The sequence below is a fragment of the Ascaphus truei genome, chromosome 1, assembly GCF_040206685.1.
Source record: "Ascaphus truei isolate aAscTru1 chromosome 1, aAscTru1.hap1, whole genome shotgun sequence".
Taxonomy (NCBI): domain Eukaryota; kingdom Metazoa; phylum Chordata; class Amphibia; order Anura; family Ascaphidae; genus Ascaphus; species Ascaphus truei.
In genome coordinates this window covers 467,593,959-467,882,316 of record NC_134483.1, presented here as the reverse complement: position 1 = coordinate 467,882,316, position 288,358 = coordinate 467,593,959, and the positions used below count along the sequence as shown (strand labels likewise).

The 288,358-nt window shown below is 45.5% G+C and overlaps 1 protein-coding gene, 1 long non-coding RNA gene and 2 other non-coding genes across 11 annotated transcripts; 3 read left to right on the top strand and 1 right to left on the bottom strand.

Annotated features, from left to right (window-relative positions):
- Window positions 1-120,630: 120,630 nt before the first annotated feature.
- LOC142463726 (uncharacterized) lies at window positions 120,631-200,432 on the bottom strand. Of its 2 annotated transcripts, none has more exons than XM_075566629.1 (12): window positions 200,383-200,432; window positions 191,504-191,596; window positions 191,114-191,212; window positions 189,415-189,577; window positions 188,173-188,287; window positions 187,828-187,904; window positions 184,488-184,548; window positions 182,260-182,323; window positions 178,851-178,939; window positions 171,479-171,557; window positions 127,547-127,639; window positions 120,631-122,456 (listed from the first exon to the last, which is right to left on the bottom strand). In XM_075566629.1, the coding sequence occupies exons 2-12, from the start codon at window positions 191,594-191,596 to the stop codon at window positions 122,415-122,417; spliced, it is 975 nt and encodes a 324-aa protein (XP_075422744.1). In that variant the 5' UTR covers window positions 200,383-200,432; the 3' UTR covers window positions 120,631-122,414. The 2 variants fall into 2 exon arrangements, with proteins under 2 accessions (XP_075422744.1, XP_075422743.1); XM_075566628.1 differs by lacking the exon at window positions 200,383-200,432 and adding an exon at window positions 199,902-199,995.
- Window positions 189,621-244,982, top strand: LOC142463752 (uncharacterized). Of its 7 annotated transcripts, none has more exons than XR_012787496.1 (3): window positions 189,621-189,644; window positions 242,167-242,233; window positions 244,464-244,982. It is a non-coding gene; the product is annotated as an uncharacterized LOC142463752 (long non-coding RNA). The 7 variants fall into 7 exon arrangements; XR_012787490.1 differs by lacking the exon at window positions 189,621-189,644 and adding an exon at window positions 241,018-241,160; XR_012787491.1 differs by lacking the exon at window positions 189,621-189,644 and adding an exon at window positions 241,160-241,211.
- On the top strand, window positions 241,793-241,913 carry LOC142473359 (small nucleolar RNA SNORA26). Its single transcript, XR_012790056.1, has one exon. It is a non-coding gene; the product is annotated as a small nucleolar RNA SNORA26 (small nucleolar RNA).
- LOC142473352 (small nucleolar RNA SNORA26) lies at window positions 242,555-242,675 on the top strand. Its single transcript, XR_012790055.1, has one exon. It is a non-coding gene; the product is annotated as a small nucleolar RNA SNORA26 (small nucleolar RNA).
- Window positions 244,983-288,358: the final 43,376 nt, after the last annotated feature.

The window sequence follows — 288,358 nt, the reverse complement described above, 5'->3', positions numbered from 1 at the left end:
GGACAGATCCATCAGACCCATCAGGTCTGGGAGGATCTGTATTCTGAACCCACAGGGTGGAGAGAGAGATGGGAGGGTGGAGAGAGAGATGGGAGTGTGGAGGCTTCAGATTCCCCCACATGTCTTGTGTTGATGGTGCGACACATTTTTTTATTTTTAACCTCATTTCTCAAAATCAGCTTATTCCTTTAAAAACCAACCACAGCAAGGCACTTCTACCCCTAATTCACTAACTCCACGTCACATTTCACATACATCCATTCTTTCCACTTTGCAGTACAGGGGCCTTAAACTTCCCATGTTAAACTATAGGCTACAAACTATAACACATCTCATTTTGTCTTCCCTGTAACTCAAAAACAACTGAAGGGATTGTGCGCAAACTTTCCACGAACATTCACTTTACCAATCCGGATGTTCTGTAGGACCCGATTCTTCTAAGTTCGCACCTAACTATTTTTCATTTTTAATTGTTTTTCATTTTCGTTTCGCAACTCTGGTTTCCTAATATTATCATATTATCCAGGTCTGTTTGTCACCTGTATATGTGTTTAATAAAAATAGATTTTTTTAAATGATATCTGGTGGTGGGTGGGGGGTATCTTGGAGTGCAGCACTAGGAAAACACTTTCTCTTTTCCTGTATAACACTTTACCAATCTGACCTGAAATCCCACATTTCAGACAAATTGGTGAATAGAGAGAACTATGAGTAACTGAAAAAGGGTGTTTATAATGGAAGTTTTGATCCAAACTTAACTATGGATGCACAAAGGTGAATTATCAGCGCTAAAACAATCACAAATAAATGAAGTCAACAATCAGGTGGTTCCTGCAGTCCCCAATGGGGTCCACGGGTGGTCCCTGTGGGTGTCTGGGGTTCCCCAAGTTATCCCCATGGAGGTCTGGGGGCCCTCGGGAGGTTCCCACTTGGTCTGGAGGTCCTTGCTGGTTCCCACGGGGGTCTGGGAGCCCTCAGGTGGTTCCCACAGATGTCTGGGAGCCCTTGGGTGGTCCCCGCGGTTCCCCAGGGGCCCCATAGGGGTCCCCAGTACCTCCCCGCAGGTGTCCATGGGTCCTCGGGGGTACCCGTTGGTGTCCGGGGGTCCTCGGGTGGTCCCTGTGTGTCCCCACTGGCCTGCGGACCATTCCTGTATGTAAAAAATAAACACATGGCCTACATTTCAATCAATACACCCCACTGCCCCCCACCACCACCAAATACATACAGTACAGTAATGGGCAAAATAACTATTATCCAAATATGGATAATAGATTATTTGGCCATTATTAAACACAACATTAGCCAGCATAAATAAAGTAAATTAAAACCGTTCTACTTACCCCAGCCAATGTGAAGAGCATCCTCATCTGCTTACTGCAGGTCAACGTCCTCCATTGTAGGTAGAAGACTTGTGGGAAGCGCAGGTGTCGCCGTATGTGGAGAAAAAAATATATATAGTGTAGTCTATTCAACAAGAAAAAACAATTGGAAAAAATAGCAAATGGCGACTCACATTTTCACAAAAAAATGCCAGCAATATGAAAATGATGTGGAAGACTTGCTAGATGAGAGGTGCCAAACTTCAACAGGATATACCCTCAATGAGAGAGATGACACTCTTAGTGCAACATTGCATGTTTCACCATAAATAACATTTATAAGGCAATATAATTTGCACTCCCATTTTGCACAATGTGCATAGACACATAAAATAAAGATGCGCAGCTTCTGGGTCACATTCAGCTCCACTTTCGAAATCGCGAAATCGCGTCGCGTCACTTCCGGTTTCGGCCGTCGCGTCACTTCCGGTTTTCGAGCGATCGATTTTGGATGTAAAACACGATTCAGAGGGGGTTCTGGAGACACACCAATGCTGCTGCTGTTCACTCAACGCGTTTCGCCTGTCACCAAGCTTCGTCAGGAGTATAATGTATTATATTTGAATATAATATCTGAATCGTGTTTTACATCCAAAATCGATCGCTCGAAAACCGGAAGTGACGCGACGCGATTTCGAGAGTGGAGCTGAAAGTGACCCAGAAGCTGCGCATCTTTATTTTATGTGTCTATGCACATTGTGCAAAATGTGAGTGCAAATTATATTGCCTTATAAATGTTATTTATGGTGAAACATGCAATGTTGCACTAAGAGTGTCATCTCTTTCATTGAAGGTATATCCTGTTGAAGTTTGGCACCTCTCATCTAGCAAGTCTTCCACATCATTTTCATATTGCTGGCATTTTTTTGTGAAAATGTGAGTCCCCATTTGCTATTTTTTCCAATTGTTTTTTCTTGTTGAATAGACTACACTATATATATATTTTTCTCCACATACGGCGACACCTGCGCTTCCCACAAGTCTTCTACCTACAATCAACAAAAGGGAAATTGGACTTTCCCTTCAGGGTTAAGCTGCAAAGTCTACCGGTTTTTATATATATGCACGTTAATTAATCACTAATTATAAGTTATATTATTGTTACACCTCTAATAGTAGCGCCTCACATCCCTTTGTTTGCAACGTCCTCCATTGCCAGAAAAAATACATAGCAAAATACATTCTAATGGCCCCTAACCCCTTAATCACCTTAGCGGTTAATAACCGCTGTAGTAATAAAGGGGTTAACCCACCCTGCCCTGCTACCCACCCGGGAGACCTAACCATCCACCCCGGACCCACTATACCCACCCTGTACCAATTGATTGGCATAGTGGTACATCATACCCATATAATATAGAAACAAAAAACAGCGCACAACGCAAATAGTGAAGTAGGTAATACAAGTGTATAATGAATAAAATTATATATAAACTGCGTACATCAAGTATGATTAAGTAAGCATTGAGTGTGTATTCACACTGGTTACCACTCGATGTTGCTGGTGTGGAATTGGTGTAGTATATCCTCTCAGCGGGCACTCTCAGCAGCAGCTGTATACCAGGACTCTGCTAGGATCTCCCTCTCATGCTGACGTCATCTCCATAGGAATTCGCCCTTCAAGACAGCTAGGCTCCGTTCCTGGTGGTAGCCCCCGGAGGTACCCCTAGGGGTTTGGTAGTGTCCACAAGTGGCTGTTGGGGCTCCCTATTCACCCACGATGAAGGCCTTCTTCATCCTCATCTTCATTCTGCCCATGCCCCTACGGTGCTTAAAGCAGGTGGCCCTTCAAGTCAGTAGGTTCCTGGGTCCTTTGTGTCATGGAATATAGGCCTTTGGGTGTCTTGATTTCAGCAGAGCCTTTCTGCTCAAGACTTCTTTCCTCTTGTCAGCACCCTTGTGTACTCAGTCACACTCAATGCTTACTTAATCATACTTGATGTACGCAGTTTATATATAATTTTATTCATTATACACTTGTATTACCTACTTCACTATTTGCGTTGTGCGCTGTTTTTTGTTTCCATTTCTGTAGTGTGTTAGGGGGTGCTGAGCCACCCCCTATTATTATAGCAGCAGACGCCATCTTCACTGAACACACGGTTGTGTAATTTATTTTATTTTGAAATTTCACTGTGGTTTTTTGTGGCCTTGATTTTGGGCTTCACAAATTAAAAGGGTATAGGTATTGCACTTCAATACTGACGTTTCTAGAGGTTTAGTAGTTGCGCACGGTTTATTTCCATTTATCACCATATAATATAGGCCTGATAATCCACTGTAGCTATCAATGTGCACCATAATAAAATTACATGAATGCCCAAAGACACAATAATAAACTATACAAAAACACCTAAACATCCCAATTCACTAAATAAAAACACTAGCCAACAAATGCAATTAATAAAAGCACTAACCAGCACAACAATAAATTAATTTAACCATTAACAAACAAAGCAATTGATTAATAAAAGCACTAACCAGCACAACAATGAATTAATTCAACCATTAACCAACAAAGCAATTCATTAATAAAACAACTCGGCAACACAACAATCAATTAATTCAACCATTAAGCAACAAAGCAAATCATTAATAAAACAACTCGGCAACACAACCATTAGAAGCAGCACCCAACGCAAGACATCATTAATTAAAAAAGAAAATCAATCGCAAAAAAAATTAGAAATAAGGCAGCAAAATGACAAACAATTACATCCACATAATAAACACACAGAAAAAAATCACACTCAATACAAAGCAAGCAATAAAAAAAGAATTTGTTGGCTAATAATGTATTGATCTGTACCCTGAAGTGGTACATATTAATACATTATCAGTCAATGTGCAATGAAAAAATTACCCAAAAAAATCAAATTGAAAAACCTGTAAAAAAATACATTTACATACATTCAATATTTTACTTACTTTTACAAGCTTAGCCCTCCGACTCCCGGGGAATAAGGCTGCTCACATACCGCAAAGGCCTGAAACTGCATCCGATGCCATCTGCCGTGAAGATCCGGATCAGGTACCCCAATTCTTCTTTTTTTCTTTTCAATCAGCTTCTTCTTTCTTCTTCTGTAATTATTTCTTAATTTTCTTAATCTTCTGTCTTCATCTGTCAATCCAAAAACCCAATGGTAAATTCACAACACGATGTTATCTCGTCGGCTTCTTGGGCTCAAATGAGGCGTCACGGCCATAAATATGGCACGTGATGTCACATTTGGGTGGGAAATTGTTCAACAGCGTGATACGTGCGGAGCAGATTCTTGGCTAGAAACTACAGAAGATCCTGCGGAGGTTCCATACTGATCGGGTTGAGGACTTCCAGCAATAATCTTTGGCCTACCGGTTATCGTTGTTCCCTGTTATTATCAAGTGACATTTGGATTGCGGATCACAGACGCGGAGACTCCGGCTTGGCGGTGATATAATACAATCACAATTGCCTATATTTTAGATACCCTTGTGAGTGATATTCTTCCCCTTCCCTCTATTTCCCATCACTAAAAGTATTTTTTTACGCTATGGGGCGTCCGCTCTCCTCTTTTTCTCTTTAGGTTTCTAATTGGATTTGGTTAATCCTCCTGAGAGCTGCCGGAGACCCCTTACCGGATTTAATTATCCAATACCTGATGGACTTTTCATAAGGACTGGTTTTTATACTTTTTTTCTGTTTCTATGCAATTGTATCACTGTTTGTATGTAATAATTCGTTCAATTATATTAGTATAGTATTTCACTAACTACACTATAGCACTGAATTAATATATCCATTTCTTCACTATATTATATTTAAACATTCACTTTATTAGTGTGGCGCTACTATATATGTTTTTTATTTATATATATATATATATATATATATATATATATATATATATATATATATATAATAAAAAAAATATTAATATATATATATATTAATATTTTTTTTCCACTTGCTGGCCAGTAAAGTTGAGAAATAAGATGCTTCATTGTCAACTCGATTGGGTCATATTTACTAAGCAGTGCTATTTCATTAGATACCTCTTGAAAACACTGCATGACCCAATAACTTCAATGGGTCATAAGGTGTGTTTTGGTGCCAGAAGGTTTCTTACAGAGTAGCACCACTTAGTAAATATGCGCCATTACCTCTCTGGGCCCAAGGAAATAAAACATGGAGGGATTCATTGTGCCTGCAAATTCTACTAAATACAATGTAGCATTAACTTTCACAACTGTATAAGAATGTATTAAAAAATATATTTATTTTTGTTATTATTCAATAATTTCTGTCCAGGCTCTGACTAACAATTCCTCTATGAATATCCACGTGTTTGCCAAATGTGCATTATCCTTAATCTTGTCTCCAGCATAGTTTGAAACAATAGCAGACCACAGCTTGAATTTTTATCTTACACCCAAAGTAAATGTTGGCTGCTCAAGCTTAATACCTTTTAATATTTTCCAACCTCAGCTAGCACCAAATTGCCTTTTTATATGCACATACAGAGTTAGGTCTGACCTGTACTTTCCATGCTTAAAATGCTCCTATTGATTAACTGCCTTGCTGCTGGAGAAACCTGTGGGTTTTTTTTCTTTACATAGGAGATCATATCCAAATCAGTATTGTATTTCTATTCAGTATTGGCAAGTGTTGATGTACTGTATAAGGAAAGCTCTCTCAGCTCATGCCGGGACTTATTCACTAAAAAACGAATAGGTCTCGGTAGTAGAACAAAATATGTCCAAGCGCATCAATATACGTGATAATATTGTTTAAGTGATAATAGATGAATTAAGTGTTTTAATAAAGTTATTTATATATTTATATAGCCACAGATGAAATCCTGTGGTCAACCAATAAAAGTGCAACGTATATCTAAGAGTGTGTGTGCAAAGAAATGTGGACAAAAAACACCCCAAAATACCAAGTGTATACAGTAACAATTTAAAAAAGGGTGAAACTTCTCTTAGGAATGGAGGGTCTGCTGGAAAGACTGGGGTCAGGATAACACCAGCCAGATAAAGAAACAAAAGAGAAAGCGCATAGTGTAGTAAATAAAATAATGACTTTATACAGTATGTAAGGTAATAAATGCAGGTACAGAATAAAAAATAAGATAAGTAAGCGTGTGTGGTATACTAACCAATAGTAGACAGACGCTCCCACAGCTGCTGCACACAGTCATCAAGGGCTTCCTCCTCAGATTTTGGTCTCCTGGGCACAGCTTGTCTCCACACCGGATCGCTCGAAAAACCGTGTGGATATTGCACCGTCAGAGGGAGAAATGGTTGATCTCTCACACTGGTACAGTAGGATCCCTACAACATGGACAGAAGATATATGCAGGTCCCAGAGAGGGAATTCAGACATGCCACAGAGAGCTGCTTAGATAGGGCTCTGGGATGTCAGGGCATCAGCCCCACAAACGGATCTCCAGATACAAAGTTTCCTGCATAGAAAGGAGGGTAATAATAACCTCCCCAGAACAGGACAGAATCTCAGATGGGGCTCGAAATTGCAGGATCACATGGATAGTGCTAAGCAAGCGCAACAAAGGGGCCTGGTCCAATACAATTGGTTCTCTCAGTACAAGTGCACTTTCCTCCCAGGAGTGTAAGGAGAGGGCACCCGGGAGGAACTATGATAAGAGTGATAGCAGTATGGATGAAACAAGGTACAAACATGTAAATCTTATGGTACAGTACACTGGCGACACACTTTATTCGAGCTTGGCTAGTCCCACGAATTCGGGTATACTCGGGTGTATTGAGGTTTGTGACTGTTTTCTGCCCGAGTGCATTGAGTTATTTTCCAGGCAGGGATTGAAGCATTTTATTCCCGCTGGCTGCAATACTGCACAGTATATATATATATATACTGCATTACAATTCATGAATTTATGCCATCTGGTAGACACGTGAAGCATTGCAGCCTATTAAATCCTAATCATTATCATTTAACAGATCAGCCGCCCGTCAGCCAGGCATGAACCCAGGCTGGGAAGGCAAACGCAACGGGGCTTGTCAGAGGTGAGGAGCGGCGCATTCCAGGTATCTGCCAGGTACATACTGGGTATTTGCTCGAATAAAGTGTGTCGCAGCAGTATATGGAAATGAAGTGTTCCCATGTCTGGGAACGTAAATAAATATTGCAGTTGTACTATATAAACTCCTGGCACCCATCTTTTCCATCACCCAGCCGACCACATCCAGCACAATGGGACAAGGTAAATCTATGCTGATATTACACACACCAATACACCAATGTAGCCTTCCTAGGATGCCGGGCAGGGAGGGTTACACTTACTAAGCAGTGCAATTGCCAGAAGACACCATAGCCATGCGTTTTTAACGCCTTCTGGTGTCTTGTATCTCTGGAAGCTGTTTTATGGCGATGCTTCACTTAGTAAACATGGTTCTTTATGGTCAATTTACTTGAATGCGCTGTAATCATTGGTCCACTTGAATGGCAGAAAGGTATATTTCGGCACTGGAAGGTATCTTATGGAATTGCACCGCCCAGTATACAGTATATGAACATGTTGCAGGGTGAATCAGAGGCTGGAAACATGAGCTCAGATGCACATGATTCTTGACTTTTATTCAGCACAACAACTCAAATAGCTTAATTCAGCAAAAGAAAATAAAGAGTCCAACATAACAGGTAGCAATACCTGGCGTTCTTGCATAGCGCCCTTGCAGCAGGGCTAATACAAGGCAGCCCTAGGTCACTGGAAATCCAGACCTGGACTTCAGGTATTTAGCCATACTATAGTCCAGGGTAACAAGCCTCCCCTGTGTGTGGGTAGACGAAAGTACCTAAGGCTGAAGCCTAATTGTCCATCCCTTTCCTGGAAAGGAAATCTGCATTTAACAATTCTCCTTCCCAGGCCGATAGAGAACTTCAATGGACAAAAGCTGGAGAGAAGCATGATTTGTGACCAATTTGAAGGGAACGCCATCTATGTAGTATGGGAGGCTTTTGACTGCTCATTTTATGGTTATGTACTACTTTTCAATGGTGGCATACCTGGTTTCCCTTGGATATAGTTTTCGGCTGAGGTAGAGGATGGGGTATTCGCTGCTGTAAAATTCTTAGTATAGTGTTACGCTTAACTCTATGTCAAATGCATCACCGTGGAGAGTAAACGGTCTGGAAAAACAGGGCTCTATAGTGCTGGCTCCTCACACAGGCAAAGCTTTACCTTAACAAAATCCCTTTGACATTCTTCCATCCAAACCACATTTCTAGGGGGCCCTATTTTTAGTATGCTCTGTTAAGGGGCTTGTGAGGGTACAACAAATGTTGAATGCATGTGAGATAATAGCCATCTAGGCCCAGAAAATACCTGACCTGGGTTTTGGTCTCTGGGATTGAACTATTCTGTAGGGCATCAACTTTGCTGGCTAGGGGGCCTAACCTGCCCACCCCATAACAAGTATGCCAAAATAAATAGTCCAACATAACAGGTAGCAAGCAATACCTGGAATTCTTGCATAGAGCCCTTGGCAGCAGAGCTAACACCTTCAGAAGCCTTCTGGTGACTCAAAGCAGTCTATCTTTAGTCAGAGAGTGAGTGTCTCACAGAAGCTGCCTTTTAAAGCCTGCTAACTAATCAGTGAGGCTAAAGTGCTAAAGTGAACAGTGCTCTCAGAAAGCCCTCGCTGATTAGAAAGCTAGACCTGAACAACAAGTACTGTATGTAGCTACACTGTAGTTCAGGGTAACAGGATGTTCCCTGTCACAGTGCCTACATGTGCAGTTTCTTTAACCCAGTGAGAGTTATATATTAAAGTCTCACAGCTGTAAAAATGGGGAACAACATATGAAAAAGATTGCATTAGATCAGGGGTGGGTAACATCCAGCCCGTGGGCCGCATAAGGCCCGCGAAATGATTTGGTCCGGCCCCCGTACGGCCCTGCCCTTTATATTTAAAATAAATAAATAAAATGGCAGCGATTACGCACACGCAGAGGTCCCGCAGGGCAAGCAGAGTGTCCGGGCTGATGCCTGTGAGCCCGCTCCCCCCCCTCTTCCCAACTTCGGACTGAGGGCGGGGAAGCCCCAACCCAGCTTCCCCCGCGCTGTGTTGACCTGCGCACTACCAGAGGACAGCCAGTGCGGGGTTTACAGTGAGCAGTGCGGCTCTGCACTGGCTGTCAGCTCAACCCGAGGAGCCCAAACCACTGCAGGCTCTGCTGGAGGGGAGGAGAGGGGGGGGGGAGGAGGAGAGGAGAGGAAGGGGGAGGAGAGGAGAGGAAGGGGGAGGAGAGGAAGGGGGAGGAGAGGAGAGGAAGGGGGAGGAGAGGAGAGGAAGGGAGTGACGGCAAACAAGCTGAGGAACTTCCTTCTGGGACAGCATGCTTTAGGTGGGAAGAGCTGTACTGTATCAATAGTCAGTCTGGCCACACCTCCCTGTTTATGGGAGAGAGTCACAGGCTTAGCTAAATGTATGTATATATGTGTGAGTGTGTATGTGTATATATGTGTGTGTGTGTTTATATATATATGTGTGTGTGTGTATATATATATGTGTGTGTGTCTGTGTATATGTGTGTGTGTGTGTGTATATGTGTGTGTGTGTATATATATGTGTGTGTATATATATGTGTGTGTGTGTATGTATGTGTGTGTGTGTGTGTGTGTGTGTGTGTGTGTGTGTGTGTGTGTGTGTGTGTGTGTGTGTCTGAGAGAGAAAGTGTGAGTCTGAGAGTGGGTCTGAGTCTGAGAGTGAGAGTCTGAGAGTGGGTCTGAGTCTGAGAGTGAGAGTCTGAGAGTGGGTCTGAGAGTGAGTGGGTCTGAGTCTGAGAGTGAGTGGGTCTGAGAGTGGGTCTGAGAGTGAGTGGGTCTGAAAGTGGGTCTGAGAGTGAGTGGGTCTGAGAGTGGGTCTGAGAGTGGGTCTGAGAGTCTGAGAGTGGGTCTGAGTCTGAAATTAGGTCTGAGAGTCAGAGAGTGGGTCTGAGAGTGGGTCTGAGTCTGATTTCCCTCCCCCTGCCCTGTGTGTGTGTACGTGTGTGTGTGTGTGTGTGCAGACACCAACCCGCAGTCAGTCATAGTCACCCACAACCCAAGAGTCAGTCACCCAAAGAGAAGCAGTTTCAGTCATCACATTAGTGGTGAGTTAATTAAATGTTTGACCAAATATAGCAGGCTAATTTTTAAGTTGATAATTTTGTATGGCCCTCGAATGATTTTATAAATATGAAAATGGCCCTTGGCAGAAAAAAGGTTCCCCACCCCTGCATTAGATCAACAAATAAAATCCAATGGAAAGCAATGGCACGATTGTTTGTTTATAAATCTGGTGTTATTGTTTACACCTACTTTACGCCTTTCGTTAGTCCAACTTCATCAGGAGTGATGACCACTAATATGAGATACTAACCCATCATTATTGGCCTTTACTACACTGAATCAATGTGAGTGTATCATCATTAGACTTAAAGGAATATGTTTATATTGAGTACTACAACTACTACACTTTGTTTTTCTCATGCTGTCTGCGCCCCTTGGATAGGAGTTATATTTTAAAAGGTATGAGGAGGACTTGAGCTGGGAGGTGCATAGCATAGGGTCACTGAAGGGATAGTATATCCAGTTTATATTATGTATAATATACATACTCTATTTGCTTTTTTATCTCTTACATAAATGAGAATTGATGTTCTTTATCGGAATTGTGATTTACAAACAGAGATGGGGTGTGTTCAGGGCCGCTGACAGTCTGGAAAAGAGTGGAGAAGTGTTCCATGCTTGGCGGTGAAGGGGAGCCCAACCTGCTTATTCCCAAAGTTGGGCCCGTCCAATCAGAATTTGAATACAACTTGTGATTGGCCATCCAGGTCCCGACCTGTGTCAAGCCCATGGTGCACTACACAGGTGGGCCCTCCTTCTTGCTCCACACGATTACCCCTGGTCCCTTCTCCATGCTCCCCAAGCTGCCCCCACACCCATCTTCTAATGCCCACCCCCTACATACCCACCTACGCCCCACTCAACAACCTATCTGCACCCCCCACCCCCTCAACAACCCAGGACCCAAGTCAAGACAGTAGTCCTGCTCCCCTGAAGAGTCGCTGGTCCTGGCTGTGTTGGATGTTTCTAATGGGCATAGCAATGCCTGGGACTCTTGGGTAGTTTGTGATTGATGCATCTATCAATTGTTATTGCAGCCACTAATGTTAAAAAATAGATGCATGATCTCTTTGCTTGGACCCAGAATTAGAATTTGCAGAGACCTTGCTGCATTAAGTAGACATGCAGGATCTTACTCTGCCTGGGGATGCTGTATAAATCTGTAAACTGAGGATCAGCATATGCAACATAGTTCCCCAGACTGATACAGGTCTAACTTATACTAAGCAGAATTAGCAGCACCAATCTCTTCGGTGAGTCTAGCCCCAAGAGGATGCTACTGAAACAGGTTCCTTATCTACTGATTGGATTACATTTCACAGACATCTGCATCAGTTTTTGATTGGTTAAAACTGCTCATGCACTGCATGAGCAGTTCCTAGAGTCAGTGCCCTTCCCCTCCAGGCACTTTAAGAGTTGTGATTTTCTGGCTGTGAGTCCAATTTTCTTTGAAGACTTAGGGCCTTATTCTACCGGTATATTGTCCAGTGGGGATTTTCAGCTGAAAATGGCCCAAGTGGCTGCTTTTAGAGTTACCTCCTTAGTGGAACAACTGTAGATTATTTGTCCATTTATTTTAGCATCGCTGAATACCTTGGCATACAGTATTTTTACAAACCAGTGTAGCCATGCCATCTGTAGCTACTAGCTTGCTTCCCTCCTGGCAGTAAGTCCTGGTTTAAGGAGGCCTTGCCAGTAGTCATCATGGAGATTTCCCCTTCACCTTTGGTGCTGCATTTGAGTGACAGCAGGGGGTGGTTCATCCTGTTGTAGCTTTGACAATGGGGTACCTCCTGGCTGTACTTAAGGGCAGGACCACCCTAAAGTTAGGGTGGTTGTTCCTTCCCTCTAAGGAAAGCAGTTCACACGACTGGGAGCCTGAGATTGGGGCCTACCCATGTGATCTTCTCTGCGGGGAGGACTGAGTATGAACCCATACCTCTGCCTCCGCTAGGGAGGTGGGGAAGAGCCAGGATGGCTGCGGATGCCCTTGGCCTGTGGTGACAGTCCAGGGACCATCTCAAGTGAGAGCTGATCTAAAGAGACTGTATCCGGCAGAAGACTGCTGAGTTCCTGTTGTGTTACTGCAAAGTGTGTAGTAATAAACCGTTCCTGTTTGCAATATACCTCTGGCCTGGTGTGTGATCTAACTGAGGGGAGAGGTACAAGTTCTACCGTGGGAGATCATCTCCATATCCCTGGAGCCTACGGCAGATGGAGGCGCTGCACTGCTAAGTATTATGTGGGGTGTGGACCTTAGAAGCCTGTTCCTGTGTCCCAAAGTCATCGCGGACGACTCAGCCCTCTTGTTACCAGCAGGTATGCACCCCACACACCCTGTAATGGCCCCAATCTGGGGAGGGGGGGGAGGAACACCGTTACACCAGTAAACTAGAGTCTTACTCCTCTAGTGGCTGTCATGATAATGAAACAGAGGGTAACAGCTGTGCATAACTGCAAGCTGAAGCATGTGTTGGCTAGACTTGTTAAAGTCATAAATGATGTCCAGCTAGGCTTCCCTATCTATAATCACACTTTTCTTATTTGACCCAGCTGGGTTTAAAGCCCACTGCACACATTTGTAAATCAATAATGTAGCCAAACAAAATACAGTGATTTTTTTCCCTCCCCTTTCATCTTTGTGGTTTAGTCAGCTGTAAATTGATATTTAGCTACAGCTGACTGAAAAAGAAAACACATTTTTTAAAGTCAATTTACAGTAATAGACTGTAAACAACAGCCACGGGTCAGTTTTGTGACAGCAAGAAAGTAATATTGCTTATTTCTCCTGGGTGGTTATAATGAAACAAGTGAATGGTGAATGTTTATACTTACTCATCAAATCTCTTGAAAGGACTAGCCCCTTATTAGATACAGATGTTGAAACATGGCGCTTTACCCATTCACAGGCACCTTAAGGAAAATTCATGTTTGATATCTTGATAACAGCAGGAATACATTACGTTTGTGTTACTATTATGATTAGGGCAATAAGCCATTAGCACTGCATGAGTTAAAAATAGAAATATTGATTAAATTGCCCAAAAAGAATGGTCATACAGCCAAAACAAAGAAATGTAAACAAAATGGGTTATTTTATGAACTTGTTAAAATAATAATTAAAGTATTTGCTAGAGGAAGAAGCATGCCATAATCTATACATTTTTATATGTATTTTAGAGTTAGTGCTACTCTAAGGTACAGTACACCCTTCCAAAACGTACTTTCTTTCATGTTATTTAGTGCATTTTTAAGGAGTAAACAGAGGTGAGATGATGCAGACCGTATAATTGTTAGAACATATAGCCAGGTCACCTGATGGCTACTATTCTGCCCATAGGCTGGCAGTAAACCCTGGTACAATCAGGTTGCCAGTAGTTGGTATGGGGTTTTTCCTCTCCCCTTTGGTGCTGCACTTGAGTGACAGCAGGGGGTGGTACATCCTGTTGTAGCTGGGACAACGGGGTGCCCGCCTCCTTCCTGACTGTACTTAAGGGCAGGACCGCCCTAATGTTAGTGGTGTCCTTCCCCTCTGAGGAAGGCAGGTCACACAACTGGGAGTCTCAGATTGGGGCCTTCCCATGTGCTCTTCCCTCTGGGGGAGAGTGAGTGTGGACCATACCTCTTCCTCTGCTAGGGAGGTGAGGAAGGGCTAGGATGCCTGCAGTTGCCCTTGGCCGTATCATTCATTGAGAGCTGAGAGTACTGCATCCGGCAGAAGTCTGCCGTGTAACTGTGCTGTATAGAGTGAATAAACTGTTCCTGTTGTTATATACCTCCTGCCTGGTGCGTGACCTTGCTGGGGGGAGAGGTAATAAGTTCTACCATGGAAGATCACCTTCAGCTCCTGGAGCCTACGACAGATGGAGGCGCTGCACTGCTAAAGAGATATGTGGGGTAGGAACCCCCAGAGCCTGTTCCTGTGTCCCCACTACCATCGGCAGACGACTCAGCCCTCCTGTTGCCAGCAGGAATATGCACCATACACCCTGTAATGACCCCTATCTGCGATCGGGTGGGAGAAACACTGTTGCATTTGGAGGCGCTGCTAAGATCTGTAACAGGACAGGCTTTCAGCAAAACAAAGCTGGAAGTAACAAGGTACGCTTCCAGAACAAGTGCTGAAACTGAAGGAGGGAGGCTAGATATAGTGTCCAGGGGACCCCGGCATACCATAACCAAGGTCCACTTTCCCCGCCATGGAACTATGACTTAGACTGCCCTATTGGGTGAATGGTCTGGAGACACAAAGGCTATTGCTGTTCTAAGTCTTCCTGAGGCGGGTAATCGAGGTGCCAAATGGGGTGCTCTGGTTAACTTAGTCCCAGAGGCCTCTCTGAGGGTCGGCAATACTTGCAGCCTTGAGGGGTGGATTAAGAGTACTAAAAGGGAAGAACCCAGAGTAATACTAGCCAGTAGCCCGAATATGGAACAACAGAGTGCTTGTAATGGACTCTAATTCCCCCGGTGTTCCACGTCTCTCTGCTGAAGCTGGCTATCCAGGACCCTTGTTTCCCCGACTCGTACTCGTTTCCGACCCCTCTCCTTGTACAGGGTCAACAGGAGTTCGAGCGGCAATCCATCTTGGACTCCATGATCTCTGGGGGCGCTCTCCAGTATCTGGTACACTGGAGGGGGTTTGGACCAAAGGAGCGTTCATGGATTCCTCGGCACAGTCTACACGCCCCCAGGCTCGTCCAGCTCTTCCACGCTAAATACCCGAACAAGCCTACCATGAGATGCCCGGAGGTCGCTCCTGAAGCAGGGGGGTACTGTCAGGATCAATGATCCGCGTCTCGCTCAGTGCATCCCTCACATAACCGAACCTGCGATCGGGTGTCCCGCTGCTTCAGCCGTCTGTGACGCTCCTCTCACCCCTGCCGGTACCAGCCGCCATCTTAGGGGCGTGTGCACATCCTGCACTGTTGGATATACAGCTCATACTTGGCCTGCACCACGTTGCGCCCACGCGGTGACGTCACCAGCATGCTACTCGCACATGTGGTGCGCGGTCAGCGCGTGCACGCGCCGCAAGACTTCTGCTCATCAAGGCTACTGCCCACACCTGCCGCTGTCATCCCAACAGCCAACCACAGCCCGGTTTACTGATGGGTCCTGTCAGTCTGTCTTTTATTGGTGCTTACTCCCTACATATGCTCAGCCTGCCCTCTGGCAAATTGGCTGAGCATAAACACTCCTATGTGCGTTGTGTTCACTGCTATTCTTGCCTCCTGTGGGAAACCTTATGTTCGCTGCCTTGTCTTGCCTGACCCTGCTTGTTCTCTGGACTCCGCTCTTCTATTCTCCTGAATCCAGCTTGCCACGACGATCCGCACCTCTCCAATTCTGACCTCGGCAAAGTACCTCGACAAGCCGCACCTCTCCAATCCCGACTACAGCAAAGTACCTGCAACGATCCACACACCTCCAATCCAGACCCCGGCAAGTACCTTTGACTATTCTGACCTCTCCAACCCCGACCTGGCTACCTTGACCAATCTACACTCCAGATGCGCCCTCGTGGCTCTAGCTTGGTATTACATCAAATCCCCACCACGGCCCCACGGTCACGCCTTGTTTGTGGTGAGCACTCCGTTACAGGAACAGAAAGACAAAAAGAGCACATTGCGCAGTCTGCCTCACTCTCAAGGAAACTTTCAAATGCATATAGATGTATACTTACATTTAGAGAGTCTTGATTTTATTTGATCCTTATGGGTGTTTCCCCAACCATGAATAGGATCACAGAACAAAGTCTTCTTCAAAATTCATTACTGTAATAACAAAAAATAACTCTAAACAAAAAATTCAAAAATCTATCTGCAGACAAAGATGACCTATTAGAAATAAATCTAGGGTTTTGGGATGCTGAAAAAACGTATATCTGGGGGCGGGAGAAGAGATCAAACTGACAAACAGTGTTGTATCTCTGTCATCATCTCCCCATTGCATGGTGAGGACGCGTCTCTTGCTGGTCTCTGGATGATGATGTCACTGACTCCGTCGGGTGAGTCAGATCCCACTCCTGCCCTCCTGCGCTCTGAAAGTCCAACCCTATGCATTCTGTAACAACGGGTTACTTCCTCTGGGGTAAAGTTCCTAAATTGCTCTCCCACTTCCATTTATAGCAAAGTCTACGGGGATTAACCCATGGTGGTACAGCTCATGTGTTTCAGGTGAAAGTAGTGCGGTTTTTCTATGGAAAATCTCATGATAGTAGGGAATGATACCAGAGAATAGTCCATAACAAAAAAATAATATGACACGTTTTGCCAGATATGCAACTTATAGATAACAATACCCATAGAGCCATAATAATCATATGACTGCTACATAATGACATAATGATAATTCATTGCATTGGTAAATGAGAATTTTCACAGTTAGTGTTAGGACCTGCAAAATTGTCATGCCATGACGTGGCTGCAGGCTTATAACGCTTTGGCCAAAGTGTTTAATTAAATGACCCTTACTTATGAGAAGACAAACATTGAAGTATTTAACTATATATTGTTGTCATGTTTGATGTAGCATTGGGAATTTTTGTATTTTGTTATATACATTTAGTCACATCCAATAGCACTCCTTTTGACACAAATATATATATGATATGATGTGGTGGGTGTTGGGGTTAGAGCTTGCAGGGATTGTGTATACTTCTTTTAAGGATTCTAACTTAAACAGTACTGTCCTTTTCTGCAACATAATAAAGAGGGGGGCCTGGTCTATACTATTACTTTGGAAACATTACTGATCTATTCTCCCCGAGGCTCCTCTCCTAATGTCCTTCTGGAACCTAATTTTCTAGAAACGTCCCTCCTCCTTAAATACCCCTGAGTGACGTCTGGATCTCCATGCAACCCATAGTGGGGCCTAGCATACAATAGCAATGTTAGTAACCCTTAAGGAGGGGAGTTATATAAATATAGGTGGAGGGACAACTACTCACATCTAGTACTAAAAATCAAATATTAAGAATCTAGTATTTAAAAATCCGAGGGTAGTAACCCTTGGTGGTTGGGTTTAATGCACCAATGACATTTAACAGCAAATATATTAAGAAAACTGATTAACTAGGGAATTAACCCTTGCGGATTGGGCATGTTATACTAATTAAATGTAACAGCAAAACTTAGTATAGAAACTGAAGACAGGAAATACGCATAAAAAACACTTGTTATAAAGCAGCAAATGCTACTATAGATGACCTGTAACAGGGGAGTTATCCCTGTTCAGAAAATGTGCCTCTAATCCAGCAGTTTGGTGGTTAACTGCTGGTAGTCAATTAACAAACACCACCTGCCTGATTAGATTGCTTAGAAAAGTCTGCCCTTGAAACAGAAAGAGAGATTGTGCCTGAATCTCACACAACTTGTGAGACTGAGCATGGGGACAGTTGTCTTGAGCCTGCCAGAAGAAACAGCAGTGCTGCTTTCAAGACACAGGGGAAACTTCTAAACCTGAATGCTGACAAACCCTGAGGAAAAGGTAGCAACCAGGAACAGAGAAGATTTTCCCTCCAAGGAACAGATAAGACTTTCATTTATAAGACTTTTTATATCTGCTCATTTCATGATATATGTTTGGGGGCTGGGAGACATGCTTATCTAAAGGGAGTTGTGGACTGCATAGTTTTCCCTAGAAATACTCCCAAGTGGATAGAAGCTTTGTTTACCCCTTGTTTGGATGGTTTCCTGATGTTAAGGAAACAGGCGCAATAAAAGCCTTATTTAATTTCACCATAACAGTCTCCCTTCCATACCTCTGTGAGCGTCCGCCTACATGATCTTAAAATTATTTTTGCAGGAACACACTTGTGAATTAGACACTAAGATTAGGGCAATAAAAGCTTGACTTCAACAATGACAATTACAAATCTAGAAAGCAGCACCATTAAATACTATATTAAAATCTCCAAAATTAGTTGAATAAAATAGAAATTCCTAAAATAAACACTGGTGACACAAAATAAAATAATCAGGGGATGGATTAATCACATAAAAAATAGCTTAGGTCAAAGTCAGTGTTAATATCCCCTGGGTAAATGTTTGTAATTGGTTAATCCAATAACTCTCCCTTTTTCAAATTTGGGTGACTCTATTATCCCCTCTCCAGTTTGCTTTTGGACACTCAATACCCTTGCATATCAGGCCCTCGCGGTCCTGTTCATGCTTAATTTTAAAATGGTTGGACATGCTATGTGTAGTCAACCATTTTTGTAGATTGGAGAAAACAAAACAGAGAGAGAATATAACAGAAATAGCCAATATAGCGTCACCTATGAGAAGAGAGCGATGGGAAGATTCAGAGGAAAGAGAGGAGGATAAAGAAAGAAAAAAACAAATGAAAGAAATGAATGTAGGTGGTCTAAGTTTTCTTCAAAGAAGTATATCATTTACATGGCCTTCCTAGTAAGATAATTTCTGACAGAGGGTACTAATTAATTTCCCGTTTTTTGGTTTGAGATGTGTTGATTACTGAATATTCAAAAGGCACTAATGTCGTCCTATCAACCACAGTCTAATGGACAAACTGAACATCTGAACCAAACCTTGGAACAGTATCTTAGGTGTTTTACTAATAACCACCAGCAGACTGGACAACAGTACCTTTCCAACAATTCCCAACATGCATCTACTAATCGCAGCTATTTATTTGCCACATTCACATACCACCTGAAGATGCTACCCTCTGGACAGGGATGGTCTCCAATACCAGCCCTCTCCTTGGTATCTTCACTTCAAAAAGGTTCATAAAAGTTTAGCAAATCAATTGCGTCAAGCAAAAATCAGATACAATAAATTCGCAGATCGTCATCGGACACCCACTCCTGTGTATCAACTGGGTTAGCGAGTATGGCTATCCACTCAGAACTTACCTCTAAAAAAACACCCCCAAAGACATTTGCTCCTAAGTTTGTAGGGTAATTTTCTATCATTCCAAAAATTAACCCTATCCTCTACAGTTACCCGCTTCCTGGAAAATACATCCGGTATTTCATGTATTGCTATTGAAACCCACTACTTCAAAATACCTTCCCTAATAGAGTCTGGACACTCCCACAACTGTGATAATCCAAGGACATCCGGAGTTTGAGATCCAGGTGATCAGTGACACTTGGAGGGTTCAGGAAAGAAGGATCCAACGCTCCACGTTTTTTTAAATAAAGTTAATTTATTGTGCCACGCGTTGGATCCTTCTTTCCTGAGCATTGCTTTGGAACATACCTGACAGGTACTTCCTTGAACCAGCAGCACCGGTAAACTGTATAATTTAATTTTTTATTGTGGAGTGCAGCATACCCCCTTTAAATTACACTTGGAGGGTTGGCAGATATCTATTTTATCATGTAAATTGGAAGGGCTATGGACCAGAGGAATGGTCATAGGAACCGGCCACGCAAGTTCATGCTCCGCGCTTGGTCAGACAATTCCATATGCATTATCCCTTGAAGCCTACCCATGCCTTGCCCATAGGGGGGTTTGGGGGATTCTGTCAGGACCCATGTAAAGGGACTGTTTCTTCTAAACAGCTCCTCAGCACTCAGCTGTGCTGACTGCACACATGACCCCCGCTATCCTACAAGAATGTACCTTTTGCAAAGACTCATTGCTTCACAACAAACTTGCTACCTTGGAGGCAGGTTGTTTAGCTCCCTTGCTGCTGTTTCCCTTCCTGTATATTCACTCAGCTTGTACTAATTCCTTGTACTGACTGCAGCTTGCCTGACCATTCTATTTTGCCTGCTCCCTACCCTGACTCTGGATTACCTAACTATTCTTCTGCCTGCTGCCAGCCCTGTCCCCTGCTTCATCTGACTAATTTATGCCTGCCACCAGCCCTGTCCCCTACTTCGTCTGATTACTCCCTGCCTGCCGCCAGCCCTGTCCCCTGCTTCGTCTGATTACTCCCTGCCTGCCGCCAGCCCTGTTCCCTGCTTCGTCTGACTAATCTATGCCTGCCGCCAGCCCTGTCCCCTACTTCGTCTGATTACTCCCTGCCTGCCGCCGGCCCTGTCCCCTGCTTCATCTGATTACTCACGCCTGCCGTCAGCCCTGATCCCTGCTTTGTCTGCATACTCCTCTTCCTACCTGGATCCCTGGTTTCCATTCCAGCCCTCACCCCGATCCCAGGTACTTTATCTGACTCTTCCCATGGATATCCCAGTACTCCTTATAATCACTACGTGCCTGCCGCCTGCCTCTGACATCTGTCTGTTTCCTGACTATCATTACCTGTCTGCCACCTGACTGACCATTGCCTGTCCACTAACCATCGCTGCCTACTAGCCTTTCCCAGCTACTGGACTCCAGCCCCACAGTATGTTTTTACCAAAATCTTCACATTTCAGTAATTTTCCTTTAGATATAAAATTTACAAAATCTGGGATATAATCAGGCACCACAGAGAAATTCACAGGGAGAGCCAGAGTCGAAACCAGGGATCAAGATGGGAAGAGTTGTTAGGGTGTGAGCCGGAGTTGGTACCAGGGATCAGGAAGTGAAGATTAGTCTGTGAGTGAGCCGGAGTCGGAACAAGGGATCAGGATCAGCAGAGAACAGAAGCAGGAAGCTGGAATAGCAACAGCAGTGCAACTATGAGTCAGGAAAAACACAGCCTTACACTGACTTAGCAAGTCAGTTGTGAAGCCCTGATCCAAGAGACTTGTGCTCTCTTAGGCTGCGGACATGGTGCCACAGCCCGTGCGGAGGCGCGCTGAGGCTGAGGGAAAGAGGGTGCTTGCCCTGGCCATACCAGATGGGGCGTTCCTGAGGGCGTTCCCAGTGACGTCACGGAGCTGGTTCGTCCTCATTGAGCGAACCACTCACGTGACGTGTCTGTCGCGTTGATAAATCAGTAGAACTGATTTCTCACGCAACGCTCGCTTCCTCCTGCTTTCGCGTGGGCGCACCCGCATGCCGCATGAAAGCGAACATTGCCTTTAGGCAGTCTGTTCGCTCAGCATGCGGACGCATTAGAGCGGTCTGCCATACCATGTCCGAGGCCTTATAAGCACTGGTAATGCTGTCACTGCCCGCATACCTCTTAGTGCTTATGTACCGACGTAAGCCCAACACGCGAGTCCTTACAGGATATTCTTAGCCTTCCACGAATCATAAGAATGTGTGTTGAACGCTGGAGGAAAATTTGGATTATCAAATAGTTTAGACAGATGATATCAGTCAGAATTTTAGCTTTGGGATGTTCCAGATTATGAATGTGAACCCAATTACCTCTGATGGAACTTGTGAGATAGGATTCTTATCCTTATCATAATCTAGCCAGAGATGGGATGGTAACGAGATTGGTTTACTAAAAGTGGATTCTATACCAACCCAGCAGTATAGTTTCAGGTCTGAATGCCAGGAGGTAATCTGTCTCAAATGTGAAACCAGATAGTATTTCTTGATGTCCGGGACAGCTAAACCTCCCAATTTCAATGCCAATAGGACTGATCTTGAAACCCTGGGTTTTTTTATCTTGCCAAATAAATGATGTTATCATATTTTGAATATCCTTTATATGTTTAGGTTGTATTGAAACAGGTAGAGTCTGAAAGTGATAGAGAAGTCTAGGGAAGATATTAATTTAACGCATTGTATTCAATCAATCGCCTTTTCGGCATCAAGGCTTACCAATGTAGTTTTAGTGCCTAGAGTGGTTCACATAATCTATTATGTTTATAATTTTCCATGTATTATCTGATACTTGACATTCACTAATGAATCCCACTTTGTGGACATGTAGTAATTTGGGGTGGATTGGTCTTAATCTAATAGCCAGGATCTAATGCTAAATGCTTGTTTGCATCTTACAAAATGTGAGTGAGATTGCTACGTACCACACTGGGTCCTGCATCTTTTTATTTTGGGTTGGATGCAAGACCCCTACACAGACGGGAAATAAAACACCTGAGTTAGGATTCATTCAAACACCTGCAACGAGGGTCAAGACTTAGCTTTATGTGAGTGTATAGACCCCCATTGGAATATATTTATTTTATCACTAGAATTTTGATCCTCATTTTCACCATGCGTTTAACTTTTTCCTTCGCGCTCCACCATTCCAAAAAACAGTGACCGTTACAAAAGGCACACATTTTAAATGTGACAAATGAAAAGAGGATGTTTTATCTTTGCTGGAAAAAAAAACCCAGTAAGAATTAGCAAATACAAAATGAGAGAGAAGGTGTGGCATAAAGACATAACACAGCCAACACACGTTGGCATACGACAATTATGAAGATATTATAAGTTGGTTCAATATAAGGCATTACCAACTCTAATGAATCCAGGAACCTGTATTATTTAGGACAACGATGGCTACTTAATCTTTGCATTTGCTAAAGCTATCCAGAAAATGAACCTACATACCAACCTGAATGTTTACCGCTACATACTGTTGACATGAATAATGCATGTAGAATCCCATTCACATGCATAATATTTATGAACAAGTACAATATAACACTGTATGCAAAGTCCAATTGCTCTATGCAGAGAAAGAATCCACATGTAAAGATCCAGATACTACTTTCATCGGCCCAACATCTGGTTGAAAAAAGATCCCCATAGGCGCGACCCCTCCGGGTTGTCTTCAGTCAGGAAAACAGGAAATTATATTTATCATATTTTCTATTCATTTTCTAGGGAATTTCCCCAGCTGTTGACATCAACTTTGCTTTCCCCAAGATTGATCACTGGAGGTACATTTTGTTTTCCTTATATGTATCCCGAAGAGCGGGATAAGACTGTTCGCCTTTAGTAAAAAAAAAACTATTTTCTTTTCCCAACACAGATATATTCCCTACGTTTTCATTTTCACTGCAAAAAGGAGAAAGAAAAACAGCTCATGTACAGTACTATGCGGTAAGACTAGGTTTGTACTTCCGAGTCTGGATTTCTGCCACACATGACAAAAGATCATTCAGAACTGCAACATCTGTGGAACAACATTATTGCTGATGCTGAACAATACAACTAAACTCGTATACTACTATACTTGGTTCATTTATATACTATTTATTTTACATTTACAAGATCGAATAAGAATCATTATGCATCATTTCAGTACTTTAAGGGGCATATTACGTAAACCGATAAGTGACTTAGAGAATTTTGATCACTTTTTAAGTGAGTTTGCATGTATGTAGCTATTCAGAAAGCTCCAATAACATGCTAAACTCGCTTGAAAACGGCTTCTTCCCGATCGGTAGCGCTCTCGCAGAGAGAAACCATGCAGTAGCTCAAAAAATGTTCAAACTCTAATTTCTTGCAAAATCGAGCTATTCAGGTAGCTCTGAGAATCACATCACGGCTGCAACTAGCACATTCTGATCTCGCCACCTGAAGAATGGCTAGATGGGATACGCAATGTGCATCTGACTGGGGAAAATGTATTATTACTACATACATTAGTATATGACATGTATACATGTATACTTTTGTCTTATTTGATTTACCTCTCATGATTATACATATCATCTCTCCTGTATACCTCTATCAGTCCCTTATAAATGCTCCCTTTGAAATGAGCCCACTTAAAATGCTATGGAATACAAGGGGTTAACCCCCCCATGAACCTCCTGTGTGACCTAACCTCCCTTCCGGAGGTACTTAACCCAATCTTAAACACCAGCATCTTAAAAAGTGTGGAGCTAAGGAGGTAGGAGGAAGATCAAAGGGCTACCGGTGGTACGGCCGTTGAGTACGCTGGATCTCACCAGGTACACATGATAGCAGTGAGGTGAAGAAGCAAAGTCCAGACCTCTCAGATTTCCACCGGGTAGCCAAGGCAGGCTGTGGGGGATTGAGAGACTGACCATGAGGAAACAAGAGATGGGCCATTTGTGAGGCGGGAGAAGCAGACACCGGCTAGTGGGTGGAAATAAAGCCTGCAATAAGCCATTAGGTACCAAAGTTGGTGGGCAGGATTGGACCTCAGTGGCCAGAAGAGCAGGGAGTATGCGAAGGTGCAGTCAGGATCACAGGCAGTATTCTGGACCCAGGGTCATGTCTAGGGTATGAATGAACCCAGATAGCTTCAACTCAGCCCCCTTTCCAAAGCACGCCAAGTCCTGTTATATTTTCTTCACTTTATTAGGAAAGGAGCAGTATATACAGGCACTTGTGGATGTAATGGTGTTGTGAGAGTGCTTCTCTATAGGTGCTTCGTAATTAAGGGCAGGTGAAAAGAATTGGCCTTGCCATAGGGGTGTAACAGATGGGTGCTGTACTCACGGTCTCCAAAGTGGAAAAGGAAGTGAGGGGGAATGTGGGTAAAAGGAATAGTCTTGGGACAGACTATCTGTGAACAAAGACAAGGGGGAGGGCAGATTAGCCCATTCTGAGAAGAATCTTAGAGGTTGCTGTAGCAACTCACTGGTTGCCTGCTCACAGGCAGAAAGGACAACATATTGATACATCACACAGGCATGGTGTGTGTGTGTGGAACAAATGCATGCAGTGAACTTAAGGAGCTGACAAGCAGAAGCTGCAAAGAAGGGGGGGGTGATCAGAGAGAGCAGAAATGGGCTTACTTGTTCCATGACACTTCCCGTCTGGTATCTGGAGATACCACTATATAACTGAAATATGTGGAACATATGTGCAATGCATGGCAAAGATAACATCGTATTCACAAAACAATGCAAAGGTCCATATCCACACAACGATGTGATACCGGCCGGTATCACTGGCTTCAAAGTCTCTTGGCAAAGGTTCTTTGGCAAAGGATGCCAAGCGGATGCACCGTTCCAAGTTAGCTGGGTGCACCACAATGTGTTTAGCAAAAGTCTCTGGTCCTGTCTCTTCTTTGTGAGAGAACAGTCCTTTTATCCCTGTATTTTTCTCTACAGAGGGCATCACGTTGTTTATGTGCCAGTCGTGATAGTCTGTCACTCCATCACCTGGCGTTTGACGGAAGGTAATGGCTTCTGGTTCCTTGCAAATCAGCACTCCTGGAAGACTGTCTGACAAGTCTGGCCCAGTACGTAGGGCGTCGTTTGGAGAGGCTTCCTGGTGCTGATCATTGGAGCCGAACATTGCCCAGATCTGACCGGGTTTCTGATAGTGGTGGACAGATGATGGAAGGTACCGACATTCTTCACCTTCCTTCAATGAGGGTGCCGGCTTTGCGTGGCTGCTAAGGAATGTCTTCTGGACGAAGGCCACAAAGTTATGTTTGGTCTCCGGTTTCCCTTGTAGGTCACAGTGGAGCGAAGTGAGCCTAGAGATGGCATATACTCTGTTGTTTGCGAGGCGTCTTTTGGTGAATTGAATGGTAGCGGGGTCACCCAACTGCCCGATCTGTGCTTGAAGAGCTCCTTATCCATTAACTTCTGGAATTCTCCATATTCCATCGATGGTGCTTGTTTGTTACCGTCCCTTGTTGTCTGGAACGCTGTGCACCCTAGGTCATTGGAACGTTTCTCTTGCACGAGAACGTCTCCACGTATTTTGGTGAAACGCCTTTGTGTCTCTTTGTTAACTGCCGTCAGGATGTTATTTTCTCCCTGGACATGACGAAGAACAGTCTCTTTTGTCCTTGTATATCCCTTTATGAAATGTCTCTGTTACTGTCTCTTTTGAGACGTGTGAGATTACAGTCTTTTTGCCCCTATGGCTTCACCTGCAGGGCGCAATCTTCTGCGGCCATGCCAGCTGTGGCGGTTGGCTGCTTTGCCACTTGGTATTTTGCGGAGAGGAATGGCTGTACGTCTTAGCTGGGCCATTGCTCGCAGGAGGACCGTCCGATTGTTTATTGTCTTTTGGACGATCCCTTTGTCGGGCACCTTCAGGAGGTTACCTTCTTCCTTCAGTGGAGTCGACTCATCATCCTTAGTTGTCTGAACTACTACGCATCCTAGGCCATTGTCACATCCCCCTGATGTTAAGATGTTTTTGTTGATCTCAGGGGTATGACCTTGTCTCTTCTCCTCACTTGGCCCTCCTGTCACTTGGAGATGGCCAAGACATGGTTCAGAGAGGGATGTGTGTCCGCATTCTGTTATCACCGTTCTGCGGGTGTCAACATAGTCTGGTTCGTGCCCTTTGTCAGTGCACACATTGCCCACTATCACCCATCCTAGGTCAAGTCTTTGGACGTATGGTGCATTGTGGGGTCCGTTACGCTGTTTCCAGACTTTGTGCACCCTCAAGATGTCCCTACCGAGCAGCAGCAAGATCTTGGCGCCTTGTTCTACCGGCGGGATGTAGTTGGCTATTCCTCTGAGGTGCGGGTGATGGTGTGCCACGTCTGGTGTGGGAATCTCGTCCCTGTTTGCAGCCATGTGGTTGCACTCGATGAGTGTGCGGAGAGCTATCTTCATTCTGTTATCCACTGAACGTATAACGTAACCGTGGAAAAACAGAAATAAACTGTGCGCTACTATCTATCTCCTTATAATTGAATACAGTGCAGTGACTAAACCATATATAAATAAAGTAAACCACAATACCACAGTGAATAAGTGATTAAATAATTAAATTATAACATAACCGTGTGGTTGATAAGGGCGTCTGCTGCTATAAACATTAGGGGTGGCTCAGCACCCCACACACTCTAAGAAATGGAAACAAAAAGAAAACAGCGCACAACGCCAAATAGTGAAGTAAGTAATAGAATGTATTACAATGTTAAAGGGGTAATAAATCTGCGTACATCAGATAGAAATAACATGTGCATTTAGTGCATAACACACTGGTTACCACTCTGTAGCTGTAAAACAGGACGGTCTGGCACTCAGCTGTCTCTGCAGGAGCCTCTATGATGGTTCTGGGGCATGGGATCCTTCATGCACTCCTCACACAGCAGGACGCTGCTCACAAGGGGATTCCTTTCAAGCAGCCTGGTAATACTGCAGATTCAGACACTTAGTGGGACCGCTCCTCAACCGGCGATATACTGCCTCCAGGGGAATTCCCCTACAGTCCCCCGTCTCTCCTGTGTAGATTTGCTGCTTTTCCCAGCTGCTATGATCTTAGGGAAGTCCAGAGCTGTTGGAATTGCTCTGCAAACACTTCCGCAGCTGCAGGGGCTTACACAGCGTGCCACGATGCCGCTCCGTCACGTGGTGTAGCGGAGTGACGTCACAGTTCTCGTGGCAATGGAGGAATCAATAGGGAGGAAGAAGGAGAGTCCCTTACAGTCTCTTACCGGCGCAGAAATCGCTCAGTTAGCACGGTGGCAGCCAATATAAGCTGATAGTGATACAAATCCAAAGGATGAATATAGGCAAAATTATGGCATTAGTACATCCAACATGTTTCGTAGATCTAACTACTTCTTCAGGGAAGTTAGATCTACGAAACATGTTGGATGTACTAATGCCATAATTTTGCTTATATTCATCCTTTGGATTTGTATCACTATCAGCTTATATTGGCTGCCACCGTGCTAACTGAGCAATTTCTGCGCCGGTAAGAGACTGTAAGGGACTCTCCTTCTTCCTCCCTATTGATTCCTCCATTGCCACGAGAACTGTGACGTCACTCCGCTACACCACGTGACGGAGCGGCATCGTGGCACGCTGTGTAAGCCCCTGCAGCTGCGGAAGTGTTTGCAGAGCAATTCCAACAGCTCTGGACTTCCCTAAGATCATAGCAGCTGGGAAAAGCAGCAAATCTACACAGGAGAGACGGGGGACTGTAGGGGAATTCCCCTGGAGGCAGTATATCGCCGGTTGAGGAGCGGTCCCACTAAGTGTCTGAATCTGCAGTATTACCAGGCTGCTTGAAAGGAATCCCCTTGTGAGCAGCGTCCTGCTGTGTGAGGAGTGCATGAAGGATCCCATGCCCCAGAACCATCATAGAGGCTCCTGCAGAGACAGCTGAGTGCCAGACCGTCCTGTTTTACAGCTACAGAGTGGTAACCAGTGTGTTATGCACTAAATGCACATGTTATTTCTATCTGATGTACGCAGATTTATTACCCCTTTAACATTGTAATACATTCTATTACTTACTTCACTATTTGGCGTTGTGCGCTGTTTTCTTTTTGTTTCCATTTCGTATAACGTAAACGCTTGCTCTTCTCCCTGTTGTCTCAGTTGACCCTGCACAGGTTCTGAGGGTGTAGGTGAGGCATTATCTTGTGAGTCGAATAAGTTGAAGAATTCCGTCTTCGCCAATGATCTGTTACTTTGATCGTCGAGGATTGCATACATCCAAATAGCCTTCTCAGGTTGTCCCTGGGGGTGCACTGCGACAAGGCATATTTTGGAGCAGGACATTTTGTCACTTCCTTTTCCGCAAACCTCGGTGCACTGAGACGTGACAGATGTTGGCTCTCCTTCCTCCCCGCCATGCTCCGCTACGGAGGATGGGTTGTTGAGTTAGTGGAGTGTCAGCGCCTCTGGATGTAGAGATGTTACGTGCTTGTCACTTTTGCACACTGCACATTTGATGGCCTCTTTACAGTCCTTGGCTAGGTGAGTCGTGGAGTCGCAGCACCTGAAGCAGACTCCGAATTCTTCGAGTAACTTCTTGTGTTCCTCTAGGGACTTCATCCTGAACCCAAAGCATCTGTTAAGTGGGTGTGGCTTCTTGTGTATGGGACATTCCCTGTTTGGGTCCCTTGGTTTCTCGTCTCCGGCGACCGACTGATCGGGAGTAGTTTGGGTCGTGGGAAACACGTCCGTCCTGTGGATCGAGATGGGTGTTTGAGTGTTACCATATCTCGCCACTGGTCTCTCATTCCTCAGGCTGCTTGCACTGTGTGTGGTTTGCGCACCCAAGATGAAACTGGGATCATTCCTTGTCCTTGCCGCTTCGCGGATGAAGCTCAAGAAGAATGAGAAGGGAGGGAAGGCGACTTGCTTCTCCCTTTTGTATTTGGAGCCTTGTGAAATCCATCTTTCTTGGAGGTTGTAGGGTAGCTTCTCCAAGATGGGTCTCACTCCGCGAACTGAGTCTAGGACGTTGAGGCCTGTTAAGGAATGGTCTTTCCTTGTAAACTCCAGCTCTTGCAGCAGGTCCCCGAGCTCTCGTAACTTCGAGTAGTCTTTAGCTGTGATCCTGGGAAAACTGTCGACTCTCTTGAAGAGCGAATCTTCGACTGCTTTGGGGCTACCGTAGCACTCTTCTAGCCTTTCCCATACTAGGTCAAGACCTACTTGGGGTTGGTTCACGTTTGCCATCTGAAGTCTCTTCGCGTGCTCCCTGGATTCGTTTCCCAGCCCTTTGGATAGCAGGTTGAGCTCTTCCCTTGCTGAGAAGCCCAGGCTCTTGATTGCATCCTTGAACGTGAACTTCCACATCCCGTAGTTCTCAGGACGGTCGTCAAAGTTGGTGAGTCCTGTTTGCACCATGTCACGCCGGATTATGTACTTGGCCATGTCTGTCAGGCCTGAGGCATCGGCGTGTTGGTCACGTTCTGAGGTAGTTGCTGGGAGGGTCCTTGCGGTCGCCTCTACCTTGGTGTGGACGCGTGATGACTGCTGGTCGGTGTGAGGGGCTGTTTTTTCACGTGTGGGTGTACCTGGATTGCGAACCTGTTGTGGTGCATCCATGTGCACGCTGGCATGTGGGTCACTGTTTCGGCTGTGGCTATCCCAGGTAGAGTGTACCCTTAAAGGAACGACGTCTTCTCCACGTGCACCTAGCTAGTCTTCGGTGTCTGTGAAGTCACTCCCTTTGTGCGCTGGTGTTTACACTGAAGAGGCTCCTTACGTAGTCTTCAGTGCGTTGGACTGGATCCTCTGAGGCTATCTGTCTGTACTGTTGCTCCCCGCCATCCTGTTGCGCGGCTGCTTCTAAGACTTCGGCTTGGGCTATGGCGCAGCAGCTTCCCTTTCTTGATGTAGGGCCTCTAGGTTAACGTCCACCTCTATCTTTTTCCGTGCTGCGGTGGTGGCAGCGGCTGTCTGCTCCTCCTCTTCTATGTGGGCCCTTTCTAGTTTCATGGCTGCCTCTTTCTGAGTGTATGCGGCCCTGGCACGTGCGGCCTCTGCGGTGGCTCTGCGTTTGTACTTGCGCTAGACACGTGAGATTGCGCTGATCTTGCTGACCTTGACGAGTGTCTGGATGTGCTGGAGCACTGCGATGCGGTCTCCAGGAGGAGCTATTTTCTCTCGCTTTGGGCGTCCGTGATGGCGGTTCGCACGCGGCTGTCATGTGTCAAGTCAATATTATGCTGTAAGTCCCTTCCTTGCAGGCTTTCGCCGGTGTTAGCCCTGGCCAAGTAAGTGACGTATGCATCTCACAGCTCTTGGTAGCATGAGTGATCTATCTTTAATTGAGTTATTGTCTGCTCGAGCTGTTGTACGGAATTGCCAGCGCCGGCGACATTGCGTATTCCAAGTGTGAATGTTTCCCAGGCCTTCTCTAATTTAGTGCGGTGCGCTTCAATGTCAGTCTCATATTTTTCGCGGGCCTTTTGTGTCAGTGTAACTATCCGTTTAGGCCTTGCGTCTGCCTGCGCCTGTTGCAGTTGCGCAGCGGTCTCTGTGTCTGAGTGGTCACTCTCCTGAGTGATGTCTGGTGAGGATCTGAGTTCTGCCATGCTGCAGGTGTGTGTAGGTCTTTAGCCAGTGCGTGTGGCATGTGGTCTGTTTACCTGCATCAGCGATGGATGACTGTCTCGGATAGTGCCGTAGGTGTCCTGCAGCGGTAAGCGTAGGGGTAGCTGTACTCACAGGTGTCCGGTGGCTCTGACCCGTGTCCTGGCGGGTGTCCAGTGGCGTGGCCCTTGGTGGCGCTGGCCGTGTGGACGTGCGCAGGGTTAGGTGAGATGGTAGCTCCTCACTGAGAAACTGTGCAGAGGGTGGACTCAAAAACAGAGAAGGCAATCAAAGTTCTGTGTGCTATGAACTGTCTGTCTGCAATGCTGCTGCCTTGTGTGCAAAGTTGTTTTGCTTTTCTGGGTTTGCTGTTTAAAACTGCTTGTTTTCCAAAAATCTGCTGCTTTGTAAAGCTGTGCAATGTAACACTTTCCTTAGCATGAAGCTGTCGCTTATTTCTGCTGTAGAGGCTGCTCTGAACAGCAGTGTGGGGCATAAGCTTGTGCTGTGCTTGTTTGTAAGGCTGCTGCTTGTCTGTCTGCAGAGACTGCTCTGTGTTAGCATAAAGTTTTTGAGTTGCAGTTCCTGTGTGTGTGTCCCCAAGACACACGGTCTTCTTTTCACTATTCTGGACTCAGGGTCATGTCTAGGGTATGAATGAACCCAGATAGCTTCAACTCAGCCCCCTTTCCAAAGCACGCCAAGTCCTGTTATATTTTCTTCACTTTATTAGGAAAGGAGCAGTATATACAGGCACTTGCGGATGTAATGGTGTTGTGAGAGTGCTTCTCTATAGGTGCTTCGTAATTAAGGGCAGGTGAAAAGAATTGGCCTTGCCATAGGGGTGTAACAGATGGGTGCTGTACTCACGGTCTCCAAAGTGGAAAAGGAAGTGAGGGGGAATGTGGGTAAAAGGAATAGTCTTGGGACAGACTATCTGTGAACAAAGACAGGGGGAGGGTAGATTAGCCCATTCTGAGAAGAATCTCAGAATTCTGTAGCAACTCACTGGTTGCCTGCTCACAGGCAGAAAGGGCAACATATTGATACATCACACAGGCATGGTGTGTGTGTGTGGAACAAACGCATGCAGCTGCACTTAAGGAGCTGACAAGCAGAAGCTGCAAAGAAGGGGGGGTGATCAGAGAGAGCAGAAATGGGCTTACTTGTTCCATGACAGGCAGGGGTCCCGGGCAGCCGGCAATGTATTGTAGTCGAGTCATGGCCAGAGGTCAGAGGCAGGCGGCAATGTATCGTAGTTGGGTAACGGGCAGAGGTTGGAGGCAGGCAGCAAGGTAGCATCATCGGGGTCACAGGCAGGGGCCGGCAGCAGGGAATCCACAGGAACAGGGCACAGGAATAGGGCACGCCGAATTACTGATATGTAAAAAGCCAGCGCATCAGAAAAAACAAGTCCTGTTTTGTAATAAAGAACTGCAGTTGGTATGAACTCCTTCCATATAAGCATGTATCATAGCATAGCCCTAATAGGTTTAGGGGACTAGTACCTAATGCCAGCGGCACCATATATAAATAGTTTAGACCAGAGTCCCATAATGAAGGAGAAATAAAGGGTACGGCGACACATAAGTATACTCACTTATATTCTCCTGGAGTGTCCAACCATAGGTATGTTCTTAGGTGTGCAATCTCCCAGGTAAGTAGCAGGAACAGGTAAAGGATAAGGCAGTGCACTGCCAAAAGGAATAGAAGGAGGCTCACGGTATGCAGCATCATAAAGGTGTTTATTCCATAACAAGTGGATCAAATGTCCCCCCTTAGGTCACAACAGGGGTCCACCAACGCGTTTTGGGCAGTATGCCCTTTCTCAAAGTGAGAAAGGGCATACTGCCCGAAACGCGTTGGTGGACCCCTGTTGTGACCTAAGGGGGGACATTTGATCCACTTGTTATGGAATAAACATCTTTTTGATGCTGCATGCCGTGAGCCTCCTTCTGTTCCATTTGGCAGTGCACTGCCTTATCCTTTACCTGTTCCACGCCGAATTACTGGCAAGGACCTTTTAATAAATTAACAAGGATTCAACAGAATACAAAGACAGAAACAGAGACAAAGGCAGGAAACAGGCTATGTCAGGTGAGTCTCAGAACATACAAAATAAAGGCAAAGATAATGAGAAGACAGTAAACTATAAAGGCAGGCAAAGACAGAAGACAGGAAACTATAGGAGAATCCAAAGAAGGCAGACAGAAGAAATCCCAGAGAAGACAGAAGAAGCAGCACACCTGGTGGACAAACAAGGGAACTGTGAGGGAGGGAAACAACTAGATATGTTTGTGAGGGATGTTCCTGACATTACTCCCCACCCTCTCCAGGGAAGTCGTCCAGATGACCCTCCAGGTTTCGCCGAGTGTCCCTGATTGAAATCCGACTTAATGTGGGCCATCTCCGATGATCCATTGATACACCATAGATACACCATAGATACTTCAGGGTCTGCAAGAGAATCAGTGTGCAGAAAACTTGTCTTTGCAGTGGGCGTCATAGAATCAGCAGAAGATGCATCAGATACTGTCGGGAAGCCAGAAAGAAGTGTGCTTATCTTCACAGTGGGAACATAGGAATCAGCAAGGGGCACATCAGGAGCTGCAGGGAAACCCACGAGTGGTGGTCCTGTCTTCATAGCGAAGCACAAGAATCAGTAACAGATACATCAAGCTCTGTAAAGGAACCAGTGAGGGGATTATCCTCCTACCAGGAGAGGACTTCTTGCTCAACCTCATCTTCCACTGGTTTGACAGATAATTTTCCCAGGCATCGTGCTTTTCATCGTGCATCTCTTCTGGACCATCTGCGTCTGGCTCAGCATCATTGATCTCCATCAGCTCAACCTTTGCGGATCTCTTATCAGCTCTGGTTAAACTGTGTCATGTCCAGTCCCGCTGGGGGACTGTTGAGGTTTTAATTTATAAACATACTGCTTCTCATACGCACCTTCTCAACCTTTTTTCTTTGCTTCTTATCAGCTCTGACTGTACCCCATGGCATCTCTCTTTTTTCGGTAAATTAATTTATTCAGACAAAAATACAGCTGAGTAACCAGTGATGCCTTTCTCATTGTGCGATAGCGGTTACATCTCTGTTTCATTCTGGTTACAGACTGAATCTTGATGGCGGTGGTTTTCATAATGAGGAATCTGTTTCGGATCACGTGGGCACACTAGAATGACAGGATCTAAATGATGTATTATTATCTTGGTTCTTCTTTCCAGCATCTTGTGGAAAGCAGACTGTAGCACTGAGACAGCATTGCAAATACGCCTATATGAACTCACAGCTTGCTTGGTTAGGAAGCAGGATCTGTATCCGGACTGAATCACACAAGCAACTTTCTTTCTGTAGCGTCTTTGTTGCTGAAACGTTCTAACATTTGACTGGAGTACAATCACACATTGCCTCAAATGTTTATACTTCCTCCTTTGTCGCTGCATTCTGCAAATCGACTGAATAATGCAGGCTGCTTTATTGCAGTAACAAAGCTAATGAACTTTAATCCCTCTATAAGCAACCTGTATGACGACAGCTGCGGATCGTTTGCATAGATAACTCTCTCTCTCTATTCTTTCTTTGATGAGGGCTCTGTAGTATCTCTGGAGTGTTTGGATGCTTCTATTATTTCAGAGTCTGCCCTGATTTTGGAAAGTTCTAACTGGAAACATAGGGAGTTGCCTCTTTCCTTTTCTAAGGTGCCCTCCGCTTCTTCCAGTGCCAATTGCATCCTTGACTTTTCTTGTCCTAACAGTTTCTTCTCCTCTTCTAATTCATGGAGTTTCATATTTCCTTTACTGACCTGAGCATTCAAAACTTAATTTATTTCTTGCAGATTCTTGTATTCTTGGTTTACAGTTTCTTCACCACTACTAAATCCTTGAAAGATCTCTCTCCATGAACGCACCTCTATGTCGAAATTGTGAATCCTCTCCCAAGAAGCTTCCAGCTCGGTGCTAAGACTGTGAACTTCCCTCTGATTGGCTTCCTGTGCTGCGCCAACTTGGTCAATGAAACTCTGGTCCTTGGAAGTACAGGAAGGCCATACAGCGGGTTCCCTTCTGAGGACCTGCCATAAAGCAAAAATCGCCGTAAAGTGGAACCGGCGATTTTCGTTAGGTGCGCATGCGCAGACCGGCAATGCGCCGTTCTGCGCATGCGCGACAGAAGGAAACCTCTCCATTCTGTGCATGCGCAACCCCGGGCCAGCCTGTTCTGCGCATGCGTGACCCCGGCCGGCCCATTATGCGCATGCACGAACATGGCGGCAACATAGAGCCCGCTTTCTAGGCACCGCCGAATCGGCGGATCACCGAAAAGCGGAGCGCCAAGAAGCGGGGCCCTGCTGTATCAGTGTATGACCTCTCCAGATTTTTTGACATATCCTCCATGTCACTCTTCAACTGAAGAGTTAACTAGAGGTACTCGCCAAGGATGTCCCATATTCCCTATGTTCATACTAGTCTTGGAACCCCTATCCATTTATCTGTCTAATCTGAAGGAATTTGAAGGTATTAAAATTGGAAACTGTGAAAATGATGAGCATGCATGTATGTTTACATATGTATGAGATTGGATTAATTCCACAAATACATTTGTTATACCAGGACTGAAAAAATACAGGTACTGTATATACTGTATGGAGGGATACAATCCAGCTGCCCTCTTACACGCAAAGGATTAAAAAAAATCCTACTTAATGATGCAGCTCCAAACCAAAAGAGTCTGGGAATTTGTAAGGAATAAATGTAAAACTAGATGGTGAGATTTCAAGCTTATTCCTATACAAGGGAATCCGGAATTCCCAGTGGGATCTGCTCACCATCAGTTCTTCTTTTGGAAAGAATTGGGAATAACTAATATTTCACAGCTGATAGCCAAGAAAGGGAGGTAATTAAAAAAAAAGTGAATTTACATACACTAGACAACAATAGTTATTTTTTGCATTCTTACAGGCCGAGCACTTTTTAAACAAATTATTGACACAATTCAGAAGAGTTTAATCATAATTTCCATAGTAGATTCCTCATAAAATATATAAAAGTAACAAAAGTATACTTTAAATAAGATAGAGTATATGAACTTATAATTGGATGAGGAGATATTGGCAACTACTTTGATAGCATATGAATAGCACTGTGGATAATACTGGACACACGATACATAAAGCTTGGCCCCCTGCAGACGCACTTACCAGAACTCTCTCCTACTGTCTCTGTACGTTCTCCTTACCTACCAATTAGACTGTAAGCTCCTCGGAGCAGGGACTCCTCTTCCTTAATGTTACTTTTATGTCTGAAGCGCTTATTCCCATGATCTGTTATTTAAATTATCTGTTATTTATTTGATTACCCCGTGTATTACTACTGTGAAGCGCTATGTACATTAATGGCGCTATATAAATAAAGACATACATACAATAGCCATACTGGATAGATTGGACACATCATTAGAAGGTCCCACTTCAAAAAGGAAAATAATTTTTAAAAAAACATGGATTTTTTTTTTTTGAAAATAAACAATTTGTACATTTGGTGAGAAGCACTACAGGCTAATGTTTGAAGACATCGGCAACATACAAATAAAAATATATATGATGAATCGAAATAAATAGAAGCCCAGGTTATTGTTGCTTCTGACAGTTTTATTTGTTTATGTACTTTATTATATAAATACAAAATGCAGAGATAACAGTAAAGGAAAAAACAAATGCAACTCAGGAAGACACTCACAAAATAGAACTTCTCGGTAATGTTTATATTTGTGTAAAGGGAATCTATGGTATTAGCCAGAGGCGCGCAAATTCAGGGGCGCGAGATTTTTTTGGAGGGGCGCGGCGGTTACAGAGGTCCCGCGCTCTTCACCAAGGCATTTAAATTAAATCCCAGGGGACCACGTGAGGCCTCTGTAACTCACATACCTTGATTCAGATGGCTAAGGGGGACGCGTCGCCATGGCAACGCAGCATCAAATTACTCGCATCATTTGACACTGCGTCACCATGGCAACGCGGCATCAAATGACGCTGCGGGGTCATGTGACGTCACATCCCCATGGGTGTCTGGGGTCCCGGGTCATCCCCATGGGTGTCTGGGGGCCCTCGGGTGGTTCCCACAGGTGTCTGTGGGCCCTCAGTGGTTTCCACTGGTGTCTGGGAGCCCTCGGGTGGTTCCCACAGGTGTCTGGGGGCCCTCGGGTAGTTCCCACAGATGTCTGGGGGCCCTTGGGTGGTCCCCACGGGTGGTCCCCGTGGGTATCTGGGGGTCTTCAGGTAGTAACCGAGGGTGTTCAGGGGTCCTCGGGTGGTCCCTGTGGGTGTCCGGGGGTCTTCAGGTAGTAACCGTGGGTGTCCAGAGGTCCTCGGGTGGTCCCTGTGGGTGTCCGGGGGTCCTTGGGTGGTGTCCGGGGGTCCCCAATGGCCTACAGGACCAATCCTGTTGCAAAAAAAAATAAATGTAGCATACATTTCAATAAATACCCCCCCCCCACACACACATACAGAACAGTAATGAGCAAAATAACTATTATCCAGATATGGATAATAGCTCATTTACCCATTATTAAATCAAACATTAGGCAGCCAGCATAAATAATGTATGTAATATCGGGGGAGGTAGGTTAACCCCTTAATTACTATAGCAGTTATTAACCACTAAGGTGATTAAGGGGTTAGGGGCCATTCGATTGTTTTATTTCATGTATTCTTTCTGGCAACAGAGGACATGGCCCTGCAGTATGCTGACAAGGACGCCCTTCATGATGACAGAGGTAAGTAGAAAGGTTTATTTGCTTTACTAATACTTGCTGGCTAATGTTTGATTTAATAATGGGCAAATGAGCTATTGTCCATATCTGGATAATAGTTATTTTGCCCATTACTGTACTGTATGTGTTGGGGGGAGGTGTATTTATTGAAATATATGGCACACGGAACCACCCGAGGACCCGCAGACACCCGTAGCGACGACTTGGGGACCCCTAGACACCTGCGGGGACCACCCCAACGGGTCCCCGGACACCCATAGGGACCACCTGTAGGACCCCACTGGCCTCTGGTATCAATCCTGTGTGTAAAAAAATAAATGATGGTTTTATGTGGGGCACAGGGGGTTGGTGGGTTGTGTATTGGTGATTATTACATATTGTAATGTTTATTGGGGACAGAGTGGGTGAGTGAAGGGCCAAGTACCCCATTAACTCACCCCATCTGCCCCCAACAAAGCTGCTATTGTTCCTTAACCCCTTTATTGCCTTAGCAGTTAGCCGCTAAGGTAATGAAGTTGACTGTTAATGCATTTTTACTGCATCGGATTGATACCGGGGGTCTCCGGTGCCGATATTAATGGATATCAGCTCCGGAGACTCCCGGCATCAATCCGATGCAGGAAAAAAGCATTTTTTTTCTAAGTCCCGTCTTGCCGCTTATTGGCAGCTTCTCACCACCCTCTTGCCAACTTTTCCTGGCGAGACGACTTTGAGAGGAAATCTCAATTCTAGAGCCTCAATAACCTAATTGGGGCTACTAGAATACCACGAGTTTGAAAAGCTGGCGATAAGTGGTGATAAGTGACTTATCGGCACGCATTTGACGATTTTTTCCCCTGAAAAAAATGTGCCGATTAGTTCTCTTATCGCTGACTTATGGGTGTTTACTGAATAGCAGTAGACTTTTTTGGCGATAAGGTGGCGATAAGTGACTTATCAGAGCTTTGTGCATAGGCCCCAAAGTCTTTCAGTATATCTGTCATTAAATATGTAACTCTGGTATATATAAACACTTCCGTATACCAATGCAATGAGGGAATAAGGTGCTGAGGAAGAGGGCGGAGGGGGGGAAGAGTTGCGGAAGGGGGATGCTCCTGTCAGGTCACAGTCACAGTGAAGAGCCCATATAGCCAGGCCAATCCTCTCCTTCCACAGATCAAACTTGCAATGTCCCCAACACTTAACTTCTTGGCTCATTAAGCTGAAGCATCAGCACATAGAAAACACTTGTGGCAACCACGGCTTGTACTCACTGCACCCGCCGTCGCTGCAGGACCCGGACTATACTCTTTGATAAAGCACCTAGAGGACTACTATTTTTGTGACTGCAATGTTGCCAAGTGGTTCTGTGATTAAACCTACTTTTATTAGCGATTCCAGTATTGTTCCCCGGTTTTTTCTGGAGCAGTGCTCTCCTTTTTCCTGCGTGTCAGGAGATTTTGAGAAATAGAATATGGGGTTGAGATAATGACTCCTGAAGCAGGGCCTCATTAACTGAGCTTTTGCCATTGGCCAAAATGCCATTGTAAGTTGCATTCGGTCCTGCGTCGGGTATCTCTTCCCTCTATACAGAATACTGAGAACAGAGCTTTAGCAGTTTTTCAAATTTTTGGGGTTTGGGGGGAAACGGCCAAAGCTGACTCTTCAGAGTTTATAGAATAGAGCCCTAAGAATGAAACAACGCTAACACTCACTCACACAGTCTAACACTGAAACGCAATAACACCACTACAATCTCGGTGTCTCTATACATCCCCTCTCACCCTCCTGCTTCTGCACACACCAACATCCAAGACTAAGAAGCAAATGCAGGTCACACAACCCCTTACATACTTCTGTTTCTGTGAAATTGTGCACACTTCTGGTTACACAACATGCCACTGTATGGTTCTGCGAAACTTACATGCTGCCATTTTGCTTGCTTTTTGGCGAAATTTTTTGGAAATGTTGGTAATTTGGAAACATTATGTGCCATTCGAGCCTGGGCAAAATATTTTCAAGAAATCGAATTTGAAAAAAAATTGAATTCAAGATTGCATTTTGTATAGTTTTGCAACTCTAAACATCAGCACAATATGACCTCAGAGCCTGGAATGCTGCTCTCCCAAACCATCTCTCAAAAACATCCAGCAAATAAAACACACACAATTGTCTGGAGGTACAGTGGCCACGGCTTTAATTCAAATACAGCAACAGAATGAAATCACGCTAACACTCACTCACACAGGAGGTGCCCAAAGGAGGGGGATGAGTGGGGGGGGGGGGGGAGAGGTGCCAACCTTGCCAGAGTGCTACAGTAGGGCAATGGTTAGGTCAATGATGCTTAAATTATGGTACGCCAGCCAGGACCGCCCAAAGTCCCAGCCACTCAGCTGACAGCACATCAGCTGTCAGATGGGCCCTAGGTACTCAAAGCATAATGAGCCCTGCCCACTCATCAACCATGCCACCGCAAGGCATTACCGTAACTGAGGCCCATCTGGCAAGGTTACCCTGCATTTACCCCACAACCAGCTGCCACCAACGGCGCTATTTAATGCCCTTAAACAAGCCCTGGATCGCCAGACCCACATGAACCTTCCAAACCCTATAAACTAAACAAGAAAAAGAAATCCAATTTGGGCACTCTTACAGCAAGCTGAATGATTAATGATGAATTTAAAACACTTTATTTACAAACCAAATATAAAATAATGGGTGTTAAAATATAGAATTGATAGTTAATTGATCCTATGGGAGGTGCTCAGTAGGGACTCCGGATTACGCAATATAGGCAGGATAGACTGCATAGCAGTGTATTCCAAGTCTGTCCTAAGTAAAGTGAAGAACCCCACTATGTAGGGGAAAGGGAAGTGGTTAAGCACTAGTGTCCGTGTGCACCCATAGTAGTAGCTCAGATGGTTAGCGGCTAAAGACCTAAGGTACAAACAGCACTCACTATTGCAATAACGGTGACTAATAATAATAGATGACACACTCTCACAATATGAGTATAGTAGTATATATAATTAATAATAGTCCTGTTTAGGTAGAGTGTGTAGGATATTGGGCTCCATAGTAGTCAAACCGGTTAGGTAAGTATGGTTTAATAGAAGGTCAGTAAGCTGTGTGGAAACCACAGCTGTGTAGCCAATTTACTCCATGCACCTATTAGAGAATAAACAAGATACTCTAGGCGATAGTATTCAAAGAGCAGGAGTAGCCACTTAGGGGAACGTGGTTAGAATGGAGCACCAGCATGTGTGTATTAAATCCAAGATAAAGCTAGATGGAATGTACATGTATTAACACGAGTAGAGTTACATACAAAAAGCACTTGGGGGGGACTAGACCAGGGGAAGTGCCCTGACAGGCCAGTAAACAATTAACCCCCTATGGTAATAGGGTAGATAGTATTAGTGATTCCCCCATGAGTATGGTACTACAATGATGGCTGCAGGTGTAGCACTAGGACACTATTATCCAAATTGTTTAGGGATCAGTACCCTCTTACATGCTAGAGCTAAAGCAGCAAAAATACCAGCTTCCGTGACTATTACCAATATTCCTGCCCGTAGTGCCAGGTACAAGTGCTGAGAAGGCTCAAATTGTAACATGGCCAAGGGGCCAAGGTTTATGTATGCGGTGTAAAACTATCACTCATAGAGCTATTCATACGCTTCCTTGAGCAGGTGTGTTTTGAGTAGGTACTTAAAGGATTACACCAATGGAGAGCTTTGTCCCACAAATTAAATTAATCTGATAAGGTTCTAACTGCAGGGTCAATAAAACATTAGATGGATTTAACGTAGACTTATTTTAAGTTACATTCCCGCCTACATGGATAGAAAATGGTGAGATTCCCGACACTAAAAAATAATATTACTCCAGTCCATAAAAAATGTCCATGGGGTTCTACAGTTCTCCTGGTGATGGATGCAAATGGGTCACAAAATCACCACTGCCGACTAGCACCTTGCCGGTAATCCTGTATGCAAATACAAAAAAGAAAACACAAAATTGCGCAGTAACAAGCACTAGATGGCAGCCCAGTTACACCACTGATGAAGTGACGGTCTTTGCGTCACGAAACGCGTCTGGGGAGGAGGAGCTACAGTGCTGTCGGCAAGGAGCCAGGCTTATTCTGCACCAGGGGGGCTACCAATTGGAGAAACAAATGAGGTAGAGACTACACGTGTGGTTCGTGAAGTCAAGGAGAAGAGGCAGATAACAGATTCTCTCCACTAAATTCAACAAGAATTTTTTTGTAAGTAGGATTCCTTTTAGTGTCACTGGGCTGCCATCTAGTGCTTGTTACTGCGCAGGTTTGTGTTTCTTTTTTGTATTTGCATACAGGATTACCAGCAAGGTGCCAGTCGGCAGTAGTGATTTTGTGACCCATTTGCATCCATCACCAGGAGAACTGTAGAGCCCCATGGACATTTTTTATGGACTAGGGTAATATTATGTTTTAGCGCCGGGAATCTCACCATTTTCTATCCATGTATTCGTTATTGCAAATTTGTGAGATAATTTGCTAGGAGTGAATCCCTAGGCAGCTTCACCAATCGCTCACAGAGTTTGGTTTTAGTTATTCAAACGTTATCACTTGTATATATTATATTTATCACTATTGGTTGTAGCGCTGTAGATTTTTTTATTCTATTTTTTTGTAATATAGTTACATTCCCGCCTAGACTGTTACGCATGTGTCACGATCTGCCACCTGGTTCCCCCCTTCGACAGCGAATGGGGCCGCACCGGACTAACTCCCGCGCCCCTCTGCCATGGCCTACTCACCCTCGGCTCCCTCCAGATTACCAAAGAAGATCCACTGGATGGTGCAACCCCACTAATAAGGTGCCACTGAGCTTACCCTCTCTCCTGCAACCATCTGAGGCTATATAACAGGGGGGGAGGGGGAGTGCTAGGGATACCAAGGAGGGGCAGCAGGAGGCCTAAAGGCCAGGGCTCTCCACTTACCCTCGCAGGTCCTGCTCCCAATTGCATGGTAAGTAAGACTAAGTCCCCAGTGTCTGCTGCAGCACACGCTATGGCGTGTACTGCAGGAACAAGAACCGCCCCTCAATGGGGCCGGCCCAGTAGCTGCCTACACGCGCAATTTGCACGATGAGATTTTCTGAAGACAAGAAAATTGTTTTTATAACTAGCGACAGTGTCACGTGGGTCTGTGCCAACCAATGATAGGGCAGAATTTCTCAAGCCAATCATAGTGAAGGAAATAGCAGCCAATTAGAGTGCAGAAGAGGATGTTACATCCTGGCCATGCCCACTCGATGAACGTCCCTTATCAGAGTGGTGAGACCGCAGATCGCGGCTTTCACACGTGAACGCCCCGCCACCCCACTAGGCACGCGTGCAACAGTGAGTACTGGGTCGTAGCCTCAGAGTGCGTCGCACTGATTTCACCGGGACAGACATGCCAAAAGCACAGTGAGGGATGCGTGCCTGCCTTTATACCCTACACCCATCGCCCATCTCTACTAAGTAGTTAGACAGCACTCACATCCACAATAGTCGGCACCTCAAACCCAACTGAAACCCACCTTGGCAAACTTGACACCCTCTACAATTCAATTTGTCGTTTTGTTCTCCAATGCAACTACAACACACATCACTGCGAAATGCTCAAAGAACTAGATTGGTCATCACTCGAGTCTAGGTGCAAAGTTCATCTCTCCTGCCTTGCCTTCAAATACTTTCTGGGCAAGCTACCCAACTACCTGAACAAGCTCCTCACCCCTACCACATGCAGCACTTATCATCTGAGATCTGACTACAAAAGACTGTTCATGGTCCCAAGGCTCAACAAAGTATCCGGCCGCTACTCCTTCTCTTACTGTGCACCCCAAAACTGGAACAACCTACCAGAGACTCTCACATCCACCACCAGTTTAAATTCTTTCAAATCTAAGGCCGTCACACATTTTAATCTGGTCTGTAACTGTTTCATATGCCCACAATATATATTATCTTTAACTGTGCACGCAATGTCTTGTATATAATGTATACCCTGTTCATTTATGTAACTGTATTTGTAACCATGTATTATTTGTCTTAACTCTGTGCCCAGGACATACTTGAAAACGAGAGGTAACGCTCAATATATTTCTTCCTGGTAAAATATTTTATAAATAAATAAATAAATAGGGTAATTCTGAGTTAAAGTACTATGCACAAACATTGATCTTGTTGTAAAACTTAGGTTGTGCCAGCAGAGGGCAGCAAGAGACAGTTATCTGCAGTGGGAAATGTCTCTAAACTAAACCATTGCAGCTGCGCCCGCCCCCCTGCTTTCCTCCGCTGGTGCTCGCACCCCCTCCCTTACCATGATGCAGAGTGGTCATGTGATGTCACGTGACCCGCAGGTCATTTGACGCGTGGGATGTCATGTCACATGACCCCGTCGTCATTTGACGCCGCGTTGCCATGGACACAAGTGACGCCGGCAGAGTCAAGGTAAGTAATAGCGTTGCAGAGGCCTCACGCGATCCCCCGGCATTTCATTTTAATGCTTCAGGGAAGAGCGCGGGGCCCCTGCAACGGCCAGCGCCTCCCCAGAAAAATCTCCCGCCCCCCTGGGGGGCGCGCCCCCCACTTTGCACATCGCTGATCTAAATTATGCTTCTAGGTTTGCGAACGGGTTTTATTTTGCCTGTATATTATTTGCAATGTTTTTGTAAAGCCCATTTTTCCTCATCTGTCCAGGGAGCCAGCTGGTAGACATTAAAAAATGGTGTATTAAAGATATAATGTACCGTACCCCAATGCCACAGCCTGTCATATAGCAGCGTCTCTGCGCTTTTATACGGTTTTACTATATCTTCTAAGTTTTTACTATAATTGCTACAGTATGTGAGTTGTTATTATATTTCTAGCTATGTACAGATTTCTACATACTCACCTCTGCTTCCAGAGCGCTTTCTCCTTTACAGTTTTATTCTTAATTAATTGCTTTATTGCACACATATAGCAGCAACCAATTAACTTTGCAACTTTTCGATTAATATATTAACATTAATATATTAACCCCTTCAGAGATCTGCAATGCCCCTCTGGGGGTTCCCAGCCCATATTTACTACTTGTTCTTCTACTTAGTAATAAAAAATTCCTATGGCCCATATTTGCTAAGCTGTGCTATGCCTTCAGGCGCCAGAAAGTGTCTTATTGTATAGCACTATTACGTAGGTATAGGCCTACAGTACATCCGTTGTGTACATTGGTTCAGGTATACAGGACCGCTGACAGGGGGGTGACCGAGGGGAAAGGTGTCCCAGGCCGGTGGTGGAGGGGTGCCCGGCGGCCAGCAGGGCAAGTTTGGCCCGACATCTAGCCAGGGCCGGCTGCCGCTCCTCTCACAGCCGGGCCCCCGGCTTTCTCTCAGATGCAGGCGTCTACCACTTCAGTGTGTCCCACGGCGACGGGCCTCTCTTACGTCAGCAACCCGGAAGTAGGCTTGCCCCAGCTTCCGACACACAATGGCATGGAGTGAGGCCCGGCATGCGCCTGCTCGCCATGGGACAGGGTGATAGAGGCCTGAAGCTGAGGGAGGGCTGGGGCCTGGCTGCGAGATGATCGGCAGCCGGGCCTAGCCAGGGTAAGATCCAATTTGCAGTGCCGGCCAGACGGGTCCCCCCCCCCGCTGACCATCCACAAGATGTCTGTTTTTTTAAAATATGTATTAAGGGGGGGGGGGGGGCATTGTTTATATATATTCGAGGGGGAGAGTCTTTTTAATATGTATTTGGGGGTGGGGGTATTTTTAAAATGTATTGGGGTAGTGGGGGTCTTTTAAAATGTATTGGGGAGTGGGTTATATATATTTAGGGGAGTGTGGGTTTTTGGTATGTATTTTGTGGGGGGGGGCAGAGTGAGAGTGGGGTAATTGACGGAAGGTGCGGGCGAGTGACAGGAGAGATGGGGGGAGGGAGTGAGGAAAAGAGGGAGTAGGAGGGAGATGCAGGGGAGAGAAATACATGCGAGGGGGGGGGGAGAGTGATAGGGAGTGAGTGAGGAAGAGGGAGTGAGTGAGGAAGAGGGAGTGAGACGAAGGGGAGAGAAATACATAGGAAGAGAGTGAGAAATAGAGGGGGCTCGTGAGGTGTGAAATGGGTGGGGGCTCGCAATACCACCGGGGGGGTAAGAGGGGCCCGGACGTAACTCTCGTCCTGGGCCTCGGTAAATCTGTTGCGGCCCTGCAGTTATACCACCAGTGCAATATTTCCTTTGAAAGAAAATGATGGGCACAACCTGATGTGAAAATCTAACACGGATTCTCTGACACAACACAATCGTATGCTGCATCTCCAAATGTTAAGACTTATGTCTGCACAATTACACGCTATTCCAGCTATTTAATTACTTTGTGATAAAAACTACTGTACCTACAGCATCTACTGTACTCATTTACAATATAGTTAATACCATTTAAAATGTATATCCCAGAGCCAAGCTCCATACAACACAACCACAAATGTCACGCATGTTACAATGCCCTTCAATTAGGAGGTGGTTAGGTACCTAAGTTAAAAATGCTGCATGGATTCCAAAGATGCAGTGATTATGGCTACTGTATGTTCTAATATCAACTCACTAAAATCAACTCCAGTGTGGCCATTTTTACGTCAATATTTCTCCAAAACAAGAAAAAGGACAAGAATAGGAAAAAGAAGTGCAGTGTAATAGATGTACACTATATATAGTAAGTGTATATATTGGCTGAATACGTGTGTAGCCAGATGAGGGTAGTAAGAAGTGTGGGGTGCAGTTATAAGCCACTGGTACTGGGTGCTGGTCGTGCGGTTGCTAGGCAGGCTGGCAGTACTAAAGTGTGGGCTGGACGGCAGCAAAAAAGAGAGCTGAAAATGTAGATCTCATGTAAATATGATTTTATGCAGTAACAGCCACAGCAATAACCTGTCCTGGCAGAGGGGTCCAAGGTTCCCGCCTGACATGGGCACTGAAGTCCAGGGTATTAGGGGCAGACACTTACTCTGAGGCTAGACTGCGCTTGAAAAATGTGGCAGGGGTCTGCTCTCTCTCCGATCCCCCACCTCTAGCACAATGGTTCCCTTTGATGCCCACATCCCCGGGGTGGGCTCACATTGTGCGTATATCCAATCCGCAGGCCTGGCTCACCCAAGTGGGGGAATTGATCCCCAGATGCTCTCGTGGCAAATCCCCCCCTTTGTCGTTTCTGACTCCTCCTAAGGGGACCTCTCTTATAACCGCAGTGTATATTATTCACCCTACCCGGGGGTTGTTTCTTGTCTGGCAGGGTGCACTTGGCTAGTTATCAGAGTTATCCCCTTAATGGCTGCATGTTTAGGAGATTTGGGTTTGTAGCACAGGTAGCAGCAGCTTGATGGCCATGCAGATTGCACTATACATATCCATCTTAATGAAATTTACATTCCTGCTACTTTATGAGGTGCTGCAGATACAGTCACTTATACATTTAGTTTAAAAGACACAAATTCTCCTACCAGTAGTCGGGAAAGAGCAGGCAAAGCATGTCATCCTGTAATTTTTCACAGCTGCATTTTATCTGCCTAGCAAAGGGGAGAGGGCCACCTGGGGGGCTGCATAATTGACCATATAAAGATGAGTAGTACTGGTGCTTTCCTTGTTGCAGAACTGTTGGGTTGTTCATTGCACTGGATGCCGTCCCAGTAAAAAAGGTTTTATGCAGCGAAAAAACATGTACATGTTAAGTGGGAGGATTAACTTAAAAACAAAATGAGGCATTGGGTCAGGTAGAGTTTATTTAATACCACACTGGCACACAATTCTAAACAATATATAAGAGACATTTATAATATCTCAAATGTGCTGCACCTGACATAAAGAAGTCCCATACACTATTAGGTCCTTATTGGGCCGCATTTTAATTTTGTCATGTCTTCAATTATCCTTTCATTAGGATGCCGTATCTAGTTATGCCCCGTATGTATGTATGTATGTATGTATATCTTTATTTGTATGTAATGGATTGTCTGGCCTGACTGACCCACCCAATCTCACATTGGCCCCTGTGGTCTAACCAGTCCCCATTACATCTTCGTGTCTGGTGGTGCACCTGTTGGCAACAGGACTCCTGAGTCTCCCGCATGATGTTGTGTGGGGATTGTCAACCCAGACAGGCAGCTGAGGTAGAGGGCTTGAGTCCTACCTATATCCAGTGCAGCGCCTCCACCTCATCAGGACTCCGGCGTCCGCAAGGGTATGGTTCTGATGAGGAACTCCTCCTTGGTGGTGCCTTCCGCTGGAGAGTAACTTCACACTCACACAGTGGGGTTGTCTTTGAACAGGGCATCTTTATTGTTGCTTGGTGGTATAGGCAGACTGCCCCTCGCAGCAAACAGCTTAGCCGCTCATCTCTCTGCTGCACTCCATTAGGAAGGTTCCTTCTCCTCTAATAGAGTTGCTCTCCACCTCTCCCCTCAAGGAGATTCACCAGCTTGTCTCTCTGCTTTGAGCTGCACAGACTCACAGCTATTGCATCAGACACTGCAACACTGTTGCAGACCTCCACATGACTCTCCTGAACAGAGTCAGAACACCAACTGAACTGAACTCTAACTTTAGGCAGTGTTGTGTCTTATATCACCTGCCAGCATGAGAAAGAGATATGTACACCAATTATACACATGGCTACATGTATAGAGCCGACCATGTACATAGCAATTCACATAGTATTCATTGTATTACCTGTGACAAATAATATGAGACATATGGGAGTGAGTGCTACAGACATTAAAGTAGACATTAGGAAAAGGAGTTCCTGCCCCTAAGAGCTTACAGTCTATCTATTACCAAGCAAAATCTACAACCTAGCGGCCCAGTCATTTAAATGTTTAATTTACAACATGTCATGCCGTCATATTTGGCTGCAGTGCTGCTTGTCTATAAACTGCCTCAAAAAAGTCTAAAAATGGAAGGAACACAATAAAATGCAGCAGCAAAGCGATAATGAATTTGTAGGAAAAGTGGTTGTTTAAAACATACGTAGACGCCCCTCCTGTACTTAAGTGATTTTTTTTTGTATTTACAATATCCTTTTTTATGGGTTTGAGATGATGTTTATGGGAGAACTTTAATCCCCATAAAGTACTGGAAGATACTGTAGCATGCGCCAGCTCAGCTTTGTTATTATTTGGAGACTTGAGTGGAAACATTTCATAACAGAAACAGCTTGGAAATATAGGTTCTTGCCTGAGCGTTGTGTTTAATCGTGATGTACAGTAAATGTAATTTTGAGGTTGCCAGCATTTAATACAATTAGATGTTCTTGTTTCTCCTATTGAATATTCTTACAATTATAGCTTCCACACAGTAACCCCCCTATTATCTCAATATCACACACCTGTTTTGTAAAAAGTCCACCAAAGAGCCTGTTTTCTTCTGCGAGGCGACTGCCACTACACAGGTTTCAAAGGGAATTTATAGAATAAATAAAAGATTGCGAACAACTACTAAAACAATATTGCAGAAATCTGGGTGGTTTGTGTCAACAGAGTTAAAAAAAAATGGCTGTTATTAAAAAAATGTTTGATGTATTTTGCAGTTATTAAACACTTACAGTGAATAATCATATGAGTTTCATACATATATATTTCTTAGATGTTCTAGAACAGTGGTTTCCAACCTTTTCTTGGTTAAGGAACCCTAAGTGAAATTCTGAGGAACCCCAACCCTCTCTAATAGCAACTGTGTGATCAGATGCATTGTAAATTCTTCTGTATTTGATACAATTTTCAAATGACATGAACATTGCAGGGAACTTTTTAGGGGTGCCTGGGGTACCCAAGCGTTCCTAGGAACCCTGGTTGAAAAACACTATTCTAGAAGTTGAAGATAGTTATGTATTAAGTTGCTTCTTTTAGTATCTTCCATCTGCTTCCCCATCCTGCTAATCTGCGTGTACAGTACTTGCTTGAAAGTGCTCTTACAGTACATGTCAGACTTGGATGCATTTTCTCATTCAACTAAGGTTATGCAATTGGAAAACAAGATTAAACAGGCAATTTACAAATTATATGGGGCAAAATTAGGTGAGTCCTTGATGGAGAACAATTTAGGAGTGCATGTAGACAGCAGACTTAGCAATAGTGCCCAATGACAGGCAGTAGCTGCAAAGGCAAATAAGATCTCGTCTTGCATTAAACAGAGTATGGATAGAAGGGAAGAAAGCATAATTTTGCCACGGTATAAAGCATTTGTAAGACTACACCTTGAATATGGAAAACATTTTTTGGCACCACTACATAAAAAGACATTATGGACCAAGAAAAAGTGCAGAGAAGAGCCACCAAATTAATAAACGGGATGGAAAATCTGACTTATGAGGAAAGGCTAGCTAAATTAGATGTATTGTATTGTATTGTATGTCTTTATTTATATAGCGCCATTAATGTACATAGAGCTTCACAGTAGTAATACATGTGGTAATCAAATAAATAACAGATAATATAAATAACAGATCATGGGAATAAGTGCTTTAGACATAAACATAACATTAAGGAAGAGGAGACCCTGCCCGAGGAGCTTACAATCTAATTACTAGATGTGTTTAAATTACCCAGAATCCCTGGCTGCAATGGAAGCACTGTATGCTAAGACAGGGGTGCGCAAACTGGGGGGGGGCGCTAGATTTTCTGAGGGGGTGCACGGCAGTTATAGAGTCCCGCGCTCTCCCCCCAGGCATTTAAATTAAATGCCAGGAAACCGCGCGAGGCCTCTATAACTCACTTCCCTTCCCGCGATGCGTCGTCATGGTAACCGACGTCAAATGGCGCTGCAGGGTCACGTAACGTCACGTTACAATGGCAACGTGACATCACATGACCCCGCACGTCATTTATGCCGGGGCCAAGCAGGGGGCGGGGTGCGAGGCGCCGAGGAGAGCAGGCAGGGGTGCGCACGGGGAAAACACCCCTGTGCTAAGAGATAATGATGAAAAGCAGGGTTGCAGACTTGTCTGAGACATGTGAATGTGCTCACAAGTGATATTTTATTTTCTGTACACTGTAGGGTGGATTGTTTTTGTCACTTTTTTACCCACCATAATTTATATAATGTGTGGTTCAAACATACATCAAAACAGTTCATAAATATATTGAACGTATGTTCATATAAAGCACAATTTTCCAAGTAATTCTTCCTTCTTGTCAGTTATGCCACTAATCAATATGCTATCAAGCAGCATCTCTATGACAGTGAAGACTTTGGATTCAAATGAATGGAACTCAGAGCCTTCCCTGACAGGGAAAGTGTCTTCAAAGCATATGGAATAAGGCTCTAAAGTGCAGGACGCAAAAAAATCATCTATTCAATTGACATTTCTTACGATAGTATAGGCAATATTTTTTACCTATAAGACATGTACAGTACTATATATGTAAAAGAGTAAACTTATCCATCCTCATTGTCTTTATAGTTATTGCAATGTCCCTATCTACCCATCCTCATGTCCTGTAACATTGGTCATGTGCACCCTTTATAAATCCAGTTTACTTAATCTCTCCCTTTCCTTTTTAATTTCACTTGAGCTGTTGGTACTCTGCACTCTGCACTCTGCATACACCCTCAAGCAGTTCCCTTTTCCTGTCCTCACTTAGGCTAATGACCAATTAGCGAAGTTACTAACAGGATTCCGCTTGCTAAATTGAATCAATGTTTACATCAGAAAAAACTTTAACCATCCTCCATTACTTTAGGTGATTTTTATTTTACAGGAAAAAAACCATAATTTTTTGTTGTTGTTTTTCTCACCAAAATGACATTTTCATTGTGATACAAATTGACACAATTGAGCATATTTTGTTTCGATTCTTGGGGTATCTAGAAGGGAATAAATGCATGCCACTATATATTAAATGTATGATCTAAGGCAGGGGTGCGCAAACTGAGGGGTGTGTCCCCACGGGGGGCGCGAGGTATTCCTGGGGGGGGCGCGGGCAGTTGCAGAGGCCCCGCACTCTTCCCCAAGACATTTAATTTAATGCCGGGGGATCATGTGAGGCCTCTGCAACTCTCAACTTACCGGGATTCAGAAGTGTGGTGATGCGTCGTCACATGACCCGTCGCCATGGCAACACGGCATTAAATGACGCCGCAAGGCCACGGTGTTATTTGACGCCGGAAAACAAGGTAGGGGGGCACAAACACTGGGGGGAGCAGGCGGGGGTGGGGGGGTTTGGGCAGCGCCAATAGTTTGCGCAACCCTGATTTCTAAGACGGGGCAGCTGCTAAGAGGCTGGGCAGTTTCCTCTATCCTGATTGGCTACATAACCCAACAGCAGCCAATCAGGAGTAGGTGTTAGGAGCCTGTGTGGTGTGGCCTAACAGAGAACGAAGTAGCATGGACCAGAGAGAGGTGAGGCTATGTGTCTCTGTCCTGGGTGTATTTGTTTTGTCCTGTTGGTGTGTGTGTTATTTGTGACTGTCCTCTTGGTGTCTGTGTGTTTTCTGTGACTGTCCTGGTTGTGTGTGTATTTTCTATCACTGACCTGTTGTGTGTTTGTGTTTTCTGTGACTCCCTGTGACTCCCTGTGACTCCTTGTTCCCTCTGACTCTCTGCCCCCACTGAGTATCTGTCTCTGTCTCCTGTGACTCCTGTGTTTCTGTCCTGCGTTTTCTGTGACCCTGTCCTGTTATAGGGGTGCCTCAGCAACTGAGCACTGTAGTTAGGGCTTCCCCGAGAGAGAAACAGTTGAAAACCACTGACCTAAGGTATAAGAAAAGCACAGCTAGGATTGAGACATGTTGTTTTGGATGAGATGTGGTGTTCTTCTGCCTGAAGGCATTACAAGGCCTGCTTCTTATTGTACTCTCAGATCACAAAATGTTCTGTTCGGGAGCCCTCCAGGTATACATTGATTAAAGTAAACCTTTCTACGTTTGTCTTCCCACTTGGGGTGTGTATGTTTTACGTGGTAGGATTCCACAATATGCCAAAAACATCCAAACAAAAGAAAACACCCTTTTCCACACCTGGAATCTAAAAGCTATTTACTATTCATGCCAAATCCAATTAAAAACAAGTGCAAGTGACAGGGCATGCCTCCTGAGAGCAAAGGGGAAATAATGTCTTAAATCAAGCAAAAATCACGTTTGTTCACATTTAGATGTATTAATGCATTTTGCCATTTTGTTTAGCCAATTTTAACAAAATATTACAGTCCCAAATTAAATAGCAAAGCAAACGATCTTTGACACTATTTTCTTGAGAAATCAAAGCAGTAATTTGTGATCTTTTGGGAATTCGTTGTGTTAGGAACAAAGTTTGCAGGCAGAGACCGAGACAACTTGATCCACGTTCTCTGTCTACTGTACCTTCAGTGAAGCCTAGATATGCATTTCATTCATTTTTTCCTCATTTAGGAGGGTCTATTGCCCATCATCAGCAAGTTTGAATTGCTTGGGCCAAATAGTATAAGCTGCCGACCAGTTATGATGGGAGATTGTTCTATTAATCCACTGCCCCTTCAGTGATGAAGCATTTCATTGAACTTCCCTGGAATGTATTGACTTCCAGATTCACATCATGTCCTCTTGGTCTAGTATCCCTCCTTCTGTTACAAAAGCTTCCCTTCTATATCCATAATGTATTTAAAACTTTGTTCAGGATTTGCAAAAGAGGAATCAAAGCGCGATCCCGGGTCAATTCAAATTAATGGCATTTAACACGGGATTGAGCTTCAATTCCCTTTATCAAAGCTGAATGAACCCTGAACATTATATCATATTCCTTATTTCCTCATTTTTTTTCTGGCCTGTACCTTTTGGTCTTTCATTGTTAATTTCATTATGTAAATTATACAGCATTTTAGTAGTTCTTTGCACAACTTTTTTGGTTTATATTACTTTAGTGATGTGGGCTCCAGAACCGGATATACTACTCCAGGTCTCACCAGGAATCTATACAGTGACAATAACACTTTCTCTTTTCGCTTCCAGCACCTTTTCATATGCAACCCTCCATCCTGGTTTCCCCACGGCTTTGTTACTTTCTTTGCATGTGTAGCCCTCTTTCCTTTGGACATAGAAAGACTACTAATGCTGTATGTACCTGTTAGCTCAGCGAGATCTGAGCCTCCGCTAACTGGGAGCCTGGGGCTACAATATTTACTTGGCAGCCCCTCCACTTGCCCAGGATCCCCTAATTAGTAAGATTCCCCCGGACAAGAATAACAGTGGTATTCATATAGTATAACAGTTTACTATGAATGAATGCAGAACATAACATACACACTTATTATATATATATCTTATCACCATACTAGGATGATATAACCTTGATATAGCCTTGCCGCCTCCACCTGTGGCATAAGGTCTTTCCCACCACCGCGTGTGCCCCACACCATGTCCAATGTACTGGACCAGTCCCTTGGTCACTCACCCCTCAGTGTCCCCACAGAACCCTCCCCCAAGGCGGGATCAGCGCCTGTAGGTACCGGTGTTGGTTCACTTATTTATAATACTTTCCGACCACTCCAGCAGTCGGTAAATGTGCTTCGCAAAGGATCCGCCGATCCAGTGTAGTCTCCCACGAGTGTGTACTTGAGTCTTTACTTGAATTCAGCGGCTTGCTCCCAAACCACCTTTCTCACAGCAGCGCAAGAGGATTCTGTGTCCCTGTCTGCTATTCTCAGTGAAAGGATTCTGTCTCTGTCTATGGCTGTTCCCTGCAGTACCACAAGCTAGTGGTGACTCAGGGACTGCACTGTGGCCTAAGGGGAATCTCTGGCCTATGCAGTGGGTCACTGACCCCCTGCAACACACACCTCCTCTCCCCTTGCTTCCCCCGGGCGCACTGCTAGCGTGGTCTCTCCCCCACGCTTCCCTTTCCTGCCTGCCAGCAAAATCCTCCTCTCCTCTTCGCCCCCTGGCATCACATGTCCCTGCTGAGGCTCATGGGAATTGTAGTCCCAGCTCAGAGCCTCTGTTCTATTGGCCGGCCTTCGCGCGCTCAGTGCGTCCCGTCGCGCATGGTACTGCGCATGTGCTAGACACAACATGGCGGCGCCCTATGCTATTGTCCGCCACGGATCCTCAGGAACGCTCCCTGGTCAGCCCCCACCTTCTTAAAGTGCCAGCAGGTCTTCCGCTCGTCCCTGACAGCGCCCGCGGTCAACCCCCCTTGCTGCGGAGGTACAGAGAGGGGCCAGGGGGACACCACTACATTCTTCCCCCGGTAGAATCCAACGTCCCTGCTTGGGAACGTAAACCAATGTCACACATATTTACACAATAAAATGCATGTATGGAATATAACTTATCACTGTATACTCTACATGAGATTATACATTTCGTTGAACATTCCAATCACAGATCTCACTCTACTGCGAGCCCACTGCTGAGCCTCATAATGGGGTGCCCCGAATTGATCATAAGTCATTCTCATTGGAGGTTGACTAATTCGCTGACTTCGGCGCATCTGTTCTTCAGTTACTCCCTCTGGAGAGTAACTAATCTCGGTTTGCAACTCATGCTCTTCCCTAGAGGGGCTCAATATTTCAACACAGTCTCTTTGAGGCACAAAGCATGGGCTCTGTGGGTCTAAAGGCTGGCTCATTGGAGTCAGCTCATCTGGCGTTGGACCAGGGGGGCCTTTACCCGTAGCTCCTTCGGGAGATGCCCCAGCGGTCGGAAGGCCCCTTTGAGAGGTTCACTCCATAGAGTCCTCAGAGGTGGTATTATCTACAGTCTCTGGACCATCCTCTGTAACATTTGGCTCCCCATCTAGCGAAGCAGTGGGTACTTCCAACTCTTCGGCCCGTACTTGAGGTATGGGAAGGAGATGATTTCTATGCCATACCTTTACCCGGCCCTCTGAGTCTTTGATACGGTATACCGGGAGGCCAGGCATCTGCGACTCCACCTCATATACACCATCTCTCCAACGGTCGGCCAGTTTATGCTTTCCGGGGACGCCCAGGTTTCGAAGCAGAGCAGCATCTCCTGGATGAATTTCCTTATGTCGTACTTTGTGATCATAACGTCTCTTATTATTCGCATTTAGTTGAGCCGAAGCTTTCTCTGCCCATTTATATGCTTGCTGCTAACTATCTTGTAACCTTTGCACATACTGGAAATGCGTCCTGTTGGGTACTCCATCAGTAGATATTCAGTCGTACATCTACTGGTAGCCGTGATTATCGTCCAAACATCAGAAAATAAGGTGTGTATCCAGTAGACTCATGTCGAGTACAATTATAAGCATGCACCAAAGTCTCTACATGTTTACGCCATTCAGTCTTCTGTGAGCCTTTCAGGGTACCAAGCATGTCGGGCAGTGTTCTATTGAACCGTTCCGGCATAGCGTCCCCTTCAGGGTTATAAGGTGTTGAGCGAGACTTGGTAATATTCAGCAACGTAAGCAATTCTCGTATAAGGTTACTTTCAAAGTCTCGGCCTTGATCCGAATGCAATCGATTTGGTAGACCATAATGAAGGAAATACTTCTCCCATAATACTTTAGCTACAGTCACAGCCCGTTGGTCTTTAGTAGGAAAGGCTTGGGCATATCTGTTGTAGTGGTCTGTAATCACCAGTACATTTCCAATACCTCGGGTGTCGGGTTCTATGCAAAGAAAGTCCATACACACCAGATCCATAGGTCCAGAACTTTTCAAATGGGCCATAGGCGCAGCCTGAGTGGGTAGTGTTTTCCGTTGTATACAGCGGGTACATCGCCTACAGTGTATCTCTACAGGCTCTCTCATTTTCGGCCAAAAGAATCGATCACGAAGTAGCCCGAATGTTTTGTCAATGCTGAGATGGCCGTGATCATCATGTAATGCTCTGAGGACTGTGGATTGCAGAATCTTAGGTAAGAATAACTGCCGTCTATCTAGATGATTATGATACAGTACTACCCTATACAATAGACAGTTGTCCATTTCCTTCATGAGCAGGGCTACCATGTCTTTAGGGGCTCGTTTAAGCATTGAAGGGTTATCTTGTTGCACAGATTGACGCACTATCCCTACCACTGGATCATGAATTTGATATTGTACCAAATCTTTCCAAGTCATAATCTTATCCGGAGTGATATTCATTCCTTCCGGAAGGTGATACGCCCTTGGAATGGCCTTTGATTGACACCCTAAGGAATCCACTATCCTTAATTGAGAAAAGGCTACTCGGTCATCTACCACTGCTGCTACAGAGCACAAGGCCCGTATGCCGGGTCCCGGAATTTCCTCCCAGACCTCTGCATCTGGAGTAGGATTTAGCCCTGGTCGACGCGATAGGGCATCCGCACCAATGTTCATAGGCCCCGGCTTGTACTTAAGGTTGAATTGATAATTTGAAAGTGCAGCTAGCCAACGGTGGCCAGTAGCATCCAGCTTAGTAGAGGTATTGATATATGTCATAGGGTTGCTATCTGTCCTGACCTCAAAGTGAACTCCATACAAGTAGTCATGCAGCTTATCCACTATAGCCCATTTGAGGGCTAGAAACTCCAACTTGTGTACAGGGTAGTTTTGTTCACTAGGCGTCAGGCTTCGACTGGCATACGCCACTGGCCCAAGTCCGGTATTGTATTTCTGGGGCAGCACCGCCCCAAACCCGTTGAAACTAGCATCCACATGCAAGACATACGGTCGATCCGGATCTGCGTACACCAACACTGGAGCCTGTGTTAAGTTCATCTTTAGTCCCTGAAACGCCTGCTCGCAGGCAGGAGTCCACTTGTTCCCGAAGGGTGCTTGAGCGGAAGTGGCTTTGTGACCCGTGTCCTCGGGGTAGATTTTGAGAAGGTTGTTAAGGATCTTCGCTTTGCATGAGTAGCCTTCCACAAATCTTCGGTAATACCCGCAAAACCCCAGGAACGAGCGTAATTCCATGACGTTATTGGCCCGCGGACAATTCACCACTGCTTCTATCTTTCCGGGGTCGGTAGCTATCCCCTCGGCCGAGACAATGTGACCCACATAAGTCACTGAAGTGCGGCAGAACCGACATTTATCCATAGACAGCTTGAGCCCTTTGGTACTGAGTCGATCCAGCACTTTCAACAGCCTTTCTTCATGTTCCTCCAACGTCTTTCCGAACACTATAATATCATCCAGATACACTAAGCATTCCCTGGGAATCATATCCCCAATTGTCTTTTCCATTAGACGCTGAAAGGTGGCTGGTGCACCACATATTCCTTGAGGAATACACGTGAACTGATAAAACCCTAACGGGCAAACGAAAGCTGTCTTCTCTTGATCTTCAGAGTTAATGGGCACTTGATAGTACCCTGACCTTAGATCCAACACACTGAACCACTTATTCCCGGACAGAGCATTCAAGAGATCTTCGATCCGCGGAAGGGTATACTGATCTGGTACAGTACGGTTATTCAAGGTTCTATAGTCCACACATAGATGTACCGTCCCATTCTTCTTTCGCACCACCACGATGGGCGAGGCGTAAGGGCTACGCGATCCCTGGACAATGTCGGCCTCCTCCATTTCTTGTAGCAGTTTTCTCACATCTTCCACATCCCTTCGGGCGATGCGACGAGATTGTTCTCTGAAGGGAGTCGTATTGCTAAGCCATATTGTATGCTGAGCACTGCGGCTACACCCCACATCCATATCACTGATAGAGAATACCTCTCGTCTGGTTTCTAACTTAGTCTGCAACCTTTTTTCCATTCCGCTGTCATGGGGGAATCTCCGAAATCAAACGCCAGTTGAGGAACAGCAGTAGGAACGGTAGCTGCCTGTGATCTAATTTCCATCTTTTCTTCCGGAGTGACAGGATATATTCGACCCAACTGCTGCCTGTAGTCTATGGGAATGGTATAGGGAGAAATGTTCTTTACATAGACCCGTACTCTGTTCGGTATTTTAGACGGCCATTCTTGCACTGAGGCCAGCAGCTTGTATCTGCGCTGCTGGTGGTCGTTTCCAGTACTCTCCAGTGAGAATAGTCGATCCGCCTTCTGTAAGTACATACGGATCACGGCCTGTACTATGTCGGTATTGGTTCCAATGATTATAGGGGCACTGGGGTGTTCTTGGGGTTCAGGGCACACTAACGCTTCCACCTCCATGGGATGATGCTTGCCAGTATTCAACTGTGGAATATCCAAACATACCGTACCACTCCATCAATAGGATAATCTTCATGGCTCAATCCTCTTAATCTCATAGTGTCCGCGGATAGTAGGGGTAACCGGTGAAGGTGCTGATCATAGAAGAGTCTATATACAATGGTTACTTGCGAACCAGTATCCAGTAAAGCAGACGCATAGATGCCTTCAATAACGACCTTTACAATGGCCGGCGGTCCAACGCGGCTGCCCATCGGTGGCGGTGCCGGCACTTCATTAGTCTCGGAGGTAGTACCTCCTTCTGACGCAGGGCCGGTTTCAGCGGTCAATGTGGTGCACAGCATGGATTTCGCAGTCCTGGACGCCATCTTCCTTTTTACGGGACAGAAGGAAGAGATGTGGCCCATCTTGCCACAATGAAAACACTGGACATTACTCCTAGCGGACTGGTTCCTAAGAGCAGGGACAGTTCTCTCTAAGGTGGAGTCTTCACCGTCAACTTCACACTCCTCAGGATCCTCCTTTTCTCGACTCACTTCCACAGTGGATTTCACTCTAGCCTCTCCCTTCTTAACTTCCTTGGAGGTAATTCCTGCTTTCTTAGTGTGCTCAGCTCCCGGCCTAACAGCACAGTTTCATGAGCCTGTACTCGGTCCATAAGTTCGTCAAATGACAAGCCCTGGCCCTGCACTAGACAGCCGCTGACCCTTACTGCTACCGGGTGTAATGATAGGAGTCCCCTCAGGAATTGCGTGTTCGGAGTCCATCGGCGTCAGCCTTCTGCACAACTTTCCTCTTTACGAGGGTCCAGAGATCCAGATGCAGGCGCCTAAGAAAGTCAGACACTATTTCTCCCTCTTTCTGGGCAAGTGTGTGGAATTTGGCCATCAAGGAGAACAAATCCACCGGTGTTCAGTAGGCTTTCCTTTGGACATAGAAAGACTACTAATGCTGTATGTACCTGTTGGCTCAGCGAGATCTGAGCCTCTGCTAACTGGGAGCCTGGGGCCACAATATTTACTTGGCAGCGCCTCCCCTTGCCCAGGATCCCCTAATTAGTAAGATTCCCCCGGACAAGAATAACAGTGGTATTCATATAGTATAACAGTTTACTATGAATGAATGCAGAACATAACATACACACTTATTATATATATCTCTTATCACCATACTAGCAGATTAGGCAATACAATAACATAACACTTTGTATTGTATTGTATGGCTTTATTTATATAGCGCCATTAATGTACATAGCGCTTCACAGTAGTAATACATTTGGTAATCAAATAAATAACAGATAATATAAATAACAGATCATGGGAATAAGTGCTTAAGGCCTCGGTCCCGCTGCGCTCGGTGGCGCGGGCGGCCACACGCGAGTTCCCCACCAGCAGGGGAATCCTGCGGAGCCGGTCCCGGTCCCCCCTGGCTGCACAGCTTACTACACGCTGTGGCGCGTCAGCCGCTATGGGATACAAGAGAATGGTGATCCCTAGCGTTGACGCGTCACGTGGTGTGGCTGTGAGCCAATGGGGAGGCGAGGCTTCGGGAGGAGGAGAGGCTGTGTGTGCCTGAGTGCGTGAGTGCCTGCCTCTGTCTGTGTGTGTGTGTGTTCCTGTCTGTGTGTGTCTGAGTGTGCCTGAGTGCGTGAGTGCCTGCCTCTGTCTGTGTGTGTGTGTGTTGCTTTACTTACACGAGCCGTGGAGGGAGGGGGGGAGAGTAGCGGGTCCCTCCGCTCAAGCCACGCCCCCCCTCCCGCTCAAGCCTCCCACTCCCGCCCACCTCCCGCTCCGGCTTCCGCTCCCTACAGACCGCATATCGCGGTCTGTGTATGTCAGTGCCCCGCCTGTCTGCAGTGCTGGCGCGCTGACTCTGGGAGCGGGGCCTTAGCCTTAGACATAAAAGTAACATTAAGGAAGAGGAGTCACTGCCCCGAGGAGCTTACAGTCTGATTGGTAGGTATGGAGAACGTACAGAGACAGTAGGAGGGAGTTCTGGTAAGTGCGTCTGAAGGGGGCCAAACTTTATGTATCATGTGTTCAGAATATCCACAGTGCTATTCATATTCTTCTTTAAGCAAGTGTGTCTTAAGGTGGGTCTTAAAGGTGGATAGAGAGGGTGCTAGTCGGGTACTGAGGGGAAGGGCATTCCAGAGGTGTGGGGCAGTCAGTGAAAAAGGTTTAAGGCGGGAGAGGGCTTTAGATATAAAGGGGTAGAAAGAAGACATCCTTGAGAAGAACGCAGGAGTCTGGATGGTGCATAACGAGAAATTAGGGCTAAGATGTAAGGAGGGGCAGAAGAGTGTAAAGCTTTAAAAGTGAGGGGAAGAATGGAGTGTGAGATGCGGGATTTGATCGGAAGCCAGGAGAGGGATTTCATGAGGGGAGATGCTGAGACAGATCTAGGAAAGAATAGAGTGATTCTGGCAGCAGCATTTAGGATAGATTGTAAGGGAGACAGGTGAGAGGCAGGAAGGCCGGACAGCAGGAGGTTACAGTAATCAAGACGGGAGAGAATGAGGGCCTGAGTCAGAGTTTTAGCAGTCGAGTAACAGAGGAAAGGGCGTATCTTAGTTATATTGCGGAGGAAAAAGCGACAGGTTTTAGAAATGTTTTGAATGTGAGGGGCGAATGTGAGAGAGGAGTCGAGTGTGACCCCTAGGCAGCGTGCTTGGGCTACTGGGTAAATGATCGTAGTTCCAACAGTAATGTGGAAGGAGGTAGTAGGGCTAGGTTTGGGAGGAAGTATGAGGAGCTCTGTTTAAGCCATGTTGAGTTTAAGGCGGCGGAGGGCCATCCAGGATGATATAACCTTGATATAGCCTTGCCGCCTCCACCTGTGGCATAAGGTATTTCCCACCACCGCGTGTGCCCCACACCATGTCCAATGTACTGGACCAGTCCCTTGGTCACTCACCCCTCAGTGTCCCCAAAGAACCCTCCCCCAAGGCGGGATCAGCACCTGTAGGTTCCGGTGTTGGTGCACTTATTTATAATACCTTCCGGCCACTCCAGCAGTCGGTAAATGTGCTTCGCAAAGGATCCACTGATCCAGCGTAGTCTCCCACGAGTGTGTACTTGAGTTTTTACTTGACTTCAGCGGCTTGCTCCCAAACCACCTTTCTCACAGCAGCGCAAGAGGATTCTGTGTCCCTGTCTGCTATTCTCAGTAAAAGGATTCTGTCTCTGTCTATGGCTGTTCCCTGCAGTACCACAAGCTGGTGGTGACTCAGGGACTGCACTGTGGCCTAAGGGGAATCTCTGGCCTATGCAGTGGGTCACTGACCCCCTGCAACACACACCTCCTCTCCCCTTGCTTCCCCCGGGCGCACTGCTAGCGTGGTCTCTCCCCCACGCTTCCCTTTCCTGCCTGCCAGCAAAACCCTCCTCTCCTCTTTGCTCCCTGGCATCACATGTCCCTGCTGAGGCTCATGGGAATTGTAGTCCCAGCTCAGAGCCTCTGTTCTTTTTGGCCGGCCTTCGCGCGCTTATTCACTGCGCATGCGTGAACTTCCTCAGTGCGTCCCGTCGCGCATGGTACTGCGCATGTGCTAGACACAACATGGTGGCACCCTATGCTATCGGGCCGCCGCGGATCCTCAGGAACGCTCCCCGCTCAGCCCCCACCTTCCTAAAGTGCCGTCAGGTCTGCCGCTTGTCCCTGACAGCGCCAGTGATCAACCCCCCTTGCTGCGGAGGTACATAGAGGGGCCAGGGGGACACCAATACACATGTTTTTGATCCAACAGATATAATGGCCCCCACGTCACATTCCTCTGTGTACAGTAGGTTGAAAGTATTGCATTGATGATAATGCATCTAAGATCACATTTACAAATCGTTATACCATACGGTGTTCTATGACCCATTCCCTTTAATGGGTCACAAGATGTCTTACACCTTGGTAAATACAGTATATGGCCCTGGTTATAATATCTGGACTCTTTTATCTTATCTTCTGTTGATTGCTATGTTGAGCACTGAGTCTGGTCATATTTCCTGAAGGTGCCTTTTAGGCCTTTTCTATCACTGATTACAGTGTGATTTTTTCCCCCTGTTGATACACGTGGTGATATTTAGTTCCAGAGTTTCCCCAGGTTGCAGCTATTAGTCATTGTTAAATATACCCTCTGGCTTATTTCTCCCACTGCAATCACTTCTGTACCTGCCTGGTGTTTAAAGTATACTTAAATCGAATTTACATCTATGGACAAATACCTTTGGGAGATTAGTGTTACCTAAGATTTACTTTGCTTTATTTTCGGTAAAAATACTCAGCTGTAGGCATTTTCATGTATATTGCCAAATAGTGTTAATTAAGTAATAATCCCCCCAAAACAGGGCACTAATGACCAGGTAATGCCATGTCCTTGAGGGGTTATTACAATTAGAAGCTACATTTTTATATTTCTTATTATATTAATAATACAAAAGGACTAACAGTAGTCTGGCTTGGTCAGCATATTGCCACTTGTGTAACATTGTTTCCCCCACTTGATGGGAGATTTTGCCATTACAGCATGAGTGGTGCATGCTACCTGTTGGTAAGCAGGAGGGCTGAGTCGTCCACCGATGGTGGTGGTGACACGGGACAGGTTTCTGGAGTACATACCCCACATGGTTCTCTACCAGTGCAGCGCCTCCATCTGCCGCAGGCCCCAGATGTTTGGAGGCGATCTCCTATGGTAGAAATACTCCCTCTCCTTCCCCAGTAAGATTACACACCAGGCAGGAGGTATATGAAACAGTAACGGCTTTATTCTGTTCAGTACAATGCAGTTACAGCACGCCTCTGCCCTATGCAGTCTCTGGTGGTCTCTCCAGCTGTAGGATGGTCCCTGGACATCCACTATGAGTCAAGGGCCCCCGCAGCTGTCCTTGCTCTTCCCTGACCCTCTAGCAGAGTCAGAGGAAAGTTCCACACTCACTCTCCCCAGAGGGGAAGAGAAACAGAGAAGTCCCAATGCTCAGACACTCTGCTGTGTGACCTGCCTCTTTCAAGTGGGGAGAGGCACTCCTGAATTTGGGTGGCAATCCCCCTTAAGTACAGCCAGGAGGAGGACACCAGTTCTGACCCATGATTGGGTATACTCAGGCATGGTTCCACCTCCTCCAACTGTCACTCAAGGGTACTGCAGGGGGTGGGGAAAACCCATGATAAGTACTGGCAGGACTGCTCTTACCAGGGCTTACTGCCAATGAGGGAAGGCTGGTAGCCAAGAACCAGTCCTGTCTACAATTGTGATATTCCAAACTACTGTACATACTAAAACACACAATTGCAAGTGTAAATGTATCTGGCATATGCTTGTTAACTAGCGTAAACTTAATTGTTAAGGTACAGTAAAACATCACATGTGGTAGTTTTGAGTTGCTATCAAAGACCTTAATTATTCTTATAATCGTTGCCCATGCTAATGATACCATCTTGATACTTCATGGTCAAATGAATGTTAAACACATTTGGTGAGTGAGTTTCCGAAATGCAGCTCTCTAGACAGTTAGTAATGACCTCTTGTTTGATCATGGCAATGGACATAGGCTTATCTCTTCAATCAGAAATGATCTCACATAATCAGGGGATGAAGCTTTCGTTGCCAAAAAGAGCCTTCACATTACTGCTTTTTTTGCCTGGGAGATGTACAGTATGAAAGCTGTGATAACGTGTGCTCTGACCACAGAGGTCTTCTCCTGGATGAGATCATACTGCTCGGGCAATACTGTATGTGTTGCAGTCTATATCTCTGTCTTTGCCTCGTTTCTGTCTCTCATCTTTTAAAAATGCTAATTTACATATTTACTTTTCAGTCAGGGGCCCTCAGGAGGTTAAACCCTTTAATATGAGTATGTTATTAAGAAGTGATACTTAATGCCTGTAGTGCCCATTGCTTTGCAGTTTATTGCAGTACCCTCTAGCACTGAAGGGGTTAAAAGGTGCAGCCCCCCACAATGTGACTATTTTAAAATTGATTTTGAGGTGATGCCCTTAAACCAGTTATTCCCATACTAGGGGTCTGACCCATTACGGGACCCAAGGACCCTTAAAAGGAGGGCTTGGGGAGATAGGAAAGACATACATAATGGGAGATACAGAAAGATAGCACACAAAGAGGAGGGAGAAGAGTGACAAAAAGAGAGACAAAGGGGGCTATGCACTAAGCTCCGAGCTTTCGCACCGGCCTGAAAAAAATTAGCACGTCCGATAAAAAATGAAGTGGCAGCGCGATTCACTAAGGCCCTCAGCCCATTTTTTATCGGACGTGCCCAAAACTGGCTTATCGTGCGTGCAATGTATTTCCCCCCTGCTATCGCACTTAAAGTTCCCGTACGCTAGCTGATTGAAAAAAAAGCCGCTTGTAATATTTGCATGGAGATTTGCCATCTTCATGCAAGGCTGTTACAGGCGATCGTACAATAAATATGTAGCGGTCATGTAAAATGGCTACAGTCATCTCTCCTGCTGACAGTAAGGCCTGGTAAGTTGTGGGCATGCCAGCAGTAATTATGGAGGTTTGCCCTCACACCCTGGTGGGGTGCCCTGTGTATGGATGGGAGTAGTCACATGCTCTGACTCCATGGTTAGTGATGTCAGAGGTGTGTCAGCTTCCAGAGTATACATAAGGCACAGCACTGTGTCTAAAAGTTAGATCTGCGTTCAGTTCTGCCAAGAGGTGGAGTTCTGGCAGGAGTTCAAGTTCTAGTACTAGCCTAAGTGACTGAGAGTTATGTTATAGTAACCACAGAGGAGACTGTGTCCAGGGACCTGGCACAGGGCAGTGATCCCTGCGGGGATAGGGAATCCCTATCTAAGGAGAGATACACCTTTTAAAGGGAGGCACTGACTGGACATGAGTGGCTAGATATCTACTGCGAGGGGCAGCTAGCCCACATCACTCAATAAAGATGTTATCAATCACCAACCCTCTCGTGTACGTGTGTGGAGTGAATGTACAGAGAGGAGCACCACGGAGGAGTTCCTCAACAGGACCATCCCCATGCGGACGCAGGGACCCTGATGAGGTGGAGGCGCTGCACTGGAACTAGGTGAGACTCAGCACACTACCTCAGCTGCCTGTCTGGACGGGTCCTCCCCACACACCATCATGCGGGAGACTCAGGAGTCCTGTTGCCAACAGGTGCACCACCAGACACTACCACACTGTAATGGGGGCCGGTTAGACCACAGGGGCCAATGTGAGATTGGGTGGGTCAGGCCGGTTCAGAAATACCGTTACAAATAAATACATTTTATTTATAGTGTACATGAGCAGGGGGTCTCCCGAGCTGAACCGCATTGGTTTCAGGTCCGAGGACCCCCTACTTCAGGAGATATAGGCCCCGTTATGGGGTGCCGGTATCCCCTGCAGAATTTCAATGTCCCGGTCACGTGACGCGGACGCTTGAAAGTGCGGGTCAGCTCCGGAGACCCCCTGCAGATCTACACTATAATTAAAATGTATATTTAAAAAAGAATTAACAAACATCAATACACGTCCCCCCTCCCGCCCTCCTCCCTAACACATACAGTACAATAATGTACAAAATTACTATTATCCAGATATGGAGAATAGATTATTTGCCCATTATTAAACATTCTGATTGGCTGGCATCATTCCCTTTAAGTGACGTCATGTCAAAAAAAATTTTAAGTCAGAACATGGTTTGAACAGCCAATCAGGTGGCTGTTAACCATTTTGAGGCTAAATGTGACGTCACAAGCCATATTTAAGGCCGTGACGCCTCATTTGACCACAAGAAGCCGACGAGACAGCATCGGCTGGGATTTAACATGGGGTATTTTGGATTGACAGATGAAGAAAGAAGATAAAGAAGATCAAGAAATGGTGACAGATGAAGATAGAAGAAGGTGATTAAAGAAAGAATAAAGTAGATTGGGGTACCTGATCCGGATCTTCATGGCGGATGGCATCGGATGCTGTTGGAGGCCTTCAAGGTACGTGAGCTTCCTGTTACCCCAGGAGTCGGAGGGCCACCGCTTCTAATGGTAAGTAATATATTGAATGTTTGTAAATGTCTTTTTTTACAGGTTTTTTCATTGGATGTGATTGTTGATTTTTTGGAGGAGGCACATTGACTGATAATATATTAATCTGTACCACTTTAGGGTACAGATTAATACATTATTATTACAATATTTGGGGGGCATTTCTGGCTTGGTATTGCTGTTGGTTTTTTAATGTCAGTTTCTTATGTGGATGTAATTGTTTGTATTTTTCCTGCTTAATGTAATAAAATGTTTGCGATTGGTGTTTGTTTGTGGTTAATGTTGTATTATGTTGGCTAATGCGTTTTATGGTTCTTTCAGAGATTGTTTGAATGTATTTATTTGTCTTTTAATGTTTACATTCATTAATGTTGTTGTAATTAATTGGTTTGATTGGTTAGTGTTACTATTCATTTTGAGTTGGTTTAGGAATTAATTGGTTTCATTGGTTAATGGTTTAATTAAATAATTGTTGATGTTGTTACTGCTTGTATTCATTGCATTAGCTGGCTGCTGTTTTATTGACTTTATTTAGGTATGCTATTGCAGTGTTTAATAATGGGCAAATAATCTATTCTCCATATCTGGATAATAGTAATTTTGCACATTATTGTACTGTATGTGTTAGCGGGGTGTATTTAGTTAGAAATATTGTTTAGTATTTTTGTTGGCACAACATTGGTACCGCAGGCCCGCGGGTACCCCGGGACTCCTGCGGGGACCCTGGGACGCCACGGGGTCAGCCGGGGACACCCGCGCGACCCCCGGCCTCCCTCGGGGACCCCTGCAGGGTCAGCCGGGGACACCCGCCGGCCTGTTGTATTGGTTTTGCGCCTGCAAAAAGTTAAACAAAGAATTTTTTCTAAGTCCAGCTTTTTTTATCACCTGCCTTTAGCTGGTGAGCTTTATTCAGCGCAACTTTCCCGTATGATCAGTTTGCGTTGCTTAGTGAATCCCGCAGAAGGGCAGGATTCAGTGCAAACAGCTGATCATACGATCAAAGTTGGACTTTGAAATTTTTTCAAGAAAAAGCCTGTTTTAGAGCGCAAAGTGCCTGTTTGCGCGGCTTAGTGCATAGCGCTCAGTGGAACTTCACGTTCTAAAAGCACTTTGCGCTCTTAAAACGACTTATCACTGCTTAGTGCATAGCCCCCTAGGTCAGAGAATGACAGAGAGAACGTGACAAATAAAAGGAAGGTTTATTTCCTACTGTATATCAATATCTCTATGTATACAGTATATCCCACTATGTGGAAAATGTATTATTTAAAATGGGGTTTTGTGTGGGCACCAAAAATAGAACCAGAGATCCCAAAAATCATTTTATTTTGGGGGGCCCAATTTAAATGGTTGGCAACCAGCGCCTTAAACCTTCCCTGCTTGGGGGGCCAGTAACACATTGAAAACCATTGACGTACTAGCTGCATGTAGTAATAAAGCCAAGAGGTTAAAGCAGGTTATTAACTGTATATTTTTACTAGCTTTGGGTGTATTATGTTATCGTGACATAACTGAAGACGGGAATGGAGTCCTTCTCTTCCTTTCCTCTACCGGTTGGAAAATTAGCAGAAAGTCCATGACGTGACCACTATGCCATGGGGACCGTGGAGTGCCAGATCTCATGACGTGGCCACTATGCCATGGGGACCCTGGAGTGCCAGATCTCATGACGTGGCCACTATGCCATGGGGACCCTGGAGTGCCAGATCTCATGACGTGGCCACTATGCCATGGGGACCCTGGAGTGCCAGATCTCATGACGTGGCCACTATGCCATGGGGACCCTGGAGTGCCAGATCTCATGACATGGCCACTATGCCATGGGGACCCTGGAGTGCCAGATCTCATGACGTGGCCACTATGCCATGGGGACCCTGGAGTGCCAGATCTCATGACGTGGCCACTATGCCATGGGGACCCTGGAGTGCCAGATCTCATGACGTGGCCACTATGCCATGGGGACCCTGGAGTGCCAGATCTCATGACGTGGCCACTATGTCATGGGGACCGTGGAGTGCCAGATCTCATGACGTGGCCACTATGCCATGGGGACCGTGGAGTGCCAGATCTCATGACGTGGCCACTATGCCATGGGGACCCTGGAGTGCCAGATCTCATGACGTGGCCACTATGCCATGGGGACCGTGGAGTGCCAGATCTCATGACGTGGCCATGGGGACCCTGGAGTGCCAGATCTCATGACGTGGCCACTATGCCATGGGGAACGTGGAGTGCCAGATCTCATGACGTGGTGGCTTCATCATGGGGAATCGCAAGGATTAATTTCTAAAAAAATCAAGCATTTCTTATGAAAAAAAAGTGCATATTATTTTTATCCGTCATTAAAATGTTAAATCAATCAAGCCAACGTCTATATTTCAGCCAGTAAACCAAGCAGTGTGATTTTTTTAAACTTTGGTTGTAGGTTTTACCTGTTGATACTGTACATTATTTGTAAAGCATTGTTGAACAGCTTAGTGAGAGTAGTCGCGTAGATGTTTTGGCGGTGTGGGTACTAGAGAATTTCTGAAATTGCCCCTCCCACTTCCTTACTGTTGCTCACATTTTTATGATTGTGAGGGAAGGGAGATGGTGTGTGGGACTGAGCTGGTAGCTGTAATAGTGAGTAGTGGGTAGACAATAGGCAACAGGCAGGGATTCCATGCAGGGAGAGAAAGTGTTTTTTTTGTTTCATTTTTATTTTTGTTAAGGAGAGTGGTGGCAAGGGAGGAGGAGTTCTGCTGATGCCCCTTTTGTAAGAAGTGACTCTGTTGCTTCTCCACCCATCTGCCTGCCTATGGAACCTCCTCCACATCCACCACCACCTCAGAGACAACGGGGACAGGGAGTGAGAGAGACCTAGGACGCTTCAGAGTGGGACAGGGTGCTACAGAACAGGGATTGTATCCCTTTGTGTGGCATTGTGCGAGGGTGAAATGTGTATACTATAGTAATGGAAAAAGGACTTATAGCGCACAAGAGAAAGAAACAATACCAGAACATGGTGTACTATGTATAATATAGATAGATATTCCCTGCTGTAAATAGATACACTTACAAGATAACAATTAAAATCAGGCAGAGTAAGTAATCTTAGCTGGATATGTTGTTAGAGAGAATCCACTCTGCCAGACTCCACTAAGCTCCTGTAAGGAATCGTGTTCCCTCACTTGCCGCATCTCAGTTCCCGCTCTCCTTACAGAGCATGCACGCACCCGCGGTTCCCCTACTCGTACCACGGAGCCCGGCCACCCCCGGTCGCGTAGCGCATTCTCTCATGCATGGCGCGTACACGTGACGGCGTGCGCCGACCTCCAGCTGCGAGTCAAGTTTCACGCCCCTTCTGGCGTATTCTCTTCTGTCAAGATTCTCTGATGTCTCTCTGTATGGCGTGTGCCGCCCTCTAGTTGCGAGTCTAATCTTCCTATGCATCTTTGCCCCCTAGTCTGTTGGATCGCTCAGAGTTCGATCCTGAAGAGGGGGGTACTGTGATGATGCACGGAACATGCCCCCTTACCTGTTTAACTTCTGATCGCCGCCCTCTAGCTGCGAGTCAGGATCCTGTTTCTTTAAGTATTCTGAAGCAAGCGTCGCCATCTTGCTTTCTGGCAAAATCTTGCCCTCTTCCTCCTGACAGGAAGTAAGCCTCACTCTGACTCACATTGCTGTCAAGTCAGTTGCTACCTGCCCTGGTTCCTGCAAGTACTACCATTGCATGCTGTTCCTGCCTGATCTCCTTGGGACCTTTACTCATCTCCTTTGGATTTCGGAAGACTGGGACAGTCACTCATTTACTACTGAGGTTAGTTTACCGTGCGGGTAGTGTAGGACCTGCTGATTAGGGTTTACCTTGACGTGGTAGCAGGCTTACAATACTTTGGTCAAAGCATTCAACTAAACAACCCTTACTTTGAACTTAGTATTTGCTGCACTCTTCTGTTGCTGGCACTATGCCTTTAAGGAGACTGGACGTCCTCCAAGAAGCATTTCTATTGTGACCTTGTGCTCTGGACTCTATCTTCCCCTGCTCCTCTCTAGTTCTCGTTATTAGTTCCCGAGTATCTTGAGGCCTGCTGCTACTGTCCACGCAGAGGCTTGTCTTCCAATGTTCCCAGAGGCCTGCTGTTACTCTCCACACAGAGGCCTGAGTTCCTGTGTTCCCGTGTTTCCTGAGACCTGCTGCTACTCTTCACGCAGAGGTCAGTGCTGCTACTCCCCACGCTAGGCCTGTGTTCCTGAGTTCCTAAGGTCTGCTGCTACTCTCCACGTAGAGGCCTGTTCCAGACTCCTGTGCTGAAGTGTTGGTTTTCCCCCGTGTTGGTGGCTGAGAACGCGCGCATTCCCGCTCTGCTGCCAGAGCTTGCGCACACATGCAGCTGGGCTAGTCATGTCTCTGAGCTTTGCTCCGCACCTCCGGACGCGTCGCACATTCTCCTGCTCGCGGCGCGCTCACGTGACTACGTGCACCGATCCCCAGCTGCGCGGCAACTCACTCCCTTTCATCTCTCCTGCGGCTTCCCCACCTCGCTATCGGGTCCCTTCCTTTCTCTCGGCTTGTGTGTAGGAGCACAATCGTAACAGCTCCTCTATGAAGATGCAGGTGCTGGGCTCGGCTAAGGAAAGGTCTTCCTCACCTATAGAAGCTTCCTCTGAATTGATAGGCTCAGCTGGGCTCCCAGAATGGCTTTTAGAAAAAAGGATAAGGAAAAAAGAGAGAGAAGGAGTGTACTCTCGTACAAAAACAGATTTCTTTGAACTTAAAACCATCAAGGATATATCCGCAGGAAGAACTCCGCACGTCGACTGTGTCCTTCAAATATCTATAACCGCTTCAAGAAAAACATCTCGTGACCCTCTTTAACGGTATCTCTGTACACTCAGAGCTTGCCGTGTCACTCGGGAATACTCAGCTTTCAGAGGTGACATCCCGTGTCCCTCTCCGCCGGTACCTCCATGCACACGAACACTTTCTACTCACGTCTCGCGAGATCTCAACAGATAGTCAAAGGGAATCCCCAGTCGCAATTGCTCGTCCTCCACGGCTTCACCTCATACTCCACGTACTCCACCCTACTAGTTTCACCATTTCGACTGCAGGGGAAGGCAGCACGGCGGACAGGGCTAGCAGCTCCAACACATGCCCCTGACGAAGCTGACGTGCAACTAGTAGGGGGGAGTACATGGAGTACGAGGTGAAGCCATGCAGGACGAGTAGTTGTGCTTCATTAAGTACGTGGTGAAGGAGATCCTTTGTCCTTTCCATCCTCACCTTGAAAGTAATTGGCTCAGTCCCAATTCAATTACTCTGGCCTACTGTACTTTGTCCCGCTCTCACTCCTTGACCTTGTCTTGGTTGGGGTCTGTCATTATGCAGAACACAGAATTATTTCACATCATGACACCCTGTAAATGTGTACTAGCTTCTGACACTGGTTGCATCTTAGACATTTTTAAAGTTTGGGGTTGTGTTGTGGTGCACCATCATTTATTTTTAATGATGGTGTTGGATGATACACAACCCCTTACTAGTATTCTTCTCATCTCCAACAAATACACTCTCAGCTATTGGATTCTGTTGCTTCCTGCACAGCATCTTCCTCTGACATGGTTTGAACACTGCTATTTTTGCTGTTCTGTGGTTGCTGCTGTTATGAAGCCTATGTTATGTACTCCTCAGTTATCTTTTTTTTCTCCTTTATTTTTATTTAATTTTTTTACAGAAAAATATTGTTTAAAAGATCAAGAACACATTTTTACAAATAGATAATCATGCTTATAACATTTTGTTACTTTCAAATTTTATGGTAGAGGAATTATGTTTTTCTACTTCAAGGCTGTGTTCATTGCCTTTTTAAAAAAAAAAAATAATATGCAATATTTCAAATTGCATTTAATTGCATGAATCAATTATATACATATTTAAAAATTACTACTAGTTACTGTAATGCACCACAAACAAGACAGGAACCCGGTACTGAAGTGGGAATGGGTAGAAACACCACCCACAGCCACGGGGGCACGTCTGGAGAGTGGATGGTCGAGGTAGCCGTGTCGGGATTGGAGAGGTGAGAGTGGTCTAGATACTTGCCGAGGTCAGGGGTAGGAGCCGGTAGAATAGTAGAAGTCCGAGTGCCATGGTCAGGGGTTAAAGCCAGTAGGATCGTAGGAGTCCGAGTGCCGTTGTCAGGGGTTGGAGCCAGTAGGATCGTAGGAGTCCGAGTGCCGTTGTCAGGGGTTGGAGCCAGTAGGATCGTAGGAGTCCGAGTGCTGTTGTCAGGGGTTGGAGCCAGTAGGATCGTAGGAGTCTGAGTGCCCTGGTCAGGGTTGGAGAGATGCGGAAGGTCAGAGGTAAGCCGGGGACAGTAAGCCAGAGGTGCCGAGTCCAAGGGTGAAGCCGGGTCGGTACACATGAGATAAATCTGTAAAGCAAGGCAATGCAACACGAGACAAGGCTGGGAACCAGGAAGTGGGAGAACAACGCATTCAGGAACTATGTTCATCCAAAGTGCAAGTGGCACAGCTGAGCAAATATGGGGAAGAGCGACCAACGAGGCAGGAGGGAGGAGTGAAGGTGCAGCAACAGCAGAGGCAGGGATAGGCTAGGAGATGCAGGAGACAGGTGGGAGTGATGGAAGTAGTTAGGACTGTGATCATGAAAATGTATATTGGTTTATCTGTTCAATCAGAAATTATCTCACATAATCGGAGGATGAAGTGTTGTCTGCCGAAGAGAGACTTTTTATTATTACTTTTTGTCAATTTTCGTTTTCATGTGGTTTGAGTTCATGCAATTCCATAGAGTGTATTCTAACACGATCAAAGTTTCAATTTCTGACATAAGGTGAAAATGTGAACAGCTGATGTAATTTGCCTTTTATGATGATATCATAGAATAACCCTCTTCCAACATACAGAAATGTAAAAGTGTAACTCAGATCATGGAAGGCCGTATTGTGCATAAAAGGAACTAAAGTGAATGTAAAATAATAGACAATAACTTTTATTTTTTTGGTATATGGTAAAGTAAAAAATGAATACGTTAATATAATATGTGATTTTGATAAATTTTAGAGGGAAATATATCAGCTAAGCGGAAAGGTGGGATAGATTCCCAAAAACGGCGCTTCAGCAGATGAGATGCACCAATAAATGGTATATATTTATGACCAATATACGGAGAGGTATATTGCAATTGTAGGAGTATTGGACCCAGTGCAAACGCAGGAATGTGTCATAAGAAATAATGTCTTTTAGTGAGGGACTATTCAATGCCTTATGGCACCTCACAAGACAAAAAGAAACTCTTACCTGCTGCACTGTTACGGTCTGCAATTCCCCTTAAATACATTGGTGGGGAGATACAATACTCACTTACTAGATCCTTTCTCCATCGGTTCGTGCATCACGCAGAGTAGGTAAACAGGAGCTTGCAATCCAGAGATTTGCAGCGGAGCACAGTTGAAGAATGGGGCCAGCACAAGCAGTGAAAGGTTAAAAATATAGATTTATTGAAACATGGTATAAACAGGGGGGAGACAGAACACATTCTGACGCGTTTCAGGCTATACAGCCCTTTATCAAAGAGTACCTTTGATAAAGGGCTGTATAGCCTGAAACGCGTCAGAGTGTGTTCTGTCTCCCCCCCGTTTATACCATGTTTCAATAAATCTATATTTTTAACCTTTCACTGCTGGTGCTGGCCCCATTCTTCAGCTGTGCTCCGCTGCAAATCTCTGGATTGCAAGCTCCTATATCAGCTAAGCGTTAAAAATATATATATACACACACACACACACACACACACACACACAAAGACCCACTTACATTGAAAAGTGGTAGCCTATTTGAGACCAGAATTGAGTCGAGAAAGCTAACTAGGTACCTTATTTTATGTAAATAATTATATTTAGCTGCTTATTTTTTACCCTCAGAATGTGCACCAGATGCGGCCTGCCGAACATACTCTGCAGGCAACAGTGAAGGAGAGACGCGCAGGGAAAAATCTAGGTGTGGTCATTTCCCTGACCAATCTGAGCCGCAGGAGACCCAGGTGCAGTGTGGGTCGAAGGCACAGGGACCTGGTGGAATGACGTCCTCAAGAAATTACCATAGAAACGAATGTACACCTCCACCCCCCCCCCCCAAGAAGGAAAGACCTATTTGAGAAAGAGTGAAGGAGGTGAGCTAGACAGTGAGTTATCTTAGAAGATTGCAAAAAGTATTAGAGTCAATAAAGTCATTACCAAATCTACCAAAGAGGTTACCACTTCTCTCACTTGCTGGAGAGTGACCCACATGTTCTGTCGTGGTATCTTCTGTAGACGTGGATGCATTATAATCTCATAACATAGAACATATTATTTTATGGTTTATAACTGTCACGAGAGAACAGCAAATATATACAATAACCAGGCCAGATTGAACAAGACTAGGATGTCGTAAACTGAATGAGTTTATTTCCTATGAGCAGAACAGACAATACATCAAGCAAATAACATTACAGAAATATTTACACTTACTGAGGTTGAACAAGGAGATATTCAGCCGAATAGCAGCTCCTTAGTTGTTATAGGTCACAACAAGCACGACAAAACGACAGCAACAAGCAACCACACCCAGGAATAAGGGGTGCAAGCAACTATATAGACGCAGACCCCCATTCCTACCATGGCAGTTCAGTTATTGGTGAACAAAAATCTTGACCCAATCACAGGTTGCCAGGTAATGCAAAAAGCTGGGTTTACCCAGCCCCTCATTAATACAACCCTCCCCCATAGCTACTTGGCCAGCCCATTTATAAAAAACTATGACATGATGCCTTCGTTGCCATCCTGTCTAGCAAAAATGCTTATTGGGCAGATGTCTTTCATGTAGGGTGTAACATTTGACAGGTGAAATGGTTATCACCTAGTTGTGAGACCTGGCTGTATATGCAATGAGGCGAGTCACCTCTGGGGAACTTCTCCACACCAAAACCTTTCAAGTGGCCTCCTTTGATTGTACAATTACATATCAAAGGGGCCATTTGGCGAGCTTCCAAACTTATATCCAAAGTTATAGTAAAAACAGCGATAACATAACTATTTTTCCCATATTTTAAATCAGATTAACAATATCTATGCAACCTGTGTTCGTTGCATAGGAAAGCATATCCAAATTTCAGCCTTGTAGCACAAACACATACAGATATATGGTTCTATGTGGTTTACATTATGACAAATACACAGTTAACCCTCTCTCCATGTTAATACATAACATAGCAATTAATTCTACTGAAGCAGGGGGATGCAGATCAACATATACACAATATGGTTAACCCTTTCCCTCCCGACATGATTTCTACACATACAGGAATATAACACAGACTGCTGTGGAAATAAATCTAAGACCTGGGGCAATTCTGCTGAAGCAGGGGGATGCAGATCAACATATACACAGATCCCATTAACCCCTCATACCCCGATCATGACAATAACATTATGGTAGGTGTGATGATTAAGTGATAAATAGTGCAAAAAAAGCTAATGTCACAGTATCAAAATACAATAATTAAGTGAATACAATAATACAGTGCACATAGTCCTGTGTATTGGAGTCCAAAAGGAGCTGCCTAAGAAGTCCTGCTGGCTGTCTGACAACCAGTTGGAGTAACTGCAAAGAAGCAGACCTTTCTGGCGCTTGGAAAATAGAGCAGAAAATCCCCTTAGAGAATAAAGATCTTTTCCGGTATGGATGTTTCCGGATTCTTTAGGATCAGATGAAGTCTTTAGCACCGCAAGAGATAGGAAACAAAAGAACAACAAAACATGCCACCATAGTGTATTATCCTTTTAGATGGAGACAAGGGTTGCTAATGATCAGGGATGTACAGTAGGCAGAGGATATAACAAAGTATAACATTTCATATTCCATATGGAGACAATATAAAAGATTGTTTAGCACAATCTGAACATAATAAAACATGTGCTCTTGTACATGTAGGCATATATCTTCACTCCTCCGCCAGGTGAAAATCAGAATCTTACTCACGAAAAGTAACTAGGACATAAGCCTTAGTTAGTGGATTTCACTGGTGCTCTGGTTCCGACTCCGTCAATGGTGTTTAGTCCCGGTCCCTCAGGTTAGCCGCACGGGTCCGACTCCTCCGACTCTTCGCCGCTCGACTTCTCCTGCTGACGTCAGCACTGAGTGCCTCCAGGTACGGTGTTCGCACTGTGCCACAAATCCTATGCATTTCAAGACTCAAATTGAGGGTCTCTCCCCGCAGTATTCCAGAACACTTGGGTGAGACACTCCGACTGGAGCTCACCCCACGAGGAGGAGGGGGACCCTTAGGAGAGAGGGGAATTGTTGTCAGAGGCCCCGCTGCGTGGGACCTACTCCAACACACCTCCGCAAACAGCACCTGGGTACTGGAGTACTCAGGCAGCTACCCAACGTGCAACAACATTTACAGGGGGGTAGCGCTACCTCGCATTTGCGTGAGATTGCTGGGAGGACACAAGGGGTTATTGGAGCCACAGCACCCTCAGAACTTTGGGGAACCCACTAAGTGTTGGGGTCACTGCACTATACTGTGTTACGCAGTAGTGTGTGTTATATATGTAGTATTGCTACAGTAAAGACCAGTTATATACATTGTGTGTTATTGCTTACTGTGGTTGTATTGGTTCCTGTGAGGGGTTATTCCACCAACACTGGGATCCCTCATAGGTGGAGGCGCTGTGAACAAGGAGATAGGGCTCACCCCAGGCTCCCATAAGCGGAGGATTAGGCCTCCTGTGAGCAGACAGGTGCAGCAGCACACATAGTTACCCGCTTATTTCCCTTAGGCATAAGGAAAGGGGGCTACACATACATTTTTAAAAATTACCCTTTTAAGATTCAGAGAGGTTTGCATAGAGAGACCGCACAATCCTTTTAAAAGATAAACAGTCGGATAAACAGATAAACTGATCTGAAAAGAACGTGTCCCAAATAAACCCTCGGCATTCTTTTCAGAATGGGGAAAAAATAAACACTTTGCTTTGTCTTAGAGGTGTAAAAATAACCCCTTTCTGTCAAGAGATTTACTGGTACTAAAAGCCCCAGCTGTGCTAGCTGCCAGTAAATGCTGAGGATACAATTTTTTTATTTTTTTCGCTCAATTACAAACTCTACATTTTACCTACAGCATGAGTTATTTGTGCACCTGTGTTCTGAACACGGCTGTATATTTTCCCCTGTAAGAATCAGAGAAAATGTTCAGTATGGCTGGAATTCTTCTTGTGTGGCCCGACGCACTCATTAGACAAGTAGATAAAGATATTGAATGCATTGTGTATTGTGCTGTGCAGAATTCACCATGAAAAAAAAAAACACAAACTAAGTTAACTGGCCTAGTTACATGCTACATTAAAAAAAAAAATCTCCATTCATTGCCAATGTAGATAATCACAGTGACAATCAATGGGGTTATTGCCTACTATTTATTTTAACGTATTGAAATGTCAATTTCATTTTATTGTCTAATTTTTTTTTTCAATACAAATGGGCAAAAGCACTGTTAGCCATATTTAGCTATTAGGGTTGTTGCCCATTTGTGTGTGTGGTGACAGGCATAGAGGGGGTGGGGGGTGTTGGGGGGGTTCGCCAGAGAGGGTGGTTAGGTTTTCCGGTGGATAGTGTGTGTGTGGGGGGGGGTTAATCCCTTAATTACCATAGCGGTTAGTTATTGCTAAGGTAATTAAGGGATTACTGGCCAGTAGCTATCTTTTCATTTTAATGTTGGTACCATGGAAGAGGGAGAGGATGAACACGAGGAAGGCCTTCATCATGGCAGGATGATTTTTTAATGGGCTAATGCGCTATTATCCAGATCTAGATAATCCATATCTGGATAATAGGGCTTTTGCCCATCACCATACTGTATGTGTTGGGGGGGGGGGAGAGTAGTAGGGTGACTATTGGTTGCCAATGTGGCTATCTATGCCACAAAAATGTCAGTTTGGGTAATTTTGGAGCTACCGTTAAGCTTGTTTTAGCAAGAGTGCTAACGCTCATTAAAAAGACATTTTCAGCCGATTTTGCTGAAATCGAAGCTTTGTGAATAGCTTGAAGCTTTGTGAGAAGCTTTGTGAGAAGCTTTGTGAATAGCTACACATGCAAAGTTGCTTAAAAAGTGCACTTAACAAGCATCAAGTCATTTATCAAAGTTTAGTGAATAAGTCCCTTACTCTGATAAAAATGCTCTCTGAATTTGTTTTCGGCACAAGATCCACATCCAGTTTATTTTCCCCAACTCATGGAAGCTCAGTGAGTACTGTACAGTATGTACAATTTTATATATCATTATTACAATTTATTTTTACATAGAAAAGTCCTCCGTTTATACTTTTAATATCATGCTGTTGATTCATTGCCACAATTTTAGACAAAGTGTATAAGAAATAACAAAATTCCTCAATTTAAACTTCACAAAAGTAAAAAAAATGTCTTCAGAAATCCACGTTTCGGAGTGCGCATGCGCGACAGCTAAGTGGGTGGCATCTTAGGGATTAGGCTTCGTCCACACCGGCACCAATTAAGCAATAATAAGTGAATAAAATAAATTGCTCAGTTACACATGGTGAGATTCGGACATAGGAACCTCACAAGATGTCCACAAGAGCAAAATCCAGAAAGGCATCCTCTGTTTTAACGGATTATTTTCATAAGAATGAAATGGTGTGAGCAGGGAGCTCCAGAGGTATGGTACACACTCGCTCTCCCCCGAGGGGAAGAGGACCAGAGAGGGCCCAATAATCAGGCTCTTGGCTGTGTGATGCGCCCTCTCAAGTAGGTAGAGGCACTGCTAAATTTAGGGCGGCACTGCCCTTAAGTACAGCTAGGAGGATGGCACCAGATCCATTCCATGATTGGACATGCTCAGGCCGGATGTCACCGCCTCCCACTGTCACTCAAGTGCAGTTCAACTGAATGGGGAAACCCCGTATTAACTGCTGGCAGCCTGATTCTAGCAGGACTTTCTGCCAGGAGTAGGACAGGTTAGTAGCCAAAGGTGGCATGGCTACATCAGGAAGGAATATATTATACAAGAGTTACCACCGGAAAGGCAGAAAAACCTTCAGAAAAAATACACTTTTTATAAATGGACATACAGTAAATGGTTATTAATTAAAGTGCAGCGTTCGAGCACTACTGTACCTCACAGAAACCCCCATTGACATGAGTAGAAGATTATGTCCGGTAGTGATGGCATTAAGGCACCACAATTAATGACCCCCATGATGTACCATGAGATGCCTTGGGCTCCAGATTGAGACCTTTCCACTTGAGATTGCACTGCTCTTGTGGCATGTTGTCTCAATATATACATTCTTCTATATAGAGAGGTCAGCCTGCAGCTTATATTTTTTACATATATTTCTTCAATCAAATATGGGCAAAATGCAATTTTAATCTCCCAATGTTTACTTTTATGTATTAAGCACTTTTCCTATTTGTATTATTCGTCCCTGTTTGTATTATGTCTTGTGCAACATCTCAGTAAAGCACTGTTAGCACCATATGGATAAAGCTACAAACATAATCTATACAATTCATTTGCTTAAACTGTACATGACATTTGTTTTATCATCTCACACAAGCTCCATATATTATCCAGTGAATCAGTTTATGTGATCCTTACAGTAAGTTTGTCCTCTTTCTGAACTTTACCATCAAGACCCCTGGACTTAAGGATAAAGTATGTGTTTTATGGAATTTAACCTCTGCCACCGGGTTGGTCCTCACTGTGTTGGATAGTAATGAATTTTCAATCCCCAACAGCCAAAAAATACGTCCAGTGTATGTTTCTTGTTACATATATACTCTGGCTGCTTGGCGCTGGTGTCTTAGCATGCTATGACACGGCTGTCTGTTGGACACGGTGGGGGTTCCAAAGGATAATATGTAAGTACAGGCCCTTTTTGATGACGTAATATTGCTACTGCAGCTGTGGTGGGTCCCTTAGGCCAGCGGTGCGCAAACTGGGGGGCGCGACCCCCAGGGGGGGCGCGAGACTGCCGGCGGGGGGGGGGGGCGCGGTGTTTACAGAGGCCCCGCGCGCTTCCTGAAGGCACTTAAATGAAGTGCTGGGGGAGCTGCAGGGCCTCTGTAAACCTTTACTTACCTAGGCTCCGGCGGCTTCCTTCCTGCGTCGCCATGGCAACGCGGCATCAAAATGACGCCGCAAGGTCATGTGACGTCACGTTGCTATGGCAACGTGACGTCATGACGCCGGAGCGCAGGTAAGTGGGGGTTAGGGGAGCGCGGGAGTGAGGGGACCGCCGGCAGGGGGGCACAGGGAAAAAAGTTTGCGCCCCCCTGCCTTTGGCAACATGCGGATCTTGCTATTGGTCCACTCTCAGAGATAGGTGGGTGGTTGCTTTGATTTAATTAAAGCCAATTGTCCTTTTTAGATTGATTGCAGCTGTTTCACTTTAGTATGCTGGTTTCTATTGTTTTGTTTTATTTGTAGCACTGGGTGATGGGGTATATAAAGAGGGTCATGGGCACTTGACCATTGCACAACCCTGATGAAGGTCCCTCTGGGTGACTGAAATGTTGGTTGCAGTGCCCTGTGATCCAATACAGTTTTTTGTCTGAAGACTACATGCAGTGTGCTGTCTCTTATTGCTGGACCCCAATCTGGTAAATATATTTTTGTTCTATTCATATGGGATTAGCCTCTGTTTTTGCCTGGATAGTAGTGTGCCAACTGCCTTCTTTTATTTATATATATATATATATATATATATATATATATATATATAGTATATATATATAGTTATGGTTAAAAATGGTTACTGAGGCAAAAAGTGACACTGTGTGCTCATTTGCATGTCATTTCCCAGAATCCCTTGCTGCAGTGGAAGTGCTGTATGCTGGATGATAATGGGGAAAGGCGGGGTTGCAGACCTGCCTAAGACATGCAGATGAGCATACAGTTATATTTGCATATTTGCTTTCCTGTGCTGGGTTTTTGTCACTTTTTTTACTCACCATAACTTAACTCAGTATTATGGTTTAGCCTATCCCATAGCCTCTCTTGCATTCCCAGTAAAATCAACCCCACACTGATGAGACCCATCAAGGTCGAAACGGCTGTCTGTGGGTGGTTTTCTGGGTATGCACCTTAACCCTGGCTGTGCTCAAAGCTGTGACCATGCAGCAAGCTTAAGCCTATAGGGAACCATGTTAAAAATGGTTATTGAGGCAAAAAGTGACACTGTGTGCTCATTTGCATGTCATTTCCCAGAATCCCTTGCTGCAGTGGAAGTGCTGTATGCTGGGTGATAATGGGGAAAGGCGGGGTTGCAGACCTGCCTAAGACATGCAGATGAGCATACAGTTATATTTGTATATATATATATATATATATAATCGCACTTTATTGTAAATAAAGAGCATTGGAAAAACCTCACGTGACTTTTACTAACTTTACTATCTGCAACTCAATACTGTAGTAAGAATATGAACATAAAGATGAAAAACAGGACTGGCACAAAGTGTTATAGCACCGTGAGTAAGCACATAAAAAAAATAACTGCAAAAAAGGCGAAGAGGGTTCAATAAAAAAGGTGCATCAGAAAAATAGAATTTCAAAAGAGCAGGAGAAAAATAACAGAGAAAATCAAAAAGGTAAGGAGGGTAACATTTCAGGGATAATCCCCTTCTTCGGTCCCATTCCCACCAGTTGAAAGCAACTGTGGTACCTCCTTTTAAAAAAGAATCAAAAGGTGCCACTCCACTCTTACAATACATCAAAACAGTGATTGGTGCAAAACATGTAGATATCCCCTCGGTATAAAGGTCCTCAGCATTGTAGTATAAAGGTCCTCTGCAGCATTGTATAAAGGTCCTCTGCAGCATTGTATAAAGGTCTCTGCAGTGTGGTATAAAGGTCCTCTGCAGTGTGGTATAAAGGTCCTCGGCAATGGGGTGTAAAGGTCCTCTGCAGTGTAGTATAAAGGTCGTCTGCAGCATAATATAAAGGTCGTCTGCAGCTCGGTATAAAGGTCCTCTGCAACGTGGTACAAAGGTCCTCTGCAGCGTGGTATAAAGGTCCTCTGCAGTTCAGTATAAAGGTCCTCTGCAGCGTGGTATAAAGGTCCTCTGCAGCTCAGTATAAAGGTCCTCTGCAACGTGGTAGAAAGGTCTTCTGCAGCTCAGTATAAAGTTCCTCTGCAGCTCAGTATAAAGGTCCTCTGCAGCTCAGTATAAAGGTCCTCTGCAACGTGGTAGAAAGGTCTTCTGCAGCTCAGTATAAAGGTCTTCTGCAGCTCAGTATAAAGTTCCTCTGAAGCTCAGTACAAAGGTCCTCTGCAACGTGGTATAAAGTTCCTCTGCAGTTTTTTGGGGGGGAAACCCAGAAAATAGGAGGAATATCTATGAGCTAAAATCTGTCTTGTATACAATCATTCATCAAAGTCACCCAGTTGCAAAACTGTGGCAAAAATGGTACAACAATACTGCAGATTTATCAACAAAAAAAAACCCCACTGATCTGTACTGATGTAGCTGCCGTTATTCGAACACATCACGGTGCCGATTTTTAGTTCTCTGCTGTTCCCCACGCAGCCTGAACGTGGCCAATCACCCCAGGCACCCGCGCTTTTCGCGGATGTTTTGTTTGAATTTCATGGATTCTGTTTCTTCGTTTGCAATAAAATGGATGAATTGTAATGTGTACAGTACTGTGCTACTGTGCTACTGTGTCAATTTCCTGTTTTTAAAAGCCAGAACACTAAAATTTCGTTCTTCTGCACTCGCCGCGCTCGCATCTTAGTGCGCGGCGGCTGGAATTCATCCCGCGGTTTCAAATCGGGATTCCGATATACATGAAGTGTTCGAATAACGGCCGCTGCATCAGTATGTATGTATGTCTTTATTTATCAAGCACCATTAATGTATATAGCACTTCACAGCAGTAATACACGTGACAGTCATATAAAAAACAAATAATACAAATAACGTACTGTATAATGGGAAGAAGTGATTCAGGCATAAAAGTAACATTTAGGAAAAGGAGCCCCTGCTCCAAAGAGCTTACAATTTAATTGGTTGGTAGGAAGAACGTACAGAGACAGTAGGAGGGCCTTTGGTAAGTGCATCTGCAGGGGGCCAAGGTTTATGTAGGAGGTGTAAATTATCAGTCATGGTGCTACTGTACTCATATGATTCCTTAAGTAGGTGTGTTTTAAGGTAGGTATTACATGTGGATAGAGAGGGTGCTAGTCAGATATTGAGGAGAAGGGCATTTCAGAGGTGTGGGGTGATCAGTGAGAAAGATTCAAGGCGGGATAGGGATTCAGTAGGAATATTTGAATACATTTAGTGCATTGTTCCCCCCTCAGTTTTGCATCTGGGAGAATTTGATAAATGACACTCAAGGTGTTATAAATTACATCACAAATTAAAGATGGCTGCCTCCTTACTCCCAAGGCCTCCATAAGATATCTCAATTGATATTAGAATTCATTTTGATTTAGCCTCCTGTTTAACAGAACATGTTTAACAGAATGTATCATATCTGTAAGCGGTGCTCAAACTTCTATACACGGCCGCTCTTCGAATACAGTATATTCATTTGTTTCTACAGAGATAATGTGTTCACTTACAGAATGTTGCAAAGTTGTAACTTATGACTACACCTCTTTATATACCTAATGTTTTAATAATGGACAGAAATTTGAGCATCATAATTGCTGAATCTTCGACAGAAGTTAGGAAAAAGCGATGTTTGACAGTTTCCATGGTGACTGAGAAAACAGGAGCGAGGGAAATTCACGGTGCTTTGTTGCTACTTGTTGGACAAGTTTATTCATAGCCTCTTTAAAACAGATATTTACAAGGACTATAATTTACCTTTTTAACGCTGCTTTAATTTGTCAATGCCAAAAAAAACCACCTTTGATATTTGAGACATTGACATTAATATGTGTGCTGTGAAAAGGAGCGTTCTGCAATGCAAAATGTAAACTGGATATCAAATAGTTATTTTTTCCGATCATTTGGGCACTTTTTACTTTTGTACAAACTAAATAGGGGAGAAAAGTTGATTTAAGGAAGGGCAAGTTACTAAACAGTGTTAACTACACATATAAAGACCTCCATTTGACACAATTTATGTACCATTGTATTTTGACTTCAACACCATTTCGAACCTTATATATCTTATATAGATATTTAGGGGCTTACTCACTAAACTTCGATAAATTCGGGTTGGCATGTTCTTACCAAATGCTATGAAATTTGTGTAAAAACGGTATTCACATTTTTTAGCATTTGGAAAAAAAAATGTACCTTATTATTTCTATAATAACCAGTGGCTGAGCGAATACATTTTTTCTGTTATTTTGTCACAAATTATACATTTCCACTGAGAATTCGTCGTTTCGAGTTTCAAAGTCTTTTTTTTTTTTTTAAAGCTAGACCCTATGGCTTTGCTAGAGAGGGAGAGCGAGTCCTATTTCTTATTTCCTCATAATACCATTTTTGTCATTATTTTAAAAAAAAATCTGCAATACTCTCAATCAAACGAGATTAATATTACCATAATCGTCAAAGACAGTGTCAGACAGTCTTGTTCTTATATCGGCCAAGAATGCCAGCAGCAGAAATGTTACAGTGCATGAAATGTTAATAGCTGTGATATTCAGTGCTGGTAATACTTTTCTTGTAGCTTAATTGATTTGAGAAAGAAAATATATCCCCAAGATTGTACGTATGCAAAATGATTCATTGAGCTATGAGTGTGCTGTCAGACTGTATCATACTGCATGTGTCAGAGAGCACGTAAAAACAGCATCTGTCATGTATATGCTTCTATTTGCAATCATAATATCATTAAAAATTGGGCTGTATGAACACGTAAGCACTTACATGCTGTTTTACTTATCATAGGGGACTGTGCCCTACATTGTAGCACTCTGTCAGTGATATGGTTTTAACGCCTATTAGGCTTAGTCCATAGAAACTGAAGCCGTGCGGAGGCGCACTGAGGCTCAGGGAAAGCGGTGCTTTCCCTGGCCTTAGAGCGCACGCCGTCCGTGGGCCAGTGACGTCACGGAGCTGGTTCGCCCTCATTGGGCGAACCGCTCACGTGACCGGCCCTGCGCTCCGGCAAGCACAGAAACAAAAGATTTGGTAAGACACACGCTTCCGCAGGTGTGCACGAGCTCCTGCTAAAACCGCTCTCATTGCGGCTGGAGGGGCTCAGTGCCGAGCAGCAGCGCGCCTCAGCACGGGTCAGCGCCTAAGCGCTGACCATGCCCGAGGCCTTTTGTAGTTCCCAGCTCATCTCGACAAAAGTATTTCAGGAGACATAACACTCACTCTCACCTTGGGGGGTGCCAGTTTTACTGTTTTTTTTTAAATTAATTAATACATTCTGTGACATTTTATTTATAGCTTGTTGTCTCTTTTGAGCCTCATATACACAGTAGGTGACCTCCGTCCCCTTGTGACTATTCAGTTATAGCAATTGTGTATATTAATTGTGAAAACGCACAGTGTTGTGTTATTCTTTATTAAACCCTGGAGCGCTGTTTGCATTTTTGCTCTTCTCGTTGTGTGGTGAGACCACCCCAGGGCGTTCTCGCATAGGAGAATCTCGGGAGTATCTCCCCGCATTCAGCTGCCAGGGGGCTTTTTCTACTTGATTTTATCATCAGACAGCACCAGGGTGGCCTCTCTGCTTCCATTTACTTTTGAAAGAATAATTTATTTTATTTATTGTTCTGCAGAAATTTCCATAGTATCAGTTGGAATACATGATACAATTGACTAAGTAATAGACTGAATGGCCTGTCACTCACCTAGAGACAGCCAGTGAGGATGCACATCTCTCCCCCTCTGTATTAGACTGAGCGGCCTTTAACTCGCCCAGGAAACACTGGGGGGAGGCGGGGTGGTTAATAACAGTGGGGTGCAGAGGGAGAGTGACAGGTGTTAATGATCTAATTAATGCAATCTATATATATATTTCTCCAAGGATGTCTGCACATTCCTTTGTGATAGGCTGAATGGCCTGTCACTCACCCAGGGTCAGCCATTGAGACTGCATATCCTGTGTAATGAGACTGCACATTGGCTGTGTAACATCTTAAGTGTCACATATGAAGAACCTGTGGAGTTCAAATGTGAATTGAATTGGAGGTGAAGAATACAACAACTTCATCATCAACCCTGCAAATGTGAGAACTTGGCTTTCTAAAAGCTCTGACAATTTTTTTCACATCTATAAACCAACTTTCTAAGCTGCTGTGAAACCGTCAGTAATACGCTGCGCTCCCAGGCCTGATATATACACCTGCTCTTTCATCTCCTACTCCTCGCCTCCTTCAATACCTGGGAACGTTATGCCTTCAATATTGCTTTTTCTGTTTTCTCCCGCTTTGTAAATATTTCTGTTCTCACCAACTACCCCACTCTCCTTCTATCAATGTCTCTTCCTCTCTCCTTGCCCCCGCCTATGCCTGTGCACAGACATTGCACCACTATTTACACATCTTTTTCCCAACAACTTCTACACCCGTCAATAAAAAGCACCCCACAAATCCTCTTCTCATCGCCTCTCTCTCTACTCCTCCTCCTTGCTGCTGGCATGAACGCAATCCTGGACCCAACCATATACACACCTGCTCTCTCCCAAGCCTCCATGCCACCTCCTTCCATAGAAAGACAATAGAGTACAGGGCATTATAATAATACAATAAGCACAGCACAGTCAGACAATAGGAAAGGAAATCCCTGCCCCGGAGAGCTTACAATCTAAGTGGTATGCTGGGAGACTTAGATGGGTTCAAACCATTAGCAGTGAAAGAGGTGGCAGTGAGACGTACATACAGTACATGCATCTGTGATAGACTGAGTGGCCTCTCACTCACCCAGGAAACACTGGGGGAGGGGATTTTAATGGCAGTGGAGACAGCAAGGAGAGGAGGAGACAGATGAGATGAGTAGGAGGGGAGGGAGTGTGCAGTAGTATGCTCAGAGAGGGGCAGACACAGTAAGGCTGGAGCCAGGGTGCCTCCGCCCGCGCGGATGTGTGCGGAGGCTGTGAAGTGACCCGCGTGAAGCAAGTGTTTTTCCTGGCCATGGTTGATGGGCCGTGGGGGGCATTCCTAGGGGTGTGCCTAGGGGCATCACGGAGCTAGTTCACCGTCATTGGGCGAACCGCTCACATGGCTGGCCTGTCGCACCAAGAAATCAGTTTAAACGGATTTCTTGCGCAAACCGTGCCCCCTCCTGCTTCCATGCGCATGCGCCCGCACGCCACATGGCCACGATCACAGCCTTAAGGCAGTCTGATCGCTCAGCGTGCGGACACCTCCAGTCTGCGGCAACATGGCCCCAGCCCAAGGCAGGGCCTGCAAAGAGAGGGGAAAAGAGCGTGCAAAGAGGAGGAGGTCATGATGGAGGAGAGAGGAGAGACAACAAGGAGGGAAGAGAAGACAGAGAGGCAGCAGAGAGCAGTGTGCACATGGGGGAGGAGAAACAGAAAGGTGAGAAGGAAACAGAGACAGCAAGGAGAGAAGACAGGAGAGTAGGAGAGGAGGGAGTGTAGTATGCCAAGAGAGGAGCAGACACAGTAAAGCAGGGAGTGCAAAGAGGGGAGGAGAGAGTGCAAGAGGAGCGGGGCATGATGGAGGAGTGACAGAAAGGAGGGAGAGGAAACAGAGAAACAGCAAGGAGAGGAAGATACACACAGACAGAGAGACGGCAAGGAGAAGAGGAGACAAAGAGACAGCAAGGAGAGAAGGAGATGGTGACGATGAGATAGTGAGAGAGACAGCAAGGTGAGGAGGAGACCGTAGGATGAGGAGGAGGAAGCAATAAAGAGAAGTGTGCACATCTGCAGGGAGGGAGTGCAAAGGGATGGGAGAAGAGACAGCAAGGTCAGTAGTAGGAGGAAACAGAGAGAGAGCAAGGAGAGGAGGAGACAGATGAGATGACTAGGAGAGGAGGGAGTGTAGTGTGCACAGAGTGAAGCAGACACAGTAAAGAAGAGAGTGCAAAGAGAGTGGAGGAGAGAGTGCAAAGAGGAGCAGGGCATGCTGGAAGAGGGAGGACAGACAGCAAGGAGGGGAGAGGAGACAGAGAGAGACCACAAGGTGAGTAGGAGGAGGAGACAGAGAGGCAGCAATGAGAGGAGACAGACGAGTAGGAGAGGAGGGAGTTTAGTGTGTATAGAGAGGAGCAGATAGTAAGCCAAGGAGTGCAAAGAGGAGCGGGGAATGATGGAGGAGGGAGGGAAGGAAGGATACACAGAAAGGAGGGGAGAGGATATATATATATATATAGAGAGAGAGAGACAGAAAGGAGAGAAGGAGACAAAGAGAGATAGCCAGGAGAGGAGGAGACAGAGGGAGGAGGAGGGAATGAAGAGCATGGTGCAGAAAAGAGCACAAAGAGGGGAGGAGAGGCAGCAAGAACAGTAGGAGGAGGAAACAGAGAGACAGCAAGGAGAGAGATGAGATAAGTAGCAAGGAGGGCATGTAGTGTGCACAGAGAGGAGAGGCACAGTAAGGCAAAGCCAGGAGAGGAGAGAGTGCAAAGAGGAGCAGGGCAAGATGGAGGAGAGAGTGAGGTGGGGCACAGGGCACAAGAGACTACAAGGCATTACAGGGAGAGGTGAAAACAAACAAAGAGTAATGTTTAATAACCTTACAGATCTCCTAGCTCGGCGTATGTTACACCAGGTACAGCTAGTTGTAGTATAATATCTAAGAAACAACGGCACTCATACAGACTTACTGAAAATATGAGATGTTGTTTATTTATAGGATCGACGTTTCAGTCCTTCTCATTTAACTTTTTCAAGATGTAAATGTAAGGAATCGGGGAGCACGTCCTCTGCGACCTTACCTCCTTACCTGTTGTCTCGCAGTCCTCTACTCTGGCACCAGCGCGTGCGCGCACCGCCGCTCTGCTTACAGAGCGCGCGCGCAGCTCTTCTAGAGTGTCACGGAGCTTAGCTCCTCCCTCCTCGGACGCGTCAGTAAGGACCAAAATGTCGATCCTGTAAATAAACTAAATTTAATCTGCTGGACAAGTCCACGTGAGGGCTGTTCCTTCTTCGATATCATATGTTGAATAGTAGTGAGTGTCATTAAAAAGGTAGTGAGTGGTTTTCGGAAACACAAATTCTATTCTATAAGAGGGTTTTTAAATATATATTGCCATGCTCAGAAGCACTCCTCTGTGACACTCATATGCTTATATATATGTTGTGGTTATTTTGGGGGTTCAATAGGAGCTTGTTAGGTGTCCAGTATAATTCTATAAGAGGGCAAAGCTCTTACCCTCACATCATTACACGTTGATCACTAAAGAAAACCACGTGAAACATTTGATTCCCCTTTTATAACGTTTGGTTCACAACAACAACAAAAAAATCGCATTTAGGGGCTGATTCTATATGTGCTGAGAACAGCCACTTTGGCACATATAGAATCAGTCCCTTATGTTTTTAATATATTTTTTACTGATTCAGAATATTTGTTCTCTTATAGCACTTGGTGATTTCCCTTTTATTGTAATAATATAGGGATTTAACTAAACACAGATATATGAATGTCAGCATGTTTACATAACACAATCCGTGCAACTTATTCCTAAAGTCAAAGGGGTCTGGAAGTTCCCCAGTGTATAATTACACATAGCAGAGGCAGACGTTACAAGGGAAATAAACTAGCTGTCTGCACACAACGGGCGGGAAAAGGGCCATGTGTTTAATATTCTAACTTTATATCACTATTTCAGGCATCATTAGTCTTGATGTAAAAAAAAAAAGGTTCAGCTTCACCCTCAGAGTTCGCTTAAATGCAGAGCCTGCTATACCATCAAATAAATCCACACCACATCCATAGGCCTTAAATTCCAGGCCTACTGTTTGAATGACATATTCCCATATATCTGGCATACTGGGTTGAAAGGAAATAGTTGGGTATGTGAATCACTTTCCTTCCTGTATTGTAACAGTGTACTGTTTTTATTTTTAATGCAAGCGAGAAAAGAGAAAGCACTTTCTTGCATTGCTCCTCTTTTTAAGTTTTTTTTTTACAATGCCAATATTTCATTCTACAGTATTACAATACAATCCCACTTGGACCCACAGCAAGGTAATGACAGTGATATGTTGCACAAAGTTTTGGCTTTTCCAAGAAAAGATTGTCTGGTCCCCTCTACTCTTATCTCTCTTCTCTTATCTCCTGCCACTGAGGGGAAATGTGACAAAACTTCGCTGGTGTAGTAAATGTGGAAGAAGAGGGAGTCTTTTATTTAGTTTTTTTATATATTGTCTTAAGTTTATTTCTCTATATGTTGTGTCTTATGAGAGTGAGGGAGTCTTGTCATTTACAGATTTATGTTTATAAAACATTCTGTCAAGAGACCGTTGGTCTCAAAGGCCTTAAGCCAGGCCTGCACAACACGCGGGCCACACTCTATGGGGGCTATGCACTAAGCTCAATGGCTTTGCGTTCTGATTTGGCCAAAAAGCAGGTTCGTTAAAAAGTGAAGCCGGGGACGCGATGCACTAAGGCCTTGAGGCCATTTTTTAACGTACCTGCTCAAAATAGCTCAAAACAGCCACAGCGTACGAGCTGCTTTTTTTCCCCCTGCTAGCGTTCTGAACCTTTCAGTTCGCTAGCTGATAGAAAAAAAAGCCGCATGTAACATTTGCATGGAGATTTGCTATCCCCATGCAAGACTGTTACAGGCGATCGTACACTAAATAAATACATTTTAATTATAGTGTACATGAGCAGGGGGTCTCCCGAGCTGAACCGCATTGGTTTCAGGTCCGAGGACCCCCTACTTCAGGAGTTACAGGCCCCGTTATGGGGTGCCGGTATCCCCTGCAGTTTAAAGTTCCCGCGTCACGTGACCGGGTTATTTACATTCTGCAGGGGATACCGGCACTCCATAAAGGGGCCTATATCTCCTGAAGTAGGGGGTCCTCGGACCTGAAACCAATGCGGTTCAGCTCAGGAGACCCCCTGCACATCTACACTACTATTAAAACATACATAACAATTAACAATAATTTATTACCGTAGCGGCTATCCGATATGGTAATGAAGCAGCATTAATGTATTTTAAATAATAGTGTGCGGGAGCAGGGGGTCCCCTGAGCTGAACTGCATTGATTTCTGTCTCAGAGACCCCCTGCTTCCCGAGTTACAGGCCCCGGTATGGGGCATCGGGTGCCAGTGCCGCCGCCATCTTTATAGCGTCCAAGATGCGACGTGGGCTCTATAAAGATGGCGTCCGCACTGGCACCGATGCCCCAAACCGGGGCCTGTAACTGGGGAAGCAGGGGGTCTCTGAGGCAGAAATCAATGCGGTACAGCTCAGGGGACCCCCTGCTCCCGCACACTGTTAATAAAAATACATTAATGAAGCTTCATTACCTTGGCGGATAGCCGCTAAGGCAATGAAGGGGTTAAGGCACATTAGCATGTTTATTGGGGACAATTGCCCCCAATAAACAACACACATCCCCCCCGCCCCCTAACACATACAGTACTGTAATGGGCAAAATTACTATTATCCACATATGGATAATAATGCATTTGCCATTTTAAATACATATAAATTACAATAAATACAGTCAAAACATTTAACACTTAAATTTTACAGGCACCCACGATTAAGGCCGTCTTCATCCTCATCTTCATTCTGCCCATGCCCCTACGGTGCTGCAAAACATGCACAACAATTACAATAGCCAATGTAATGTCCCCTAACCCCTTAATCACCATAGCGGTTATTAACCGCTACAGTCATTAAGGGGTTAACCCACCCTCCCCCACCACTCGGGAGGCCTACATACCCTCCAACTCTAACCCCCCACCCCGTGAGGCCTAACCACCCTCACCCACTACCCACAAGGGAGGCCTACCCACATACCCTTGGGGCCAATACACCCCCCCCAACACATACAGTACAATAATGTGCAAAATAACTATTATCCAGATATGGATAATATATTATTTGCCCATTATGAAACACATAAAACATCCACAAATCAAAACATGAATTTTTAATCTTAAAACCACCACATTGCATGTTAAAATAAATCCAGCAGCCATTGCAAATATAAAAAAAAAACTGCAGCTACACAAATGTCTATGAAATGTCATACAATTGCATTGAGTGTGTACATGATGCAATTAATCCGTGCATCATATAACACTATGCAAAATATATGTAACAATAAAATACACTATAAACAATGTCCCCTAACCACCAATGCCATCCTGAAAATCAATTAGAAACTAACCAACATCAATACAATTAGCATCAGTCAATTAATCCATTTCCTCAAACAATTAAAATACAATAGAAATCAATTATACAATTCCCTATTCAATTGCTAAAGCCAAACCATTGCCAAAACAATTCTAATTTAAAGTAACCACCATCATTCTAATCTTACTACCATAAAGAAGCCATTTGCTAAATACAAATTACATTATTCACAACAATGACAAAATAAAGATGCTAAATACATTATCCATACATGAAAAGAACCTAAACATGAGCAAAACAATCAATTATTATCCCTGTATGACTATCCATACAGATAGATAAACATAGCATACAGGGGCAATAATACAGCATCAAATACAATGCATTTACATACAAAATTCACGTACAATACACCCATTCATTATCCGTGAATATATTATACAGTATACATAGATACATTAACGGGCATTAAATGGGAGTGAAAAAATAAAAGACATGCATGAAAAATCATAAAAACCTGTAAAAGTTAAAATAATAAACTTTTCTTTTGTTTACTCACCATTAGATGTCCACTCTCCGAAATCAAAGCAACCCGGAAGCACAGGTAAGCCATAAAATAAAAAAACCATAACAAATCCACGTCTGTGTTTTCTTTCTTCTTTGGGGTCCTCTGAGTGAAGAGCCCTCCTGAGTTACCATCCACCTTGTTCCCTGTTTATGCTGTTTTTCTACTTACCTGCTGTAAGTAGGCAATCCTTATGAGCCAAGATTTCACCTTGTTTAAAAGTGTGTACACTTGATGCACCATCATTTTCTATTTTTCTTTTTTGGGGTATTCCTGAATCATCGCTCCCTGCAAACCCTTGTTTATAAGGGAATCTGTACATATTCCCTGTGAAGGTTGAGAATTATTTCTATTACACCTTACAATTTAATATAATTTATTTGTTCACCATTCATTATCACTCTACTTTAGCGCTGTTCTAAATCACTTGGGTTCAAATGACAATGACCAGTCATGAACAAATGGGTATTAAAAATACAGATGGTGCATCATGTCTCAATTGGGAGTACAGTTGCTAGCAGTGCCAGAAGTCACCTTATTTTTCCATGTAGTAACAAAGGAGGGAGAGAGAGTATGTGGTATCATTCCTTTTATGGGACCACCAAGTAGTTGAAATGTTACAAGCTTTCGATGATACCCGGTGAAGACCCTGAGAGGTTCGAAGTCTTGTAACATTTCAACTATTTGTTGGTCAAATAAAAGGTATCAATCCACCTCGTCCCTCTCCCGCCTTTTTTACTACATGGAGGAAAGGACCAACACGGCTACACACCCTTGTTTGCTTGTTTTTTCAACTGTAAATTTGACATCATGAAATGGTATATAGCTGCAACATCAGATAACAATATATTACCAGATACGGCAGTGTTGGTGTTCTAATAAATCTAATATACTGCATCTTCTTTATATTCTTTTTGGATAAACCTATCAGAATGAATTCTGTTGTCAAAGTAACTCCTATAACTGGGAATTGTTTGTTTAAAAAATCATTAGTGGCATGATTTTCTGGTGTTTATTATTTGTCCAAACGCATCTATGAACTCATTCAGTACCAATGCAGAATCAATGCTGGAAACGAAAACATCACTCTGTTACCAGCACATACTGCCTTGGCCTGAATAATTTGGCTAGATCCAAAGCTCTTGTTCTGAGGACATAATGTCCATTCATCCTTTTTCAGTTAAGAGTCATCACATTCTTCTGTACATGTGTTGACGCCCACTAATCAGCTGTTAGCCTCATGAAATTTAATTTTAAAAGCCGTATACAGCCCTGTCAAAGACATCATTGTTTCATGTCTGCATGGCAGAGAATGTTGCTTCAAGTTTTCTATCTCAATTCTTACAAGATGTGTGATGCAGATATTTGTATTATACATATATCTTGTGTATAATTTTTCTAACCACAAAATAATGTGACATGTGTTTAAAGTTGGTTCGTTCTCTATGACATTTCTAGTGATTTGATGCAGGTGCTTTAGTTAAGTTGAATGTCTAACAAGTGGTTTCGTGGCTAACTGTTTTGAGAAACTCCAATATTACCAGGCATTGGTTTTGAGAGAATAATGATCAACATACAACATACTGTAAGACTATGGGGTTCAAAAATGTTCCAGGTAATTTATCAAGGAGATAATGTAGATTAAGCAGCAACAGTGCCCATTATGTATGTATTCCAGGCATAATATACTATGCGCTCTAATTTCTCTGTATATACAGTATGTAGTCTGTTAAATCCCTTTAAGTGTTTTAATGTTTGTAGCTATCTGTTCCTCAAAGACACATACACTTTGAGTAAACCCCTTAAAGTGCAGATGCGCAGCAAGAAGTGTCCAACGTACCAAGATGCGCCTGGATTGAGTAAGGTAAAAGCTTTCCTATAGGGCATGTTACAGTCTGAAGCTAAGGCTTCCATTTAGAAATAAGACAAATACTGTACATAACAAACAGTTATCTTGTCATACTGTACATATGGAGGGTAAAGGTAGGAGACTAAAAATGTCAGTAAAGACCAAAATATATTCTCTGTCCTGGCTCCAGCTTCTGGCAGATCTTTCTCTTTCAAATAATTGTTTTAATTTAGAGGTGGATACCATCCTTTTAATGGCGGTTATGCATTACCTATCCTCATGGGCGCCATGTATCTCGGCTAATAATTTACTCTTCTGTCCTTCTAGGTTTGAACTTGCTTTTAACTTTCTTACATATGACACGAGTTTCTTACTTTGCGTTGTGCTATGACTTGATGTATAAGAATGGGAAAAAAAGGGAAATGATTGCATACCCAGCCCCGAAGGGCCGCCAACAGTTCAGGTTTTAAGGATATCCCTGCTTCAGAGTAGGGGACTGAATCAGTGGCCCAGTCAATGACTGAGCCACGTGTGCTGTAGCAGGGATATCCTTAAAACCTGACCTGTTGGTGGCCTTTGAGGACTGGAGTTGGCCTCCCTGAACTAAAGCGTTAGATACAACCACTCACAAACCATTCACTTATCTGTACACAAGCAGGATTAATTTTGCCCTATGCAATTATAAAACAAGCATCTCTTACAGTAGATGTAGAAGAGAGGAAAATGCTATGAAATGGCTTAGAGATAGCTTATATACTGTTATTAACAATACAGGCATACCCCGCATTAACATACGCAATGGGACCGGAGCATGTATGTAAAGCGAAAATGTACTTAAAGTGAAGCACTACTTTTTCCCACATATCGATGCATGTACAGTACTGCAATCGTCATAAACGTGCATAACTGATGTAAATAACGCCTTTGTAACAGGCTCTATAATCTCCCCGCTTGCGCACAGCTTTGGTACAGGTAGGGAGTCGTTATTGCTGTTCAGGACGTGCTGACAGGCGCATGCGCGAGCTGCCGTTTGCCTATTGGGCGATATGTACTTACTCGCGAGTGTACTTAAAGTGAGTGTCCTTAAAGCGAGGTATGCCTGTATGCAGAACTGCAGTGCTCAAGTTCAGCACATTGCGGATCAGGAAGATAAATTGTTGGGAGGGACTGGGACTGGCCCGGTGGTCTTGGTACAAGTTGGCACCAATGACAAAGTTAGAGAAAGATAGAGTGTCCTAAAAAATGATTTCAGTGCCATGCGCTACCCCAGGGAGACAGTTGGATAATAGGGAGCATGGGTAAAAAGGTTGTGTGGGAAGAAGGGAATGGGGTTATTAGAGCACTTTGGGGGCTATGCACTAAGCTCCGAGCTTTCGCGCTGGCCTGAAAAAAATTAGAACGTCCGATAAAAAATGAAGCAGGCGACGCGATTCACTAAGGCCCGCAGCCCATTTTTTATCGGACGTGCTCAAAACTGGCTTATCGTGCGTGCAATGTATTTCCCCCCTGCTAGTGTTCTTAAAGTTCCCGTACGCTAGCTGATAGAAAAAAAAGTCGCTTGTAACATTTGCATGGAGATTTGCCATCTCCATGCAAGGCTGTTACAGGCGATCGTACAATAAATAAATACATTTTAATTATAGTCTACATGCGCAGGGGGTCTCCCGAGCTGACCCGCGTTGGTTTCAGGTCCGAGGACCCCCTACTTCAGGAGATACAGGCCCCGTTATGGGGTGCCGGTATCCCCTGCAGAATTTCAATGTCCCGGTCACGTGACGCGGACGCTTTAAAGTGCAGGGGATACCGGCATCCCATAACGGGGCCTGTAACTCCTGAAGTAGGGGGTCCTCGGACCTGAAACCAATGGGGTTCAGCTCAGGAGACCCCCTGCACATCTACACTAGTATTAAAAAACTGATAACAATAAATAATAATTCATTACCATAGCGGCTATCCGCTATGGTAATGAAGCTGCATTAATGTACATTTTAATAATAGTGTGTGGGAGCAGGGGGTCCCCTGCTACCACACAATATTAATAAAAATACATTAAAGCAGCTTCATTACCTTAGCGGCTATCCGCTAATGCAATGAAGGGATTAAGGCATAATAGCATGTTTATTGGGGACAATTGCCCCCAATAAACATAGCAATATACCACACACATCCCCCCCGCCCCCTAACACATACACTACATTAATGTGCAAAATTACTATTATCCACATATGGATAATAATTCATTTGCCCATTAAATATACATTAATACAATAAATACATTAAATACATGTTGTACTCACCCTTGTCCTGCACCCACGATGAAGGCCAGCTGCATCATCCTCCCCATCCATACAGTGGGGTGCTGAAAAATATAGAAAATAAGAACAAGTGCCAAACTAATGTCCCCTAACCCCTTAATGACCTTAGCGGTTATTAAACGCTCCATCCCAACTCTGATTGGCTCAAGTAGACCATGTGACAGAGGCTTTGGGGAGAACGGATGTGACTTGGTACTTGAGCCAATAAGAGTTGGGATGTATTTCCCACGCTCTGATTGGCTACCGTACCATGTGAGGCCGGCCATCTTTCAGTTCATGACGTCATCTTAAAGGCAATTGAAGCACAGCCAAATCTGATTGGCTGTGCTTTCATTGCCTTTAAATGACGTCATCATTTTTTTTTTGTCGGCCAAAACACATGGTTTTCACGGCCCAATCAGGGCCGTGAGAACCATATGACGAAAATGTGACATCATAGGCCTTTAAAAGCCATGTCGTCTCATTTTCAGGCTTGACGCTGAGGAGGAAGGACCTCCTATGAAGAACGAAGACCAGGGCGTGGCGGATGAAGATAAGAAGACCCCGGAAGAAGAAAGAAGACCCCAGAAGAAGACAGAAGACCCCAGAAGAAGATGGAGAAGACCCCACGATGGATTACAAATAGAAAAAAGAAGATAAAGACACTTGTGGATTGTAATGGATTTTTTATTTTATGGTTACCTGGTTCCTGTTGTTGGATTAGCTGCTCCAGTGCTTCCGGTTCCCCTTGATTGCTGTGACTGGTTCATCTAATGGTAAGTAAAAAAAGAAAATGTATTTTAATTTTATTTTACAGGTTTTTTGGACTTTTTTCCCTGACGTCCATTTTTTTTAATGTCCATTTATTTGTCCTGAATGTATGTATGTCACTATGGGTATACATACGTACAGGACAAATTAGTGGTTGTATTGTATGTTCATTTTTAATGTGAATAAAGTGTTTTTAATGCTCTTTTATTGCACCTGTATTTATGTCTGTAAACTATAGATGGACATACATACAGGTATAATAAAAACGTGTTGGCTTGCCTTGTTTGGATGTTTTTTTGAATGGTAATTTGCTGCTTTGTGTAAAAATGTGTTGCTAATGTACATTTAATGTTTGCAAATGTTTAGTTAAAGGCTGGTTTGTATAGATTATTTTATTGTCTTATTTTTGGCATATAGATGTTGTTTGATGGTTACTTTGTCATAGATTAATTTACACAATGGTTTGATTGTAGGATTTGAAGTGTGTAATTGAATTGGATTGTAATTGATTGGTGATTGGATTAATTGATGGTAAATTAATTGTGTTGATGCTTTGTTTTTCTTTAATGATTGTATCTGTATCTTGTTTGAATTAGTGTATTTGATTTGGAGCATTATTTGACATAGTATATATGATGCAAAGATTATTTGTATCGTGTACACATTGTCAAATTGAGTGTTTGTATTTTGATGTATTAGATATTGATTGAGCTTGGTGATGTTTGATATTGGGAGACATTTGTATTTGGCCATGTACTGTATTTATTTGTATATTGGTTAATCATGCATATACAGTATATATATATATATATTCTAATATATATATATATTATAATATATATATTATAATATATATATATATTATAATATTTATACATGTAGAGGTATCAGTACCGTGTTAGCCGAGCTTCCATAATCAAAAAATAAATAGATGATACCGTTCTGTGGCTAACGAAATGCTTTTATTTGTGCGAGCTTTCGAGATACACTGATCTCTTCTTCCGGCGATGTTACAATGAATGAAGCAAGCAAAAGCTATACTATAAACAGTGTCTAGGAATGTTATCTGTGCTGGTCCTTCCCCCGGTGTGGATGTGTTTTATGGCTGGAGGTGTCAAAAGGTTCCTGAAAGCAAGTGTTGAAAGAGTGTGTATGTGTATCAGTGTGAATAAAAATGAATGGAGAGCCCACCGTATATACAGTGCTTTACAAAAGGTGTGTGTGGAGTGGGAGTGGATATAAATGGTGTGTGTGGGTGTGGAAATGTGAGAGTTAGTAGCACAACTAAAAGTGTGTTTGGATACTATGTGGTCCCTATTGGTGTATAGGGATGGAAAAACAAGGAGTATAAGTATGTGTGAGAGACAGCTGTGTGTGCATACATGTAGCACAGTATGTACAGACATGGCCTATAGCGCTCATGGGAAGAGAGTTCACTTGTGTCAGTAATGACTCATAAAATTTTGATCTCTGTTTAGGCCACTGCTAAGTGTCCCGAACAGTTGCATAAATTTGTATTCATGCAACCGTCTCTCTTTCGGTGTTTTAAGATTACCTTTGAGTATGGCAACCCTCAGATCGTTCATCTTATGGCCAGAGTCAGAGACATGTTCGCCAACAGGACTGTCTCTTGTTCCGCGTGTGATGCTGTGGTGGTGCAGGTTCATTCTCTTGTTTAGCCCCTGCCCTGTCTCACCTATGTGAGCAGGGGAGCACTCCTTGCACTGACATGTGCTAGAGGGAGGGCAGGGCTGACAAAGGGGTGTGCCAGGGCTTGTGACAGGACATGAAGGGGCAGTGCCTTAGCAAATGGCTGTTAAAATAGAATACAAGAAAATTGGTCTTTCAAAGTTTTTTAAAACAGAAAATGCTAAAAGTATTTTTTCTTACTACAGAACTGATTTATTAAAAAAAACACACATGCAGGATATTGACTGAACTGCAGCTTTAATAGGAATGGCTTGCTCTAAAACTCACTTCTTCAAAAAGGCCTATCCAAGCCCCTGCAGATATCCTCCTCATTATGAACAAGCTGATTATCCCACATCATACTGCACATCCTCTCATCACCAGCCCTTTCTCCCCTCTGATTCTTTGCTGTCCTTCTTCCCATTCCCCTCTTAGATCCAAAGCTCATTGGAGAAGGGACCTTCTGTCCCTGTGTTCTGTGTTATCGGGGGCATATTGATGTTCATCTGTGTGTAATACTTGTTAGGGTCTTTCAACCCCATTGTACAGAGCTGTGGAACATGTTGCCGCATTATAAATAAACTATATTAATAATAAAATAGGCATAAGCATAGCAAACTGAAGCACTGCTGCAAACATGACATCAATTATTTCAGTTTGTGCATATCAATGTGCTTTGCTTTGGAGCATGTAGGAAAGGAGTTGCTTGAAGCTGTATTATAATGAGATATACATTATTGAAATGCTCACCAATAAATTAAATCAGTCAGGTCTGTACTGCTTTTTATCAGAGAAACATTTTTTTTTTAATCCCCTATTTCTGCACACGATGTAATTTTGTGAAATTCTCCAGAGTTAGTTTGTTTGCTCAACAGATCTCTGCTGGGGGGGGGGGGGGGGGAGTCAATATATGTTTTATATATAGTGGTTAATGTGACAGTTGATGGAAATGCTGTCGTGTTCTGCATTCCTGCAATGATATGTAAAATAACACTATCTTGATGTTCTGTGGCAAGCGATTTTCTCTTGCTCAGAACAGTTGTAGGTATAGCTCTGGTTTGCTGCCTAGGTCAGTGGCACTATAGAGGAAGTGAACAATATGGGGCGCACTTGGTGACATGTGGGTGATATGGGAGGGAGAGTAACATGGGTATGTGCCTCCCGGCCCCCGGTCAGCTGTTTAATGTCAGAGAGGTCATTAATTCTGCCTTGCTCCTCTTCTTACCCATAGTTGAGCACAGGAGCAGAATGGAACACCATCCATGAGTGCGCTATCAATAAACTATGCGGGGTATACATACTGCATATTGTGTTTACAGTACCACCTATGGCCTAGGGCAGGTTATATATCTCAAATAACATAGCTTATATCTATAGGATACATAGAGGCAAAACATGTACAGAGTAAGTTACTTAACAGAATTAAGTGGCAAAAAATGTAGTTAAATTAGGTATATATATAAAGTGATTTTTTTTCACTTAATATACTAAATGGACAAATGTGGCATCTTGTAAGACTTTTTTTGCTCCACTTTTGCCCTAATTTTAATACATAACCCTCTTGGACTTTACTTACGTATTTACCTTGTCTTAGAATCTGCTTTTATTTAAAAGTGTTGACCTGAAAATCCACGTCTTCCACGTCTTCTCCACAATTCCAGTCTAGTCATTATTTTTTTTAAAAATGGGAAAATTACTTACATTTCCACTCGGCTGCTTTTAAAGGCTCGTAACATTTAAAAAAAAAACTTTGCCGTGACGTGCTCTTCTTTTCATTAACAGCTGAAAGGAGGATCACTTCAACTTACATTACATGCTGTATGATAAGAACACCGGCCTATTACTTCTGGTGCCTTTTATATTGATTGAAAAGTCAAGAAGACAGAGCGAAAAAAGGAAGTGCATTGAGAGCAGGTTCAATGTCACCCAAGCCTACTGTGACATACTGCACAACCCACTTCTGGCTGACCTAATAGCAAAAAGCATAGCCAGAATTAATCCATTAGTTTCAACTTTATTTTTCCTATATGTTTTTGTTGGGCATCATATTTCTAATTAAAAAAAGTAGCAACTAACTACAACAAAGTTAAAAACAAAATAATCAAGAAGGACAGCAGTGTGTGAGTAGGTTTACTGGCTATGCCCTTCTTTAACCCAGGCTGTGTAATACGTCAGGCTTAAGCGTACAGGGGTCCATGTTAAAAGGGATAAGAAGCAAAGAGTAACACACTGTGAGTGCTCATTTGCATGTCATTACCCAGAATTCCTGGCTGCAGTAGAAACATTGCATGCTAAGAGGTAATGGTGAAAAACATGGTTGTAAACGTGTCTAATATGAGGTTTGGCAAAATCGTTTCCGGGTTTTCAGGTTCCGGTTTGGGAACTTTGCTCTTGCTCGCTCTCAGTGGCCGAATCGTCCATCATCATCTCTGGCAACTTCCTTTAAAAGGCCAGCCCTCTGAGCAGGAAGTTGCCGAGCAAAGTTCCAGTTCATGCTGAGTTCCTTCAACGCGCTTATACCTATTGTCTTCCACGTTACCAGACCCGACTCACATACCTTGACTATCCTTGTCTTCAGCCCGACCCGACCACTGAAAGTATCTCGACTATCCTTGTCTTCAGCCTGCCTCGACCTCTGCATCCACACCGACTGCGCAACTCTGCTGCCAGCCCTGACCTTCGGCTTACGACGCACTACTCTATCAGGACTCTGTCCCTCTGCTTAGGTTGGTTCTTTCACCTTCCTACCTCAGCCCTGCGGGTTCATTTCCTGCTTGAGACGAGCATCATTACATCTAAGACATGCGAATGTGCTCACAAGGATTATTTTCTTTTCTATTATTACAAAACAAATTAAGCAGGAATTATGTATGTATTAAGTATTCAGGACCATATTTACTAAGTGGTGCTATAACCTTACACATCATTTTGTACTAGAAGACACCTTATAGCCTATTGATACAGATGCAGCCAGATCTTTTGTCGAGTTTTCGGCCAGGAAACCACAGATGACAACTGCATGCTCACAGATTCCCTGCGGCCAGACTAATTTCCCATCAAGATTAACACAATTGAGGTCTCTGCTTATGAATGGGACTCTCGCTGTGTTAATCCTACAGAGCTGCATCAGTCATCATACTATGTAATTAAAATAATAATAAATCTAGCACGAATGCCTGTTAGAGATGTGCAGGGAGAGGGACTGCTTCTGTCTGCTCTCACTGCGCAGCTCTTCCTGCTGTGTTTATCTGGATGGGCAATTCCCCCATGCTCTGCACTTGGCTGTGATCATTCCATGTTTGGTTCACCAGCAAATGTGCAGGGCAGGGTGGAGATAAAGCTGGCTACATCTGTATGAATGAGCCACAAGGGCACATATTTACTAAGTGGTGCTATGACATAAGATACCTTCCCGCGCTGGAAGGTCCTCTCAGCCTATTCATTTCCATAGACTTGGCCCCAAGAACTGTCTTTGTGAATATGGGCCACAATTTATTAATACAAAGGATATGGCAAAACACACATTAGATAAAACCAATTAAGACCAACAAACATGAAAAGGAGAAACTACTGTAGCATGTAAAGTACAAGACCACAAAATACAAATAGGCAGCCAAGGTAAACAACGGGACCCACAAAGGCAGAAGTAAATGATACAGACAGTAACTCGTCATAAGCATAGGCTTAACATCATGTTACGTTAGCACTACCTCACATTAGCATGAAATAACATGACTTACCTAAAGAAGGTGTTACTCCCATCCAAATCCTGAAATGAGAGAGACCTAATTAACTTAAGTGTAGCCATGCATAATAATGACTGCATACATCTTCCCTGTTGGCTGTACTGCACAACCCACTTCTGGCTGACCTAATAGCAAAAAGCATAGCCAGAATGAATCCATTAGTTTCAACTTTATTTTTCCTATATGTTTTTGTTGGGCATCATATTTCTAATTAAAAAAAGTAGCAACTAACTACAACAAAGTTAAAAACAAAATAATCAAGAAGGACAGCAGTGTGTGAGTAGGTTTACTGGCTATGCCCTTCTTTAACCCAGGCAGTGTAATACGTCAGGCTTAAGCGTACAGGGGTCCATGTTAAAATGGATAAGAAGCAAAGAGTAACACACTGTGAGTGCTCATTTGCATGTCATTACCCAGAATTCCTGGCTGCAGTAGAAACATTGCATGCTAAGAGGTAATGGTGAAAAACATGGTTGTAAACGTGTCTAATATGAGGTTTGGCAAAATCGTTTCCGGGTTTTCAGGTTCCGGTTTGGGAACTTTGCTCTTGCTCGCTCTCAGTGGCCGAATCGTCCATCATCATCTCTGGCAACTTCCTTTAAAAGGCCAGCCCTCTGAGCAGGAAGTTGCCGAGCAAAGTTCCAGTTCATGCTGAGTTCCTTCAACGCGCTTATACCTATTGTCTTCCACGTTACCAGACCCGACTCACATACCTTGACTATCCTTGTCTTCAGCCCGACCCGACCACTGAAAGTATCTCGACTATCCTTGTCTTCAGCCTGCCTCGACCTCTGCATCCACACCGACTGCGCAACTCTGCTGCCAGCCCTGACCTTCGGCTTACGACGCACTACTCTATCAGGACTCTGTCCCTCTGCTTAGGTTGGTTCTTTCACCTTCCTACCTCAGCCCTGCGGGTTCATTTCCTGCTTGAGACGAGCATCATTACATCTAAGACATGCGAATGTGCTCACAAGGATTATTTTCTTTTCTATTATTACAAAACAAATTAAGCAGGAATTATGTATGTATTAAGTATTCAGGACCATATTTACTAAGTGGTGCTATAACCTTACACATCATTTTGTACTAGAAGACACCTTATAGCCTATTGATACAGATGCAGCCAGATCTTTTGTCGAGTTTTCGGCCAGGAAACCACAGATGACAACTGCCTGCTCACAGATTCCCTGCGGCCAGACTAATTTCCCATCAAGATTAACACAATTGAGGTCTCTGCTTATGAATGGGACTCTCGCTGTGTTAATCCTACAGGGCTGCATCAGTCATCATACTATGTAATTAAAATAATAATAAATCTAGCACGAATGCCTGTTAGAGATGTGCAGGGAGAGGGACTGCTTCTGTCTGCTCTCACTGCGCAGCTCTTCCTGCTGTGTTTATCTGGATGGGCAATTCCCCCATGCTCTGCACTTGGCTGTGATCATTCCATGTTTGGTTCACCAGCAAATGTGCAGGGCAGGGTGGAGATAAAGCTGGCTACATCTGTATGAATGAGCCACAAGGGCACATATTTACTAAGTGGTGCTATGACATAAGATACCTTCCCGCGCTGGAAGGTCCTCTCAGCCTATTCATTTCCATAGACTTGGCCCCAAGAACTGTCTTTGTGAATATGGGCCACAATTTATTAATACAAAGGATATGGCAAAACACACATTAGATAAAACCAATTAAGACCAACAAACATGAAAAGGAGAAACTACTGTAGCATGTAAAGTACAAGACCACAAAATACAAATAGGCAGCCAAGGTAAACAACGGGACCCACAAAGGCAGAAGTAAATGATACAGACAGTAACTCGTCATAAGCATAGGCTTAACATCATGTTACGTTAGCACTACCTCACATTAGCATGAAATAACATGACTTACCTAAAGAAGGTGTTACTCCCATCCAAATCCTGAAATGAGAGAGACCTAATTAACTTAAGTGTAGCCATGCATAATAATGACTGCATACATCTTCCCTGTTGGCTGTAAGTCCTGGTAAGAATGGGCATGCCAACAGTAGTTAGGGAGGTTTTCCCTCACACCCTAGTGTGGTGCCCTGTGTAAGGAAGGGAGTGGCTGTATGCTCTGAGTCCCTGGATAGTGACCTCAGAGATGCGCCTGCCCCCTGGAGTATAAAGGGCACAACACTGACAGTTAGTGTTGTTGGTTGAGAAAGAGTAACCAGAAGGTACAGAGATTGAAGAATCACTTTTGTGACCCTAGTGCAGTAACTAGCGGTAGCAGAGTGATCAATCAAGTTTGTCTACGCCACACTGTGTCCAGGGACCTGGCACAGTGGTGATCTCCCTAGGAGAAAGGGAATCCCACTTCAATACGGGAGGGCGTACCTGGCAAAGGGACAGCACGAAGAGATGTGCGGCTAGAGCCGGCAGCTGCATGGGGCAGTCTGCGACATCCCTGTATTCAATAAAGATGTCCTTGAGAAAAAGAACCCCACTGTGTGAGTGTGAGATTACTCGACAGTGGATGGCACCAAGAAGGAGTTCCTCACCAGGACCATCTCCCTGCGGAAGCACAGATCCTGATGAGGTGGAGGCGCTGCACATGATGTAAGTTGGACTCGCACCCACTACCTCAGATACCTGTCCTGATGACATCCCCTAATAACACCAAGCGGGAGACTCAAGAGTCCTGTTACTTGCAGGTGCACCACTACACACGCCTTGTAATGGGGACCGGTTAGACCACACGGGCCAAGGTGAGATTGGGTGGGTCAGACAAGGGGGGTCCACCCGTTACATAAGTATTTCCCCAAACACACCTGAATACTATACGTGGAATCTCTCGCTCTCCCTGGATGGGAGTAACGCCCTGTGACAGGGTAAATAAAAGCCACCAGTTATATGCCTGGAAAACCTATGTCTAGTCTGCAGTGCAGCAATGACTAGGTTAAACTTCAGCTGGGAACCTCAGGACAATTAGTTGGATCCCAGCTGCCTAATCAAGGTGTGTTAAAACCCAGGTTGTAGACACATGGAGTTTGCTGTTGATGAGAGAGGAGTAAGCTGCTAAAGTGATTCCTGAAAACAAGGTCTGAGTAGTGAAACTGTGAACTGTCTGTCCCCTGCATAGAAAAAGTGTAGCTGCATATATATAAACTGTCTGCTAAAGAGAAACTGTTTTGTTCGCTTTGGTGAAGGAAAAGCCATTTTCGTTTGTTGCTCAAAAAGAGCTATTTTTGTTTTGTGTGCTGTATATTTTTCAAGGCAAAATAAAACAGCCTTGTCAAGAAACCCACGTGTGTAGTTGCATGTACCCTGCAACACGCCCCTTTTAAGTATAACCTAACTAATGTCTCATTAAATCCCTGTGTTAACTCTAAGGCTAGGTCCCCAGTGGCCATGGCAGTGATGACCCTCTATGGGGCTGGCCCCAGTAGCTGCCTGCATGCCCCGGCACAATGCGCGACCACATTTTGCAAAGACAAGGATTTTGTCTTTGCTTGTGGCGAGGGAGCGATGGCCACGTCACGGTGGCGGTTCAGCCAATGAGGGCAAACCAGCTGCGTGATGTCATGGCCATGCCCCCACCACGTCTCCCTGTCACGTACTGCGTGGAGTCCACCAGGTCGCACTGCTGCCGGGAACGAGCGCCACCAGGCACCCCGTCGCGCGCACACTGGGGCATTAGCCTAAAGGACCTCTGTGGATAGGTGCCATTAAGGGGACACAGCTTTTCATATCATTAGTACTAACGGCATTTATAGGAAACGCAATGCTCTTTCTGGCTGAAAACAGCACTTTGGGCAATAAAGATACCCTTTAGCACGTAACGAGACGTTAACTTAGGTTAAAACTTTGTCGTCATTAACGGCCATCGGTGGATCTGAGCCGATGAGTCCTTGCTCCATACAATTTACAATCTAAGGGAGTAAAGCAGTGATATTTTTGTTTTGAAAAAGAAAGTTTTACAGAAGAATTCTTACGCCACAGTGCTTGCAATTATGCGTCCCCAGTACCTCATATATAGGGGTAATTTTTAAATAAAGACAAATAAATATATTTGATTCTTTTCCAAAAATAGAGTGATCTTTTGTTATCCAGTTAAATTATGACAGGACCTGCAAGGTTTAAAAGAACCGTCAAAGCCGGCAATTTAAAAAAAAAAAAAAGTTTTTTATTTTTAAATATAAATTTGAAGCAGGAAGTCTCCAGAGCTCAATCCCATTAGTCTCAGCTCCGGGAACTCCCTACTTCTGGAGATACTTACCGCTGAAGTAAGAGCCAGTAGCTGCTCTGGTTCAGCAAGCAGGGCTTTCTATTTTGATAAAAACAGAAAAGACACAGCGCACAACGCTCATAGTGCATTAAATATATTGACATACAAAATAAGGTAAGGTGAGTAATATGCGTACATCAAAATAATTGAACATAAGCAGTTAGGGATAATGTTACCCAACGCCTCAGGAAACCGGAACACGTGTCCTCACAAGGGTTTTGGCGCTGATACCTCGGATGCAGGATCCTAGTAGTTGAAGGGTAAGTATGAAGTCTCTACAAAGTTCTTTACCCCCAGAGCACGAGTCCAACACCTGCTGCTGTCGCATACAGTTCTTTGCCAATGCACAGCTCCACACCGGCTGGGTTCTCTCACTCCCCTCCGTGCGAAGCACTTCCGGGTCAATGACGTCACCGCGGGGGAGATGGCTGGTAGTAGCGCCGTGTAGACTCGATCAGCTCGCGTGATGGGGTGGTAGTTAGAGGTAGAGGTTTGAAGTACAATTCTTGACCAATCATCCAACGCGTTTCAAAACCCGTGGGTTTCTTCTTCAGGGAATAAATATATTTGATTCTTTTCCAAATTTGATTCTTTTCCAAAAATAGAGTGATCTTTTGTTATCCAGTTAAATTATGACAGGACCTGCAAGGTTTAAAAGAACCGTCAAAGCCGGCAATTTAAAAAAAAAAAAGTTTTTTTATTTTTAAATATAAATTTGAAGCAGGAAGTCTCCAGAGCTCAATCCCATTAGTTTCAGCTCCGGGAACTCCCTACTTCTGGAGATACTTACCGCTGAAGTAAGAGCCAGTAGCTGCTCTGGTTCAGCAAGCAGGGCTTTCTATTTTGAAACTCCCGTGTCACATTGGCCAATAGGAAGCCACACCGATAAAGCAATGGCTTTCTATTGGCCCACAGGACCTGAGATCTCTGAATAGAGAACATATTGTGAACCCTGGTACTGGAGGAGAGCTGCTGCCGGCACCTAATTCACTAGAATCCCTTGCTGCAGTGGAAGTGCTGTATGCTGGGTGATAATGGGGAAAGGCGGGGTTGCAGACCTGCCTAAGACATGCAGATGAGCATAGAGTTGTATTTACATTTGCATATTTGCTTTGCTGTGGAGGGTTTTTGTCACTTTTTTTACTCACCATAACTTAACTCAGTATTATGGTTGGCCCATCCTTTAGCTTCTTTGTATACCCAGTTAATCAACCCCACACTGATGAGACCCATTAAGGTCGAAACAGCTGTCTGTGGGTGGATTTCTGGGTATGCACCTTAACCCTGGCTGTGCTCAAAGCTGTGACCATGCAGCAAGCTTAAGCCTATAGGGAACCATGTTAAAAATGGTTTTTGAAGCAAAAAGTGGCATTGTGTGCTCATTTGCATGTCATTTCCCAGAATCCCTTGCTGCAGTGGAAGTGCTGTGTGCTGGGTGATAATGGGGAAAGGCGGGGTTGCAGACCTGCCTTAGACATGCAGATGAGCATAAAGTTGTATTTACATTTGCATATATATATATATATATATATATATATATATATATATATATATATATATATATATATATATATGTATATATATGTAACGGATTTTCTGGCCTAGCCTGACCCACCCAATCTCACATTGGCCCCTGTGGTCTAACCAGCCCCCATTACAGTGTGGTGTCTGGTGGTGCACCTGTTGGCAACAGGACTCCTGAATCTCCCGCATGAATTTGTGTGGGGATTGCCAACCCAGACAGGCAGCTTGAGGTAGTGTGCATGAGTCCTACCTAGATCCAGTGCAGCGCCTCCACCTCATCAGGATCCCAGCGTCCGCTTGTGGATGATCCTGGTGAGGAACTCCTCTGTGGTGCACTCCTCTGTGTAATCACTCCACACTTAAACACGAGGGTATGATTTAACAAGATCATCTTTATTGCAAGGCGGTGGGCCAGCTGCCCCTCACAGCGGTTGTACTCAGCCGCTCATGTTCACCGCACTTCCCTTTGAAAGGTGTCCTTTCCCAAATTGGTGGATTCCCTATCTCCCCTTAGGGAGATATTCCCTGTGCCAGGTCCCTGGTCACAGTCTTATGAGCTGTCTCCTCCCAAGTCTGTACTCAGACTTGCTCCTTGCTTCATCATCTACTACCAACTCACTGAACTCCTTTTCATAACCTCTGAACCACTAACTTTTGAACAGTGCTGTGCCTTATATATCCTCTGGGGGCAGGCACAACTCTGACATCACTAATTATGGATTCAGAGTATGTGGCCACTCCCATCCATACATAGGGCACCTCACCAGGGTGTGAGTGCAAACCTCCATAATTACTGCTGGCATGCCCATAACTTACCAGGCCTCACTGTCAGCAGGAGAGATGACTGTAATCCATTTTACAGCATGGTTACATATATATATATATATATATATGCCTCTTTAAAGAATTCACTTGGTTCTGCTTTTGTTAGGTGATTAAGGCTAAGCTGTATTCAAGACTATACCCAATATGTAGCCTTATTTGGAAGCATGATTATGAAAAATAAAAAGGTGTCATTAAATTCTTCATGACAGAGTAACATTTTTTCTATTTTTTTCCAGCAATACACATGCATTTTTACGGTTGTTTTCTTTGTTAATTTCACTTTGCTACATACCTGTAGGTTTAATACTTTTCCCAGAAAATCAGTTGATAAACACAGGAAAAACCTACAATCTGTCAGTGTCAATAGACATAGATAAGACGCTGAAATATTTAACCACATGTTTTAAATTAGGCTAATTATGCTGACACATTATGTAGTAATTCTGGTCTCACTAGACCTGTTGCTGACCCCAAAGATTTTGATGATCATTATGTACAGTAATTGCTAAAGTAGTTCTTGTATGTAGAATTAGACCCAAAGGGTTCCTAGGCGCCAAGAGAACACCAAGAACTTTGTATTCACAGCTGCATTGAAGATCAACCACCCCAGTGTACATCTGCATTGCTCCAAAGGCAGACAGCCTAATGGGGCTCCCAAGAACTGCTCCCCTCTGCACGGGACCAGCATGCTAAGGGTTAACATTTGCTTGTACTTTGTGGAACGTCAACCCCACCCACTGGAATGTTAATGAGCCAAGAGGACAAAGAACTTTGTGCTCACAGCTGCATTGAAGATCAACCACCCCAGTGAACATCTGCGTTGCCCCAAAGGTGGACAGCCTGTGCGCAGTCGTAGGGCAGCCAAAGGGTGTGAACCGGTTGCTGGCGTTCGCTGATGTTTGGTGATGTTAAAGCTGCTCTATCTGCTTCAATCTGAAACTCTACTGGACACCTAACAAGCTCCTATTGAACCCCCAAAATAACCACAACATATATAAAAGCATATGAGTGTCACAGAGGAGTGCTACTGAGCATGGCAATATATATTTAAAACCAGAGACAGAACATAAAACACAGACAGATAGTAAATCTGTCAATATTAGTTGCAAAGTTCTAAGTCTGATTGAAGCCTTTATTAACCTGTACATTACCAGGAAAAGCACTCTGTATTAGAGTTGTCACAACCATCCTGCAAGCAAACAAGTTCCCCTGTGTGGAAGATGCTATGAAGTGAGCCCTTAACCATTTAAATGTGGGAGGGGGTGAGCTTCAATTAAGTAGGAGGTTGCCACCCTCCAAACAGCCAAGACTAGCTGAAACTTTGCAACTAATATTGACAGATTTACTATAAATCATTCTTCCTGTTATTAAACAGGTTACTAAGAATTTATATTAGCGTTAGGGACCCCTGAATTGTGGTCTGCCGTGAAGTTGGCTCAGGGGCTTACAACAATTTTGGCCAAAAATGTCAAACTAAAAGACCATTTTACTTAATAGATATTTATACATATATATTTAGGCACTGTACCGTGTATGAGTTTCACTGGATGTGCTAAAAGTGAGCTTTGTCTGTGTTTTATGTTCTGTCTCTGGTTTCAATCTGAAACTCACAAGCTCTTTATCTGTAACACCTGTATGCTCGCAGACATGGCCAGTCCCCAGTACTGAGGTGGGTAAGGGTATAACACGCACCCACAGCAGTGAGGGCGTGCCTGGAGTGTGGTAATGTGTTGCCGGGCCTGGTAAGAAAGGGTTAACGTATACTTTCTGATTCCGGGGTGCCAGAGGTCGGAGAGTAATGTCCGCGTGCCAGAGTTCAAGGGTTGGAGAGAGCAGCGTAGTGATGTCTGTAAGCCAGAGTTCAAGGGTTGGAGAAGGCAGCGTAGTGATGTCCGTAAGCCAGGGTCCAAGGGCAGGAGAAGGCAGAGTAGTCAAATCCAAAGCACAAGTTCAAACCAAGGGAATCCAAACAGGGGCAGGGACAGGAACCAGCGCTGAAACAGACAAGGGAGCTACAGTAGGCATAGACACTGCACACACAGGAGCTACAGGAAAGCTATGCAGAGCAATGACTAAGAGGACAGAGTGGGGTTATAAAGGAAGGGGGACCAATAGGGATGAGAGGTGGAGCAGAGGCTTGAGTGATAGTTTGCAGGGATAGGTCTGAGAGAGTTGGGGAGGAGACAGGGAAATAATCTAGAGAGATGGCTTGTAAGCCACGGGGGGCAGAGCTAGAGTTAAGGGGCGGCAAATAACTGGAGCGGATGCGCGCGCCTTCTGTAAGTGTGTTATGCGCATGCACCACGCGTGTCACAGGGCGCGAGGGACGCACCGCCGGGGAGACGCTCGGCACCGGAGGCCGAAGGGAAGGAGAGGCGGAGGAGCCAGGTAATGCAAGGGCTGGGGTGATAGATGCACGCCGAGGGATACGGGTACCCCGGAGGGTAGTGAGTGACCGGGAACGTGCGCGCACAGTGCGGGAGGAGCGCACAGTGCGGGAGCCGCGCACAGTGCGGGAGCCGCGCACGTGATGCGAATGCGCATCAGGGCATGCAAACCGCGCCGCGGAGGAACGGCCGTGAGAGGAGGATGGGAGAGAGTGAGGACAAAGGAAAGAGGGGTGGTTAGAGGTCGTGGGAACTGGGGTGACGGGGACACGCTGGGAAGCGTGAGTCCCCCGATCCATTACATTGTCCCTTGTACACAATTTTCCAACTCTATCTGTCCATAAAATGTCTGTGAAGTGACTGTATAACCCTGTTCTTTTAATGTAACCATGTATTTTTATAACTCTGTGAACAGGACATACATGAAAACGAGAGGTAACTCTCAATGTGTTACTTCCCGGTAAAACATTTTTATAAATAAAATAACTTTAAAAATAAAAATTCACTGTGTTTCCACACAAAACTTTTCATATTATTGCAATTCCTTGATTCTGACAATTTGAAGCTCTTGCTCTTTTCAAATTAAGATGTATTTCATACCTCACTTTTTTAATATTCATTATTTTATTTGTGAAAAGTAATAGAAAGAAATATAACATATGATTTACATTACAATTACACAGACGATAATATCACATAAACAATAACTATAGCATAATAGCAATTGTGTTATAATAGACTAAAATAAATAATGGAGCAAGGAAAGAATGGGGAGGAGAGAAAGAAGAAAGATGTGGTACCCTGGTCAGAATCACCTACAAAATACATTTGTTTCTTATTCCAAGTAAAATATGTATTAATACATATTTTGTTGGTAATACCTTAAAAACTGAACAAATAGAATTACATTGATAACATTTTGGGAGATTACTGGTACCACAAGATGCCTTCTAGCTACTGCCCTATTCAGTAAACAGCTGGAAAGCATCTTGTGGCTGTGAGTCGACATGGTGCAGCTCCAGAAGATGCCATCCAGTAGGCGCTGTGCAGCGTACATGCACTTTGGAGTCTTATATCAAAATGAGCTGATCTTACTATGAGATGGTATTTACACTGGCGACACACTTTATTCAAGCTCGGCTAGTCCCACGAATTCGGGTATACCCGGGTGTATTGAGGTTTGTGACTGTTTTCTGCCCGAGTGCATTGGGTTATTTTCCAGGCAGGGATTGAAGCATTTTATTCCCGCTGGCTGCAATACTGCACAGTATATATATATATACTGCATTACAATTCATGAATTTATGCCATCTGGTAGACACGCGAAGCATTGCAGCCTATTAAATCCTAATCATTATCATTTAACAGATCAGCCGCCCATCAGCCAGGCATGAACCCAGGCTGGGAAGGCAAATGCAACGGGGCTTGTCAGAGGTGAGGAGCGGCGCATTCCAGGTATCTGCCAGGTACATACTGGGTATTTGCTCGAATAAAGTGTGTCGCAGCAGTATGAAGCAGTGAGCCACACCACATCCTCTCACAAGTCTTCCAGAGAGCCTGGCTTAGGTAGGGACGCAAAAAGAAATACAGGCAGTCCTCGGTTATCTGACACAATGCGTTACTCAAAATGGCGTTGAATAGCGAAACGTTGTAAAGCGAAACACGTTTTCCCACAGGAACACTGTTTAAATGAAAGGTTCCGTTCCTGAAGGCATTTTTAATGCTAAAATACACAAAATACTTTACGCAGACAATAAGATATGCAGCACACACATACATTATATAGTGTATATACTGTATTATATATATATAATATAACATAATATATAATATAAAAATATAATATAAAAATATAATATATTATATAGTATAATATAGTATAATATATATATATATATATATATATATATATATATATATATTATATACATGTAGCCATGCATAACAATGTCTACAGTCATCTCTCCTGCTGGCAGCAAAACCTGGTAAGTTACAGGAATGCCAGCAGTAATTATGGAGGTTTGCCCTCACACCCTGGTGAGGTGCCCTATGTATGGATGGGAGTGGCTACATGCTCTGAGTCCCTAGTTAGTGACATCAGAGATGTGCCTGCTTCCTGAGGTATATAAGGCACTGAACTGCCTAAAGTTAGTGTTGTTGCTGCGGGTTGATGTTACAAGGTGAAGCAGCAAGTTCAAAGGTGCCCACTAGTGCAGTAACTAGTGGCACCAATATATATCCAGCCAGAGAAGACCAACTGTGTCCAGGGACCTGGCACAGGGGTGATCTCCCTTCGGGGAGAGGGAATCCCACTCCATTGGGAGGGAGTACCTTTTATAGGGGATCACGGAGCAATGTGCGGGTGAGGCAATGATTGTGAGGGGCAGCTGGCCCTTATCACCACGCACAATAAAAATGGCTTGTTCAACGAGAACCCAATGGTGTGAGTCTGCTATTACTTTCCAGGGGCCCTCACCACCAAGAAGGAGTTCCTCATCAGGACCATCTACCTGCGTACGCATAGATCCTGATGAGGTGGAGGCGCTGCACGTGATGTAAGTAGGACTCGCTCACACTACCTCAGCTGCCTGTCTGGATTGACATCCCCGAATACCATCATGCGGGAGACTCAGGAGTCCTGTTGCCTACAGGTGCACCACCAGACACGAACATGTAATGGGGGCTGAATAGACCACAGGGGCCAATGTGAGATTGGGTGGGTCAGACCAGACACGAACAAGCGTTAAATACACATAAACAACTTTGCAAAGCGTCGTAAGAGCGTTGGATAAGCCGTTTTGGTGTTGTAAAAATGAACATAGGTATGCATTGCATAGCGTTGGATAAACCATTCGTTGTAAAACGAAGCGTTGTAAAACGAGGACTGCCTGTATAGTACATATATGTGTGTATACGTATAGACCTGTGGTTCCCAACCTTCTTTTGGTTAAGGAACCCTAAGTGAAATTCTGAGGAAACCCAAACCATCTCTAACAGTGAGTCTGAGATCAGATGCATTGTAAGTTCTTCTGTAATTGATACAATTTTCAAATGGCCAGAAAATTACAGGGAACCCTTTAGGGATGCCCGGGGAACCCAAGGGTTCATAGGAACCCTGGTTGAGAAACACTGGTATAGACATACACAATCTTAGCAAGTTCAAACCCCACACCCACAATATTATCTATTAATATTTTTATTTTGTATCTGTTGGAGTGCCCACTGGGAAAGTGGCCAAGTATACTACAATGAACAAAGGAGCCCCAATGCTCATCCAATAGGACAAATTATTTTGTACATTACTGTGTTTTTTCTTCTCATAACTTTGGGTCATGTAGTTCAATCTTTTGGCCAAAACATGTTAAGCCTGCAACCACATCACTGTAGGCCCTATCCGCAGGTCCTACATTACCAATGTTATACTGTGTCTTTTGTAGGGTCTATTAAGATGTGGTTGTACTGTAAGATTAAAATGCTTTTGCCAAAAGATTGAACTAAATGACCCAACGTTATGAGAAGGGAAAACATATAATACTGTACTTAATAATTTGTCATATTGTATGTGCCTTGGGGCTTCTTTTTTATTGTTTATGTGTGTGTGTGTGTGTGTGTATGTATATATATATATATATATATATATATCAGTGTGTAAGGTCACAGAAATGGTAGCAATACCCTGAAGAGAATCCCTTTGGGGACCAAAATGTATATATACATATCGCACCCCCCGATATTGATCCCCCTGTATATATATGCATGTGTGTGTATATATGTATGTATGTATATGTTTGTTTTCATATATAAGACAAAAGAGAAATGTATATGTGTGTGTGTAAATATATTAATTTCATCATCTTCATCTATAGCTCTTGTCAGTCCACTGCTGGATGAAGGCCTCCAAATGATCCTCCAGGTACTGCAAGCCTCTCTTCTCCACGTTGCTCCAACACATTTTCTGATTCCATCTTCCCATCTTACCTTTGGTCGCCATCTTGGTCTTTTGATATCCATTGAAATCAAGTCGAGCACCATCCCATGTACAACGATGATCATTTCTTCTGGCGATATGTTGGGCCCACAGCCATTTTAATTTCTTAACCCATATGATGATGTCTTAGACTTTTGATTGTTTTCAAACCCATTCATTATTTTTCAGTGTCTCTTCGGGTAATACCCAGCATACATCTATCCATACTTCTTTGAGTTTTCTGAATTATCTACGCCTTTAGGGTTCAAGTTTCAAATCCATAAGTGAGCACATGCAGGGTAAACTAATCAAACACTTTCCTTTTGAGGCACCATGGAAGGTTCCCTTGTATGATTGTCTTGTTTCTTCCAAAAGAGAAATCATTCTCCTATTGATTTCATTAGAAATGTTCACATCTATTGATACTTGCTGGCCAAGGTAGACGTTGTCTTCAACTTCTTCTAGATCTATTCCATTTATTTCGATCTTTGTAGAGTTGATACATTTGTTGAACATCACTTTGGTCTTGCTGAGATTTATATGGAGGCCCAACTTCTAACTTGCTTGGTTGAGTTCTCGGATTGGTTGCTGGAGATGATCTGGGCTTGTGGCAAAAATAACAATGCCATCTGCAAATCATAGACGACTCAAGTATTCATCGTTGATTTTTTTTTCTTACCAATTTAATGTCCTGAACAATTTTTCAAGTGTTGCTGTGAAAAGCTTTAGTGAAATGGGGTATCCCACAGTGTTGCTAGCCATTAGGGCCCTACAGGGTTAATTTCTCAGTACAGGGGGATAATGTCTCCTCAGTAGGATCTGGGCAATATTAGCTAGGGGGCATGACTTCAGGCAGTGCTATATGTAAAAGTATCTTTGTTAGGTTAATTAGGAACAACTAAGGAGGTCTATCTGGCGAGCAGCAGTTTCTGGGCTAGGTGCCAGGAGGCAGCCAGGCCACAGGATGTATGCTGTGGCTTTAGCAAGATGACAAAGGAGTACTGGACAGCTAATGAACTAAAGCCCTGGGCCAGTTGGCACTCCAGCCCTACAGACTGTAGCACTCAGGTTCTCAGGTTCTATGCACGACAACCCTGGAAAGCCGTCCTAAACACTACAAGTACTGTGTCCCTAGACTGCTAGATGCCGGGTGATATACACTGTTACCAAGTTATACAATAAATCATTACATAGTTAAGTTGAAGCTGGAACACAGTATCCTAAAATAGGGATTTTGGAGGAGCGATAAGGAGGGAGGGATAGGAATGGAGAGTGTGTGAGAGAGGGAATGAAAGAGAGAGGAGATCATGTGTAAAGGGTGTGTTTACCGGATGGCACCTGTTTTCCACCAACAGCGAATGCCTATAAGCTGTAGCCTCCACTTGCTACCTTCAGCTTCAAGGGTGCTTCAGGAACACTTCAAAGCTTTTCTCATGCTCAAGTTAAGTAGTGTTTTTTCCCTATGGTCTTACCTCTCCCTCACGCTTTGAAGCCTAGGCGTTGAAAATTGCTTTTTTTGCCCCAAAATAGGTACATTAAACTCCTTTTTAATTGCGCTTGTGTGCACCTATATACTGTACTAATCTGTGCCAACCGCGTTAAAAAAAATGTTTTTATTTGTTTTGCTGCACGGAAATGGCGCACAGCTGTTAACGGCATGTACTAAAAATATATAATGTTTCTGTGCGACAAAAAAGAAGAAAGTGCATCAACATCGTCCACAAAGTTCAACTTGGCGTAAACCATAAAATGACTCTTAACAGTGTTAGTGCATTTATCATACGAGCTTTATCCCATTGACCTGCATGGGGAAAACAGCCGAGATATATATTTAAACCAAAAGTCTATTGCAGCTGATAGCTCTGGATTGCTAGATCATAAAAATGGAAGAACAATATTACCATAAAAAGCAATATTAACTCTGTTAAATGGCTACGTTAACAAAAAAAGGTTACAAAAATAGCCAGGTTCCCCAGACTCGCCCTATTGCTATGGTGCGGGGAGAATAGGGAAGGTTTCAGCAATGCAGGGAGCGCTCCGGTGTACCGGAGGCTCCGCAGTATCAGAGCTCGATCAGGGCGCCGCCATGTTGTATGCTCGCGCAGCGCGCGGCGGGCTGTGGAGGTGGCTAGGGAGCAAAGGTCACGCATGCGCGGCCACAGGTTGCAAAGCACGCGAAAGAGGGACGGCTCCTATAGGGTGGAGTGTACGGGACTACGAGTCCAAACAGGCACCGCGAAACCAGGTGACGCCAGGGAGCCTACAGGGCGGCCAGGATATCAGGAGGAAGGTTAGAGGTTGCGCAGGTGGAGCACGTTTGTCAGAACCGAGCGGGAGGAGGAAGGAGAAGGAGCTCAATGTGTAGGGAGGCCAACCGCCCTACTCTAGGCCTTATACCCTGGCCCAGTTAGGCCCTGAGTCCCCGTAGAGTGGAGCGGATGTAGGGACGGCCCCAGTAAGGTTACAGTTCCCCTTTACTGTACGTCGGAGAGTCATAAGTACAGAGAGAGTTGCATTATCTGGCCAGAGGTTTTTGCTCAGACCTCCGCGGCCCCAGCAGCAGCCGACCGGGTGGGATCGCCCCGGAAGGTAGTTCCAGTATTCAACCGTCGTCTGATCCTTTGTGAAGCTCCTTGGCAGGCCCGGGCACTGGAGTGCTCGGCAGGTAACATCATCAAGTGCACCAACTATACCATATATTCTATACCAAGACATAGTGGCTGCGCAGTCACACACACATATTTCTCACTTGAGGGTGGGGGAATACTGAGTGTGGGTACTGGACACGGGGTGGGAAGACCCGGTGAAGGGGGAAGCGTCCTGCGAGACGCATTAGTTAGTGTCTCCTCTAAGGAGGGACACCTGTTGGTTATATGCATACTATTGGTTGCGTTAGTAAAGTCATTGGTTATTTTACATGCTGTGTGTGGAGTGATATCTATATATATATATTTGTCCTGCGAGGAACCACTCCCCCTCTGGTGGGAGCCATCGCAGGTGGAGGCGCTGCACCAAGTAAGAGGTTCTCAATATTCCTGCGAGCGCCCCAGGCTCTCCGTGGCGGAGGCTCAGGCCCTGCGAGCCAACAGGTTACACAGCATTGGTAGCGTACTGTATTTACTAGGAAACAGGGCTACACAAGCATTGGGGAATACACCTTTAAAGTGACTGTTTAGCTGTCACAAATGTTATTCTTACATTCTAGTTTAAAGCAGCAGTCCAAGCTGCTGTTTTTTCTTTATTTTTTCCCTTTAATATGTGCTGCAATCCAATTTACACAATGATCAGAAATTAGCTAAATTGCTGATTGATCCATTCTCCTGTGATCGATCGGCGACGATTCTGCTCGGGGTTCACTAAATGGCCGTCAGTGCAGCAGAATATTAAAAGACGCAAAGTTCTGTGGGGAAGATCATGTGACCAGGCAGTCACTAGATACAATTGGTGCACTGCTAGAGAGAGGGCAGGACTCAAAAAGGAGTGTGCCAGAGTCTGTTTCAGAAGAGGAAGGGGATGCAACTTTGTAAATGGTTGCTATAGAAACAAAAAAATGCTTGTTACATTATAATATATTAAAATGTCATTCACAATTGTTTTTTTTTTAAAATGCTACAAGTATTTTGTCATAGTATAGCACAGATTTATTTAAAATAAAAAAAAAACACACACACACATGTAGGATATTGGTTGTACTTCAGCATTAAAGGCAGATATCCAACCATCTGGAGCTTAGTTTTTAAATATTATTTGTTGGTCTGAGCCCGAGGGTGTCAAAATGAAATGCCACCTACTGTACACTTGGGCGAGCCCAGCACACAGATTGGAATGAGATGTATCAAACACTGCGTATCTGTGTATCACTTTTTATCTTCTATGCGTGTAAGAAAAAATAACAACAAACTGCAGGTCTGAGGTGGTGTAAATCTAACAATTTGTGTCAAATGTAAGAAATACTTCTCTTACTGTATATTTGACACAATCACAAGCAGAAAATGGAGCAATGTGTCAAAACAAATGTCCATACCCACTTTCTTTACATTGATACATCTCCCCCTATATGTATTGAACAAAGCGCTTCATGCGAGTTTAACTTCTGTGTCTAATATTTGTAATCTCTTTGATAGTTAAAGATATTTATAAAAGCTTTTCATATTTAGGCTCAAATGTCCAACTCCAAAAAGTATGTCACAAACGTCATGTAATATTCATTACAATACATACTACTTGTGTTAGCGGCTGCAGGAACTTGGAGGTTTCAGTGATTTGGACTGAGTAAAAATGGCAATGATTAAAAATTCACAATGGAGGTTACAGTACATGCAACTGTGATAGTGCTGATTTGGGTGTTAGTGCCTGGAAACTCCCATTGACTGCAATAGAAATTCCTGTATGATAGTGATTAAATCAGCACTCACAGTGTAATGAATAAACCCCAATGTATGACAGTGTACAGGCCGTACAAAAATTATTTTTCTGGAATTGAAAACTGCTGGAGGGTTTACCAGTTTGTGTTGTGACTAAGATTAGAAAAAATATAAAGGCAATTTCTAAAAAAAAAAAACTAAGCATTCATTTTTTTTCCGGATGGCTAAGGACTCGGGCTTCACATATCTAACATTTAAATAAGGAAATTACAATGTTAGGACATTTTTCAACTAAAATGTGATTCACATACAGGACCGATCCTATACCTAAATAAAACACTTCTAATAACACCTTTTTTCATACAGTAAACTGAGGATAGACAAACAAATTAAAATATCGCATACATGTTTTATAGACTTTTTTACATGTTAACTTCTCGCCTGATTAATGTAACCCCTCCTTGCCCGGCCAAAGGAGTGTTACATCGAGGTGGTGCGAATAGGTGCACGTGTCTACGTTCTCTCAGCTCGTTGGCATCTGTGCCAACATGGTGTTGGCATCTTTGCCATCAGTGGTGTTGTAAGCCGTCGGTGGAATAAAGGGGCGCCAGGAACTTTATTTAGGCAAACAGGTGTTTTCTTTATTTTGATATAGTCACTCATTCTTCTTTCCTGGGTGCTCAGGCAGCCTTCCAAGGAGGCACGTGGCTTGTCACCTTACACACACTTGTAATGGATAATTGGCAATCCCTTGCAAGTGATGTGAGGCTTTCCAGCCGCCCACCAGGACTCTGTGCATGGGGTTTATCTCTCATCAAGGATCCCATCTTCCTATCATACTGTGCATGACCCTGCGAGTCCCTACTCTGGCTGGCTGGTGTGCTGTTTGAAGCAGGGTGTGCCCAGGCCTCAGCCTAATCACTTTTCAACCTACTGTCTAAAGGGGGACCTTAACTCCTTAACTACACATAGTAATCCCAGAAGGGGGGTGGTTACATTAAAATGAAAGAACATTAAAGAAAAATCAGGCGTCTCGCAAAGATTTAGAAGTTTAAAGGGTTTGATTTCTTCAAGTAATCTTGAACCTGAAAGAAAACAAAAAGAATATTGGTTAACAAGATGCACTGAAGCCTCTACAGAAATATCTCTACTGTATGCCACATAAAGAAACATGTGTGTAACTTTTCCCCCATTGTAGGGAGAAACCTTGTAGAAGGTTTTAAAAATCATAAAAAGTTTGATCACATTTTTAAAGCAAAAATTATAATGAAATTGTTACATTTAAACAATCACTGGAAAAATCTATTTTAAGAAAAAAACTAGGCCTTTTTTGGTGACCAACAACTCGCTAATGTGGTACATAAATGTGTATTTCTATTTACTGTGTTCATTAGCAAATTTCACTTTTTAGAACTTTTTAAAAAGACATGAGTGAATGGGGTTTTGCTTTCAACATTGGTAATTTTGCACAAGTTTACAATTACAAAACAGATGCAATTTTTGTGGCGAAATAGAACTCTAGTAAAAAAAAAAAATTGACCCCTCTCCCCATTGGAAGAGACAGCTCTGGGCATTGTGGGGCCTTAGGCAAAAAAATACCCCCCAAATTTCAAATGTTAAAGGCTTTATTTTAAAGCACATATTTTTGTACAATAAAAATAATGTATTTATGAAAAAAGCATTATTTTTTTATTATCCCTCTCTCTCTTCTGCACATTTGTTTTCTCTCTTCCTCATCTGCTAATTTGTCTCTCCCCCTACCAATTGTGTATCTGACTCCTTCCACCTCTCTTGCTCTATCATATTTTCTGCTTTATTATCCAGCTTCTCTCTCTCTTATTTTCCTTCTTCTCTCGCTGTTTTAACGTGACGTTATCCCCATTTAACATATCGATAGTTGCAACGTATATCCACAAAGTAATTAGCGTTATGATTCCCTCGCATTAACCAGAGCAATATCGGATTGCTAAATGGACGTCAGGCTGCAAATCATATGCTAATTAGCCATTAACCTAACATCGCATATCCACAAACCTCTGTTACTGTTAGCGCATGGAAAGAATGTAATGTTGCCAGGTGTCCGGTATTTAACCAGACTGCCCGGTATTTGTTTACTCTGTCCGGTAAAAAATGAGAGTTAATACCAGGCATCTGGACGCACTGCGCATGCACTATTAAAGTAAAACAAACGAGCAATGCTTCTGAAGGCGCAGCATGTGATCGTGCAAGTAATAAGGTAGGGGACACAGCGGGGCTTGGGGGCAATATTTATTAGAACATCGTTGTGAAATATGGATACATGTATGTTTTTTGACAAGTTTATTACCGGCAACAAGTGCAGTTTACGCACCTGCTTGGGTGATTACACAGCAGGTGATAGGCGTTTCTGTATGTGTACTAGCCATGAGGATTGACTGCTCTGTGGTACCGTAGAAAGTTTAATTAGCAGGGACTTGGCGCCAATTTAGACTGATTAGTACACTACGGTATATGTATACCCTGTGTGATGTAGGAGCTTGGGAAAGGACCGGGAGGTCTGAAACGTCGCTCTGTCCTGTCTTGTAAGTACCCCTGATGCCTGTGATATAAATTAAAGTGTTCTACTTTAGATACTAACCAGTGAGTGTTGTGAATCTTTTGGATATTTGTTTTATCTATATCTATTTTTGTTGCTGGATGGCGATCCTGGCTGCACTGCAAGCACCCTGACTACTAAGATAAGATAAGTGATTTGACCTATTTTTACCAATTTGAGTGTCCTGAACATTCTTGTTTACATACTGTATATATGTAACGGTGTTTCCCCCACCCGATCGCAGGTAGGGGCCATTACAGGGTGTGTGGTGCATACACCTGCTGGCAACAGGAGGGCTGAGTCGTCTGCCGATGGTAGTGGGGATACAGAAACAGGCTTCTGGGGTTTATACCCCAACCCCACATATCTCTTTAGCAGTGCAGCGCCTCCATATGCCGTGGTCTCCAGGAACTGAAGGTGATCTTCCACGGTAGAACTTATTACCTCTCCCCCCAGTAAGGTCACGCACCAGGCAGGAGGTATATTGCAGAACAGGAACGGGTTTATTACTGCACTCTGCAGTAACAGTTACACAGCAGTATTCTGCCAGATACAGTCTGTCAGTATTCACTGGATGATGGTCCCTGGACCGTCACTACAGGCCAAGGGCACCAACAGCCTTCCTAGCTCTTCCCCACCTCCCTAGCAGAGGCAGAGTTATGGTCCACACTCACTCTCCCCGGAGGGAAAAGCACATGGGAGGCCCAAATCTCAGGCTCAACCACTAACTTTTGTACAGCCAGGAGACGGGCACCCCGTTGTCCCAGCTACAACAGGATGTACCACCCCCTGCTGTCACTCAAGTGCAGTACCAAAGGTGAGGGGGAAAACCCCATACCAACTACTGGCAACCTGATAGGACCAGGGTTTACTGCCAGCCCATTGGGTAGAATAGTAGCCAGGGTGGCCTTGCTGTGTGTATATATATATAGCCCTGGTAGGTTTGGGCTATTATTCTGTCCTCCATCTGTGCAATAATCCCTGGTAAGTGCAGGTTTGCCAGGAGTTAAAATGGGTTTGCCCCAACCACTGTGATTCAGTTGGTCAGAGAAGGTAGTGCTCATGCCTTGTGTCAGTCAAGGACACAGGGGTGGGACTACTGGATCTGTACTAAAGGAATTACCATTTTCCTGTTTAAGGGTTCCTCTCCAGTTTAAATTAAGCTGCCAGGGCTCTGGTAAGCTGAAGGCTCTCCCTTAGAGGAGTGGGGAGATATATTCTTTTGCTCCACAAAGGAGTAAGGGAAGAGAAAGGGACACCTCCTATATCGGACGGGGAGTGTGTCTAGGGACATCCTGGTGGTGAACACCTTTGAGAGTGCTTTGTGCTGTAACATAGACTGCTGTTAACCAGGACAATAAAGAACCCCTTTGTTTTATCTCCTGCCTGAGAGTGGAGTATATTGGGAGGAGAGGGAGATAACTCTTTTGCAGATACTCCACCCTACACAACTGGGGGCTGCACAAGATGGAGGCGCTGCACCATTAAGAAGAATTTGGGCACAGCCCCAGCAGCCTGTCCTGTTATTCCCCATGACGGAAGACTCAGGGCCTCCTGTTACCAGCTGGTATGCACCAACAATACACCTGTGACCAGAGAGCAAGTTCCCCTTGGAGACCCTAGGTGAGATTGGGTGGGGAAAACCCGTTACACACACACACACATATATATATATATAGGTTTTCCCCACCCAATCTCACATAGGGTCTATATATCTATCTATCTATCTATCTATCTATCTATATATATATATATATATATATATATATATATATAATGAGCATACAGCTATATTTGCATATATATATAGATATATATATATCTATATATCTATATATATATGCAAATATAACTGTATGCTCATCTGCATGTCTTAGGCAGGTCTGCAAGACATGCAGATGAGCATATAGTTATATTTGCATATTTGCTTTCCTGTGGAGGGTTTTTGTCACTTTTTTTACTCACCATAACTTAACTCAGTATTATGGTTTATTTATATATATATATATATATATATATATATATATATATATATATATATACACACACACACACACACACACACACACACACACACACACACACACACACACACACACACACATATACATATGTAGCCAGGTCTTTCCCCATGTCCCCTTACGTCCCGGTTAGTAGCGCTTCTGGTGGGAGTGTGAGGCTGCAGCGGGAGCCACTTTGGGGTACTGCGGAGGCGCGTGGATGTCAGGAGGCTGCGAGCAGCACTCTGAGGGGCGACTGGGTTGCAGGGGCTCCGGGTTAGTGCCATCTTGGACGTGATTGCGCATGCGTGAGATCCGGCGCATGCGCAGAGAAGCATAGTTGCGGCAGCCAGAAGGTACAGGCTCCGTAGAGGGACTGCAAGTCCCAGCAGCCTCTGCGGCTGAACACCACATGAATGAGGACAGCCAATAGGACACTAGTATTCCATGCAGCAGGGAATTGATACATTTCGCACACAGAGCACACCAGTCTCTTCATTAGCCACAGAACGGTATCGTCTATTCGTTTTTGATTATTAAGATCAACTAACACGGTACAGATACCTCTCTGTGTGTGTGTGTGTGTGTGTGTGTGTGTGTGTGTGTGTGTGTGTGTGTGTGTGTGTGTGTGTGTATATATTATTATTATTATTATTTTTTTTTAACCTCCCCATTAGTAATGGAGTTTATAAAGAAGAAACATCTCTTTATTTTCAGAGGCTTGTAATGACCACAGTAATAGAATGAGGCACGGATGTCAAGCAACAGGTTTCTACAATAAGGGACTGGTGTGTGTGTTATTGCGGGAGGTGGGTTATTATGTGTATTGGGAGAGGGGGTGTTATTGACTGGGGGGGAGGTGGGAGTGTGTGAGGGAGGTGGGAGTGTGTGTGAGAGAGGTGGGAGTGTGTGTGTGAGAGAGGTGGGGGTGGGAGAGAGGTGGGGGTGGGAGAGAGAGGTTGGGGAGAGAGGTGGGGGTGAGAGAGAGAGGTGGGGGTGAGAGAGAGAGAGAGAGAGAGAGAGGTGGGGAAGAGAGGTGGGGTGTGGGGGACGGGAGAGGTGGGGGGGTGTCTCGCAAGGCAGCCTACACTGTGGGGGAGGGAGCGTCCCAGTGGACACTTTAATCTGGGCCCCAGGAAAGCTACAAAAAAAAAAAAAAGCGCTGCGAACAAATAATAATGCACAAAAAATTCTGTATCTGCCTTAATTACAGCATAATCTACTGCACTTTACTGGTCTATAATGTGTGTTCAGAGACAACATTAGGTGCGCATGTGCACACTACTACTGAACACTGATCCCAGAACCTAAAAATGCAACGGTGAGGTGCCATATCGCATAGCACCGTTTAGTAAATATGGTGATTTGCCCAAATTCTGCAAGTGGATTTGTTGTATACCAAGCCACTCAGAGGATAAACCCACAAACCTATTTTACTCAGAAAACTGCATTTTGTTACTGACACCAATTGAATTCAGTATGTCCTCGCTAGATACAATCACTACTTAAGCTAGTTATACTTGGGAATTTTTCATGTAGGCTGGTAACTCATTAGAACGAGTTACCTAGTTACCTAGTTATCTAGATGTATCTTTCTTACCTCCGCAGAATCAAATCGTAAATCAAACTCGGAAGTCAGGTTAACTCTTTTGACAACATCATTTGCTAGGTGTTCAGTCATTTCCAATGTAATCTAAAAATTGGACAATACATATACTTTAATTTCATTGATGTTACTCTGCTGTTAACAGCTTAGCCAATTAAAGAGTTAGATTTAATTTCTTATCACAGCCATTTTCTTCCATTTCCAACTGGCATAACAGAATCTCTATATATCATATACTCATAAATCACACTGATTTCTTATTACATAATGGGGCCTATGCAGAGAGCAGCGAATTTTACAATTGGCGAGTTTATTAAAAAGTAGCTTTTTTGGAGAGTTTTATTCTCCATATGCAGAAATGTGCGAATTCTGCTATGTTTAACATGAATGCGTGTGGCGAGTTTAAATTGGCGAGATGCGCGCTTCAGAAACGTGTAAAAACAAATTCGCGCCTTTTTTTTTCCCTTTGCTATGGCCGCGAGCGGCAGCTTCTTGCCAATTTTTTCTGGCGAGGCAAAAAGGAGACAATCGCGCCATTTTATTGGCGCGAACAGCCGCTAGATGCCGTTCGCGCCTCTCTGCATTAGGATATTTTTAAAACTGGCGAGATGGAGGTTCTCGCCAGCCGCGAGGCGAGTTTTAGAAATAGAAAAGAAAAATTGGCGCATTTTTCGTAACTCGCCATTTTCTGCTGTTTTCTGCGCGATTTTCTCCAAAAAATGGCGAGTTTTGAAATAGCGCTGCTCTCTGCATAGGCCCCAATATGTTAATCTAGCAAAAACAATTACTGGAAGCAGGGTATAGAACATACAGAATCTAGGTTCAATCGGCACTACTACATTTATAGACAAAAAGAGTGGTGCACGCAGGTGTAAGGGGGAGTGTGCGTCACACACTCCTCTTGCATGCTGGATGGTGGGGTGATGTGATGCAGAGCAGCAGATGAGGTGATCTCTTTCTTACATCACCCTCCTATAAACGAAAGCCTCGGCTATAGTAGGCGCGTCCCACGCGCGCCTGTCAGCCGAGCGATCTGTGGACTGAGATCCACAGCGACGGGGAGGCGTGGCCGTGATGTCACGAGGCTGTTTCACCTTCGTTGGCTGAACCGCTCACGTGACCCGGCCACCGCGTGACAAAAAACAAATTCTGTTGTCTCCTGAAAACGCTGCCGCGCTTCGTCGCGCGCTCTATGGCCTGCCTCATAGAGGTGTGGCCTGTTGTTCACGTGTGGTCACTCGCAGTATAGACGCTGCCTTAGTATTCACAGGTTACAGTGTACTGTAGCTACGGGGCTCCTTTTTGTCTCCTGAAGGGAAGTACCACTCTTATGTGGGAACGGGCCAAGAAGAGCTAAGTGCCCGAGATGTAGCCGGCCCCTTTGATTTTTGGATTGTGTTTTCCTTTTTTGTGTTCTTGTCTTTTTGTCAGTGTGTAGCACTTTTTATTGGGCACTTTATTGTAATATTTTTAGTATGTAAATCAGTGTGTTGTTTGTCTTCCTTGTCCCTCTTCCCCAGTCCTCCTGGGTACACCTCTGTCGGGGGGAGTATGTGTTTGGGTGGTTGCATCCTGACAGTGCCCTGTGTAATATGCTCTGTTTATGAGATTTCTTTTGCTCTCTTTGCATTAAATTGCTTTGCGTTTGGGGCGTGGCCAAGACACCACAGGAGAGAGACGTGCTGCAGCAGAGCTCCGTCCCAAAGGACTAAATAAGGGGGAAAAAGTGAAAAAAATAAATTGAGAAATAACTCCACGGAGGCCAGGTTTGCTAGGGGAAGAAGCCCTCTTTGATCGGTGGGACCCGGTTTCTCACGAATTGGAGCTGAGGTCTTGTAAACAGATATTGAAGAAGACGGGCCCAGATGGAGACCTGCTGCTGAGGAGAGGTGGTGGGGAGAGGCTCAGCGGAGAGAGTGAGTGGATCCTGTCCCTCCCCTGTACTTTACTGTACTTTGCTGCCCGTACAAACTGCTGCCTAACAAAGTAATAAATAAATAAATAAAAACGGGGAGCATCTGGGATTCCTCGGCAGCTGGAGGCTTATCTCCCTCATATCCCTCTGCGCCTGACACTAACAAGATGGCGACCGGAACCGCGCGGGACTTTTGAATTTCAGCGGTTGAAGAGAAGGGCTTGGTGGAGGCAGAGTGAGTGGATCCTATCCCCACCCCTGTACTTTCCTGCCCGTATATATCGCTGCAGAGCCGCTAGACCCAGTAACCCAGTAACAATTAAATAAATAAACTCCCTCATCTCCCTCTGTGCCCGACATTAACTAAGATGGCCGCTGGAGCCGCGCGGGACTGCTGAAACTGCTGAAACTGCAGCTGAAATTCGGCGGTTAAGAAGAAAGGGCTGACGACTGGGAGAGGCAAAAGAAAGAAGCAAAAAAGTGCCCAGAGAGCAAGAGAGACTCACCTGCACCTCGAGAGTGAATGACAAGTGCTCAGGAGAACCGCAACCTCAGTGTCCCTACAGTAAAAATTTCCAAAATGGCCGCTGGACAAAATTAAAGGAACCCTGCACTCAGTCAAACTAATAAACAAAGACTTTTTAAAAAAAAAAAAGGGAAAAAGAAAAATAAGTACACAAGCACACAAACACATAAAATAAAATTATCTGACCCATCTAAGAACAATACCAATACTGGCCAGGTGGATCCCCCCCCCCCCCTGTCAAATGTCCACAACAAACAGACATGAAACCCCAAAGCAAAGAATTAAAAAATACAATATAGGAGGACTTCCGGTAACGATGCCGCACATGGATACATAGATGGAGAGCTCCTGACCCCCTGAAGTCTAATATAACATAATAGAGGTTACTGGACCCCAAAACGCTCCTGAAATATAAGTATAAGTAATATAAGTAAATAATAGGAGAAGCACACAAGATATGGCTAATCGCTCGAAGAAACAGGCGCAGCAAAGCGTCTCTAGCTACTTCCCGACAAGTCAGAGACCCGCAGGGAACTGTGGCCTACTCCAAGATGGAGACGCATCAAACTCGCGGGAAGGGCCTAGCGGTGCGACTGACAATGAAGGTGTGAGTAGGGAAATAAATAAGGCATATCTTGAAGACTTGTTTACCAGGATGAGACAAGGCTTCCAGGACGATCTCTCTAAAGCAGTGCATACCCTGCAAACTGATATGAATCGCCTCTCACAACGCACAGACACTATTAAAAATAAAGTGGACAATCTGGAACATGCCCAATCATCTGTAGAAGATGAAATTAACAGAATGCAGTTCAAAATACGGGCACTCAATGAACAAGCGGAAGAACAGGAGAACCGCGACCGCAGACAAAACGTTCGGATCAGATATATCCCAGAGACGGTTGACACGGACCTGCTTCGCCCATATCTGCTAGATCTGTTTAAGGATTTGGTCCCAGGCCTCACTCTCGACAAGATGGAGATGGACCGTGCCCACAGAGCTTTGGGGCCAAGGTCTGCAGATCCCAGAAGAACAAGAGATGTCATAGTTAAACTGCACCACTACCTGACAAAGGAGGCGATCCTGAAGGCCAGCAGGGAGAGGGGCACAGTGCAGTTTCAGAACACTAAACTTGAAATATACAGTGACCTCTCAAAAAAAACCATTGACAGACGGAGAGAGCTAAAGCCTTTGACTCAAAAACTAAAAGACAACAACGTAAAATATCGCTGGGGTTTTCCCTTTAAAATTGTGGTAAATAAGGGAGGCAAATTCCATACGCTCTCCTATCCTGAGGACTGCACGCGGTTCCTACGAGGCCTGGGTCTGACGCAAGCTGGAGAAGAGGATGACGCTGGAGATGCGGAGGATACAGAGCGCCAACACCAGCAGTCGAGACCACAGCGAGCATCACAAAGGATCGCCACACAGAGGGCCCCAGCAGAGGAGGAGTAGGGAATCCCCCCCACTCATCTCATCCGCAGTACACATAAGAGGAGCACTTGCCTGGCCTGCTGACATGCGGAGCTCCAGGAAGATGCAGTTAACTTGTTATACATTTTCTTGTTAATGTATTTGCCTTTTAACTAGGTCCATTTTCTTGTTAATGTATTTGCCTTTTAACTAAGTCCAGATGACCACATGACTAATCACAGGGGGTCCGGGGTGTATCCGGATGTGTCCATGGACGGAGCGTCCCGAGAGGTTCTCAAGGGGCACTATGCCCTACACCCCCCCATCCTTAGAGTGATGGGGGTACCCATGACGGGGCGTACATATCGCCCACTCATTCTCTTTTTCTTTTTCTTCCTTTCTATCACCCCCCCATTATTCCCTACCTACCTCCCCCAGCCCACACTAAACAGAGACAAAACCGAGCTGAGCCGAAAGGAAAGACAAGACATTGAGATTACACAAAGCAACTACGCTGATCACAAGAGGAGCTCCGAAGGCAAGTCCCCCCTCCATCGTGGGAAAATGGAGGGAAAGGTAAGACGCAATACACATGCCAAAACCATAAATGGCTCTTAAAACGACACTTAAATTAATATCCTTAAATGTTAGAGGGTTAAATTCAAACATCAAAAGAAAACTTGCCCTCCAAGAGTTCAAAAAAACAAAAGGCGACATACTGTTTTTACAGGAAACGCATTTCAATACTACGACCCCCCCAAACACTTTCCAGAGGGTTTACCCACAGGCGTACTATGCGTCATGCCCCACAAAAAAAAGAGGGGTAGCAGTCTTATTTAAGCATACGGTCAAATTCTTGTTAAAACAAGAGAATGCTGACCCAGAAGGGAGATACATTATTCTCCAAGGTACACTGTCGGGAGTGGATGTTACTCTTGTTAACATTTATGCCCCAAACGAAGGCCAACCCAAATTCTTAAGAGATCTATGTGACCTTATCAACCCCCAAACTCGAACTACATTGTTATTAGCAGGAGATTTAAATATGATAGCAATGCCGGAACTAGATAGAACAAATCCCTCAGGGACTCCACATCCCCGTGTCACGGAAAAGAATGCCAGAGAATTTAGACAGATAATGAAGGAGTTCTCCCTGACAGACATTTGGAGGGCCCAGCACCAGGGGCAGAGGGACTACTCCTATTTCTCCCCCCCACACCAAACCTACTCAAGGATTGATTATTTTCTGGGTACTAAAGACATCTTCCAGGCAACCTCCCAGTCAGACATAGGATCAATGTCTTGGTCGGATCACGCCCCGGTCTCGCTGACACTCTCCCTCCCCTTCTATAGAACTAACCAATATAATTGGAAACTGAATGATTCTCTGTTAAACCAAGTAGATGTAGAAATAGAGATTAAACAAAAACTCAGAGAATATTTTATGCTGAATAAGGGCTCTGTAGAGTCACCAGCAATGTTATGGGAAGCCCATAAGGCGACAATCAGAGGGAATATCATCTCCATAGCATCACATAAGAAAAAAATAAAGCAAAAACTCTATAATGAGCTAGTGGAGAAAGTCCAACTTTTGGAGCAGAAACATAAAACTAATCCCTTGAAAAATCTATTCAAATTGCTAGATAAAACTAGATCTGAACTTAAGCAGACCCAAATGGATGAAGTGGAGAGGGCGTTACGGTGGACCAAACAAAAATATTATGATAAAGGTAATAAAGCCGACCGATTACTCGCTTCCAAATTGCGCGGTATGAGAGCTAAATCCCAAATAACAGCTATTTTGACAAAATCAGGTACGAAGACACATTGTGAGACGCAAATAGCGAACGAATTTTCGGACTATTATAACAAACTATATAACCTAAATTTTCCCAAAAATAAATCATCAGATGCAGAGGCTATCTATACATACTTGGAGGCGTGTAAACTTCCGACACTTTCGGAAAGTAACCTCTCAGACCTAAATAAAGAAATCTCTCTAGAAGAATTGATAGATGCAATTGCCCAATTAAAACCCAACAAAACGCCAGGCCCAGATGGATTCTCCAATCAATACTACAAAAAATTTAAGGCGGTCCTGGCCCCGTATCTACTCGATATGTTTAATGCGTTTCTGGAAGGAACAGTCATCCCACCATCTATGTCTAAAGCTAATTTAGCAATCATACCAAAGGAGGGGAGAGATCCACTACAGTGTGGTAACTATCGTCCCATAGCCCTCCTTAATTCGGATCTAAAACTGTTCAGCAAAATTCTGGCAAATAGATTGACCCCCATACTCCCAAGCCTGATACATATAGATCAAGTCGGGTTTATTTCCGGCAGACAGGCCTCAGACAATACTAGAAAAATTATAGATATAATCGACTATGTACATCTCTCATCCACAAAGGCCATCCTGTTGAGCTTGGATGCGGAAAAAGCATTCGACAGGATTAGGTGGGACTTCCTAGACCAAACCCTACTTAAATATGGATTTCCGGGCCCATATCTAGAAGGTGTAAGAGCCCTATACAGATCTCCCACGGCTATAGTGAAACTCCCAGGAGGAGACTCAAACCCTATAAACATAAAGAATGGTACTCGACAGGGATGTCCCTTGTCTCCGCTTCTGTTTGCTCTCTCTATTGAACCCTTGGCAGCAACAATTAGAGACGAAAAAAACATAAATGGAATTGTAATAGGAGAGACAAACTACAAAATATCCCTATTTGCCGACGACATTATCCTAACTCTCGCCAACCCTTTGATTTCACTCCCGAATTTACATTCACAACTAGATAAATTTAGCAAAATATCGGGATATAAAATCAACATGGATAAGTCGGAAGCATTGAACCTAACCCTTTCGGATTCTGAAATCAAATTATTACACGCAAATTTTAAATATAAGTGGAACTCCACAAAGATCAAATACTTAGGAATCCAAATAACAAGGGAGTATAATACACTATACAAACATAACTATCCACCATTATTTGAGAGGCTAAAAAATGACCTCCAGAGCTGGAACGAATACCAGATATCTTGGTTAGGAAGAATAGCCACGATCAAAATGAATATCCTACCAAGACTCCTGTATTATTTCCAGACTCTTCCTATAGATATTCCAATGCCGGAGCTTAAAAACATACAAAACAGAATTTTCCAATTTATCTGGCAAAATAAAAGACCCAGGGTAGCTAGATCTATTATGCTAGCACCAAAAGATTGCGGAGGCTTGGCAGTCCCGGATATCATTAAATACTATTTGGCGGCCCAACTCAAACAAGCAATAATTTGGAACAATGATCCAGCCACCAGTTGCTGGGTGGGACTTGAGTCTACTTATACAAGACATCTCTCTCTCCCGGCTGCTATGTGGACCGAGAGGGGAGGAGAGACCTTCTTGGAAACATTAAAACTGGGAGCAATGAAATGTACATGGCGGATATGGTCTAGAAATAAAAATAAATATGGTCTGACAGCCAGTCCAACACTACTAACCCCTATATTCTATAACCCTGAATTCTCCCCAGGCTGGCTTCCACAGAGACTCAATAAATTTAAGACGTTAAAGTTGATGGTAGCTGACGACTTTGTAGATAACGGTATAATTCTACCACTCCAAGCGCTGGAGAAGAAACACAAAATCATAAATATACCAGTGTTTGGTTACCTCCAAATTAAGCATTACCTGCAATCAGTCTCCAAAGATTCGGCATTCAAAGATTTAACAAATTTTGAAAGACTGTGTAGGAAAGGATATTACTGTAAAGGACTGATTTCGGAGATATATATGGGTCTGGCGCGATTAGCGGGTTGTTCCCAACATAGCTATATGATCAAATGGGCAGAAGATTTGAATACAGAGATCGATAGAGAAGACTGGGAGGACATTTGGGAGGTAGCTGCAAAAACGTCAATCTGTACAACTATCAAAGAGAATATTTATAAAATTCTATTTCATTGGTACCTAACCCCGAGTAGGCTGGCTAAGATCTTCCCCGGGTTCCCGGATTTGTGCTGGAGGGGATGCGGGCAAAAAGGAGATATGGTTCATATTTGGTGGAGTTGCCCAAAAATTCAGGTATTCTGGGTTATGATACAAAGATTGATCAGAGAGTACTTGGGGGTGGAGGTTGAGGTGGAACCGCTGACCATGGTGCTGGCCAAACCAATAGATTAATTAGGAACGGCAGAAAGTAAGATGATCACTCATGTACTGACAGCTGCCCGCTGTGTTATTGCGGCTGCCTGGAAAAAGGTGAATGCGCCTTCTAGGCAGACTGTCTTACGGAGACTAAGGGAAATAAAGATGATGGAGCTCCTCACAGCACAGTTGAACCAGAAAACTGACAAATTTCACAAAATTTGGGAAATATGGCCAGGAAACTAGGGAAATATATATAAATATATATCATTTATATAAATAAATACAGAAATACCAGACAAATGGGCTCGTCCTACCCCCCCCCCCTTCCACCCCTCCCACCCTTCTTTTTCTTCTTTTCTACGTTCTTCTCTATCCTTTGTTAAGCTCATGAGAGACGCGTGTTATATCAATTATTTTATTTCAGATGACGAACTGTTAATGCTCTTTGTTGTATGGACAATATATTTGTTATGTCTCTCTAAAACAATAAAAATAAATTGTAACAAAAAAAATTGCTTTGCGTTTGACCTCTATTGGTGTCACGACTGTTTATTAGTGCTGCATATTTTTTTTCTTATTTTTGTATCAGGATATAGAATGGTAATGGAGTTGGTAGATATTATTATGCTTTAATTGGCCAAGACTACCATAGGGTTAAATATAAACATTGAGAAGAGAACATCAGAACTGCAAAACACTTGGGAATATTCGCAAATAGCAGTGGTACAGAAGATACTTTGCAAAAAGAATACTGCCAAAGTTCTTAATAAAAATCAACATGATACAATGACACGATGAAAAAAAGCTGTTATGCAAAAAATAATCATGGAAATACTATAATTTAAGCTAAACACACAAGAGTCAAGATGAATGCAACTTGGAATGCCCCAACTCTATGGGAACAAGAGCAACAAACAGGAATAGTAGTGGGTTCTGCAAGCAGAATAAACCTAGTCAGGGTAACTGCCTATAGAACAGAAGGGTAGCTGAGCACACCAAAAGAAATGCAATAATTTATAAAAAGTTCATATAATTGACTGATTACAGTCACAAACCATCCGACGTTTCGGTGTACAAACACCTTCTTCAGGGATGCAGATAAAGTGACACACAAACCCTTATAAAGCTACCAAGTGACCCCACACAACGCCCACCCACCTCCCTCCAGCTAGTCCAATCCGATAAGCTCCATCAGACACCGCCCGTCAAACAGGTGCAAGTAGACTTCCTGGTAATGTCATGACATCATAACAGCGCCGTCAACCCCAGTGTACTCCTGGGTAGCTTTATAAGGGTTTGTGTGTCACTTTATCTGCATCCCTGAAGAAGGTGTTTGTACACTGAAACGTCGGATGGTTTGTGACTGTAATCAGTCAATTATATGAACTTTTTATAAATTATTGCATTTCTTTTGGTGTGCTCAGCTTCCCTTCTGTTCTAAATACTATAATTTGTCACTAAAATCTTGACATTAAGGGACTTCCTTCCATGTCAGCCCCATCATAACATCGTTACATTAGCTGTATTAATGGGGATTTTCATTGCGCAGAGACACAATCACTGCACATGCGCATTGTCAAAACTTTAACGTGCGTTTCAATTAACACACGCGTTACAGACTCATTACCCAGAGGGCCGAGAGAGCCTGGAAGTTCTGCCACAAATAAAGGGAGGAGATGATTTTGTGTACATAGTTTTTGTTATTTTCCCTGTGAACAAGGTTTGTTGTTCTCCATGTTCATTTGTTCTTTATTTTTAACACACAGTGAATTAGCTGTGTCTGATTAAAAGTTTTGTTCCCAAATTCTGTCTCTTAATAACTATTGTTATTATATTGATAAACATTATTGTACACCCATACTTATATACAGTGAAGATTATATACCAATGGGGAGAACATTGAGGAACATTAACCCCTCAATTAACCAGTGCTGCAGGGCTTGAAACCACTTCAATGATAAGTATGCTGCTGTGTCCGGAGGAGCAGAGTAGGGAGGCGCTGTGTAATATCATAAACCCCTAATTGGGATGTGGTCTGGCGGTGACTGTCTAGGGATGTCTAGGGAAAGTCCTGAGACCCACCCTAACCCCTTTTTTTTGTCTCACAACTATGTGAGCCACAACACCTGGGGAAACTCCACAACAAGTTGATGAATGAAAATCAATTTACTCACTGAAATCTTCAGAGTCCGTCCGGTCTTCTGCGTGCTCCAAGCTGTTTTAGACAAACTGCAGACAAAGGAATCTCACCGAGGATGAAGGACAGCGGGCATGGCCGCGCAGCAAATGGACAGAGGCTGGACTGTGCTATAGAAAAACTTTATTACGGCATGGATATTTAAAAAAAGAGAGAGAGTGGAAGGCACCCCCCGCAACTCTGATGCGTTTCAGTTGCAAGGGGCCTTTCTCAGAGATGCGGGGGGTGCCTTCCACTCTCTCTTTTTAAAATATCCATGCTGTAATAAAGTTTTTCTATAGCACAGTCCAGCCTCTGTCCATTTGCTGCGCGGCCATGCCCGCTGTCCTTACTCCTCGGTGAGGTTACTTTGCCTGCAAGATTATATACCATATTATGTCAGACCAACATATCCTTCATTCACTATAATCACTAAAAACCATAGTGTAGATCAGCGGTGCGCAAACTGTGGGGCGCGCCCCCTTGGGGGGGCGCAAGATTATGTAGGGGGGGCGCGGGCTGCTTGCAGGGAAACCCGGGGCGGGCACAGCTGTGCACGGGCGGCCAGAACTCTGTGCTGCTGCTTCTATGTGTCTGTGTCTTGCAGAGGGGGCGGGGCTTCTCTCTGCACACAGACAGCCCCTCCTTCTCTTCCTGTCTGCTTCCCGCACCAGTTTTCAGCAGCATGGGGGGTTGGGGGATCGGAGCATGTCACCCCCCCAGGTGAAATTGTGTGTGTGTGTGTGGATTGAGTGTGTATGTGTGTGGATTGAGTGTGTGTGTGTGGATTGTGTGTGTGGATTGAGTGTGTGTGTGTGGATTGAGTGTGTGTGGGAATTGAGTGTGTGTGTGGTGGTTTCGATACAGGATGCTGCAGGCCTTTTTTCCTAATCAGTCTACAATGCTCCTGCATCCTGATCTTAAGGGCCCTCGTAGTCCTACTGATTAGGAAAAAAGACCTGCAGCATCCTGTATTGAAACACTTTACAGAATGTGAAGAGGGGGGTATTAATAATTTCTCCTTCATTGGTTTGGAGAGGCTTATTAGAAAAGAAAGAGGAGGTAATATGGTTAAAACTTTGGATTGTAGAGAATCTTACTGGATATTCACTTTAAAGACAAGATTTCCAGACGGGATTAACATAGAGTGGAATATTAATCATTTTTTGACATGAATCCTATGGTTTAGAAGTTCTGCAAGCTCATTTGAGAGTTTTTATTTTTATATATTTTTCCTTTACATCAGTTAGGATGAATATAAATGTGTATAAACAAGTAGTCAATTATGAGGTTAGGATTGAATATTATGATTTTATTTTTATTTTTATTTTTACTATTACATGCATTACTCTGAATTTGTAATAACTAATTCAGATATGAGATTAATAACAACTCTCAAATTGACCTCGTATTGGACCATTCGGGTATTCCAGTGCCTTATGGGTTTATTTACTAAAATACATATGTCAAATTTATAAGAATATATGACTACAAGATTCACTTTGCAATATCTTATTTGGTTACGTCTGATTATAGGAACTTGATATGCCTTTCCCTCACTGTATTTTCTATGAAGTATATAAAATGTAATATCTGTATAGTAAATCTAATTCTATTGTATAAATCCACACATTGTTCTTTAAAGATGATTATCTATTGTTATTATAACGTATGTCACATCAAGAGGGTTGCTTATATGTTTTTACATTGGTATATATATATATATATATATATATATATATATATATATATATATATACTTTTTAATTGTTTATTCACTGATTTCACTATATGTTATGTATTATTGTATTTTTGTACTGTTTATACTGACTGCTGAATATTGGTGCCTCCTCTGTCCCAGCCTGTATGAATTGGAAGTCTATGGGTCCTGTTTATTTGACACTGCATGCGTTTTTTCCAATGATCACCCTGTGCGTCATGTGGATGCACGTGCATGTTGTCATTACGGGTACTCGTGGCATTATTTACTTTTTACACACATGCGCACATTGAAGGGACGGAGGGGAGCTGAACATCCGCTCCAGCCTTGTCCATCTGCGCATGCGCGGACCGATGGAACGGGGGTGCCCTTTCCCACATGCAGTTAGGCTCGTCACAGAACACAGGTGGGTACCACTACCTGGGACTGATGATTGGCTGTGCCATGGGGTGGGGGTTCCTACAGGACCTGGTGGTATAGCGCATGCACTAGATGGGCGATTTGTATTGGTTAAATCTGGATTAGTGACGTCATGGGTTTGGCGCCAAAACGGCAGTCAGCTGTATTTAAACACTGTGTATATCGTGTAAGGCACTTCTTGATAAAGTGCATAACCTGCACGAAACGCATAGAAGGGTTGCTACCCTCTATTTTATGGCTTGTCATTAAAGAGTTTATTTTGCCAGACCTGCTCTCTCTCAACTTTTTGCAGTGCGCTGCACACATACTGCATTTGGATACTCCTGACCGGGATACAGCAGCACGTTTTGGACAGAGCAACTGGGAGTTCGTGAGTACGTTAACCTGGTGCCTACCCAATGAGGCAGGGGAGGTGTCTCCGTGCACTTACCCCCACCTTCAGGGTATTATAGGGCCCTTTATAGGTTTAGTGCTTGATTATTTTATTATTTATTACCCAGTATTTGCTCTTTTCCTCTTATACAAGAACACAGACCACAGTACTTTTGAGCACCATTTCTCCATTCTATCACTGATTGAGCCACCTGTACTGAAGCAGGGATATCCTTAAAACCTGACCTGTTGGTGGCTCTTGAGGACTGGAGTTGACCCCTGCTGTTCTAGTACAGTAGGTTTGTCAGAAGTATTTGCAGTATTTGTTTGGATGGCTAGAAAGCGATGCAGGAGCCAGAAGGGATATATATAGATATATACAGCTTGTATGTACAGTACATAGCGCTTCACAGCAGTAATAGATGTTACTAAACAATATGAGACATAATGGGAATAAGCGCTTCCCACAGTATTATATTTGTATATACTGTATTTATTTAATTGTGCCAACTGGAGTGCTACTGGGAAATGGCCTAAATTATACAACAATAAACAAAGAAGCCCCAATACAGATCCAATATGACAAATTATTTAGTACATTACTATATGTATATTCTTCCCATAAGTATGTGTCCTTTAGTTCAACCTTATGGCCAGAGCACGTTGCGGTAGATCCTTTCAGCAGGTACCTACACTACCAATACTGTGTCCTTTGTATTTCCTCCACTGCGTTGAGAAAAGTGGAAACAAAACAATAATAGTCAATAGCATGGGATGCGTTCCATGTATGCAGTGCCGAAGGGGTTCAAATGTAGGAGTACTACCGTACATGTGCTGTGTGTCCGCTGCAGTAAATAACCCATACTTATGAGAAGAAAAAAACAAATAGAAATGAATCAAATCATGTGTCATATTGGATGTGCATTGGTGTTGACCATTATATCAAGGCAAAGAAAAGGAGGACTTAACACACTGCATATTTACTCCATTTATTTTTTGTTATGGACTGGTGTACATCTAAACAAGCTACTGGAGCTAATTACGTTTCTTACATTTGACAGAGATTGTTATCAAGGTTTATACTTCCACAGACCTATGTATGTTTTTTTTAAACTAAGAAAGAATGAAGAAAAAAAAACAGTCGCAGTATATGATGCTTCCCATTATAGTTTGTAAACTGCATTAATCTCCCCTACTTCTCTTATTAATGGGCAACAATGAAGTGGTGCAAAGTACTATCATACTGTACATTGATACAGTGGCATGAAAATGCCTCTCTGAGCATCACCTTCACAGCAAAAAGAAAAGTTGGCATTACAAGGAGCTACATTCTACATTCCTTTATTGGCTTGGGCCATATCATTACCTTAAAAAATGACAACTATTTTGTTTAACAATAACCTTCCTAGATGTGGCACTGATTCTCCATCAGTTTGGGGGATTTCTGCTTTAAAGTCACACTTTTTGGTAAACTCTGCACATTTTCTAGGATCTACTGTAAACATCTTCCCTGACAACAGCATTTGAAGATATATTCACCCCCAGGTACTAATCGAACATTGTTATTATATTCTGTGATATTTGTCTTGCCCTATTAAGAGTTAGACTTCTATGGCAAATGGTAAGAACAAATAAAAGAATTTACAGTAATAAAAACATTACAATATATATGTATAGAAGGTATATACTGTAACTGAGATTCACCATACTGCTAGTCTACTGTATATTTCTAGGCTTAAAGAAGCATTCCAAGCGGCCTATTTTTTCCCTTTTAATTTTTATTTTACATACTGTAGGTTTGAAGCAGGGGGTCTCCGGAGCTGAACCACATTATTTTCAGCTTTGGGAACCCTGTGCTTCCAGAGATACTTACCTCCATACAGGGGGGCCAGTATCGCCTGCAAGTTTCAAGCTCCCACATCACGTAGGCCAATAGGAAGCCGACTGGATGACATCACAGCTTCCTATTGGCCCGCAGGACCCTCCGGAGATTTGAAAAGCCACTATTACATAAACCAGCGGTGCGCAAAGTGGGGGGCGCGAGATTCGCTGCGGGTGGCGTGGGGTTTACAGAAAAAGATTGCGCCCCCCTGACACAAACCATGCTTGCCGAGCTGGGGCGGCTACCGGCACCTAGTACAGAGGTAAGTATCTCCGGAAGCAGGGGGTACCCGGAGCTAACAATAATGGGGTTCAGCTCCAGAGACCCCTTGCTTCAATCCAATGTTAAAAAAAAAAAGGCTGCTTGAATTGCCACTTTAAGTATTATTATGTGAGTGTTTTCTATTGAATTAATTCAATTGTTGGTAGAACAACACATATAATAATACCCAAGACAAATGTACATAGAACTTCCATTTCTACCATAAAGATCACTCTGACATTCTACTTCCTTCCAAAGAGAACCATATGCAAGCACATGTACGTGCTAAGCACTGAAACAAATTTGTTTTTATGATTATTTAATGCATCTCTTTGGCAAAACTAATGTTCAAATTCCACGAACTTTCACATTCTCCAAAATACTGTACAATTATTCATTCTGAGAAAAGGAGCACTTCTCATGGCTTACGCCAGCTTTCTAACAGCTCTATCTTTTTTTTTACAATACATACAAAATATGCCTCATGGTAATGAAAACAGACTAAAAAGGTTTATTAGAGGACTCTAAAACATTCTGTTTGAAAGCCAATTAGAACCACAAAAGAACAAAAAGTACAAGTTGTACCTAAGTGACAGTTTGGAAATGGAAGTAAAAAATGTCAAGTAAAATGTGAGTAGCCTAATCCGAAAATAACTTAGTGTGAATTGACCTCTTTTTCAATTGAGATACACGGTATGTGACATTTTTAAATGCTTCTTACTGTGGTGTGCAAATCTGGCTGGTTTTAAGGATTAAAATGACATTGTTAACACATTCAGTGCTTAAAGGGCCTGCCATGCATTCCAGCAAAACACAAAACATACAGTATACTGCAGGAATTTGCAGTGTTTATAAAGCAGGGGTATACTGTCAGTAGTCTCTCCCTAAGCAAACTACATTTGTCCATTACTGTATTATTACATGACAAGAATAATAAGGCAATAGATTACCATGGTTTTAAAAGTAGGAACCAGACATACAAAGATCGTTGGGGAAGTAAGGCTTTGGGTAAATGTGGCAGCAGCACAGAGCAGCCTAAATACAGTCCGAAAATATTATTTTACATTTGGTACGCCAATATTTCAGTGCTAAAATGTAATACAGCAAGGCCCGCTTCTCGGCGCCCCGCTTTTCGGCGATCCGCTGATACGGCGGCACCGAGAAGGGAGCCGCCATGTCTGCTCAGAGGTCGCGCATGCGCAGAACGGGCTGTTTCCGCCGCTGCGCGTAGGTTGCGCGCCGAACGGAGGTCGCGCATGCGCACAAGGGGGAAATTGACGGGTTGCGCATGCGCACAGCTGAAAATCACCAGTTCCGCTTTCCAGCGATTTTCACTATACGGCGGGCCCTTAGTACGGAACCTGCCGTATGCCCAGGGCCATGCTGTACAAACTTAAAAAAAATGTGGCGTATGTATGAAGACTTCTTACATACTGTATGAAGCTTAATTTGACATTTGAAATTAATTTTGGTGAATCCTTCATGTTGAATACCTGATTGGCACAATTTAAATTGCAACAGAATAGTATATTTTTTATTTACATCGATTATTAGTGAATATTAATTATTAGTGTAATATTATTTATATTAACCATACTGTGAAAATATATATTTTTTAACCAACTGCATATAATTAAACATCCGTGATGCATCAAATAATTTTTTGGGTAGATACATAGCAACTTCAGTCTGCGCTAACATGATTAAGAGTCTTTTTAAGGGTTTATATCAAGTGGAATGAGCAGCACTATAATTTGAATGAAAACACAGCAGGAGAAATGTGAACTTAGTACATGAACGCTACAAGCGCAAATGAAATGGAGTTTAACACGCACCGATATTGTGCCTAAGAACCCAGTTGCCTCGCATAATACTTAAGCCCTATGGTATGTAAAGACTGAAAACAATGAACATTGACATTTTAAGAGTACATTTTGCAATTTCAAAGCAAAAAGGCCCCAGCTGGGTATTTAACGTGGATATGTATTGGATAGGCCTGCAATACTATTACAAAAAGTGCTCGAAGCAGGAAAAAAAAACTGTTGTATTGTGACTTGCGACTTGTGTTCAAAAACATTGTTCTCTATTAAACAAAAATGTAAATGTAGCATTTTAGCCATCTAACTTATGCATTCGGCTACCGATTAAAGCCCCACATATGTGGTCTAAATTCTTCCTTATTTCTTGTTTTATCAACACATCATTCTAACCAATTAACTTTGTATACCTAGTGCATTTTTACACTTTGGGGGTGGGGGGAGCATGAATCCCACCCCCCTAATCTAAAAAAATGCTACTATTTATCAGAGTGGATGATTTGCTATTCAACTACATGAGTATTGTGACCAACACACAAATTGTAATTGGCATTATTCCATTTAGTGGCTCAGGGGATAAAGAGTGAGATTGCTTGTCTTGGGAAGGACCAGTTCTACACAGCTGATGAAGATGCTGCCACCTCCTGCTCCATTCCTCAGTCAGCTGGATCATGTTCAGCATCCACAGGAACGCAGAACATGATCACCCCTTGAGAATGAGCACATAGTGTATGACGTAACTACTACATTGTGGAGCTCTTGGAGTTCTAGACCCCATGATGTAGCCCTCAAAGGGGCTTAAGGTCATTTGCATCAATCCTTAATCAGGTATTGAACTCAATTGTACATTTTATCAACTGTGATATTTCCCAACTTAGAATGAATAGGAGGTAGTTCAATGATCCTACTTTGGAGGTAATGGTCAATACTTTTTGAGCTGTATCCTCTTCGTGATCATTTTCATAACCGTAAAAATTTGTTAACACTAAGGGGTTTATATCCAAGAAGCAGCTGATCGGGCCGTATTCAGGGGGAAATTCTCCATTTAAATCAGTGAGGATTTGTGGCCGAAAATTACCCGATCAGCTGCATCGGCAGATATGAAATAAGCCCTTAAGAATTTATCTGAGGCACAAATAAATTAAACAAATCTATAGTCAATCTGTAAATAAATCTATAAAGTCGCTATCCTCGAAATTGACATTATTGATACATCCACTCAAACAATGAATTTATTTATTAAGAAAATTGTTTTTTTCCCCCAATGTTGTGCTGATATTTTACTATTTCTTAATACTACCGTACCTGATACACAGTACCATTAAAATGATACAGTATATAAACCTTTTAATTGTTGTATGTTTATTACATTTAGATTTGTTTTTGTAGTCAACACGATCTACAAAATGCTGCATATATTGCGATTCTAACAACCCTCATTATGGTCTCTGCAGAACTTATTTCCTTCTTTTTTTAATTAAGAAAATATCTGCTTTATCGTGTTTTGTGAACATTTAACCAAACAAGTTTACATCTAACAGACATCTGTTTTTCCTAAAGATGAGCATGCGCACATAAAGATGTACATGTTTGTGACTTGCGGGTGTGTGTGTTTTGAATGCCAACAAAAGCATCATTATTATTATTATTATTATTAATAAAGAAAAAAATTATTTATTCCAGAAAATCAAAATGAAACATAAAAAGAAAAGTGTTGCCCTGTAAAAAATGTTCCTTTGAATTATGATAAAAGAACAGTGATTGACATAACTGATTAAAGTGGATTAGATGTGAGGAGAGATGGAAATGGTTCAGTTGAAGCTGTCTGCTAAATTAATGTTTGGGGAGGGGACTCTAAAATGCAACAATCAATCAGGGAGATTTAGAGAGATGATAATGATTAGCTGCACAACCCCTACTTCAAAAGAAAAAAAATACAATACCAGAAAGTACAAAGTGTAACGAAAATGGCACAATAAAAAGTAAAGGTAGGTAAAGTTAAAAGAAGAAAATATTGTAAATGAATTGGGGGATGGTTATTTAATTAGAGTTTCAATAGTTTTATCATGAGGTTACATTGCAGGGATTAAAGGAAGCTGCAAGGGATTTACGCTGAACAAAATACCTTTGGACCGTACGGTTATGGGGCACACAGCCACTCTCAAGATTAAGAAACTACTAGTATTTTCTTTTTCTCACAAAGATAGAGCATTCTGTAAATAATCAATGAGAAGACTACCCCTAATCTGGCTATGTACTTCTCTAACCCAGGCTGCACTGGAAAGCTGTGTAGTAATCGGCATATGCTTATAGGGGTCCATGTTAAAATGGACATGCAGTAAAAGGTGACGCTGTGAGCTCATTTGCAAGTAATTTCCCAGAATCCCTTGCTGCAGTGGAAGCGCTGTATGCTAAGAGATAATGGTGAAAGGCAGGGTTGCAGACCTGTCTGAGACATGTGAATGGCCTCCACAAGTGATATTTTTATTTGCTGTACAATGTAAGGTGGTTTTTGTAACTTTTTTATATGTGTGGTTAACCCCTAATCTCACAAATAGGGCAAACATCAAAGTGTGGATACAACAGGACTTTCAAGCATTTAGGACCAGCAAAATCCTATCATATAGTCGATGAAGATCTTGCAAGGTTTTTGGATTCTATTTTTCTTCTGCAAAAGAAAGCATTTGGAAGTCTTTTCTAAAGGAAACATTTGTTTCTTTTTCCAGTACAAGTCATAATAGGAAATGACAAAAATAGTCATTCATGAGGGTTGCCTCTTGGGCCATCCAAAATAGAGCAATAGGGTGTATCCGGTGTCTGCCTAAGAGCCAATTCATCCAGTTGAACATCATGAGAAATCACAGCACTTCTCATGCTTCCTGAGTATTTTATGTTCGGTTGTTAACTAGAACAGCCTCCTCATTAGTATTACTACTCAAATGAGAAAAAAGAGCCACCCAGAGTCCTTGGAGAATCATTAAGTACTTTAGGCAGAATGCTTCTTGAGTTCTGCCTAAAGAGAAGATCAAAAATCCAAGTTGACTTGTGCCTTAGTTATTGCTCACTGCACTTCCACTGGATAATCAATAGAGTTACCACTTAAAGCAACAATCCCCACAAAAACGTACATTTCAATGCGTCAGTAAAATGAAGACATAATGTCACGGCTTCCTAATGACCCACAAGAGTGAGGCTGACCGGTTAACCAGATTGATTTACCAAAAGAGAAGAAAACCTGATAAATGCAAAGGTATATTTCTGGAGAACCAGGGTGTCCTCAGAGATAAAGATGGATAAGTCCTGGGACATGGTGCAGGGAGCTGCGCTGGGCAGCGCTGACGCTCATGCTCTACTGCTCACGCAGGACATTTTTCTTGTCCCTGCATGAGCGTCAGCGAGTGCGCTTGTGTGTAGGGTGGGAGGCGGTCCGGGAGGCGGGGCTAGGGCGCCACGTCACAGCGCCGCGGTCACGTGACTGCCATTGGCTTCTGGCAGTCACGTGACCGACCCTGCACTTGCATGAGCGGCAAAATTTAAACTTGCCTGTCTCCTGCATTTCCACATGCATCCGCACGCCTGCGGAAGGGTGGGGAAGCGCCGTCTAAAGCTCAGCACGCATCAGCACGGTCTTTTTGACCATGTCCGAGGCCTAATTATCTAGGATAATGCGAATCCATTCAAATCAAAATGCCAGATTAGGTTGGAGGTGAGGGGGTGACAGACGGTTTAAAAACTGCAATGCTAGCAGAGAAGGGAATATTTATAGAATGACAAGATAACAACACTTTTTCCTCTCACCCGTAATCATAGTTTTAGCCTAGTAATTGAGTGTGCAGTAGGGAGCACAATATAACATCAATGGCGCACGAACCCAGTGAAAATTATGCCAAAAGTAACAACCGTTACAATGTCTATGTGATATGCATGGGCCCAAACAAGCCAGCTGAGACATACAACCTAAACTTTGGCTGACTGAGTTCCCACAAATAATATTCTGCACATGGCCTAACATCACCATCACCATTACCTAGTGTCCACCACCACCATCAACATCATCAGTGGTAATTGGCAACTTGCCTGTGGCATAATTTCCTATTTTAATCCTTTTTACCTTTTTGTGGGAGCCCAAACAAGTGAACACTCATACAGCATGAGTATATTATGTATACTTCCTCCCAGAGGAAGGTCAAATGTAGCTGACCGAAATGTCGGATGTAGTGCCTTGGTTTTGTTACCTCAATATATTGACATTTTAACTTGGCGGTGTGCTGTCTCTTCTTTCCGGATCAAGATCTGGTAATATCTGGTGTATATATATCTATATATATATATAGATATATATATTTTATATATACTGTATATCTATACATATATAGATATATATATATATATATATGAGAGAATCACAAAAGATGGCTGTACTTGCTGAAAAATAGGGCCTTAAGGGCCAGTCCGTGCACGGTATATAGATACAACTAATTATTCATCCTAATCATGAAATGATTACCAGCATTAGAGAACTAATGTAGAATAAAATATAATTACTTTATTGATATATGAATCACACCCAGACCTGGCATTTTGGTCCCCAGAGGGACTTTAATTAGGGGTATCACAACAATACTGTGACACCAGTCTAAGTTCTTTCAAAACTAAAACTGTCTGACATTTTAATCTGGTCTGTAACTGTTACATACGCCTATAATATATATTATCTCTTACTGTGCATGCAATGTCTTGTATATAATGTATACCCTGTTTACTTAATGTAACTATGTATTTGTCATCATAACTCTGTGCCCAGGACATACTTGAAAACGAGAGGTTACTCTCAATGTATTACATCCTGGTAAAACATTTTATAAATAAATAAACCATTCAATACACTAAACATTGGCGGCAAAAAAGGCAAGCGAAGGATTGAAGGTACGCCGTTGCTAAGCAACCAGGAACACCTTACAACAACAACAACTGTGCAATGAAATAATCATAGTTTGACGGTTCTGTTCCTGGTTTAGGTAAGGAGAAATAGCATATACTGATATGGTCTATATATTAAAATAGTGTCAGTATATTACTCATATCCAATAGCATAAATATTATAGCAGAACGGTGCTATAGTGCTTGTAGGGCATGCAGAATAGAAAAGCAGTCACTAAGCAAAGACACAATGTGTACACAATCAATTATGAAGTATCTCAGCGGTAGCGCTGCAACATCTCAATCAAGGGCAATAAAGATAGTCAATAGGAATAGATACAATGTATGATCACAGCCAATACTTAGTCAGCAATTCATTTAAAGCGTATGACAAAGGTTATGTTGCTAAATCAGTTAGATGAATCGGAGCACTACAGATTTTCATAATGATTGGTTTAGAGACAGTCACATGTTGTGCCAAAAGAAACACAACGTTTCTGCCTGTAACTGGCCTTTAGCAAGTGAAGTGGCAGAACACGTAATGACAGTACTGTCCTTTATATAGTCCCACATAAATGAAAGAGTCCCAGCTGTGGTCAGTGCATCATAGGTCCGTGTCCTTGATGCTTCTCCTGGTCCAATAGAGTTGCTCGCGGCGTCAGGTGTACTTGGGGGCGTGTCCTCCATCCAGGATGACGCCTCCTCCGTGCTTCCCTGGTTCAATGCAATTCGTTTCAGCATAGAGTTGGGCTGTCCCCTTAACTTAGGCTGCGCTTATAGTGCCTTGCGACCGCGACGTGACGTAGCTCCGAATCAAATACATCGACTCCGTTGCAAGCGCTTAAAGTAAGCGCGACGGAGCGACCCAAAATTTTGAAGCCGGGTCTATTTGATTTTTTAGAGACAGTCGCCACATGTGACTGTCTCTAAACCAATCAGAGACCACGGCCCGCTCCCTTTCGTGACGTCGCTGACGACAGTCGCTGAAAATGAAATGATAACTTTCACTGGTGGCGACGGCATCGGTCGCTTTGCCAGCACTATAAGCGCGGCCTAAAGCCCCAGTGTCAATATATACATACTGTATATACAATTGTCACCACCAAAATACAGATATTAGACAGAACTTTCAAGGTAATGGAGCAATGTCTCATCCGTCCAAAAATACTGCCAGTGTATGCCATAGAGGTGTAATAGCTATGGTTAAGAAGAGGAACATCCCACCCCAAATACTCCACAACAAATGATTGTATTACATTTGTTGACAGGATGCCATGAAGGGGTTAACTAGGATTTCATGCACTGCATGACTGCTACGTTATAACATAATAAACCCTATTTGCACTTTATTACAGTTATATGCTTATCATTTTCAGTTCATGTGAGTGTCCATTGGAAATGTATTTTTCAAAATATATAGAGCAGCACTGTAGATTTCCCTAGTAAAATACTTTGTGTGGATTTATTTAGAAGAAAAATCACTTATTTGTATCCAGTCCTCGCTGCAACCACTGAAAAAATCAAGTAGCCCATAGAAAGGTAAGATTGTAATCATTTTTACGATTTAAGCAGTAAAATATTTTGCACATTCTACGTTTCCGTGAAATTTGACCCCTCCATGAATGTTTGGCTTTGTTAGCGGGGCAACGAAAATGTTATTCTTTAAAGTCATAAATATTAATTACATATAATAAACCTACTGTCATATTGAAAAATAGCTTAACTAAATTATTTATTGCACATGCAGAAAAAGAGCCTTTCATTTGGTGACGGGGCAACAGGGCTGCAATTGTGTGATGGCTTAGCAACCCTAATGTTGCTTTTTTGCTGACTTAACAACTGAGGATATGTTCTGAATGTTACATAGATTTGTGTACAAAAATCAGAAGTGTGTTTGGTTACATTCTTAGACATAACATGCTATTCTTAGAGAGATCAAGTGCTATACCTTCAAGGGGTTGAACTTACAGGTTTAAAAGTTCAGATCATGATAAATTGCTTTTATAATTGTAGCAACTTTGACATTTTCAACTGGACTGCAAATTCAGTTTTAAGGGTAATTTGTTACCTCGCTGGTTCCTTTTTTCAGACCTTATATTTGTATCCATATAGAAACGTGTGCTTTACGGAGGTACTATACGGGGAATAATAATAATAATAATAATCATTTTTTTTTTAAATAGAAAAGTACATAATACATAAAAGTAAACAGTGTGGCATAGGAGTTCTTGAGTTTAAATTTTTGCTGCAAACTTTCCACATGTCTACTACTGTGTGTTCAATAAATAAAAAATGTAATCTACTTTGTCTCATACAGTATGTCGATCAGGGATTTGGAGGTTGGTTGAAGCATGGTAGATGACCAATATACATACAATACATTACTATCGCAGTGTATTACATAGGCCATATCTCCATCAGTAACAGAAAAAGAAATCACTTTAGAATAGTTAATGTCATATTAAAGAGGTTAAAACATTGCATTGTATTCACCCAATTTGATATTCCCGGACACTAAGATCAGTTGCTTTGTTAAACCAGCTACTCGGTCTCAGAAGGTAGAACTTGCTGGCAAGATGGATAATTGGCAAAAGCGCTCCAATGCCAGGATAATGAGGTATGATGATGCCAAAACCACCTTCCAAAGGTATCAGTCATAATGAATATAGATCGTGAGATATATGATAACCAGAATGGGTACTATCCTGAAGACCGGTGGTAGGTAGTACAAGCCACCCACAATCAGTCTCATTGGCAGGTCCCCCTCAATAGATGCAAGTACTCACGTAACCTTGGTGTGGCTGGCAGGCTGTGCAGCTTCCAATGATGACTACAAAGGTAAAAAAACAGTGGGAGGAGCGCACAAACACATCCAACGCGTTTCGACCGTCACAGCGTTCTTTATCAAGAACGCTGTGACGTTCGAAACGCGTTGGATGGGTCTCATGACACATTAAAGTGCCTTTTTATTCATTTTTTGTATTCTGGGTCCTTCCTGCTCCATTTGGTTTGTGCGCTCCTCCCACTGTTTTTTTCCTTAGAACTTGCTGGCAGCCTATATTTCATATACTCCGGAGAGGCAGCTTCCGCAGTTTTTTGTCAAACAAATAGAGAAAAAATGCCAAAGTCCTCTTCTCTTAACCCTATACAGGACGAACAAACACCTGATGTACTCCCGAAAACAAATGTAAATACATTTTTGGACGAATGCGAAATCTCCATTGAAAGGGGCTGGCTTCGTTAAACTCTCTTGATCCTGTATTCTATATACAGTACTCTGAAATGGTTTTGTTTCTGAGAAATGAACAGGATTTTTTATCAACTCGTCAAGAGTGCTGAAATGCCCAATTTAGCCTTCTTTCTGTCATTCGCCATGTAGAAAACCAAATTTTAAAACCATGACTATTAAAAAAAAAAAACAAATACAAAAACTATTGTTTTAGCCCCTTAGTAACCAAAGGTCATGAACCCATTGTGTGCCATAGAGATGTAACCGCTATTTTTTTTCTAAGGGGTTAGCTCCCTTCCCCCTCCCCACACACATATTACTGTATAGTAATATTACTTATTAGTACATGCTTGGCCAATAGCCCAGTTAACATTTTATTATTAATGGGGTTAATGTTCAGCAGTTCAAGCTGTCGTTTTTTTTAAATATATATTTTTTCCCATTCAATATGTGCATCAATACAATCTGTACACTGACAAGTGATTAGCTAGGCTGCAGATCAATCCGTTCTCCTGCAATCGATCGCTTGCTCCAGGTTATTTAATTCAGTTCTTGCACAGCATTGTGGGCAATGTAGCTCTGGACTATGATTGACTGGGCAGTTACTAGATATAATTGGTGCACTGCTAAGAGAGAGGACGGGTCTCAAGAGCCAGAGCCTATCAGAAGGGGAAGGGGGCTGTCACTTTGGAAATGCTTCCTACATTAGAAACATTAAAAATGTCTTTAAAACATTTTTTTTTAATGCTACAAGTATTTTCTCATAGTACAGAACTGATTTATTAAAAAAACAAAACAAAAACACACATGTAGGATATGGCTTGAACTGCTGCTTTAAGTGAGTTGAAGTGGGTATAGGCGAGTGAGTATTGAAGGTAGATTCCCTTGGGAGGGAGGTTAGGCACCCAAAGGGGTGGGGGTAAAGTTATATCTTTATGGCATTGGTAGACCATTAGCAGTATAAACCTGTTAAGTAAATATAACAGGGTATGTTCCATATGTACCTGTTTCTCTCCACATAGTGTATCTGCTATGTAAGTCCTGTTAAGTTCCAGGCATTAGCAGGTTAATCTATGGGCCAGTGACCCTCCCTTCTGCTTCCCTTGAAAGTGAAGGAAGGTAGGTGGTGACTCATGGCCTGTGTACAGCCCCCTTGTAGGTGGGTACAGTTCATGAGCCCACCCCTTCCAGAGTTTTCTTGGGGAGTAGCCAAAAAGTAGGGGTCTTCCTCTTAGCTACTCAGGGAGTGAGTGTGTTCTTCCTCGCAGCTCCCCAGAGAGTGAGGAGGGAGAGAAGGTCCTCGTCCTCTGCTCCTTAGTGAGAGAGGACGCAGCTGTCAGCCTTCCCCATGGCGGGGCAAGCATGCTCACTTTAGGCCAGCTGGCCTTGAGACCACCTGGATCAGAGCCCTACTGACAGGTATGCACCGTCTAGAAAGCCTGGGGCGAGTGGAGAATAGGATGTGCTGCAAAGAAGAGCTGATGCAACATGCCCTGCAATTAAATCCGTTTGAAGATACCTCTGCCTCTGGTGTCAGTTCCTGGGCAGGAGGGGTATGAAAGTGCAGTGATGGGGGCTGACACCCACACCCCGTGGGTTCCATCACCGCTGCAGGCGCTGACACCAACCCAGAAGAACCCAGAGACCTGTTCGAGCCAGTCCTGTTCCCTTCTCCTTACCATCTGGCAGACCACTCAGAACTCCTGCAAGCCTACAGGTAGAGCACCATACACACCTGATAATACGCCTACTCCCCAACACTGGTCAATAAGTGAGATTGGGGGGACGGGGGGGGGGGGCGTGTTACATACATTACCAAGCACTCAGTCAGAGATCTCTTAGCAGTTCCTAATCTATATTCGTAGAGGAAAAAAATAAAGCGTCAGAATACAGATAACAGGCATACAAGCTCTGAGAACATATGCATTTGTTGCTGAATGGTAAATCATTCTGATTCATCTACTCAGCTTCAGATAGCCAGCTACCAAGTAACCTATGCATGGCTTTGCTAGTATAAAGCAATAACAAAAAGCAATAAAGAAAAGCAGAGGTCACAAAATGTGTCCGTCACCCACATAAGGGCTGCTGTGCTCCAGAGGGTGGGAGCTGTGGTTGACTATCCTCCCCCCCCCCTCTTCCCCTCCCCCCCCCTCTTCCCCTCACCACGAGGGTTTTTAGATTGGCGCGCACACCAACGGGGGGAGGGACTCGTGCGGGGTATTTAAACCCTGAGCACGCTCAAGCCCAGTGTCAGGGTCGCCTAGACCTCCTGCCTAGCCATAGCTTCTTTGTCCACTGGGTGTGCTGCTGCCTTCTGTTTCCTCTGGGTTCCTCTGTCTGCCTGTCTGTCTTCTTGTTGCTCCTGTCTCTGTCCTTTATAGCTCTGCTTCCTGTCTGTTGCTTTTGCCTTTGCTTCAAGTCAGACTCCTTATGCACATGCTTCTGATTCCTGATCTGTTTCTGTACCTGTACCTGTATTATAGAAGTCTGTTCACAGTAAAAGCCCTTGCTGGTAATCTGGCTTGTCCCTGTTTGTTCCTGTTCTCAGTCCCTGCCCCCAGACCTGTCCTTGCCCCCCTGTCCTGTTCCAGTCTCCTCGTTGCTGACCTCTGCTTGTTACCTGACTTCGCTACCTGCCGCCTGCCTCGGACCTCTGCTTGTTTCCTGACTTCGCTACCTGCCGCCTGCCTCGGACCTCTGCTTCTATCTGACTTCGCTACCTGCCGCCTGCCTCAGACCCCTGCTTGTGACCCCTACTACGCTCGTGCTGTTCCGGCCACCGAGATCCTACCTGCCACAGGAGTCTCCCGTGACAGAAAGCAAAGGCCACTTCTGGATCTCGCTGGAACAGATTCTTCTTCTGCCTGCACCCTTTCCTGCCTGCTGCAGCAGACCACATCCGCATGGTTGAAGATAAGTACTTTCGTTTCTTTTTTGGAAAATCCCAGTTAGGAAAGTTTTTTTTTTGCTGCTAAGTGTTCTGCAAGAATTATTGCGTTCATAACGAAAAAACATTTTTGCTGAGACTAGAACTGTTGCTGCAGAGACTATTGCAGCTTTCTTTGAGATTTTTCTTTTTGTGCAGTGCCTGGGTTAACCATTGCAGTACCTGTTGCCACCTTTTTAGACTCTGACTTTTCATTTCCTGGACAAGGCTTGTCTCTGCATCCCTGGTTGGACCACTGCTGTTCACAGGGCTCCCATTTCAAAAGACAAGAGTGCTTCCATTATTTTGTTACTGTATGCAGGAAAAATCACAGCAATCTGTAGTTCTTCCTATGATTGGTTCTAAGGTTTCAGGTTTACCTGCAAGTTCCCCTAAAGTTTGTTTCTCTGTAACCTATGATATCCCTACGCCTGATATCAAGGGTTTCAGATTTAACTGCAAGGTTCTCTGTCTGATATTCCTACGTCTGATGTCTAAAGTTTCAGATTTAAACTGCAGGTTCTCTCTGTCTGTATGATATCCCTACGCCTGATTTCTAAAGTTTCAGATATAACTACAGGTTTCTCTGTCTATGTTTTTTCCTTGCATTTATAAATCTCTGTGACTGATGCTAAAGTCTCAAAAGGTCAGCTCTCCTATCTTGTGTCTCTCTGTGTCTAATATTCCTGTTGTTCATTCTAATGCTTCTGCTTTAAAAACACATTTCCTCTTTACTGGTTTCTTGGGAACTGTGGTTTCCCTATGTCTGAAATTATGGCTCCCATTCAAACAGTCTTGAGCAGTAAATGTGAACACAGTACCACTGATTCTTCAGAGCTTCTTAAAGCAAGGAAGAAGAAGGAAAAGAAGGGAGGCATTACTGTGGAAGTTGCAGAAGGAATTAAGAATGAAAATTTAACCTCAGAGTCTGCATTTGATGAAAGAGATATGCTGCAGCTTAAGGCAACTCACAGACGTATCCCAAGAATAGTGGAAGAAAAGAAAGATGCCCCTACTCAGAGGCTTCAAGCTGCACAGAAAGCGATTGATTGTCTTTATGGACGTTTAGATAAGGAGCAAGAAGCAAACGCTGCACTACAGAGCTGTCTTTCCTCAGCAATTGCTAAGTGTGTTCTCCAGGAAAAAGAAAAGCACCAGTTGGAGAGTGACCTGGATGTCATGTCAGGCGAGCTGGAGAAGGCATATGCTGACGCTGCTGAGAATCGGCGCCTCACTTCTAAAAGTAACGAATTCCTGGAAATCTCTATGAAGGAAATTGACAGGCTTAATACAGAGCTTAAAATCTCACAGGAGGAGATTTGCTACTTCAAAAAAGAGATGGAAGTCGTTCGAGAGGAGAGATGCTACTTGAAAACAGAGATACGTTCGATGAGAGACGCCTCCGAAGAGTTAAATAGTAGGTTTGAAACTATAAACCAAATGAGTAAGAACTTCTCTGTCCAAGCCAGTGAAGGAGATAAAAGACTCCATGAATCAGAAGAGGAGAAGAGAATATTGATAGAAGAAAAGTCAAGGATGCAATTAGCGCTGGAAAAAGCAGAGGGTGACTGGGAAAAAGAAAAATATCAGTTGGAGAATGACAGGGTGATCTTGTCAAGTAAGCTGGAGAAGGCTTACGCTGATTTTGCCCAGTACCAGACTTTCATGGCTCAAGTTGACGCAGCACTGGAAGCATCTCAGAAAAAGGTTCACAGGCTTACTACAGAGCTGGAAGCCACTAAGGAGAAGAGCTGCCACTTCAACACAGAACTATGTTCATTGAGAGAAATCTTCGAAGGGTTAAATATCAGTTTTGAAACTGTAACCAAAGAGTGCAAGAATCTCTATGTCCAAGTCAGTGAAGGAGATAAGAAACTCCATGAATTAGGAGAGGAGAACAAACAGTTGGCCCAGGAAAAGTTAGACGTGCAGACAGCACTGCAGAATGCAGAGAGAGTGCTGCAAGAAGAACGTGTCTCCCTGGAGCGGCGCACACAAGCAGAAAATATGCTGCAGAGTCAGCTGCAAGAACTGCGTACACATCTGCAGGACACCAAGGAGAAATGGGTGAATGCTGAAGAAAAGCAGCGAGTTCTGCATTAAGAAAGTTTCCAGACTGCCTACAAAATAAAGATGCTGCAAGATTATTTGAGTACCCAGTGTGTCCCCAAAGAACAGCATGAGGAGCTGAAGGCCACACTGAGCATAACCAGAGCCTCGCTGGAGGAAGAGCTACAGCTAGCAACTGAACATACATCTCAGCAACTCACAGCGCTGCAGGCGCAGATCGCTGAGCTCAAGACACAGCTTGCCAAAAAGGAGAGAGAGAAGATGTCCGTCTGTCAAGTGGCTGGCCTGACACAGCGCTATGAGGTCAAAATGGCTGATGCCTGCAAATTATTGGACCACACAGCCCGTGATAAGGTCCGGCTGCAGCTGGAGCTTTACAATGCCTGGGAGGAGTACCGGCAGCTGCAGATCAGAAATGAAGAAGATGCAACATATCTAAGCTTTACTCTGAGTCAGCTGGGAGATATGGAGTCGCGACTCAACGCCAAAAGAGTTGAACTGACAACTGCTTTGAGTGGGAAAAGATGTGCAGAAGGACAGCTTCAAGAGCTGAAAACTCGAATAGCTGGTTTGTCATTGGGTGGTGCCACGAAACGGCAGTCGCAAGAGGAGACCATGGAGAGCAAACTCTGTGTCCCCAATGACTCATGTGGAAAAGCTGCAGCCGTCCTTGATGCCCACATTCCTGATGTCTCTGTCCCTGCTTTTGGGTTGAACGCACCCATTCGGAGGTTCCTTGCAGCAACCAATGTACCTGTGGAGTACCCTCTGCCCGCTGACAAACCACCAGAGGTGGGTCACCTTGTGTCCACTTTTCATCAAGGCCTCAGGGAAGAGTCTGGAGGATCGTCCGGAGAACGCTCTCGAGAGGGGGGAGTAATGTCAGGGTCGCCTAGACCTCCTGCCTAGCCATAGCTTCTTTGTCCACTGGGTGTGCTGCTGCCTTCTGTTTCCTCTGGGTTCCTCTGTCTGCCTGTCTGTCTTCTTGTTGCTCCTGTCTCTGTCCTTTATAGCTCTGCTTCCTGTCTGTTGCTTTTGCCTTTGCTTCAAGTCAGACTCCTTATGCACATGCTTCTGATTCCTGATCTGTTTCTGTACCTGTACCTGTATTATAGAAGTCTGTTCACAGTAAAAGCCCTTGCTGGTAATCTGGCTTGTCCCTGTTTGTTCCTGTTCTCAGTCCCTGCCCCCAGACCTGTCCTTGCTCCCCTGTCCTGTTCCAGTCTCCTCGTTGCTGACCTCTGCTTGTTACCTGACTTCGCTACCTGCCGCCTGCCTCTGACCTCTGCTTGTTTCCTGACTTCGCTACCTGCCGCCTGCCTCGGATCTCTGCTTGTACCTGACTTCGCTACCTGCCGCCTGCCTCGGACCCCTGTTTGTGACCCCTACTACGCTCGTGCTGTTCCGGCCACCGAGATCCTACCCGCCACAGGAGTCTCCTGTGACACCCAGCATTGATTTTGTTTTTTCTCTCCCTGCAGGTTACCTGGTTTCCTGTGTCCCAGCGGCACCATGGATCTCTCCGACCCTCCCCTCCCCCCCGCAGCCCAGCCATCCTCTGCGGACAGCACAGAGACCAGCCCAGAGGAGAGGGCGTCGGGACCGGAAGCCGGCTCCTTATAGCCCCGGCAGCGCACGGACAGAGGAGAAGCAGCACGGAGAGGCAGCTCCGCCCCACAGCCTCACTCCGGTGCCTGTTCATCAGCAGGGAGTGTGCCGGCTGGCTCCAGCCACTGCCACAGGGAGGTGAGAGAGACCTCCACATCTGCACTGATCCTCTCCCTCACCACTTCACCTATCCCCCAGAGGTCTCACTGACCCTCCCCATTGCTACTCTGAGCCCCCCACGGCCTCTCTGAGACCCAACCTTAGCAGTTTGAGCCATTGGTTACAGGATAAAGCAAGGTTCCTGGAGGGGTTTAAGGGGGAGTTCACATAGCAGTGGGGGGCGGGTGTCAGAACAAGCGAGGCGATTGAGCCACAATTTGAAATCTATTATTTTCCCGCTTGGTATGATGCCTAAAAAGGACCTGAGCAAATTCAGGCTAATACAGCACCTGTCATATCCAAGGGGGGTAGGGTCTGTAAATGATACCATGGACCCGTATCTATGCCGGGTACAATACAAATCAAATGTAGAAAGGTGCTGTCGTGCACTCCGGGGTGCGTTAATGATAACTTGACTTGTTACGTGTGGATCGGGGGGAGGAATGATGGAAGGTCTGTCGGGGGAATTTCCTGTCCTGGAGAGTAAGGCAATGCGGCTGGGCTCCGACTATGGACAACAATACGATCCCACGAATGTTATGCAGCTCCGTAGATGGGACTGAGTGTGGGGTAATGGAGGCAGAAAAACTCTGCTTACCTCCTATGTAGACACTCGCATCTGACTCGAAGTCCCGCTGCCTGTGGAGATCCACGCCGCACAGCCACGGCTGGAAGGGAACAACAGAAATACTGCAATTCCTCGGTTTAGAGATTGACACGCTGGCGAGGGAATCACGCTTACCCGCAGACAAAGTCAGGAAGCTTAGAACTAGCCTAGGTCAGGGAGGCCAGGAAGGTGACCCTGAAACAAATGCAGTCACTGCTGTGTCTGCTAAACTTTACCTACAGAGTAATCCCCATGGGCAAGATATTTAACCGCAGGCCACTGCGGGGGCAAAGAAGCCCCAATACCGTATCCGAATAACTAAGGAGCTGAGGGCAGACCTGGAGGTATGGGGTTTTTTTTTCGCAGGCAATTTAATGGTAGAAGGCTGTGGATCAAGGAAAGTGAGACCAGCGATGCCCTGCAGTTATTCACTGATGCTTTAGGGGGGCACGGGTTTGGGGCATACTTTAGTGGAGAGTGGTGTGCGGGTCCATGGCCAACTGACTGGGTGGAGACAGGGCTAACTAAGAAGATGGCTTTCCTGGAGTTTTTCCCCATTATAAAGCATATAATAGTCTGGTCAGACAATTTGAGGTTGGTAGAGGTACTGAAAGGCCTATCGGCAACGTCACCACCAGTGATAAGGTTATTGCGCAGGCTGGTCCTGCAGTGCATGCAGGAGAATATAAACTTTAAAGCAAAGCATGTCCCAGGGAAGCTTAATATAATCGCAGATGCATTATCTTGTTTTAACTGGCCTGCATTTAGGAGGGAAGCACCGTACGCGCAAGAAAGAGGTTTGACTTGCTCAAATTATCTGTATCAGTTAGGGCAGAGGAATTGATGGATTTGGTGCAGCATTCGCTAGACACCCGCACGTGGAAAACATAACACATGGCGGCAGTGGCGCAGTTTCAGGAAGGCCTCCAAATGGAGCGGAAAGGATAGCAGAACCCATCAGCTAATCCATTTTTTACTTAACCAGAAGCGAACGGGCATGTCACTGGCAAAGGCGGGGTGTACGCTAGCAGGTATTGCATTTTTTCTGAAGTTGCGGGGACAGGTAGATATCACCAAGGATTTGGTCCTTAGGCGGATACTGATTGGTTGGGGTAGAGGGGAGTGCAAGCAGGGGGATAAGAGGGAGCCGGTAACGGTGGAGAGGTTGCAGAGCTAGCCAACTTTTCAGCGCCAGTATGCGCAGGACCTTTCAAAATCATTTTATTTAAAGTGGCTTTCACTTTTGTCTTCTTGGAGCCTTTAGAGTAGGGGAAATGGTAGCAGCATCGAACACTAGCAGGTACACTGGCCTGTTGTTCGGAAATGTGATTATAGGGGAGGATACTGTGGCATACCGCATACACAGGTCAAAAACAGACCAAGCAGGTAAAGGGGCCTGGGTGTATCTGAGACAGCATGAGAACAGGAGGGTGTGCCCTGTGTGGGCGGCAAAGCGCTAGGTCAGGCAGCGAGCTCTTTCTGACGCATAAAGATTCAACTCCGCTAACCAAATTTCAGTTCAACAGGAATTTTAAACATTGCCTTGAAACAGGAGGCATAGATGTCACCAATTTTGGGACCCACTCGTTTCGGATTGGGGCAGTAACGGTAGCCTCTGAGCGGGGTCTGCCTATTGCGCAGATTAAAGAACTGGGAGGTGGAAATCAAATGCTTACAAGGGGTACATTAGGTCCCAGCAGGCGAGTAATTAAATAATCGTGCAGTTCTAACATGCTTTCTGTCATCGCAGTGGGATAAGCGGGTGCAGCGCGGGAAGTCTGGCTGATTGGTCATTCTGGGCCCCGGAGCAGGCAGCGAGCACGTTGGGTCTGCAGCTGGGAATTTCACAGGAGAGCATAAAAATACAATAGCTAGGTAAGAGAGGAATGTGCTGGAGAGATTTGGTGAGCTTGGCAATCTATGGAGGGAAGCCTCATGTGATAATGATCCAACTGGGCGGGAACGATATGGTGTCCACCAAGTCTTTAGACTTAATCCTCCAGATACACGCAGACTGCGCCAGATTTAAAGCCCTCTGGAGTGACGCAGCTATTATTTGGTCAGAGATTGTACCTTGGCTGGTATGGAGGGGGGCTCACAGTTGGGTGGGCATCGAGAAGGCAAGGCGAGACATAAATAGAGACATCCGTAAATTCATCCTCTCTTGTGGGGGGCTGACTGTGAAGCATGTGGAATGTGAGGACGGGGGGCGTACTTGGCACAGTGGGGACGGGGTGCACCTGTCAGATGAGGGCATGGATATTTTTATTAATAACATGCACAGGCCTTTCAAAGGGATCGGCAGTCAGGGTTTAGTGTCACAGTTTGGTGTGTGGGGTGAGTCCCCATTAAGTGGCCTTGATGGGGCCTCCAGTGGCGGAACTGTCAGGCCAGTTATTGTAGGGACACTGTGAATACCCGAAATGGGGCTCCTCCTATGTGGATGGGCCCCAGATAGCGGTCCCCCGAAAAGATTGTGCGGGCCAGAGGCACCGACGCAGGCGGTTGGGCACTGTACCCCTGGCACCAATCTTAGGAAGCTGGGCTCTATCCTATGCGGGAACGCTCAGATTGCCAAGAAAAGGGGGACCTAGGGTGAGCAGATGACTGGGCGGTCAGGAGATGTCTCCCTCCGGGCCGGTAGATTAGGGAGGTTTGGAGGAGGTCTCCCGCCGGAAGATTCAGAGAATAGGGCTGACAACAAATGACTAGCGACTGGCTGACAGTTTATATTCAAGTATTGTTAAGGCAATAAAACTGTGACCAATTTTTACTTCTACATGGAGATATGCCTTCATGCATAACGTGGTTTCTAAGGAGTTTATTGACATCTTTTATTATTGATTATGTCAGGTATTTATTACTTAACATATCAATGGAATTATTGGTATTGGAAAGAAAATTGCAAAAATATAAAAATGGTTGTTGTTTATTTTATAGCACGGACAGTGTACACAGCACTGTACATAGACATTTTACAGGCACGAAACCTTGCCCTGTAGAGTTTACAATCTATTTGTTGGTGCCAGAGGCACAGGGAGATACAGTGACTTGCCCAAGGTCACAAGGAGCTTACACTGGGATTTGATCCAGTTTCCCGTGCTTCAAAGTCAGTGTCATTGTTTTCAGTCAGTCATGACTTTTACTCACTGAGCCGCTCCTTCAGCAACAAAAAGAAAACGCCAACCCATCAGGGCATTTTTGGCATTTTCTCTCAGCTTCGCTATTTCCTTAGGTGCCTCTGCACCCGAACATTTTTCATGAACATTTTTTCATAATTCCATATAAAATGTATATGTGAAGCAGCAGCTGCAGCTTCCTGACATAATGCAAAATGCCCCTTAGTGAGTATGGTTGTGAGCCCTAAAAATTACTAAGTTTTGCTTTGACTTTAGTGGAAGTAAAATTATGATGGAGTCAATTAGATATACTTGGAATCAACCTAACCATAAGTCCAGAGTGCTTCAAAATGCCATTGTATACATATCAAAGATCAGCAACCAGAATTTTAGAGAGCAAGGTGAGTCCTGTTAATTATAAAGTATCCATCTTCTACCATCAACAAAGAGGTTCCGGACCCTAGCCCTGCAAAATGGGCTTGGATTTACCATGGTATCATACTAACCAATCCCCATACCCCCTTTGTTAATGGTAATTGGGACCACAAGCGATTTGGGAGAATGCTATCTCAATAATTCCATTGAGACTATTGACCTTTCCTATGACTTTGGTACTGATAAAAACATGACATACAGTAGTCCTTGCAAACAGACCAACTGGAGTTCGTCAGTGCTTGCTGCACCTCAGCAACCCAAACAATGGAGCTAGTATTGAACTAATAGGCAGACACTATATCAGGTGTAAATGACTCCAGGAGCACCAAATGCCAGTAAAGGATGGATATATTATTTTTCCTAATATTCTGATTATTTTAATTTTAAGTGCTATTAATTTATTGTATTTCTTACCTTGACTACAGTGTGTCAACATCATCTTTTATTTTACACATTGGTTTGCACTCATTCATATTGTTCCAGCATTTGCCAACGCCACAATCCACAAACCCCAAGACCTACTGTATGAAGTACTATTCAAAAGTCAGTAATATGTAGTGATATCCCTGCTTTTTTAATTGGCATGGCCTACCAACACCTTTTTTTAGGAAGTCTCAGCAGAGCTTGGAAATCTCACAGGTTAAGATCCTAGACTAAGAAACAGGACAGAGATCACAGAGGCATTTAAAGCAGCAATTACCTACGGAAAAAAAATTATGCTTTACCTATTTGATCCCTTACCACTGAAGACTTTAACTAATTTGTTTAACCAGCAACCATTTCACCTTTGTTATTGTTTACCTACATTTAAACTATGTAACCTTTGTTTAGACATTTTTGAGAGATAGATATCACTGCCCATGAACCAATAAATATGGAGAACATCATGCATTGCAACAACATTTTTCTTATACACTGGCTCCTAAATCAATGGTGTTTGTGGCAGCCACGTTTCCTTCTACACACGGCAGAACCAAATAAGTTAAATATTTCTGAACTGTGAGACACCCAGTGGTTTGACCACAGCAGTGGTTCTCTGGAAGAACCACCCCTTCAAATTCAAATGAAATATAGGGGGAATGCTGCCTTAATATCTTCAATTGCATGTGCTGTTCTGAGAAAGGCACACTAGTCATCATGCACATGGCCCTTAGGCTACGCTTATAGTGCCGGCGACGTGTCGGCGAGGTCAGTCTGCAGTTGCTGGAAAAATCAAATTGAGATGACTTCCAGCGATCGCGACCAAGCCGTCGCTCCGTCACGTCGCACTTACTATAAGCGCACGTGACGGTGGTAATGCATTTGTTTTGACGTCGCGTTGCTGTCGCCGGCACTGTAACCGCAGCCTTAGGCTGTTCTTGGAATATCATGTGTCGGCAGATCACTCCAGTAACTGAGAGCTGCAGGAGCAATCAGAATGGAAGAGAGGTTCTGAGGGGATGGGTCAAGAGACATGTGATCACATGACCCTGGTGCCAAAATGTCTGTGACATTGTCTGCAGAGATTTTAACATTGAAAGGTAGATTTCGGTTATAAAGTAAAGTTGTTGGGTTTTTCTGTTTTTTTTTTAACCAAGACCATTCAATAATATGTAGCTGTTTTGCAAATTGTAGTGACCAAGCTTCTTCTGTAAGGCAATTAATGCAAATGTAAGAAAAAGGGATCACAGTAGTGCAGACTGAATAATTAATATGTGTATTATTTTTCGTTTAGTTGACCCTCTGCTTGAACTTTTTGCCCTTTGCAGTATTCATGTGAATATTCTGCTCTGTTTATCTTAGAGGTATCTTACTGATGCATATAAGCCATGACTAAGTACACTAGAGGACGGAAATACAAATCTATACCCTACATCTCAATTAAATTCAATTGCATTGTGCTTCTCTGGCTTAACAGAAATACAATTTGACATAGACTCCCAATAAGGGGCCATAAAATGCTGGCGTGTATTTCCTGTCTAAACAAAAGTATTAATGGATTGAATGTTTCACAGAAGGCTTATATGAGAAAACATTTTAAGTGTATTTAGCTTGAGGCTACAGATTTATGAGATCCCCTCTGAACTGCTATGAAATACCTTGAGATTACGGGAGTATAGTCAGAGCTGGTGGCTTAACATAGCAACTGATCATTATTGAGGACTAAGACAGCATTTTTGGGGGAAACATATTACATTTCTCCTGATAACCTTCCAAAATGTAAATGTAGCCCAATGCATTAAAATTCTGAACTAATGTAGGACTATCATATCAACTCAAAATGGCTCTAATGATAGCTTTCAAAGATTGGGAGGTGTTTGTCTAAATCTGAAACATTAATTATTTAAAAAAAGATAATTTTCAAGAAGGTAATGATACAGAACACTGTGTTTCATCCATGATGCACAAGGTACAAGTACTGTACGTGTTCTGTGCAACAACCAAAAGCCCATTGGGCTATTCCTTTCTGTAACTATGCAAAATTGGCAAGGGGTGCAAATTCACATTGTGATGTTAACTACATGCTCAAAGCATGCATTTAATGTTACCCCCATTTGCATCAGTATATTAAGAAAATGTGTGGGTCATTTAACAAAGATTCACAGCTGCAAAACGAGGCCAGAAAGGTTGCACCAAATGTACCTATAAACATGTTCCCATTGAAGTCGGTGGGATTTTTACTTTGATATATTTAGTGCAGAATTTTTGCACCAGTCTTGCACCCGGGAGACTTTAGTAAATCTAGACCAAAGAGGGTTGGGATTTATCAAAGTTCGATAAATGGGGGCCAAAAATTGAGTTATTGGTGTTTAACGACAATTTTCTTTATGAACCTATTTCCCAAAGCCATTTTGCCAGCGAAAAGGAGAGAAGAGGCTTTTTACCACAGCAATATGTCAACATATTTTTAACACCGCGAATGCAAATGAGTACAGATGTAGTAAGACTTACTGCTTTCGGCACGGGGGAAGTCGCCGCGGTGCCGGAGGATTACCGCTGCGGGGTGCTGATCAGGAAGCAGGGATTTGTTTTTTCGGCCGCGGTTTCGGAGATAGAAAGTCTTGCTAAATCTGTAGCTAATGCCAAATAACTTGTTTACATGCTATTCACTAAACTCAGATACCTGACGATGCTGGACTGCCACTAAAAAGAAAAATTGCCTCTTTTTATCACCTATCTAGCCCTATTTTACCCACTTAGGTCAGTGAGATTCACTTATCAAGGTCTCCCAACTGCAAAACTGGTGCAAAGAAAATACACCAGATTTATCAAAGGAAAACATGTGGGGTTATTTTTAACCTGTTTTGCAGGCGAGACTTTGTTTAATAACCCCCCGTGAGTGATGTATTAGTGCAGGGGTGGCCAACTCCAGTCCTCAAGGCGAACCAACAGGTCAGGTTTTCAGGATATCCCTGCTTCAGCACAGGTGGCTCAGTCAACTCAATCAATAGTGGGTGGATAGAAAGTACCAATCCCACTCACATGTTGGTGAATATCAATCAGGCGGTAGGTCTGAAAAAATGCACGTAACTTCCTTGCAAATATCAATGGATCCAAAATGTATCTCAGGATATATTGGGAAAACTGCTACAGAATATAGTGCAACATTGTATAAAATGTGTGACAGGAAAAAAAATGCCAAATCACAGATTGGTTGGTTAAAAATCACCTTTAAGACCATCAAGGTCTTAGTAGAGACGCCGGAGATGCTCCCTCCATATAAGGCCGAGTCCCTGCTGGCGCTGACTGCGCTCATGCTTGAGTGGTGACGTCACCAACTCTTCAAGCATGAGCGTTTGCTGTCCTGCAATAATTTTAGAGCAGGAGCAGGGGGGGGGGCGTGGCTATTAAGGGAGGTGGCGTGTCATTGGCTGGATCGTGCTGTGTGTGTGTGTCAATGTGTGTGTGTCCCTCCATTCTCCCCCCCCCCTTCCACATCTCTCCGCCCAGTCTACACTGCCTCTCTCCCCTCATTGGCCAGAGACGGGTCATGTGACCCTTCTCTGCACTCCAAAGTCAAACTCCCTTGTCACACCAAGCTTGGGACAGCGTGCATGCCCGCACGCCGCGTGAGCGTGAAGATTCACATGCAAAGGGGTAACCGCACCAAGCGTGGTCAGCAGCAGCAGGGACTCAGCCTAGGGCCTGGGACATAGTAAGTTTAAGCTCGCTGAGGCGGGCTAAGCCGCTCTGAGCAGATGCACAAAGCCCCTGCATCTGTCATCAGCACGGCTATAATTTCCCCCTCCGCATGCGCGCTGATGCGTGCGGAGGCTGAGAAACTTGGAACAGACAGGGAAGTTTGAAATTTGCCGCTCGGGGAAGCGGAGGAGCGGTCACGTGACCGCTCCCATCCAATGGGAGCGGGGGACTAGCCCCGCCTCCCACTCAGCCTCCTGACACGCCTCCGCTCCACCTCTGCTCCGCCTCCGCCCGCCCCCAGAGCGCGCTCACTGCCTCGCCTGCAAGGACAGAATAAAGCCCCATTTTCAGCAGACGAGGCAGAGCAGGAGCACGGCTCAGCGAGCTTCCAATTACTATGTCCTAGGCCTAAGGCCTCGTCCAGGATGAGAGCACGCTCGAGTTCAAAACACTGAAACTCAATCCCCCCGTCCATACTCCACGCGTTCCGTGATACGATGCTTGCAGAGACAAATATTTTTGTTTTTGTCGCACTTGCCCTGGATACATGCGTGGTTCAGTGAACCGCTCACGTGACGTCACGGACACACCCCCCGTCACGCACCCCTACGCGCGCAACTAGCTGGCCAGGAATCGCCCTATCAACATGAGCGTCTGACGTCAAGGCACTTGAGCGCCTGCGCGCTCGCTTCTACCATGGACGAGGCCCTAGACGCAGTTCTCCCGCGTTCCAACAGCTGATCCAGATCATGTCGTCACAGGAGGCCGGGGGGGAAGGGGGGTATGCTGCAGCGACTCTACGAAGACATTGATGGTCTAAGGCGATTTTTTTTAACCAGTCAATCTGTGAGTTGGCAAAAATTCCTGTCAAACATTTTATTTAATGTTGCACTTCTGAAGCAGTTTTCCAATATATACTGAGATACATCTTGGACCCGTTGATATTTGCAAAGAAGATACTTGAATCCTTTCAGACCCAACGCCTGATTTATATTCACCAACATGTGAGTGGGATTAGTACTTTCTATCCACCCACTTTTGATTGAGTACTACAGTGTTGAACTATATGTTCTTTTCGTCATTTTTTACATACACATCGGAGTATATTCTGCACTCTGAATTCCTGTTACTTATCAACTTTGAAAACAAGTTCTTTTTTTTTTTTTGGAGCGGCATTCTACCTTCCTTCTATTGTATTATACGATTATTTATTTCACCACTTTAAGTTTTGTATTCCAAACACTATCACTCAGATTATTTGCTCACTCTGCGTGTGAGTTTGTGCTTGTTTCACCCTGTACAAAGAAAATAGTGAGCATGAAAAAGCCAGAGATGTGGAAACAGACACAGTATTGTGAAGGAATCTTTAAAAATGTCAAAAACCCTAATTAAACATGCAGTGGGAACTGCCCCTTTTACATGTGAAGAGATCAGCAGATCCACCCCCCCAGGTCACCAGCTCTGAATTGCTTTGTCCACCAGGTAAGAATATTTACCTGGTGAACACAAAATGGCCACCAGATCAGGGCTCGTTCATGCGGCCAATAAAAAGCTGTGACATCTTCTCTGGTCATTGGGAGATGATATTGTGGCTCGGTATTGGTGACACCGGTGGCCACACTGTAGTTCTCTTTTTTTGTTGTTGGAGAAACTGCAAAAATGTTAAATTCATTTGTACCATAAACCCTGGGTCCTCAGAAGTCAGCCTCCCCCCCCCCCCAGATCAGCTACGGGTACCCCCAGTTCAGGAAAGCTGAAAACTTTGCTTTTAGAACATGCTAATTATTTAAATTAAGAACCGGGTGCTTCAAATACAAATAGTGTGTATAAACGCTTTGCAGTCTTCATAGATCTCTTAGAATATTGCCAGAAGAGCTACTTAACACTAAAATAGGCTAATTGTGACATTGTCATATATCTGTACCACACAATGGCCATTATTCTGTAAGGTGTATTACAAGCAGATGACTCGCTGTCGCATGAAAAGCCCCATTGACTTTAATGGGCCTTTTCCTGCGATAACGCGCTATCTGCACTTCATACACCCTACAGAATAAGGGCCATTGTCTCACAAACTCCATTATTATTATTAATAACCTATATAAATACTGTATATGATAAGATGCTTGAATTACTGTGTACAACTTTTTTTGTTTTATTTTTCCCTTTTTGTTTTAATGATTTAATGCATCACAGATTTAATAATTCAGAACTCTTTCCAGGAAACATTCCAAATATTTAACTCTGCTTTATTAGCTTTTATTTGGTCCCTCGTTCCCTCAGCTTGTTATGTTATTTGGCTATAAACTACGGGCTTGTAGCCAAAAGATATGTACTGTATGTGTATTTGTATTTGTCTGTTACCATTACTAAGCTCGTGTAGCCTCAGTAAGAAGCTACTAACCTGTATCCCATAAGACTAACAACCAGTCGACCACTGTGCCACCCACCTACATTTGTGGACTATCCCAAGCCACAGCAAAACATTGTAAATGCTACAGACAAGCTGCTGCAGAATATAGTTTTTCATTACATATATCTGCTTAAAGGCTCTCATATTTCCAGGCATACCCCGCATTAACGTACGCAATGGGACCGGAGCATGTATGTAAAGCGAAAATGTACTTAAACTGAAGCACTACCTTTTTTCCACTTATCGATACATGTACCGTACTGCAATCGTCATATAAGTGCATAACTGATGTAAATAACGCATTTGTAACAGCCTCTATAGTCTCCCCGCATGCGCACAGCTTGGGTGCAGGTAGGGAGCCGGTATTGCTGTTCAGGACGTGCTGACAGGCACATGCGCGAGCTGCCGTTTGCCTATTGGGCGATATGTCCTTACTCGCGTACTTAAAGTGAGTGTCCTTAAAGCGGGGTATGCCTGTAGTCAGGTATATTGGGTGTAGGAGAACATATTTGATGTTAGGGATCAGCATTTGTTTCACTTCTCCATAAGGCCAATTTATGTTTGCAATGTCTATTTGCTTTGGGATATTTTTGTAGGGCAGTGTAAAAGTGCACCGTATTTTTCCCAACCAAAATATTTCAGATCACTCACGACAGGTGGGGGTGGCGGGGGCGCGGCCATGGCGTTACGCTGCTGGTTCGCCCTCATTGGCTGAACCGCCGCCATGACGTGGCCATCGCTTGGCAGCTGCACCAAAAGACAAATTTCTTGTCTTTTCAAAATGTGATCACGCCGTCGCGCTTTGTGCATGCGCGCGGACTATGGCCGGCCTCATAGAGGGCCGTCTCTTTGTTCGCAGATCATTGGTGACGAGGCTTATGTGCAAAGTCACAAGGCTCTGTATCGCAGGCAGTCTTCTAACGGCAAAACTGTGGCAAAATAATTGCACCGGATTTATCAAAGGAGGAAACCTAATTTCTATCACTGAAGTTTCTTTTCTGCGCACAGCGTCACCACCAGCTGCGCACAGGAAGACTTTAGAAAATAGACCCATGTAGCTTAATTATTTTTCTAGCATCTAATACCTTACGTAGGATATTGACAAAACAATGGCATACTTTAAAGCAGCAGTCCGCCCTGCTCGCCGTTTTGTGGGATATATTACTTGAACCTGGGGACCGAACTGAAACAATCCGCTGTCACACGAACTTTGGGGACCGACCGGTTCATGAGATATAACTTAGTGGATCAGCCTTACTCTGGCTGGTTATAGAAAGCTGCAACATAATTGGGAGATTGCGACTGTCTGTTGGTGACCCCGCGATCATATTTGTAGGTGTTTTGCTTGAAACACCGGCACAAAAAAGAAATTTGACAAATATCTCAGAAACAGGTGGGGGTGGCATTTAGGTTGGAGGACCGTGGATGAGCTCAGTTGTAGGTGGGGGGAGGGGGAATTGCTGCTTTAAGCAATGTGGGAAAAGACATTAATAAAGCAAGGTGCTAAAACTGTATAAAGGCTCACGCAAACCTCAATTATGTTATTATCTATTGTTCCCAAATTAGCTCAATTCTGCTATTTTAAGTTTGCAAAAGAAGCATTCCCACAATTTCAAGTATTAACATATTTCAAAGGTTTACTATTAGATCAATACTGACCTCCAGGATAATTTCCTCCGCAATAAGATGGACGGAAAGATCCATACACATTGCTGACTTCAGTTTCATGTGCAGTTGTCTTATAGCAGCATAATCAAGGAAAATACCTTCTAAAAGATACAGACCTGGGGATCTCAGAATAAGCACAACAACAACAACAACAATAGAGTATATGTAATAGGAGATGTGGGGGTAGGTGTCCAGTGTCGCAGACTTGAGCATTGTTCGAAGACTGGTGCATATTGGGTCACTTTAACACTGCATGGAGGTGCATCAATGTGTCTAGGCGCTTTGCTCCACTTTTTTATCCAAATTGCGCCACTAAGCAGTTTGGGGAGTGGTTATAGGAGGCGTTATGGGAGGAGAGTCTCAACGCAATATTAAAATGAGATTGCTAAAAGGTAGCACCTATAGCTGCCAGTTTTCCTCTTCAGGTTAAAAAAATGCTCCAGGCTTAGGCTAGGTTCCCGGTGGTGACGGCGGTGCACACTGCACACCAATCACTCACCTCAATAGTGGCAGGCCCCAGTTTGGTTTCCATGTTTCTACGCGGTCACGTGGTGCGCTGGGAGCCAACACGAGGGCAGATACCTCGGACCAATGGGAGCGCAGCTACTGGTGACCAATAGCCACCCCCACACCCGTCATGGCCGCGCCCCCCCTACGCCTCCCTTCGCTCCCTACAGACCGCAGTTTTAAGGTGTGCACGCGCCGCCAGGTGCGCGTGCAGCACCCTCCACCGGTGACTTAGCCTTAGGAGGCGTTCACCTATGCTCCAACCAGATCTGCACCAAATGGGAGAAACAAGATTGTCAAGCTTCATACATATGACGCTGGCGCAAAATAATGCAGTCGCAAATATCTGCTCCGGTGTGGGGTAAACTGCATCATTTTGCTACTTATCCTCCTGGGAATCAAAGAACAGCCCTAGTGAAGAAGCAACGTGGGTGGACAGTGGACATGAGGAAATGCCATATGCCAATATCAGAGATGTTATGAGGTTTTGATTTTTGATTACCTGATGCTTTAGATGTACATACAGTATATTTATTTATTCACACCAGTTGGTATTTCTTCCTTTTTGGAGTGTAACATTTGCTAACAAAAGTAGGGGTGTGTTTGACCGAAACGTTGATCTGTGTGGATTAAAATTCTTTTTTTTTGTATGACGACCTCTGGAGTGCCGGCTCCTTCTTGTTTTAGGAGGATGTGTCCTGGATTATAGGTCTCCACAGCTGGGGATGATCGCTGTACTCCTGAGGCAGTTACATCAATCCAGTGAGTGCACCTAATTCTTTCTTCTCGCATATTTATTTATTCACACTTGTTCGTATTTCTTCCTTTTTGGAGTGTAACATTTGTATATTTTCACATTTTTATTTGAAGTTTTCCTATTTATAATTTGTTATACAATAAGGAAGATGGCTGGGGTGACTTTAGGGAAGATTTTAGAATGAGGAGAAGCTCTAGTTGTAGCATGTAGGGTTGACTTTTGGTACAGAATGAACGTGGTGAGCTGAACGCATGATTTCTAGAGGGTCTGCCTATGAAACGAGGAGTGGTGTATTGGTAAATGCACTTCCTTTAATCTGGAAGAACCATGCGAGAATCTCAGTATCAGCTCCATTTAGACAAAGACTTACTGTACTCTTCCCTGAGTCACAGCACCCAAAAGTGTAAGATCTTCAGTTCTCTATACAGTGATAGATATATTGTATTGTATGTCTTTATTTATATAGCGCCATAAATATACATAGCGCTTCACAGTAGTAATACATGTTGTAATCATATAAATAACAAATAATATAAATAACAGGCCATGGGAATAAGTGCTTCAGACATAAGAGTAACATTAAGGAAGAGGAGTCCCTGCTCGGAGGAGCTTACAATCTAATTGGTAGGTAGGGAGAACGTACAGAGACAGTAGGAGGGAGTTCTGGTAAGTGCGTCTGCAGGGGGCCAAGCTTTATGTATCATGTGTTCAGAATATCTACAGTGCTATTCATATGTTTCTTTAAGCAAGTGTGTCTTAAGGTGGGTCTTAAAGGTGGATAGAGAGGGTGCTAGTCGGGTACTGAGGGGAAGGGCATTCCAGAGGTGCGGGGCAGTCAGCAAGAAAGGTTTAAGGCGGGAGAGGGCTTTAGATACAAAGGGGGTAGAAAGAAGACATCCTTGAGAAGATGTCGATCTATCGATCTATCAATCTAGATATATATCCAGTTATGTACAAATATGTTGTCAACTAAGAAAATGAGCAGATAAGAAGTCATTGTGTAAAAGTAAACTAAGACAATTGTGAGGTAGGCAATCCATGGCGTAACGACCATGTCGCTAAACCCCGCAATGCTGAGGGGCTCGATAGCACAGGGGACAGTGAGGGAGGGAGGTACCTGGGGGCAGTGAGGGGGAGGGAGATACATGGGGGCAGTGAGGGGGAGAGATCCATGGGGCAGTGAGGGAGGGAGAGATACATGGGGCAGTGAGAGAGGGAGAGATACATGGGGCAGTGAGGGAGAGAGAGATACATGGGGCAGTGAGGGAGAGAGAGATACATGGGGCAGTGAGGGAGAGAGAGATACATGGGGCAGTGAGGGATATATACATGGGGCAGTGAGGGAGGAAGAGATACATGGGGCAGTGAGGGAGGGAGAGATACATGGGGCAGTGAGAGAGAGATACATGGGACAGTGAGGGGGAGAGATACATGGGGCAGTGAGGGAGGGAGAGATACATGGGGCAGTGAGGGAGGGAGAGATACATGGGGCAGTGAGGGGGAGAGGTACATGGGGCAGTGAGGGAGGGAGAGATACATGGGGCAGTGAGGGAGGAAGAGATACATGGGGCAGTGAGGGAGGAAGAGATACATGGGGGAGTGAGGGAGGGAGAGATACATGGGGCAGTGAGGGAGGAAGAGATACATGGGGCAGTGAGGGAGGGAGAGATACATGGGGCCGTGAGGGAGGGAGAGATACATGGGGCCGTGAGGGAGGGAGAGATACATGGGGCAGTGAGAGAGAGATACATGGGGCAGTGTGAGAGGGAGAGATACATGGGGCAGTGAGGGAGGGAGAGATACATGGGGCAGTGAGAGAGAGATACATGGGGCAGTGAGGGAGGAAGAGATACATGGGGCAGTGAGGGAGAGAGAGATACATGGGTCAGTGAGGGAGAGAGAGATACATGGGGCAGTGAGAGAGAGATACATGGGGCAGTGAGGGAGGAAGAGATACATGGGGCAGTGAGGGAGAGAGAGATACATGGGGCAGTGAGAGAGGGTGAGATACATGGGGCAGTGAGGGGGAGAGAGATACATGGGGCAGTGAGGGAGAGAGAGATACATGGGGCAGTGAGGGGGAGAGAGATACATGGGGCAGTGAGGGGGAGAGAGATACATGGGGCAGTGAGGGAGGGAGAGATACATGGGGCAGTGAGGGAGGGAGAGATACATGGGGCAGTGAGAGAGAGATACATGGGACAGTGAGGGGGAGAGATACATGGGGCAGTGAGGGAGGGAGAGATACATGGGGCAGTGAGGGAGAGATACATGGGGCAGTGAGGGGGAGAGGTACATGGGGCAGTGAGGGAGGGAGAGATACATGGGGCAGTGAGGGAGGAAGAGATACATGGGGCAGTGAGGGAGGAAGAGATACATGGGGGAGTGAGGGAGAGAGAGATACATGGGGCCATGAGGGAGGGAGAGATACATGGGGCCGTGAGGGAGGGAGAGATACATGGGGCAGTGAGAGAGAGATACATGGGGCAGTGTGAGAGGGAGAGATACATGGGGCAGTGAGGGGGAGAGATACATGGGGCAGTGAGGGAGGGAGAGATACATGGGGCAGTGAGAGAGAGATACATGGGGCAGTGAGGGAGGAAGAGATACATGGGGCAGTGAGGGAGAGAGAGATACATGGGTCAGTGAGGGAGAGAGAGATACATGGGGCAGTGAGAGAGAGATACATGGGGCAGTGAGGGAGGAAGAGATACATGGGGCAGTGGGGGAGAGAGAGATACATGGGGCAGTGAGAGAGGGTGAGATACATGGGGCAGTGAGGGGGAGAGAGATACATGGGGCAGTGAGGGAGAGAGAGATACATGGGGCAGTGAGGGGGAGAGAGATACATGGGGCAGTGAGGGGGAGAGAGATACATGGGGCAGTGAGGGAGGGAGAGATACATGGGGCAGTGAGGGAGAGAGAGATACATGGGGGCAGTGAGGGAGGGAAAGATACATGGGGCAGTGAGGGGGAGAGATACATGGGGCAGTGAGGGAGAGAGAGATACATGGGGCAGTGAGGGAGAGAGAGATACATGGGGCAGTGAGGGGGAGAGATACATGGGGCAGTGAGGGGGAGAGATACATGGGGCAGTGAGGGAGAGAGAGATACATGGGGCAGTGAGGGAGAGAGAGATACATGGGGCAGTGAGGGAGGGAGAGATACATGGGGCAGTGAGGGGGAGAGATACATGGGGCAGTGAGGGGGAGAGATACATGGGGCAGTGAGGGAGGGAGAGATACATGGGGCAGTGAGAGAGTGATACATGGGGCAGTGAGGGAGGGAGAGATACATGGGGCAGTGAGGGAGGGAGATATGCATGGGGCAGTGAGGGAGGGAGAGATACATGGGGCAGTGAGGGAGGAAGAGATACATGGGGCAGTGAGGGAGGGAGAGATACATGGGGCAGTGAGGGGGAGAGAGATACATGGGGCAGTGAGGGGGAGAGAGATACATGGGGCAGTGAGGGAGGGAGAGATACATGGGGCAGTGAGGGAGAGAGAGATACATGGGGGCAGTGAGGGAGGGAAAGATACATGGGGCAGTGAGGGGGAGAGATACATGGGGCAGTGAGGGGGAGAGATACATGGGGCAGTGAGGGAGAGAGAGATACATGGGGCAGTGAGGGAGAGAGAGATACATGGGGCAGTGAGGGGGAGAGATACATGGGGCAGTGAGGGAGGGAGAGATACATGGGGCAGTGAGGGGGAGAGATACATGGGGCAGTGAGGGAGAGAGAGATACATGGGGCAGTGAGGGAGAGAGAGATACATGGGGCAGTGAGGGAGGGAGAGATACATGGGGCAGTGAGGGGGAGAGATACATGGGGCAGTGAGGGGGAGAGATACATGGGGCAGTGAGGGAGGGAGAGATACATGGGGCAGTGAGAGAGTGATACATGGGGCAGTGAGGGAGGGAGAGATACATGGGGCAGTGAGGGAGGGAGATATGCATGGGGCAGTGAGGGAGGGAGAGATACATGGGGCAGTGAGGGAGGAAGAGATACATGGGGCAGTGAGGGAGGGAGAGATACATGGGGCAGTGAGGGGGAGAGATACATGGGGCAGTGAGGGAGGAAGAGATACATGGGGCAGTGGGGGAGGGAGAGATACATGGGGCAGTGAGGGAGGAAGAGATACATGGGGCAGTGAGGGAGGAAGAGATACATGGGGCAGTGGGGGAGAGATACATGGGGCAGTGAGGGAGGGAGAGATACATGGGGCAGTGAGTGAGGGGGAAATACATGGGGCAGTGAAGGAGGGAAAGATACATGGGGCAGTGAGGGAGAGAAATACATGGGTGGGAGCAGTGAAGGAGAGAAATACATGGGGGAGTGTGAGGGAGAGAAATACATGGGGGAAGTGTGAAGGAGGGTGAGAAATACACGAGGGGAGTGTGAGGGATGGTAAAGAAGAAGCAGAGGTCCCAAAATGGGGTCGTCGCGTTAATAATGGCTCCGTGCCTGCAGGGGGTACTTAATGTGCCTTCCTTTCCTTCCCCCCACCACGAGGTTTGGTGGATTTGCGCGCGAATCAACAAGGGGGGGGCTAATGGGGCGGGCTATTTAAACCCTGCGCTTGCAGGAACTGATCACTGATTCTGTTTTTTTTCCTCCCTGCAGGTCCCTGTGGATCCCGATCGTGATCACCGATCCCCAGCACAATGAAGCAGCCCAGCAGAATCCAGCCTCCTGCATCGGCAGCCCCACGGAAGCAGCAGCAGCAGCCCTCCCCCCCACTCCCAGCCCCCCCCCCTGCCCTCAGCCCCCCCCCAACCCCCGCTCCCAGCCCCCCCCCCCCCAGCCCCGCTCCCAGCCCCCCCCCCAGCCCCCGCTCCCAGCCCCCCCCCCAGCCCCGCTCCCAAGTGTCTCTCCTGGTGGACGGTAGATTAGGGTGGGTGAAGGAGGGCTCCCCCCGCCGGAAGATACCGAGAATAGGGATGACAAAGGACTAAGATTATGGCTGACAGTTATTTTCAGGTATTGTTAAAACAATAAAGGTGTGACCATTTTTACTTCCTCAAAACGGTGTCGTCTCAGTTTGTTCGGGGGGTGTAAGTAAACCACGCAGTAGGCACACTAAGCTGTTATACATGGGGGCAGTTTGGAGGGAGAGAAATGTACGGGGTGAGAGAAATATACATGGGGAAGTGTGAGGGAGAGAAATACATGGGGGAGTGTAAGAGAAATACATGGGGGATTATGAGAGAAATACATGGGGGAGTGTGAGAGAAATACATGGGGGAGTGTGAGAGAAATACATGGGGGAGTGTGAGAGAAATATACATGGGAAAGTGTGATGGAGAGAAATACATGGGGGAGTGTGAGGGAGGGAGAGAAATACATGTGGGATTGAGCATTTGAGAGCAAGGTGGTGTATGAGAGGAGAGGTGCTCACAAGGTCGCTGACATGGGGACCCCGGTGTAAATAATTCTTTTTTAGGGGGCCCTTGAAACATTTTTGCAGAGGACCCCAAAAAATGTAGTTACGCCCTGAAGGTAATCTAAATAGAGTTGCTTTGTGAGGAGGTCAATATATATATATACGGGAGTGGAACAGAATACAGGGCTATGTTTATTACCATGATGTGAAGTTGTAGAAATTATTTCTTACAGTTAAAGTTGCAGCTCACGTGGCCAGTAAAAGAACAACCTTTTGGAAATAAATTAACAATCTAATTGGTTCCTTCCTTTTCTCTGGAAATGAATTACAACTTGCATGTTCTTAGGGTCCTCTGAATAGGGGGTGTTTTATCTACCCAGTGTTTCCTCTAATCCCATCCTGTGTTTATCTGAGAGCCACGAAAGAGGGCGATTGGGATGTGCAAACTCCTGCTGAACACACCCTGACATCAGACATAACGGGAGCAGCCAGAGGAAATCAAACCCCTCCCAAGTCCCAGCTCATCAAGTTTACAAACTAACTGTAAAAACACCATGTAGTGCTCTGCAGCCCTATGAGGGATTGCCCCTTTCAGCATCTCAGAAAAATGATGTTAAGTACAAAGGCTCTGGCGGGCTTAGCAACTTCCATATCCGCAAACTTATTGTACAGCTTCTTGTGAAAGTGAATGATTTATTTTTCCATGAAAGGATACTCTGCGCTGCCTGGATCCATCCTTTCAGGTGCATGAGTTAAGGCTCCATTCATCATCTCCTCCACTACTTCAGCAAGCAAGTGCTGGTCCTGAAACACAGGACCTGTTTTACAAAATACTGCGGTGTTGCTGTACACTAAGGATTTTCAAATGACCAAACTAGAAAACTTACACAAGGACTATGCACATGTAACCCTCCCTGCCCGGCTCCTAGAGAGGTGCTGGGGCTTGATCCCCTATGATACCTAATACAGCTAAACCCCGTTATAACGCGGGTCTCGGGGTCCACCCCGAGACCACCGCGTTACTAACGGGGTCGCGAGAAAAAAAAATGGCCGCCGCGCTTTAGCGCATATTCATCCCGCGGGACAGGAGATGGGAGCGGGCATGTCCCTCCGCTCCCCGCTTCCCCCTGTCACCGCGGGACAGGCCGCGGGGCAGGAGATGGGAGCGGGGATGTCCCTCCTGTCCCCGCTTCCCCCTGTCACCTCGGGACAGGCCGCGGGGCAGGAGATGGGAGCGGGGATGTCCCTCCTGTCCCCGCTTCACCCTGTCACCTCGGGACAGGCCGCGGGGCAGGAGATGGGAGCGGGGATGTCCCTCCTGTCCCCGCTTCACCCTGTCACCGCGGGACAGGCCGCGGGGCAGGAGATGGGAGCGGGGATGTCCCTCCTGTCCCCGCTTCACCCTGTCACCGCGGGACAGGCCGCGGGGCAGGAGATGGGAGCGGGGATGTCCCTCCTGTCCCCGCTTCACCCTGTCACCGCGGGACAGGCCGCGGGGCAGGAGATGGGAGCGGGGATGTCCCTCCTGTCCCCGCTTCCCCCTGTCACCGCGGGACAGGCCGCGGGGCAGGAGATGGGAGCGGGGATGTCCCTCCTGTCCCCGCTTCCCCCTGTCACCTCGGGACAGGCCGCGGGGCAGGAGATGGGAGCGGGGATGTCCCTCCTGTCCCCGCTTCCCCCTGTCACCGCGGGACAGGCCGCGGGGCAGGAGATGGGAGCGGGGATGTCCCTCCTGTCCCCGCTTCCCCCTGTCACCTCGGGACAGGCCGCGGGGCAGGAGATGGGAGTGGGGATGTCTCTCCTGTCCCCGCTTCACCCTGTCACCGCGGGACAGGCCGCGGGGCAGGAGATGGGAGCGGGGATGTCCCTCAGGTCGCCGCTTACCTCAGAACCATGCTGCCTGCATGGAGGTTGTAGCGGGGGGTTTCTTCTCCCCACCGCTGTCCCCGGTGCTCCCGCTGCCTGCGCGGGAGGAGGGGGGGGGAGCGGGTGGTGGTGCTGGTCGCGGCCCGTCTGTGTAGAGTGAGAGAGTGTGTGTGTATGTATATATGGGAGAGAAAGTGTGTGTGTGTATATGGGTGTGTGAGTGTGGGTAAGTGTCTATGAGTGTGTGTAAGTGTCTGAGTGTGTGTGTAAGTGTGTGTAAGTGTGTGTGAGTGTGTGTGAGTGTCTGTGAGTGTGTAAGTGTGTGTGAGTGTCTGTGAGTGTGTAAGTGTGTGTGAGTGTGTGTGAGTGTGTGTGAGTGTCTGTGAGTGTCTAAGTGTGTGTACGTGTGTGTAAGTGTGTGTAAGTGTGTGTAAGTGTGTGTGAGTGTGTGTGAGTGTCTGTGAGTGTGTAAGTGTGTGTGAGTGTGTGTGAGTGTGTGGGTGTGTGTGTGAGTGTGTGTGAGTGTCTGTAAGTGTGCGTGAGTGTGCGTAAGTGTGTGTGAGTGTGCGTGAGTGTGGTCAGTGTGTGTGCAGTGTGTCAGTGTGAGCAATGAGCAGTGTGTGTGCAGTGTGCAGTGTGTGTGCAGTGTGGCAGTGAGCAATGATTAGTGTGTGTGCAGTGAGTGTGTGCAGTGTGTCAGTGTGAGCAATGAGCAGTGTGTGTGCAGTGTGCAGTGTGTGTGCAGTGTGGCAGTGTGAGCAATGAGCAGTGTGTGTGCAGTGTGCGTGAGTGTGGTCAGTGTGTGTGCAGTGTGTCAGTGTGAGCAATGAGCAGTGTGTGTGCAGTGTGCAGTGTGTGTGCAGTGTGGCAGTGAGCAATGAGCAGTGTGTGTGCAGTGAGTGTGTGCAGTGTGTCAGTGTGAGCAATGAGCAGTGTGTGTGCAGTGTGCAGTGTGTGTGCAGTGTGGCAGTGTGAGCAATGAGCAGTGTGTGTGCAGTGTGCGTGAGTGTGGTCAGTGTGTGTGCAGTGTGTCAGTGTGAGCAATGAGCAGTGTGTGTGCAGTGTGCAGTGTGTGTGCAGTGTGGCAGTGAGCAATGAGCAGTGTGTGTGCAGTGAGTGTGTGCAGTGTGTCAGTGTGAGCAATGAGCAGTGTGTGTGCAGTGTGCAGTGTGTGTGCAGTGTGGCAGTGTGAGCAATGAGCAGTGTGTGTGCAGTGAGTGTGTGCAGTGTGCAAAAAAAAAAATGTAAAAAAAAAATTTAAAAATTTTTTTTTTTTTTTTTTTTTTTAAAAACGGGAGCCACGGGAAAACCGCGTTATAACCGAATCGCGGTATAACGAGGCGCGTTATAACGGGGTTTAGCTGTATAGCCATCTTCTGTGCGTCTTAAGTGGGGCTTCATCTCTTTAGGGGCCCTGTCGGGCCTTGTGTTGCTCTCTCTCTGTCGGTGCTCAGTGTCCCTCTAACGGGCACTGCATGCCACCTCATGGCGACCTGTATTGGGGCCAGCTATGGACCCTCCTATGGGGCTGGTCCAACTATCCCCCGGGTTGTGCACTGTGAAGCCCCCTCAGGGCAAAGGCTGTCACTACAGTATATAAACTCAGAGAGCAGCAATGAATCATTCTTAAGGCCACTATCTAACTGGGATACTGTCCCTAACTGTCAAACAATAAAAAGGGGATCCTATTCTATCTATTTACATAAATACTTACTATATACACCGAGATCCGGCCTCTGTGTCTCCTCCAGGGATCTGACTTCCAGAAGCTTCCTCCTTTCTATTTATACCCCAGCCTGATGACTCTCTCTCCAGGCAGAAAGGGACTGGGCCTAACTTCTGCTGAGTTACCCCAGCACAACGTGATGGGGAAGGGGCGTTACTCTGTGTGGGCCCACGCAATTAACCCCTTAAGGCCATAGTAATCCCAAAGGGGGGGTTAAACTCATTTTATAGAAGAATGTCTTAAGCCTTTGGGTGTTCTATTGCCGTATCTACTATGTCATGGGGTCTGGCACTCCAAGGGCCGCATGACATAGTAGCTCAATTTTAATCTTGCTGCTCTTTTTTTCTAGGGGCGATTGCTATCTATGAGTGAAATGGACGCTGGGGGACTCCTCGGTGACGGAACAAACACATGGTCACTTCGGGGAAGCGGTAACGTAATTGTGAGAGCTGGAGGGGCCGTAACTCCTCCGGGCACTCAAGGGGTTAATCCTCTTAGACGTGTCCCTTTATATACAAGACAGGCAACATACCATTTCTAAATCTTGCGTGATATGAAGTGGTGTTCCAGGTAGATCAGCAGTGTGGTTATCTTTTCTATAAACAAACAAAATAAAAAACTATTAACCAATGCTATTCAGCAAAGCTGTTGCTTTTTAATTGCATTTTTAATTGCGATAACTCTTCTGTTGGTTTTGTACCAGAGTATGATATGCATAATGGTCTCGTATGTATTATTCCTTCCGGTTTGCAACCCCCCCCCAGATTTTGTTCTAGGTGGTCATTTTGTAGCATGGAGACTTTGATAAATAATAATCTACATGATACATAGGGTCATTACAGAAAGTAGAAATAAAATATCATGGACCAAACCATATACTCCCCTTTCCTTTCCCTTATCCTTCATAATAGAAAGGTGAAAAAAGGAGCATGTCAGTGAGAGTTATTATGTGAGTCCTTCTTTAAATCAATGAGCATCTTTTTGGTATTTTATTGGATGTGCAGATCTAAGCCTAATGTACTCTGGCAAGTTTCCAGTGCTTTATAGTCTCCAAAACATAATTCCTTTAAGCTTTGCCTATCTCCACATCTGATTTTCTTTGCATAACTAACTCCAATGTGTATTTATAGCTACAGTATAATCTAACGTGAATTTGTTTTTAAGTACATCTGGCTGGGTATTAAATTTACAATTTTATTCACATTTCCGTAAAATACCAACCTAATTTGAGCAAAGATTTAAAAACAAAAACCCTTATGCGCACATTCACATGTTTCCGACAGGTCCACAACCCTAACTATCCCCATAGTCACTCAGTGGACAATTCTTCCATTGCAGCCAGGGATTCTGGGTCATGATATGCAAATGAGCACTCGCAGTATCTCACTTTTTGCTTCTTATCCATTTTAACATGGATCCCCTGTAAGCTTATGTCTGCCGCATTACACAGCTTTTACAGCAAAGCCTGGGATAAAGAAGTACATGGTCAGCAAACCTACTCACAGACAGCACTATGAGTGCTCTTTTGTATGTCATTACCCAGAATCCCTGGCTGCAGCGGACGCATTCTATGCCGAGTGACTATGGGGAAAGGCAGGGTGTGGGCCTGTCTGAGACTTGAATGTCCTCATAGCTGTATTTTTTTTTTTTGCTGTACGATGGAAGGTTTGTGTCACTTTATCCCTCACCATAACTTCCTTTGTGTAGATGGCTTTAGCCCTAAATTGAGATACAGTAGTGTGAATTCAGATATCCAATGAGTTTTTACCTTGTTGTCTTCTGAATCCTCCTGTGTCTCTTCTTAATATCCTTACACCTGCAACATGTCTGTGTCCCTGCCGCCCCTCATCTCATTATTATGTGTGTCTCTCTCTGTATGTACCTAACATCTCTCTAGTACTGTAGTAGTTTTGTAAAGTATCTATCATATGGTAACTTTTACTATTCACTGATCATCCAGAATAAAACTGCCTCCAAATCTTTGTGGCTAAAAGGTGGACGTGTTATTTGAACTATTTTCAGCTCACACTCTAAGATCCACAAAGCTCTGTTACATCACTTAACATGACGTTAACCTAACTTAACTAAGTCAAGTCAACTAAGAATGGCTAACGTTGTAATTTAGCTCCGTGCTCAACTCATCAAGACATTGGCTGTTTTTCCACATGTGCTCTGCTCTGGTTTGAATTGTCTTAGCTGCTCTAACAGCAGCATTACCTGGAAAACACAGTGTTTTTGTGCTTCACTTTCTTAATTGTGTAACCACAGATACTTAAATAAAGCAATCCCTTTTAGACAATGATATTAGCTGTGCTCATTCAACTGGATGTCATCCCTCTATAACAGGGGTGGGCAACTCCAGTCCTCAAGGGCCACAAACAGGTTAGGTTTTTCTTAAAACATCCCTGCTTCAGCACAGGTGGCTCAATCACTGGCTGTCTTTGACTGCGCTGAAGCAGGGATATCCTGAAAACCTGACCTGTTGGTGGCCCTTGAAGACTGGAGTTGCCCACCCCTGCTCTATAAGCAGGGCACACGCACAAAGGAGCTTGGGAGTACAGTAAATGTTTTTAAGCTAGAAACCTAGCTGAGACCTTGCTTTGTATGACCAGGGGTCCTTCAAAACTAATGAACAACTTGGTATAATAAACAAAATCCACATTCATGACTATGTCAATTGTAACAGGCGTTCACTGTATGCATTAAGACATTCCAAAAGTACTGTGCTGTAAATAAAAACAAACCAGGCAATAAACTAACCTGAGGTCAGCTGAATGCTTCACTATAGGGGGTATCTTGCCCTGCAGGACATATTTTTTTCCTGCATGTAGAGCAGACATCGTAAATAAAGCAATAAATATTGTGAGTAAGTATGAGAATAACTAACATGTGAAAGTTGTCCTAATGTGCCTGTCTTACGCATTTTTACGAGACACACTAATTTACATGGCGCTTCAAGCTCAAATTCTCAGTCTCACAGACTCTGTTCCTATACTCCTCCTCCAATACTGCACCACATTTCTGCTCTGTGTCAGGCTACATCCTTCTCCAGACTTGACGTGAAATTAAGAGCACAGTCAGGAGATGCTAACCATCCGGTGATTTTTTTTCACACTCCTGAGACTTGGACTACCTTTTATCGGTGATATAAGTCGGGGGGGGGGCGCAAACTTTTTTCCCTGCGCCCCCCTGCCGGATGTCCTCCTCTCCGCGCGCCCCCCTCCTCCTTACATTGATTCCTGACGTCTGGGCGTCATGCCGTCACGTTGCCATGGCGACGCATCTCCAGATGCCGGCAGAATGAAGGTAAGTATTGTTTACAGAGGCCCTGCAGCTCCCCCAGCACTTAATTTAAGTGCCTTCGGGAAGCATAGGGGGCCTCTGTAAACCCCGTGCCCCCCGCCGTTAATCTCGCGCCCCCACTTTGCGCACCGCTGATATAAGTGACAATAATTAAACATAGCATTTAATGGATAATAGGATAAAATATATAGACAATTAACTAATCTATAAAAACAGAGGTGGGGAAAGGAATGGGAGAAGAGCAATCAACAAGGTTTGTATCAACGTGGTATACCAATAATTGGTGGCTACAAATAAGCCTACATGTAAAAGAATGGTACTGTAGTTGTTGATACCACAGTTAGTATAACTAAACGTTCAGAGACAATAGGGCTTATTCTTGTAGCTTTGATGACTTAGCTGCTATCCGGAACGATGTGGCATGACCCCATTGAACGGTTTGTCATTTGTGTTATCACGGGTATTCAGAAATAATCTGAAACCATCTCAAACCGTGAGGTTTGAGGAAAATGCCAATACCGCTTGGCATAGCAGCAAAGTGATTTTTTTTCTAGGTTCTCCCCCTGCGACCTTCTCGCCATCTGAGCTGCACAGAGAGAGCCGCCTCTCCCTGCACAGCTCGCACAGGGATCGCAGTGTTTTTATTGAAATTTGAATACTAGTTTGTTGGAGCAGGGGGTCTCCAGAGCTGAACCGCATTAATTTCAGGTCCGGGGACCCCCTACTTCCTGAGTTACAGTCCCCGGTATTATGGTGCCGGTATCTCCTATACATTTAAATGTCCCGGTCACGTGACGCGGGAGATTTAAACATTGCATGGGGATACTGGCACCCTATATCGGGGGCTGTAATACAGAAAGCAGGGGACACCGGACCTGAAATGAATGCGGTTCAGCTCCAGAGACCCCGTGCTCCCGCACACAAGTATTCTAATTTCAATAAAAATAGCTTAATTACCTTAGCGGCTAGCCACTAAGGCAATGAAGGGGTTAAACTTGGGGGCAGAAGGGGTGGATGAAGGGGGTAGTTGCCCCAGGGCAGGTGGTTAGGCCTGCCGGGAATGTTGCGGGAGGAGTTAACCCCTTCACTATCATAGCGGTGACAACCGCTCTCAGATCCCATCTCATGAAATCTGTGAGAAACGAGCTATTCCAGAGCCCCAGTGAGATTCTCGAGGCTACTAGAATAGCATGATGTTCTCCAAATGGCGCGATTCTGCCGTTTGGCAGCTCCCGCTCGGTAAGTTTGGCCAGGAGCGAGAACTTGCAGAAAAATGCAGTCCAAGTACGATTTGGCCAACTCATCGAGGCTTTCCGAATAGCAAACTTAAAAATTTCGCGAGAACTGCTTAAAATCCTCGATGAGTTGGTTCCCAAAGCTGCTAGAATAGGCCCCAATGACTCTTAATAGTGATGTACAACTAGAGTGTAAGTATGTAGTAGGTAACTCTAAGCCAGTGGTGGCCAACTTCAGTCCTCAAGAGCTACCAACAGGTCAGGTTTTCAGTATATCCCTGCATCAGCACAGGTGATGCAGTCTTCAACTGAGCCACTGATTGAGCCACCTGCGCTGAAGCAGGGATATCCCGAAAACCTGGCCTGTTGGTAGCTCTTGAGAACTGAAGTTGACTACCCCTGCTCTGAGCAGGAACAGTAGTGTTGTACTAACGATGAAATATATGGAATGTGAGATTAACTGTGTACAAAAGAGATGTATACCCAAAGAACTGCTAACCTACAACATTTAGAAGTAGCTAAATGAGTCGCTGTAAATTTACAATAGTGGACTCGTGGCTAGAATGCTGGCGTTTCAACTCTCCCTGACCCGCTCCTCCCCCCCCCCCCCCGGACTCCGTCCCCTGTGACGTCTGATGTCACATTAGTTAGAATCTCCAATGCACGTTTCACTCCTACTGGAGCTGTCTCAAGGAGACTATCCCTTCTTTGCTTGTTGTGTTTATTACTATATACCTCAATATGTAGCACCTCATTCATATTTTATTAACATTATTATCCAGAGCAGTGAATTGCTTTTGTCTTTCTTTCTAACAGCAAAATGTTGAGAATGGTCTACATAGAAGTATTTGGGCAGAACATGCTCGGATTCATAATACCACTTGCGAATTTACAATGCCTTCAGATTACACAATTAGTAGTTTAATCGCTTTTGAACTATAGCTATGATTATAGTAAAAACTGATATTTATTAATGATTTCAGTAAGTGGTTTTCAACCTGTGTTCCTTGGAACCCTTGGGTTTCATGAGAGACGACCATGAAACTTCATCTGGTGATGGCTGACATCTCCTTTTTCTTATAATGTTGGCATATTTGTTTGATTTGGGGTTACAGAAAGTCATAATACACTTTTAAAGGATACCACAGTATCACAATACACGTGTGAAGGGCTCCACAGCTCTTAAAAGGTTGACACCATGGATGTAAGTGAACCTGTGCCTTCAGTCACAATCTGAAGACCATGTGTGGTCCATGAAATAATCCTAATAGAGGTATATTAGTATTTTTTCTGGTAGTGTTAGGACTTGCAAACAGGGTATGCCTTGTCGTGGCTCACAGGCGTACAATGCTTTGGCCAAAGGGTTAAACTAAATGACCCTTTTTCAAGAGAATACATAAGTATTTTACTGTGTATTTTTGTCATATTGGATGTAGCATTGGGCTTCTCTGTCGCTTGGTCCATGAAATATCCATATTTGCCAAAGCACATTATAACATGGAAAAAAGCTATGAACATTGATAGTTTAGTTGCTAACTAATGTATAATTGATAAAGGCATACCATTTCCAAAGAACTCATTCTGTAATTCCAACGTCTTAAGTGCCTTCTTCAAATGTTTCTTTTCTTCATTTAGTTTTCTTTTAAATAAAAGATATGCTACATTTAGAATATTTTTAACACATTATTCGAGCTAATTCTGCACAGTTTTACAGATGCTTGAAGCATATTTTCTCTAGAAAACCGTAAACTTGTCGAAACAAAACATATTGATTTTAACCAACTTGCAGTTGGAAAAAGGCATAGTATATACATGTTATTTTATTTTTCATATTTTTTCCCATTCATGTTGAAATATGGCTTAATAAATTTCTTAATATTCAGAGACCACTATAGAAATATTAATACCTCATAGCATCAGCATTATGTTCTTGATTTTGTAGTCGGTATATACTTCTTCTGACCAAGACACTGTCAATCATCTCCTGTCTCGGGGGAGCAGGAACAACTTTGGACAGGGGGCCTTTTAGGAAAAACAGAAAAGAAAAAGACATCACAATGTGCATAAGTTATATGATAAGCCGGCACTGACGGAAAAATACAGGAACACAGCTTTTCATCTGATACTATCAAATTCTCCGGAGAGATCAAATGTTATCACCAATTAATCGTAGTATCCAAAATTCACTGTAGAAAACAGTCATTATTTGCAGCTCTTGTTAATATTCATCTCAGAGAATTTTTTTATTTTTTTTCTTAATTCCAGGCTATTCCAAATGGCTTTATAGTTCTAGCACCCATGTATTTATGCTAGCTCGTCTGGGATGGAATCCTGGCTGAAATTCAGTAGCTCTAGTTTTGCATTGCAACATCTACAGGGAAGAAACACAGTATTATTATTACACACTAACAGGTGCGTAAGGTGAGGCACATGGAGATGAAGTAATACATTGTCATCTAAGGTCATCTTCTACAGAAGGGGTGCATAAACTTTTTGTTGTCTGCGCCCTTCTGCCTGCTCTACCCTCCTGCTCACACCCACCCTGCACACTCTCCCCCCTCCCCCATACCTTTTCTCCGGCGTCACGTCATGTGACCTAGCTGCGTCATATGACGCGTGTTGTCATGGCGACGCATTGCCAGAAGCTGCCGGAGACAAGGTAAGAGGGAGTTACAGAGGCCTTGCACACTGCCCGACATTTAGTTTAAATGTTGTGGGGAAGAGCGTGGGGCCTCTGTAAGCGCCCTGTAATCCTTCGGAATGTTCTATCTCCTTTGAGAAGAGGCCCCTGTCCTTACATGTTAAACTTGTCTTCCCTGTGTAGCTAAGCTGACTACATGTAATCATTTATTTTATCTTTACTGTGGTTTTGAGGTGATTCATATTTCACACTGAGGCCGAGGCCAATTTGATTTCATGTTATCATTTGCCAAGTGCTCACTTTGCTGGCTCCTTGTTTCCAGCTGCCTTTGATAAACATGCACAAGTGACCTTAACCTCTTTTTGTCCCATAATGCATTTCAGGTCCCTCTGGCAGCAAAGGGTTAAATCACGGTTTAAAAAAAAAAATGAGCTTACGGGTACAACTCATTTGCATTAAATGTGTCGGTTGCACCCTGGTATTGCGGTATTATTTTGTGGTATCAAACCTTGAGAGTAACTTTGCATCATTGATTCAACTGCTGAAGGGCCGTAGTATTTCTGCACCTCCCTTCGCAGTTCTCTTCCAGTCACATACTGCTTGTCAGACACCTTTGCTTTCCTTACAGTATCAGCTGCATCCAGCGAGCTACGGCTGTGAAACGTTAGCTGCTGCGATAAGAAAACAGAAAAGATAAATCTCAGATGGTGTTGCAAAGATTTGGATTTCACCAGCTCGGTATGCTTTATCTACTTTTAATGCAGTGTTTTCAGATTGTAATTACTTGCCATTCCTGCCCTTAATCAACTCCAGGTCTCTGTGTCTTCGGGTGCTTATTTCAGTTGTTAGCAATGTAAGGAATCTCTGCTATGGGCACACTCTTAGGACTCTTAGACTTGGTGGCGCATAGAAAAACTGCAAGTCACATTAACAGTTTACTTCCCAGACATAGTTTAATGTTTCAGTGGCCCGCTCCTCAGCTGAAGTGCTTCACAACACAATGATGACCCACCGTTTTCACTGAGCAACGCTTTCCCAGTCAATTGTTGTTATATTCGGGAAGACTTGAGCTAATTCCGTCTTGTTGTTACATGACAAATAGAATATTTGCACAGTACGCAGTAGTTACATTTACGCTGTAATTCTAAAACGTCACCAAAAGTGGGTATTTCATTTGAATGTATATACAGTATGTAATCCTGGGAGATTTATGGTGTGCTCCAAGACTGGCTTAATTAGTGCAATATTTAACTAATAATCCCAGAAGAACTGGCCAATAATGCCCTGGCTGGAAGAGTTGACGGCCCGAGGCGAAGCCAACAAAACAGACTCTGCCACCTATATATCTACAAAACACACACCAGCAGCCCCCTCTCTACACCACTGCAGCCCCCCTGTAAACCCACACACTGCAGACACACACCAACAAAACACTCTGCACCCCATCTCCACCCACAAAACATACACACACACACTGCAGACACACACCAACAACACAGACTCTGTGTCCCCCTCTCCACCCACAAAACACACAACAACAGAAGTCACACACACCAATAAAACACTCTGCTGGCCCCCTTTACATCCACAAAACACACAACAGGCACACAAACCTTTCCCCTCACTCTCCTGTGCGGAGCTCTCTGCAGGCAGGGTGGGGGAGGAGTCAGTGCCTTGCTACTGCCTCCTGTCCAATCACCTCCCCTGTCTCAGAGCTGATCTCACTCTTTGTGAATGAGAACTGAAAACTGATTGGCTGAAAGACTTAGCAGGGTGCCAGAAATTCCGGGCCATTACTGATTGGATAATACTCGGAATTTTAACTAATCAGAGAGCAGGGATTTCAATAACGCCCGGAATTTACCAGTTTTAGCCTATAATAATCAGTATAAATCAACAACACAGTATTTAATGGTACTTTTAAATAATTATTGCATGAATATATATATGTGTGTGTATTTAATGGTAATTCTATATCTAAATATGTATATATAAATATATATATATACCTGCTATAATTGGTTGATCATAGTGCACAGAAATGCAGAACAGTGTCAGTTGCATATTGCTTATAAACACAGTGGCATCTCATACCGCCGTGCATTACAGCACAAACTGCTGCCTGAATTAAATGTATGGCAAATTAATTATTAATCAATTATAAATAATGAAGAGCTTCCAATAAATGAATCTAAAAAAGATATTACCTTTGGATTTTCATATGCTGGGAGTCCTAGCTTTTGATGAAGAGTGTGTACTTGAGCATAGTATCTTGCCAAGCTAGGGTTCGATCCCTGATCAATCATCTACAAGGTAATAAAATGACAATAACCACAGAACTAGTACGTCAACCACAAAACCTCAATATGAATAGGACATATTGTTCTTCGTGATTCCATTTGAGTTTGAGAGTGAGTTTTGATTCTGCCCACAAAGAAAAAAAAATGTATGTAATGTGGGTTGAGACTCACTATGCAGAGGTCACTACCCTAGTATTGTGTAGTACAATTAAATAAGCTGCACATATTGTACGATTGATGAAGAAACCTGTATATTTCTTCAAACGAGGAGACCTAAAAGTGGATAATAGAAATTACCTTTTGTAATGAAGGGAGTCCAAGTGTATGCCGAAGAGTTTGTATTTTAGCATTGTACCTGGACCAGCTCTGGATTAAATTAATGTCACCCATCTAAAAAAAGAAAGAAAGAAAAAAACAATTGGTAGATTTAATACCATGACAAAAACATTAAGTTAATGTATTGTATTGTATGTCTTTATTTATATAGCGCCATAAATGTACATAGCGCTTCACAGTAGTAATACATGTTGTAATCATATAAATAACAAATAATATAAATAACAGGTCATAGGAATAAGTGCTTCAGGCATAAAAGTAACATTAAGGAAGAGGAGTCCCTGCTCCGAGGAGCTTGCAATCTAATTAATGCACATATCATCCTCATCAAGACTTCTCTTTAATAATCCTTGGGCTAGTCCAGTAAAGCCCATAAGCTTTATCCTATTAAAGGACTGGAAAGAGAGAGTGGGCAGTTTTTATATTGTGCAGAAGTCATACAGGCGCACAATACACAACACAACGTTTTCTCTGGTACACAAAGCAATGCCAATATTACTGTCTATCCCAGCAGAGTAAGAATAAGGCCTCTTCCAGATTGTCCATTTTCAAAATAATCTATACATTGTAAGATGCAGAAATGTGCGAATGTCTACAAAGTTGTTTCTGAATTTTTTTTTCTGGCTTTCTATTAACTGTTGTGTATTTGTGAAATGTTTGCAAAAGTTCAAATTGATCATAATTTTGCCAATTTCCCTCATTTCACAGTATATAAAGAGACCCATGACTTTGCACATTGACTTCTAATGCTTGGCAGATCTGGTTTGTGTAGCTGTGCCATTTTTGCCAAATCTTTTTCTGCCTAATTTACAAACTTCAGCAAAACATTCGCACAGCTCTAGTAAGTGTAACCCTCCCTGCCCGGCTGTAAGGGAATTTACAACATTATTTATCCTGGGGCTACTCAGGGTGCATTCCCTTCATCCAGGGTGATGGTCCGCACAGGCTGGGCACACATGCTGATGGTACAGATGGGAGCAAGCAGTTTTCTTTATTTAAATTCTTTATTTAGTAAATCATTGCAGTTAGAACTTCTCCTCATCTGCATACTTGCAGGAATGTAAAATAACCATTTCTATCTATTGGTGGCTATACATCAAGACAATTTTGGAGCAAGATTCATGCAAATCAGGACATGTTGCACCAATGTGGCAGAGTAGTTGCTTCAATTTGAGGTCTGGGTGCACCAGGTTGGAAGTTGGGGAGCGTCAGTACAAGGAGTTATGGAGAAGTTATGTGACACAGATTGTAATTGAATGTATCAAATTCTGGCCACTTATTCAAGTGAAAACATGTGTACTGTAGTTAACTTCCATGCAAGTTAATACAACAGTACATTTCAAACTTTGGGTACCCCGGTTCCTAATAAGTTGACAAGGGGCCTGTGTGTCTTCTGCAAAAAGTCTACCAGGTCGGCGGTGGCATAAATCTTTCTAACATTTAGAATCAGATGTAAGAAACTTGATGAACTCATTTTTACATTTGATATTATTATGAGCAAATAAAGGTGCATTGCTTCAAAATACATCTCCCTTTGCATTGATACATTGACCCTATTGTGGACAACAATGCAACAGTGTTCCACCTCCTCAGAAATATATAATCCTCTCTCTCACAATGTTGCACCCATTAGGCTTATAGTTAGTTAATAATAACCTTTTTTTGTTATAACGCCTAATTCTCTGCATCTGCAAACTTTTGTCATTTTTCAGAGAGACCATTGAAGTCGTTTGACAAAGTTTTTATTTTCTTAACTGGTGTAATTAGCTGAATATTGCATGCTTCAACCAGTAGAACAAATCATAAGAATACAGGGCCATGTTAGCAACTTGCTCTTTTTAGCCTATTCACTTGAATGGGCCCACCAGGTGTCGTCCAGGATGGAAGGACTCGTATGGAGTAGCACTTCTTAGTAAATATTGCTCACAATGGTCAAGATTCCATAAGAGGTGCTGGGATTAGTGCCCATTCCACTGAATAGGCTTAAAAGTGCATTTAAGTTTAGCACAATTTCATAAGTGCTGGCCATTGGATCTATCATTGCAGTTGAAATGCTCTGCAATCTCAGGATTACTGCATCAGAACATTTGCCCACACATTCACATTAATAGCTTAAATATGAAGAGTGCAAAAGCACTTCAGTACTCTTCCCCGAAAAGGAACGTGCTGCATTATTAAGGAGCACTTTGTATGACTTATGCAAAAACTTTATTTCAATAATCCAAAAGTATTACTTGGCTCTCAAAATATCACATTAAAGCTGCAGTTCATGCAATATCCTGCATGTGTGTTTTTTTTTAATAAATCAGTTCTGTAGTAAGAAAAAATACTTTTAGCATTTTCTGTTTAAAAAACAACAACTTTGAAAGACCAATTTTCTTGTATTCTATTTTAACAAGCATGCTTGTTCCTATAGCAACGATTTACATTCCCCATATTTAAAGATGTCGCCAAACTTTGCCAATCAATAGACGGAGAACGAATTGACCGGCAGCTATGCAGTTCTTTAGGTAAGTAGAGATTGCCCACATGAAACTATTGAAGTAAAAAAAAAATTTAAAAAAAAAACGGGAGCCTGAACTGCAGCTTTAAGTTCTAAGGTATCCATCCCCCTCCCAGTGTCTGGTGACACACCAAACATTACTATGAGGAAGCGCTTTTCTGTTAAAGGTTATTGTGCCCTGAGCAAGGCACCCATGTGGCCTTTAATTGTTGGCATTGCGACTATTTGAATATAGCATGTTATTGAATTCATTTGTGCTTAGTCTTTCTTTACAATCGTATGCATGGATCTCTATTGATTTTATTGTGTTTTAGTAGCCAGCAACATACTTTAATTATTTGGGTGCCCTAAGACCTAGCCACTACGTCATGAGGTCTGTCACTCCAGGGACCCCATGACTATGTCATGTGCATGACGTGCTCATTTTCCAGGGGAGATCGCGTCCTGCGTTCCTATGGAGCCCAGGGCGCAATCTGCAGCATAGGGAAATGGAAGAGGGTTCCTCTTAAGAGTGGTCCTGTGACCGAGCTTTACTGGAGGGGCTTGGCACTCTGGTGCCGTGACCCCTCCGGCACTCAAAAGGTTGACTCCCAGTTTTTAAATCTTAAACATTATGGCTGCCTCGTTGGGCTCACTCTGGCGAGCCACCAGGAGGCCGCAACATTATTTGCGCCATGCAGGTCCATATTTAGGCATAGGCCTTCTAGGCCTGGACCCGGGGCGACGGCAAATTTCAGAAGGGCCGGTGCTGCAGTTACAGAGGCCTTGCTCTCTTCCCCACAATAATGGAACTGATTACCGGGGAAGAGCATGGGGCCTCTGTAAAGGTCTCTTACTTCCTCATGCAACGCCGCCCTCCTCCTTCTGCAACGTCAAATGACGCTGTGATGTCACATGGGGTCCTCTTGTCATAGAAACGTGTCGCCACGTGAAAAAGGTAAGTGCCTATGGACTGGAAAATTCAAAAAATGGCCCTGGCGCCATGACATTATAACGAGCATCTTCTATGTATTTTTATTTTTATTCAAAACTGTTATATATTTCAAGAACCTCTTAGTTTAGAAGACTGAAAATAAAAATGTAATTTTAGTGGGTGAGATTGCTGCGTTAGGCTGCGCTTATAGTTAGTGCCGGCTACGGCTACGGATGACGTCACCCATCTCCGTCGCGAAAGATGTAATTTTAGTTTTGGAGACATCTCTGGCTACAAGGGGAGTGACGTCAGGCAAGGAGGAAGCAGAGGGGTGGAGATCAGAGCAAATGGGAGGGCTGAAATGGAGAGGAGTTGTAATTTCTGTCTGAATGCTGAATTTACTGTACTTTTACTTTAAATTAAGGGAGAATGTACTATTTTAAAGTTGCTAATATAGTATCTTTCACTTGACAGACACACACACACACACACACATCCCCCCTCTCCCGGCACATCACACATACATCCCACCTTTCTCTGCACTCACACTCACATCCTCCCTCTCCCTGCACTCACACATCCTCCCTCTCCCTGCACATCCCACACACATCCTCCCTCTCCCTGCACTCACACACACACACACACACATCCCACCTTTCCCTGCACTCACACACACATCCCTCCTCTCCCTGCCCTCACACACACATCCTCCCTTTCCCTGCACATCACACACACATCCCCCTCTCCCTGCACTCATACACACACATTCCACCTTTCCCTGCACTCACACGCACATCCCCCTCTACCTGCACATCACACACACATCCCCTCTCCCTGCACTCACACTCACACATCCCCCTCTCCCTGCACATCACACACACATCCCCCCTCTTCCTGCACTCACACTCACACATCCCCCCTCTCCCTGCACATCACACATCCCTCTCCCTGCACTCACACACATCCCCCCTCTCCCTGCACATCACACACACATCCCCCCTCCCCCTGCACTCACACACACATCCCCCCTCTCCCTGCACTCACACACACACATCCCCCCTCTCCCTGCACATCACACACACATCCCCCCTCTTCCTGCACTCACACTCACACATCCCCCCTCTCCCTGCACATCACACACACATCCCCCTCTCCCTGCACTCACACACACATCCCCCCTCTCCCTGCACTCACACACACATCCCTTCTCCCTGCACTCACACACATCCCCCTTCTCCCTGCACTCACACACATCCCCCCTCTCCCTGCACTCACACACACATCCCCCTTCTCCCTGCACTCACACACACATCCCTTAGGGTGACCAGATTTTCAAAATCAAAAACCGGGACACATTAAAAAATTATTTATAAAACAAATTACATCACGTGATGCCATGACAACGAGACACTGACATCAGGCGGTGACATGTTGCCATGACAATGTGGCATCACATGATGCCTCGGCGCCATAATGCGTCCCGTTGTCATGACCCACACACAGAGTCACTGACCCACACACAGAGCCACACACACACAGCCACCCACTGACCTACACACACAGAGCCACTGACCCCCCCCCCCCCCACACACACACACACACACACACACACACAGAGCCACACACACACACACAGAGCCACACACACACACACACACACACACATAGCCACACACACACACAGAGCCACACACACACACAGACACACACACACACAGAGCCACACACACACACACAGAGCCACACACACACACACACACACACACACACACACACACACACACACACACACACACACACACACAGAGCCACTGACCCACACTTACAGAGCCACCCACACACTCACAGAGACACACACTCACATAGACACACACACTCACAGAGAGAGAGACACACACACACACAGCCACTGACCCACACACACACACAGAGCCACTGACCCACACACACACAGAGCCACTGACCCACACACACATAAACAGAGCCACTGACCCGCACACACACACACAGAGAGCCACTGACCCCCACACAGAGCCATTGACCCCCACACAGAGCCACTAACCCACCACATGCCATGCTGACATCAGGCGGTGACATGTTGTCATGACAATGTGGCTTCACGTGATGCCTAGGCGCCATAATGCGTCACGTTTCATGACCCTCATACAGAGTCACTGACCCACACACACACAGCCACACACTGACCTACACACACAAACACACACAGAGCCACTGACCCCCCCCCCACACACACACAGCCACACACACAGCCACACACACACACACACACACACACACACACACACACACACACACACACACACACACACACACACACACACACACACACACACACACAGCCACACACACACACACAAAGAGCCACACACACACACACAGAGCCACACACACACAGAGCCACACACACAGAGCCACACACACACACACACACACACAGAGCCACACACACACACAGCCACACACACACACACACAGAGCCCCCCCCCCCACACACACACAAACAGAGCCACACGCACACACACACACACACACACACACACAGCCACACACACACACACAGAGCCACACACACACACACACACACACACACACACACACACACACACACACACACACACAGCCACTGACCCACACTCACAGAGCCACCCACACACTAACAGAGCCACCCACACACTAACAGAGCCACCCACACCCACACACTCACAGAGCCACCCACACACAGAGCCACACACTGACAGAGACACACACTCACATAGACACACACACACACACACACACACACACACACACACACACACACAGAGCCACTGACCAACAGACACACAGAGTGTTATGGAACAAGAGCCACATTTCTGATTCACCCCCCTCTCTCCTTTGCAGTTTCTGCCTGTCAGATTTTATTCCCAGCTGCATGGAGTCTGCAGACACATACTGTGCCTGTGTGGCTTGCAACAATGTTGCATTCCTTGCCTGCGAGCATGACATCAGTGAGCTGCTACAGCAGTTTCTGAGATCCTCACCAGAATGGGCTAGTCTGCCCCCCCTCCTGTTTGTTCAGACATGGTCTGCCCCTAGACTATTCCTTTACCCACACTGCACCTCACTTCCCTTTTTCACCCTGGAGACAGTGAGTAAAGAACCCCTTCTCTGTTTATCCCCCTTGGTGAGGACATCTCTTTTTACCGGTTCCTAACTAATAATCACCACTACACACCATCCACAAGCATCTGTATCCTGCTGCCTTTTCCCAATAAAGTGGAGGAAATATTACAGGACTTGGAGTGATTTAAAAGGGAACTGTGTTAATGCTATCGGGAGCCATTCATACCAACGTGACCCTGGCTTCAGAATACAGAGCCACTGACCCACACACATACACAGAGCCACTGACCCCCCCCCCACACACAGAGCCACTGACCCCCACACAGAGCCACTGACCCCCACACAGAGCCACTGACCCCCTACACACAGCCACTGATCACCCCACACACACAGAGCCACTGACCCCCACACACAGAGCCACTGACCCCCCCACACATACACCGAGCCACTGACCCACACTCATAGAGCCACACACACACACAGTGCCACATACATAGAGCCACACACACACACACAGAGAGCCCCCCCCCACACACACACACAGAGCCACACACACACTCACAGAGCCACACACACAGCTACACACACACACCTCTACTTGCTCTGAGAAGGAAGCAGCTCAGTGTGCTCTGTCCTCCAACCAGTTCCCTGCGGCCCGGCATCCTGCAAAGCCTCGCCCAGCTTCCTCCGACCTCCAACCAATCCCCTGCGGCCTGGCATCCTACAAAGACCCGCCCCCGGCAACCTTCAACCAATCCCCTGCGGCCCGGACGGCATTCTCCAAAAGCCCAACCCCCCGACATTCTGCAAATCCTCACCTGCAACCGCATCTTCTCCTCACCGCTCGCACGCCGCATCACGCAGCGCCCCCGCATCGCGCAGCGCCCCCGCATCCTGCTACAAGAACCGGGACCAGGGCCAAAAACCGGGACATTACCGGGACGGACCACAACCGGGACAGGAATGAAAAAACCGGGACTGTCCCGGCAAAACCGGGACAAATGGTCAACCTAACATCCCCCCTCTCCCTGCACATCACACACATTCCCCCTCTCCCTGCATCAGAAGCTACCTAATTGGTTACAGCCTGTCACATGGTGAGACCGTCACTGTAAAAATCAAATTCTACTGACTACAGAGATTTAGTTCGCTCCGTTGCGCCATCACGTCTACTATAAGTGCATGTGACGGATTCAATGCATTTGATTTGACGCAACATCGCGTCGCCGGCACTATAAGCGCAGCATTAGGGACGTTCTATAGTGTTTGCAGCTGCGCGCGCGTGCATGTGCAAACACGCGTGCACGTGTCGCATGATTTTTGTGTGTATAGAGTCTCAGTGCTGCCGGGAGCGACAGGTATTGTGTGTGTGTATATTTGTGTATATGTGTGTGTGTATATGTGTGTGTGTATGTGTGTGTGTGTGTGTGTGTGTATATGTGTGTGTGTGTGTATATGTGTGTGTGTGTGTATATGTGTGTGTGTGTGTGTGTATATGTGTGTGTGTATGTGTGTGTGTATGTGTGTGTGTATATGTATATATGTGTGTGTATATGTGTATGTGTGTGTGTATATTTGTATGTGTGTGTGTGTGTTTGTGTGTGTGTGTGTATGTATGTGTATGTGTGTGTATATGTGTGTGTGTATATATTTGTGTGTGTGTATATATTTGTGTGTATATGTGTATGTGTGTGTGTATATATGTATGTGTGTACTGTATGTGTGTGTGAAATAATGGCTTAAATAAGATTTTTTTAAAGAAACAAATGTATGTGTGCACTTATTGACACATACACACACACATATCCATACATACATACATTTAATCGGCGCGAAATCTTTATTTTCTGGTCTTCCCCGCTGTCTGTCGGCTCCCCGCTCCCTGCCGTGCGCGCGCAATGCATTGGTGGCCCATCTGGCAGCAAAGAGGTTAAGTAAATGAAGAAAAAAAGGAACAGACAGAAGAAGAAAACATATTTCTGATATATAGTTTGTTCACTCTGTATAATGGTGTAAAAGTGGTTTGTAAGGAAAATAATAAATCTTATGGTTTGCAGACTCAAGCTTATAGTCACCAGATCTCATTGTAAAACCGGCCTGAACCTGTACATTACATGCTCCGAGGACAGTCTGTACTCTTAATGATCTATGTTATGTTATATAATGTCAAAGGATTTAACGCAAATCAAACACGCCATGTGCTATATGCAATCCAAAATGAATGTATATTCCATTTCCACTCTGTAAATGTTTAAAGAGAACGGATATGAACATAAGAGGAAAAGCAGTAAGAGTTCTTACCTGGCTATTGTTTGTGTCTAGTTCGCTTATGATGACTGGTTACCATGGGACATTGGACAAAGTAAAACTATTACTACACTGGCTAAACTCTGGGTCCTAGTGCCTACTCTTTCCATCCTGTATCACTTGTCAGAAGAATAATGACTGAAAATCAGATTTATTTTATTTTTTTAACATAGCATTGAAACAGGAAGTCTCCTCAGCTGAACCCCTTTAATTTCAGCTCCGGAGACCCCCTGCTTCAAAGTATCAAAACATACATTATACTTTGCCGAGATACCAGCACCCCCTTTTGGAGGTCTGTATCTCGGGAAGCAGGGGGTCACCGGAGCTGAAATTAAAGGGGTTCAGACCCAGCTTCAATGCGTGATGATCAATTAATCAAGGGCATTTAATTAGCAGCACCTGTCTGCTACTTCGCATCTTAATTCCTATGGAAGCAGTAAGGGTGCACTTAGTTTTCCACACATGGCTTCTCCATTTGGGCTTTATTTTTGTTAAATAAATCATGACACGGTGTAATATGTCATGTGTTGTTGTTCATCTGAGGTTGTTTTTACCTAATTTTTAGACCTGCTGAGGAACAGTTGATTGTTATTATGTCCTGATATGTAAAACCATAGAATTCAAAGAGGGTGTACTTTCTTTTTCACACCACTATATATTTATCAAAGGAACCTGCTGATATTTACCTAAAAATTTATATATTTTTTTGGTCTTTTCACTGAATTTGTTCCACTACCCTTTTATTCTTTTTTTTTTTTTTTGCGGTTGTAGAAAATAGGACTCATGTCAAAGTCTTGTCCCTTTTCTAATTATATAAAAGAAGCATTTTAAAAATGAGATTTGGGGGAGTTTACATTTTAAAAAAAATAATAATTTTAAAGGTGTACTACCAGAATGGAGCAAGTTGAACTTGACAGTCATATGTTTAACAAATGAAACATACAGTTAGGTCCGGAAATGATTGGACACTGATACAAGTTTTGTTATTTCGGCTGTTTACCAAAATAAATTCAAGTTACAATTAAATAATCAATATGGGCTTAAAGTGCAGTCTATCAGTTTTAATTTGAGGGTATTCACATCCAAATTGGAGGAAGGGTTTAGGATATAAATCTCTTTAATATGTATCATCCTCTTTTTCAAGGGACCAAAAGTAATTGGACAATTGACTCAAAGGCTGTTCCATGGACAGGTGTGGGCTATTCCTTCGTTATTTCATCATCAATTAAGCAGGTAAAAGGTCTGGAGTTGATTCCAGGTGTGGCATTCGCATTTGGAAGCTGTTGCTGTGAACCCACAACATGCGGTCAAAGGAGCTCTCAATGCAAGTGAAACAGGGCATCCTTAGGCTGCAAAAAAAAAGAAAATCCATCAGAGAGATAGCAGGAACATTAGGAGTGGCCAAATCAACAGTTTGGTAAATTCTGAGAAAAAAAGAACGCACTGGTGAGCTCTGCAACACAAAAAGGCCTGGATGTCCACGGAAGACAACAGTGGTGGATGATCGTAGGATCCTTTCCATGGTAAAGAAAACCCCTTCACAACATCCAGCCAAGTGAAGAACACTCTCCAGGAGGTAGGCATATCATTATCCAAGTCTACCATAAAGAGAAGACTTCACGAGAGCAAATACAGAGGGTTCACCACTAGGTGCAAACCATTCATAAGCCTCAAGAATAGAAAGGCCAGATTAGACTTAGCCAAACAATATATAAAAAAAGTCAGCCCAGCTCTGGAACAGCATTCTTTGGACAGATGAAACTAAGATCAATCTGTATCAGAATGATGGGAAGACAAAACTATGGAGAAGGCTTGGAACGGCTCATGATCCGAAGCATACCACATCATCTGTAAAACACGGTGGAGGCAGTGTGATGGCATGAGCAAGCATGGCTTCCAATGGCACTGGGTCACTAGTGTTTATTGATGAAGTGACAGAAGACAGAAGCAGCCGGCTGACTTCTGAAGTGTATAGAGATATATTGTCTGCTCAGATTCAGCCAAATTCAGCGAAGTTGATTGGACGGTGCCTCACTTTACAGATGGACAATGACCCAAAACATACTGCGAAAGCAACCCAGGAGTTTTTTAAGGCAAAGAAGTGGAATATTCTGTAATGGCTGAGTCAATCACCTGGTCTCACCCCGATCAAGCATGCATTTCACTTGCTGAAGATAAAACTTAAGGCAGAAAAACCCACGAACAAACAACAACTGAAGACAGCTGTAGTAAAGGCCTGGCAAAGCATCACAAAGGAGGAAACCCCGCGTTTGGTGATGTCCATGCGTTCCTGACTTCAAGCAATCATTGCCTGCAAAGGATTCTCGACAAAGTATTAAAAATGAAAATTGTATTTATGATTGTGTTAATTTGTCCAATTATATTTGAGCCTCTGAAATAAGGGGACTGTGTATGAAAATGGTTGCAATTCCTAAACATTTCATCCGATAGTTTTGTTTTACCCCTTGAATTAAAGATGAAAGTCTGCACTTCTATTGCATCTCGGTTGTTTCATTTCAAATCCATTGTGGTGGTGTACAGAGCCAAAATTATGAAAATTGTGTCAGTGTCCAATTATTTCTGGACCTAACTGTAGGTGATTGATGTTAGTGAAAAATCAGCTAAGTATTTAAAGTAATTTTGATCGTCTTGGAAATGTTTGTAAATATTGGCACCCAAAGAATAGAATGGGTTACTTCACTTTTACCTTTATCTCTCTTATACTTTCAATTGAATACACAAGCTACATTGGTGGAGATACCTATAGTATATTGTGATTCCTTTGTATGGATTTATCAAAGCCAAGATGAGCAAACATTTTTACTGGAAATAATGTCCCTCTGGGATTAAATATACAATAAAATTAATTTCAAATCATAAGAAAGATATTATGACAAAGTAATTGGGATTAGGAAATAAATTGGTTCCTAAAGAGATCTATTTTACGGTTAATATTTTACGTGTAATATGTTTTAATTATTTATTTTGCATGTCATTTGTACATTATTATATAGATAACAGTGTTTGGATTAATTCATTCAAAATTGATGTCGAACAGATTGTACAAGCTCATTTTGATGCAACCTGTTTAAAAAAAAAATTGTATGTTAACATTATCATGTTTTGTTAGCATGCAAAGTTAATTCACTTTAAAACAGGATGGTGGTAAATTAGGAATAATTACTTTATGCTGCATTACCTGAAACAACTTAGATACCAAGGGTACATAGCTAGAAAGGTCAATCATCTGGCATACGATGAATTTCTCAAATGGTATGTAACCCCTTTTTATTCCCTTGTATTAGTGTTGACATATACTAGGGCACACGTCCTGAGTTCACCTCCCAATTACGAATGTGTGATGACCCGTGATATCCTCAAAATATATATATGTAATGGGTTTTCCCCCACCCAATCGCATATAGAGTGTATGTGAGGGGGAACCTATATGTTACCAGGTGTGGTGCAGTATACCTGTCAGGCTCACAGGAGGTCTGAGCCTCCGCTAGTGAGAGTCTGGGGTGAATCCTCTGGAACGCTCTTCTTCGGTCAGCGCCTCCACCTGTGTAGGATTCTAGGAGTGTAGAATGTCCCCTACACAGGACCCACATATAGTAACCACATACACAGGAGTATAAGTATAACCGTTTACTATATGCAGAATCAAACAACTACCCACAGGCACACTATCTCACAGTGCCTTAACCCCACCCTTTATACCTTCCCCAAGACCGTGTACCCAGAGTCCCACGAGTCCACTTAACAGACCCAGAACCTATAGGCGGGATCAGCGCCTGATGTACCGGTATGTTGGTGCCCTTAATACGATACCTGCCTCAGTGCTCCAGCACCTGAGGCTGCAGATTCTTCACAAAGGATCCGCCACTCTGCGATCTCCTCTGTGACGTCCTGCAACTCTGCCTGGCGTTGGGTGACTCCCGCATGGAGTGATCCACCTTTGGAAAGTCTCTTATCTCTGCAGCCTCAGAGAATGATTCCTAGCAACACTGACCCTTGTCAGAGCACACAGCACTGCAGCTGTGTCACTGACTGAACTGACTAAACTGACTGCTAACAGGGCAAAGTCCCTACCTAAGGGGCCTTCCCTAAAGCAGTCACAAGCTCAAGGGGAGTGGGGTCTAGCTGGGGCCTAAGGGGAGACTTCTGGGCTAGTGCAGGAGGCTACTTTCCTCCCTGCACAAACACACCCTCCCCTCTCTGCGTCCCATCTCCTAACTGACAATCCCAGTCTGCACACAACATTGTATCTTCTCCAACAGGAGAAGCTGCAAGCTCTATTGGCTGTCTGGCTGCCTGTGACCAGGGTGAAAGTGCAGTCCCCAGAGGCTGCTGGGAATTGTAGTCCTTGGTACAGCTCTTTCCTATGGGGACCGCGTGCGCGATCTTTACTGCGCATGTCTGAAGCTGTAATGGCCGCCGCTACTCTTAACTGAGCATGCGCAACTTCCAAGAGCGCACATGTAATGGCCACCTCTATGCTTGCCAACCTCTGTGCATTGCACTGCATAGGCGCGAACTCCTGCGCCACCCTCAACATGGCCGCCGCGACTGCTCTGCTTACGCGCAAGCCTCCGCACATGCGCGAACACATTAAACATTGCGGTGTCCTGCCGCAGCTGCCACCGGGAGCCCCGGGGAATGCGCTCGCCCCCGCCGCAGCACAAACGCTAGGGGGAAAGAAACCTGCAGACAGCGGGCCGGAGGGACCCCGGCTACAATCTCCCCCTGGTGGAAATACCAACGACCCCGCTTGGAGGACAGCGTCACACAGCACAATAAAGTTATATAATGAAAATGCAGTGCATAGTATATACAACTTATCACAGGTGCTTTAACGTCATTGGTACATGGCATATCACACACAGTAATACTCTAGGCCAGCTGAGTGTTAGCTGTTTGCTGAGACCAATTGTGGGGTGCCCCTAACTGATAATGTGGGGGTACCTCACTTTGACTTTTGTGAGCCTCCGCCTGGGTAGTCTCCGTTTACCGACACTGGAGTCTCTGTAGACTCTTTGAGATTATGGTCATGTGCAATAGTCACTGGTTCCATACTACTTCCTCCCCCTGGTGGAAGGAACAGCACAGTGTCTCTTGGCCAGACCTTTACCCGGCCATCCGCGGAATGGATGCGGTAGGCGAGGAGGTCTTGACCTTTACGCGGTCCACCACATGACGGACAGAGCGCTCCATGTTGCGCTTAGAGGAGGCAAATTTCAATGGGGCATTTACAACACAGTCCTTGTCCCCAAGCACTTGGGAGGATTCCACTGGGAAGCGAGCGATTAGCAATGTCTCTGTACTCAAAGTCTTTGTTACATCCTGCAGGGGGTAAAGGGTTGATACCTTACCACTGCATTGATTCACGGTGTCCAGCAGGTCATCAGGAACGCTGGCGGTTACCACCTCGGCTGGCTTGGGACCTGACCCCGGCACTTCTGGGGCAGTCCACTCACTTTCTGGAAACTCGGGAGCATTGGATCCCAGTCCTGGGACCATTTGGGATGGAGCGCACGGGCTCACACTCAGTTCAGTTATGTAGCGGTTATGGTGTCACACGGGCCCACCGTCAGGTCATGAGCAGTCTCACCTCGGGCACACGGATGTCCAGCGATGTTCTGCTGCTCAGCATGAGCCTTAGTTTGGGCCTTTTCCATGGCTGCCTCCATCGGAGCCTGTGGGGAGTAAGGCGGTTCCTCACCACTCCGCTGGCTTGCGATGGGTTCCTCTTCCTCCGGTCCCATCTCCAGATGTCCCTCCGACACACTGGGAGTCGCCACAGCTGTGGGACTCTTCCGTGGCTCTGGCAAAACCAGTGCTGGCTGCCGAGGGATGTCGATGTGCAGCGGGTCCAAGTCACAGGTAAGCCGCTCTGCCTCTGCCACACTGCTGAAGTGGCCCGCCGGTAGGCGCATCACCACTGATGGTTGGCTGCTGTCATCAGTAGACAAGGATGGGGGTAGGGACACCTCTGCAGGGGAACAGCGTCAGGGCGCCTCGCATTCACTGGCGGCAATCGGCATGAAGCGGTCCTGCTCCGACGGTACCACTGGTAGCGATCCCCCTTCTCCCTGGGCAGTCACTTTACCCTTTGTTGATTCCGTCATCTGGGGTTCCGTCATCTGGGGTTCCGGTTTTGGAACCGAGTCTGGATCCGGAGTCATCTCTGTCATCGGGGCTTGGTACTCCTTAAGCGTAGGCAGAAAAGGGCTAGACACAAGATGGTTTGCTCCATTCACAAAGAAAATAGCTCCCCAAACAAGTTATTTTCCCAGGAATACACAATCAGGGCCCAAACACCTCAAGCTGGGGATCCCGTCAGTGGATACTTCCAGGAACCCTTTAGTCAATGAGAAATAGGCAAAGTCCATATCACCCTTCCTCACTTTATGCAGACACGTGCACAAAATATATGGTTGACTCACTTTCCTCGCTCGCCATGCCCCTGGTAGCTGAGGTTGTGGTTTACTGCATCCTGTATCTTTCTTAGGGGGAACAGAAGTTGCTACTGGCAGTTCACTGTGCTCACTCCCCCTGGTGGAATTTAGAGGAGGGGCGGCACACTCTTTCAAGGGGTGTTTCTGGCTCTGCGCTGAGTCACTCACATCGCAGGGGAGGGGCTCTGATTTTCGCGCCAAACCCGGACAGATTGTTGCAACACTTTTTCTGTGCAGGCTGGCAGTCAGCAGCACGTGCGCTCTCCTGGGTCTGATAAAATCCAAGGGCCATTTTCCCTGCATAAATCCTGACCCGCCGCTATCCATAGGCTACTCCACTGGACAGTGATGTCAAACCTTTGCTCCATTTGCTTCCACCCTTGGTCTAGGCCCAGGAGTTTCTTTAGGGCCTCCCAAATTTCAATCCCGTCCACATGACTGGGAACGTTCCCTACTACCACCACGTGACTAGGCAGTACTTTACACCAGCAGGCCCAAGAATGGACCTCATGGATTGAGGGTATGAAAGGGTTTGGATTGAGGTTTCTTAGAGAGCAAGTAACATAAAAAAAAAAACCCTCAAGCTCCATGCCCCCCTCCCCTTTATCTGCTCTTGTCTAAAGACAAATACAAAAGGGGATGGAAAAGAGGGGAAAAAAACAAGAATAAAAATTGTAAACGTGTGTGCTGAGTGTAGAGCCATACACTTTAGAGGCCTCAAAACAAACCCTTACACCTTAAATCTCTAGTGGTATGAAAATCCTGCAGGGAGCTGGTTAATTGCAGCTAGTCAATTAACCAGCTCCACCTGGGTAATGAGAGGAGAGTAAAAAAAAAACACTGCTTGGGACAGACCAAGAGACTCCTTAGCACAGACATACTGTGCTGACATAGGGAGATGAGGCCTTGAGTACATTGAAGATCTGTGCTGATAACAAGACACCAGACCTCTTTTCCTGGACTCACCTAGACTCAGAGACTGCCACAAAGAGCCCCTGCATACAGGTATTTCTTCAGACTTTGGGGTGATAGGTGGGTAAGGAGCTTCCCTCCACCCAACGGTCTTGCAGATAGGGACTAGGGAAGTACTGTAAATTAGCCCTTACACAGGGATAGGTGTTTGTTTCTTTGTATTATGTTTTGCCTTAAAAGGCTGTTTAATGTGACAGGCTAAATAAATAAAAATGGTAAATGCTGCACACCAAATAAGAATAAATGTAAAGTAATTACCGGTGCTCCTGCGTCTGGATAAGAGCCTGCAGCTGATCCAGCAGTACAAGAAGAGAGGATACGTGGGCACAATGGATTTCCAAATGATCTAATTTATTTAGCCAAACAGAAACACAACGTTTCGACCATAAGGTCTTTTTCAAGTGAGGTATAAATAAAGTCATGGTTAATTTCCCCCAAATCAGTCTTCCTGGGTATACCTCTGCACTGGTAGATCTCTTATAGAACCCTATTATTATATTGTGACATTCTGGAGAGCCCCAACCCTCTCTAATAGTGTGTCTGAGATCAGATGCATTGTAAGGAACCCCAACCCTCTCTAATAGCATGTCTGAGATCAGATGCATTGTAAGGAACCCCAACCCTCTCTAATAGCACGTCTGAGATCAGATGCATTGTAAGGAACCCCAACCCTCTCTAATAGCACGTCTGAGATCAGATGCATTGTAAGGAACCCCAACCCACTCTAATAGTGTGCCTGAGATCAGATGCATTGTAAATTCTTATGTATTTGGTCCAATTTTCAAATTACCTGAAAATTGCAGGAAATATGAGAGTACATTGTTGATTGGGGGGGGGGGGGAATCTTATGCCAGATTCTGTTAGGAGGATGTGTGGTGATAGCTTTGATGTTAATCTTTGAAAATGCTATTATCTTTTTTATTATTATTATTATTATTTGTGTTAATGTTTTGAATTTTGAAATTATAAGTATGATGAGCAATACCAAAAATAATTTAGTTTTTTTGTTTCTTATTGTTTTTTTTTTTCTGTGTTGTAATGTTGTTGTTTAATGCTTGTAAACCCAATTAAAAAAACTATTACAATTTTTTTTTTAAAAATGTGAACCGATGAGGCGTGATTGTGACATGCGGTGCCCGTTGCAGGGCGCTGCCATCTTGAGTAAAGCTGCGCATGCGCAAAGGCGACTGCGGTGGCGATGTCAGGTTGCGCAGGCGCAGTGGAGCAGGTGCATGAGGGGCCAATGTTAGAAAGCTCTGCAAGGGACTACAGCCCTGAGCAGGCATAGGGGCATGTGACACGTGACGCCAGGGAGCCAATTGTGCGGCAGAGATTTTCTGCAGAGGCAGTTACATTCCGCGTGTTTAAACAAGGAAGGCAGTTGGAGCCGGGACTCAGAGAGGGGAAGGTGTGTAGGTCTAGGGGTCTGTGACCCTCTGCACTAGGACAGAGACACACCTAGGCCCCAGCTAGGCCCAACTCACCCTAGATTGTGGCTGCTCTAGGGAAGGCCCCATTAGTTAGGGACCCTGCCTTTAGTGGTTAGCCAGATTAGGCAAACGGCTGCTTCTGGAGCATCTTATTATCTGCAGTCTGAAGAGAGGGAGCGAATATCACCGCATGGGTCACTTCAGTGGGAGGTGTTCGGCCTGCGGAGGATATCGCAGGATCGGCGGATCCCTTTACTTCTCCTTGTCAGCGCGCCTGGGGGTGGACACACCCGGCAGGTACCTGTTCACCAAACGTGTACCAACACTACTGTACAGTAAGGCGCTGATCATGCCTAGAAGGGAGGGACACTCAGAGGGTGAGGCGACCCCGCGACTCTTCTGGTATTGTGGACACGGTGTGGGGTACACGGTGGTGGGACAAAGCCCTGCGTGGCTAGTGATAACTGTGATAGCTGTCCAGTAGAGTTATTATATCCTCTGTGTTGATTAGAATATATATATGACAGTAAAAGGTTATTGCATAATCTGTGAGCTGTTATTATTGGTTCCTGTTCGGGGTTATATCATATAATTGGGATCCTGTTCGTGGTGGCACTGCCCCTTTATATATTTGTTAACCAGGCTCCCAGTGGTGGACGCTCAGCTCTCTGTGAGCCTACAGGTAACGCCAGCACTAGTAGTCCCTTCATGCTAGAGGGAAAAAGGGCTACATAAAATAAGTTTAAACAGGATTCAAAAAAGTTTCTCACCAAGTAGGAATGAGGAATAGGTTGGCATTGTGCGTGTGTGGGTGGGTGCATAGGATTCTGGGATTCATTCTCTTTGGCGAGAGAGCATTTGGAATTTTCTATGTTTTATTTTTTTTAATTCTTTAAAATCCAAAGAAATATACAGCCTCTATATATGTTAAACATTTAGATTTTTATTATGTATTTTTGATTTTTATTATGAGTACCGGCGCCTCCTTTTTTTATTATTATAAAAAAAAAGCACTAAAAAAAGGACACAATGAGACATATTTTCTCTCTATGCTGACGCTGCTTTAGTAAGCGTTTTCTTTTTGCCTCTGCTGAGCCTTGTGCAGCAATATACTCTCTGGAATACAGGTTCAGTAGCATGAACATACAGACTGTCAGCGCTGAGCAAACACAGGAATCAATCACAGTCAAAACTGAAACAGCCCAGATACTAAAACTTATTTTTGAGCGATCTTATTACTATAAAATAACATTACTAATGACTGATGTTGGGCAAATTAAGTTCACTAATGCTCACAGGGCTGCACAAACTTATTATGAAACAGATTTATTTGTACTGTATATTCAGAAGTATCCTGAACTCTGTTATAGTTTTGCGACTCGCCAAGCAGGCTTTGCTGCATTTCTGAACCCTTATCCACGTCTATGCCACTTCTGCAGAAGTACAAATTAGATTAGAATGGGCACATGAGCATTGTAATGTAACTATAGATATGGTATATTTACATTATCATTGCTATTAAAAAAAGTACAATTCCAATGAAATAAGGTCCCTGTAGCATGCACTCAATGCTTGTTGGGTAAAGCTGATACTCGGTCTACCACTGTCACACGGGAGAAAATTGGTAATAGAAAACCAGTCCTAGTAGTATCGTGAATTGGATGATATGATAATATTGAAATCAGGTGTAGCACCCCCTCCTCCTCCCTAAGGGAGATGTGGCAGCTACCTGGTGTTATGTGGTGCTTACCAGTAGGCACACAGAAGTCTGAGTCTCCGCTGGTGGTGTTTGGGAGTAGCAACAGGACAGGTTCTCAGCATTCCTCTCTGTGGTGCAGCGGCTCCATCCTGCAGGGACCCAATTAGACAGGGGTAACCCTACAGCCAATTCTTCCTTCATATAACACACAGGAGCGATGGTAAAACTGGTTCTTTATTGCAGCAGACAGTCATCTCATCTCCCATGCAAGAGAGGTACAATCATAGGCAGTACTTGCTCCTATCCCTCGCAGCTTGCATGTATCTGTCTGGATCAGAGCCTAGCTCGCAGGACCCATCCCTGGAATCAGCCCAAGGAGTTTGTGGCCACAAGAACCTATCCTCAGCTCCCTAACCCCCTGATGGGGTAAGGGGTATTCAACCACCTTCCTAAGGAGAGGTTGTCTGGAACTCCACACAGAACAGGCTACATTTAGCAGGATGCCATGTTATATACCCCAGGGGAGGATCCCACTCCTTAGACCCAATAAGAGGAGAGTATTCCTACAGGGAACCCACCCCCCTGGTCACATGCTCCAACGGTCCCAGCTAGCACCTGTAGACCGCAACGAATTATCAACCTCCTGGTGTACACACAGGATGACTCAAGTTATGAGAAACTTAACCCCAACGCTGCCTGCTCCTTACCAGGACTTACAGTGTTAAGGCCAGAGAAATAAGTAGCCAGAGACACTCCAAGCGGACGAGGTCCCTGTAGCATGCACTCAATGCTTGTTGTGTACCGCTGCAATCCTAGGATTTCTCTTCTACATGAACACTGAGCGTGCTGCACGCAGCAAAGGAAGCAGCTACCTGTGAGTATTGTATTTTCTCCTTCACATGGGGATTAGATGACCAGGAACAGTGCTGCAGCATAGAGGTCCTGTATGGTGGAGTCGTATACATCAATGGTATGTTAACCCTTCATTCACTCCAACACGTGGACTATCATATTACATAGTGTCATTGCTGCACTCAATAGCACTGGGTCCAATACTCTATCTCTTGGCCTTATTTGCTTCCTGTTACCATGATATGTGGATTTAAGCTGTTTAAGTGTTAACAAGTCTGATTTGGATTGAGCATTGTTATTGGGACCTGTGCCCCAAACCACCGATTAAAATAAGGTTTAATTGATATACATTAAAAAATGAGGACCCAACAATGAGACTAATGAAATTATCAAAAAATATATTAAACTAGTAAAAGCACTGTAGTGCTGTATGTCTATAGCAGGCACTACCAATGTGTGCCAGTATATAGAGCAGTCACGCTAGCCCAGGGGGCTACTGGTATGGTAACCAAGCAAAACCAGTAGGCAACCACAGAACCGCCAACAAAAAAGTCAGTATATGACTTTAGGGACTGAAACATGGTATAAATATTACACTCTGCCTGCTAGACTCTTACCCTCAAAAACATACCCTTACACACAGGGTACCGCAGAGTACTTTGGACATTTCTAAAAGTGTATGGAGCAATGGGAAAGTTACAAATTCTTCTCCTTAGTTGTCCAGTACCTGAATGTCTGATTGCCGACGATCGTACTCTGCATTTAACACGCTAATAAATCATGCCGGTACGCACATATTTAGATGTGAGCTTAGATACGGTTGCGTGTAATGAGGTGAGTTGTTCTTAACACCACCATATACTGTAGTGTCCGTCTTGCTTTTATTTAATACATTGCGCTATACTTTCTCTCCACCTGGAATTAACTATGCATGGAATATATATTGCTAATCCTTTAAGAGTTGCGTGCAAAGAGGTGAGTGGTTTGCAAACACCACATTATTAACCCTGTGCTTTATAGGCTAGACCTATTACTGTTGTTTGAAATGTTATCCAAACATAATCATTACAAGGGTAAAGTACAGACACCAATTTAATGGTCAGTAATCACTTAGCAGTATTGCTCATATCCAACATGAGCAAGCTTAGATCTTTCTTTTATACATAGAGTAACTCTCCTCTATAGAGTCTCTATTACTGGCTACATAGTTGCAAGACCATTTGTTACTTAGGCCTGGGACATAGTGAGTTTAATCTCGCTAACGCGGGCTGAGCCGCGCTGAGCAGTCATCAGCGCGGCTATATGTAACATAAAATTATAAACAGCACTCACAATAGAGAGTAGATATATAATGCGGGGTGCCGTGGACAAGAGAGCTACAACTTTCACTGGTGATAGCAGCAGGCGCATTTGAGCATATCCCTGTGGGCTGACTGGTTTGCATGTTGCTAATTTACTTTACTGATTATCTGAACTCTTAGACCTGCATTTACTCTGGTGTTGCTGGATACACTGCTCCTTTTTGCCTTTTTCTTCTGACAATTTAGATCTGACCCAGGTTTAGTGGAGGACTGTATTGTTAGTAGGTTCAGGGATATTGCATCTTTTGACTTAGGCATTATATATCACAGAATTAGTGGACGTTTTTTCTTGTTTTTATTTTGGGCATTTACAGGTGCTTGTGGGTTTAGGGGCTAGGGAAGTACCATTTGTCCCTCTGGGATATAGGGGAACAGGCCTGACGAAGGGTTAATTCCCGAAACGTTGCCCCCCTGCACTCCCCCTATATACATGGGCGTCCGCAGGGGGGGGCAAGGGGGTCGCTTGCCCCCCCCTGGATCACTCGCAGTCCTGGCCGTGCCCAATGAAGTCTCAAAAACAATTCCCCTGCCCGACTCCCCCCCCCCAACCTGATTGGCTGGCGCTTTGCCAGGATTTTTTTTTTGGCTCGCAGCCAGGCTCTGAGCTGTGAAGCCGCTATTTCTTCTAGAGCAGGTAAGAAATGTCCCATGTCCTCCCATGCTTCTCCTCTGGCCCCCTCACTGGTCTCCCCTGGTCCCTCCACGGCCTCCCCTGGTCCCCCCACAGCCTCACCTAGTTCCCGCACAGCCTCCCCTGGTCCCCCCAAGACTTCCCCTGGTCCCCCCACGGCCTCCCCTTGTCCCCCCACAGCCTCCCCTGGTCCCCCCAAGACCTCCCCTGGTCCCACCATGGCCTCCAGAGGCCCCCCACGACCTCCAGAGGTCCCCCCACAGCCTCCAGAGGTCCCCCCATGGCCTCCAGAGGTCCCCCCACGGCCTCCCCTGGTCCCCCCACGGCCTCCCCTGGTCCCCCCACGGCCTCCCATGGTCCCCCCACGGCCTCCCCTGGTCCCCCCAAGACCTCCCCTGTTCAACCCAAGACCTCCCCTGGTCCCCCCAAGACCTCCCCTGGTCCCCCCAAGACCTCCCCTGGTCCCCCCACGGCCTCCCCTGATCCCCCCAAGACCTCCCCTGGTCCCCCCACGGCCTCCCCTGGTCCCCCCACGGCCTCCCCTGGTCCCCCCACGGCCTTCCCTGGTCCCCCCAAAGCCTTCCCTGGTCCCCCCAAGACCTTCCCTGGTCCCACCTTGGCCTCCAGAGGTCCCCCCACAGCCTCTCCTGGTCCCCCCAAGACCTCCCCTGGTCCCCCCACGGCCTCCCCTGGACCTCCCCCTATGTCTCCCCTGGTCTCCCCCCCTCTCTGTCACCCTGCCTCGCGCTCTCTGTCACCCTGCCTCGCTCTCTCTGTCACCCTGCCTCGCTCTCTCTGTCACCCTGCCTCGCTCTCTCTGTCACCCTGCCTCGCTCTCTCTGTCACCCTGCCTCGCTCTCTCTGTCACCCTGCCTCGCTCTCTCTGTCACCCTGCCTCCCTCTCTCTGTCACCCTGCCTCCCTCTCTCTGTCACCCTGCCTCCCTCTCTCTGTCACCCTGCCTCCCTCTCTCTGTCACCCTGCCTCCCTCTCTCTGTCACCCTGCCTCGCTCTCTCTGTCACCCTGCCTCGCTCTCTCTGTCACCCTGCCTCGCTCTCTCTGTCACCCTGCCTCGCTCTCTCTGTCACCCTGCCTCGCTCTCTCTGTCACCCTGCCTCCCTCTCTCTGTCACCCTGCCTCCCTCTCTCTGTCACCCTGCCTCCCTCTCTCTGTCACCCTGCCTCGCTCTCTCTGTCACCCTGCCTCGCTCTCTCTGTCACCCTGCCTCGCTCTCTCTGTCACCCTGCCTCGCTCTCTCTGTCACCCTGCCTCGCTCTCTCTGTCACCCTGCCTCGCTCTCTCTGTCACCCTGCCTCGCTCTCTCTGTCACCCTGCCTCTCTCTCTCTGTCACCCTGCCTCCTTCTCTCTGTCACCCTGCCTCCCTCTCTCTGTCACCCTGCCTCGCTCTCTCTGTCACCCTTCCTCGCTCTCTGTCACCCTGCCTCCCTCTCTCTGTCACCCTGCCTCTCTCTCTCTGTCACCCTGCCTCCTTCTCTCTGTCACCCTGCCTCCCTCTCTCTGTCACCCTGCCTCGCTCTCTCTGTCACCCTTCCTCGCTCTCTGTCACCCTGCCTCCCTCTCTCTGTCACCCTGCCTCCCTCTCTCTGTCACCCTGCCTCGCTCTCTCTGTCACCCTTCCTCGCTCTCTGTCACCCTTCCTCCCTCTCTCTGTCACCCTGCCTCCCTCTCTCTGTCACCCTGCCTCCCTCTCTCTGTCACCCTGCCTCCCTCTCTCTGACACCCTGCCTCGCTCTCTCTGTCACCCTTCCTCCCTCTCTCTGTCACCCTGCCTCCCTCTCTCTGTCACCCTGCCTCCCTCTCTCTGACACCCTGCCTCGCTCTTTCTGTCACCCTGCCTCGCTCTCTCTGTCACCCTGCCTCGCTCTCTGTCACCCTGCCTCCCTCTCTCTGTCACCCTGCCTCCCTCTCTCTGTCACCCTGCCTCCCTCTCTCTGTCACCCTGCCTCCCTCTCTCTGTCACCCTGCCTCGCTCTCTCTGTCACCCTGCCTCGCTCTCTCTGTCACCCTGCCTCGCTCTCTGTTACCCTGCCTCCCTCTCTCTGTCACCCTGCCTCCCTCTCTCTGTCATCCTATCTCGCTCTCTCTGTCACCCTGCCTCGCTCTCTCTGTCACCCTGCCTCCCTCTCTATGTCACCCTGCCTCGCTCTCTCTGTCACCCTGCCTCGCTCTCTCTGTCACCCTGCCTCGCTCTCTCTGTCACCCTGCCTCGCTCTCTCTGTCACCCTGCCTCGCTCTCTCTGTCACCCTGCCTCGCTCTCTCTGTCACCCTGCCTCGCTCTCTCTGTCACCCTGCCTCGCTCTCTCTGTCACCCTGCCTCGCTCTCTCTGTCACCCTGCCTCCCTCTCTCTGTCACCCTGCCTCCCTCTCTCTGTCACCCTATCTCGCTCTCTCTGTCACCCTGCCTCCCTCTCTCTGTCACCCTGCCTCGCTCTCTCTCTCACCCTGCCTCGCTCTCTCTGTCACCCTGCCTCGCTCTCTCTGTCACCCTGTCTCGCTCTCTCTGTCACCCTGCCTCCCTCTTTCTATCACCCTGCCTCCCTCTCTCTGTCACCCTGCCTCCCTCTCTCTGTCACCCTGCCTCGCTCTCTCTGTCACCCTGCCTCGCTCTCTCTGTCACCCTGCCTCGCTCTCTCTGTCACCCTGCCTCGCTCTCTCTGTCACCCTGCCTCCCTCTCTCTGTCACCCTGCCTCGCTCTCTCTGTCTCACACTCTGGATCTGGATATCTTATTTACCCTATATATCTTAACTGTACCTATACATGTACCTATACTGTACCTACACCAAAATAACCTATACTGCTTTCTTCCAGATCTGACTCTCAAGCTTCACACGGGAGAAAGCGGAATTCCCCCTAACGCAGAAGACTTTCTGCACTTAAGCGCCAGAGTGACATGGCAAGTTCTACAGGCACCCACCAGATCCGGGAACCCTGAGTAGCTGCTCTTTTTTGATGTCATAACTACACTTTCACAATTGCTTTATTAACCTGCTTTCTCAAATTTGCTTGAAAATGCACCATTTGCACACTTTTTTCAAAATTTTCTCGGGGGGGGGGGGGGGGAAACCCCCCTTATGCTGATCGGGCTCGCTCGCCACGGTGCACTCACCACCACTTTTACGCCGGGCACTGGCCGTTAAAATTATGCCCCCCCTGAAAACATTTCTGCGGACGCCCATGCCTATATACCCACTTACCCCCCCTTTTTTTGTGCTGTTTTGCCCCTACCCCGACACATACACTAGCCCCATTTTTTTTTTACAACTTGTCTCCCTTGTATATCCTTCCTTCACATACGTTATATGTGATTATACCTATATGTTTATGTTCTATATTTGAGACGCTGGTACTAAATGGGTATCAATGGCGCTAAACACATGGACATGAAAATAAATAAATAAATTGAATATACAACCAGTTGTGATGGAGAGAGGATCTCAGCCGGCGTGAATCAAACATGAAAAAAGAAATACATAGTGTAATACTGTTAAAACCTTACAGAACAAATAAACAAACAAACAAACAAACAAATAGTGGCAATGTTGCTGAACCACACACTGGACTAAAAGAGATGTATTTAATATTATAAAAAACATACAGTACAATTACGCACAAATAGACAAAATTAAGGTCCCAATCGATATCAGCCGAATTGCCCGCTTACCGAAGCCAGGATAAATAACTGCAGTGGATATATTAGAGAGTAATAACGGGGACCCCGTTATCCCTGCGTTGCCATCAGCTGCCGATACCCATTGCCAGCCCTGCCGTGTGGCTTTGAGACACAAAGCATCTTTTGAATTTGCCGCCTTTGGAGCACACGCGACCGCGAGAAGCAGGAGATTTGGAGGCACCATCTACACTGTGTCGGGCGCCTCTGCGCATGCCCGTACTGTTTCACCAACAGACAGTGATTTCCTGCCCCTGCCACAGCGTGGATGAACGCGTTCTCCATTACCAACATCTACACGCGGCGCCTACCGGCAATCGATCCAGGAGATGTGCCAGCCACTGTGAGAGGGGATACTCTCTAATATATCCACTGCAGTTATTTATCCTGGCTTCGGTAAGCGGGCAATTCGGCTGATATCGATTGGGACCTTCATTTTGTCTATTTGTGCGTAATTGTACTGTATGTTTTTTATAATATTAAATACATCTCTTTTAGTCCAGTGTGTGGTTCAGCAACATTGCCACTATTTGTTTGTTTGTTTGTTTGTTTATTTGTTCTGTAAGGTTTTAACAGTATTACACTATGTATTTCTTTTTTCATGTTTGATTCACGCCGGCTGAGATCCTCTCTCCATCACAACTGGTTGTATATTCAATTTATTTATTTATTTTCATGTCCATGTGTTTAGCGCCATTGATACCCATTTAGTACCATCACTATTGTCTGACTAGGGGTCAGAGGTGTATCTAGGCTGCTACACTTTTTATACTCATTTTGAGAGCATATGTTTTGACATATATTATTGTTAGCGCTACCTATTGTTTTTATTATATTTGAGACGCTGCATGTTTTTTGATTCATTTGTGTTTTCATTAAAATTTACTTATTGGTTGCATACTAGTGATTTCAATTTTTCCATTTAGGGAGTACTGGACTATTTCAGTATTGTGTATCAGCGTGGCTATAGTTTCCCCCTCCGCATGCGCGCTGATGCGTGCGGAGGCTCTGAAACTTTGCCGAGACAGGCAGGTTTCAAATTTGCCGCTCGGGGAAGCGGAGGAGTGGTCACGTGACCACTCCCATCCAATGGGAGCGGGGGACTAGCCCCGCCTCCCAATCCGCCTCCGCCCCCTGAGCGCGCTCACTGCCTCGCCTGCAAGGACAGGAAAAATAACCATTTTCAGGAGGCGAGGCAGAGCAGGAGTACGCCTCAGCAAGCTTCCAACTACTATGTCCAAGGCAGGCCTCGGCCAGGCTCTTCGCTTGCGTGCTGAGACGCGCTGAGGCTCAGGCCTTGCGGTTGCTTGCCCTGCGTGCCGTCAGGGGGCGGGCCAGTGACGTCACGGAGCTGGTTCGCCCTCATTGGGCGAACCGCTCACGTGACCGGCCCTGCGCTCCGGCAAGCGCGTGAATTTAAAAATCTGCTAAGACCTACGCTTCCGCGCGCTTGTGGAAGCGTAGGCGAGCCCCTACTAAAGCCGCTCTAATTGCGGCTGTAGGGGCTCAGTGCCAAGCATGAGCGAGCATCAGCACGCTTCAGCAAGCATGGACGAGGCCTAAGATGTGGGGGCTTTGTTAGGGACTATTCAAACCACTGCTAGATAGTAGCTTTTCCCTCCCTTCCCTTAAGTTTACATATAGAGACATGCTCAAACTGATAATAAGCCACTTTGCTCAATAGCATTAAAGAAGTGTCATTCAGTTCATACCTCAGTGCGTTTTTTTGTTTTTTTTGCTCATAACAATGGAGGAGGGAGGTGAGAGAGGATGAAGGGAGGGGGGAGGTGAGAGAGGATGAATGGAGGAGGGAGGTGAGAGAGGATGAATGGAGGGGGGTGAGAGAGGATGAAGGGAGGGGGTGAGAGAGGATAAAGGAAGGGGGTGAGAGAGGATAAAGGAAGGGGGTGAGAGAGGATGAAGGGATTGGGTGAGAGAGGATGAAGGGAGGGGTGGTGGGAGGGGGAGAGGATGAAGGGAGGGGGGATGAGATAGGAGGTGGGGTGAGAGGATGAAGGGAGGGGGTGAGAGGATAAAGGAAGGGGGTGAGAGAGGATGAAGGGAGGGGGTGAGAGGATGAAGGGAGGGGTGGTGGGAGGGGGAGTGGATGAAGGGAGGGGGGATGAGATAGGAGGGGGGATGAGAGAGGATGAAGGGAGAGGACGAGGGCAGTAGGAGAGTGAGCGGATAAGGGGAGAGAGAGGATGAGGAGGGGTGCAACAATCTTGGAATTTGTGGGAGGTGCATTAAGATTAGTATTGCTCGCCATGTACAGTATGAATTTAGGTAAGTCAGGTCATTTTTAAATAACATTCTTCCCCACTAACGATTCTCGCTCGCGTCGCACCTTTCACTATTTTGTCCATTATTTTTGGAGAAGCCACCTGGCAACCCTACCTGTAACTGGGCAGAATAGGAGCGGGGTTAGCGTATGCTGAGTTACACTAGATCAGGTGACCCGTTCCAGCATATTCTGGAAGGAGTGGCCAAGCACCTGACTAAACGCTTTGCAACATTTACATCCTGACTAACATGCAATATTTATCTAGGGGCCATACTAGGACAAACCCTCTAACTCCCTGTTAACCCTTTTAAGTGAAAATAGTAATCCCATACACTTATATGTTTGAAACCGATGAATTTCAGTACTGATATTTCCAGAGTGTGTGTCAATAATATGCCTAGAAATAGGTGTGTCGGGTTGGTTTCTGACAGAGCTTACATGCTCTAGATACAGGGGTGAGCAAACTTTTTATGCCGAGCCCCCCTTTTCATCCATAAAATTTCTCACCCCCCCCTGCCTGATGTAATCAAAATCACATTAAAAAAAAAACCTTTATTAAACGGTATACAATGTAAATACAAATATATCTAAATATTTACATATTTCAACAGCTCGCGCTTGCAACATTAGGCTGCGTCCACGCTGCCGCTGAGAGCGGTGACATCACCAACTCTCCAAGCATGAGCACAGGGTGTCCTGCATAATTTTGCAAGCGTGGATTGGGGCTATTTTTGTGTGTGTTTGTGTGTGGCTGTGTGTGTGTGTCTGTGTGTGTGAGTATTGATTGCTGCTGAGCGCACATCAAAGTCAATTTTGTTTGTCTCCCCAAGTGCCAAGCTTGAGAGAGCTTATGTGCACAAAGGCAATCCTTTTGGGGGGGCATTCATCCACCTCTTTACTACCTCCCTTCCCTCTCCCCACCCCACCCCCTTCATTTTCCTTTCCCGCTCCTTTTTCTTTCTTCTGTAGCCATGCTGTAAAATGGACTGCAGTCATCTCTCCTGCTGGCAGTAAGGCCTGTTAAGTAACAGGGATGCCAGCAGTAATCATGGAGGTTTGCCCTCACACCCTGGTGAGGTGCCCTATGTGTGAATGGGAGTGGCTACATACTCTGAGTCCACCATTAGTGACATCAGAGATGTGCCCGCCCCCTGGAGATATAAGGCACTGCACTGTTAAAAGTTAGTGGGGTTGGAGTAAGGAGCAGGTCTGCGTTGAGACCTGGGAGCAGGAGGCCCACTAGTGCTGTAACTAGTGGCCTTATTATATTCATTCAGCCTCAAGCTGTATACGCCATACTGTGTCCAGGGACCTGGCACAGGGGTGATCTCCCTGAGGGGAGAGGGGATCCTACTCCATTGGGAGGGTGTACCTTTGAAGGGAGTACACGGCATAATGTGTGGCTAAGTGACTACTACGAGGGGCAGCTAGCCCACATCAAGCAAACAATAAAGAATGACCTTGTTCAAACATATCTTCATGTGCGAGTCTGGGATTACTCTACCGAGGATGGCACCACAGAGGAGTTCCTCGTCAGAATCATCCCCATGCGGACGCAGGGATCCTGATGAGGTGGAGGCGCTGCACTGGATATAGCTAGGACTCAAGTACACTACCTCAGCTGCCTGTCTGGGTTGGCAGTTCCCACACAACATCATGCGGGAAACTCAGGAGTCCTGTTGCCAAAAGGTGCACCACCAGACACGACCATGTAATGGTGAGATTGGGTGGGTCAGGCAAGGCCAGAAAATCCGTTACACTTCCATTTGCCTTTTAATATCCCCGCTCTTTGGCTTGCTGTCCCCAGTGTCATCCAAACTCCTTCCTACTGTACAGTATTATGTATTTATTTATTTCTGTTTTCAATGTTGTGTTTTCACTTTTTTTTTTATACATTATTTCTGTACATTCATAGTATGATTGATATAGTGGCAACCTACCCTTTCACTTGCAGAGGATCGCAGCGAAGCAGGTTCCCAGCGGAGGAGAGCAGGAAGACAGCACTATTGCAGGGCAGACACCGGAAGGAGGGGCGTTTTACATCACAGTGCAGGGGCGTGCTCCTCCCCCGTACCTCCGAAATCCCCGCACGTGCACACACACACCATCACGTGGCCACCACCTGCAGTATCTTGTTCGGCCGCCCAGCGCACAGCTTCTTCACCTGCCCGCGCACAGCTTCTTCGCCTGCCTGCCCGCGCACAACTTCTTCGCTTGCCCACCCGCGCACAGCTTCTTCGCCTGCCCGCGCACAGCTTCTTCGCCTGCCCGGGCACAACTTATTTGCCTGCCCACGCACAGCTTCTTCGCCTGCCTGCGCACAACTTTTTCGCCCTCCCACGCAGTGCCTGCGGCCCGCGCACACCAGGTTTCACCACCTGCGCCCCCCCATAATAATCTTGCTCTCCCCCCAGTTTGTACACTGCTGCATTCAATCAAACACCCCCACACACACAATCACAACACAGCACACATATTCAATCACAACACACACACAATCACAACCGACCACAGACACAACACACAATCGCAACACACACACGACACAGACAATCACAAGATACACACAACACACAATCACAAGATACACACAACACACAATCACAGCCAAGACACACACACAAACTCAATCACAACACATACACTCAATCACAACACAGACACGCAACACACATACTCAATCACAAGACACAGACACAACACACACACAGTCACAACACCCACACTCAATCACAACACACACACACACTCAATCACAAACACAGACACAACACACACTCATAAGTCATACACTTTCACCTGCGGAGTACTAAGCATGCTCTGGTGGGGAAACAGACAGGAGGAGGGGATGTCTGTGTGCACAGAGAAGCCCCACCCCCGCAGCAAGCCACAGAGAAACAGCAGCACGGAGATGGCCACCCGCGCACAGCTCTAACCGCCCCAAGGTTTTGACACACGCAGCCAGCGCCCCCCTAAATAATCTTGCGTCCACCAGTTTGCGCACTGCTGCTCTAGAATCCTGTGACTGAACGGTCTGTGTGTTTTGCCCATGTACTTCTTACCACATTCGCAAACCGCAAGGTATATGATGCTTCTGGAGAGACAGTTGATGAATTTTTGGGTTTTGTATTCCTAATAATAATAATAATAATAATAATAATACAGCTCAACCACGTTATAGCGCGATACGCTACAACGCGAATCCGCTTATAACGCTGTCTGAGCGTGGCTCCCAATTTAAAAACATCTCCAAGTTTTTTTGTTAACGAAATGGCCGCCATGCGAGGACTTACCTGGCATCTGCAGCTCTCTCCTCTCTCCCTGCTTCACCAAGCTGTGTCCACGAGCGTGGCACACATCTCATAAGTTTTTTGCAGACCACTCACCTCTTTGCAAGCAAGTCTTATAGGATTAGCAATATATATTCCATGCATAGTTAATTCCAGGTGGAGAGAAAGTATAGCGCAATGTATTAAATAAAAGCAAGACTGACACTATATGGTGGTGTTACAAACAACTCACCTCATTACACGCAACTGTATCTAAGCTGACATCTAATATGTGCGTACCGGCATGATTTATTAGCGTGTTAAATGCAGAGTACTTATGGACATTTCTGAAAGTGTATGGAGCAATGGGAAAGTTACCAATTCTTCTCCTTAGTTGTCCAGTACCTGAATGTCTGATTGCCAATGATCGTACTTGGCATAAATCATGCCGGTACGCACATATTAGATGTGATCTTAGATACGGTTGCATGTAATGAGGTGAGTTGTTCTTAACACCACCATATACTGTCAGTCTTGCTTTTATTTAATACATTGCGCTATTCTTTCTCTCCACCTGGAATTAACTATGCATGGAATATATATTGCTAATCCTTTAAGAGTTGCATGCAAAGAGGTGAGTGGTCTGCAAACACCACAGTATTAACCCTGTGCTTTATAGGCTAGACCTACAGTATTACTGCTGTTTGAAATGTTATCCAAACATAATCATTACAAGGGTAAAGTGCAGACACCAATGCAATGGTCAGTAATCACTTAGCAGTATTGCTCATATCCAACATGAGCAAGCTTAGATCTTTCTTTTATACATAAAGTAACTCTCGTCTATAGCGTCTCTATTACTGGCTACATAGTTGCAAGACCATTTGTTTCTAATGTGGGGGCTTTGTTAGGGACTATTCAAACCACAGCTACATAGTAGCTTTTCCCTCCCTTCCCCTAAGTTTACATATAGAGACATACTCAAACTGATAATAAGCCACTTTGCTCAATAGCATTAAAGATGTGTCATTCAGTTCATACCTCAGTGCAGTTTTTTTTTGTTGCTAAAAACAATATACGTATAGACTCCTTTTATAACATTTGAAAAGATATTGAATTATACTTAAATCCTGATGTTCAACATCTCACGTATTTGTTTGGACTCACAGCTTTATAAGAGGATCCCAATAATTACACAGGGTCACTGCTCAAAGAATATATTGGAGTCCAACTCTATTTGGGCATTATATATAATAACGCAGACATAAAGCCACTATTTTTATCAAGTCATGAAATGCAAATATATTTCTAATCCTTTAGCGATATTTAGCCCTAATGGGTGATTAATTTCCTAGGATCAGTTAGCCATACTTTTTAGTGACTAGCTAGCATTATCACTCATTTTTAACCTTAGTCAGTAGTTTGCTCATTATATGCACCACTTTATGTTATAATTATTGATTATTAAAGATTTGATTTTAGAAGGGAGGGGAGGGGGGTGAGAGGATGAAGGGAGGGGGGTGAGAGGATGAAGGGAGGAGGGTGAGAGGAAGAATGGGGGGGCAGAGAGGATGAAGGGAGGAGTGAGAGAGGATAAAGGAAGGGGGGCAGAGAGGATGAAGGGAGGGGGGTGACAGGATGAAGGGAGGGGGGTGACAGGATGAAGGAAGGGGGGATGAGATGGGGGGACGAGAGAGGATAAAGGGATGGGGTTTCAGAGAGGATAAAGGGAGAGGGTGAGAGAACGAGGGGGGTAGGAGGGTGAGAGGATAAGGGGAGAGGATGAGGAGGGGTGCCACAATCTTGGAATTTGTGGGAGGTTCATTAAGATTAGTATTGCTCGCCATGTACAGTATGACTGCAGGTAAGTTATTTATAAATTATCTGACCATTACGCCATTTGTTCTAAATTTCACTCTAAGCATGCACTAATTTCCATCAATTTGCACTATTTCATATTGTATTTCTTAAAGAAATCCTCAGAAGGGCACTCCCTCCCAAGACTCCTCCCAGATTTTTTCCGAAACAGAATATAAATTGGTGCAAATTTGTGAATACTTGGAGTGAAATTTAGAAAAACTTATGTAAGTGACATTCTTACCCACTAACTATTCTCGCTCACGTCGCACCTTTCATTATTTTGTCCAGTATTTTTGGAGAAGCCACCTGGCAACCCTACCTGTGTAACGCTCGCAGTGCCCACAAACAAGACAAGACCCCGGCACTGAGGTGGAAAGGTATAACACCACACACCCGCAGCAGCGGAGGCGTACCTGGAAGGCGGATAGTTTAGCGTTGCCGGGTCTGGTTTGGAGAGTGTAGGAGATGCGGTATACTTGCCGAGTGCATGGATTGGAGAAGACAGGTTAGTAGGGGTCCATAAGCCGTGGTCTGGGATTGGAGAGATCGCTGTAGTCGAGGGTATGCCAAAGTCCAAAATCCAGTAGGGTCCACAAACAAGCCGAGTTGGTACACAAGAGGTTAACTGGAAAGAGAGCACTACACAAACGAAGTGAGCTTCACGTGGCTACATAGGATTATGCTGAGCAAAGGAGGAAGCAGGAAGTATTTAAAGGCAGGACAGGCCAATGGGGACAGGAGGCAGAGAAGAGGCGGAGCTAGGATAGGCTGCAGGCAACAAGGCAGGGAAGAGAGACTTGCCACACAGATGGGGATCGTCGCTTGAGCGCGCCGCGCGGGAGGTGGGACCAGGTTCCGTGCGGCAACTAGAAAAGCTGCGGGTGCGCGCGGACTCTGTAATGAGAGAGGGGGAGCGCGCATGAGCAGGAACAGTTGCCGCGGTGGCAGCAGCAGCAGGTAAGGAGGGAAGATGCCGCAAAGGACATGGTCTCGATTCTTTACAACCTGTAACTGGGCAGAATAGGAGCGGGGTTAGCCTATGCTGAGTTACACTAGATCAGGTGACCCGTTCCAGCATATTCTGGAAGGAGTGGCCAAGCACCTGACTAAACGCTTTGCAACATTTACATCCTGACTAACATGCAATATTTATCTGGGGGGCCTTACTAGGATAAACCCTCTAACTCCCTGTTAACCCTTTTAAGTGAAAATTGTAATCCCATACACTTGTATGTTTGAAACCGATGAATTTCAGTACTCTGATATTTCCAGAGTGTGTGTCAATAATATGCCTAGAAATATGTGTGTCGAGTTGGTTTCTGACAGAGCTTACATGCTCTAGAATCCTGTGCCTGAACGGACGGTGTGTTTTGCCCACGTACCTTTTACCGCATTCGCAAACCGGGAGGTATATTATGCTTCTGGAGAGACAGTTGATGAATTTTTGGGTTTTGTATTCCTAATAATAATTATAATACAGCTCAACCCCGGTATAGCGCGATCCACTACAACGCGAATCCGCTTATAACGTGGTCTGAGCATGGGTTTCAATTTAAAAACATCTCCAAGTTTTTTTGTTTTGTTTTTATGGTAACAAAATGGCCATCACGCAAGGACTTACCCGGCATCTGCAGCTCTCTCCCTGCATCATCAGTTAATTTTGATAATATCACACCAATCCTATGGTGTAGCAGGTAAATAATCGGTACTAGTATATGAAGGGTCATGGATTTGATGCCTGCATGGTATGCTAAAATTGTGTGTTTGTTCGTTAGCAATAAACATTGAATGGTATATAAAAAAAAAAACAACCTTGGAGATGTGCGCCGCGCATGTGGATGTAGCCTGATGAAGCAGGGAGAGGAGAGAGCTGCAGAGAGGAGACAGCTGCAGATGCCGGGTAAGTCCTCGCGCGGCGACAGTTTCACAATCCTGGTTACAACGCGCTCCCGGTTATAACACGGTCTCATTATGTGGACCTCGAGCACCGCGTTATAACGGGGTTCAACTGTAATAATTTGTTCTTGTATAGGGCTGCTAGTTTTACGTAGCGCTTTACAGAGACATTTTGCGGACACGGTCCCTGCCCCGTGGAGCTTACAATCTATGTTTTTCGGTGACTGAGGCTCAGGGAGATAAAGTAACTTGCTTTGACAGTGCTCGTGTCAAATCAGGAGGTGGACCCGCAGGGCTGAGGTAGGGATACAAATAAACCGACCACAACCCAGGGACAGAGTCCTGTAAGAGTATCCATAGTCGGTATGGAAGCAGGGGTCAGGGCTGGCGGCAGGATTGCAAAGTCCAGGGAACAGGCAGAGGTCAGGGCTGGTGGCAGAGGTGCAAAGTCGAGGAGGCAAGTGGAGGTCAGAGCAGGCAGAAGGCATCGAGGTCGGGGTCACAGTCCGGGGTCAGCAACAGGAATTCAAAACAACCTCATCTGCTATGTAACTATGCATCAATTCCTGCAGAGAAAAATAAGTCAGCGTAACTGATCTATGTAACTGCTTTGGACTTTCCTGCCTTGTATTTAATAAGTGGTCTGTAGTTGGGAAGAAGAATGCAGGAAAGGATGGAGGGAAGAGTTCTTTTCTGTAATGCACCAAAAGGGATTTAGGAAAAGAACCTGGTATATAAAATTAGAACAAGCATATAGCACAGCTATGTTTCATTGGCAGTCTAAGCCAGGGGTGTGCAAACTTTTCCCTGTGCACACCCCTACCTGCTCTCCTCGACGCCTCGCACCCCCTCCTCCGCATGACCCCGGCGTCAAATGACGCGCATGGTCAAGTGACATCATGTAACCCAGCTGCGTCATTTGATGTCGGGTTACCAGGATAACGCATCGCTGGAAGGGAAGGTAAGTGTATTTATAGAGGCCTCGCGTGGTCCCCCGGCATTTCATTTAAATGCCTTGGGGGAGAGCGTGGGACCTCTGTAACTGCTGCGCTCCCCCCAGAAAATTTAGCGCCCCCCAGTTTGCGCACCACTGGTCTAAGCAAATGTAACATAAAAGGATTGCTAGATTGAAATTAAAAAGGAGCTGTTCTCGCCCACAATAAATACATACTCCAGCAGGCTCGTGCCTTGTAAATATTGACAATACACACGGGGTGCAAATGGGGGTTTATATGTATTATTTTCCCACTGGGACTAGTAACGAAAATACTGAAGCATTTAACCTTTTCTTAGTTGTGAAAACATATTTGTACAAACCATCACAAAATTGTACTTCACAATCACTTTTCCTCTAATGATTTTCCCATACATGTATTTTCCACACACCAACAACCCAGGAGTGCTAAAGTACAGTCCTTGATGGCTACTGGTAGGCCAGGTTTTCAGGGCAGTACAGACCTGCACAATTTGTTTTAGGCATAAGTACAGCTCAGCAAACTAGTTAAGAATGTGTTAAATAGGGGAATCTTGAAAACGAAGCTTGTCGGTAGCAGTCAAGAACTTGAGCAAGCCTGTACTTAAAGTAAGTAATGCTTTGCCAAGTGCTAAAGGCCCTCCAGGACTAACCAAAAAGATTAAATACTGTACTTTAATTATATTATTTTATTTTTTTAACTATTATGTGCATGCAACTCATAATGATCCCATGAGGATTAACAGTGCATTGTGCAGACATGACAACTCAACCCAATTTATATTTTAATTAAGATCACAGAATGTATCCTGAAGGGATCACAATACATGTATAAGTTTATAACCTGTATAGATTGTTTTGTACTGCAAGTCTGTAATGAACCTTTAGCTAAAACAAATCTTTCCATCTGTCATGGTGCCATAAAGTACTGTACTTCTTTTCTCCAGAATCATTCAGAGTACTACTGTACATATTTCAGCAGTAAAAGGGTCATTACCCCATGAGCGCCAATAAGACTACGAGGGCAATCTCAGGGAGAGCCTAGGTAGCCTCATTGGCACTCAGGGGGTTAATAAACAAAATAAAACCACTTACCCCATCCATGTTGAGGTCTTTCAAGGTCTTTAGGGTCAACAGAACAACAACCATGTGTTAATCAAAATTGCTGATGTCCAACCGTAACAAAAATTGCCGATAATGTAAACTAAAATCCAGTCTTTCCCCCTTGACTGCTACAAAAAAGGCAATGCAAAAGATAATAAAATCAGTCCTCAAATTAGCCATAATTAATGCCACGATGGCTTACATGCATCCAAAGCCATCCATGCCCCTTATCCACCAATCCTTAACCTTGATTTAAGCCTACAAATCTCAGTTGATTGAATTATAATTCTCTATCAAAATTTGTTGGGGGAGGGGGGTGAGAGCGGGAAGCTTTATATCTCCTGTCTCGGCAGAACACTAAGGTGTTTTGCAGGGCCCTGTCGCATAACACGTGGTAGGTGTCCAAGTGGCAAATAAACCAGATTGGTTGATTAACCATGTGGCATCTGCTCTTACCAATGATGCCAGGCGTCATTGTGACAGTTTTTACTGCATGACCTAATGAGTTAGCATGTGGTCGCGTGCTCTTACCAATTACGTCACGTTGGAAAACAATGTCCGACTCATTTTTTTCATTTGTTATATTAGGTGAAATGTTTAACATTTTTTTTCAAAAAAATGTTGGGGAGTCGAAGCGGCCCTTTCAGAATATTTGAATAGGGACTTAAAGAGTCTATGTATCAAGACAAACGTGCTGCAATTCAGGAGCAATAACATTGCTCCATATCTATCAAATAAAAAATCCCACTGAAAGCCACAGGAATTGTTTGTTTGATGCACTACATTGTATACGCCACTTCTGCCTATGGGTTTAATCACACCACATTGTTTGTACAGTACAGTATATTCATCTATGGGTTGTTTTCTTACTATTAATTTACTGTTCCTGAATACCGGGATTAGTACACTGGTTACTCATGAAGCCACGTTCCTGGTTCCCACCAACTAGGGAAAGGGCCACGTGACCCGAAACGGTGCTTTTGCATCTGCAGCCATATAATGAATAAACCACATGTTTTTGGCATCACATATATCTGTATGGAGTTGTGAGTAACCAGTTTTTGGTCTACTAATCCTCTACGTAAAGTATATACTGTATCTAAAACAAAAGAAATGCACGCCATTTAGAAAAGATAATGTAAACATATTTTTTTCCAATGTTGATAACAAAAGGAGAAGCCCTGAATTAATAGTAAGAAAGATAACATAGTAAGAAAACATCCCCAAGATGAATATACAGTACACACATGGTCCAAACAATAGTAACCATTTTTTAGGGGAAGAGAGACAAAGTGGGCCTTTTTCAAGGGAAAGTTACAGGATGGCTATCCCCCCCCCCCCCCCCCCCCCCGACGGATAAAGTGATTGGGGCAGTAGAAGGGGAACCAGAGGATGTACAGTAGGAAGGCCACAGAAAAGAAGGCAAATAAAATAAGTGATAAAAGTATTTTCAAGATAAGTAATGGTATAATTACAGGCCAACATATTTCAGTATTGAAAAAGGTCTAAACTTGAGTTTGTCCTCACAAATAGTCCCAATAATTTTTATGTATTTGTAGACGTGAACAAGTTTGTAAAGAAGCTGACATACAAGAGATATTATATGAAAAATAGATTAAAGAGGATGGCAAGACAAACTACATATACAACAGTTTAAAAAATATCCACAACAGACTAGAGATGTGCGAATGTTTTCAAATTTGCTTCATAACATTTGTTTGCGTTTTTTCTTACATTTCTCGATTTTGACAACATTTTCAAGAAAAATTACATTGCTCATGTAATGGTGTTTCCCCCCCCCCCCCCTCCTCTGCCTGTTACAGGGTGTGTAGTGCTGGGTACCTGCTGTATCACAGGATGCTGAGCTTTCCGCCAGTGGTATAGGGAAGACAGGACAGGCTTTTGGGGTGATGTTTAGTTCTTCTCTCGGTGATTCAGCGCCTCCATCTCCTGCAGGCTCCAGGGATGCTGGAGACAATCCCTGCAGGAGTACTCTCTGATACTCCCCCTGATAGTTTGTACTCAGAGGCAGGAGTATATTTTATGAACTGGAACACTCTTTATTCTTTAACTCGCAGCATACAGTCAGCTTCCACTGTATACACTTGGCCTCCAGATGGACCCTAGACTCAACCCTGGAGCTTGAGGCCTCCAGAGCCAGTCCTATGCTCTTCCTTCACCCCTGATGGGATGAGGGGTATAGTCCTCACTCCCACTCCCCTAAGGGAGGGGATGGAAAGTGGACAGAGCCCTGCGCACACTCTTCCATGGGACCAGTCTCTCTCAGGGGAGAGACAACACTGGCTAAATTTAGGAAGTGCAGCCCTTTAAGTACCCTGGGGGAAGATCCAAGGTCGGAGACCAGGATTGCGCAGACCACAGGCCTTGTCCCACCCCCCCTGTCACTCAAGGGAGCTGATCACTGCAGGGAAAAACCTGGATTGGGCCTAACATTTCCCACCACGAACCGAGAGTTGCCCACCCATATACCCTGGGACGCCAACTGCCCTGGCCAAGTCCACCCCGGGACCCTCCTCAGCAGTCCTCTATCAAGCTGAGGCCCGCACCGCTTCCTATCTTGCCAGGGAGTGGATGGCTACCGCCACGGCCTCAAGAACCCCAACCAAGGTCCAACTCCATACCCCGAGTAACCTTTACTCCGAGTGCCATACTAGAGACACAGACCCCCAGCCAGTATGAGTAGCCCGGCGCAATCTCCTAGCTAAGAACCAGCATACCGCAGTCGTCCTGTCATCTGGTGGCTCCGACTTGGGAGTAACCTTACCCTAATTGGTAGAGTTTAAAACCAGAGAAAGAACATGAAACACAGACAGAGCTCAGTGCTACATCCATTGACACAAATACACGGTACAGTGCCTATATATATATTCGTACATATATATATGTGTTCGGCCAAATCACCCAAAAATCTACTCGCCCAATCAAAAAATCTACTCGCCACCTAGTCCCGCCCCCAACCCCGCCCCATGTCCCGCCCCAACCCTAGTCCCGCCTTTAACCCCGCTTTAAAATAAAATATATATAAAATACATTTAATAAATTCCTAGTCAGAACATTCGTTTTTGACATAAATGTATTTATTGTATTACATTATACTAAAATTAGTCCTTGTTACGTGTGTGTGTGTGTGTGTTGTGTGTGTGTGTGGTGTGTGTGTGTGTGTGTGTGTGTGTGTTGTGTGTGTGTGTGTGTGTGTGTGTGTAAATGTCGGATCTAGAAATAAAAGCCAGGTGTGAATGACTAGTTTCCTGAACCCCTTAACCAGTGTCTGGACGTCCCCACTTCACAATGTCTAAAGCAGAAATCCCGCCTGGGATCTTACCTGATCCGCAGTCCCTCAATGTCCAGGTAGCCTCATTCCCGCAATGTTATACATTGGAGAGGATGTGTTCCCTACCTGTCTTCTGGGTTAGGGGGGGTTCCGATGTCTTCAGTGTGAAGCTTGAGTCAGATCTGGAAGAAAGCAGTATAGGTTATTTCGGTGTAGTATAGGGCAGTTAAGATATATAGGGTAAATAAGAGATCCAGATCCAGAGTGTGGGAGAGAGAGAGAGTGTGGGGGAGAGAGAGAGAGAGAGTGTGGGGGAGAGAGAGAGAGAGAGAGTGTGGGGAGAGAGAGTGTGGGGGAGAGAGAGAGAGAGAGAGGTGTGGGGGAGAGAGAGAGAGATTGTGGGGGAGAGAGAGAGTGTGTGGGGGAGAGAGAGAGAGAGTGTGTGGGGGGGAGAGAGAGAGTGTGTGGGGGGAGAGAGAGAGTGTGTGGGGGAGAGAGAGAGTGTGTGGGGGAGAGAGAGAGAGTGTGTGGGGGAGAGAGAGTGTGTGTGGGGGAGAGAGAGAGTGTGTGGGGGAGAGAGAGAGAGAGTGTGGGGGAGAGAGAGAGTGTGGGGGAGAGAGAGTGTGGGGGAGAGAGAGTGTGGGGGAGAGAGAGTGTGGGGGAGAGAGAGTGTGGGGGAGAGAGAGTGTGGGGGAGAGAGAGTGTGGGGAGAGAGAGAGTGTGTGTGGGGGAGAGAGAGTGTGGGGGAGAGAGAGAGAGTGTGTGGGGGAGAGAGAGAGAGAGAGTGTGTGGGGGGGAGAGAGAGAGAGAGTGTGGGGGAGAGAGAGAGAGAGTGTGGGGGAGAGAGAGAGTGTGGGGGGAGAAGAGAGTGTGGGGGAGAGAAAGAGAGAGTGTGGGGGAGAGAGAAGGAGAGAGTGTGGGGGAGAGAAGAGAGAGAGTGTGGGGGAGAGAGAGAGAGTGTGGGGGAGAGAGAGAGAGAGTGTGGGGGAGAGAGAGAGAGAGAGTGTGGGGGAGAGAGAGAGAGAGTGTGGGGGAGAGAGAGAGTGTGGGGGAAAGAGAGAGAGTGTGGGGGGAAAGAGAGAGTGTGGGGGAGAGAGAGAGAGAGTGTGTGGGGGAGAGAGAGAGAGTGTGGGGGAGAGAGAGAGAGAGTGTGGGGGAGAGAGAGAGAGAGAGAGTGTGGGGGAGAGAGAGAGTGTGGGGGAGAGAGAGAGTGTGGGGGAGAGAGAGAGAGAGAGTGTGGGGGAGAGAGAGAGAGAGAGAGAGAGAGTGTGGGAGAGAGAGAGAGAGTGTGGGGGAGAGAGAGAGAGAGAGTGTGGGGGAGAGAGAGAGAGAGAGTGTGGGGGAGAGAGAGAGGAGAGTGGGGGAGAGAGAGAGAGAGAGTGGGGGGGAGAGAGAGAGAGAGAGTGTGGGGGAGAGAGAGAGAGAGAGTGTGGGGGAGAGAGAGAGAGAGAGTGTGGGGGAGAGAGAGAGAGAGAGAGAGAGAGAGAGAGAGAGTGTGGGGGAGAGAGAGAGAGAGAGTGGTGGGGGAGAGAGAGAGAGAGAGAGTGTGGGGGGAGAGAGAGAGAGAGAGTGTGGGAGAGAGAGAGAGAGAGAGAGAGTGTGGGGGAGAGAGAGAGAGTGTGGGGAGAGAGAGAGAGAGAGTGTGGGGGAGAGAGAGAGAGAGTGTGGGGGAGAGAGAGAGAGAGTGTGGGGGAGAGAGAGAGAGTGTGGGGGAGAGAGAGAGAGTGTGGGGGTGAGAGAGAGAGAGTGTGGGGGAGAGAGAGAGGTGTGGGGGGGAGAGAGAGAGAGTGTGGGGGAGAGAGAGAGAGAGAGAGAGTGTGGGGGAGAGAGAGAGAGAGAGTGTGGGGGAGAGAGAGAGAGAGAGTGTGGGGGAGAGAGAGAGAGAGAGAGAGAGAGTGTGGGGGAGAGAGAGAGAGTGTGGGGGGAGAGACGAGAGAGAGAGAGAGAGAGAGAGTGGGGGAGAGAGAGAGAGAGAGAGTGTGGGGGGAGAGAGAGAGAGAGTGTGGGGGAGAGAGAGAGAGAGTGTGGGGGAGAGAGAGAGAGTGTGGGGGAGAGAGAGAGAGAGAGAGTGTGGGGGAGAGAGAGAGAGTGTGGGGGAGAGAGAGAGAGAGAGTTGTGGGGGGGAGAGAGAGAGAGTGTGGGGGGGAGAGAGAGAGAGTGAGTGTGGGGGAGAGAGAGAGAGAGTGAGTGTGGGGGAGAGAGAGAGTGTGGGGAGACACAGAGGGGGGAAATGGTGGGTGACACACACACACACACACACAGAGAGTGGGTGATTCACAGAGAGAGAGAGGGTGGGTGACTGACTGGCTGGGTGACTGCTGGCTGGGTGACTGGGTGACTGACTGGCTGGGTGGGGTGACTGGCTGGGTGGGTGACTGGCTGGGTGGGTGACTGGCTGGGTAACTGGCTGGGTGGGTGACTGGCTGGCTGGGTGACTGACTGGCTGGGGCAGGGGTTGACTGGCTGGGGCAGGGGTGACTGACCGACTGACTGGGGCAGGGGTGACTGACCGACTGACTGGGGCAGGGGTGACTGACCGACCGACTGGGGCAGGGGTGACTGACCGACCGACTGGGGCAGGGGTGACTGACCGACCGACTGGGGCAGGGGTGACTGACCGACCGACTGGGGCAGGGGTGACTGACCGACCGACTGGGGCAGGGGTGACTGACCGACCGACTGGGGCAGGGGTGACTGACCGACCGACTGGGGCAGGGGTGACTGACCGACCGACTGGGGCAGGGGTGACTGACCGACCGACTGGGGCAGGGGTGACTGACCGACCGACTGGGGCAGGGGTGACTGACCGACCGACTGGGGCAGGGGTGACTGACCGACCGACTGGGGCAGGGGTGACTGACCGACCGACTGGGGCAGGGGTGACTGACCGACCGGCTGGGGCAGGGGTGACTGGCCGACTGGGGCAGGGGTGACTGGCCAACTGGGGCAGGGGTGACTGGCCGACTGGGGCAGGGGGGGGTGACTGATGGGAGGAGTGACTGATTGGGGGGGGTACCTCTGGTGTCACACACATTCTCCCATACACACACACACATTCTCCCATATACACACGCACGCACGCACGCACACACACACACACACACACACACACACACACACACATTCTCCTATATATACACACACACACACACTCTCTCTCTCTCTCTACACACACACACAGGGGGGGAGTTAAGGCCGCGACCATCACCACCACTCCTACCCCCCCGCGCCAAACTCCCGCTCGCGGGATCGGGGGGAAGCGGAGACCTGAGAGACACCCCCGCTCCCATCTCCTGCCCCGCGGGCTGTCACGCGGTGACAGGTGGAAGCGGGCCCTGAGGGGCATCCCCGCTCCCATCTCCTGCCCCGCAGACTGTCACGCGGTGACAGGGGGAAGCGGAGACCTGAGGGACATCCCCACTCCCATCTCCTGCCCCGCGGCCTTACACAGGGGGAAGCGGGGACCTGAGGGACATCCCCGCTCCTATCTCCTGCCCCGCGGGCTGTCATGCGGTGACAGGGGGAAGCGGGGATCTGAGGGACATCCCCGCTCCCATCTCCTGCTCCGCGGGCTGTCATGCGGTGACAGGGGGAAGCAGAGACCTGAGGGACATCCCCACTCCCATCTCCTGCCCCGCGGCCTTACACAGGGGGAAGCGGGGACCTGAGGGTCATCCCCGCTCCTATCTCCTGCCCCGCGGGCTGTCACGGGGGGAGCGCCGGGGACAGGAGAACACCCCCGCTACCACCTCCATAACTGCGGGCAGCGGGAGCGCCGGGGACAGGGGGGAAGGCACAGATAATATGTACTGTGTCCTCCATGGGAAAAGAATGGCCGCTCGTTGGGGGCGGGCTCATATAGAGCCTGGCCGCACGCCCACACAGCCTGGGAGCGTGCGCCAATCAGCTGTCGGGTAGGGGGAGTTTTTATTTTTTTTTCAGCCAGCGCGAGCAGGGAAATTTAAAAAAACACGTGTGCTGCTTGGGCCAATATTTACTCACCCGGAGGTTAAATCCACTCGCCACGGGCGTGTAAATGTATATGATTGTCGAACACTGTGTGTGTGTGTGTGTGTGTGTGTGTGTGTGTGTGTGTGTGTGTGTGTGTGTGTGTGTGTGTGTGTGTGTGTGTGTGTGTGTGTATATATATATATATATATATATATATATATATATATATCTCTTTTGAATAAAATGGTCTTTTAGTTTAATTCTTTGGCCTAAGTGTCGTAAGCCCTTGAGCCCCTCCAAGGCAGACCACGTCTCAAGTGTCCTAACACTAATATAAATTCTTAATAACCTGTACATTACCAGGAAGAATGATTAAAATAAATCTGTCAAAATTAGTTGCATAGTTCTAAGTCTGATTGAAGCTCTTATTAACCTATACAATACCAGGAAAAGCGTCTTGGAGGGCGCCTGCCTCTACAACCAGGATGCCTCGGAGAGAGACTCCTACCTCCAAGAACGGAGCGAACCAAAACACAGTCTGCTTCAACTGTGGACAAGAGGGTCACTACTCTCGGGACTGTCCAAGGCCCAACAGGTCCAATCCTAATGTCATGGCCTGCAAGGTGCAACCAACAGAAACATCCTCCACAGCATTGGAGAGCGCCCCAGCACCTAGCCCCGATGAAGCATCCCAATCAGGCATCTGCAGTCACATGGGACCAGTTACTGTCATAAGGATCCTAGTGGAAGGTATCTACTTATCGGCTTTGTTGGATACCGGGTCACAAGTGACTATCGTATACCGACCCTTCTACGACCAACATCTTAAGCACCTGCCCCTGCAGTCGGCAGAAAAGATGAAGTTGTGGGGTCTCAGCAATGAGGATTACCCCATTGACGGTGTGGTAAAAGTACAGCTAGATATACCACATCTGAACACCGGCAAGTATCAAACCATGGAAGAGGAGGCTCTAATATGCCCCGAGCATCGGGAACATCCAAGCTCCCCAATCATCTTGGGGACACACGCCAATGTGGTGCGGGTGGTGATCCGAGCTTACCTACAGGAGGCCGGTGAACTACCATCTTCTCTATGGATCCACCCGGTACTGAAGGAAGAGTGCTGCCGGGTCTCGGCCCAGGAAGGATATAGTGACTTATTTAATCACACAGCGGGGTTGACCAAGATTCCACCAGGGGGAGTGAAGAGCATGCACGCAGTATGCTGCTATCTGAGCCGAGACAAGGCCGACCATTACTTCTCTCTAGAGAGTACGCCAGAGGAAGAAATCCAGAGAGGGTACAAGATCGTGCCAATTCCGGTGAAAATCAAAGTGTTCATCCAGAATATCTCCCCTTACATCATGCCATTTGACCAAGGTCAAATATATATATATATATATATATATATATATATATATATATATATATATGTTACTCCCGTCGAGACAATGGCTCAAGTGAATACCGCCACCGTGCAAGATCAGCCGGTCGGGCTGCTGTTTGACTTCGGGGAATCGACCCTGTCGGACGAATGGAAGGAACGGCTAAGCTCCAAGTTGGAGCAGCGCCGGGAAGTGTTATCCACCAGCGACATGGATGTGGGCTGCAGCCGAAACGCCCAGCCCTCGATCTGGCTGAATGACACCACATCATTCCGGGAGCGTTCCAGATGCATCGCTCCCAGACGTGAGGGATGTCCTACAAGAAGTGAAGACGGCGGGCATTGTGACGGAATCCCACATCCCCTATGCGTCCCTGATCGTGGTGGTACATAAAAAGAATGGATCGGTCTGCTTTTGTGTGGACTATCGGGCCCTGAACAACCGTACTGTACCAGATCAGTACACTCAGCCACAGATCGAAGAGATCCAGAACATGCACTCGGGGAGCCAGAGGTACAGCGTGCTGGACCTGAGGTCTGGGTACTACCAGGTACCTATGAGCGCCAAAGATCAAGAGAAGATGGCATTTGTATGTCCCCATGGCTTCTATTAATTTATCCGCATGCTCCAAGGCATTTGTGGTGTCCCGCCAACATTACAACGGTTGATGGAGAAGACCATCGGAGATATGAATCCCCAGGAATGCGTAGTCTACATGGACGATATCATAGTCTTCGGCAAGACTCTGGAAGAACATGAGGTACGTCTGCTGAAAGTGCTAGATCTACTGGGCAAATGCCAGTTCTGCCACATGTCAGTGACCTACATGGGACACATAGTGTCCGCAGACGGATTAGCTACCGACCAGCTAAGGTAGCTGGGATGCCAAAACAAGGCCCTCCTTGCCACCTATTGCCATCCAGAGGGCATGAACATCACCCAAAATGCCATTCCCTGGAAGGAATTGGTGCTGTACCAGATACGAGATCCAGTGGATGGAGCTATACGCCAGGCCATTCAACAAGACAAGCCCTCATTGGTGAAATGTGCTCCCACCGAAATAATGCGTGAATGGGAATAGAAAACTTGCGATTGTGAAATCGCAAACTTTTCCTTAAAAAATAGGCGGTTGAATTTTAGCTTTACAGCTTAGGCATAAGGAGGAATCCTCAGTCCAGGCACGGCAGTCTCCACAGCTTGCTCTGGCACGGCTGCTGGGGGTCCTTTCTCATGGGGTCCATCCGCTCCCCTCAATCCGGGTCCCACCTTCCGCTAGCAAGGCACTGTAGGTCACGTTCACACTCTTGCCTGTACTCTGGTTGTCTTGATTTCCTCCGTGCCGGAATCGTGCTCTACCCCATAGCCCGGTACCACTTCCGTGTATGATGCGTGTCGTTGCGTCACAATGCACTACTATAGTGGCTCCGTTGTAACACCCTACGCATTTCACCAAGGTTCTTCACTTCGTCAGGGGATAGTGTTGCCAGTCTAATGGGGCTTCTTAAGTACCCACTAGCTGGCAGGCAGCGATTTGCATAATTGATGTTTACATTAATAAGATAAGATGACATACCATTCCATATCATAACCATCCGAATAGAAGGCAGCTGGTTCTACCCAGGAACCTACAGTATAAGGACCCATGATCTCTAAACGATGACCATGGGCATCTTGGAGTGGAGAAGACCTCCAGCCTAATAGGAGACCGGTTCTTCTGGCATAGGATGAAACAGTCAGTAGAACACCATTGCCATGGATGCTCACGGTGTATACAGCAGAAGACCTTGCCTACCAAAGCCACTCCAATGGCCATCTGAAGAGCTTGGGCCCCCTAGATCTCGTATGCATGGACTTCCTATGTATAGAGCCAGATTTGAGGGGCGTTGGGAATATACTCGTGATCACGGAGCACTACACCCGCTATGCCCAAGCCTTCCCCACCAAAGACCAGAAAGCCATTACGGTGGCTCAAATCTTATGGGAACGGTACTTCGTACACTACAGGCTACCAAATCGTCTGCACTCGGATTAAGGGCGGGGCTTTGACCCTCTTCAACATGGTCGACACTCTAAAAGGCTCTCAGAACACCGAGTGGAGCAAGCACGTGGAGTCGTTAGTGCACGCCTATAATTGCACCCGACGCGAATCTACAACTCCCTACTTCCTAATGTTCAGGCGAGAGGCACGGCTGCCTGTGGATATATGTCTGAGGGTATCTACTGATTGGGTACCCAACAGGACACACTATAAGTATGTGCACTGGCTCCAAGAAAGCCTGCAACGAGCCTACCAACTAGCGGCGAAGGCATCAGCCCATCTGAATGCCTGCAACAAATGACGCTACGACCACAAGGTCCGACCTAGAGAAATTCGTCCTGGAGATGCCGTTCTCCTGTGTAATCTAGGGATCTCCGGCAAACACAAGCTGGCCGACCGTTGGCGCGACGGAGTATTCGAAGTGGAATCTCAGATGCCAGGCCTCCCTGTCTACTGCATACGTGACGCGGATGGCAGGGTAAAGGTCAGGCACCGCAACCATCTACTGCCTATCCCACAAGTGGGAGATAACAATTCGTAGATAGAGACTGTACCATTGGCCGGTGAGCCATAGGGATCTGAAGAAAACTCAGAATCTTTGATGGAAACCAACAAGGATCCTATGGAAGGACGCACTTTTAGAGATCAAAGGGCACCTCTCGAAGGAACAACGGGTAATGGGCCCAGGCACCCGTATCAGTGGCTTTAACGAGCCGTCTTCTGGATCCCAGGAGTCCGGACTTTGTGCCAGAAAGAGATTTTACAGAGACTGTAGCACCTCCTATGGCAGAGCTACTGCACACTTTGGGGTGGGTTGGCTCCTGTGGACACCATGGTGTTTAGGTGCCCAGGGCACCTCTTTACTTTAAGGGAACTGCATCGAGGTATATAGGGTGGTGATTGGACATTGGGTTTCTGTGTTGTACGGACCTGCGAGGTCCGCATAATATGTTACGGTGTTATATTGTTAGCTATGTTCAGTAAACATGTTACTATATACTATTGTGTGTGTTCATTATATTGGGTTCTGTGAAGGGGTTATCCAGCGCTGCTAGGATCCCTCATAGGTGGAGGCGCTGTCACCGAACAAATCAGGTACACCCCAGGCTTCCTGCAGCGGAGGATCAGGTCTCCTGTGTGCCTATCAGCTAAAGCGCAACACATGTAATCCCCCCAGACACTTGGGAAGGGGGCTACACACGCATCGGAAGTATGTATGAAGTGGTGCAGCTCTGGGCCAAAGCTTGGCAAAGGAAAACATCCTATTGCTTGCACTTGCATTCTTTCTTTGGTACTTATGGTGCCGATTATATTATTCTTATTCTTATAATGGCACTTTTGCCTCATACACAATCGTCCTTGTTTTTCTAGCTATATAAATATTTCGCATACAGTAAACCGATGTATGTGATGCCCCGGTGTTCATACATGTTATCCGTGCTGCGCAGACTCTGGACGCGCAGCTCCGTACTGAACACAGCCGCACAACAGCTGCTCACGCGCAGCTTCTCGCCCTCTCACCACTCACGGATTTCGCGCGGGCCCTGGAGATTCTCGCGATAACTCGGGCCCTATATCAGCGCTCTAGCGGTAGCCCAGCTTCCTCTTTCCTGTTCAGGGCTGCGGTGAGTGTGAGCGCTTCCAGCTGAGGTGCGGCCTCTCGGGAGGGGAGACAGGTTCGCGGGCAGACATGCGGCTGGGGGAGGGGCGGGATACCCGGGCTGTGCATGAGGCCTAGCAGGGTGGCAGACGGCCGGAGCTGTGCATGGGGGCGCGGTAAGCGCCGGCCTGGAGGGGATCCATGTGAGCCGCGCCGTGATATCTCTAGTCACCTTTTCCTGTTAGAGTGGGGATACAGGAGTATACAGCACAATACGGGAAATCCCAGCAAAACTTTTTTACGGACTTGTATGTGTTCAGACGGCCCTTACAGAATTCACTTTTATAGCTAACAAATTGTAACGCCAACATATTGTGATGTGTGTTATCGCAACCTCCTCCCATATGTTGCTTTTCTCTTTTGGGATTTGTACAAGATATAGTTTAACTTGGAAGTACATTAATATGTTTTTTTTTTTTGCTGTATGAAGACAAACCTGCATACTTCCATGTGTCCTATAGCATTTGTCATATCTCCTTTTTTATTTGGGGGTGTATAACATGATTGTCCCTGTAATGGTTGGGCCATGAGTCGATGAAACCTGGCGATCAGCTTAATTTGCAGGGAGGCGTTTTGTTTACAATGGAAGCCCCTTCATTGCCCACTTGAAGCCCCCCATGCTTCGTAGTGGCTAACACAGGGGGGCAGAGTGTATCCTCACTCAAACGCCGGGCAGGAGCGCACCCTCCGGCTCTGTATCCTGTCGTGAGGTACAAACGCCCATTTCGGGATCCCCCGCATGTAACGCCCGGTGCATCACAGTGTAAATGTGGGCCGAGGGATCAATACTATTGCTCGGCCCTTCCTATAAAGCGTGCGCTCGCCTCTCCTATGGCGTGATGCTATACGGCTATAGCGCGCACGGGCTGACCAGGGGGCTCTGCAAACATGACCCATTGCCCAGCGTGTTGCTGTTTTCTCGGACTTGGATATCTATGCTGTATGCTAATTTGTGCGTATTCTGCCCACAGACTGATCTGCCCAAGGCTTCAAGCACTTCACTACAGAGCGGATGCCATGCAATAAAGACTAAGCAAGGTATACTAGATATATTTTTAAGAGGGCCATTTTCTTTTACGTTTTTAAAATGTAAACAACCACAGCTGGAGTAGTTGCATTTATGTAAAAAAAATGTTTTATTGATGGCCAAAACTTTCCAAGCTTGTGGTAACATCAGAACAGACGTGCATGGTGGGCGTCTGATAGCAAGCATTTGGTCTTGTGGAGAGAATGATGGAAATAGGATCTATATAATAAACTTGTGTTTTTTTGGTTTTTTTTAAGATTGCTGCTGAATCTGGAGCAGGCATTTAAAATGGCTTGTTTGACTGACTTTACACATGCATCCCCTTTTTAGCTTTGCCCACTTTAAGACTGTCTATTCTTCAAGTGGCCAACAAAGGGGGGTATATTAAAAAGCTCTCTAAAACGCAAAGTAAGGTGTAGGTCTTTACTTTGGATCCTGTCGTGAGCAACAATTACTTGTAAGGCTACGTTTATAGTGACGGCGACATTGCGTCAAAACAAATGTATTGACGCGATCGCTGGAAGTCGCTTCAATTTGATTTTTCCAGCAACCGCAGCGTGACGTCGCTGGCATCAAGCGCAGCCTAAGGCCTCGTTCAGGGTGCTGGCTTCGGAGGGAGGGCGTGCTGACGTGAGAAACAAAGTATCAATTTGAATACTTGTTGTCAGGGTAGCAACTGCCCTGCCTCCGAAGCCAGGAGTTGACGCTGACTACAGTTTCAGTAAACGAAAATTTAGTTTTTTGGAGCTGCAGCAGTGTCACAGGGGACCCTAGGCAGCCAATGAAATCATTCTTCAGAATGATTACAAGACTGCAACACTGATCCAGTCTGTCTGTCTGTGTCCCCTCCAATGTCTCCATGCACCGAATAAAGTTTTTTTGTCAGTTCAGTTGTTTCAGTGTTTGGTCACGAGAGAGAAGCAGTTTCTACTGGAGCTGCTTTTCAAAAGTTATATAAAATATTCATTTGCATTCCCTGTAATATATTTGTTGTTTTGAAATATAGTTTATATCAAAATATATTTTATTTTTTGTTATTTAGTGTTGTAAAAAAATTTTTTGAAAAAATAAAATTTTCATACTTAACGAAAAATAACTTTGCACAATGGATAGTGCTTCAATAGAACTTCTTATTTCTGAAGTTCAGCTGCGTGCACCGCTTTGGGATCAGCGTTGTCCTGCGTATCATGATAGGTACAAGAACGACAACGGTGTCCCTAGGGGAAATCTCATTGGTCCCTTGGGCCGCCCCCGCACACCTCTCATTGGCCTGAGGCGGAGTGACGGGCCAAAGGACACAGTGTCACACACACACCTCACACCCCCCCCCCACCCCCTCAAGCTCACACCCCGGCGCAGCTAGTCAGCGGGGGAGCGGAGCGAGCGCCCGGGACACAGCGGGGGAGCGGCCACAACACGCTGCCTCACATCCACGTGGGAGCGGCCGGATGTATACACACACACACACGTGTATACACACACACACTATCCCCAGCACCACCACATCAGCACACCGGTATCCCATGCCCCCCCAGCACACTGGCATTCTCGGCTCCCAACCATTCCCAGCCCCCATCAGCATCCACACATTGGCACCTTCGCACCTCCCCCATCGGCACACCCACATCCGCACCCCTACATCAGCAACAAACCCTCCCAAATCAGCACACCGATACAATCACCATCAGTACAGCCACAGCAGCAGTACCACCGCACAACGCCATGGGCCGCGTGGACCACTCCCCACCTAAATGCTACCCTCACACCACAAACATCCCGGGCAACGCCGGGGCTCTCAGCTAGCTATATATATATATATATATATATATATATATATATATATATATATATATATATATATATATATATATATATATATATATATATATATCAGCTAGTTAAGAGAGATATATATATCTATATCTATATATCTCTTAACTAGCTGATATACCCGGCGTGGAAGGGCAGGGGGCATGGAGTGGAAGGGCGGAGGGGGCCAAGGTGCGTGGAAGGGCAGGGAGCAAAGGGCATGGAGGGGCGGGGGGGCAAAGGGCAGGGAGGGGCGGGGGTGCCAAAGGGCAGGGGGAGGGAGGGCATGGGGGGCAAAGGGCATTAGGAGGGAGGGGGGATGGACAGGTAGATGTGTTCCTGCAACAGGTCAAACAAATTGCCACTGTTTTCATTAAAATTGTGTTGGACCTTACATGGTATTGAAATATGTTTTTTTACATTTTTTTGTAGTTCTCATTGTGAAGGGGAAATGGAAGAATCTAATGGATTCGTTCAGGCGCGAGATAAGGAAAATGTGGACGAAGCAGGGTTTCAGGTGCTGTCCCAAAGCGTGGAACCCAGCTTGGCACACAGCTTGGACTCTAGCGTGGAACAAAGCATGGAGCCGGCCAACAAAAAAAAAAAGGTGGTGCACAACTTCAATGATCTAGTTGACATGGAAGCAAAGAAAATTGAAATGATGCAAAATATGTTTGCTGGCCCATCAGACGCTAATATGGATTTTCTCAAAAGCCTCTTGCCCTTTCTCAAAAACCTGCCACCTGCAGAAAATATGGAACTTCGCCAAGAAATTCAAGCCTGTGTCCTAAGGACACTACGTCGCTGATTATTTGAAACATGAATATTGTGTTCGTTAATGGTCGCTAAGTTTCAGTTATGTTGAACCTGTTAAAGTTGTTGTAAGTAGTTACTGTTGTTTAAGTTTTATTCTTGTTATTTAAAGTTTATTAAAAAATAATTGTATTTTCACATGTGTAAATGACACTTATTTTCCAAACATACATGATTTTCATTCTGTGTCATGCACGTGTGTGGTGTGTGGCGGGCATGTGGGTGGTGCTGGATGTGGGCTTTTATGTCTTTCACAGGTGCCTTAATTTAGGTTGTTGATTTTTCGTAAACTGTACAGCCATACCTGTTTAAGGACACTCACGTTAAGTACACTCGCAAGTAAGTACATATCACCCAATAGGCAAACGGCAGCTCACACATGCGTCTGTCAGCATTACCTTAGACGCAATAACTGCTCATTTTGGGCTGTTATATACGGCATGCATCCGTGCGTGCCTATGCGAACGCGAGGGCACGTGCCTTAGACTTTTCTGTGTATAGAGTCGGGACCTGCAGGTAATGTATGTGTGCATGTATTTTGTGAGTGAAAGTAAGTCCTAAATAACATTTTTTTAAAGAACAAGAAATGTTTCAAAAATATATATTTTTTGGTTTTGCAATCCTGCACGCAGACACACGCGAGCACACACCGTTAGTAGCGCAGAAACATGATTCTCTTCATTTTTGACCCTGTCTGGCGGCTCAACCACTCCATGTCGTGCTCGTCCTTGTGTAGAAGGGGTGACTCATGTCAGGCAACCCCAATGCGGCACGCAATGAGACAAAAGAAATCGTATTTAATTTAAACTTTATGAAGAATGAATGCATACTTGTTAGACACATTGACATTTAAATTATGCATACGATGTTAAATATTTAAAGCACAACTTTTCTTTATACCCGATATAGCTATATCATGGGTTACACATTGCACACAATATTATTTATTGTAACAATGATTACACATAACCAGGTTAGAAGACAATAGAAAAAGGAACCTTTCTTGGTTCTTCTCCTAAGGGCACTCCAAACACAAGATGATATTGCGAGCACTTTTAAACATACACTTTATTATAACTATTAAAATAAGGGTGGGTGATAAAACTAGACTTAAACGCTTGGGAATATAAAATTTGAACACTAAATGTGGTGGTCATATTTTAAGGATCCAAGCTTTTAATAATAGTTTTATTACCCCTTTATTTCATTGTTATAATAAAGTGTATGTGTTATAGTGTTCACCATATCATCACGTACATAACCAGGTTTCCAAACATTTCTATACATGATTTTGCCATGGTACTGCTCCTTCGCCATTAAAAAAATCCTTAAATGAATTGCGAATGTTTTTGGCCAAAACACTTGATGCACTATTTGCCCTGCTTCGAGAAAGATGGGCATCAAAAAGAGGCACACTAGTCGATCCTTTCACCTCTTGACTGCCTTCCAAATCGATCAGAATGTTATGTAGAATAGCCACACATTTCACAATTCTTTTTGCGTTGGGTACATTAGTTTCAATAGATTTCAACAGAATTCTCCATTTTGCAGACATAATGCCAAAGGCACACTCCACACACCGTCTTGCTCGTGAAAGTCTATAATTAAATATTTCTTCTTGTTTAGATAGTCGTCTACTGTATGGCTTCATAACGTACGAGAGCAGTGGATATGCCTCATCCGCTAACAGAACATGTGGCAGCATGATGTTTGTTGCGCAAAGTGGCAAGGCTTTGTCTGAAGGCAACAGCAAAGTCTTATTTTCTATTAGTTTGTACAATGAGGAGGCCCTGAAAACACCGCCATCACTTTGTTTGCCAAAAGCTCCAAGATCTATAGCTATAAATTTATATTTTGCAACAGCTTGTAAGACTATTGAAAAAAAGTGTTTATAATTATAATACATAGACCCAGAATGTTTAGGATTTTTAATGCGGATGTGTTTTCCATCAATTGAACCCACACAATTCGGAAAATTCCATGAGTTGTAATATTCAGTAGCCACGTCACTCAAAATTTTGATGGTCGGAAATGGCATATGTACAGATTGGAATGTTTTGTGAATAGCATCACATGTCTGATAAACGATTTGTCCAACGGTGGAGATACCCATCTTGAACGAAAATGCCAGTCCGCGAAAAGAGATTCCAGTTGAAAGAAATCTGTGAAACATATAAAAAGTAAAGATGGTAAATAAAAGGATAACAGGATAATAAACAAACAATATTACATATAACATATAGATAACCAATTTGTAAACACAATTTTTCTTTTCCTTAATCCGAAAACACCTCATATGTTAAATTATCTAAGACACAAATCACCTGTCCCTATGTCACTCCTCAATCACAACATTTCGTGTAGCTCCAACACCTTACAAATCACCCTCAGTCTGTACTTGCTGTGCCTCGGGTTTTTATCCCACAATCCAGCACCCCCTTCTTTACATAAATAGGCACACACCTATTGACAAAAACACATACAAATTAATGTCGACTGAAAAGACACTGATACACATATAGACAGACACACGTATAGACGGACAGAGACAGATACACGTATAGACAGAAACACGTATAGACGGACAGAGACAGATACACGTATAGACAGACAGACACACGTATAGACAGACAGACAGAGACAGATACACGTATAGACAGAAACACGTATAGACGGACAGACAGAGATACACGTATAGACAGACAGACACACGTATAGACAGACAGAGACAGATACACGTATAAACAGACACACGTATAGACGGACAGAGACAGATACACGTATAGACAGAAACACGTATAGACGGACAGACACAGATACACGTACAGACAGACAGACAGAGATACACGTATAGACAGACAGACATACGTATAGACGGACAGAGACAGATACACGTATAGACAGACACGTATAGACGGACAGAGACAGATACACGTATAGACAGACAAACGTATAAACGGACAGAGACAGATACACGTATAGACAGACACACGTATAGACGGACAGACAGATACACGTATAGACAGACAGACAGAGACAGATACACGTATAGACAGACAGACACACGTATAGACGGACAGACAGATACACGTATAGACAGACAGACACACGTATAGACGGACAGAGACAGATACACGTATAAACAGACACACGTATAGACGGACAGAGACAGATACACGTATAGACGGACAGACAGATACACGTATAGACAGACAGAGATACACGTATAGACAGACAGACACACGTATAGACGGACAGAGACAGATACACGTATAGACAGACACGTATAGACGGACAGAGACAGATACACGTATAGACAGACACACGTATAGACGGACAGACACAGAAACACGTATAGACAGACACACATATAGACGGTGAGACACACGTATAGACAGACTGTCTCTCCCCTTCATCACACGTACAATGACGCGAACACTGTGTGTCTTTGCGTGATCTTTCACCCCTGTGGCAGACGCCGAATGGTGGTTTGAAAAGCACATGATTACCTAGAAAGTATTTAGAAAGTATTTATGAGTTAAAATGGTTTTCAAATAATATATTTCTTAATAAATTACACTGTTAACCTCATATTTAATTGTACAGTATGTCACATTACAATATATATTACCAGCTGTGAGCCCGGCGTTGCCCGGGATGTTTGTGGTGTGGGGGTGGCATTTGGGTGGGGAGTGGTCCACGCGGCTCATGGCGGTGTGCGGTGGTACTGCTGCTGTGGCTGTACTGATGGTGATTGTATCGGTGTGCCGATTTGGGAGGGTTTGTTGCTGATGTGGGGGTGTGGATGTGGGTGTGCCGATGGGGGAGGTGCGAAGGTGCCAATGTGTGGGTGCTGATGGTGTTGATGGGGGCTGGGAATGGTGGGGAGCCGAGAATGCCAGTGTGCTGGGGGGCCATGGGATACCGGTGTGCTGATGTGGTGGTGCTGGGGATAGTGTGTGTGTGTGTATACACACGTGTGTGTGTGTATACATGTGTATACATGTTTGTGTGTGTGTATACATGTTTGTGTGTATACATTGTATGTGTGTGTGTGTCTACGTGTGTGTGCGTGTCTACGTGTGTGCGCGTGTCTACGTGTGTGTGCGTGTCTACGTGTCTACGTGTGTGTGTGTGTGTACGTGTCTACGTGTGTGCGTGTGTACGTATGTCTGCGTGTCTATGTGTGTTTACGTGTGCCTGCGTGTCTACGTGTACCTGCGTGTCTACGTGTGCCTGAGTGTCTACGTGTGCCTGCGTGTATACGTGTGTCTGCGTGTATACGTGTGTCTGCGTGTGCCTGTGTGTACACGTGTATGTACGCGTGTGTGTCTACATGTGTGTGTATACGTGTGTGTACTTGTGCCCACGTGTGTGTGTGTCTACGTGTGTGTGTACGTGTGTATACGTGTGTGTGTGAAATTACGCAGATTTCAACAGGCGAGCCTCAGCGTCAGCGCGGCTCGGAACTCCTCAACCCTCTATGGCCCGGGCCTAATGGCGCTATATAAATAAAGACATACAATACAATACAATACATATACTTACATTTAAAAAAACCAAACTGAAATGCTACAAACCTTAAAGTTACCATCAGCCTTTCTTCTGCGCGTATCGGCTCATCAAAATTGGTCTGCACAGGGTGTATTTGATCTTTTATTTTGTCCAATATATAATCAAAGGTTGAAGGGGACATGCGCATATATTCAAAAAAATTCTGCTTATGCAGGCGCAATTTACTGTACAATGTTGCAAATTCCCCATCTTCAACTCGGGTTCTATTTATGGGATGCCTGTTTTTGCGTTTCATACCAAAAACAGACGCTTTTGTTAAGTTACTTTCCATGCAAGCAAATAAACAAAATGCTTGCTCCCTGGACAGCGCCGTTTTATTTTTCACTGTGACCGGGAGGATTAGCATGTGACGTCCCGTCGGAAGTGATGGCAGGAGAAAGACACACCCTCTGAACGCTCAGAACGCTGGAGCTGTCGGCAGGGGATGATCGGACGTCTCCTAGAAAAGTAACGTGCGCTCTCGCGGACGCGCGCCCTCCATATCCCAAAGCAGGCACCCTGAACGAGGCCTAATGGCCGTTCTATACTGTGCGGCAGTATGTTGTATTAAATAATATTTTTAAAATAAAGTTGTAATAAAAATAATTTATTTAACTTTGACATACACACATTACAGCGCCGGTAGCGGCACGAAATCATTCATTTCATCATCTTCTCCCTTGTCGGTCTGCTCCCAAATCCCTGCGTGCGCGCGTGGCCCTATTATAGAATGGCTGGCTATCCTCAGCCAACTAAAACTGGTGCGTGCCCGCACAATAGAACCAGCCTAAGGCCTTGGACATGGTGCAGGGAGCGGTGCTGAGGCGCGCGCATGCTTACCAGTGAGCCCCTGCAGCCGCAATGAGAGCGGCTTTAGCAGGGGCTTGCGGAAGCGTGTGTCTTAAGTCTTTAGTTTTGGCGCTCATGGGAGCGCAGGGCCGGTCACGTGAGCGGTTTGCCCAGTGAGGGCTAACCAGCTCTGTGACGTCACTGGCCCACCCACGGACGGCGCGTGCTCTAAGGCCAGGGAAAGCACCTCTTTCCCTCAGCCTCCGCACGGGCGAAGTGTCTATGGACTAAGCCTAAGGCCTGGGACATAGTAGATTCAGCGTCGCTGAGCAGATGCACAAACCCCCTGCATCTGTAATCAGCATGGCTATAGTTTCCCCCTCCGCGTGCGGAGGCTGAGAAAATTGGAACAGACAGGAAAGTTTGAAATTTGCCGCTTAGGTCATGTGACCGCTCCATATCCAATGGGGCTGCAGCCGGCATTTTAACTGCTATGTCGGTGTTCTGAAAGAGCAGACAGGGCAGAGAGAGCAGAGCCCGAGAGAGCTTGAGAGCAGAAGAGAAAATGACGAATCCCTCCCAGATAGAGCGCCTGATAGATGAGGTTGAAGTGGAATCAACGATCAAATCCTACCACGACAGGATAATGCACGATAAGTTATGGAAGGAGATAGGACAGATTATGAATGAAACACTTTGTATTTGATAGTATTTAATTTGTTAATAAAATTGTCATTTATGTAAAATGCTTTTTTTTTTTATAGTGAAACTTCTTTAGTTGCACCTACTTCTGATGGGGCAAAACTGGAGCGTTGGGGGCGAAATGTGAAACGGAAGTGACATCACGGCTCTTTCGCTTCCCCCACACGCCTGCTCTCACATGCTGCCGCCGGTGCCGCTCCCCCCACTCTAACATATGCAGTACGCACACTCTGGCGCGCGAGGGCACACACAATGACTGGCGCGGACACACACACTGACGTACGCGCACACCCCAGTGATGCGCCTATTTCCCCTCCCACCCCCCACCCCTGTGAGCTTCCCCCACCTACTCAACATCCATGATGCTGGTACTGCTGCCAATAAACATGACCCCGCCAATCAAATTTACTCATGCTCTAAGCAGTAATAATATTATTGTTACTTTATATGTTGCTGACAAAACACAGAAGTTTCACTTACTATGCGCGTGCACAGCACACACAGCTTTTTTTTTTTTTTGATAGTACATGTATATTTTAAGTGTCCGCAAGGGCACGCACAATTGTGTTTTTAGTGCCCCCAAAAGTGTCCGCATGGGCACGCCCAATTGTGTTTTTAGTGCCCCCGAGGGCACGCACAATTGTGTTTTTAGTGTTCCCAAAAGTGTCCGCAAGGACACACAATTGTATTTTTAGTGCCCCCAAGGGCAAGCACAATTGTGTCTTTAGTGCCCCCAAAAGTGTCTGCAATTGTGGATTTATTTTATTTCTATTAAATTATTGTGATTGTGTATTAATGTCTTGCTTTCTGTTTTGTTTTTTTTAGCTACTGTTGTAAAAAAACAAATTGAAGAACCTTCGTGATGCGTTTCGGACGGAGCTAAAAAAGTTAAGGTGCCGCGTTTGGGGGACCCCGGGCCAAGCAGCATTGACATTGGGTCACCGTGACCTTACTTCACCAACATGCCGTTCTTGAGGGAGCAGATGTTAGCTGCAAAAACCATGTCCAACCTCGAGGAACCAGGAAGCCAGGAGGAAACCATTGAATTATCCTTTGTGGATGATGAGGATGAGCCTGTTCCAGATTCTGATCCAGCACCGGCCTTCACACCGTCACAGGCACCAGTACCGGTACCACCTCCCGCAAAAAAAACTATGAACCAACATGATTTGTGGCGCCACATGGTCACCATCGAAGAGCAAAAGTTTGGACTACTAGACCAATTAATAAATTCTAACAATGAGGACATGTGTTTTTTTAAAAGTTACCTACAATTCCTTTCTCCTCTGGATAGAATGGCGAAATTACGATTTCGCATGAAATTCCAGCAACTAATTCAGGAGACTGTTGAACATGAAGCCTCACAATAGCGAAATTATTTTTAAAAAAAATTGTGTTTCTTTAGTAAGTTAAATTTTTATATATTGTGTTAAGTTAATAAGTTTTATGTGTCGTTACGTTAATGACAAAGTTTACATTATTTTGCATTTGCCCGTTTAAATAAATATTTTAATGGTTATGAAAATTCTACTTTTGTTGTATTTGTTGTTTGTAGTCCTGTATGCAGGGGGGGTGTGTGGCACCAACGGACGGATATGTGGGAGGGGGGGGGGGGGGGGAAAGAGGCGGTGGAATATAGAGAGGGATTATATAATTATATATATATATATATCTATCACACACACCGACACACACACCGACAAATCACCCAAAAATCTACTCCACCTAGTCCCGACCCCAACCCGCTTTAAAATAAAATATATAAATAAAATACATTTAATAAATTCCTAGTCAGAACATTTGTTTTTGACAAATGTATTTATTGTATTAAATTATACTACAATTAGGTGTGTGTGTGTTCTACAAATAAAAGTCAGATGTGAATGACTAGTTTCCTTAACCAGTGTCTGGACGTCGCCGCTTCACAATATCTAAAGCAGCAATCCCGCCTGGGATCTTACCTGATCTGCAGTCCCTCAATGTCCAGGTACCTCATTCCCGCAATGTTATACATTGGAGGGGATGTGTTCCCTACCTGTCTTCTGGGTTAGGGGGGATTCCGATGTCTCCCGTCTGAAGCTTGAGTTAAATCTGGAAGAAAGCAGTATAGATTATTTTGGTGTAGTATAGGACAGTTAAGATATATAGGGTAAATAAGATACCAGAGAGAGAGGGGGGAGGGGGAAGAGAGATACCAGAGAGGGGGGAGACGGCGTGACTGACTGGGGGGTGGGGGGGTGACTGATTGGGGGGAGCACCTCTGGTGTCACACACTCCCATACACACACACATTCTCCCATATTTTTAAACGCCTGTGACGGGAGACGCGCTTAATAACACATTTATATTTCGTGGGTCCTGATTGAGCAGAACAGGTTGAGCAAAATAAACTGAGATTTATTCCCTTGATAGGCAAACACACGACAACTGCAGAATAAACTTAATAATTACACTCACGGGTAGAGAAATAGAGGATAATGTCCAGAAAGGTGCAAAGCACCAGGAGATTGTCTTTTAAAATGTAGTCCTTTTGCAAGGGCACAAATTGCCAGCCCCAATCCTTCTTTGAATGTGCAAAGTCTTTTCTGGTTCTTTATGGGTTAGGTCTGGAATCCCCAGGGCTAACGCAATCCTGAAGCAGGGCTAGTTTCCTTGTTGCGATGTTTTTTAACCCCTTGCGTTCTGGAATCGTAGCCGCTCTACTTAGGTCTTATCCGCTTGAAGAAATCAGGTAACAACAGCAGGAACAACAACAGCCTATAGGGAACCATGTTAAAAATGGTTTTTGAGGCAAAAAGTGACACTGTGTGCTCATTTGCATGTCATTTCCCAGAATCCCTTGCTGCAGTGGAAGTGCTGTATGCTGGGTGATAATGGGGAAAGGCGGGGTTGCAGACCTGCCTAAAACATGCAGATGAGCATACAGTTGTATTTGCATATATATATATATAAATCTGGGTATGCACCTTAACCCTGGCTGTGCTCAAAGCTGTGACCATGCAGCAAGCTTAAGCCTATAGGGAACCATGTTAAAAATGGTTATTGAGGCAAAAAGTGACACTGTGTGCTCATTTGCATGTCATTTCCCAGAATCCCTTGCTGCAGTGGAAGTGCTGTATGCTGGGTGATAATGGGGAAAGGCGGGGTTGCAGACCTGCCTAAAACATGCAGATGAGCATACAGCTATATTTGCATATTTGCTTTCCTGTGGAGGGTTTTTGTCACTTTTTTTACTCACCATAACTTAACTCAGTATTATGGTTTAGCCTATCCCATAGCCTCTCTTGCATTCCCAGTAAAATCAACCCCACACTGATGAGACCCATCAAGGTCGAAACAGCTGTCTGTGGGTGGTTTTCTGGGTATGCACCTTAACCCTGGCTGTGCTCAAAGCTGTGACCATGCAGCAAGCTTAAGCCTATAGGGAACATTGTTAAAAATGGTTATTGAGGCAAAAAGTGACACTGTGTGCTCATTTGCATGTCATTTCCCAGAATCCCTTGCTGCAGTGGAAGTGCTGTATGCTGGGTGATAATGGGGAAAGGCGGGGTTGCAGACCTGCCTAAAACATGCAGCTGAGCATACAGCTATATTTGCATATTTGCTTTCCTGAGGAGGGTTTTTGTCACTTTTTTTACTCACCATAACTTAACTCAGTATTATATATAGATATAGATATAGATATAGATATAGCTATAGATATAGATATAGATATAGATATATATATATAGATATCCAGGTAACAAAGAGACAGCACACCGCAATATAATGAAGTAAATAAAGTGTATTAACAACACAGGGCATCACACTGCCCTGAGGAAGGTCCCACTCTGAGGACCGAAACGTTGGCTGCCCTGTGTTGTTAATACACATTATTTACTTCATTATATTGCGGTGTGCTGTCTCTTTGTTACCTGGATTTCCCTGGTTACCCTGTACATGTTTCTATATGGGATGAGCATCTGCCTTCATTTGAGAAACCGTGAGTGCAAACTATTTTTTCATTGACTATATATATATATATGTGTATATATATATATATATATATATATATATATATATATATATATATATATATATATATATATATATATATAGTCTTCGACAAACCTATACATTTGCTCGCCCCGGGCGTGTGGATTTAACCCCCGCGAGTAAATATTGCCCAAGCAGCACACGTTTGGTACTAGGTGGCGAGTAGATTTTTTTTGTGTGACGAGTAGATTTTTTGGTGATTTGTCAACCACTGTAGATATATATATATATATATATATATATATATATATATATATATATATATATATATATATATATACACATACGTGTATGTGTGTGTATCTATATATATATATATATATATATATATATATATATATATATATATATATAGATACACACATGCATGACAGCCCGCGGGGAAGGAGATGGGAGATGGGAGCGCTGATGTCCCTCCGGTCCCCGCTTCCCCCTGTCACCGCTTACCTTCTCCCCACCGTTGTCCCCGCTGCCTGCGCGGGAGGAGGGGGGGGGAGCGGGTGGTGGTGCTGGTCGCGTTCTTTCCTCTGAATTGAACTCCCCCCCCCCACCCCTTCTGTATAAAGTGAGAGAGTGTGTGTGTGTATGTACAGTATACAGTATATGGGAGAGAAACTGTGCGTGTGTGTATATGTGTGCTGTGTGTGTGTAAGTGTGTGTAAGTGTTTGTAAGTGTGTGTAAGTGTGTGTAAGTGTGTGTCAGTGTGAGCAATGAGCAGTGTGTGTGCAGTGTGTCAGTGTGAGCAATGAGCAGTGTGTGTGCAGTGTGCAGTGTGTGTCAGTGTGAGCAATGAGCAGTGTGTGTGCAGTGTGCAGTGTGTCAGTGTGAGCAATGAGCAGTGTGTGTGCAGTGTGCAGTGTGTGTCAGTGTGAGCAATGAGCAGTGTGTGTGCAGTGTGTCAGTGTGAGCAATGAGCAGTGTGTGTGCAGTGTGTCAGTGTGAGCAATGAGCAGTGTGTGTGCAGTGTGCAGTGTGTGTCAGTGTGAGCAATGAGCAGTGTGTGTGCAGTGTGTTAGTGTGAGCAATGAGCAGTGTGTGTGCAGTGTGTCAGTGTGAGCAATGAGCAGTGTGTGTGCAGTGTGCAGTGTGTCAGTGTGAGCAATGAGCAGTGTGTGTGCAGTGTGCAGTGTGTGTCAGTGTGAGCAATGAGCAGTGTGTGTGCAGTGTGTCAGTGTGCGCAATGTGCAGTGTGCAGTGTGTCAGTGTGAGCAATGAGCAGTGTGTGTGCAGTGTGTCAGTGTGAGCAATGAGCAGTGTGTGCAGTGTGTCAGTGTGAGCAATGAGTAGTGTGTGTGCAGTGTGCAGTGTGAGCAGTGAGTGTGCAGTGTGTGCAGTGAAAGTGTGTGCAGTGTGTGCAGTGCGCAAAAAAAAAATGCGAATCGCGGTATAACGAGGCGTTACGATAACGGGGTTTACCTGTATATATATATATATATATATATATATATATATATATATATATATATAACACAAACATACATACACACAGACGCATACATATATCTATATATATGTAGTGACAGACATACAGGTAACGACACACACACACACATAAATATATATATATATTTATATATGTATATAACTATATATATATATATATGTAATTACAGACATACAGGTGTACAATGTACAAATTAACACATTAATATATTTATAATTAGCAATAGTTTTCATGTAAAACTTACCGCAAAGTGACCATCAATCTCTCCAGCACGAATGATGCGGCAAAAATTAGTCTGAACAGGAGTAATTTTTCCCTCTATATTTTTTCACTATATAATCAAATGTTGTTATAGACATTCGCATGTATTCAAAGAACTTATGTGCATGCAAACAAAGCATTTCTACTAAGGCCTAAGGCCTGGGACATAGTAAAGACTTTGGTGCTGCTGCTCGCTGTTGCTTGCTGCCGCTCGCTCTACCAGGAGCTTTTTGTTGTCTCCTGGCAGAGGAGACAGCAAGCGCGCTTGGGAGACGGGTATCACTGTGTGTGTGTGTCACTTGGTAGCTGTCAGTGTGTCTGTGTGTCACTGGGGAACGTGTGTGTGTGTGTGTGTGTGTGTGTGTGTGTGTGTGTGTGTGTGTGTGTGTGTGTGTGTGTGTGTGTGTGTGTGTGTGTGTGTGTGTGTGTGTGTGTGTGTGTGTGTGTGTGTGTGTGTGTGTGTGTGTGTGTATATTATATAATATTTTAAAAATGAAAAAAACACATGTGAGAATAAATTATTTATTAACATTGTGCAACTTTGATAAATATATTCACACATACATCACACACACACACACACACACACACACACACACACACACACACACACACACACACACACACACACACACACCTCTGTGCTGCCTCTGTCTGGTCTGGTGCCTCTGTAGTTAAAATGCCGGGCCGGCTGCAGTCCCATTGGATGGAAGCGGTGACGTGATCGCTCCTCCGCTTCCCCGAGCGGCAAATTTCAAACTTGCCTGTCTCAGGGAAGTTTCTCAGCCTCCGCACGCATCAGCACGCATGCGGAGGGAGAAACTATAGCCGCGCTGATTACAGATGCAGGGGCTTTGTACATCTGTTCAGCGCGGCTCAGCCCGCCTCAGCGACGCTGATTTCACTATGTCCTAGGCCTAAGAGTTCATTAGTCTTGAGGCTATTGATGCCCTTGAACTCTTTACTGCCATAGGTTTACAGCTTAGTGGTAGGTGAGGCGCTAAAGGGGAACACTACTTGCTCATATTCTGTAGATGTACTGCTAGCACAACTTAAATCAGCAATACTACACTTCTCTTAAAGTAAGCAAATCATGTTTCATATGACATTCTTGCCTATGCTGGCAATTGTTTGATGTTCTTGTAATCTGTAAAACAAAAAAACTGTCCCCCTTGCTGAAGTCTCCAATGCTGTAGCTGCATGTAACATATAACCAAGTGTAACACATTACAGCTTTCAGAGCAATACTGTTTGGACCACAGCAACAGATCTGTTTTGGGAAGGAAAAAAAGTTTCAAAAGAGGAAATTGATATAACTTGCTGAATGGTTGCTGTAGCAACCAAAGGATAATTGGTACATTTTAAAATGGGGGAGGCAGTTATCCGATACTACAGAACTGGATTATACCTTGAGATTTTTCACATTGTGCTGCTAGTACACGTAGATTTATTCCCATCATTGTAGCCCCTTCGTGCCAACACTATTTTTCTTGTTTCCTGCCTTGGTGTCTATATTTAATGCCTATTGGCACACTGTTCATTTGTTTAACAGCGTGAGTGATGCTTTTAGTTGTCTGCAATTTGAACACTTGTCGTTATAGAGGCAATTGGTTGTGTAAAGGGCACTTACTGACTAGTCTCCCCCTTTAGGGCTGTTCTATAGTGGGTGCGCTTGCTGCGCCATGCATGGCAGTTATAGTTTGCTGTGGTTAGTCAGCCTTTCTATAATAGGGCCAGGGGGGGCGCACGGCAGTGAGCGTGGAGCTGGCCGATCTGTGAGAAGACAGGGAAAATAAACTTTGTGTTGGGGTAAAAACACACTCACTCACACAGTACCTTCCAACACTGTCGCTCACAGCATAGTTTGCGGCACGTGCACTAGACACTACTATTACGGGCCTTGGACTGCTGCCTTTCACTGGGCAGATTAAAAATGGAACACTGGCAGCAAATGTTTTACTTATGTAACCAGGTTCCCCCATTTGCTCCGCAACCCCCGTTACCTCCGCTGATGGTGGGGGCTGCCGGAGCCAAGCGGCAGCCCCGCCGGCGTTCCTGGAGGGTGGGGGCCGAGCAGGGAGCACTCCGGTGCTCGTAAGGTCTCCGGCGGCTCCCGCGAGGGGCGCCGACATTGCCTATGTAGTTGCGCATGCGCAATGGGTCTGGGCAGCTAATGGCCACTGCGGAGGTTGGCGCATGCGCAGAGGAAGTGCGCGCGAGGCGGCCATAGGTGAGAATAGCTCCCAAGAGATACAACCCCCAGGGTGCACAGGGGCAGAGTCAGGTGACGCCAGGTAGCCAATAGGGCTGTAGTATCTCCCTGCTCAGGGATAGATACATTTCGCGGGGTTTAGGAGCACGTTAGTCGGCGCCAGGAGCAGCTAGGGTAAGGAGGTAGGGTGCAGGAGTCAGTGACTCCCTGCACTAGGCCAGCAGCCCCGTAGGCCCCAGATAGCCCTGAGTCACCAGTAGTTGAGTGTTGTAGGGACAGGCCCCAGGTTAGGGACCCTGCCCCTTACTACACAGAGTCAGTTAGGGCCACAGCAGACGCTGCGCGTCCATCCAGAGGTTTGGGCTCAGACCTCCGCTACCGCTGCAGTAGCCATCCGGGTGGGATCGCCCCGGACGGTAGTTCCTGGATTCGTCAGCCTTCGGATCCTTTGTGAAGCTCCTTGGCAGGCCCGGGCACTGGAGTGCTCGGCAGGTAACCATCAACAAGTGCACCAACGATCCTACATATATTATTATTACGGGACTAGTGGCTGCGCAGTCACACATATCCTCTCCCTTTAAGGGTGCGGGACATATTGTGTGGGGTTATTGGACACAGGGTGGGATCACCTGGTGTAGGTGGGAGCGTCCTGCGAGATGCAGTAGTCAGTGTCTCCTCTAGAGAGGGACACCTGTTGATTTATGAATAAATACATGCTATGCAGTAAAGCCAGTTCTGTTTTACAACTGTTTGCTTAATGTAATTGTTTCCTGTGAGGGCCTCCTCCCACTCTGTTGGGATCCCTCCCAGGTGGAGGCGTTGCACCATGAGATCATATTATATGTATGTACCCCAGGCTCCCCAAGCGGAGGCTTAGGCTCTTGAGAGCCACACAGGTTACACAGCAGGTAGTAGCGTCTGTATTCACAGGGAATACCCGTTACATTTGGAGGCGCTGCTGAGAGATTTCCTGGGGTGCCCTACTCAGTAGTTAACGTAGTATCCTATCAGTCAGCATGTCTGCGCTCACGCCCAAACAAGTGGCCGACTGGGCCGAAAAGCTAGGAGAGCTCCTGCGACACGTAGTCGCCGTAGACGGGGAACCTGCCGATGTATCCATGTTTACTGTCTGCAGCGCAGTAAAGACATTACCTGGTCTGGCGAGCGCCCGCCTCATCAGCAAGCACTACAACATTGATCGGCAAGAGAACACCCTATTGCTGGACACCGAACAAGCTATACCCCCTGATAGAGGCCCACGAGTAGTGTATCTACCAGAGACTTTACCGCAAGGGTGCCCTCTAATTTACCCTGGAACCATTTCCAGTCACGTAACTTCCCTTACCAGACATGAGGGTTGGGAAGACAAAGATATGGCCGCCAGTACACCCATCAGATCAGACATATCTCTACCCCGAGTGACCTTCTCTTCTGATGCTAGGCAAGGGGCCACCAGCTGGGCCGGTAGCCCGCCAACATCACCAGTCCCTAACCGGTTAGTGAACAGCTTCACCCCAACCCCTAACAGTCAGGGAGCGGGGATCGCAAGTTCCTCGGACAGTGGCGGCTCCATGCTGGGAGTGACATTCCCGCAGCTTGTGGAAGCGATAACTACGTCCCCCCCAAGCCCAAAATTACAGGAAGTTGAAGGCGTTTTCAGGAATGGTTCCTGTCCCCGCAGGCGAAGAAAGCATCGAATCTTGGAAGGAACACACCCTCAAGGTGATCGATGAATGGCCCTGCTCTGAAACGGTCAGACGTCAGAGAATCCTGGAAAGCCTCCGACCCCCAGCAGCCACCATGGTCAGTGCACAGCGCGACCAAGACCCTGATCTCTCTGCTCATCAGATGGTAGACTTGTTAGTCCAGATCTATGGCAAAGATGAAGAGGAGAGTGAGCTGTGGTTCAAATATTACGGTCTCCGATAGAAGGAGAAGGAAGACTTGTCAGACTTCCTTCAACGAATCAAGCTGGTCCTGTGGAAATTACGAACTTGCTGCCTCATCCTAGCCTCAGAGATGGACGAATACCGGCGCAAGCAGTTCCTCCGAGGGGCCATTCTCACGCATCACATAGTGATCATGATCAGGTGCTCACTAATGGAGGGGCCTCCCCCTACCTTCATGGACATTTTGGGGATCGTCAAAGGGCATGAAGCCTATACCAAGCTGCATACAGGCACCACGGTCAAAGATCCCCCTGCGAGTGACATCCCGGGAGTCTCCGTTCGCCGGATCAAGAAACCGATCAAAGAGGAAGAGGAGCCACCCAAGTCGCCCTCAACGAAAGGCCGGACTTCGGGGAGATCCTCCCCCACTAACCCAAGACGACTGGATCCTAAAGATATCGTCTGCTATGGCTGTGGACAGAAAGGCCATTTCTCCAGAGAGTGCCCTGATGGAGTCACCCAAGAAAAGAAAACGCCCAGTAAAGGAAGCCCGGCTAGGTCCATGATCTGTCGGATACAGACCACAGAAGCCAAGACATCCGAGGCCACCCCTGCGCCTCCCGAAGCTCCTACTGACCTAAGCCCAGACGATGGAACTCCGGACGGAGATGGTTACTGTCAGGTAGGCCCCTCTGCCATCGTGCGTGTGGTAGTAGAAGGAGTCTATGCCTCTGCTTTACTGGACACCGGGTCCCAAGTGACCATAATATACCAACAATTCTACGACCAACACCTTAAGCACTGTCCCCTGCGGTCGGCGGAATATATGAAGGTGAGGGGGTTGAGCAATGAAGATTACCCCATCAATGGGATTGTGAGAGTTCAACTTGAGATACTTCAATTGAATACCGGCAAGAAACATCCCATGCATGTGGAGGCAATGGTATGCCCGAAGCCTCAAGGACAGTGTCAGTACCCGTCATCTTGGGAACAAATACGGATATAGTGCGAGCCGTAATCAGAGCCTACCTGAAAGAGACCAATAAATTGCCGATGGTCAATCCACTCCTTGACCCTGTACTGAGAGAGGAGTGCAACAGAGTATATGTCTTAGAGCATCATGGGGACCTCTACAATCGTCAACGCAGACTGACGACCATTTTACCAGGGGGAGTGCAACGCCTGGCCGTCTGGTGCCGTTATCCGGATCGAGATGAGACCGATCTGTTCTCTCTGGAGAGTCCCCTGAGGAAGAGACTCAGAGAGGGTATAGGGTAATACCCGAAGTGAGAGAGTGGACGACCCGAATTCCTCTATGAACCTACGTGTATGTTCAAAAAATCTCTCCATTTCCGATGGACATTGATGTAGGACAAAGTCTGGGCAGCATATATCCCGTCAGCCCGGTAGAAACAGTGCCCTAGGTGAACGCCGCTGCAGTGGGTGAACAGTTAGTCGATCTGGACTTCAACTTCGGAGACTCGATGCTGCCAACTGAGTGGAAGGATCGACTGACGGCCAAACTGAATGAAAGAAGGACGGTATTTTCCACCAGCGAGATGGATGTGGGTCGCAGTCGCAGCGCCCAACACACCATTAGGTTGAGTGACGCCACTCCGTTCTGTGAACGCTCTCGTCGCATCGCCCCCAGGGATGTGGACGATGTAAGGAACGTCCTGAAGGAAATGGAGACCGCTGGGATATTGATGGAGTCTCGAAGTCCTTATGCATCACCCATAGTGGTGGTAAGGAAGAAGAATGGATCTGTAAGATTGTGCGTCGATTATCGAACTCTGAATAATCGTACGGTACCCGATCAATACAACCTCCCTCGCATTGAAGAAATCCTGAATGCTCTAAACGGGAGCCAATGGTTCAGTGTGCTCGACTTGCGATCTGGGTAATACCAGGTACCTATGAGTGAAGAGGACCAGGAAAAGACAGCCTTCTTCTGCCCCCTGGGCTTCTACCAATTTACGCGTATGCCCCAAGGTATATGTGGAGCTCCTGCTACCTTCCAGCGACTGATGGAGAAAACAATTGGGGACATGAACCCTCGGGAGTGTCTTGTCTACCTGGACGACATCATTGTCTTCGGGAAGACCCTGGAAGAGCACGAAGAGAGGCTGCTGAAGGTGATAGACCGTCTTGGAAAAGAAGGATTGAAGTTATCCCTCGACAAGTGTCGGTTTTGTCACACCTCGTTGACCTACGTGGGACACATCGTGTCTGCTCAAGGAATTGCTACCGATCCAGCCAAAGTAGAAGCGGTAGTGAACTGTCCGCGTCCCGAGAATGTCACGGAACTGCGATCATTCCTCGGTTTCTGTGAATATTACCGTCGCTTCGTGGAAGGGTACTCTAGTCGAGCTAAACCCCTGAACAATCTGCTGAATATATACCCTGAAGATACCGGAAGGAAGGCCACGTCGGCCCGTCAACTGTTTGGCGATAAGTGGACGCCCGAGTTTGAACGGGCCTTCCTGAACTTGAAAAAAAGCCTGACTGAAGCATCAGTGCTTGCGTATGCTGACCCAGAACAACCATACGTTCTGCATGTGGATGCCAGTCTCAATGGACTGGGCGCTGTCCTGCATCAGAAGCACCCCGAGGGTCTTCGGCCTGTAGCCTACATCAGCCGCAGTCTGACACCCAGTAAACAGAAATACCCTGTACACAAGCTAGAGTTCCTGGCTCTCAAATGGTCGATCACAGAGAAACTTCATGATTACCTCTATGGTGTTACGTTTGAGGTAAGGACGGATAACAATCCCCTCACGTACATCAATACTTCCGCCAAGTTGGATGCAGCAGGGCACAGATGGCTGGCAACCCTATGTAACTACAGATTCTCTCTGAAGTACAAGCCGGGGCCTTTGAACATTGGAGCGGACGCTCTATCACGACGACCAGGATTAAGTGCTACTCCCGATGATGATGAATGGGAAGAGATCCCCGGGCCTGGGATGCGAGCAATGTGTAGCATAGCGGCCGTCATCAATGATCAGGTGGCCTTCTCCAAACTACGAGTTGCAGATTCATTAGGATGCCAGTCGCAGGCTCTCCCCGCCGCTTACTGCGATCCCGAGGGAATGAACATAACCCATGACAAAGTCATAAAATGGAAAGACTTAGTGGACTATCAAATGAGAGATGCAGTAATCAGTATCATTCGGCAAGCTGTTCAAAGAAAGAATCCAGCTCTACTGAAGAGTGCTCCCCGAGACCTGATCGCGTTGCTAATGCGTGAGGTGGACAAGTTCGAGATAGACAATTGCTTGCTCTATAGGGTAGTCCAATATCACAACCACCCTGATAGGCGACAACTGGTTCTACCCCAAAACTTGAGATATATGGTGTTGAAGTCTCTACATGATGAACATGGGCACCTCGGTGTAGAGAAGATTTTGGGTTAGTCCGAGACCGGTTCTTCTGGCCCAAGATGCGGGAAGCGGTGGAACAGCACTGCCGCCGTTGTTCCCGGTGCATCCAACGCAAGACTTTTCCTACTAGAGCAGCACCCATGGCCCATCTCAAGAGTTCTGGTCCAATGGACCTGGTGTGTATGGACTTTTTGTGTATTGAATCCGATACCCGAGGAATCTGTAACGTGCTGGTCATCACGGACCATTACACCCGGTATGCTCAGGCCTTCCCCACAAAAGACCAGAAGGCCATCACAGTCGCAAAAATACTATGGGAGAAGTTCTTCGTTCACTACGGTCTTCCAAACCGACTTCACTCAGACCAAGGGCGAGATTTTGAGAGCACTCTGATCCGAGAATTACTCAAAATGCTGAACATCGCCAAATCCCGGACGACTCCGTACCACCCCGAAGGAGATGCTTTGCCTGTACGATTCAACAGGACCTTGTTGGACATGCTCGGAACCCTGAAGGGTGCGCAGAAAACAGAATGGAGTCGACACGTAGAAGCGTTGGTACACGCGTACAACTGTACTCGCCATGAGTCCACTGGATTCTCCCCATACTTCCTCATGTTTGGGCGGGAAGCAAGACTCCCAGTAGATGTGTGTCTTCGAGTATCAACGGATGGGATACACAATGCTACCCATTTCAAGTATGTGCAAAGGCTAAAGGACAGTTTGCAGCAAGCTTACCAACAGGCTGAGAAGTCTACAGCTAAACTGAATGCTAGCAATAAGAGACGATATGACAAAGTCAAGTATCGGGAGCTACGTCCTGGGGACGCTGTGTTGCTTCATAATCTGGGAGTCCCCGGAAAACATAAACTGGCGGACCGGTGGAGAGACGGTGTATATGAAGTAGAGTCACAGATGCCCGGCCTCCCGGTCTATCGCATCAAAGACACTGACGACCGGGTAAAGGTTTGGCATCGTAATCACCTTCTCCCCATTCCACAAGTGGGAGACGAAGAAGCAGAAATACTGGCCACACCGCTCAACGGTGAGTCCGACTTATCAGAGATGGGTCAAGAGACAGTAAATAACGAAACCCACTCTGAAACTCCTGAAGACCCTATGGAAGGACCCTCGCAAAGGGACTATTCCACAGAAGGGGCATCTCCCGGAGGAGCTACGGGTAAAGGGCCCCGTAGGCCAACGCCTACTAAGGTTGCACCAACAGGCCAGCCTTTGGATCCACAGAGCCCGTGCTTTGTGCCTAACAGAGACTGTTCAGAGACATTCCTCCCCTCAAGGGAAGAAGCTGAGCCTCAGGACTGTACTTATTACTCCCCAGAGGGAGTTGCTGAAGAACATCTCCGTAGGAGCCAGAGTCAGGTACCCTCCAAATCGGGTAACCTATGATCAAATTGGGGCACCCCATTATGAGGCTCAGCAGTGGTCTCGCAGCAGAATGCAGTCCGTCATTGTGATGTTCACTGAAATGTGCAATCTGATCTAGAAATGATAAGTTAAGATCGCATTGATTGTTGCATTTTTATTATATAACGATGTTGTGCCATTTTCATTATATAACTGATGTATATAGTTTTGAAGTTATGTGTCCCAAGCGGGGACGTTGGGGATTTTACCAGGGGGAGGATGTAACCGATTTCCCCCATTTGCTCCGCAAACCCTGTTACCTCCGCTGATGGTGGGGGCTGCCGGAGCCAAGCGGCAGCCCCGCCGGCGTTCCTGGAGGGTGGAGGCCGAGCAGGGAGCACTCCGGTGCTCGTAAGGTCCCCGGCGGCTTCCGCGAGGGGCACAGAAATTGCCTATGTAGTTGCGCATGCGCAATGGGTCTGAGCAGCTAATGGCCACTGCGGAGGTTGGCGCATGCGCAGAGGAAGAGCGCGCGAGGCGGCCATAGGGGAGAATAGCTCTCAAGACATACAGCCCCCAGGGTGCACAGGGGCAGAGTCAGGTGACGCCAGGTAGCCAATAGGGCTGTAGTATTTCCCTGCTCAGGGATAGATACATTTTGCGGGGTTTAGGAGCACGTTAGTCGGCGCCAGGAGCAGCTAGGGGAAGGAGGTAGGGTGCAGGAGTCAGTGACTCCCTGCACTAGACCAGCAGCCCCCTAGGCCCCATATAGACCTGAGTCACCAGTAGTTGAGTGTTGTAGGGACAGGCCCCAGGTTAGGTACCTTGCCCCTTACTACACAGAGTCAGTTAGGGCCACAGCGGACGCTGCGCGTCCATCCAGAGGTTTGGGCTCAGACCTCCGCTACCGCTGCAGTAGCCATCCGGGTGGGATCGCCCCGGACGGTAGTTCCTGGATTCGTCAGCCTTCGGATCCTTTGTGAAGCTCCTTGGCAGGCCCGGGCACTGGAGTGCTCGGCAGGTAACCATCAACAAGTGCACCAACGATCCTACATATATTATTATTACGGGACTAGTGGCTGCGCAGTCACACATATCCTCTCCCTTTAAGGGTGCGGGACATATTGTGTGGGGTTATTGGACATGGGGTGGGATCACCAGTGTAGGTGGGAGCATCCTGCGAGACGCAGTAGTCAGTGTCTCCTCTAGAGAGGGACACCTGGTGATTTATGAATAAGTACATGCTATGCAGTAAAGCCAGTTCTGTTTTACAACTGTTTGCTTAATGTGATTGTTTCCTGTGAGGGCCTCCTCCCACTCTGTTGGGATCCCTCCCAGGTGGAGGCGTTGCACCACGAGATCGTATTATATGTATGTACCCCAGGCTCCCCAAGCGGAGGCTCAGGCTCCTGAGAGCCACACAGGTTACACAGCAGGTAGTAGCGTCTTTATTCACAGGGAATACCCGTTACACATACAAGTATTCATTTTAAATCCTTTATTTTGCAGGTTCTATTGTTGGAAGATGTTGCATTAAGGTAAGTAGAGAAGATAGAAGAACCGAATGGCAATTGAAGCAGAATCTCATCCTGTTAACATCATTTTTAATAGTCACATAGTTGGAATGTGCAAAACATGCTGCAGTCTAATTTTTAACATAATTAAATCTGAAATGTATAAACTTAAAACTCTGCCTGTTAAGTGCTACTTAAGACATTGATTTACATAACCTTTAATTGCCGTGTCTTTTTCAAGACCGCTCTCTAATAAAACTTATTTACAGTATTGGTTTTGTCGTCCTCTTTTCTCAAGCAAATTAATATAAATGGTTCATTTGCCGGGTTTAAGACACTCCTTTAATAACCAGTACATAATACAACTGCGGGAAAAGATGTGCTCTAAACCTAGTTCTATAATTGTATGGGGAACTTGGTTTTTAAGAACTTTAATATAATCTGAATTTTACAAACTTGAACCTGTTGATTCTGCTTCATTCACGTGTTTTAACAAAGTGCAGATTCAGTATGAACAAACATCTCCTATGGAGATGTATGGTGTATGATCAACATATACTGTACAGCAGGGGTGCACAAACCTTTCCATTTGCACACCCCTGCTGTACATGGTAAAAGAACTCAAGAAAACATTTTAGTCCCATGTAGGGCCAGTTTGGACTAATATGTGGTCTGTGTAAAGAATCAGTAAATCTTTTTGCTGTAAAATTGGCACAGGGAGGCATTCTTTTAATGTATATTTAAGGGGCAATTTATTACATCACCTTTATGTCTTGCCCCATGTTAGATAGTGATTTGGGGGATGGTTACAAGTTACCATTTTCCCAGGGTACATTTTTCACTTCTGACAAGTTCTGCATCAAAGAACCTTTGTGCACTAGTAGGCAAAGGGACAGGAGTTCTCTTCCATGCCATCAATAATGCTGCAATCATGGGATCACAATGTGCAGGAGAGGCTATGTAGCTCAAAGGAAATTTTAACATGCAATGTTTCCTTTACTGCATAAATGAGGTCCCCAACCCCCCCTCTCTTTCTGGAGTCCTTTGGGTGAGAACTGAAGTTTAGGACTGGGTTTGACAAAAAAAATGATGTAAAGTGCAAGTTTTTGCTAACTATCAAGTGTTACTCTGCATCTGCAAACACCTTTGTCTTTGGTACATGGCTCATTGTACATGCCTATAATACATGAATGTGTTAGAAAACACATGGTAACAGTTAGATACTGTGGAGTCATTGGTGTTTTACTGAACCTGCCTCTGCATTGCACTCCATCTGTGTTGGGTTACCTGTCCTTGTATTGACCTTGCAGGTGACTCCATAATGCAGTTGTATCCAGCCTTTGTTTCTCTTGTGAAAGACTGCAATTGAAAGTTATAAAATTTAGATCTCCAGTTGTACATGCAAATGGATGAGTGAAATCATACAATAAAAGCTTAATTATTTCATAAAGCACTTGATTACGGTAGTGTGCAGAGCATCTGTGTTTTTTTGGGAGGGGGTTTTTTTGGGATGGGGTTTCTTTGGGAGGGGTTTTTTTTTTAACAGTTTTTCCCTGCCGAGATGAGTACAATCTGTTTTTTTGGTGCCAGAGGCACAGGGAGATGGTGACTTGCCCAAGGTCACACAGATGACATTGGTAATTGAACCAGGTTACCCCGATTCAAACTCATTGTTTAGAGTCCGTACTCACCCAGCCGCACCTCCCTCAACTGAATTCCTCCTTTTCACATGAAACTGTGTGACACTTAATTGTGTAAGTAAATTTGGACATGGTGTATTACACTTATTTTAGTCGTCATAAACTGGTGAGTACTTCAACTCACGTTTTGGATTCTTGAAACGGCTGAATAATTGAGGCATAGGGCCTCATGCAGAGAGCAGCGCTATTTAAAATTGGAGAGGGGAAAAAAAAGAAGCTTTAATGGAGAGTTTTTTTCTCCATATGCAGAAAGGTCCGAAAACTGCATTTAGAATCCTTTCTGCATATGGAGAGTTTCATCCGGCGATATGAGCGCTGTTGAAACTTGTTGGAAAAAAAACGCGTTTTTTTTTTTCCTCCCCCACCGGCCGCCGAGCTCCAGCTTCTTGCCAAATTTTTTTGGAGAAGCAAAATGTTAAAAATCGCGCCAAAAACAGCCGCTAGATGGCGATCGCGCCTCTCTGAATACGGCAGTATTCAACACTGGAGAGATTTAGGTTCTCTCCAGCCGCGCGGCGAAATTTAAAAAAAAAAAAATGGCGCTTTTTTTAAAACTCTCCAGTACGTGCCTTTCTACAGGCATTTCTCTCCAAAAAATGCCGCTATTCCCCTTACCGCTGCTCTCTGCATAGGCCCCTTAGTGTGTTAAAGTCTGATTTAAATTAGGGGGATATCTAATTGGAGTGAATATGATGCATCACATGCAGTTCAGTTATATAATCAATTTAAGGGGCCTATGCAGAGAGCAGCGTTATTTCAAAACTCGCCATTTTTTGGAGAAATTCGCGCAGAAAACAGCAGAAAATGGCGAGTTACGAAAAACGCGCCAATTTTTTTTTTCTATTTCTAAAACTCGCCTCGCGGCTGGCGAGAACCTCCATCTCGCCAGTTTTAAAAATATCCTAATGCAGAGAGGCGCGAACGGCATCTAGCGGCTGTTCGCGCCAATAAAATGGCGCGATTGTCTCCTTTTTGCCTCGCCAGGAAAAGTTGGCAAGAAGCTGCCGCTCGCGGCCATAGGAAAGGAAAAAAAAAAAGGCGCGATTTTTTTTTAACACATTTCTGCAGCGCGCATCTCGCCAATTTAAACTCGCCACACGCATTCATGTTAAACATAGCAGAATTCGCACATTTCTGCATATGGAGAATAAAACTCTCCAAAAAAGCTACTTTTTATTAAACTCGCCAATTTTAAAATTCGCTGCTCTCTGCATAGGCCCCCTAGTCTGGCATAGGTTTTTGATATCAGGGTATCAATGTGCAACACAAATGTTAAATGGGAGTCAACCTCCTGTCTTTCTTGACTCTTTTTCTGCTATCACGGAGGAGGATGTATCACTGCTGATCTCCTCTTCTCCCTCTACCACTTGCCCTCTTGATCCCATTCCCTCCCATCTCCTAAAACCTCTTGCTCCTTCTATAATCCCTATGCTCACACAGATCTTTAACTCTTCCCTCTACTCTGGTACCTTTCCTTCATCCTTCAAGCATGCAACTGTTATACCATTACTCAAAAACAGCAAGCTTGACCCTACCTGTCCTTCTAACTATCGACCTGTCTCCCTCCTGCCTTTTGCCTCCAAACTCCTTGAACGTCTTGTATTCTCTCGATTGCTACACTTTCTCAACACCTATTCTGTACTAGACCCTCTACAATCTGGCTTCCGCACTGCTCACTCTACTGAAACAGCCCTCACTAAAATAACTGACGACCTCCACGCTGCCAAAGACAGAGGTCATTACACTCTGCTCATATTACTCGACCTCTCTGCAGCATTCGACACCGTGGACCACCCTCTTCTCCTTCACATTCTCCATACTCTTGGTATTCGGAACAAAGCTTTATCCTGGATCTCCTCTTACCTCTCCCATCGTACCTTCAGTGTCTCTTCTGCTAACACCTCCTCCTCCTCTATTGATCTCTCTGTGGGTGTACCCCAGGGCTCTGTCCTGGGACCCCTTCTCTTTTCTCTCTACACACTCTCTCTAGGTGACCTAATCACATCTTTTGGGTTTAAATATCACCTCTATGCTGACGACACACAAATTTACCTTTCAACCCCTGACCTTACACCTGCTATACAGACCAAAGTTTCTGAATGCCTCTCTGGAATATCATCCTGGATGGCCATCCGCCGACTGAAACTTAACATGGCAAAAACAGAGCTCCTTATACTACCTCCCAAACCTGGCCCTACTACATCCTTCCACATTGCTATTGGAAATACGATCATTCACCCAGTAGCCCAAGCACGCTGCCTAGGGGTCACACTTGATTCCTCTCTCTCATTCTCCTCTCATATTCAAAACGTTTCTAAAACTTGTCGCTTTTTCCTCCGCAATATCACAAAGATACGCCCTTTCCTCTGTTACTCAACTGCTAAAACTCTGACTCAGGCCCTCATTCTCTCACGTCTCGATTACTGCAACCTCCTGCTGTCCGGCCTTCCTACCTCTCACCTGTCTCCCCTACAATCTATCCTAAACACTGCTGCCAGAATCACTCTACTCTTTCCTAAATCTGTCTCAGCGTCTCCCCTGCTGAAATCCCTCTCCTGGCTTCCGATTAAATTGCGTATCTCACACTCAATTCTACTGCTCACTTTTAAAGCTTTACATTCTTCTGCCCCTCATTACATCTCAGCCCTAATTTCTCGCTATGCACCATCACGACTCTTGCGTACTTCTCAAGGATGTCTTCTTTCTACCCCCTTTGTATCTAAAGCTCTCTCCTGCCTTAAACCTTTCTCACTTTCTGCCCCACACCTCTGGAATGCCCTTCCCCTCAATACCCGACTAGCCCCCTCGCTATCCACCTTTAAGACCCACCTTAAGACACATCTGCTTAAAGAAGCATATGAGTAGCACTGGATAATCATGGACACATGTCACAAAGCTTGGCCCCCTGCAGACGCACTTACTAGTATTCCCTCCTACTGTCTCTGTACGTTCTCCCTACCTACCAATTAGATTGTAAGCTACTCGGAGCAGGGACTCCTTCCTTAATGTTACTTTTACAGTATGTCTGAAGCACTTATTCCCATGATCTGTTATTTATATTTGTTATTTATATGACATGTATTACTACTGTGAAGCGCTATGTACATTTTATGGCGCTATACAAATAAAGACATACATACATACATACATATGCCCAAATATTTGAAACTAGTAATGGGGCTAGCATAGTATTAGAGTTGGTTCTGATCTGGAGCTCATACATTGGAAGCTTTAAAAATGTAGCCTTGGTTCAAAATTCCATTGTTACAGTCTTGTCAGCGTTTAAAAACAGTTTGTTTTGGGAAGAGTAGGGGCACCGCAGGTGATATCCAAGGGGTTGTTGGAGTTAGTGCCTGAGAGAAACACATGTTGGGATCTACCTGGTAGGTAGGAATGAAACCAGTTTAAATCATGCTTCCCTATTCCAGAGCACTGGAGTTTGTTTAGCAAGATAACATGATCAACAGTATCAAAAGCCTTTGCAAAATCTAGGAATATTGCACCAGTGAGTTGTCCTAGTTCCATTCCACACTGGATCTCATTGAATATTTTTAGGCGGGTAATTACCGTGGAGTGTTTGGGACGAAAGCCAGATTGGGAGTGGCTAGGGAAATTTGTCATGGTGTAGTAATCGCTTAATTGGGAGTGAACACTTTTCCATGGTTTTGGATAGTATTGGGAGAAGAGAGATTGGCCTATAGTTTGAAACTGTTTTTGTCCCCACTTTTGAAGATTGGGACAACTCTGGCAGTTTTCCAGGTCTTAGGAATATGGCCTGCAGACAAAATAGAGTTGATTAGGGAAGCCAGCGGTTTGGCAATGGCTGGGGTACCAAGTCATAGAAACTTAGGCTGAGTCCATGGTGACTACAGCCGTGCGGAGGCGCGCTGAGGAAAAGCGGGTGCTTTCCCTGGCCTTAGTTCGCACGCCATCGGTGGGCGGGCCAGTGACGTCACAGAGCTGGTTCGCCCTCACTGGGCGAACCGCTCACGTGAGCGGCCCTGCACTCCCATGAGCGCCAAAACTAAAATTGAAATGTCGGCTACGCTTCTGCACACCTACGGAAGCGTGTGCGAGCCCCTGCTAAAGCCGCTCTCATTGTGGCTGCAGGGACTCACTGCCGAGCGTAAGCGCGCCTCAGCACGGGTCAGTGCCTAAGCGCTGACCATGCCCGAGGCCTTAGATTGCAGTAGGTCAGGTCCACATTGGCTGCTTAGTTTTAATGAGGGTCGTTTGTGTAATCTCTTCAGATACTGGGACAAATTGAAAGCTGTGGGCAGTGTTGGGAGAGGGTGGGGCTATAGGGGTACTCCCAGAATGAGGTTTATGTATGTAGGTCGGGTTGCGTTTCGCTAATAAGTTAGTACCACACCCCACAAAGTATTCATTGAACGCATTTGCAATGTCCTCCTTAATGATATTACTTGGTTGTTGATGGCTAGAAGGCTGGAATTGTTGATAACCTTCCAGAAGTTAGCTGGATTTGATGGATTCTGATGAAGATTGTCAGAGTAATATTGTGCTTTTGCATGTCTTGTTTGCCTTGTGCACATATTCCGCAGGCTTCTGTAGTTATTAAGATCCTTGGTAGTGCCAGTTACTTTGTAGCTTTTCCTCAACCCATCCCTAAGATGGTAGAGCGATTATAAGGTCGGCTGTTACCCACGGAAGGTGGGCCCCTCGTACCCTTATTCTGCGTAGTAGAGAATGGGTATCACAGAGTTTTAAGAACTCGGATTGGAATGTACATATGCAGGATGACGGGTCTGCATTACGCAGGAGCCTGGTGATTTAATGATTGAATATGGAATCCTGAATCTAAACTGCACTCCTGGTTCATCTCGAGCTGCAATACTCATTATGGGATGTTCATGTCTCTCTCTTATGTATATGGTTGCCAGTAGTTGGTATGGGGTTTTTCCCCTCACCTTTGGTACTGCACTTGAGTGACAGCCGGGGGGTGGTACATCCTGTTGTAGCTGGGACAACGGGGTGCCCGCCTCCTGGCTGTACTTAAGGGCAGGACCGCCCTAAAGTTAGCAGTGCCTTCCCCCACTTGAGGAAGGCAGGTCACACATTGGAGAGGCTGCATATTGGGCCTACTCTAGTCCTCTTCCCCTTGGGGGAGAGTGAGTGTGTACCTTACCTCTGCCTCTGCTAGGGAGGTGGGGAAAAGCTAGAACGGCTGCGGGTGCCCTTGGCCTGTAGTGGCAGTCATCTGGTGAATCCTGAGAGACTGTATTGTAGGAGACTTGTTCCTGTTACAGCAGAGTGTAGTAATAAACCCGTTCCTGTTTGCAATTTACCTCCTGCCTGGTGCGTGACCTTACTGGGGGAAGAGGTAATAAGTTCTACTGTGGAAGATCACCTTCAGCTCCTGGAGCCTACGGCAGATGGAGGTGCTGCACTGCTAAAGAGATATGTGGGGTATGAACCCCAGAAGCCTGTTCCTGTGTCCCCACTCCCAGAGGTGGACGATTCAGCCCTGTTGCCAGCAGGTTTATGCACCATACACCCTGTAATGGCCCCTATCTGCGATTGGGTGGGGGAAACACCGTTACATACTTTTTAATTGAGCTTTTTTTGCTGCACCACAACCATCACTCTCAAAATATTGGCACGGAAGAACTTTTTCTATTTCGTTTATTGTAGTTCAAGCAGCACTTTACTGTTGCCTAAAAACTACAGAGCTAAAAGCATACTTTTTGTCACCAATGCTGTACTAAAAGGTTAGGTTGCATAAAGGCAGCACGATGCTCAGCATTTCAAGAAAAGGTTACTGCAACCTACATTGCTATGTGTCCATGTTGTTATTACGCACTGTGCCACATTCAAACATCCTATTTCCTCTCTAAAAATTATGGGGATAGAACACGTATAAAGAGCTACATCTGGGACAGAAAAAGACAGTCCTATTACCTCTTAGACACTGTGTTCCCCAAAGGATTAAATGACAATATATCACTAAGTTGCTTCTCAGAGGGTAGATAATTGATCAATGTAGACTTTGCTATGTTATCTTGATAGGTACTTATATGCTGCTATCCAGATTCCCTGGTGTCTGTTATTGAATAAGGTCAGTAGGCACTGCTATACATTTATAATGTGTATTAAATGGATTAAGTCTTCACTAAATAGCAAATGGACCAAGAAGAGATTACTATATTTAAACCCCTTTTTTTTTTTTTTTTTAATCCCATATTTATGCACTTCTTGGACACTGGTTACATGAGAATATGTTAGTTTGGCAGCTTATAACAACTCAACCCCCCTGTCATATTTTATAACATTTGCTACAAGTCAGATATGGTAATACGGAGGAAGATTATTGGAGACGGAGGGCGCGTGCACATCCATATCACCTCATGGCAACGCACGGGTGTCAGCTGGTTGCTGAGTTGCCATGTGTGTAACACCTATAATCTGCTACAAAGTTAAGCGCATCCCAGCTGTTACATCTTGCCAAACACCAACCCTCTTTCATACAGTCACCATATGTTTCCACTTGCCTTTAAGACTGTAAGCTCTATGGAGTAGGGTCCTCTTTAGCTTCTGTACCAGTGTTTGATAAACTTGAGTTACAATATTATAGGGACAGCAATCATATGGGCCTGAAGCTAAAATGTCACTTGGATGATGTAGCACTAAAAATAGTCAGTGCAAGGTTTAAGTGACTGAAATACATAACCGGGATCTAAGAAAAAGAGGTCACCCGCACACACAGCTTATTTCCTCCTTTATATCTGAAATGGTCTACCAGATTAAAGCCTGTATCAGTGTGGCAGGATAAGATAGACCTGTTCCTAATTGCAAGCTATGCCAATCTACTCCCTTCCTGCATCTTTAATTCCTTATGCAATTTACTGCAGAAACTTTTAGGTAGAATCTAATTTGACGGGATTTAAAAAAACTGAACTATCCAATCCTGTCCCTCACAATAAGAATCATTGGGTCAGCCTGTAGTCGGGCACTGGAATTGAACAAGAGGAAACCTTGAGCCATATGGAACCATATATACTCTAGGATCAAATCGCTCCTATGAGTGAGGAACATTAAGGACATTTTTACATTATGTAAAACGTTCTTATGCAAAAAGCAGTTTGTTTTTTTCAGCTACTTTGCATGGGGTTTCTCTGGCAAGGTTACATACAGTACTGTAAACATACTGTAAGTGACTTTGTCCTAAGGAACAGGTTCAGGTCTCATATAGCTTGTGCTTGGTTCTGTCTCCATGCTTCTCTGTTCCATTTACCTTACTGAAATCTAATAGACTGTCTGCATCCTCTGACTGTTTTAGACAGTATTCAGAAAAAATCGTCAAGTGTCAAATCTGTATTTTAAGGCAGCATTTCATACCTATCCCTAGAAACATACATCTGCAATTAAAAAAAACAGTGGTGTGTATGGTTAAACACTGCTAAGTGGGATATATATATATATATATGTAGGGGTGTGTGTGTTAGGCACCTTATGCTGTTGCAGTGCGTGCCCGGAGAGAGTGGTGTAAGTTCTGCGGCGTCCCGACAGTATAGGACGCCGCCATGTTTATTGCGCAATATTCAGAGGGCACTGGCAGAGCAGAGAGGTCGCGCATGCGCAATGCAAGCGCGCGAACGACGGGCCAATAAGGGAAAGGTTCCGTTGGTGTACTACAACTCCCATGAGCTCTAGCGCAGTCACCTGATGTCTGGGAACCAATCAGAGGGTTGGAATTGCGGGAGGAGGAAAGGGAAGCGTGGGGGAGAGACCACTCTAGGCAGAGGGGAACCGGAGGGCGAAGGAAGAGGTAGTGTGGGTGCAGGGGGTCCGTGACCCACCTGCATAGGAGAGATCTTCCCCGCAGGCCCCTAAGAGAATCCCTGAGCCACAGTAGAGTAAGGTTGCTGCAGGGATGCCCTATAGTGGTAGCGACATTCCCCATTACTGTATATTAGTTAGGGACCAAGTGTGAAGAATCAAGGTTGCTGCAGATGTCTGGGACCAGGCCGCTGAGCACCGTGACACCGGAACACCATTGCTGGATCGGCAGATTCTTTTTGAAGTATTACCGGTCACCGCAGTGACCGGAAGGTATTTACAACAAGTGCACCAACACCGGTCATCAGGCGCTGATCCCGCCTTAGGGAACACTGTTTGGGGACACTAAGTGGAGTGGCCAAAGGACTGAGCCTACAGTATATAACTATTTAGTATATGGACACGGTGTGGGGCACGTGGTGACGGGACAGAAACATTACTCCTTAGGAGATTGGCCGAGCCACTAGTGTTATAAGGACAGTTCAAGTTAGCTATGGGTTATGTGTTATTGCTTCAGTTAGGCATTAAGAGTACTATTGCATTCTAGTAAAGACCGTTCAAGCATATGTATATGTGTGTGGAAATGTTTCTTGCCCAGGGGAATCTTACATGATGGGGATCCTGGGTAAGTGGAGGCGCTGCCGTTAGTATAAAATGTAACCCCAGGCTCCCAGCTAGCGGAGGCTCAGATCTCCTGGAGCCACAGGTGTGTGCAGTACCCGTAGCCTCTTTAGAGCGTCAGAAAAGGGGCTACATTTGGAGGCGCTGCTGAGATATCAGACCTGGGGTGCCCTACAATTTTTTCTCAACGTGCTCTATTTTTGTTCCGCCATGTTTGTGCCCTCACAGCTTGAGGTGTGTAAGTGGGCCCAGCGGCATGAAATTCCCCTGACCCGTGCCATAGCCATTGGACACGTCCCCGCTGCTATCTCCCTGGGCACGGTGACTGATCAAGTAAGGAAGCTTCCGCTCCTGGACACTGCCCGAGTGCAAGACCATCACTATGACCGGGAGTATAACTGGCATAAACAGACCGGGATATATGCCCTGAGGCCCTTCCATCAGTATTAATCCTGCCCGACGCTCCCAGCCTTCACTGCCCGCTAGTACAGGTGGATCATGCCGAACCCCTGACGGCATCCACACCACAGCGGGGTTACCCTGGTCCGTCGAGTACAGTCACGACCACCCCTTTCCGTACCCCTGAAAGCAGTTTGAACCCCCGATGGCCCGCTGCAATGAGTCTAGGTGCTTCGTTCACCCCCTCCGCCATTAGGCCAGCGTTAAGTAGACCCAGCATGTCTAGACTGGACGCCTACTCCCCTGCTGGGAATAGTCTGTTGGATAATGCATCCATTCCTGTGCTCGCAGAAGCCATACATCACTCCACGCAGTCCCACCAATACCGGAAGCTGAAAGCGTTTTCTGGCGACAAACCCACCCCTCTGGGAGAAGTCGGATTTGAAGAATGGTTGGATCACACGGAACAGGTACTTCCTGAATGGTCCTGCACGGATGCCGCCCGGAGGCAGCGTATAATTGAATGCCTGCGACCCCCAGCGTCCCACATGGTGCACTGCTATCGAGACGACCACCCGGATGCTGATACGGCTGGCATCATTTTCTCCCTTACCAAAGCGTATGGGATTCCTGTGGATGCATTTGCACTGATGGCCAAGTTTCATGCTCTGGCTCAGAAGGAGGGAGAGATGGTGTCTGACTTTCTTAGACGTCTACATCTGGATCTGTGGACCCTGGTGAGAAAGAGGGTGGTGCAGAAGGTGGATGCCGATGGATTGCGCACCACCCAGTTACTGAGAGGACTCCTTCCACTGCATCCGGTGTCCGTGTGCGTCAGCAGCTGCCTAGTGCCAGGGCAAGTGCTGGCGTTTGATGACCTGATGGATCGAGTCCAGGCACATGAGACTGTGCTGTTGGGACGTGACTTAACCCCGGGAAAGAAGACGGGGGTAGCGGTCAAAGAAGCCAAGAAGTCAGAAGTTAAAGTCGAGGCGGCCGGGGATGCGAACCCGGAGAAGGAGGACTTTGAAGCGCCTGCAGCTGCCCGGGAGCACCCCGCGTCGGGGCGAATGTCTCCGACCTTCCGAGACAGTGCCTCCCACAGTCACCTCCAGTGTTACGCCTGTGGAAAAATGGGGCACATTCGAGTGTACTGCCTCTCCCCATGGAGAACGGCATCCAGGCCGGCCAAGTCCATGCTGTGTACTCCGCAGGCCGGTGAAGCAGTGGGCCAGCCCTCGACGAGTAGTCGAATCGGACCGTCGGCCATTGTCAAGGTGGTGATTGAAGGCATCTACGCCTCTGCACTGATGGATACTGGGTCCCAGGTGACCATAGTGTATCAACCCTTTTACGATCAACATTTGCATCGGCTGCCGCTACTATCCGCTGACTCCCTGAGGTTGAGAGGGCTGAGCCATGAAGACTACCCTATTGATGGAGTGGTGAAAGTACACCTGGACATTCCCCAGTTGAACACCGGCAAGCATCATCCCATGGAGGTGGTAGCGTTAGTGTGCCCAGAACCCCAGGATCACCCCAGCGCTCCGATAATCATAGGGACCAATACAGACATCGTACAAGCTGTGATCCGCATGTACTTGCAGGAAGCGGATGAATTACCATTGCTGGCTCGAGCCACTTGCCAAGCATAACAAGAGGCTAGCGGTAGGATTGCGACCGAAGAGGAGCATGGGATGCTGTATAGTCAAGAGCGGGGGCTGACTGAGATTCCTCCGGGGAAGGAAGAATGATGGTCGCAGCCTGTCATTATCCTGCCAAACGTCCGGAGGATCAACTATTCTCCTTGGAAAGCACGATACGTGACGACCAGAGGCTCGGCTACGAAGTATTGGCCTCGGTAAAGAAGTGGTCGGGAAAAATTCCGGCTCGATCCCAGGTATACGTGCGAAACCTTTCTCCGTACCTCATATGCATCGACCACCGGCAGCCGTTGGGTCAAATCTATCCAGTAACTCCTGAGAGGAAAGCAGCAGGTAAACGCCCGGTGGCCACCGTCCATGCAGTAACTCCAAGGTTGGCGTTTTTTTCTTTGGAGACTCGTCATTGATGGAGGAATGGAGAGGAAGACTGCAGACCAAACTAGAAGCCCGGGGGGAGGTGTTTTCCATAAGTGATATGGACGTGGGGTGCAGTCGCAGCGCCCGCCACACCATTCGATTGAGCGACACCACGCCGTTCCGTGAACATTCCCGCCGCATAGCACCCCGGGATGTGGAAGAGGTGAGGAGACTATTGGCCAAGATGGAGGAAGCCGGTATTGTTCAGGGATGACGCAGTCCCTACGCCTCACCTACCGTGGTGGTCCGCAAAAAGAATGGGACCGTACGTCTATGTGTAGACTATAGGACATTGAACAATCGCACCGTACCTGATCAGTACACCCTCCCGCGCATCGAGGACATCCTGAACGCCTTGACGGGAAGTAAATGGTTCAGCGTGCTGGACTTGAGGTCTGGGTACTATCAGGTGCCCATGGACCTGGAGGATCAAGAGAGAACCGCTTTCATCTGCCCGTTAGGGTTCTACCAGTTCACCCGTATGCCGCAAGGGATATGTGGAGCCCCAGCCACCTTTCAGAGGTTAATGGAGAAGACGCTGGGAGACATGAACCCGCAAGAATGCTTGGTGTACCTGGACGACATTATAGTGTTCGGGAATACACTGGAGGAGCATGAAGTTCTGCCGCACGTCCGTGACAAATGTGGGCCACATTGTATCAGCGGAAGAGATATCCACCGATCCAGGGAAAATAGAATGAATTGGCCCCGGCCCAACATCATCCACGAATTACGGTCCTTCCTGGGGTTCTGCGGTTACTACCGGCGATTTGTGGAAGGCTACTCAAGCAAGGCTAAAATCCTGAATAACCTATTAAAAATTTATCCTGAAGATCCAGGCAGAAAAGCTACCACTGCACAAACACCCTTTGGAGAGAAATGGACCCCTGCTTGTGAACAAGCATTTTTTAAATTGAAAACCAACCTAACGCAGGCCCCGATGCTGGCCTATGCCGATCCAGACCGAGAATACGTTCTACACGTGGATGCCAGTTTCAGCGGCTTGGGAGCAGTGTTGCACCAGAAACATGATACAGGACTCCGACCGGTGGCATATGCTAGTTGAAGCTTGACCCCAAGCGAACAGAACTATCCAGTCCACAAGTTGGAGTTCCTAGCCCTCAAATGGGCTGTAGTGGACAAGCTACATGATTACTTGTATGGGGTACAGTTTGAAGTCAGGACTAATAACAACCCAATGACCTACATCAACACGTCCGCCAAATTGGATGCGACAGGTCACCGATGGTTGGCGGCGCTGGCCAACTATCGGTTCAACATTAAGTACAAATCAGGGCCCACCAACATAGGGGCCGATGCTCTGTCGCGGAGACCTGGGCTTCAACCTACCACTGATGAGGAGGTGTGGGAAGAAATTCTGAGGCCTGGCATACGTGCTCTGTGCTCACTAGCTGCAGTGGTCAACGATCAAGTGTCATTCTCGGAGTTAAGACTAGCTGATTCGCTAGGGTGTCAATCCCGATCAGTCCCCCGAGCGTACCAACGTCCGGAAGGAATGAACATTACGGAGGATAAAATCATTTCGTGGAAAGAATTGGTGCAATATCAGATTCAAGACCCAGTGGTGGAACTAGCTCGACAAGCTCTGCAACAAGAGGATTCTTCTATACTTAAGCAAGCCCCAAGAGAACTGGTGAAACTATTGCTGAATGAGTTCGGAAAATTCAAACTGGACAGCTGCCTACTGTATCGGGTCATACCGTACTATAATCATCCTGACCGGCGACAACTATTCTTGCCTCAAATTCTGAGAAATATGGTCCTCCGGGCACTACATGATGATCATGGCGATCTGGGCATTGACAAAACGTTCGTGTTGCTCCGTGACCGATTCTATTGGCCAAAAATGAGAGAATCAGTGGAGAAGCATTGCCGGCTGTGCACTCGCTGCACCCAGAGAAAGACACTCCCCACTCGGGCGGCCCCCATGGGCCACCTGAAAAGCTCCAGCCCCATGGATTTGGTGTGTATGGATTTCTTGTGCATCGAGCCTGACACTCGGGGCATTGGAAATGTACTGGTGATCACAGACCACTATACATGATATGCTCAAGCCTTTCCTACCAAGGACCAGCGGGCAGTGACAGTGGCTAAGGTGTTATGGGTGAGATACTTTCTTCACTACGGATTGCCGAACCGACTGCATTCTGATCAGGGCAGGGATTTTGAGAGTACTCTCATTCGAGAATTACTGAAGTTGTTGAACATCACCAAGTCTCGGACGACCCCGTACCATCCGGAAGGGGATGCCATGCCCGGTTTCAACCGAACGCTACTTGACATGCTGGGCACATTCAAAGGCTCTCAGAAGACTGAGTGGAGCAAGCATGTAGAGACGTTGGTGCATGCTTATAACTGCACCCGAAATGAGTCTATGGGGTATACGCAGTACTTCTTAATGTTTGGACGAGAAGCTAGGCTGCCCGTGGATGTGTGACTACGGATATCTACCGATGGGGTATCCAACAGGACGCATTTCCGATATGTGCAAAGATTACAAGACAGCTTGCAGCAGGCATACAAATTGGCTGAGAAGGCGGCGGCGCAATTAAATGCGAGTAACAAAAGGCGATACGATCACAAGGTGCGGCATAAAGAAATCCGCCTGGGCGATGCAGTTCTCCTCCGTAACCTGGGCATCCCCGGGAAGCACAAACTGGCCGATCGGTGGAGAGATGGGGTGTATGAAGTGGAAGCTCAGATGCCTGGCCTCCCGGTATACCGCATGTTACCGCAGGGGCCGAAACATAGGTGACCTATTGACACAGGCAGATCCGGTATCCAAGTATGCCAGCCCTACGAATTGACTCTCCAAAACTCCCGGTGTACATAAATGTCATGGCTGTACAAACTGTCAACACATGATATTGGGGAAAAGCTTTGTCCATCAACACAGTGGAAAAGCCATTAAAATAAAGGATTACATGAACTGTGAGAGTAAATTCGTTGTATACATCATCCGGTGTCCATGTGACCTGTATTATATTGGTAAAACCACACGTATGTTGAAGGAGCGTATGAGCTTGCACCGCTCCTCCATCAGGAAGGCATTACTTGACAGTAGGAATAATGAGGATCTCAAACTGCAACCGGTAGCGAGACATTTTAAAGATCACAAGCATAGCTTGGCAACGCTACGATGCATGCCCATCATGCAAGCACATGCTGGCCCCCGTGGAGGAGACAGGGGCAAATTGCTGTTACAACTTGAAACCCGCATGATATTTGAACTGAACACAATGGCTCCGTGAGGACTAAATGAAGATTTCAAATTAGGATGTTTTTTGTGATTGCATCTTTTGAAATTTTGTTCTGTGTCCTTTTCTCTCCATTAATGCATAGATGCTTATAATTAGGTCTCCATTGCTGCGACTTTGTATTATTGTCCCCCTATGGTGCAGTACTGAATATTAATATATAACCAGCATGCCATTTACAATTGCCTAATTTATATGCATGTTTTTGCTCTACCTCCTCCTTTTCCTTGTTATTCCTCCCTTCCCTTGCCATCTAAACAGTCACCCTTAGCTCTGGAAATTGCTCTTATTCCCCTTATGTGTTGATTCACTTGTTCCTTCACTGTCATTTTCTCTAGGGAGCTGCCACGCTGATGCAATTGACACTGAATGGGGTACCAGATCGGCGTGACGTTCTGGTGCTGTTACGGAGCCTTGCACATGCGCAATTTCACTTTGAGCTGATTTCCCAGGACTTCATGACGCCACATATGCGTTTCCTAGCAACAAAAGACGCTAGGATCTTATTTGTCCACTGGGAGCCTGTACTCATCTGCGCATGCGCGATAGCATGCATTGCTCTGTCTTCCGATTTCCAAGATGGCCGCCGCGCTACCTCATACACTGATTGCACTCGTGGAGCTCCAGGATTGTACAATTAGCTGCCTCTAATTGTCCTCACATGGTGAACTTTGGGGTATATATGTTCTCTGGGTGTCATTGTCTGGTAGCACCCCCCTGAGGAAGGTCCTGCCATGACCGAAACATTGGGTTTATAGTGTGCTGTTTTGTCACTGCTAATACATGTATTTTTGCTATATCTGAGTGTTGCTGGTTTTGTGCCTTCTCTTATGGGAAGACAGGGTTTCTATATTGATTTCTATGGAGCATGCACCTTGACTTTACATTTGTTGCTTGGAGTGCTGGCTGCTGCTTTTTGTTGTGTGTGTGTATATATGTATATATCAGAATAAATTAGTACTATATATACATACATATAATGAAGCAGTCGTTCAGGCAATTTTCGCCCCAAAATTCCCTGTGAATGTCTTTAGGGATTTTTGTCAGAAAAGAGCTGCTTTGGTGTATCTAGAATAAGGTCCTAAGGGTCTAAAGCTGTTTCAACATGGTTGCAGGAAATTAGATTTCACCAGCATCAAAGGAAATGGTTCTTTACAGCAGCGGTGCGCAAAGTGGGGGGCACAGGATTTATTTTATGGGGAGCGGGTGGTTGCAGAGGTCCCACGCTCTTCCCCAAGGCATTAAAATTAAATGCCAGGGGATCGCGTGAGGCCTCTGCAACAAATGTCCCGGGATTCAGACACGTTGGTGTGACGTGTCGCCATGGCAACGCAGCATCAAATGATGCAGCGGTGTCATGTAGAGTGACGTCACACGACGTCACCATGGTAACGGGGTCACTTGACCCCGCAGCATCATTTGACGCCGCCGATCGAGGTGAGGGGGAGCAGGCAGGGGGGCGCAGCTGAAAGAGTTTGCGCTCCCCTGCTTTACAGTATGGGCAGTTAAAATGTGGAATATATTACCCATGGAGACTGTGATGGCAGATACAATAGATATCTTAAAAAAAAAGATATGCAGGGATATACCAAATAAGTAAGCATGGAAAAGATTGCAAAAAACAGACCTTTCTGGCGCTTGGACAGCAGAGAAGAAAAGTTATTTTAAAGTATTTTTCCAGTATAGGAGTATCTGAATTCCTTTGGATCAGCTAAAAACCTTGATACCACAAGATAGGGAAGACAAAAGAACAGAAAGACGTGCCACCATAGAGTATTATCCTTAGTATATAGATAATGATAGCTAATGAACAGGGATAAAGACAGAGTATGTGAATACTATAAAAAATAGAAATGTAATACTCCCAATGGAGAAAATACTCCCAAAGGAGACAATAAAAAGACTGTGGTATACAATCTAGCATAAAACATCAACATACACTTTACACATATGCAAAATGACCTAGTGCGTGTAAATGAACAGTATAAGTATGTTGAAGACTTCAATCCTCCACCGAATGGGAAACATTGGAATCCTACTTACAACATGTAACTAGGACAAGAGCCTGTTTAGTGATTTGCACTTCGCTTCTGGTTTGGGATCAGTCACGGTTCTTTGCGTCCATCTGGTAAGTCACACGGCTGCAACTCGCAGCCGACCGGCCTCTTCCAATAACGTCACCACAATAATCTTCCAGATACGGTGCCCGCGCTGTGCCACCAATCCTACGCGTTTCGAGCAGGAGGTTGCAGAAATCGAGACGGGAGAAAATGAGGGTCTGAAGGATATATCCTAAGGATAATACACTATGGTGGCACACCCTGTTCTTTTGTCTTCCCTATCTTGAGGTATCAAAGTTTTCAGCTGATCCAAAGGAATTCAGATAATCCTATACTGGAAAATAACTTTAAAAGAACTTTTCTTCTCTGCTGTCCAAGCGCCAGAAAGGTCTGTTTTTTGTAGTTACTCCAACTGGTTGTCAGACAGCCAGCAGGACTTTTCAGGCAGCTCCTATTGGAACTTAATACACGGGACTGTTCACATATTCTCTTGCCTTTTTTGGCATTTATGACGGTATTGCATATTTTGTGATATTAGCGCTTTTTCTACACTCATTTAGCACACAACGTGGGAAGGATGTTGATCCAGGGAGTAATCCGATTGCCATTATTTGGAGTCGGGAAGGACTTTATATTTCCCCTTATGAGATATCATTGGATGATGTTTCACTGGGGTTTTATTGTTTTCCTTCCTCTGGGTCAAAATACTGTAAGTACAAATATAGGATAAGTATCTGTCGTCTAAATTTAGCATAGGTTGAACATGATGGAAATCTGTATTTTTTTCAATCTCATCTGCTATGTAACTGTACCATAGAGCAGGGGTGCGCAAACTGGGGGGCACGGTGGTCACAGAGGCCCCGCGCTATTCGGCGTGAGGCCACTGTAAATTCACTTACCAGGCCTCGCGTACACGGGTCTCCATGGCGACAGGCGTCATTTGACGCTGCGGGTCACATGACGCAGCATTCAAGGTAAGGGGGGGGTCGCGACCCCGGGGTCAGAGTAGGCAGGGGGGCGCAGCCGAGGACGTTTGTGCACCCCCTGCCATAGAGTACCTGCGGGCTATGAGTCAAACCCGAATGCCACAGTGTTTGTGTTGAGTAACTCCCAATGTGTTTCAATGTATCACGATAGTTTGCATTGATTGTTTCCGATTTGAAGAGAGAGTATATAAGGCAATAGGAGATGTTAACGAAAAAATTAATTACACCATTTATATTTTAATCAGCCTTGGGCAAGGAACTAGATAGTTTAACCTGAAAATTTGCACCAAAATGAACTCGACAATAAATGTACCATATTTATCAAACCATTTGTTGAGATTATATTTTAGACCCATTCTGATTTTATTAATTACTGTCCTCAGACCTTTTACTAACCCAAATATTTGATTCTGACCAGTCCACAGCTGGGAGACAGTGGGAAGTAACCATTCACCAATTTGGATAAAGAGCTTACGAGTTCTCATTCAAACGGCATTTTCGTAAATCCTGGTGTGTGTGACTTAAAACGTTGTAACTCATTTTTGGGAGGGGCACGTAAACCCCATCACATCCACAAAGAACAGATGTTCACACTGCCCCCCTTTGTGCTGGGAGACCTCACGGGAATCACTGTGGCTTTGTCACACGGGCTGTTTTAACTCGTCTCTTTGATGATTTTTGTTTTCTCAGATCACCAAAGGATTTACCAAGACAGGTCTTTCATCTTCCAGCTCTTTAGGCATCTGTTAGACAGTAACTGAATCAGGGTAACACAAAAAGGAAACATTGAGGCCTCCATCGATGAGGTTTCCACGCTAGCACACGGCAAGACAAATAGGTTGACAGCTGAGGGGTGTATGAATCAAGATGGTGGAAGTTTCTCCACCAAACAGCAAATGTTTTCTTTTGCATCATTTGCTCAGGAGCATTTGTATGAAACGTGTTTATTTAACTTGTTACATCACTAACCCATGAAGCAAAGAGGTTAACGGCAACTTTAACCTGATCAATTGTATTCATGCAAACCTGAAGCAGTTAAAGACACAAACTTTGATACATCTCATTATAACATTGATCTAAGAAACTCTTTACATACCTGCTCCAGAAAACACTCCTAAAATCTGACACGAGGAGCAAAATTATGCTAATCATTTGATACATTGACGCAAAATTACGCACCGTTGAAAGGACACTATTTTAAACAATGCTTTGGTTTGAAAGGCTGAGTCCCCGCTGGCGCTGAGCTCGCTTGGCGCTTGGTGCTTGGGGCGCTTACCTTCTTCTATGTGAATTAGCACATCCCCTCTCCCGCCGTGCTCGCGCGCTCATGCGCGTGCACACACGCTCTCCCAAGCGTTCTGCTTGGGGAGACAAGGGAGAGATACTTTGGGGCTGACCTGCTCTGACAAATGGGAAGAGAGAGGGCGTGTTCAACTCTCCTGTCACACACAAACTGACACTGAGTTCAGCAGAGAGAAGTGGAAAGGAGGGGGGGGCAAGCGGACTGAGGGGGGGCAAACGGACTGAGGGGGGGGCAAACAGACTGAGGGGGGGCAAACGGACTGAGGGGGGGGGCAAACGGACTGAGGGGGGGGCAAACGGACTGAGAGGGGGGGGCAAACGGACAAGGGGGGCAAACGGACAGAGGGGGGGGCAAACGGACAGAGGGGGGGCAAATGGACAGGGGGGGGCAAACGGACAGAGGGGGGGCAAACGGACAGAGGGGGGGCAAATGGACAGGAGGGGGCAAACGGACAGGGGGGGAAACAGGCAAACGGAGTGCTGCTGTGTGGTGGGGGGGGGGAATCAGAGTGGTGTGGTGGGGGAGAAGGGAGAGAGAAATAGAGGGGGGGAGAAGAGAGAGAGAGATGGGGGAAGAAGGGGGAGAGAGAGAGGGGGGAGAGAGGAAGGGGGAGAGAGAGAGAGGGGGGGGAAGAAGGGGGAGAGAGAGGAAGGGGGAGAGAGGAAGGGGGAGAGAGGAAGGGGGAGAGAGAGAGAGGGGGGGAAGAGAGAGAGAGGGGGGAGAGAGAGGGGGGGGGAAAGAGAGAGAGGGGGGAAGAGAGAGAGAGAGGGGGGGAAGAGAGAGAGAGGGGGGAGAAGGGAGAGAGAGAGGAGGGGGGGAGAAGGGAGAGAGAGAGGAGGGGGGAGAGAGAGAGGAGGGGGGAGGGAGAGAGAGAGAGGAGGGGGGGAGAAGGGAGAGAGAGAGGAGGGGGGAGAGAGAGAGGAGGGGGGAGGGAGAGAGAGAGAGGAGGGGGGAGAAGGGAGAGAGAGAGAGGTGGGGAGAAGGGAGAGAGAGAGAGGTGGGGAGAAGGGAGAGAGAGAGGTGGGGAGAAGGGAGAGAGAGAGAGGTGGGGAGAAGGGAGAGAGAGAGATGTGGGGAGAAGGGAGAGAGAGAGATGTGGGGAGAAGGGAGAGAGGTGAGGAGAAGGGAGAGAGGTGGGGAG

Coding starts and splice junctions, on each gene's coding strand:
- LOC142463726 (XM_075566628.1), bottom strand. CDS start 199,985: ATGCATTGCGCGCGCACGGCAGGGAGCGGGGAGCCGACAGACAGCGGG. Junction 188,288..189,414: donor GATGCAAAGTTACTCTCAAG/GTTTGATACCAC, acceptor TTTTCCTAAAAG/GCCCCCTGTCCAAAGTTGTT. Junction 182,324..184,487: donor AAGCATTCAGCTGACCTCAG/GTTAGTTTATTG, acceptor GTTTGTTTATAG/AAAAGATAACCACACTGCTG.